A 253,159-nucleotide genomic window follows, 5' to 3' on the forward strand; every position below is an offset into this window, starting at 1 on the left:
TGCGGTCGAGAAATCCTGAATGGAGCGCAACTTAGGCCGACCCGGGCCCTTTCGTTCAGATATATCGGCGATGGCATTAAAGTCACCGCCAATCAGCCAAGGGGATCCCAATGACGAAACTGCGGTGTCATGTAAGAAAGACCATAGATCGCGGCGCTGGGTGATAGAGCACCTCGCATATATGCCAGATAGAAGAAAAGGCCGGCGAATCTGTGGAGATGATACCTGCACATGAAGACACTGATCGATCTCCGAAATAGGCGCCAGTGTATAAGAATCATCAGCAAGAATCCAGATGGAATTAGCCGTGTTGGTTAGCATCTGGGAGAAGCCAAACTGCCGGCAGAAGAAAGCAGTGTCCGCCAGAACCATAGGTTCAAGGATGATGAGAAGGCGGATATGGTGTTGCTTACAAAGCCAATGTACCTCCCTTTGAGCCCTGGGGTTACCAATTCCTCGCACATTCCAGACCAGAATATAGGTGTCTGTCATCGAGAACTAGCAGAAGGGCGACGAGAGGAACTTACTTGCTGACGAGAGATGCTGCGGGTAACCGGTCTAGAGAAGGTCGGCAGCAGAACCTGTGGCCGGTCATCCGACACTGTCGCTAAAGATCCACTGAGAGACGGAGGTTCGGCAGCCTGATTCAAAATGCACACCCCCCTGCTCGGATGCGACTCCGTCGACAGTGCGACAATAGAAGGGTTTCAGAACATGTGGACTAGACATCACACTTTTCAGGACCACGTCCGCCAGAGTTGGGTTGTCCCGACGGGCACCACCGGTCTCCTCAACCTGCGTTTGAAACTTGGACGCCTCAAGCAGGCTCTGAAGTGGTGGAACAAACAGGTATTTGGTAATGTTTTTCAGGTGCTAGCGGCAGCAGAAAAAGACGCAGAGGAGTGCGAAGCGGATTTCGATCGGGATCCTTCTGACGCCAACCTCCTCCGTCGTCAGCGTAGCGCTGCGGCTCTGACACATGCGATTGCAATGGAGGAGGCTTTCTGGAAACAAAAAGCCGCCTGTCGGTGGGCGATCGAGGGAGAACGGAACTCCCGTATGTTCCACTCCATGGTGAAGGAACGACGCCGACGAGCGACGATTTTCTCAATGGCAGACGGTGCTCATACCCTCACGGATCACTCAGACATTAAGCAGTCAGCCATCAGTTATTTCTCTGGGATGTTGGGACAGCCTGATGATGTTGACACCTCGGAAATGGATGCCTTGGCGGATCCACCGCCCCAGGTTCCGCCGGCCGAGTGTACTCGGTTATTGGAGCCGCCTACACTTGCGGAGGTTCGTGCGGTGGTTTTCTCGATTGATAAGGATAGTGTGGCTGGCCCTGATGGCTTCTCCGCCGCCTTCTACCAGACCTGTTGGGAGATTATCCGGGAGGATGTGTTTGATGCTGTACTGGAATTCTTTTCGGGAGCTCCTCTCCTGAAGTTCTATACGGCGACGACTCTTGTGCTTATTCCCAAGAAGGACGGCCCACTCGCTTGGGCTGACTATCGGCCTATCAGCCTTTGTAATGTGAGCAGTAAGATCTTCACTAAGCTCCTTACCGTGCGCCTTGGCCCGCTACTGCCGCAGCTCATATCACCGCACCAGAGTGGCTTCGTCAAAGGTCGCGCGATCGCGGACAATATCCTGTTGGCATCGGAAATGGTTCATGATCTTAATCTGAGAGGGGACTCGCATAACTTCCTGCTGAAATTGGACCTTAACAAGGCATATGATCGGGTATCGTGGCGATTCTTGCGGCATGCCCTAACCAGGTTCGGTTTCCCGGCTCATTTCATCACTTTGATAATGAATTGTGTTGAGCATGCTTGGTACTCGATTCTTGTGAATGGGGACTTGGGAGGCTTCTTCCCCTCCTCGCGAGGCCTTAGGCAGGGAGATCCCCTGTCCCCGACCCTTTTTGTTTTTGCTGCAGATCTTTTATCACGAGGCTTGGACCGCCTCTACAGTCGGTTCCCGGAACTGTACTACCGGTGTCGTGGTCGGTTCCGGTTAACGCACTTAGCTTATGCGGATGATGTCCTTATATTTGCTAACACCTGTGGCAATCGCATCAGCCTTCTGACGGACTTTCTGACGACCTACGCGCGGATTACTGGTCAGAAGGTGAACTGTCAGAAAAGTCAGCTTGTATTCAGCCGTCGATGTCCGGAGAGTGTACAGCGGCAGCTCCAATCCATGTCTGGTTTCGGCACGACTGGACTTCCCCTCACGTATCTTGGCGCACCCCTCTATGTGGGCAATCGGCGTAATATTCTGTATGAGGACCTCCTTGAGAAGCTCCGACGCTATCTGCAGCGCTGGGACCGTTCAGTCCTATCACACGGGGGTCGCTTACAGTTGATCAGGAGCACCTTGTTCTCGCTCCCCCTCTATCTGCTGCAGGTACTTTGCCCCCCCAGGCGGTACTTCACTCCGTGGAGCAGCTATTTGCCCGTTTTTTCTGGGGTTCTTATCACGGGCACCGCCGCCGCCATTGGATCTCTTGGGCGGATATTGCACGGCCGCAGGAGGAGGGTGGGCTTGGCATTCGCCGCCTGTCCGATATGGTTCGGGCCTTCTCGTTTAAACTGTGGTGGCGACTCAGAGATGGCTCCTCTCTTTGGGCTCGCGCGCTTCAACAAAAGTATTTTCGCAGATCTTTCCCAGGCCTTGCACCCTGCCGGAGCTATGACAGTCCGGTATGGAAGCGTCTTTGCCAGATTCGAGAAGAGGCACGGACTCAGCTCATTTGGAACTTGGGGCGTGGGGAGTGCTTCTTTTGGTACGATACTTGGTGCGGAGATCGCCCTCTCTGCACTGACCGCCAGGACCGCCCTCCGCCGATTCGGGTAAAAGAGATGTGGGTAAACGGGTCGTGGGATTTGACGCGCCTTCAGGCCTACCTTCCTGCAGCCCTTGTTCAGCGGGTCTCTGCGATTCCTTTTGATCCCCTGACAGCGGATCAGCCAATTTGGAAAGCCTCGACCACAGGTTTTTTCTCTACGACTTCAGCCTGGGAGCTGAGCCGAATAATTGGAGTACGGAGTTGGCTCTCTTGCAGCTTATGGTCGCCGCTTCTTACTCCTACAATGTCTGTATTCCTATGGCGTTTATTTCGCCGTCGGATACCCGTTGATGAGGCCTTACGGAAGATGGGCCTTTTATTGTTTCTTGCTGCCAGTGCTGTCGTGAGTCTGAGACGATTGAGCACTTATTCTTCTCGTCGGCGGTTGCCCAGCGCGTGTGGCGCCATCTCGCCGACCTATTTCACCTCCAACTTCCGCGGACACATGCGCCCCACCTCATGGTTTCTGCTTGGCGTCTGTCCTCCCCTTATGCGCGGAGTATCCGTACTTATGTCCCACTTCTGGCCTTCTGGTTCCTTTGGACGGCACGGAATGATGCCAAACACCGAGGTATCTAGATTTCATCTGACCGGATTATTTGGCGTATTCATTCTCATCTGCAGGTCTTAGGCCGTGCTGGCATCCTTCAGCGTCAGCACTGGCCTGGGGAGGTACACCTAGCCTCTAGTCTCGGCCTTCGCCTCCCACCTCCGGTTCTTCGGCCGCCGGTTATGGTGCGTTGGGAAGCTCCGTCTCCTGGCTGGTTCAAACTTAATACTGATGGGGCATCGCTCGGGAATCCAGGCGCTGCTGGAGCCGCGGGCATCATTCGGGATGCCACCGGCGCTCCACTTGTGGCATTCCAAGTTCCCCTCTTGGATACGACAAACACTTTGGCTGAATTGCAGGCGATTCGATCCGGCGTGGACCTGGCGGTTGCGCGCGGCCTCCTCCCTCTCTGGATCGAGACGGACTCTGCCAGCAGTATCTCTCTCATCTCCTCCTCGACGGGACACTGGACTCTCCAGCCTTGTCTCCACCACCTGCGCCTCCAGCTTCGCAGCATCGAGTGGAGGATCTCTCATATTTACCGCGAGGGCAATAAAGTGGCCGACAACTTGGCAAACACCTCTGTTGCCCTTCCTCACACGCGGATCCTGGAGCCGGCGGACATCCCTGCGAGGACTCGTGGCCTTATCCATAAGGCCTTATCTTCCGTAAGGCCTCATCAACGGGTATCCGACGGCGAAATAAACGCCATAGGAATACAGACATTGTAGGAGTAAGAAGCGGCGACCATAAGCTGCAAGAGAGCCAACTCCGTACTCCAATTATTCGGCTCAGCTCCCAGGCTGAAGTCGTAGAGAAAAAACCTGTGGTCGAGGCTTTCCAAATTGGCTGATCCGCTGTCAGGGGATCAAAAGGAATCGCAGAGACCCGCTGAACAAGGGCTGCAGGAAGGTAGGCCTGAAGGCGCGTCAAATCCCACGACCCGTTTACCCACATCTCTTTTACCCGAATCGGCGGAGGGCGGTCCTGGCGGTCAGTGCAGAGAGGGCGATCTCCGCACCAAGTATCGTACCAAAAGAAGCACTCCCCACGCCCCAAGTTCCAAATGAGCTGAGTCCGTGCCTCTTCTCGAATCTGGCAAAGACGCTTCCATACCGGACTGTCATAGCTCCGGCAGGGTGCAAGGCCTGGGAAAGATCTGCGAAAATACTTTTGTTGAAGCGCGCGAGCCCAAAGAGAGGAGCCATCTCTGAGTCGCCACCACAGTTTAAACGAGAAGGCCCGAACCATATCGGACAGGCGGCGAATGCCAAGCCCACCCTCCTCCTGCGGCCGTGCAATATCCGCCCAAGAGATCCAATGGCGGCGGCGGTGCCCGTGATAAGAACCCCAGAAAAAACGGGCAAATAGCTGCTCCACGGAGTGAAGTACCGCCTGGGGGGGCAAAGTACCTGCAGCAGATAGAGGGGGAGCGAGAACAAGGTGCTCCTGATCAACTGTAAGCGACCCCCGTGTGATAGGACTGAACGGTCCCAGCGCTGCAGATAGCGTCGGAGCTTCCCAAGGAGGTCCTCATACAGAATATTACGCCGATTGCCCACATAGAGGGGTGCGCCAAGATACGTGAGGGGAAGTCCAGTCGTGCCGAAACCAGACATGGATTGGAGCTGCCGCTGTACACTCTCCGGACATCGACGGCTGAATACAAGCTGACTTTTCTGACAGTTCACCTTCTGACCAGTAATCCGCGCGTAGGTCGTCAGAAAGTCCGTCAGAAGGCTGATGCGATTGCCACAGGTGTTAGCAAATATAAGGACATCATCCGCATAAGCTAAGTGCGTTAACCGGAACCGACCACGACACCGGTAGTACAGTTCCGGGAACCGACTGTAGAGGCGGTCCAAGCCTCGTGATAAAAGATCTGCAGCAAAAACAAAAAGGGTCGGGGACAGGGGATCTCCCTGCCTAAGGCCTCGCGAGGAGGGGAAGAAGCCTCCCAAGTCCCCATTCACAAGAATCGAGTACCAAGCATGCTCAACACAATTCATTATCAAAGTGATGAAATGAGCCGGGAAACCGAACCTGGTTAGGGCATGCCGCAAGAATCGCCACGATACCCGATCATATGCCTTGTTAAGGTCCAATTTCAGCAGGAAGTTATGCGAGTCCCCTCTCAGATTAAGATCATGAACCATTTCCGATGCCAACAGGATATTGTCCGCGATCGCGCGACCTTTGACGAAGCCACTCTGGTGCGGTGATATGAGCTGCGGCAGTAGCGGGCCAAGGCGCACGGTAAGGAGCTTAGTGAAGATCTTACTGCTCACATTACAAAGGCTGATAGGCCGATAGTCAGCCCAAGCGAGTGGGCCGTCCTTCTTGGGAATAAGCACAAGAGTCGTCGCCGTATAGAACTTCAGGAGAGGAGCTCCCGAAAAGAATTCCAGTACAGCATCAAACACATCCTCCCGGATAATCTCCCAACAGGTCTGGTAGAAGGCGGCGGAGAAGCCATCAGGGCCAGCCACACTATCCTTATCAATCGAGAAAACCACCGCACGAACCTCCGCAAGTGTAGGCGGCTCCAATAACCGAGTACACTCGGCCGGCGGAACCTGGGGCGGTGGATCCGCCAAGGCATCCATTTCCGAGGTGTCAACATCATCAGGCTGTCCCAACATCCCAGAGAAATAACTGATGGCTGACTGCTTAATGTCTGAGTGATCCGTGAGGGTATGAGCACCGTCTGCCATTGAGAAAATCGTCGCTCGTCGGCGTCGTTCCTTCACCATGGAGTGGAACATACGGGAGTTCCGTTCTCCCTCGATCGCCCACCGACAGGCGGCTTTTTGTTTCCAGAAAGCCTCCTCCATTGCAATCGCATGTGTCAGAGCCGCAGCGCTACGCTGACGACGGAGGAGGTTGGCGTCAGAAGGATCCCGATCGAAATCCGCTTCGCACTCCTCTGCGTCTTTTTCTGCTGCCGCTAGCACCTGAAAAACATTACCAAATACCTGTTTGTTCCACCACTTCAGAGCCTGCTTGAGGCGTCCAAGTTTCAAACGCAGGTTGAGGAGACCGGTGGTGCCCGTCGGGACAACCCAACTCTGGCGGACGTGGTCCTGAAAAGTGTGATGTCTAGTCCACATGTTCTGAAACCCTTCTATTGTCGCACTGTCGACGGAGTCGCATCCGAGCAGGGGGGTGTGCATTTTGAATCAGGCTGCCGAACCTCCGTCTCTCAGTGGATCTTTAGCGACAGTGTCGGATGACCGGCCACAGGTTCTGCTGCCGACCTTCTCTAGACCGGTTACCCGCAGCATCTCTCGTCAGCAAGTAAGTTCCTCTCGTCGCCCTTCTGCTAGTTCTCGATGACAGACACCTATATTCTGGTCTGGAATGTGCGAGGAATTGGTAACCCCAGGGCTCAAAGGGAGGTACATTGGCTTTGTAAGCAACACCATATCCGCCTTCTCATCATCCTTGAACCTATGGTTCTGGCGGACACTGCTTTCTTCTGCCGGCAGTTTGGCTTCTCCCAGATGCTAACCAACACGGCTAATTCCATCTGGATTCTTGCTGATGATTCTTATACACTGGCGCCTATTTCGGAGATCGATCAGTGTCTTCATGTGCAGGTATCATCTCCACAGATTCGCCGGCCTTTTCTTCTATCTGGCATATATGCGAGGTGCTCTATCACCCAGCGCCGCGATCTATGGTCTTTCTTACATGACACCGCAGTTTCGTCATTGGGATCCCCTTGGCTGATTGGCGGTGACTTTAATGCCATCGCCGATATATCTGAACGAAAGGGCCCGGGTCGGCCTAAGTTGCGCTCCATTCAGGATTTCTCGACCGCAATCCTCGATGCGAACCTCATTGATGCTGGTTTTGAGGGCCCCCCGCACACATGGACTAATCGGCGGGTTTGGGAGCGCCTTGATCGCATTCTCTACAGCTCTGCCTGGGAGGACTTTGCGGAGATAACTAGAGCCAGGCACTTACCGCGGATGCATTCGGACCACGCCCCGCTTTTGATCCGTTTCTCGCATGAACGTCACCGCCTTGCATCTGCCTTCCGATTTCAGAATATGTGGACCAGACACCATACCTTCCAGAACCAAGTGCGCCAGAGTTGGGTACTTCCGACGGGTACCACCGGTCTAGTGAATCTGCGACTGAAACTCGGACGCCTCAAGCAGGTCCTGAAGTGGTGGAACAAACAGGTCTTTGGTAATATTTTTCAAGTACTCGCAGCTGCTGAGAAAGAGGCTGAGGAGTGCGAAGCGGATTATGATCGGGATCCCTCATATGCCAACCTCCTCCGTCATCAACGGAGCGCAGCAGCTTTGACACATGCGATTTCTCTTGAGGAGGCCTTCTGGAAACAAAAAGCAGCCTGTCGATGGGCAGTTGAGGGAGAGCGAAACTCCCGTATGTTCCACTCCATGGTGAAGGAACGGCGTCGGCGGGCTACGATTTTCTCGATGAGGGACGGTGCTCGTACCCTCACTAATCACTCAGCCATTAAGCAGTCAGCTATTACCTACTTCTCTGAGATGTTTGGGCAGCCTGATGATGCAGACACATCGGGGATGGATGCACTGGCGGACCCACCACCTCAGGTTCCGTTGGCTGAGTGTGCTCGGTTGCTGGAGCCACCAACATTTGCGGAGGTTCGTGCTGTGGTTTTCTCGATTGACAAGGATAGTGTGGCTGGCCCCGATGGCTTTTCTGCCGCTTTCTATCAAACTTGTTGGGATATTATTTGCGAGGATGTTTTCGATGCTGTTCTGGATTTCTTCTCGGGAGCTCCTCTCCTGAAGTTCTATACTGCAACGACACTTGTGCTTATCCCCAAGACGGACGGGCCAGTCGCTTGGGCTGATTTTCGGCCTATCAGCCTCTGTAATGTGAGTTCTAAGATCTTCACGAAGCTACTCACTGTGCGACTTGGTCCGTTACTGCCGCAGCTTCTGTCGCCACATCAGAGTGGTTTTGTCAAAGGTCGGGCAATCGCAGACAATATTTTGCTGGCATCGGAAATGGTACATGATCTCAATCTGAGGGGGGACTCGCACAATCTGCTGCTAAAACTGGATTTGAATAAGGCATACGATAGGGTATCGTGGCGGTTCCTGCGACATGCCCTTACCAGGTTCAGTTTTCCGCGTCATTTCATCACCTTGATTATGAATTGTGTTGAGCATGCTTGGTACTCGATTCTTGTGAATGGGGATTTGGGCGGTTTCTTCCCCTCCTCGCGAGGCCTCAGGCAGGGAGACCCCTGTCCCCGACCCTCTTTGTTTTGGCTGCAGATCTCTTATCTCGCGGTTTGGAGCGCCTATACAATCGGTACCCGGACCTGTACTATCGGTGTCGTGGTCGGTTCCGTTTGACGCACCTAGCCTATGCGGATGATGTTCTCATATTTGCCAATACTTGTGGTGATCGAATCAGCCTCCTGACGGATTTTCTGACGACTTATGCGCGGATTACTGGTCAGATGGTGAACTGTCAGAAAAGTCAGCTGGTCTTTAGCCGCCGATGCCCGGAGAGGGTCCAGCGACAGCTTCAATCAGTGACTAGTTTCGGCAGGGCTGGACTCCCCTTTACGTACCTTGGCGCCCCGCTCTATGTGGGCAATCGGCGTAATATCCTCTACGAAGACCTCCTTGGGAAACTGCGGCGATATCTGCAGCGTTGGGACCGCTCCGTTCTCTCTCATGGGGGTCGCCTGCAATTGATCCGAAGCACGCTCTTCTCGCTTCCCCTTTACCTACTACAGGTCCTTAACCCCCCTCAGGTTGTCCTACACTCAGTGGAGCAGCTCTTTGCTCGTTTCTTCTGGGGCTCTTATCATGGCCACCGTCGCCGCCATTGGATTTCCTGGATGGATGCGGCGAGGCCCCAGGTAGAGGGCGGGCTTGGCATTCGCCGACTGTCCGATATGGTTCGAGCCTTCTCGCTTAAATTGTGGTGGCGTCTCAGAGACGGTTCCTTTCTTTGGGCTCGCGCGCTTCAGCATAAATATTTCCGCAGCTCCTTCCCGGGCTTCGCCCCCTGCCGGACCTACGACAGTCCGGTTTGGAAGCGTCTTTGCCAGATTCGCGATGAGGCGCAAACGCAGATCATTCGGAATCTGGGGCGTGGTGACTGTTTCTTCTGGTATGATACTTGGTGTGGGGACCGCCCCCTCTACACGTACCGCCAGGACCGTCCCCCGCCGATCCGGGTGCGCGAGATGTGGCTACACGGTTCGTGGGATTTATTGCGTCTCCGGGCCTATCTCCCGACACCCCTTGTTCACCAAGTCTCTGCGACTCCCTTCGATCTTCTGAATACTGACCAGCCGATATGGAAGGCTTCGGACACAGGTATTTTTACTACTACTTCAGCCTGGGAGATGAGCCGGACAGTGGGGGCTCGGAGCTGGCTTTCCTGCAGCCTTTGGTCGCCACTCCTTACGCCTACGATGTCGGTATTCCTATGGCGTCTATTTCGCCGTCGGATACCCGTTGATGAGGCCCTTTGGAGGCTGGGTCTCCCTATTGTTTCTCGCTGCCAGTGCTGCCGTGAATCCGAGACGTTTGAACACTTATTCTTCTCGTCGGCGGTTGCCCAGCGCGTGTGGCGCCATCTCGCCGACCTATTTCGCATCCAACTTCCGCGGACACATGCGCCCCACTTGATGGTTTCTGCTTGGCGTTTGTCCTCCCCTCATGCGCGGAGTATCCGTACTTATGTCCCACTTCTGGCCTTCTGGTTTCTTTGGACGGCACGGAATGACGCCAAACACCGAGGTATCCAAATTTCATCTGACCGGATTATTTGGCGTATTCACTCTCATTTGCAGGTCTTAGGCCGTGCTGGCATCCTTCAGCGTCAGCACTGGCCTGGGGAGGTGCACCTAGCCTCTAGTCTCGGCCTTCGCCTCCCACCTCCGGTTCTTCGGCCGCCGGTCATGGTGCGTTGGGAAGCTCCGTCTCCAGGCTGGTTCAAACTCAATACTGATGGGGCATCGCTCGGGAATCCAGGCGCTGCTGGAGCCGCGGGCGTCATTCGGGATGCCACCGGCGCTCCACTCGTGGCATTCCAAGTTCCCCTTTTGGATACGACAAACACTTTGGCTGAATTGCAGGCGATTCGATCCGGCGTGGACCTGGCGGTAGCGCGCGGCCTCCTCCCTCTCTGGATCGAGACGGACTCTGCCAGCAGTATCTCTCTCATCTCCTCCTCGACGGGACACTGGACTCTCCAGCCTTGTCTCCACCACCTGCGCCTACAGCTTCGCAGCATCGAGTGGAGGATCTCTCATATTTACCGCGAGGGCAATAAAGTGGCGGACAACTTGGCGAACACCTCTGTTGCCCTTCCTCACAAGCGGATCCTGGAGCCGGCGGACATCCCTGCGAGGACTCGTGGCCTCATCCATGCTGACGCGGCGGGCCTCCCATGCTTTCGCTTCCGTTAGCTTTTGTTTTTTGACATTTTCTTTTTACTTTTCCAGCACTTGTACCGAACTTTGCAGAACTACGTATGGCTTGATCCCGTTTGGGTACGTAGGCAGCTCTTTGAGTCCAGCCAAAAAAAAAAACCCTAAACCCGATATCAACATCAACTTGTTGTAGAATTATTGGATTTAGTCTACTAACTACTTGCTCTATACTCTAGCTCCTATCACACGGTTCACCAACTTGATCTTCCGCGGGAACCGTATGCCCGAAGAGGCCTGGAAAAGAAAGTCTAAACCCCTCTAAACTCTAAACCCTAAACCCTAAACCCCTCTAAACCCTAAACCCTAAACCCCTCTAAACCCCTCTAAACTCTGAACCTTGAACCCTGGACCCTGAACCCTGAACCCTGAACCCCGAACCCTGAACCCTAAACTCGAAATCCGAAATCCAAAACCCGAAACTCGAAACCCTAAACCCTAAACCCTAAACCCTAAGCCCTAAGCCCTAACCCCAAAACCCAAACCCCAAACCCCAAACCCCAAACCCTAAACCCGAAACCCGAAACTCTAACCCCTAAACCCCAAACCCCAAACCCCAAACCCTGACCTTACGGACATGTTACCTCCGGCGAGCCACGCGGGTGCCTCCGGCGTCGGAGGACTAAAACAACAAAAATTTTTCACTTATGGGATTAGTTTGCGACAGACTCCACTTACGAGACTAAAATAATAAAAGGGTCCAGTTACGGGACTAAAGAAACAGTTTACCTTTCTTTTTTTTTTTCTTTTTGTCATTATACATTTCTTGATAAAATTTATTAAATTTAAATATATTTAATCAATTTAATTAAATTTATAATATAATATATATTTATATTTAAAATTTTATTTTTTTATAAAATTAATTTATCTTAATTATATTTTTTATTTATTGATATTATTTAAAATTTTATTCATACAAAATGATATCTATATTATATATATATATATTTTTTAGTGAAATATAATATTAAAAATTTATTTTAAAATTATTAATTATATTACTAACATAAAAATATAATAAAATAATATTATAATTCATTATTATTAACTTATTGAATTATATTACTTTAAATTAAATAAGGTATTCAAATGAACAAAAGTAGTATATTATATTAATACATAAAAATAATATATTTAAATATATAATAAATATAGGTTGCAATAAATTTTGTATTCTTAAAAATATCATTTATGTATATATTTATACAAGACAATTCAATTTTAACTCAATAAACCCTAACTCTTGACCCCAACCTCCAACGTAAACCCATAAACCTTAAAAAAAAACCCTTGAACCATCCGATTCAAAAAAAAAAATCTTGAACCTGTCTCACTAAGAAATGACACGGTGATGTGTAGAGTGATTTTGTGACCATGAAGTTACAAGTTCAAATTCCAACATCTCTAAATCCATCTACCACACATGATTCGTCTAATGTGACTTGCCTTTGCAAGATATTATATTCGGTCGAAAATTTATCCAACGCACACTTTTGATAGGTACTGTAAATTTCTACGTTATTTAAAAAAAAAAAAAAAAGGAACTTGAACGCTAACATTTTGGATTTGGATTAAATTGAGCTAGCCCTTTAGAAACAATTCCATTTTTTATATTCTAATCAAGCAATTGTACTATTGGGCCAAATATTAATCTATTTGATTGGACTTGCCTATTTTCAACAGCAGGGTTTTGAAACGACATCGGAACAGTTGGGTTTATTGGGCCTTTATCTTTTCTTTAGTTTTCATAGATTATAATTGGACTTGTTTGCTTCTTTGATAAAACTTGAATCCTAAATTTTGAATTTAATATTAAAATAATATACGATGAAATATTATATAAATATATATATATTAAGAACGTTCGAAAATAGTAAAAACTAGCTGGTTATAGTCAATGTAAAAAAGCACACCCTTACTTTTGACTAATTTTCTTTATATAATAAATTAATTTTCTTTAAGAAAACCCTAAACCTTGTTTGGAATGAATATTTGCGACAGAATTGAGTCAATGTATTAAAAGACATGACAATGAATCAATTCATATCAAGTACTATAAAGGGATTAAATAGCTAACCCTATTCCAATTCATTTATTATTGTATCTAATTTATATTGATTTATTTATTATCATATTGAATTTGTATTAAGTCATATACAAGATTGAGTCAAATTTTCACTTAAACTCTATTTCGTATTGATTATAGTATTATGTTCTTTTTTGTTGATTCTAATGTTCAAATCAATATGTGAACTAATTATCAAATTAAAATTATTACATATATAATTAATTTATTAATATATTTTAATTGAGTTATAGTATCAATATAAACTAATATACATAATTAAATCAAAATCTTTTATCCAAACCAAATTATCTCAAGTCTTCGCATCAAATTGTCGAGTCAATTTTTGTCAACTGGAACCTTTCCATTTGGATCGTATTTGGAAATTAGATATCCATTTTTAGTCTATTTGATTCGTCTTATTTATTGTAAACTTAGGCTAATACTCTTGTAATTATCCCTTCCTATTATAAAATTTTCTTTAAAAATAAACCCCCCAACCCCTAAAAACAAGTACTTTCAAGCCACAGGCACGTCTGGAAATAAATTCAATTAATAAAATTAATTCAAATACCTTTCAAAAATGAAACTCTTTTTGAGTTATTATGAAATACTATTTTTCATTTGTTTATCTTCTAAATTACTTGGTACAAAAAATTATTAAGCTACAAAGTTGCCTACTGGAATTTGCTACAGATAAATTAATGCGCAATAAATTAAACAAAAAAGTTAGTCGAATCAAACATAAATTAAGCGACATAAACTAATAGGATATATTATAACGTAATTTAGAATAAATAAGATACAATTTAGATAGACATAATTTAAGGAAATATAATTTATAATCATTTTAAAATAAATAATTGATTAATTAAATTAAAACTACAACTAAACTAAAGAACCTGAACTAAATCTAACCTAATGAAAGTTAAACTAAACCGATCACGCAATGCTAATTATATTAAGTACGTTATAATCTTAGCTAAACTAAAAACCACACACCTAGGACAGTTGCAAGTATGAACTTTATAACAATCAACAGACATAGTACAGCAATGAGAAGGCCGAATCTAAACAAAGCTAAGACTAGAAAACAAAATTAAAATAAAATAAAATCCATAGTTAATTTAGACAAATAACAGCAGTCTGTCCTAATCTAAACTAGACTAACAGCAAACAGAACAGGTAACCTAAGCTAATTATATAAATGCTAATGGAGGCTAACGATAAAGAGCAAAACCAAGCTACAACAATAGCTTACTTAGCATGTGAATCTTCAACTACCCTAACCCCTAAACCTTAAATTTTACTAGTAGTATAATTTTCAATATTATCCTAAAGACGCTACTGAATCTTAAAATTTAACACCATGCTGACAACACATTGCAGCATATTGTGTGCTATTATACAGCATACAATGTTACTATAGACAGCACAGCACACTGTATGCATTCATATAATACAAATACAGTTTCATCACACCACATACTGTCATACAACACACTTATAATTATGAACTAACATCGCAAATACAACACATAAACTAACAACACATATTGTAGTCTTACAGAGCACAAATAATAGTTGATTTTAACACACTACATATTATTATATAGCACACTTATAATTATAAACCAACAACACATGTCTTTACTATACAGCATGTGTTGTGTATAACAAGACTGTGTTGTTTAATATATTACGGAAAAATCAGCACGGTACTGAATTTTCCTAATCAGCACCCTAACCGTTCCCTTATCTAATATAAAAAAATAGAATGGATAATGAAATTTTTATAAGGGAAAAAAATTAAAAAGGGAGAAAAATAGATACTCACTTAGCAATAAAAACAAGAATGGGGAACATCAAGAAATGTTTAAAAAGTAAACAAATAAACTAAAGGCGGTTAAAAATATGTTACAAAAATACAATCAAAATTTTTACTTTGCATTTTTTTAAAAAATATATATATTACTAGTACTGGTATTAAAAAAATTAAAAAGGTGTGCAGTGGCATGTATGCTTGGATCAAAGAAAATACCAAAGGTGCACTCAGAAATGTCCAGCATTGCAGCATGTGCCTCGCACAAATATAAGCTAAATCTCTCTTAAGTTCATATAAAAGATGCAACAAAACATGAAATGTGTATCAAGATAATAAAAAGCACGCTGATCTGTAAACCATATCCATTTGCTCTTCTTAAGTTCATATAAAAGGTGCAACAAAACATGAAATGCATATCAAGATAATAAAAAGCACGCTGATCTGTAAACCATATCCATTTGCTCTTCTTAAGTTCATATAAAAGGTGCAACGAAACATGAAATGCATATCAAGATAATAAAAAGCACGCTGACCTGTAAACAATATCCGTTTGCTCTTCTTTAGTTAAAGCATTCAAATCTTTCTCAACCCCCCTCATATGCCATTCTATCTTCGTCTTTATTTCCCTTTTCAAAGGATACTTTGATGTGAGCTTTCCATGATCCAAATGTTTTTTAATTATACCATAAGTAATGTAATAAAGAGCAATCAGAGACATTATGGAAGCACTGTTTTTGTTAAGGTAAGGCAATTCATAGAATATATATTTAACCTCGATTGTGGATAGAACTTTTGCTTTCACTTTGAAGTTTCAACACATTTGCCTCCTCCTCAACTGTGTCCTTCTCATCGCTTGATTGTGGCGTACATCAGAATAAATAATACCTGTTAAAGCAAGTCTGATTATAAATTTGATTATTTGAACTCTAAACAAAGAAAAATCAAAACCCATTTGAAACTTTGACTAAGTGTCTAGGTAAGTTTGCTAGGGGGAACACAGTACCATCATTTAGATAGTAAATCCAATAGAACGTTATTACCATTATATCCCATTCTCCAACAATTTATATATATTGACAGTGCAAAAGTATGAAAAATGCTTGATAACTTACTTTCTGTCTCCATGCAACAAAAAATTAAATATAAAATCATAAGTTATTTTATTCTTGACCATAGCTACAAGACTAGCTTCAGATACCTATGGTGTGATGATTAAGCAACATAAACTCTAGTCCGAAGGTAATGGAATGGTTTTTGTGAACTCAATTCTTAACAATATTCCCTCTACCTCACAGGAGTAATCAATAGCATTCATCAATAAACGGTAGGGTGTTTGAAATATGAAACGCCTTACAAATAAATATGTTTCATTGAGATTAAAGTATTTGGCAACTTGTCTCGTGTCTCATACAAAAAAGCTACTTGGCCTTGAAAATGCATTATTCTCCAATACATTACCTATTAATCAACATCAGCATCATACGTACCTTGTTTTCTGCCCCACACAAGCTCTTCTTCTTCAGGCCCACCACACTTGGCTTGCAGATACTTGTAACTACATCAACCCTGGTTCAATTGGATGAGAAACCAAGAGAAGTGTTGTAAGTCTAAAAGATATTCTTACTACAAGGCCTTTAATAACCAGAATCACATATGAATACACATTACATTAAATGATTAACATAATCATGCACAAGTGTTAAGAGTCATTTAACACCTCTTATCGTCATGAAATGAACTAACGTATAATTTTAAAAATAAAAAATAAAATAGAGTGACATGATTACAGTCTACACTGTTATTGCTCCATATAGTGAACATCTTATGCACTGCAATCAAAGTCAATATAAAGTAGAGCCGGAAAAAATAGGCATGGCCCAAAAATTCTATCCGAACCCAACACAAAAAAAACATGCTTGGACTTAAAAAAATAGACCCAAAAAAATTGGAGCCGTGTCTGGCCCAGCACAAGCATGAACCGGGCTGTGCCTAACCCAGCCCAATTTGTCAATTACATATAATTTCAAAAAATAATTTTATAAATATATTAACAAAAAAAATTATATAAAAAATAAAAGTATAGACTAATGATTTAGTTCTTGTCTTGCCAGCATTAGGTCATGGGTTCAATCTTCCTCTTACAAAAATATGATCAGAAACACACACAGTAAAGGAAAAGAAATGAAACTTCATAAAGCACTGTATTTAACCATTACAAACTCTTACTTAAAAAGGTTCAATATTGGTCAAATATGCATCATACAAGATTTCAACAATTAATATAATATAAGGGTTTGTTTGCTCAACATTTTTTTCCAACACGATTTTCAATATATATTTTATCCTTTCACAGAAGTACATAAAATATTATTTTTTATATTAACAACACAATTTCCTATACCTCACATAAAAAAATAAAAATAAATATTTCTTCAAATCAAAACGCTAAACAAACCAACCCTGTATCTTCACAATAAAGTATACATTAGTTGACAAATAAATTAAGTAAACTTAAATATGGTTCATTTCAAATATTTTAGTAACAATATAATTAATATATATTTATTTGCAAAATCACATTACATATTAAATTTAACAGTAATAAATTTCATAAAATATTAGATATTTTCCTAAATAAATAAATTAAGAATATATAATATGATTATATGTAATTAAAAAATAATTAAATAATAATAAGTATTATTATCGTATAATTAAAAAATAATTCATTTTATATTATTTATAGCTAAACATTAATAAATATTTAATTATAAAATATTTTTAATTTTATTAAATATATTTACAAAAATTATTAATTTAATTAATTATTTTTAAAGTAAAATATATCACATATTATTTTGCTTAACAAAAGCATACTCCCTCAGTCCCACCTTTTATGTCTAATTTCCCGTTGAAAATTTAAATAAAGTATAATTAGTTGACAAACAAAGAAATAGTGAACAAATAAAGTGAGTTATAAAATATTATTCCCCATAGTTGCATATTTCAAATACTTGACTGTAGTTTCAAATTATGTGGTCAAAAGACAACAAGAGTGTGTCCCCACGGCCACAGACAACACAGCTGTAAAGCTTGCAAAAAAGGAATGGAAGGGGTTACATTTATTAAGCAGAAAAAGAGCACAGCCATACATACCTTACACCCACTTTATGGAAACCAACTAGCCAACTTGCCCATCAGCTTACCCTAACAATTTCAGCATACCCTAGCCTGTCCTGTCCATCATGGCAATGGAAATTAAACCACATCACTAGTAATTCAGAAATATATGAATTTTTACCTGCAGTGGAACCTTCTGTCTACCAAAGAAAATAGGTAAATCTCAAAGAATATTTACTTAAGAAAGATTTCTTCAAGAGAGAGAAAACAATGATTCATAAGCAAATTTTAGCAGACATCATCAGTATGCTTACTGAGAAATGAAGGATGAAAAACCATGAAAGCCAGTGGGACAAAGGCCTCCACAAAAAAAGAAGTCGATTATCAAAGCTAAATACTTCTTATGACCATCTTTCTTGTTTTTTCTCTTGTATTTTTTTTCCGTCCTTTTATCCCCCTCTGCTAGATTGCAGATTACTATTGAGGCAATATCACAACACTCAAAATGTAAAAATGAAATCTACTGCTCGTTATCAGGCTTCGGAGCTTCCTTGATTTCTTCAGAAGCATCATCCTATAAGCAAAATACAAAAGAAAACAATGATCAATTAATTTGATGTGGGATTCAGCAAGAAAATCACATAACTAGCAAGAATTGAAAAACTTGCCTGCATGTCTGAAGTCCACAATGTAAGATTGTCACGGAGAAGTTGCATGATCAAAGTGCTATCCTTGTATGATTCCTCCCCCAAAGTGTCCAATTCAGCAATTGCCTCGTCAAAAGCCTTTCACAAAAGCAATTAGATATTATAGCACAGACTAGTAATTTTCTTTCCAGCCAAATAAAACAAACCGAATCTCATTTTGCCACGGCTCTACCTGTGATTTCGAACTTCTGAAAAGATTTTCTAGTAGTAAAACAGAAAGTAACTTAGAAGCAGGAGGCTAGACATTGCAAGCACACCTGTTTGGCAAGATTACAAGCTCGATCAGGAGAGTTCAGAATCTCATAGTAAAAGACTGAGAAGTTGAGTGCCAGTCCAAGCCGGATTGGATGTGTGGGAGCAAGCTCAGCATTGGCAATGTCCTGCATGCACCAAATAATAATAATAATAATATATACACACATGCATACATATAGCCAGTGGCGGACCTAGGATTATATTCGAGGGGGGGCTAATTTTGAAATTTATAAAATAATATATTGTATTTATAAACATTTATTTGTTATCCGAAAAAATTATCATTCTGATTATTATATTTTGAAGAAAATGAATACAATTACCGAACTACAACAATAATAATAGTTATACATTGTATTATAACTTTTTTTTTTTTTGTATTCCTTTTTATTCAGACAAGATATACAATTTTTTAGTATTTTTTTATTTATCCACTTTCTCTATATTACATACATTTAAATAAAAAAATATATAAACTTAAATAAGTAAAAAAAAAATGGGGTGGGAAAGGGGGATGCAGCCCACCCTTGCCCCCACCTCGGTCCGCCCCTGCATAGCTAAGAACGTAAGAATTTACAGACCACTACCGGAGTAATTGTATTTGTATGATTCAATATTTCAACTCCCAAATTATTGCATTGGTGGCATATACTAACAGTTAACTTCAACAAAATCTATTAGCTCTCTTGTTGAAATATACATAATTGGTTTATAGAATCACTAGGAATAGAAACACTTTCTATAATGACATCAAGTAGCAGCTTCCAACTAATAATATTTATGCATCTTCAGCACTCAAATAAGCGATGGGTGCAAATCACAGGTGCCAAAATGGAGTAAATATACAGATGAGGTGAAACAACTAATGCGCCCGAAACAAAACTAATCCAAACCAAAGCAACAGCAAAAATTAAACATATGCTCTTTAGCAAAATTACGCAGATCTATGGAATAACCCCTCGCACAATATTCATCAGATAGATCACTCAACGTAAAAAATAAATTAATGTCCAGAAAGTAAAAGGTAACAAATAAAAGCGAAAGTCTAAATCTAACCTGAGCGGACTTGTAAGCCGACAACGTGTTCTCGGCAGCTTCTTTGCGCTCAGCTCCAGTCTTAAATTCTGCCAAGTAGCGATGATAATCGCCCTTCATCTTCAAGTAAAAGACCTTGGAATCACCAGTACCCGCGGATCCAATGAGCTTGGTATCAAGGAGCTTGAGTATGCCGTCGCAAATGGAGGACAGCTCAGACTCGATCGTGGATCTGTAGCTTTTGATAGCCGACACGTGGCTGTCATTGCCTCGGCTCTCCTCCTTCTGTTCGATGGAGGATATAATCCTCCAGGAAGCGCGTCGAGCACCGATGACGTTTTTGTAGGCGACGGAGAGGAGGTTCCGCTCCTCGGCGGAGAGTTCGTCACCGTCGATGGCGCCGACAACTTTCTCCATGAACTCGACCATCTCCTCGTAGCGCTCCGCCTGTTCGGCAAGCTTCGCCATATACACACTTTCCTCGCGTGGGGATGCCATTTGATCTCGATTTTGATTCCGATTTGGCAACGAGGGATTTGTTTTCGATGACAAACACAAATTACAAAACGGAGTGGGGCGTCGAGTGGCGGTGGGAATTTATAGCAGCTTTCTCAAATCATTTTGGGCCGCCCTTCTAATTTGGGCTAACCCACCATGCTTCCTCAAGTATGATTATAGATTAATACTAATATCAACATCTGTTTTTTTATTTTATTTTTTAAAAATATTTTTCCAAAAAATTTAATATATATATTTATTATTTTTTTATTTTTTATATAACTTTTTATATTTTATATAAAATAATATTTTCAACTATTTTATGAAATAGAATGAGATCGGCTACTGAACCACCACTTTTATTGAAATTTTTGGTTTTTATTTAAAAAAAATATTTATTTACATCGGTGTTTATATTGTTTTATTTTAGTAATAATAATAATAATAATAATTAATTTATATGTTATATTAATATTATTAATATAACATATAAATTAATTATTATTATTGATTTATACATTAATTAAAAATTTAAAATTATAAATAAAATATCAAATTTAAATAAGAATATATAAATTTTTTTAATTATATTAAAATTATTAAATATAATTTATGAAATTTTAAAATAAGTTTCGTAATACAAATAATACTTCCTTCGTCCTTTCCAATTTATTTATTTTTCTGTGTCATAAGTTTAACTAATTTTACAAATATCCAATGTATTAACATTATATTTATATTGATAATAAGGGTAGTTTAATTTTTTTTATTTTTATTTATACTAAATCCAAGTTCAATATTAATATTTATAAAATTTCGTATAGATATAAGACAGAGGAAATATTAAATTTTAATTTTATTTTTTATTTATAGGTTATCTTTAAATTAAAACTTTAAAATATAAATAACTAAAATTTTAAAAATATAGTATATTGTTAATACTTTAATTAATAATTTTTAAAATATATATATACAATTATATTAAAATAGTCTATTTTATACTTTATTTTAAGAGTTAAAAGCAATTTAAATTCTATTACATCCGAGCAATTTTTTATAAAAAATTGTTGTAAGTCAATCTAAACGGACTTTTAGTGATTTATATTATTTGGAGGTATAAGTGTAATTTAATCAATAAGAATTTATATAATAGGAATATTTCGGGTGTGTTCGTTCATTCAAAATAAATCTAACATATTTTTTAAAATAATTTAATATACTAAGGACACTTATTATTTTTATATTATTCACATATTTTTTTATACTTATTACAAAAATAAAAATATTCCAACCAAAACACAAAATAAACACACCCTTGGTATTGTTAGTTTTTAGTTGTTATCTGTTTCAATTAATTAATTTGAGTAGCTAAATATATTAGTTGTTTATGCTAAAACATTTGACAAAATAATTGTTCGACACTAGTTATTTATATATAAAATAACAATTAAAAATATTTTATATTTAATTTTTAAAATGTCTAGTCCACTTCTGTTGCTATAGAAATTTTTAGAATTTTATTAATACTTATTAAAAATTATTAATATATTTATTTTTGTTACTTTTTAAATATTTTACAAAAGAATTAATATAATCTTATTAAAATATATTAGTATTTTTTATTAAAAATAATATAAATATAAAAACAGATAATTCATGTATATATTTTTATTAAATTATTTTAAATTAATTTATTTTTTCATTAAACTTATAATTTTAAATAATTATTAATAATTTTTTTTATTTCTCTTTTGTTTTAACAAATTAAAAAAAGCTTTACAAATAAAATAATTGATATATAAAAATAATAATAATTTAATCATTTTAAATTTATAAAAATAAATTTATAAATTATTAGAAAAAATATATATATTTTAACATTAATAAACAGTGTACTATAAAATATATATGAGCATGTGTGAAGGAATTGAATTATTTTTAAAGCAAATAAAAAATAAAAAATAAAAATAAAAAAAACTAATCTGAAATGATGGAATATACAATCATTTATAAATTAATTTTTGGTTTAATAAATTAGTTTTAAGACGATGATTTATTAAACATCAGTTTTAACTAATTTACTAGTCAAATAATTAAAAACTATTTAAAAATATTGTTTGCTAAACACCCTGATCATATTTCATCCTTTCTTTCTTTCATCTGTTTTGTCATTACACACTTTCAATTTCTGGTAACAAATAGAATTTGCACATTCATGATATCAATGATGAATATGATCAATAGTAGTGTAGAATTATTTTTCCCTAGTTCTAACCTTATTTGATGCGATCACAATTAAGGGTTTAGGGTCTGTTAAGGGAAGGGCCTTGCTCCACCCACCTCTACCTCATTCATTTTATTTATTTTTCAAAATCTGTATATGTATAATATATGTATATATATAAATATTTGAAATAAACAAAAAAAAAAATATAAATGCAATAGCAAATTTTAATTTTTAATACAATTTTTTATTAGTTTTAAATTTTAAAAATACAAAATGAATATTTATAAATTATTAATTTACTTTTAAACTAGCATTTTTATTGAAAATAATAATAATATTAATAAATGTTATTATATTATTTATTATTTATTAACAATAACAATGATAATGATAATAATAATAATAATAATTTTAAAAATTCATCGAAATCTTTGTATGATATATTTTATAAATTTTCATTAAAATTTATAGATTTTTAAAATCTATATATAATTGAATGTCTAGTTATTTTAATTTTTTTTTTAAATTTTAGATTAAATACATTTGAATTTTAAAAGACTTTTAAAATTTTAGATATAATATCTTCAAATTTTAAAAGATTTTTGAAACTTTAAATTAAATACACCTAAATTTTTTAAATCACAAAATTCTATATAATTTAGAATAAGTACACCCTATGTCTTTGTAATGAAATTAAAATAAATTTTTATTTTGTAATTTATAAAATTTGTGTGTTAAGAATTAAGTCAAAATGTATTAGAAATTATATTTTGAAATAAAATAGGAGTATATAAATTACTGTTAATTAAAATAAATTAGCATTATGTTCAATTTAGCATGTGTGTATAAAAAAATATTTCATATTTTATTATACGGCACCAAATTTGATAAACATTTTCTATTTGTAATAAAATATTTTAGAATTAAACAAACAGATGATCCATACAATTAGAATGCAAAAGTTCACAAAAGTATATGATGCATACAATGTTTATTATGAATATGATTCTTTGTTGTTATGATTAAAATACGGAAAAATAACTTGTGTCATATACAAATGGTTGGAAAATGATCAGCACAGCACAATACAACAGGGATTAGCAATTAAAAAAAAATAAAATTTTATATTAAATATTAATTTTGTATGAGTTAATAATAATAATAATAATAATAACATACACCCTCTCGCAAGAGAGGTGATTACTGTCGAGCCTGCATAAATAGGGATGGATTGAAGTGAATTTTTATCCATCCATCATGCAAGAGTGGAGGAAATCATCGTTGGAGATGATCCTACAGTTTGATGAATGTTGGAACCGCAGTGGAAAAATCGATTCGATTTTCATTTGATGTCGATTGGATATGAAGTCGAACCGCCGGTTCTAAAAAGTGGGGCAGCACAGCCAAGCCAAGCCAACGAAGAACAACGACCCAACAATCAACAATCGCCTTAAATGCCATTTTTTGCAAATCAGTCTGTCAGTCCCATTCCGTTCCCATCTCCCTCTTCTAGTCTACTCCCTTCCTAATCCCAATTGCACCAACGCCGACGGCCTGCCGCCGCCGGTCCTTCCAAAAAATCACTTCAGAAGTCGAGAATCAACAGCCGCCGAATAACAACAGCAAAAGCCAACGAAGTTGAAGCAAGCTTTGACCACCTGCCTGACACACGCACACCTATTTCCAGCTCACTCTCCACGTTCTCCCTCCCCTGGATTAAAAATCTCCTGAATTTCCACACGACTACTTCTTGTTGATCTCTAAATACTTTTGTCTGTTTTGACCAACGAGCGTCCAGCCTAGCTAGATGGAACATGGTGGGTAAAATCTAGTGAATTGAAGTGGTTTCCAAGTCTCTCGCAGTTAGTTTTGGATGTCGAAGGAGGAAGTCGTACCGAAAACTTTCCGCACGCTGGTGGAGGCAGCGGAGCGGAAATTCTCGCGCGTGCGCGACGCGCCGCTTCATCCGTACGGTGGGAGCGGGCCGCAGTATGGGCACTTCTTTCATAAGGTTTTCAAGGCTTACATGCGACTATGGAAATATCAGCAGGAGAATCGAGCTAAACTGGTGGATTCGGGGCTCCAGCGATGGGAAATCGGAGAGATCGCTTCTAGAATAGGTCAGCTTTATTACAACCAGTATCTGAGGACCAGCGAGGCTAGGTTTCTTCTCGAGGCCTACATATTCTACGAGGCGATTTTCCATCGGAAGTATTTCGACGGCTCCGCTAAGGATCGAGGGATTAGGTTTAAGGAGCTACGGTTTTACGCCAGGTTTTTGATGGTTTCGTTGATTCTGAATCGCGTAGAAATGGTGAAATTGCTCGTCGAAAGGTTTAAAGAGCTAATCGACGACAGCAAAGACAATTTTCGGGTAATCAATTGTTATTCTTTCTCTCTTCAATTTCGGTGATTTGGTTTGTAAATTTTCTTTTCGTTTTTCAACAATAGATGCTAGCTTTGGGTTCATCTTTAGCTTGTGAGATTCTTTTACCATTATTAGATTTTGTTGATTGTTAAAACTTTCATCTTTTTCCCAAAATATATAGGCAGATTGATGATTATCAACTTGAGTTTGTGTACTTGCAGTATTGGTTGTGGCTATCATCAATTATCTTTCTCAAGTTTGGTATTGATTGTTTCCACCCCACCCATCATTCATACTGCCTTTTGGGTATGGAATCATTATTTAGGTAGAGTTGAGGACATGGAAAGTTAGTTGAATGTTGCAAGTGAGGGCTCTTCATGAGACCCAAAAATGAAATGATAATGATGGCAGCATTTGATTGTTCTGCTAATCTATAAAGCCCCAGCACTGGTAGGTGCCAACAAAAATTGTATATACAAACAAGATCAAGATGGTACAGATAAGGGAAATGAATCAAGTAGAAATACTTTAGTCTGTGACTATAGAGATGATTGGCCAATTAATTATTCAGTCATTTATGCTTGGGAGAAACTTGAAAGAGACCCAAAAGCTGTTAAATTAATCTCCTCCTTTTAAGTTCATATATTTAATGCAAAGCATTGTTTCTAGATTGATATATTTGATTTGTTTCTATTAGCTGTACTATCTTCTATCTATGCACAAGCAGTTGAAAATATCAGTACTTCATTTGAGATTTTGTTGGTGGCTGGTAAATATATGTAGACATAATGCCATGCGACTTAGGGTGATTGACTGACCTTTAAGCAGGTGCTTGATGTTGATAATCCCCCTCCAGTGCATAAGAAATTGCCTAGACTCCCATCGCCCAACAAAATAATTTAAAATATACATATGAAAACCTATACCATATCTTTATCCAGCCAAAAAGTCAAAGAATTTGATACTTGAGGTATTCTGAACTGGATTACGAAACACCTGATTGTAGTCTACACCTGAATACATTATTCTATATGTTGAAAACTGGTTTAGTTTACTTAAAAGTGATAGGTAATGGAAGTGCCTATTATTTACGGATATATCAAACTTGCGTTGGCTTTAGGATATTAGCCTTGCATCTGTCTGTTTAATAGTTTTTACATCTTCCATCAATTATAAGTTTGAAACAGTTGACCGTTATATGTGCAGCTTTCGGAATATCATTCTGAGTTTGAACTTTTCTAGTTGTTGCATTTATTTTGTTCTTGTGCAGCATTACCATTTTGGCTAATATGTAACTGTACTTTAATTTGCAGACAATGTTCTCATGAACTGGAATAATTTATATATGTAGCGTGTATATGTAAATGTAAATGTAAATGAGTGTCATGAATATTGAAAGAAAAGACTTGAGCGAACTTACTGATTATTAGTATAATAATAGCTCTTGGATGTTGGTCTGATATCTAAGTTTTTGGCTTATATCAGAGGTGTGACGTGAGTCAATCTTTCAGTTTGATGTTTTTTGAGCACTTGGTTCAATCCTGATACCCTAAAACAATAGTTTCAATTGAATTCCTCACTGTCTGCCCTAGTTTAAAATTTTGGCATATTTTCTTTATTTACATGGACAGCAATAAAGCTGTAAATGTATCCTTTTTGTTGCATAACTGTGTAACCAATGATATAGACTTCTTCTATAGGATACCAACTTCAAAGAATGGAAGCTAGTGATGCAAGAAATCGTGCGGTTTGCAAAAGCTGATTCAATTGTTCTGAATGCTAGACCGTTGAGATATACAACCATTTTTGATTCATATCCAGCCTCACTCTCATACGTAGCTCGATTTCATGCTAAGAGACTTCTGAAGTTTAGAGATGCGGTGTTGACTAGCTATCACAGAAATGAGGTAATATATATATATATTTTTTTTATTTGTTATAGTTGTGTTCTGACTTCTAAGTTTTTCCAATTGAAGTCAATAACACAGAGCAATGTTCTATATGATATTTCAGGTCAAGTTTGCAGAAATCACTTTAGATGCACTCAGAATGCTGCAATGTTTGGAATGGGAACCTAGTGGAGCTTTCTATCAAACACGTCGTATTGAATCAAAGGAGAATGGTGTAAATACAACTGCTGATTATTCTGTCACTTCAGGATTAATAGATATGAATTTGATGGCAGATACAGATCCAAATTTGCCTCCAAATCCAAAGAAAGCAATCTTGTATCGTCCATCTGTGACCCAACTGATAGCTGTCAGTGCCAGAATCTATACTTTATAATTATACCATTTTTGTGTTTGCATCATGCAGAGATTAGGTCATATAGAGAGTTTAAATGCCACTATTTGTTCATGCATTGTATAAAGTTCTAACAACTGCCTTACTTTGGGTTGCTTATGTATCGACAGGTGATTGCAACAGTCTGTGAGGAACTTCCTCCTGATAGTGTTATGCTGATATACTTGTCCAGCTCAGGTTTCTTTTCACCCTTAATTGCTTGATTCTCGTAGTTGGATGGGTTAATCATCATGTTGTATATGCAGGGAATTTGGGTCATGGTGGTGCTTCACCAATGGATGTCTCTGCAACGTCAAGAAAATACAGTATGCTCAGTGAACCTGCTAATAACCATTATGTTCAGAGGAATGGCTTTTGCGAAAATCATGTTTCCAAGAGAGAATCTAGTCAATATTTTGAGAATTATTTGATTTTAGGTCCAAGCAGAAGTGGAGGTAAGAATCTTACTGTATACATTACTCTGTAATATGGTTTATGATGCACGTGTATGTATGGGTGTATTAATATACTTGCAACAGATTTATTTGGCCTTTTCTTCTGACCTTGGCTTAAGCTCTATTATTTATGTGGCAGGGTCAAACATCCTCTTTCCCGGTGATATAATTCCTTTCACCAGAAGGCCGCTTTTCCTGATAATAGATAGTGATAGTAGTCATACATTCAAGGCAGGTTTGTTAAACTTTGTTGGGTAACTTATTTTTGCACATCCTACTGTACACCCTGCAGCAGATATTTACAGCTCCACTATCATCAGTATTTTGTTGACTTTAGCTCTCATATTTCTCTAAATTGAAAGAGAGCCATGTTTGCAATATTGAACCATCATTCATTCTCAATACTGAGTCTATTGTTCCTGTGTAAATTGGTGCAAGGTCTATAGAACTGGTTTGTCAAGCACAGCACAGTGTTCACGCACAAAAAACACTATTGGCATATGGTGGATCTTTCCTATTTATTCTCCTGTCTTCTTTCTAAGCTGAATTGGAAGTAATTATGCCATGTGGTGTTTTGTAAGTAATTTTCTTTTTGGTTTTCACTGGTTTACAAAACATGGGTAACGGCTTGGCCTGTGAAATTCTAATATAATTTTATGTCAAGATTTTTTCAGTTGCTTTTTGTCTCTGTGTTATTGTTGTCTGACAGGAATTTATAACACAACAGCTATCCATTTTACACTACTGCATTTTGCACTAATTCTAAAGAACCCGCCTTTTTATTGTTGATTTCATCCCATGCATCTTTGAATGGAAATCTCTTGCCAATCACACTGATAGGCCAATTGCTGCTATTCAGGTTCTGCATGGAGCAGAAAGGGGGGAACCAGCGGCTTTATTTCTTTCTCCTATGAGTCCATTGTTCAAGAATCCAAGTGGTATTGATTTGTCGCAATATGGAAGTCAGTTCACGTACTTCTTGACGGCTCCCTCGCATGCTTTCTGCCAATTGGTTGATTGTAACATGAGCAACGTTGACTTGGTTAGTGAACTATTAAGAAATCCAACTATCCATAAGCTTACTCCTGTAGTATTTAACCATGTTTATTAATTCGTTTGTCTCAGGACATGTACAATGAGGTGGAAAGCATTCTCTCCACTGCCTTCTCGAAATGGGAAGAAATCTTATGTACCTCAACTGAGCTTGATCTGGTTTGGGCTCAGCTTCTATGTGATCCTTTTCTCCGACGGCTTATTCTCAGGTACATACTCTTTTATGAGCTATTATCTCATCTAAGTCACTGTATACAGTGAGCTCTATATAGAATCTTTGTAAAATCTACTCTCTTTTCTTGAGTATAGAACCTGCTTCAAGAAACTGAACATGTTTTTTCTCCCAACCACTTTGCTATCATCACCAAGCTGATGGATTTTTTACCCTTTGCAGATTTATTTTCTGCCGTGCTGTTTTCACTCTGTTTGGTTCAAGGGAAAAAGACAACCAATATTTGCCAATTTGCATACCAGAACTTCCTGACTCAGTATCTGCCCACTCCAATGCTGTGCAAGCTACGGTCACCCAACTTGCCCGTCATCTCAAGGCTACAGATTGTTTTTACCTAGCATAACTACCAAAAGAAAGTAACCACAAAGTTGTATATCATGTGAACACCTATGTACCCACCTACTGAGGTGCGCAACGTATAGTCGACCTACAGATTCACTCATCGAGTGGTAAGTAGGTGATTGGAAGATGGCATATGGAGGGAGTAATAGGGTGATGAACTATTTGTGAGTTATTTGGTCTGGGAATATTACCCTTCATTACTTATTTGGCTGTGTTTTTTCTTAGTTTGTTAATGGATGTATGTAATATTATAATGTTGCTACATAAATTAATTTATCTGTAAAAGGAAATCTCAAGTAGATGATGATGATGATGATGATGATATTGTTATAGCCTCTTAAATACAAATAATCAACAATATCAACAACAGTACATACACACATCTTGAGAAAGAATCGTATCTACCGTTGTTCAATTTACCAGCAATGGCGATCTAAATACAGCACATCACATGTGAGAAGAGTTGGTTAATGAAAACGCAACCATCTCTACAGGCTTTCGACAATGTACAATTATTTTGCTGCTTCCAAACTTTTCAGCAGTGCTTCCAGGTCTGCCAATCTGAAACCAAGAGGAGTAAAAAGTCGCACGAAATTGAATTGCAGTAGTCCGAATGCCAGCCAGATAGTTTGCCTTACCGGACATTGCTCAAGTCTGGATAGATTGCGACTGCGTCTGTAAAATCCTGTGGTAGAATACACACTGAAAGTCAATTCCATGCAGATTAGTGTGACTTTTCTAAACCTATAAACCAATCTTAGACATACCTGGTTGGCAGTGGATGCTGTATACGATATCACACAGGGCATCCCAGCTCCAGTTGCAGCCTGCAACAAAGGGGCCAAGGCGAGATCAGTGGTAATTCATCTCAAAGATTCTGAAAAGATAGTTTGTAAACAAACTTGTACCAACCAATTAAGTGTTCAAACTGAAACTCAATATATTACTGATGATTCAGCATAAAGTATTTGAATAGTTACTTCATAGGACAGACAGACCTGCAGTCCAATCACGCTATCTTCTATAACCAAACAATCTTTTCCTGATACCCCCAATTTCTGTAAAGCACGAAATTATAAATCTACCGTGCAGTTAAGGAGTGGAACGTAAATTACCAGATGAAGTGAAATAGGTACCAAGTTTATACCGTGGCAGCAGTCAAGTATATCATGGGATCTGGCTTCTTCTCCTTAACATCATCTCCTACAAACGTGGATTTATTATAACTCACGAGTCTGATGAATTGCACAGTGAGTTTAACAAGATGGAACATTGGTCTGATTCAGTTTGTAAAACATTGGAGTAATCACAGCCTTGGATGAATGAAAATTGTGTCATCTTTCATATCACCGCAGGCGTTCCTCTCTGATTCCAAATCAGTTCAGTTTGTAGCATTCCAAATCACTGGCAGTTAATCACAGTCCAACGGAAATAAACTTGATTTGTGTAGCTCCAGTAGGTGGTAGTAGCCAGTAACCATTTTACCTGATTCTCATAATAATGGTTTTCATGGTTCAGCCTCTATTTTCAATTTCCTATTCATACTGATATGGAGTGAAAAGTCGATACCATTATCCAAAGGAATGATTAACCAAACACTTAAGAGTAATTCCTACGGTAACATTAGGTTGTCTTTTCTCCCATGTCCAAAGGATGACCTAAAAAACCCTAATAGTAATATTTAAAGGACTCGGACTAGCCCACAGGACCAACCAAAAGGAATGAGAAACAAAATACTAAAGAGCCAGTATGAGTCCAAAATGAGAGGATCCGAGCTTGCTGTGAGTACACCACCGGCGGCCGGTCTGCTCGGCGCCGCCGAGTCTCTCTGGTATCACAAACAGTTTTATATCTTTTCATTTCTTGATCATTACATAGCACATAAATAAAAACGTCAGTAAGAAGGCCACAGATTTATAACGCGAACCTCAGTTTCTCGAATTTACCTGCTAGGAAGCAATCAAGATTTTGGAAACGCTCCTGCAAACAAGATAAGAATGCTAGCATCATAATTGGAAAGGGGCATAAGCCATAATGTAAAATTGAACACATATTAGTTACTGGTCTTTCTTTAAAGAGAAACAGTTTCACCTTAGTGCAGATAACCGTAACTCATATTGAGTTCATATTCACTTTTTAACATGATGTATTGATCTCCAGCAAGGGAGGTTGATATGCCTAATGCTGTAAATTTTTTGTCACAATTTTATGGCCATCTAAAGAGTGTTCGTGTTGCTACTTGGCTTCGAGCATTGATTACGTATTTGTATCCAAGATTATGACCACAAACATCTAAGAATCAATAGTATCGGACCATGACCATAACCATGACCTGGGGTCCAACTAGCAGTAAGCCGACAAGGATGTAACCAAAACGTTCAAGGACAAACAAGACCATCAGTAAAATGAGAATCTCACCATTCCAATGAGGTTTTCCAAGCACAGGATAACGGAACTTTTGGTTGCAGCGGAGCAAACTGCTAGCAGTTTTCCCTAAATAAAGAGAAAATTAATACTACTTTTTAGACCTTACTTTGTAATTGGGGCTGAAATTGAAGATTCAAATGTTACCAATATTGAAACCATATGGATGTTATAATTGCTGGATGAGACATGTTAAAGAAATTTCAGGACATTGAAAGAACCAAGTTTGTGTTCATAAAACTATGGAACATTTTACCGAATCTTTTGCCTCATCCATCAATCTAAGAACTCCAGGTCTAGGTTCAACCTGCTCATCAAACAGGCAAAGCATGTTTGATGATGTCTTAAAAAGGGAAACTAACTTGCATCAAAATTCTTAAACTCCAAAACTAAGAATAACTAACGCCATTCACTTACAGTTCCAGATTTGAGAATTTTTTTGTATCTCTCCGTCTTCCAGTCCTGCAGAAAGAGTCAATCTTTATTGCTTAGTAATTTAAAAAAACATGCCTGATCCTTATAAATTTAGGCCAAAAAACACGTGACAAAGGCTGATGGCATAACAAAGACATTTAAGTTAACGAACTATTTGTTTCTCTGTCGGATTGATTATCTGAATTTCACATTGCTAGAAGTATGCTTAAGGGAAAATAGTGTTTTTGCTAGAACTGAGCTTGGTTTCACCTGCAATCATTTTTTGCTATCAGTTCTCAAAGCTAATACATATAATAGTTACCTTTTACTTTTTTCGTGACAATGAGGTGAACAAAGTATACATCTCCACACCACTCTAACGATGTAAGGGGTGTATTAGTGTATGGGATGTTCCTATGAATCTATTATTCATCAAATTTTTTTTTTTCTCAAAAACATCAAATCAAACATCTAATTTTTATTTTTTATATTCAAAACATCACTTCAACACATATTTATATCACATTTAACATTTTTATTATTCAAATTCCAACTCAAAACCCAAACCCCCAAACAATAATATCAACAGCTATGTCAGCAGGAGGGGGCTAATCACTGATTAAACCAGAAAATATTATTACAATAGAATTCACAAATTCTGCATGCTAAATGTTTTAGTAACTCATGGCTTTGTATCAAACAAAGGAACATAATTTTTTAATTTCTCTCTGAAACATACACTTCACTAGTTTTTTTCTTTTTTTTTTTCCTTGAACGCACATTTTAGGTAGTATAATTTTAAAAGTTCTCTTTTTTATTAATTTTAGACTAAAATTGTTTTTACGAACATTTGCATCCATATTTATTTATATCAAATAACTATTTTAATTCAAAATTTTACTATTCAAAATTCAAATTCACTGCAAATGCATTCCACATTGGAAATAATAGCAAGATATCTTTATAAATTGTATTTTAAAAGTTATAATTGAAAAAACTATATGGAAACAAAGGAAAATTAGAAATCTTTGGGCATAAATAACAGGAAAAGATTTGGGATAAGTTAAAAGGCCATGATAGTTCATTTTTATGTTAAGAGAATCACAAGTGAAGTGGATAGTACAAAGCAGGAGATTCAAAGATTGGTTGGTTGATTGATGCCTGAAGAATGTCAATCAATTTGGCTCTGTCTTCATCTTTCTCCGGAGGCGTATTAAAAACAGTGGAAGTAGGCCACCCATTCTCCTTAAAATACCTATCCAATCAAAACGCCAGGAATAAACAAAACAAAACAAAAGGCAAAAAAGGGTTGAAAACATGAAAACCAGAGCTCCATCAAGACGATAGATACTAATTAAAACTCCAGTGCAGTAAAATCCTGCTGCAAATTCCAACAGTAATAGAAACCAACCACGGAACAAACTAACCATCGCATTTTGGGCTTTCCGCCGCCAATGAAATTCTGCAGCTCGTCGTAAAATTCGGGACTCCAGTTGAGTGGAAGTGGGGAAGACGAGGAGGGGCAGCGAACACTGAAATGTTGAAAAGCATCATTATAAGCTTGGCGGTGGAGATGCTCGGACTCCAATATAACACCGTCGCAGTCAAATATCAGAGCCTGAAGCGAATGAGATGAGGCGGAGGCGGAGGCGGAGACTAAGAGAGGTCTGCAGCTGGCGGTTCTGGTGGTGTGGGTCTTGTTGAAGATAGTGACGAGAGGTGGCACAGAACATAAGAGAGATGGCGGCGAATTGGAGGGAGTGGGCGGGGGCGGGATTGGGAAGAGGAAAACGGCGGAAGAGGCCATGGATTGGGATTAGGATTAGGATAGGGATAGGGATAGGATAGGGATGGGGTGAGGGCGGGCGGGGGAGCCGCGCTCTGCTCTGGTGTGGCCGTGGGTGTTTGGAGGGAGCAGGAGGTAATTCCCTTCCTGCTTTCTTTCTGGTTGTAACGGACGGATGGATTATAATGTACTCGCACAGGATTTTTATTGAATTTTATTAGATTTCGAATCTATAGATTCCTATAGAAAATAATAATAATAATAATCTTTATTCATATATATATATTTAATAAATTTATAGTATAAAATATATTTATAAATTAAAAATAAAATATTAAAAGTATTATATAAAAATATTAAAATTATATATATATATTTATAAATTTATAACATATATCTTATTGTAAGTACGTATTTGTATAATTCTAGTATAATTAAGCTTGAGACCGCTGGCTTAAGTCTCTCAACTAGCACGGATCAGGCGCTGAGCATGTCAGCGTCCGGGCACATTACATGGTACCAGATCGAACTATAAAGGTGATGATGATCAAAGCTTATGATTGAGTTATGCTCTGCAGGAGAGCATGCTGCTAGACATTTCATGTGAAAAGTGCTTCTTGAGAGAAGAAGTATGCTCGATGTTGCGGTTCCACTAGCATGGGCAAACTTTGTTCATGAGGAAAGAATCACGTTAAGGACGATCATAGTGCAAAAACGTGCATGCAACAACAAGAAGAATTCCGAACAGTGTATGGAGATTAGTGGCATAATAGGCTACACGTGGGTTAGCTAGGGAAATTTTCACTGATATTGGGTGGGGACAAAAATGTAGATATTTAGGAAAGGGTTGACGAACTTACGCTTGAAGGCAAACCGAAGGTGCAAGAAGTTATGTCGGTGCACTCAAGTAGCGTCGTACGAGGGCGTTTGTGACTTGAAGTGAGGGAATATTATTGCGGATTGACGGTTCGGCCCCAAATTTTCGGCCATAGTTCGTCCCATGTGTGCGAGCCTGTTGTTTTGTACGTTGAATTGATGGCATATGTTTGATGTATAGAAGTGAGGGAGTATTATTGCGTACAAGGACTACTGATCTAAGCCTCCGAACAGGCATGGCTTAGGCATCAAACATGTCTACTTTTGGACACGTTATACAAGAGTAAAATGTAATTTCCATAAAAAATATCATTTCCTTTCTTTAAGTTGAATTTAAGTACTAAGACTTGACATTATTATTTTTATTTTATTATTATTTATTTGACGTATATTGTTAGCGTAAATTCACGTTTCATATTAAAGTATTATAACAAGATCTCGCACGTCTCATATGAATACCATTAATACGAGATTTTTGGGAAAAAAAAATTTTTTAAAAAAATTCATATAAATTCAATCTAAAGCGGTAAATGTTAATGCTGAATTTATCAAGATCACTTGAGGAGAAGACCATGAATTATATATATATATAGTATAGTATTTTGAAGATTTGTATGGTAATAAAACATAAAATGAAATTGTATTTTGGTACGATAGTGAATACAAACAAAACATGATCATCCTTTTTTCCGAACCACACTTGCAAGAGCGGACGAGCGATCCCTCAACAAGCAAATTTAAAGGCCATTACTACTACTACTACTACAACACCCCACCCGTCTCTTTGACCCTGACCCGACCCATGCAACAACAACAACAAACGAACGAACATTGAAATCAATATCATCGCTCCAATCTGAGGTTCTGACACAAATTAAAACAAGACAGCCCTTATATAGTAAGTAAGTGGTATGCATCGATCACCTTCACCACCATCATCATCATCATCACATTGCACAAACAAAATCCCCGCTGGTCTCGATGTCATCCAAATCATCGCAGTCGTCGGTGTCGAGATCATCGTCGAAATCCATGCTCCCGTTGATGAGGAACCCACTGGATTTCGGGACCCCAACTCCCGGCTCCCTCGCCTCCTGAATAATCCCGAACGCCTCCTCGAGACTCTGCTGGGAAGGATAATGATGATCGTCCCTCACCTCCGGCTTCGGTGCATCCCCCAACTCTGCCAGCTCTGGCGGGAGGTTCTTGAGGAACCACGGGTGCTTTTTTATTTCCGGGATGCTTATTCTCTGTGGTCGGTGAAGTTTCGTGTAAGGGAATTCATTCGTGCAAAGAAAACAACAACGCAGCCGTACCTTTTCGGGGTTGGAGACAAAAATTCGGGACAGGAGATGCTTGCAGTCCTTGGAGACACGGACGTAGTCGGGGATCGAGTAGTGAACGCTGAGTATTCTCTGCAAGGAGTATACGATCGTGTTATGTGCGAAAAGGCAAGAAATGTTTTGTGAGATTGTCGGAATGGGTGAGTCTCTCACATTGATGGTTTTCTTGAAATTCCTGGGATCGCTGGGATCTTCGAATGGGTATGCGCCAACGAGCATCACGTACAAGGTAACCCCGCAAGACCAAACATCTGCAATCTGTAGGACCAAAAGCAAAGACTTTTAAACGGCGAGATCATTATAGGTGAATTCATCAAGGGGCAGAGCTTATTAATTACGACCTTGCCGTCGTACTCTTTTCTCGATAAGACCTCTGGCGCAATATAGGCAGGGGTTCCAACAGTTGATTTCGGTTGAGAATGCAACACTGATGACTGAAAAAACAGACATGCGAGTGTTCGATACAAGAACAAAACTTGCCTACTCTTGCCTTTTCAAGAGGAAGCAGATGCAGGCTAGTTATGGATATATGTATGTATGTATGTATGTATGTATGTATATATATATATAGAAACCTTGGAATAACCAAAGTCGCAGATTTTAAGACGAGGCGCAGAGCTGTCATCTAACAATGTGTTTTCGAGCTTTAAATCTCTATGGCAAATTTGCTGCGCGCATTAAGACAAGAAAATCATCAGAATCTACACACACACACATATAGAGAGAAAGAGAGTCTAGAGAGAGAGGTGCCTATATCAGCGAACAAAGTTTGTTACCATGGAATGGCAGTAGCTGACTCCGGATATCAGCTGCTGAAAGTAAAACCTCGCCTAAGACAAATGAAAACATTCGAATCCAACAGTCTGCAGTTAGAAAAGGATCACTCAAAAATACCAATGCATATATATATATATGTATATGTGTGTGTGTATTTTGGCGCGCACGGGGATGTTGCTACAAGATACCTCGTCTTCACTGAACCTCCCTGCATTGCATATGCGTTCGAACAGCTCGCCTCCGGCTGCATACTCCATGACAATGGCTAGGTGAGTCGGCGTAAGTAAAACCTGCACAAGAACACAGGAAAGGAATCATCATATACATATGCATACATACAGACAGATTCGGCCATTTTCCAATAAACAAATTTGTCCAATTTTTCAGATTGTCTTCCTCCAAGCACAAACTAGCTAAAACCTTCTCATTTCCCAATCTATACGTGTAAGAACTCCTCTGTCTCTACATATATATAATAAAATTAAACAAAAGCAAGTATTAAAAAAAAAAAGTCGAAAGTTTAACCCATGGCTGGTCATCATCAGCAGCAGAATCAAACAATCATCCAAAACCAGGTAAGAAAAAAAAAAAACAAAACAAAACAAAAATCAATTACCTCCTTGAACCTGATGATATTAGGATGTCTCAAGGACCTGTGATTCATAATCTCCCTCTGCACATGTTCATCAATCTACAACACCCACAGCCCAAATTAATTTCCAGAAATCAGACAGAGCATAGCAGAGGAGAGGTGAATGGATCGAGAAACCCTACTAAATTACGACGACGAGAAGAGAGGAAATTACCTTCTTGCCCCTCTCAATATACTTGACGGCGTAGAGTTCCCCGCTGGATTTGTCCTTGACAAGCTTGGCAACTCCAAAATTACCAGAGCCGATGTCCTTGAGAATTTCGTACCTTTCCATTTTTTGCCCCCAGAAAAGAAAAGCAAAAGCAAATGAAAGCCCTCAGCTGGCCTGATGGATCGCCTTTCTTACAGAGGAGGGTTAAATCTGTACGAGGAATTTAAGGTTTTTCTTCCATGTCGGGGAGGGGTGTGATGGCAGGCGATTGGCAAAGCAATGGTGGCAGGCAGCAGCCATAGTAATTAATATAAGAGGGAAAGGGACCGAGTGTCGACGACGATGAAATGATCGAGTGTACGGTTCTAGGAGCGAGATTGTGGTTTTAGGTTTAGTCGACGACACGTGGCCGAATTCCGTTGGTGAGAATTCGGGTGCTGCTAACCGACGTGCGTTTGACCGCCCAGCCATAGCCAGCCCACTAGGATGGCAAAGCTCTATAATTTCTGTAAACTAAATTAATAATAATAATAATAATAATAATAATAATAATAATAATAATAATAGTAATAATAATTCAAGTTTTAAAGGTTAATGTAGTAAAGATGGTAATAATTTGTTCTATGTTTTATTTTATACTATTTTTAATAAAAATATCTTAGTTTGTTTTTTATAAAATATTATTTAAATAAAAAACTTTAAATTAATATGCATACTCGCAACCCTGGGATGTAATAATGAGTATGACTATATATATACACATATAATTATTTCTGAAATCCTTTAAACTTAAATTATAAATAATTTTTACAGAAAATTATATATTAAATCTGATATTCAATTATAAATTTTATATATGATATTTTATGGGAATAGAAAAAAGTATTAATATATTATAATTCCTCCCCTCTAATGGAATATCAAGTACTGATTAAAGGATGTTGATTTAAATTTGAAATAAAAATGAGACACTATCATTTTGTAAAACGAAAAGAAGCAAACAAATAATTTCTGAATTATTGAACATATAGGTGCTGTTTGTTTGGCTTTTTATTTTTATTTTTATTTTTTGAATAACGATTTGAATATATAACTAAGTTTACTTTGAATTTTGTGTTGAGTGTAAAGTTTAATTTTCTAATTAAACAATATTTTGATCTCATATGTTAGAGAGAAAATAATAAATTTGTTCTTTCAATCATTTTATTTTTAATACAATTATTAAGATTATATTTTATCATTTTACGAAAAAACAATATTTAATATAAAATATTATTTTTATATTATTCATACAATACCTTATAGCTCATATATAAAAAAAAAAAAAAAAAAAAACCCTCAAACAAAATATTAAATAAACAAAATCAATATATTCAATAAATAAGATATAAATATGTGGAAAAAAAATACTATGAGGTTATAAGAACCCACACATTTAGCATGAGTTGAACAAGTGTAATATCTTCTTTTCATAACAATTATTATTATTTTTTTAATGACGTGGAAATCCGCAATTATTATTCGAAAGTGTGCATTGAGTAAATCTCGACCGAACCTAATATCCTACAAACTCGGCCCGATAAAGAAAGTCACATTAGGTGTCGGGGAACAATTATTTACTGTAGATACATGATCTTAAGGAAAAATATAATTAATAAATAATTAAAAAGTGTATTAGTAGAAATAATTGTTATATAAAGCAAATACTTATAAATTAAAATTAAGATAATTAAATAATTTAATTAAAATTAAAAAAAATTATAAATTATAAATTATAAAATTTCAAATGTGATTAAATTCTATAGTTATTTTCTAAAAAAGACATTGATAGATTACGTAGGACGAACGAAAATGGAAAAAAAAAAAGACATTTTATGTGGAGCAGGGAGAGTATATTAATATTTTTATACTCCCTCGTTCCTACTTAATTTGTGTCAATCTCTTTATTCTCGGTTGTCCTACATAATTTGGCATTTTATTTTTTGAAAATATAATTATACACTTTAATAGCATTTTAAAATTCATAATTTATAAATTTTTTATTTTAATTAAGTAATATTAACATTAATCTATAATTATATTTACTAAATTATAATTATTTTCACTAATACACTTCTTAAATTTTTTATTTTAATTAATAATATTAACATTAATCTATAATTATATTTACTAAATTATAATTATTTTCACTAATACACGTCTTAATTACTTTATTAATATTGTAAAGAGTGTTCTTTTGGGAGATTTTTTCAACTTTTTTACTATTTATCATTTTTTTTAAATATCAAATCAAATATTTATTTTTTATTTTTGATATTATTCTAAAAAATAAATTTATATTTAAAACATCACATTAATATCTATTTATATCACATCATATTCTTATTTCAATTTAAAATTTTGTTATTCAAATTTAAATTCAAAATCTAAATCCCAAAAACAAACAAGGGAGGGATTATTACTTGTGTTGTCACTACTATTAAATAGATATAGGATCTTAATTAAACATACTTTTTAATAAATTTTTAAAATGTCCTACAGGTACGTTGAGGGTTTGTTAGGTGGTAATTTGAAACGAGATATTAATTTGTATTTTTATTTAAATAATATTTTGTTATAATATTTTATAAGATAAAATTATATTCTTTTCGTCCAATAAAATTAACATGTTTGGTCAGACGAAGAAAAAAAATTATTGAAGAAAAAAAGATAAAAGTTTAAAGATAGTTGCTAATATTTTTTAAAAGTTAATTAATTTTTTTTTAAAAAAAATAGGAATAACATAATAACCGTGGTGATATTTGTTATAATTAATTATTGAATTGAGAATAATATTTAAATATTGATTGTTGATTTTTTTCAAAATTACCAATAATATAAATTTAGAGACCAATCAAAAATTAAAAATAAAAAATTAATATGGCAGGCGGAAAAACTATACTTTTATTAAGAATCGTAAAAATGAACAATATCAATTTCGACTTGAAATTTCAACCATTAATTTTAATTTGAAATTTCAACCGAACACACCCAAATATTTTATTTAATAGTTTTAGAGGTGAAAATTTGATAAATAATATAAATTCCCGTAAAATCTCCAAAGAAACAATCCTCATAACTTTTATTTATACACTAATACACTAAAATAAAGTTCCTAGTTTTTGTACTTACTTGTCAATCATGTTTGTAGAGTTGTAGCTGATCCAATGAATATAAAATATTGTGTTTGGCTGTGATTTTAATTTAAACTCGTTATTATTTATTGGTAAAATAGTCCATAACTTTATTGTGGTTATAAAACTCAATGGAAATTTTTTTTTACTTTAAAAATTGCATAACGCCCGCTTATACTTTAACAAATATTGTTTAAAGCTTTTTATACTTTAAAAAAATATTGCATGAAACTCTTCTATAGTTTTAAAACTCGGTGTAAATCTTCACTTTATTTTAAAAATTTCATGGCTCTCTTACACTTTGAAAAATATTGCATGAAATCCCGTCATGCAAAGAATATAGATAAGAAATCATCTTTCATCACAAAATGGATGTTTCGTAGTATTGGATTTCATATAACGTTTTTTTTTATTGTATAAGAGACACTATGCAATTTTTAAAATATGAATAAATTTTACATTGAATTTCGAAATTATATGAGCAATTTTATCTATCTATTCTGCATATTTTTAATACAAAATATATATATATTTTTTATAAAATTTCATATCAAATACAATAAATTTTATATCAATACCTTATTTCAAATCAATTTCAAACTATAACCACCTAAACCAAATTGCACCTTCATCATTTGCATTTACATAGCTCTAAATAAATTTTGTAAAATATTAAGAACTAACACTACTGCCCCGTCTATTAAAAAGATATACTTACATTTATTTTTTTTGTAAAATTATAAAATAATAATATTTAAATAATATTTGTTAGTAATTTTAACACTAAATTTTTTTGTTTTTATATTTTAATTTGATGTGGTGGTATTAATATAATAATGTAAGTGTGTGCAAGTAATTTTTTTCTTTTAATAATGTAAAAATCGTCAGCCGTTACTTGTTAAAGTTATAATAAATTTGCAAATATTTATAATGTGTTGTTTGGTCAAAGTTGTATTTGTACCAACAAAAATGAAATATATATATATATATATATATGCATTTTGACTTTGAGTCAACGGATGGAGTAACTATATAGTGAGTATGTATAAGATGTAAATATTAATTATACCCTTTGTTTAACTATAGTATATAATGGTATTTTGATAAATAGACGTAGTATTACAGTAAATTATTAATTGATTATGGACTAGAGAAAATACTTTCTCCCTCCATTTTCTAATGTCCTATTTGATATTTAAACGCCTAAATTTTATGTATAGAAAATGAAAGAGTAAATAAAGTAAGGGTAAAAGAGTAAATTTTGTGTATAAAAATAGAAAGAGGACAATAAATATTGAACATTCCAAATAGAAAAGTAGAACTTAGTTTGTGGACGGAGGGAGTACGTTATTATGGACAATTCTTAATGAAAAGCATTTCTAATTAGATGAGACACAGGAGTATATATATATATATATATATATTGAATTATGACTATAAGCTTTTGGTAAAATTAATTTATTTGTGTTTTTAAAATACACATTATTTTTTTACAGGTGGTAGGTGTTTGGTTTTCTTCTGTATCTAAGCTTTTTATTTGAGTTTTAGTTTTTTTTTTTAAGGTAATAATTTATTGAGAATCTTGTAATTAAATAGTATTAATTTGTATTTTTATTTGTCATTTTATCATTATTTTTTACTTAAAATATTTTTGTAAATTATATTATTAATGATAAAATGCGAAAAATTATGTATAAATTAAAAAATTATTAAAGTTTGGAAAATTTTAAATTAAAAAGAATAATAAAAAAAGATTAGAGATATATAATTATATACCGGATTTGCCACTTTTTGCTCATTTTATCATTTTTAATATATTTAGAAAAATGTGTTAGTTCAATTGTTTTTAAAGTTTTTACTTATTATTTTTTCATCTATTTACACTATTGATATTTGATCATACATATATTTTTTTACACCCATTCTATTTTAATTCAAATTTATGTTACTAATTCTATAAAAATTTTAATTTTACCTTTGTAAAAAGTGTAAAAATAATATTACAATAATGTTTATGTAAATTTTCAGGTCGAAATATTTTGATCATGCTTTTAAATCACAGAAAGAGTATCATTTCTATAAATTGCAATTTTGAATCTAATCATTATTTAAAGAAAGGCTAGACAAATAAATTTATTGCCGATCATGGAATTTTTTTGTCCACATAATATATATATATGTATATATATATATACGATTCAATATTTTGGATCAAACTTAATTAAAGTAAACACTATTAACATTGTAAAATGCAGTTTGAATTTGCAAATCAAAAGATTGCGTATATTTTGAAAGTTGGAATTCAATGTTGGGAAACATGCTTGTCTTCTAAGTTTGCTTGTTTACACTATTATTAATCGATTGATTGATTAATTGGGAGAATTGAGGAATTATATATTATAAAATAGTCGAACGAAAACATCAAGAATTCATTCACCAATCCAATTCCATTATTATTATTATTATTATTATTATTATTATTATTGCACTGTCATTTTTCTAATTTTAAAATAGGCTTAATTAATTGCAATGTTGTAATTCTCGAAAAATTCAGAGAGATAGAAAACTGTATTTGGACTCTAAACTCCATCTTTAGCGTTTTTAGAAACATATATGTTTCATCATAACATTAATTGAGAGAATTACCATTATATATTGAATATCAAGATTATATATATGAGGTTTGTGTTTGGCTTGAATTAATGTATATTATTATCTATGGATATAGACATATATTAATTTTCTAATCAAACATCATTTCAAATTATGCAGGCAAGCTAGACGACATAGAAGCGTTGGGTAAACTCATAATCCGTATTTTCATTGTGGTACATGTTATTCCTGTGTATGTATATATGTGCATGTATTTTTTATTTGATATTTAAGTAGAAATTTGTGATTGAAACTGATGTGATCAAATAATGATAGTTAAATTATATAATTAGTAAAATGATATATATAGTTGAGCACAATATTAATTACAAATGTCTACAAAATCCTTATTTAGTTTATAATATATTTAGAAAATATTGAAATGATGTTGGATTAAAGGGGCCTAATATATCAAAAAAGAAGGACTTTAAATCAACAATAGATTTGATATATCCTTAAAAGTTCATGTGAAATCATTATGTTTAAGAATAAATTTGAGAGATAGTGGATCATGTGTTGAATTTATTTCAGAATATTGTATTGTTGAACAATGATCATAGAACATGCACACTGTATAAAATATCTCATAGTATAAAATTAAACTGATTTGTAGTATAAATATATCGAGCATAATTATATTGAAGTATTGAACGACGAATACAATCAAAGCATACAACATATATGTACATACCATTGTGCAATTCATTAAACAATATATGTTAAATATGTATTGAATTAAATAATAATTGAATCACATGAATGTATGTGTGATATTGAAGCGAAATATTCAACGCTGAATATTACTACAATTTAGCATATATAGGAAGATTATGATAGAACGTAAGATCCATTAGGTGGAATTGAATGGAGGTCATTGAAACAAACATATGCATAAATTAATACATATGCCATCAACCTCTCTTCCTACTCTAAACACGCACACGCACACGCACACATACACATTACACTAATTAAAGTAATTGCAGTTATAATTAGCTCACCGTATATAATGAGTTTTTCCACAATAATGAATATATACACTATATTATAATCAAAGAAGATGCATGCATGCATGCGTGCAGACTTATGTGGTTTGACATATATATATATATATATATATATAATTAATTAGTATTGTAGTACGTGTTGGTGTTCTTGACTGGCCGGCCAACTTTATGTATCTATACTATTCGTATCAATTAATTGATTAATGTGCATTGGGTGCTGTACTAAGCCTGCAGTTGCGTACAATTCTGTCTGGATCTTCTTCAGATAACATTTTTTACATATGTACTCCATAATATAATTTTATTTTTTTGGGTCTATATTTCTTCACTTAGAGGTCTTCCCTTCCCTTCTCTTCATGGGACTTCTCAATATATATAATACTACTACATAGGAAAATGTACGTTTGAACTCATCAGGTTGCACTCTTATCGATTGATGATAGAGGAGATGGATTCGTATAAATAAATGGTAAAATAGCGCTTAACGCGTGTGGAGATAATAACCGCACGTGGTAAAACTAATTGGGAATTTTATTACACTGTAACGTTCCGCCTAAGATTTTAATTAATTTATTTTAGGGTCGGAGCCAGCTAGGATTGGGCGTAGAGATGACCATGGGTCAGGTCCAGTCGTACTCAAGATCCCATCTGAATACACATGGCTGGACGCGAGATCCGAATTTGATCCAATTATATACGGATTCGATCATACCTGGATCCAACTCGTACTCAACAAAACTCGATTGGATCTGACAAACTCGAATTTTTATTTTTTACAATTCTTAAAATATAATTTAAAATTAGACCCGATCCGGACCCAACATATATTAAAATTTATATATTTTTTTCAAAAATATTGCAATAAAATAATAAAAAATATATAAAAAAAATAAAAATATTTTTAATATAATTTATATTATTAAAAATTAATTTTTTCACATATATAATTAACATATTAATAATGTATTAATTGAGTCTGGGTCTGAGTAGAGTCCACCATTGGACCCAAGACCCGTCCTGGATCCAACAAGGACACACAATACCCGACTCGGATCCGATAAAGGCACACAATACCCAATTCGGATCCAATACCTGAATAATTGAACCAGACCGTAAATAAATGGATCGAGTCCGGGTCGGATCTCGAGTCTACCCGGACCCATCGCGGTTCCTACCTGAGCATAATTCAAAATATATAGGTGCCCTTCGGTTTTATATTACTTTGTATATTTGAAATTAACAACTATTTTTGAAGTATTTTTAATACACGACTTAGTACTTTATTCATCATACAAATGTGTGTTCATTTGATTGAGTACGAATTTTAATAATTGTTATTTTTTTCTTATATAGTAAAAAAAATACAAAAGTACAACAACCTAAAAAATGAAAGTGAACATAAATTTAAATGATAGATGAAGTAATAAATATTGATATTTACAAATATTCCTTTTCTATATGCACTATATATGTGTAGTTAAATTATTCAATCACGTTAATTGTTTTTGATAATATTTCCGATAAAGTTTTAAAAGCGTTACAAATAGATATTTGAGATATAATCATTTATACTTTTGATCAATCCAAAATCTTCAATTAATGAATTGCAGATTATTTATAAAACAATTAATAATATTTTGTTCAAAAATATGTCTTTTAAATCAATAGCATATATATAAATTACATAAAAAAAAAAAAAAAAAGAGAGAGAGAAGATAATATAATAATATATATGTATTTTCTAACTTATTTTTACTATTAACCCCAACACTTTTTGTTTTTTTTTTTTTTAAAAATAATTTTATCATTGCTTTTTGTTTAAAATAACTTTTTAAATTTTATCTAAAATAATAATAGAGAAAATTTGTGAAAATATGAAAAACTTGTTTACTTACTTGAAGTTTCATTTTCTTATATTTCAATAATAATTTGTATGTGATATTTTGTGAAAGTAAATAATGAAAATATATTTCTAAAAAATCATGAAAGTTGAATGGAGAATTGAAATCAAATTTTAAGTAATAAATCCAAGTCTTAAGATATTCAAACTAAATTAATAGTGAAAATTTTGAGAGAAAAATATTATTATTATCTAATACTCCCTCTGCCCCACATATCCCGTGTCCATCTTTCTATTTCTGTTTATTCCACTTATTTTGTCACTTTTTTTTTGAAAAAGAATTAAACATTTTAATTTCATTTAATTTTTTTTTAATTTATAATTTTTTAAATTTTAATTAGACTAATTAGTTAATTCAATCTTAATTTAAAATTATTTTTATTATACGATAATTATTTTTTACTAATATATTTTTAATTATTGATTAATTATACTCCTTTTAAATTCTCGTTATACAGTGAAGGTAACACGGTAATCCGGACGGAGGGAGTATTTTATATAATTAAGATTACATATAATATGTGTGTATGTGTGTGTGTGTGTGAAGGGTGGATGACTGCTAAGACTGGCGTTGGGCAAGCAAGCTAGGTCTTGGTGGCGATGCATTATATATGTTGCGAATGATAATTAGTAAATATTACCACTTTGGTTAGATAGAAGTTTTAAGAACATTTAAAATTATAATTCTTTTTTCAGCACCGGCTGAATAATTATAGAAGAATTATATATAATTATATTATTTAATTTGATTAATTAACTATAATTATTCTTTAACAAATCAGTAAAGTCTTGAATTAAAAACGAGCAGCACTTGATATGTGCCGTATAAAATAACAATATATAACTTAATATTCTTAAGAAAACTATGGAAGATTGTCCTATAATAGTCTAATGAGCATTTAGTGGGAAGTATTTGCTCTGCGGATACTCTCGGATCCATGCAATCTAGAAGTAGAGGTGGGCACCATTAGCTTATTTGTAAATATACACATGGTTGATATTTATGTTGAATCCAACAAGTACCTAAAATTGTAGATCGTATTTTAATAAAAAAACTCAATTAATCAAATTTTTGATTAATTGAATAGATTTGTAGTATTTGCAAATGTTGGAATGTATATTGGTAAATATTGTATTTCCATATTCGGTTATGGAAAGTATTGATTACGCTTGATATTAGGAGAGATTGTAGCTATTTATTTATTCATTATACTTTAAATCTTTCTATAAAATAGGACAGTATGTATCCAATCTCGATATGATGAAATATAAAATTCCTTTTTTCTACATGATATCAGAGCAGGCTCTAATTTTTTCTTTCTTTCTTCAATATTCTTATGATGGCCGGATAGGTTTTGATGTTGAAATTTCCAGCAGTAGCAAGGAAAGTGATTTAAATTCGTCCCAACATTTGACATCAATCCTTCTGAATGAATTCAATTATTTGCTATGGTCGCGAGCAATCAAATTGCTCTTGGGGGACGATCGAAGGCGGGATTCATTAACGGCAAGGAAAAGTCACCTGGTGCTGCCAATGCTGGATTTGATGCTTGGGTATCAAAGGACCAGATGGTTATGTCGTGGCTGTTGCACTCCATGGAGCCGAATATTGCTGAAATCTTCAGCTATTATGAGACGTCGTTCGAACTATGGGAAGCGGTCTATGATATGTACGGTAATCAAAATAACTCTGCTCGAAATTTTCAAATTCAACAGGATATTGTCAGTATACATCAAGATGGGAAACCTTTTGTGAATGTTCTAGCTAGATTGAAAAATCTGTGGAATGAATTGGATGTATATCGACCACACTGTATTGATCCTGTTATTTTAAAAAAGCGGACTGAAGAAGATCGAGTATTTCAGTTGTTAGCTAGTCTTGGGCCGGAGTATGAAGACTTTAGGCGTAATATTCTATTGACTGATGAACTACCATCTCTTAAAACAATCTGTGTTGCAATTCAAAGAGAGGAGGTACGCCGGGAGGTCATGACGCAGGAGGTCTCTTCTGAAACTCATGCCCATCTAGTCCAGGTGCTCTACGAGAAGAAGCCAGCCAAGGGCAGAGCAGCTAACAAGAGTTCTGATCGATTATGCAGTCACTGTAATGTAGCATGACATACAGTCGATCGATGCTGGCTTTTACATCCAGAACAAAAACCCAAGTTTGAGAACAAGCGAAGTGGTGAAAAGAAACGGGATCACAAGGCACACTTGGCAGACCATACCCTGAACTCTTTCTTTTCGAATCCTATTACTCTGCTGAATGAGTTTGCCATATATTTGCAGGAACGACAAGAGAAACCACAACATAGTCCCTATCCAAGAGCAGAAGATTCGACTGCTCTCTTGAGCCAATTTTCGGGTTTTTTGAATGCTGGCAAATTGGATAACTCTCAAGGTATTCTCAAAGCCGTGACCTTTGCATTACATGTTAGTTCTTTACATGATATTTGGATTGTGGATTCCGGTGCAACAGATCACGTGACAAATCACCAATCTCATATCCGTGATTATCACCCTTGCACATCTCCCACTTTTATTTCAGTCGCTAATGGTAAAGGGGTGTCGAAGAGAAAATTCAACTCGTTTCTAATATTGAATCTGCAGTGCTATATGTTCCTTTGTTCCCTTTCCAATTGTTGTCTGTTAAGAGTTTAATTTCAACTCTCCATTGTGAAGTTCAATTCACGTCTGACAAAGTGTTCTTTCAGGATCGTCTAACCAAGAATACGATTGGTGAAGGCTTTCACATGCATGGCCTATACTACTTCATCTCAGATTCTAAATCTGCCGAATATCTTCCAGTTGCTTCTTCCATGTCATCTAGGGTTGATCACTCACTCTGGCACCGTCGACTCGCTCATCCCTCTAATGATGTGATGTCGCATTTGTTTCCAATAAAATCTAAAATTTCTTCCTCTTGCGATATTTGTCACTATGCTAAGTCTACTAGATTACCATTTGGTGTTTCATCTTCTAAATCTAGTAAACTGTTTGAGCTAGTTCATACAGATGTATGGGGACCTTTTTCTGAATCTATTGATAATTTTAAATACTTTGTAACCTTCATTGATGATTTCTCTAGAGTCACTTGGGTTTATTTATTGAAATCCAAAGGGGAGGTGTTTCATTTTTTTTAAGTTTTTCACATGATGGTTGTCAATCAATTCGGGACTAGGTTTCAAGTATTACAATCTGATAATGGCACCGAGTACACATCCAATGACATGGTAAATTATTTAACTTGTAATGGCATTGTGCACGAAACTAGTTGCATACATACACCGCAACAAAATGGTATAGCCGAGCGTAAGAATCGTGATTTAATGGAGAAAACTCGTGCTCTCATGATTCAAATGAATGTTCCAAAATCTTTTTGGTCATTTGGCGTGCTTACAGCAGTGTATTTGATAAACCTATTGTCAAGTCGGGTGTTGTTTTTTAAATGTCCTATGGAAATTCTGCAGAATTCGAAACCTGATATGACTCACTTGAGGATTTTTGGTTGCAAATGTTTTGTGCATGTTCCAGCTGTTCAACGTGACAAGCTAGATCTCCGTGCTGTAAAATGTGTGTTCTTGGGCTACTCTAGTACTAAAAAGGGCTATAAGTGTTATGACTTTGTTCACAGAAAACTCTACATAAGTCGGGATGTGGAGTTTGTTGAAGCTGAGCCTTTCTTTCAGGACTCAACAGAATGTCCTTTCTTTCAGGACTCAACAGAAAGTGTCTCTCATTTTGTCCTTCCTCTGCCGATGAATTTGGGAGCTTCGTGTGATGATCAAGAATTGTCTGCTTCTTTTGTTCCATTTACCTCGAATAAGGAACCGATTCATTCTCGGCGCAATCCTGATCGTGATCGACATCGACCAACACGATTGAATGATTATGTTGCTAATTCGACTAATTCTAGTCGACATCCACTTATTGCTTGTTTGACGTATGATAATTTTTCCCCTGCGTATCGAACTTTCCTTGCAGCAGTATCTAGCAACCCGGAACCTACAAGCTTCAAAGAAGCTGTAAAACATGTGGAATGGAGGCAAGCTATGGCTGAAGAACTCTCAGCTTTTGCCGAAAATAGGACTTGGAGTATTACGACACTTCCTCCTGGAAAGCATGTTGTAGGGAGTCGATGGATATTTAAAACCAAGTTCAATGCCGATGGAACTATTGAACGGCATAAAGCTCGGTTTGTGGCTCAGGGGTTTACTCAGCAGTTTGGGGTGGATTACAAAGAGACATTCGCCCCTGTTGCGAAGATGACAACGGTACGTGTTCTTTTATCAGTTGCAATTGATTATGGCTGGTCGTTGTCACAGATGGACGTAAAAAATGCCTTCTTACATGGGTAACTTGAGGAGGAGGTGTATATGAGACTTCCGCCTGGACATCATCAAGCTCAGAATCCTGAGTTGGTATGTAAATTGCACAAGTCAATCTATGGTTTGAAACAGAGTCCTCGTGCTTGGCATGCTCAGTTGAGTTCAGCACTTGAGAATCTTGGTTTTTACTCGGAGCTCGGCGGATTCTTCTTTGTATGTTTGACGACGATTAAAAGAAACATTGGTGGTTCTTATTTATGTCGATGATCTGATTGTCACTGGCAGCCATACAGAGTCCATTTCCGATTTGAAGTGTAAGCTTCAAGCAGATTTCATGTTAAGAATCTTGGGCAGTTGAAGTATTTTCTTGGAATAGAAATGGCCTCTTCGTCCAAGGGGTTATTTTTAAATCAGCGTAAATATATTATTGATCTGCTTCATGATGCTAACTTGGTTGATGCTAAACCGGCACCTACACCATTAGACAGCAAACTAAAGTTACAGTCTGTTGGCAAACTACTTCCTTCTCCAAGCATGTATCAAAAACTTGTGGGAAAGTTGATTTATCTGACTATTACTAGACCAGATATTGCATTTCCTGTGAGTTTAGTGAGTCAGCATATGCATGCACCTACTAATTATCATTTACAGCTTGTTAAACGGATCCTCCGTTACTTGAAAGGTTCAATCGGTCGTGGTCTTCTGATGACTAATAATGGTCACACTAATATCTTTGACTATACTGATTTTGATTGGGTAGGCAATACTTTGGATCGTCGGTCAACTACGGGATATTGTGTGTTTATTGGGGGTAATTTGGTGTCCTGGAAGAGCAAAAAACAGCACGTTGTTGCTCGGTCTAATGCAGAAGCAGAATATCAGGCTATGGCTTCTGCTGCATGTAAGCTTATATGGCTTAAATCTCTCCTTATTGATCTTGGTTGTACCTTTACTACTCCTACTGCTTTATTTTGTGATAATCAAGCAGCGATGTATATTGCTGCTAATCCCGTATTTCACGAAAGAACAAAGCATATCGAGGTCGACTGCCACTATATTCGACAACAAGTTCAATCTAAAATTATTGTTGTTATGTTCGAAGTTCGGAACAACTTGCTGATGTTTTCACCAAAATGCTTCCCACAACACAGTTTCTTCTTTTACTTAGCAAGTTCGGCTCCATCAATCTCTTGGATCCAGCTTGAGGGGGTGTGTTGGAATGTATATTGATAAATATTGTATTTTCATATTCGGTTATGGAAAGTGTTGATTGCGCTTGATATTAGGAGAGATTGTAGCTATTTATTTATTCATTATACTTTAAATCTTTCTATAAAAATAGGACTGTACGTATCCAATCTCGATATGATGAAATATACAATTCCTTTTTTCTACAGCAAATAATTTAAGCCAAATCTGAATATAAAAAGAAATACATTCAAAAGTAACTAAATTTCAATTAACTAAAAATAATTGCAATTGTTCTGAATCGAATATAATTAATTATTAATATAAATTTGTATATAATTATATTAATATATTTAGTTTAGTTTAGTTAATCGGAAAAAAAATGAAATTAAATCGAATTGAACAAATATTAAATACACAATATTTATATTAGACCGAATTTACTTGATTAATCAATATTCAATTCAATTTAATTTGGTTAATGGTTCGTTTTGAATTTTTCGTCCACCTCTGTATAGAAGTATTCAATAATGATTTTTTTTTTAGTCCTATACACAAGAAATATGTTTACTTTGCAATTTTAGTATATATTAATATGAAACATAATCATACAACATTTAGGAGAGAAATAGTGTACCAAAAGATTTTAAGCATATTTTTAGTGGTAAGAAAGAATATATTTTTTTTGTACAATAATGCATTCATAATGGCAATTATTTTTTGGGGCACTATTCATATAAAGAGTGTGGGGTCACGGTGGCACCTTCGGACCATGTGGTTCGTCCACGTCACTATCACGTGGCTTGGAAGATTCCTACACGGAATTTCTTCTATTCCCTCGTTTTTGGGCTTTCTCCTTTGAACTAGTTTCCAATCAAACTTTTTTGGAGTTGCTCTTGGTTTGGCTAAATTTAATTTAATAATTATCATTTTTAAATAATGTAGAAATCTCCAATCATTACGTGGGTAAATTTTCGATCGAATTTATTAATCTACAAATTAACTTTGACAAAGATACATTGCACTAAATGAATCATATGTGAAAGATAAATTAAATTTTTTTTTTATCGGATATAATAATTTAAATCTTGTTTATAAAAAGAGTTGTTTGTCCTATCAAATTTTTGTAATATAATTTTTTAATATAATATATATTATATTTTTTTTTCTAAAAAAATCAATGTTTAATGGGCCCTTTTTATACACAATATATATAGTAATGTTAGTAATAATTTTATAGTGGGTTTATTTGTTGATTTGAAATTTAATTTTGGGTTTGGAATAATAAATTTTAAAATTATAGTTTGAAATAATATAAATAAGTATTTATATGATATTTTAAATTTAAATTTAAATGTTTACTATAATATAAAAAAATAAATATTTAATCTAATATTTTTAAAATAAAAAATTCATAAATAATAAAAATTAAATTGAAAACCAACTAATAGAACCATCATAACCTAAGAGCTAGTAATAGTAATAAAGTAGATTAATTAGGATTTGTTTCTTTCTTTTTTTCAAAAAAAAATTCAAATATATTTTTTTCAAATAAATTAATATACTACACACCAATTATTTTTATATTGTCTATACAATTCATTATACTCTATATAAAATTTTTTTCTTCAAACCAAAATACAAAACAAACACATCATTAGGAACTTTAATATAATATGAGATTCATTTAGTCCCATTGAACTTCATCTGTCCCGGATTAATGGCCCTTTTCATACACAATATTTAAACTAATGATGTTTAATTAATTAATAATAGCAATTTAATATATTATTTTTTATATAATTAATAATATTGATAGTTTTAACATAAATTTAATATATACTATATGATTAAAAAAAATTAAAATTGCATTTAAATATTTAGAACATATATTGCAATAAAATATATATGTTTATTATTTATAATTAATATAAAAATAATTTTATAAAAGTAGTATAATTTTAAATATAGATCAAAATATTTGATTTTTGGGAGACAGACATAAATAAAAGAGTTTTAAGGGCATCATATATATATATATAATGTTTGTTATATATTGTGTAGTTTTAAATATTTGATTTTTAGGAGTTGGATTTGTGACCTCGAGGTCATGGGTTCGGTCACCTGCCACACATGGTTCGTTTAGTGTGATTTTTCTGTCTGATCTAGTTTGTAGACTATTAGTTTCGGCCGGGGATTCAAAATATATATATATATATATATATGTACAAAAATAAAAACTATATTTAAACACACAAGGAATAAAAATAAAAAATCAAGTACTAAAATATTGAATACTATATGGGCTGAGGTTCATATAATATTTCTATCCGAAATATTGAATACTCGACCCAAACTACTGAAGCAAAAAATACCCGACTTTATGCCCACTTCAACATTGAACTGTATAATTACATTAATATAAATGAAATAGAATAAATCAACTTCAAAATGATCATCTTCTTGAAGTCCCAAATCAGTTTTGCCTTATTTATTGCACTTCCCCCTTAAAAAATGAAATTAAATATATACCAGTTTTATTTTAGTTTTGTAATTTGTGTTTTTATGAGATTCTTTGGTATGATATATATATTTTTTATTCATAAAATTGAAAAATCACAATATTTTATAATAAAAAATACATCAAAACCTTACCTGCCAAAAATATTATATATATGCATATAAAAATTTGCAGTCACTCTATCATGTAAATGAAAAATATTATATTATATAAGTCTTATATAATATGCTCGATTAGAAAAACATCAACATGATTTGAACTAATGATCTTGCCGTCACCAACCACAACTATATCAATTTGATCACCCTTTATGTTCTGATAAAAAAAATCATTGAAATGGTTGGGGATGATGCATGAGATTATTGAGGTTTTATTTAGATATATTGAGGAAGTTTGGAATTTGAAAATATTTGAAGAAAAGTTGTTGTGAATTATTAGAGATGTGTTTAGATGTATTTGAAGATGTTTTAAATTGTAATAATTATGATGTTAGTTGATAAAATAAAGAGAAAATTATATTTTTATCCTCTAATCCGGTCAAATTATTATTTTAAACATTATTATCCTAAAATCTGATTTTTGGACAGTAACTGAAATATTATTACAATTTTTATCATTCGGTAACGGATAAATCACGTAACCTTCACATGGGATGGTTGAACAACACCGGATTTGATGTAGCACTAGCCGGAGATGATGTGGAGGCCATGTGGTATTTTTTCTGGTAATGACATGGCAATGTATTATATTGCAATTTGGACTAATTGAACCGAATAAATAATAAACAAGATAATGAGATATGTTCAAATATAACATCTAAAACGATTACAAGTGTATTTAGATATGGTTTGAAAATATTTTGAGTTTTAAAGAATTTTGGGATTTGTTTAATTTTAGTTTAAAATTAGAATTTTAATTACAATTCTAATTTAAATACTATTTTAATATAATATTTTATGAGAAAGTATAATTTATTTTTATTGAAAAATATGTAAATCAAATAGTGGTGATTTGAGTTTAAAACTCAAAACAAACACATCTTTGATAAATATAAAAAATAATTATTTAATATAATGTGAACATATATATATTAATGTGATATTTTTTATAATTTTTTTTATTAATATAATATTGCAAAATAACAATAAATTTTGATTTTAAGAAAAATATTACTCTCTTCAGAACTATAGTTTGAGTTGTGTTTGGTACGAGAATTTAAGGAATATTGATATTATATTGGTACTGGGTAAAAAGTACAAGTAAAATACTTTTTTGCCCTTGTGAGTTCATTAGTGTAAAAAGTAGTGACAATTATATAATAATAATAAAATTGTAAAAGTAATTTTATAGTATGATTATTTATAAAAATAAGACTATTATTTTAAAACAGAGTAAATAAGAATATTGTATTGAGACGTTGAGAGTATCAGAAAACTACGTGCAATCGAAAATTCTTATTTGTAAGAACCTTCATTAATAAAATGATAATGTCACATAAGAAATAAAAATACTCCCTTCGTCCCACATATGGTGTCTGCTACACTGTTGACATCGTATTTTAGGAGAGGTGTAATTAGTATATAATTAAGAATGTATTAGTGAAAATAATTATCATATAATATAAATAATTATACATTAAGATTAAAATAACTAATTAGTTTAATTAAAATTTAAAAAAAATTTAAAAAATTTAAAATGAGATTAAAATGTATAATTATTTTTTAAAAAACAAAAGTGATATATACGTGGGACGTGAGACAGATAGAAACAACACATAATATGTGAAACGGAATAATAAATAATAAAAAAATTATAAGAATCCTTTTTGGCAGAGAATAAGGCGAGAACCGTACTTTTATCTCTTTCCTCTACACGAGGAGAGAGAACAAGGTAAGTTTTTATTTTTTATTTTTTTTATTTTTTATCTAGGTTTCTATTTGATTTTTGTATGAATTTTAGAAATATTAGTATTATATTGAGATAAAGTAGAAATAAAAATAAAAAACTAAATTAACCTTATTAGTATTGTATTGTATAGTATAAATGTAATGATATTTGTGTGATATATTGTAAATTTATGTAGATGGTAGAATTAATAAAAAAAAAAATTGAATACTTTATTATAGAACGTACAAATGAAAAAATGGATAAATCTTTAAGGGACGGAGAGAGTAATATATATAATTAATATTATTTTTTTACTAGTAATATTGTTTATTATAAAAAATTGATATTTTTATTTATATTTTTTTAAAAAAATATTTAATTAAATTTTAATTAATTTTTTAAAAAAATTATCTAAAAGAAACATATTCATAATATATTTATATATTTTATTAATAATTTATAAAATATAATTATATTAATCAAATATAAAATATACTCCCTCCGTCCCAATATAATAGTCTTATTTTCATAAATAATTATATCACTATAAAAATATCAGTATTTTTTATTATTATTACACAATTGCCACTATTTTTTACACTAAACTCACAAGGGAAAAAAAAGCTTTTACTCATACTTTTTACCCACTATCAATATAATATTAATATTTCTTAAATTTCGTGTCAAACACAACAAACACTATAGTTCTGGGAGGGAGAGAGTAATAAAAATGTCTAAATCTCTTACACATTTTACTAACTAATAAATACTACTCACTATGTCCAATTTCTATTGTCCTAAAGTATATTTGAACAATTTTTTAGGTGTCTTTTTGTTATAAATTGAAAAATTTGTCCTTAATGGTATGGTAGCGATTAACAGTAGTAAATGAATGAATGGTAAAAAAATAAAATTTGTGTTTAAAAAGATAATTAGGACAATAGTTATTAGACGTCTCAAATAGGAAAGTAGGACATTAGTTTGTGGACGAAGGGATTATTATTTTTTAATTTACTATAAAATTTCTAATATATAAATTAATGTCCACGATTTTTAATCATTGTTAAACACGAACTTGCTTTGTTTATTTTTTATGTTTAAGGGCGTGTTTGACAATTAGCTGTTAGCTGCTAGCTAATTCAATTAGTTAATAGTTGTTACCTGATTCAATTAGTTGGTTTGACTAGCTGATTTGATTAGCTGTTTGTATTAAAATGCTAGGTAAAACAACTTGTTGATATTAGCTGTTTATACGTAAAATAACAATTAATGATATTTCTATTTTATTTTTTTCTAATATATTAAATTATGTTCTTTTAAGTTTAGAATGTTTGAAATTTTTTGTTATTAATTATTAAAAATTGTAAAGTGTTATAAAAGTATTTATTTTATTATAATTAAATTTAAAAACTAATATATTTTTATTGAAATATATAAATAGTTGTTTCTATTGAAAATGATGTAAAATATAAAATAATTAAATTTTTGTGTATATATTTATTATGTTAGTTATCGATTAGTTCATTATATTTATAATTTTCAATAAATTTAATTTACTTAATTTATCTTTAGTATAAAATTTATATAATGTAATTTTAATATAAAAATAAATTATTAATATTTATATTTTTTATTTTATGTTAATTTTAATAAATTTATATATTTTATAATTAAAATAATTTATATATAAAAATTAATTATTTTAAATAAATAAAAGTAAAACTATAATATAATAAAATATTCTAATATAATTAATAAATAATCAAAATACATTTATTTGTGCAAAATGCATAATAAATTTTTAAGGGCATATAAAGAATAAAAAATATTTTACAGAAAAGAAAAAATTATTTCAAAACTTTGAGTAAGTTAGCTTTTCAAAAATTAGTTTTTTGGGTTAAAAAAGCTATTCCAAAAAGCTAATTTACCAAACATCTAAATTAGCTTTTTGACCAGTCAAACCGCTAAAAGCGGTTGAATAAGCTAAAAGCTATTTACCAAACACCCTATAAATATATTTTTTTTACAAAAAAAAAATCAAATTAAATGTCGTTTAAATCAAAAATCAAAATTTTAAATTCAATCTAAACCTCCAAACACACCCTAAATTTCTCTACCACATATGAGTTTGAATTATTTAAAAACAAATAATAAAAATAAATAGAAAAAGATTAAATAGAGATTGGGCTGAGTGATCCAATACATGACCCATTTATCAAGGGGCAAAACCCCTCACCCAAATAAGCCCCACTCAACAATGTAATGTGATGTGGTATTGTGCAAAACCGACCGCCTCTTCAGTCTTCCCTCTTCCCTCGCAAACAACCGGCGGCAGAATATGGGAGGGAGAGGAAGATCTCGTACTCAGAGGAAGCACTTCCGTCAGAGCAGGGAGAACGTTTGGAAGCGCTCCAAGTCCGACCATTCTGATGCTGCTAATCTAATTGATGCCAGCGCTACTAATCTAGCCTGGGAGCCCTTTGCTACTCAGAACCAAGCCTTCGATGAGTATTACAAAGTAAGCGAGCCGAGACAACAACTGAATGCAAAAGGAATCCTTCCTTTATCTTTTACTTTTTTTATTTTTGAATTCCTGTTTGAGTTGTGCTTGCTTAGGTACAAGAAATTGTGCCGCCTCAAGAATGGGATGCTTTCATCGACTACCTGAGGAAGCCGCTGCCTGCTGCCTTCAGGATCAACTCCAGGTCATCAAGCTTTTTTCTGATGTTTATGTGGTTGGTCGTATGAGAAGGTTTTGCCTAGTTGAGCTTCTTTCGTATCGTGTTTCCGTACGCTTGTCGGTCTTTTTCCGTTCGAGAAACATGCTAATGAAAAGAAGAAAAAAAAAAAAATCTATTTTGATATTTGAACTTCGGTGCGGTTTCAATTCTCTATTCAAAGTTTGAATATTTTTTTTTTTTTTTTTTTTTTTTTTTTTAAAGTATATAGAATTGAAGTACTTCGAAATTGAAAGTAAAATACTTTAGAATTTTAAGTCCATTGTTTGGTATTAGGGAGTATTTGAAGTAAATATTAAAAGGGCTGGATTTGAAGTTCATTGTAGACTTCTTAGAAATCCATTGCCAAATGAATCAAATGGATTTAACGGTGTTATTTGAAATCATTTTAGTCCAATTACCCAAACCAAATGTGTCTAGATTTATTCATTTTTGTGCTTTTTAATCAAATTTTATGATTGATCTATTATTTTAATCAAAATTATTTAAGTAACAACATGAAGAACATCTACAGGTGCTATTTCCTGTTAAATAGTCAATTAGTTGTTCATTGGACTTGCCAGGTGATCTCTATGCTATTTCCTGCTTCTCCCCAAGCATGATGTGGCTTGAATTTTATTTTTGTCTTTTTGTTAAACTGTGTCCTTACAGAGACACTTTGGCTTAATTGTGTGTATATCACTTTACCATATGTAACTTGGCTGAGGTTTCCATTGTTTTTATTCAATTTTGCAGTAGTCAATTTTATGTGGATATTCGGTCGCAATTGGAGAATGACTTTATGAATTCACTTCAAGCAGAGGTACAATGTTTTCATTAGTTTGGGGTTTTCGTTTATTAATTACTGAGATTATCTTGATATGTTGACTTAGTAGTAATATTGACATTCTCTTCGTCAATTGGTAGGATGCTGATGGAAACGAAGTGGAGGCAATAAAACCACTGCCATGGTACCCAGATAATCTTGCTTGGCAGTCTAATTTTTCTCGCAACCAGTTGCGAAAGAATCAAATACTTGAGAGGTAAGTTTCATGCCAGCTACAATTAATTGTTTGATAGAATGGTATCAGAACATGACACTTACTGAAGAAATTACAAAAAATAAGCCTAATATTCACAGATCCAAAATTAATAAACATCAATTAAGATATTGTAAGAGATGTGTGATGTATCTTGAGGACTGAGGATGTCTTTTATGTTGATACTTTAGTAAAGTTCATGCAAACAATGTTAGCTAACTAGGTCATGAATGAATTGATTTATTTGTATTATGTGCAGTGCTGTTAACATTTTCAAGGCAATAATTGAGGCAGTAATACCATTTATCTGATGCATGGCCTAGCAGTCTAAAGGTCCTGTTTATCTGTCACAGTTGGTGGTTTCTCTCTTATCAGGTTTCATGACTTTCTGAAGCTAGAAAATGAAATCGGAAACATCACAAGACAGGAAGCTGTCAGCATGGTGGGCCAATTCACCATCTCAATCTTCTTTCCTCCTGTTTGTTGTTGTGATTTTTGCATGGATATGCTTACTTTCTTCTTCTTCTTCTTTATTTTTAATTTTTTTTAATTTTTATTTGTGTATATATATCTGTTTACGGTAGCATTTTATATTTTGATTCAGGTCCCTCCTCTATTTCTTGATGTGCGTCCAGATCATTTTGTTCTTGATAGTAAGCCACATCTTCAACTTTATTTCAATCTACAAATAACTTTTTTGTACTTCTCATTGTTTCCCTGGTGCAAAACATTGCTTCTTATGTTCTGGCCTATCACCTTTCGGAGTACACTGTATATTACATATGTATTGTCAATGCCCTGAAATTGTGTATTTTCTATTCAATATGGCAGTGTGTGCTGCACCAGGTTCGAAAACGTTTCAGTTACTTGAGATGATATACAAATTGATAGATCCAGGAACTTTACCTAGCGGAATGGTATACCACTCAACTCTTTGTCATTTATTTTTCACTCCTGGAAGAATTGGAATGCAGATGGATATGCTATATGCATGTGAATGATGTAGGCACAACCTAATATACCTCTGATATAGGTAATTGCAAATGATCTGGATGTTCAACGGTGTAATCTTCTTATTCATCAAACAAAACGAATGTGCACTGCAAATTTGGTAGTCACTAATCACGAGGCACAACACTTTCCAAGCTGTCATTTACATAGGAATCGCGCTGGTGATTCCCAGAGTGGATATATTAAAGAATCTGGCATTCGTCAACTTCAATTTGATCGTGTCTTGTGTGATGTACCTTGTAGTGGTGATGGAACATTACGCAAGGCACCTGATATCTGGAGGAAATGGTAGTTAGATCTAAACTACTGATATTCAGTCCATTTCTAATTTGATGGTTCTTTAGCTTCACATTATTGTCCATCCCTCATACTTACGCCTTATGTCAGGAATGCTGGGATGGGCAATGGTCTCCATGGTTTACAAGTTCAGATAGCAATGCGAGGTACCCTTTTCTATGAGTTGAATTTATTTTATATGTAAAGCTCTCCATGGCCTAGAAGTTCAGATAGCAACATGAGGCAACCCTTTCTCCAAGTTGAATTTGCTGTCTCTTACTCTCAGTTTATGCTTAACAGCTTGAAATATGCTAGTAAATCATCTCACCCTTGATGAGAGTGGGAACAACTACATCTATTAGCGTGCCAGTGTTTTCAGGCGACGCCTTGGCGTCCTGGTGGTGAACTCACCTTGCCGTTTGGCGAGGCCAGCGGGAGCCATGGCGGCGCCAAACGGCAAGTTTCTGTCCGGTTCTATGCCCGAACCGGTCTATGATCCGATTCGGTCTATGCCCGAACATAACCAGTTTATTTCTTTTTTCTCCCTCTTCACTTTGGTACGTCATACCTGTCCTTTTCTAAGTTGCGCTAGAGAATCAGGAGTATTTTTAGTAAAATAAAATATTTTATTACTGTACTGGTTTATTAAAAAATATTTATAAAAGATTATGCAGTAATTTATTAAATTATTTTATTAAAATAAAAGATTTAAGGTTATAATTTTGTATTTTGGATTGTATTAGAAATTTATTTGATATTTCATTTGAAACTAGTAATTTAAAGTTATAGTTTTGTATTATATAATAAATATAAGAAATTTATATAAGTCACTAATTGCCAAATTGTCGCCATGGCGGGCGACGTGTCGCTATGCCCGAAACCTCGCCGTGACAACCTTGGTTGCAGATTTTACTGGGGTGTGTTTTCTGCCCACCATTTTAATGAGTCGGTAACTTGTTAGAATGTAAAAAGAGGATGACTACTGTTTGTGTCTAAATGTGTGTTTATGTGAGTAAATATTCTCAAGGTTGGCCACTATGTTAAGTGGAGGACCCTTAGAATCTAGGTATCAAGTACCATGTTGGGGTTATGAATCTTAATACCAGAAGAGATTGGCTATTAGGTTGATTAATCAATTTCAGGAAATCATAGTCGATATCTTTGGTTCTTCCTTGAAGATATATTTTATGGTTTTCATGGTGCTCATGATCTTTTGATGTTACGTGATACTGTACTGCTAATTAAAATGTTCTCGCTTTTTGGGTATGCCAAAAAGAATAACATGTGAGCGTCACTTTTATCAAAGTATGATTGCAGACATTCCTTATCCATTAACTTGTCGAAAGTCTTTGGCTACCCCAAGAGAAATTTATTCTTATGTTTTTCGGAACCAACTAAGGCTAGCTTCTGCTAGGCATCCTTTCTTACTGAGATGGTATGGTCAGTCTGAATTCCAGTATTAGGTTACATCAATACAATCTGGTTAGGAACCTTTTATAGTAAATATAATGCCATGCTTCACATGACGTATTTCCATCAAATAAAAATGTTATGGATTGTGGAATTGGGTTCTTGCTTGGCCTTGGAAATAATTTCATAAACTGCTACATTTTTTTTTTCCCAGTTGAAATTGAATGTAAATTGATTTGATCACATCACTATATGCCAAATGATGAATCAAATGCGAGTTGCATAGCTAATACTTCTACTGCTAGTTGTATTATCCAATGAATAATCATATTTTGTATTTGGTAGATAGGGCGTAAGTGTGAAAAGACTAAAATACCTTTGAGTTGTACGGGACATAACTAATAAGGAATGTGTTATGAAATGAGTACTTTGGTATTTTTATATGAAATGATGGGATATTTTATAAATATTGTGGGGTGACACTTACTAAATACGAAAACATGTATTGTTTGTGAACGTATTAAATAGAGAAGTATGTCAATTGTTAAGCAAAAATAAAATGGAAAACTCATTCACATCACTATAGCTGGTGTGTTAGTGGACTCTTGTGTTAAAAACTACGAACAAGAATGTCATACCATTGACTTCCTCATAACTGCACTTGTGACCGAATATTCTAAGTATGTTAATTATGAGAAGTATTCTTACGTGTCTATGTATATATATTATATAACATTCATGGAAAGGCAAAGGATCTTTTATACCAGAAAAATAATAATTCCTTCTCCTTTTCTGCACATGGTCATTTTAGGTGCAGCTCTGCTTAAAGTTGGTGGACGGATGGTATATTCTACATGCTCGATGAATCCAGTTGAGAATGAAGCTGTGGTTGCTGAGGTATTTATGAACTTTCGTGGAAGAAACTTTCAGATGGATAGAAACACTAATCTTAGATAAGCCTTTTGATAATCATTCCATTTAATACAAAATCTTTTATTTGAATTGTTTTATCCTGGCCGGCTTGATTTATCATATTAGCCCGACACTAGTAGTCTTTGCATTTATGATATGGAGGATTAATCTAGATTTCTCTAACTTGGAGGTTCATAGGCAGTGCTGTTCGCACAGATATTTTTTTACTATGCTACTTTTCTTATATGCACTTGATATCTTAATCCTCAGGTTTTACGAAGATCTGGAGGAGCACTTGAGCTCATTAATGTTTCTAGTGAACTTCCCCAGCTTGCCCGCAGACCAGGTCTTAAGAAATGGAAGGTTAGATAGACGTTTTATATTATTTGTCCTGCAGGCTCTCTAAAAATGTTATGTCTGCTTTAAATGTTTGGGTTTCCAATAATTAAAAATTTCTTGCTTTGTTGATTCTCTTGTATTTTATTGCACTAAACTTTTATTTGTTCAGGTTCGAGATAAAGGGCTATGGTTGGCATCTTATAAAGATGTTCCTAAATATCGCCGATCTGTATTAACTCCTGGTATGTTTCCTTCTGGAGAACCGGGTGCAGAGACACCTGATCCTGAAATTAAACAGTCATCTGAACAATTACATGAGGATGGCACTGACAACGCTGAAAATGAGCCCCAGCTGATGGATGACTCAGCAACTACAATGGACAACTTGGAGGCGGAAGTCTCGGATCTACCTTTAGAGCACTGTATGCGAATTGTATCTCACGATCAGAATTCTGGGGCTTTCTTTATTGCTGTTTTTCACAAGATTACATCCCTACCTGGTACGTTATTTCACTCATAAACTTGCCATCATTTCGGCCATGCTTTATCACTTCAATAATATATCTATGCATCATATACATCAACTGACATTTACTTGTGAGCTCCGCTCTGTCTTTTGCTAATTTGGAAGCATGCTATGACACTCCTATGTGGATGGGATGGGTTTGAAGACCGCCATGTAACTTTTCTGATTTCTCGTGTAGATTGGGGGTATGATAGTAACAGAGTGAGAGTGTCCCACACACATTATGTAAACATTGGGCGTGCAGTAGCACGTGCATCCACAAAACTTACTAGGGCGTGGTCACTGGTGTGGGGGGTGAATCTAGCATTCCTTTGCAATTTTGGATGAGAGTGGGGTTTCAAACTAGCTTTTGATATCCTTATTACTAGTGGACTTTATACGAATTTATTTGCTTGAAAGTTTTTCGACATCCCTTGTAATCTTTTTGAAAATTTACTTGAAAAAATGCTTTCCAGCTTCTGCGGCCTCAGTGAAGAAATTTACTGGTGTTACTAAAGCTACTGATTCAGGTAGCCCCCAACCTCAAATACCGAAAACTGAAATGAAAGATGCCTTAAATGGGGATGAAATTGGTGAAGAAAATGTTAACGCCGGAGAAACTCCCAACGGAAATTCTCTCGACACTGAAATGGATGAAGCTCCATTAGAAGCTGACAAGAATAAGATAGATGATGAAAATGCAAAGGAGGAAACTGAACCTCCAACCGAAGCGAAAGTAGTTGATGCTACCAAAATTGCTGCCGGGAAAAGGAAGCTGCAGATCCAGGGAAGATGGAGAGGTGTAGACCCTGTTATCTTCTACAAGGAAGATGCCGTTGTCAATGGGATAATGGAATTTTATGGTATCAAAGAATCATTTCCATTTAAAGGTCATCTTATCACTCGAAATAATGACATGAACCATGTCAAGAGAATTTACTACGTTTCTGATTCTGTGAAGGAAGTTCTTGAGTTGAACTTTCTAGCAGGCCAGCAGCTTAAGATTGCTTCAGTTGGACTCAAAATGTTTGTAAGTTAGTTACCTATACTAAATTTCAACTTTCTGTTTTATATTTCGATCAATCAATGCCAGATATCTGAGTTTCTAACATTTATTATGTTTAAATTTTTCTTGCTAATGTTTCAATTCTGATATTTGGATTTCAGGAACGGCAAACCTCAAAAGAGGGCTCAAATGCACCCTGTATATTCCGAATATCATCTGAAGGACTGCCGCTGATACTTCCTCATATGACGAAGCAAATCTTACATTCATCTGTGGTAGATTTTAAACATCTTTTACAGTACAAAACCATAAAATTCCAAGATTTTGTGGACCCTGAGTTTGGAAAGAAGGCTTCGGAGCTAATGCTAGGTTGCTGTGTGGTTGTCCTGAAAAAAGGTTTGTGCTGTTCTATATGTTCGCAGAGGATACATATACATTGCAAAATGTCGGACATGTTTTTTTTTTTGTTTTGTTTTCTTCGTACTGCAATCTTGTGAGTAATTCTTGCATGCTGCAGAAGGCCAAACCTCGTCGGATGCTCTACCACCACTTGCCATTAATTGTTGGAGAGGTAGGACTAATGTATCTGTAATGGTGACGGCCATCGATTGCCAGGAGCTCTTGGAAAGGGTGACGGCTCCTCTGTCGACAGACACAGATGAACCCTCCAAGGGGGAGGCTGAGGCCGAGGCCGATTCCTCGATTGCAGAAGGAGGTGTTGATCATGGAAAAATGAAGGACTCTGAAGACGGGAGCAGGAGCAATGCAAGAGAGACAGCTACACTAGTTTGAACTCAATCAGCCTCAGGGTACCCAAGAGACAGACTTCTGATTGATTTTTAATTAATTGCTACCGTTTGCTATTTTATTTGTGTTATTATTATATATTATTATTATTATTAGATATTTTGTAATTCGGAGTTTGTAAGATTGGTTTGGTAGAGAAGAAAGAACAAGTAGGATGAGGATGGATGGATGGATGGATAATATATGGTGGTTATTATCGGGGTGCCCTGCCTGCCTTTAGTTGTTATATTTCTGTAACGTATCTTGTTGTGATGACTAAAATTACAGCTATGCAACACTTGGTAGTTTTTTATTTTTGGAATGATTGATTTTAATTTGAAAGTGGCTTAAATAGTAAGATAGAGAAAAATGTCATGAGATTTTTTATTTTTTATTTTTCACGAAACATAAAAAAAAAAAATTCAACACCAACTTTTCCTTCAGTAGAATAACCACACATTCAACGCAAAAATAGTAGAAAGCAGCCGCCATATTCATAAGGTGATACTATATAATCTGGAACAAAATTTGAAGTGTGTTTTTAAGTGCACTAATTTACAAATGAATGGCAACCAGCCAACCGGCCCCACCACGCAGGCAATGGATAGATAAATAGATAGATAGATACTAACAAGAAGCAAACAAGCATTTGGAACCTCAAACAAACAAACAATCAATCAAACATACAGAGTACAATCAAACATGCACCCAACCCCTCACGATCTACTACAGCACATGCTTTTCTTCTCAGGAATTACTTGTCCCGGCCCCGGAACCACGATCTTCTTGCCTGACAATGTTGCTGCTGGATTGCCATTCGCTTGATCTTCGTCTGCCACCAGGTTTTTTTTGTTCACAATGTTGAAGATCTCAGACAACACCGTCAAGAACGCTTCTTCCACATTTGTCGCATCCAACGCAGAGGTTTCGAGGAAGAAGAGTTCTTCTTTCTGCGCAAATTCTTTGGCGTCCTCGGTAGGTACTGCTCTCTGATCTTCGAGATCGGTTTTGTTGCCAATCAGGATTATGACAATGTTCTTGTCTGCATGCGCGCGCAGCTCCTCTAGCCAACGCGGAATGTGATCAAAGGTCTGCCGCTTTGTTATGTCATACACCAGCATTGCCCCCACAGCACCGCGGTAATATGCACTCGTCACAGCTCTGTATCTATTTGCAGCAGAAATAAAAGCTTGATGATGCAAAATTCTCCAAACACAGAACCGTAGCTTAAGCAGAACACACAAGAAATTGGCATAAAATATAGATTGATTGAACATCTGTCGTTCTTGGCCATTCATTTATAAGAACACACAACAAGCCCTCATTAACTTGGAAGCTACAAACCATTTAAAATCAATCCGAACGACCCAAATTTGGGTTGTTGATATATATATAAGGAATCAGTCAAGAAAAGGGCTTCAGAGTCATTCTTAAGAAGCAAATATAAGTATTCATTCATAAAGATGGTGAGCTTGTAAATATTGGCTAAGTTCATCTTAAATAGTCTAATCCTCCTAGTGAAAACCTAAGCCCATATAAAATTGACATATGGCGGAAAACAACACAGTTGAAAATTCTGATAAACAGGTAAAGTGCGGACTGGCAGGAAAGCAGCCGTAAAGTTGGTTAAGCACATCCGGCTATTATGAATCAATAAGAAGATTTATGAGAACAGGAGGAGAGAAATTCTATACTGGAAATAAACTTGACTTTCATGACAATAGCTAAAAGAATTCTAAAATGTGATTTGGCTCTTTCCCTCTTCACACAGCTCATATGCTAAAAGCTAGGCATGCATTCCGTCGCAAAGTCAGCAAAACGAGCTACAATGGAAATACAAGCAAGCGGGAATAGAATCAGAAATGTTAATGAACATATCACCCATGTTTGGGGGGAAACTCTACATTATCCTTCTTTGGCCAAGCATCATGTGTGTCGCAGCGATCTTTTTTCTGTTAAACAGCATCGCTAATCAATTCAATTAAATTCACATAGATTCTCTAGGGATTCCAGCAGTTAAGACAAGGTTCACACCATGCTATATAGATTCACATAGATTCTGTGTTTAGTTTTTTAGGGTGTAAATGCATCCAAGTTAAATAATTATGAGAAGGGTGATTTATCTTGATTTTTATATAACACGTTAGATTGTTCTTCAATCTTTTTTCTATATATAGAACACTAAGATTTAATGAAGTTCAAAATTTTGGGATGTGTATACTTTTTAAGTGTTAGTTGATACAAATATGAATTGAATGGCATCAATAGTTCAGATTATGGAATTCTTAAAGTAGTACTGGTTATGATTACTACAACATGAGTTCAGAAGTTGGAGTTTTGAAATATTGTCAATTTGGCCTTAGGCATTTTTCGGAGGATATTTTTGTTAGAAAAACAAAACAATCGACTAACCAATCTCATGCAAATGTTTCTCATGACTTGATACCTGATATTTACGGAAATTCTTCACCCATTTGGAAAATCTAGCTTGTTAGAGGCTTCATAATAAATGATCTCACAGAGGTTAACCTAAATTTAGTCAACAGTCAAAGCCAATTTTCAACTAATACTACAAACTAAACACACCTTTTTTTCTTTTTTTCTTTTTTAAATTATTGTTAAACACTACAATGAAAAATTGTCTGCAAGATGCAATTTTAGGTTGAGCATTGCCAACTACAAATTGCATAATAACTGAAAAAAAAACATGAGTGGAATAACTAGGAACAAAACACCAATAACACCAAGATAAACTCGTACAAATTTTCTTTTGGCAGTGCGATTCAGCGGAATTGGAGAAGAAAAGATCAGGATCAACTCAAGCAATCTCTCTCATCCCCCGTCAATGTTCAAGGTGATCAAACTAGGCATCTGGAAAGTTGGTTTTGCCAAACCCATCATTCCAGACAGACAATACTTTGTCGTAGAAGCTGGAACTAGAAACTACTTAGCTTACATAAAAAGATTAAATTAGTGTTCTGGATTCCAATTAGGCCAGGTTACATTAACCTAAGTGAAAAAGAAATTGGTCCTCCAACATACAAACATAAAACGAGATGCACAAAACATGATGGCTGCTTTCAAATAGCTTTACCTTATTGGTTATAATATAATGGCAAACAAATCCATGTCCCGAACACCGAGAGGAAGTTTTATATATATCGGGTAAATTTTCTATTATGCCTTAAATCAAGACATATGTTTCCGATATAGAATTTGAGCACTTTTGAAATTGCCCCACAAAGGGGCCACAAAATCCGTAGGACTCTACAGAGTAGAGGATCAATCATCAAAGTGGTGAGAGGAAAGAATCCCCAGGGTCAGGGTAGGTATCTGTTTTACAGATTCCACCTATAAATAATTCTTTTCAAACCTAAATACACTTAATATTCTCTAAAAATGAAATAGACCGATCTCACCGAGGTAAGGTTGTCTCCTTTTTAACACATCAATCAATATTAGCTAGCCGCTTGCTTATCATCACTTATTCTGGCCAGGCCAGATCAATTATTTACTATATTTAGAATTCCAGAATAGGAGGAATCGAAACCAAATTAAGTCGAGTAAAAGCAGCTCGTTCCAACCAAGTCGAGCGTTGAAGCTCAACGTACATGAACCAAATCCCTAAATCTTCTATAATAAGAAATCAAGCAATCAAATCATCGATAAAAATTCAAATCGATTCAGAAAATAGCAGCTACTTGCACTGCAGAAGCTTTTAGCACCGCTCGGATCGGATCGGATCGCTCAATTCACGACATGCAAGCAGTCACTGTCACAACCAATCATCATTTGCAGAACCAAAGACACTTAGTTATGTATGTATGTACCTTTCCTGGCCGGCGGTGTCCCAGATCTGAGCTTTGACGGACTTGTGATGAATAACCATAGTCCGTGTCTGGAACTCGACACCAATAGTGGACTTGGAATCCAAACTGAACTCGTTGCGAGCAAAGCGCGAGAGTATTTGAGACTTGCCGACTGCAGAATCGCCGATGAGGACGATCTTGAAGACATAATCAATCTTCTGGCTTGGATCGCCGTATCCCCCGCCGCTCGCCATCTCCCTTCACTTCCCGACGGAGAGAGAAATTATGACTGTATGAGAGAGAAAGAAAGACTCGAAGACAGCAGCGGAATCAGCTCTTAATAGAAATAATTACCGCATTATTCGATCGATGCACATCAACACAATAATAATAATAATAATAATAATAATAATAATAAAAATACTTATTATTCTTATGTTTCTTACTACTATTATTTTAATTCATTATATCGGTATTTTGACAAATGTGTGGTCTTTGATTTGTATTTTACTATATTTTATGTTAGATGAAAGAAAGGTTTGTTTGTTTTGTATTTTTGGTTTGAAGGGATATTATTTTTATATGAACAAAGCCCACGAACAATAGAGAATGGGCCTTACCCATCAAACTCATTCAGCCCAAAGACGTAAGAGTGAAAAACATGTCCAATTGGTAGTACACACTATCACTCGAGGGTTTTTTTTAATAGCAACCTAAACAAGTTAATCATATTATTAAGTTAAGAAAGTTAATCATATTGTCTAGACATTTTGAGATAAATGATAGCACATTGTTGATCGGATGAAACAAAGTGAATTCCGATGATCCCTTTGGAAATATAGTCCGATGATCCATTTGGAAATATAGTCTATCACCGTGTAGCAATCTACGTCAATGTACTTAATTTTTTCATAAGCATTTTGTGTTATCACAAAATAAGTCTACAACACTATTTTGAGACGTGTAAATATTTAAGTATACCGAGAAGCCAAGTTATTTCATCAAAGATTTGGACCATACGCCTATATTCTACTTCAACTAAGGAACGTAAGACTACGCTTGAACAAGATTAGCACAACAACTAATAACAAATTTTAAATATTGGACATGAAGCAAAATCAGAGTCACAATAAACTTTAAGAGTAAAATCAACGGTTCTAGAAAATAGCAGTCATTATCTGGGTCAACCCTTAAATATTTAAGAACTTTTAAAACAACACACATGTGAGACTCTTAAGATTTGTGGATGGATTGACTTAAAACTTGGATAGTTTAAACAATGTTAGACCTAATTTAAAATGAGTTTGTGGATAGATTGACTTAAAACTTGGATAGTTAAAACAATGCTAGACCTAATTTAAAATCACGTAGATAGTACTGACACAAATTAATTTCATATTTTTGTCTCTGATTTTGTCATATTCCATTCATTTTCTTTTGTTTAGAGATTCAAATCATCCTCATTTCTAGATAAAGTCAAAATGATGGGTAAAAAAGTTTACAACAATTTTTATCATTCAGGCCACAATTATTTTCTATCATATATCATTAAGTTTTATCATAATAGTTTTTTAATAATCTAAGGCTAGTTGCAACCTACAATCCCAATTACTGATGAACTTTTAAGGTTAACTCACCCTTATGGATTACAACATTTTGTCCCGGCCATTGTAGCATGTGTGTCGTCCAACTGTTTGGTAACTTTTCATAACCAATTTAACTTTATATCTTGGAGATGAAGATTTTTTTTCAAATTTCACGAGGTAAATTCATTTTTTTTTTTTTTCTCTATGATCCTTTTATATTTAGATAATTTTAGCAAATTAAAAGTGTGATTATCATATAATGATTTCATCTTACCATTGCATCCAATCATTTGTATTTGTCTTCGCTAAAGCTGACAATGATTTGATTCTTATTGAATTTGTGTTAGGTTGACTTTCTAAATAGATAAAATCACTCAATTTGAATTTTGATTTGTCTATCTAAATGGGTCAAAAAATTCGATATGAACTCAACCTATTCAAATTCGATTCGACTAACCTTAAATAGACATGTTTATCTATATAAAAAAATCTTAAAACTAAAAAATCCACAAATTAAATAATAACTAACCTATCCAAAAGAAAACCTAAAGTAACTAATTCGATCAAAAGTAATCATACATACTAAGAAGTTGAAAACATACACAATAACAGTAATTTTAAAATATATCAAAAAATTTTCAAATCACCACATACCATATATTTTTTAAAAAAAAAGTTAAAGATAAAGAAACCAAAGCTAACATGAAATGTATTTTTAAGATTGGATTGGGCTCAATTTATTTAATATATGATTTATTTTTATTTTTTTAAAAAAATATTAGGTTAAAATTATTATAATTAATTAATAAATATTAATATTATAATTTGATGATTGTTGTCTGATTCAACTTAAGGACCTCAACTATTTATATTTTACATAATATCTATAAAAAAAAATGATGAAGATAGTATCCGATTTTACAAATTCAGCTTAATTAAAATTATTAGATGTAAATTTAATGGATACATGAGCATATATATAGCGTATGACCTATTTTCAAAAATAGTAATAAAATCTAAAGTGAAAGATCACGAGAAAGAGCGCAGAGGCAACGAAACGAGGATCGTGTTGCAGCAGTAGAGTATTATTATTATTATTACTACTACTATTCTATTCAATTTGCCAATGTCCCATCTTCCTTCTTCAATATTCACCCCTCTCCCAACTTAATCCATCCAGCTTCCAAAAATCTTTCCCCAAAAGCCACTGTGAGATCATATAAATATAACCATATGTATGTATGTATGTATGTATAGATGGATGGAGGATGGTATATAGATATACTAGATGGACAGACAGACAGACAAACAAAGGGCCTACACGACGACGACAGACAGACAGACAGACAGACAATCGGAGGAGATAATACGATACAATACAATACAATACAATACAATACTACAGTCTACACAAACACAATTCAAGGAGACTGAGGCCAGTCCGCCGCAATGTCGGCAACTTGAATGTCACCGTAGTAGTACCACCACATCTCCACGTCTTCATCGTCGTCACTGGCCGCAGCCGCCTCCCCCTCCTCCTCCTGCCCCTCTCCCTCGGACCCCCCCCACAGCTCCTCGTACTCTTCCTCATCATCGGGATCGCCGGCAATGAAGTCGAACCCGAGGTAGCCGGAGGACCCCGAATCCGAAAGGTTGTCCCAGGCAGAACCGCTGTAGGGGTCGACAACGTTAGGCCCAACCACCTGCAGGTTGGGGAACCCGCTCGCAAACTCCTCATCCAGATAAACCTCCCAGCACCCGCGGATGTCGAGCAGCTCCAAGCTTGTGCATTTCCGGATGATCTCCTGTGCCGTCGACGTGCTCAGGAGCATATACGCGATCTCGAGATGCCTCAGCCTAGGCATCGTGCTGGCAACCGCAAGGCCCTCGTCATCTTGCGACGGCCTGTTGATCACCTCCAGCGGGTGCATGACTCGCCGCAGTGTAGTGAGCGACCTGCAGTTGCAGCCTATTGCTTGCAGAGCTCCGGCCCCGACGTTGAGGCAATAGCTCAAGTCCAGGTTGGTGAGATTCCTAAACATGCCCGCTGCGTTTTCCACCACGCCATCGGGGACATGGCACCTTGGCAGCCACAAAGTCTGAAGGGCTCGCACACTTGCAACAGAGGAAACAGTTTTCCGTTAATTAGCCAAGTTTAAAAAGGCAAAGGCAACAAGACAAGACAAGACAAAATTAAATGACGATCCTACAACAGCCGCCGCCGCCGCAAAGCACATGACGATTTAAATGACGATCATAAGACATTATCGGAAAGGACATAATGGTTCGGAACAAATTACATGAAGAGGAAGATCATATCATAGCTGCTCTATTGCAAAGCACTTGTAACATTCCTTGCAAATAAATGAAGACCATAAAATACGAGTGAATTAACAGAAGATCATAAAGAACAGCCGATATCGAAGTCGTAAAGCAGATAAAGGATTCGGTATGAATTAAATTAAGATAATAAAGAACTATATCCCGCCGTGCATATTGATTGAAGATCATAAATGGCAGTTTCCACGTAACATTCGGACAGGCTGAATGAAGATCACGAATAGCTGACAGGGCGAAACACTTACTGATTGGCAATAAAAGTAAAGCTTTCCTCGCTGGCTAAGCCCGAAACAGAGAGTTTCCGGAGCGACCCACCGCTTCTCGGGATCAGCAACTGAAGCATCCTGTCCACATTTGCCGGGCTGGTGCTGCGGCTCCAATCGTCAAGGTCGATCTCCTGCCAACAGTAGGGCCCCATGACTACCCGCCTCCACGACTTACAGACACAGGGCACCACCGTCAGCACCTCTTGGAGGGAGAGATGCTTGAATATAAGGCCGAGAGCATCAGGGAGCAACTCGTCCCATCTTTGTAGATCGCCAGCCTCTTCAGCCATTGGTTTCACAGGCTGCAGAGTGATGATGCGATCGTTAGATGCACCCATTTAAGTTTCAACACACAGCAAACTCAGCCAGGGCTTGGCTTAGATTCAATTCCAAAAGCCTCAGCTACTGATATTATATCCCTCAGTTTAATTTGCTGCGAAACAATCAACAATCAACAAGATAGGTGATGAACAGATCAATCTCATCTCACGACAAATTAATTCCAGAAATGTTACTATTGGGCTATAAATTTTCCAAAGAAGCAAAAAAATGAAACGAAAGCGCAATCAATCTTCTGGTTACAACTATGATTTCAAATCCAACAAAAGCAACACAAAACCCTAGCCATTCCATTTCCATATTGAACACACGCGGAATCACAGAATTCGTCCCAAAAATTAATTAGGGCAACAACACCAGCAACAGCGAAAGGCACGAATCATTGAGCAGCCAAAAATGTGCAGATCAGGAAGCACAAGCGGCAACAGAGAGGAACAAACCAAGCTCAATAAACACCGCAGAGGCAGCATTCGATTCGACGACCTCAATTACACACCCAGCACCAAAACACACAACAGCCACCGAATCAGCTCGACAAAACCAATTCCACAACGACACAGACTAACCCAACCCAGCGCATTTCACCAGCAAAAAGTAATTCCCTACAATGGGCAAAATTTCCTCAGGAAACCAAAAATCAAAATGAATACCGTGATTTCTGCTGGAATAACGTCGGATCTGCAGGGACAAAGCACGCGACTGTGTAATCCGCACAAAAAAATGAGGCTTTCAGTCACTTTGGCTTGTGCCCTTTTCTTCTGCGTACGCGACTGGGGAATGGGATAGGGGAAGGAGCTGAATCAAGTTCGATGGCACCTGGAATGGGATGGGGAATCGACCTGCGCTCTCTTCTGTTTATATAGTAGGAGAGAGAGAGAGAGAGAGAGAGAGAGGGGGGGGGGGGGGGGGGGGGGGGTTAATCAAAATGGTGGTTTATGGTTGAGGAATATCAAAAAAGTATATTTTTTTTAATTAATGGGGCTGAAATAAATGTATGCATACACACATAACCTGTACGTAATATTATCTGCTTGCTTAATCGGCAATTTCATTTTTATTTTGGGATTGTAGAATTAAATCTGGATACTTTTACTAATGTCATGGATTCTCCCATTTTATTTTTGGATTTGATTTTAGAAATATAGTTATTTAATTTTATGGTTCCATCGCACCAATAAATAGACAACGTATAAATTATAAATTTAAATGTATTTAGATTGCAATAAATTATACATATAATAATAATAATAATAGTTCATGTCAACTAATACAATATATATTGTATTAATTAAAAATATTTTTAATTTTAATTGTTAGATGGATATATATGTTATGAAATAGGAATGACATAGGAGTATAATACTTGTATTTGTTTTGCACTTCTATTGGATTTTGATGGATAAATTGTGACTTAAATAATAAGAATGAAATATATATGTGTATATATATATTTTGAATTATGTGTTTTTAATAAAAATAGAATGTAAACATATGAGTGTACTTTTTAAATAGTTTTTTAAACTTATTTAATAAATTAATAAAGTAATTTGTTCAACAATTCAAGAAAATTATTCAATAATTCAAACTTGAGAATGATCATGGTATCTTTATTTAGCCTGTAATTGGATTGAGAATAATGTCATATAAGTTATTAACATTTAATTAACCATGTTCTCAAAATAAATAAATAAATTATTACATGATCCGATATATTTTTGTTAATTAAAAAAATAGTTCTAAAAAAAAAACATTATTACATGATCCGATATATTTTTGTTAATTAAAAAAACAATTCTAAAAGTATTTTTGTCACTATCGACATAATTTTTTTTTTATATATATATTTGTTTATTCATTAACTTTAATGTAATTTGATAGATCAATTGTAACAAAAACAAAAAGTGGCGAAATAAAACAACAAGTTTATTTTGTGGCACATTGTTATTAAATCGTTACTTTATAGATGTATAATTTTTGTTTTTTTTTAAGCTTTTAGTTCTAATAGATTTTTTTTTTTTTTTTTTTGTTGATTGAGTAATAAAAATCAGTTTACTTATTAATAAAAATGTTATAAATTTACGAGTGTAAAAAAAATCTTATAGACTTTTAAAATCTTCTTTATAGGTTGTGAAATTGTAATTTTACTAGATTGTGAAGTTATAGTTTTACTTGGTTGTTATTGTTGGTTTTCTGTAATAATAATGATGAATGCATTGTATATATACTTTTTTCATATTATAAATTATTTATCTTTATCCACTTTTTTAAATTAAATTTTAATATATTTATTAGTATTTTATATTTATATATATGTAGTATAATAGATGAAGAATGAATAATTCTATCAAATTAAAAAAAGTGACAATGTTATTGTAATACGAAGAATTATTTATTTATCTGTGGTTACCACAATAATTCGACAAGCGGTTAAATGATTATGGGAGGAAGGAATATATGTTTTTAAATAATATTTATAACTAAATGAGTTCACACAGATTTCGTATATAAAAAAAATGGACTCATTCACAAATATATGTTGTTTTATATGTAAATTTAACGGTCTAATATATATATATATTATTAAAATATAAGAACAAATCTAAGATTTTATTAGGAAATTAAGTAAAAATATTGGATTAGATTTGGTTAGATTCAGTTTCAAATCAAATTTGGAAACTCAAAAATCTACACTAAAACACACATAATTAGCGACTATACAGAAGAACCGATCCGAAACCACAAGACACACACAAATTTAATCCTTCAAAAAAGATACAAAATGAAACAGAACAAATACAAATGGCAACAAGTTGAACGAGCACCTTATGACTAGGAACAATTTCAAACCAGGGAAAAAATAGTGCTACAGAAACTCCATAAATTATAAAAGAAAAGAGGCTGCCAAGAACCACCAGCAAAAATTACAGAGAATGGACAAAGAGGTCGAGAGAGACTAAAGAAAAATGGTATAAAAATATTATTTAAACAAAATCAAAATCAGCACTATTTATTTTACAAAATTTTTAATAAAAATATATTATCATTATTTTTTAAATATAGTATCAAAATAATATTGAGACAAAAAGTTCGGTACTCCGTTTTAAATAAATTTCAAACAAAGAAAAAGTAATAGAGAATGTAATATTGGAGACGTGTCGAGCATTTATTTATTACACGTGCACGAATGTGTACTTGCATTGCATTTGCCATGCAACCGTCATAGCATAGCATGGTACGAATCGAACAGCAATCTTTTGCAAGATCCAACGGCGACGGTGCATCAACGTAAATGGGTTTGCATTTTCCGCCGTTGATCTTGCTAGCTCACCCACTCGATCATATCTCAATCAAATCGCATGAACTACGTCAAATCACGCAGCTACGATTGCTACAATTAATTACCTCTTCGAAATCAATAAACAAACCCTCGAGAGCCCGAATTCCCGCCCGACAACGGAGAAGAAGAATTGAAAGAGGAGAGCATTCGAAAGCGTTGGCTATGGCGGAGAAGACCGACCTGAATAGCGGCGCTTCTCGACATCGCTCGTCGAGGGCGTCTTCTCGGGCAGCGCAGGAGAAAATACAGTCAATATCCAAGGAGGAGAAGAGGCCGATAAGGAGCGCGGGGGGGCGCAAGAGTAAACGAGCGAAAATTGATGACGAGGCTCAGAAAATTGGGGGAGAGAAAAGGGGGAAGCCGAGAAGGAAGACGAAACGCGAGGAGGCAGCAGCTGCAAATGCTACCGATGAAGAAGATAATCAGCAGGTTGCTGTGGGTAATCCCGTTCGCCATGGCCATGGGAAGAAGGTATATTGAGTTTTTGGATTTGAATAGCTGGATCATCTTCTGCTCTGCTACGTACTTCCATTCAATTTAACGTAGTTGTGCTTTGCCTATGCATCTGTTCCTGGATAAGGTGTCGAACTCGAACCTGTGCCATCAGTGTAAGAGGAATGACAAAAAGGCGGTCGTTCGATGCAACCTTTGCGAAACTAAGCGCTACTGTGGGAGCTGTATGACCAAATGGTGTGGAACTTTTTATAGAATTCATTTCTAGATTATTTTGATTTTGATTTTGATTTTAAGTTGTTGGTTTTTTTGTTTAGCGAATGGATGTGTGTATATGTATGCATGTATGCATCTTTAATTTTTTTTTTTTGGGGGGGGGGGGGGGGGGGGGAGGGGAATGACAGAAAGTTGTCGAAAATCTTGTTTGAATTCTTACTTGTCCCTAAACTAAGTAGGATTGCATGATTTGAATTATCTGAGGGTTCTCCGATTCGATGTGGGTTTTAATTGATGGCCTTTGGAATGTGGATCGTGCTTTCTTTACGGTTTGATGACTTAGGGAGGGAGTGTGAATGTGATTGGTATTAGGTACCCTGCGATGACAGAAGAGGATTTTGCTAAAAAGTGTCCATTTTGTCGTCAAAATTGCAATTGTAAAAGATGTATGCGGCTGGATGGCCCAATCAAGGTAGAATTTGTTGTTGGTTTTCTCTCTTGTACTGAATTTTGCTTCGATGTGCACGTAGCTTAATTAGCTCTTATGGTTGAATTATATGGGTCGACTCGTGCAGGAATTAATGGATTCAAGGGTGGAATATACGGATGAGAAGAGAGTGGAGTACTCAAAGTACATGCTGAAATTGCTTCTGCCTTTCCTGAAACAATTCGATGATATGCAATATAAAGAGAGGCAAGTCGAGGCTGGAATACAAGGTATATTTATTGTTCGATCTTCCAAGAGAATACTAACAATAATTATCTTGCACGTCGACTTACCTTTCTTGTTGGCTCAGAATGTGATTATAGCTATAACACACACTCTAACTGTTTGTTATTATTGAACATGGATTTGTCATGACTTAACGACAATAAAGTTACGTTGTTGACCGAGCACATAAAGTTTGTCGATGTCTGTTCACTTTTCATACACTAGCTAGATTTTGTTGAATTGTAAGCTTATGAAATTAATGTTGCTGGCAATGCCATGCTCTCTTTGATTTAAAAGGAAAACTGCAATCAGAATTACAACTTAAGCAATCACGATGCAGGAGAGACGAAAGAATGTACTGGTCAGTTGCATTATCGCGGGTCATTAGTACTATTTCTGGCAAAAGGTTCTGTTAGGTTGCCAATGCCAAAGGTTCATTGTTTGTTCTACTTTTTGCAGCAATATATGTAAATCATCCATTATTGATTACCATCGAAGTTGCCCCAAGTGTCGGTTGGATTTGTGCGTCACTTGTTGTCAAGAGGTGCGTGATGATTGTTCAAAGGGGGGCAATAAAGAAGTGGTGCTGAAATACGTTGATTATGGCTTCGAATACTTGCATGGTGATGGTAAAAAGTGCGTCCAGGAATTACTGGTTGAAAAAGATCACAAACACTCTGAGGAGTGGAGATCGACAGAAAATGGCGTCATTCATTGCCCGCCGAAGAGCATGGGAGGCTGTGGAAAAGGAATTTTAGAACTGAAGTATATTTTTAAGAACAATTTGGTCTCCCGATTGCTGAACAGAGCAGAAAACTTATTCAGGACACTGGATTTCGGGGATCTGCATAAAAGTTTGGATCCCAAGTGTCCTTGTTTGGACAAGAATGAAAATGCCAGCAGCATCCGCAGAGCAGCCTCCCGACATAATTCTGAGGACAATTTCTTGTATTGTCCGACTGCTACAAGCCTTCAGCCTGACGACTTGAGGCATTTTCAGTGTCACTGGTCGAAAGGTGAGCCTGTGATCGTGTCTGACGTGCTGGCAAACTCCAAGGGGTTGAGTTGGGCGCCAATGGTTGTGTGGCGCGCCTTCCGCCAGGTAAAACACGAAAAGCACGGCCAGCTTCTCGATGTGGTCGCTATTAATTGCTTGGACATGTGTGAGGTCAGTTCCCTTCCCTTCCCTTCCCTTCTTGTCTCGGTGTGTGTTTCTATTGTTTTCTGTGACCGAAAATCTTTGAAGTTTTTTATTTATTTATTATGTTCGATGATGGAATTAATGCTCGTTCGAAAACAACAGGTCGAAATAAATGCGCATCAATTTTTCATGGGGTATACCTGCGGCAGGTTCGACCATATGGGCTGGCCTGAAATCTTAAAGCTTAAAGACTGGCCACCCACTAAGTCCTTCGATGAGCAGCTTCCCCGTCATGGTGCGGAGTTTATCAGTTGCTTGCCGTTCAAGGAGTACACACATCCTCGTTCCGGATACCTAAACCTTGCAGTGAAATTGCCTGAGAAATCTCTGAAGCCGGATATGGGGCCTAAGACATACATTGCCTACGGCATTGCTCAAGAATTGGGAAGGGGAGACTCTGTGACGAAACTGCACTGTGATATGTCCGATGCAGTATGCGAATTCTTTTCTTTTTTAAGATTCTGTTGCGACATTACGCATGCTGCAGTGTGTTTGATGTGTTGGTTTTAAAATTTTCGGTTAGGTGAATGTGTTAACTCACGCGGAGGCAGTTAAACTCGATGCCGAGCATCTTTCAAGAATTGAGGAGCTGCGGAAAAGGCACGCTGCGCAGGACAGGATCGAGCTGTATTGCAGTGAGCAGGTAAGGTATTATTCCAAGGATCGCATCCAATTAAGTTTCTAGCTAAGTTTTGAATCATTGATGAGATATGAATTATAAGCAACAGCAACCAGTCCTGTCTTCAAGTATTGAGATACAGAGTATATATGAGGTGCAGGGCTCTAAAACTGGCGAAAGGGTCGAAGAAGGTGACGGATATGAAAGTTGCTGTCCTTTGGCTTCTGAAACCGAAAACCTTGAAGGTGGTGGCGCTCTGTGGGACATCTTTAGGAGGAGAGACGTGCCCAAATTGGAAGAGTACGTGAGGAAATATTCCAAGGAATTCAGGCATTTGTATGGCAACCCGTTGCCGCAGGTAAAAGATACTCCTATATATATTGTTGGGATAGATGGATGGATGGATTTAGATATATGATGGATCTCTTTAGTTAATACTATATGGTTTGGTGTGATGTATATGTATATGTCTATGTATATGCTTTCCTTCCTTGCTGGATATTTGAAATCAGGTTGTCCACCCTATTCACGATCAATCGGTGTACTTGACTGTGGAGCATAAAAGGCGACTGAAGGAGGAATATGGTTAGTTTGTTCGTTTGCATTTGCCCTTCTTATACCCACTCTGCTCTCTGTGTGTGTGTGACTGCAATTCAAAAGCAGCGGCGGCAGCAATATATATGTTATGGTCAGTCTGTTTTTGTTTGATTTGATTGCATTGCATTGCATAGGGATCGAGCCGTGGACGTTTGTTCAGAAGCTAGGCGATGCGGTGCTGATACCTGTCGGGTGCCCTCACCAAGTCCGGAATTTGAAGGTAGGTTGGTAGGTAGGTAGATAGAATACTACTACTACTACTACTGCTATCCTTTTAGTTAGTCTGGTAGTCGATTTTTTGCTGTTGGTGTTGGTGCTCTGGTGGGGGGAGATCAGAGCTGCAACAAGGTGGCGCTGGACTTTGTGTCGCCGGAGAACGTGGGGGAGTGCATGAGGCTGTGGGACGAGTTTCGCGGTCTCCCACGGGGGCATCGTGCCAAGGAGGACAAGCTGGAGGTGAGGAAGATGGTCGTGCACGGGATGCAGGGCGTTGTGGATGACTTGGAGCAGCAGCAGCAGCTGGCCTCCTCCTTCTAAGATCCTTTTGTTGGAATGTGTACGTCCGTACCTACATAAATGAATTGTGGTTTTGGTTTTGGTTTTGGTTTTGGCGTGCGTTGTCTGTCCGGTGAGAATCCAAGGAACACACACGGTTTTTAGCAAGTAAAAACACCAAACAAGAATTTTCCAGTTAGTTTTGCATGCGATTCAGACCCACAGGCCACAAACATGACTACGACTACGACTACGAGACCTTTCTTACCTCCTTCTCCATGCCTCTCTCTTAATTATTGGGGGGGGAGGTAGATTAGTAGTCTTCATCATCATCAGCATCTTCTTCTTCTTCTTCTTCTTCTTCTTCATCATCATCATCAGTGGTGGTGTAGTAGTACTCCTCCTCCTCCTCTTCTTCCTCCTCCTCCTCCTCATCGGATGTCCCCAGATAGTCCTCCCACTCGTCATCCAGATCAGGATCGCCGACCACAAAGTCCCAGGCGAGGAAGCCGTGGTGGTCGGAGGAGACGACGTCCCAGCCGTAGGTGCTGTGGGAGTCGGGAAAGTGCGGGCCGATCACGCGCAGCCCAGGGAACCCCCTGGTGAAGTCCTCGTCCAGGTGCACCTCCCAGCAGCCCCGGATGTCAAGGAGCTCCAGGCGCGTGCACCGCTGGATGATCTCCCGCGCGCTGGAGGTCCTCCGCAGCTGCAGGTGAGTGATCTCGAGGCGCCTCAACCTGGGCATGGTGGCGGCGATGGCGAGAGCCTCGTCGTCCTGCGGGGGCCCGTTGATCACCTCCATCAGGTCCATGACCCGGAGGAGCGTGGCGAGGGACGGGCAGTTGGTTCCGATGGCTTCGAGGGCGCGGGCCCCAACGGTGAGGCAGTAGCTCAGGTCCAGGCAGACGATGTTGGCGAACACCCCAGCCGCAGCCCCATTCTCCAGAGCCGGGCCGGGGACGCTGCACCTCGGCAGGCAAAGGGTTTGCAGGGATCGTGCGCTTGCATGCCCAATTTCAAAACACAAAACAACAAATCCAATTATGAATCAATCAATCAAGATGTTAAAATAGCATTAACTGAATCGAGTTGAATTGAATTGAATGAAGATCATCCATCATATGATCATATAATGATAGAGATATAGATCTAGTTGTTTCCAGTTCCAAATAAAATTAAGGCAATTAAATGAATGAAAACACATCACACAGACAGAGACAGACAGACACTCACCGGCCAGCTACGAAAGAAAAGGAGTCCTCCCCGGCTAGGCCGGAGATGCAGAGCTTCCGGAGCGAGCCATCGCTCCTTGGGATGAGAAGGCGGAGCATACGGTCGAGTTGCGCCGGGGCGGAGGTGCGGCTCCACTCCTGGATGTCGATCTCCTGCCAGCAGCGGGGCCCCACCGCTACGGACCTCCAGGGCTTGCAGACGCATGGCACCGCCGTCAGCGCCTCCCGCAGCGGAAGCTTTTTGAATATGACGCCCAGCGCATCGGGGATCAGCTCCTTCCAGTTCCGCGATGCTGATTCGCCGACCTCGACCCCAGCCCCAGCCTCAGCCTCAGCCATGCTGCCTTCTGTGATTAATGTGATTGTCATTGTGATTGAAATTGATTCACCTGCACAGACAGACAGACAGACAGACACACACACCGAAAGTGATGATGCATATATATGCATGCAGAATTATATAATAATCGACAGACTCAACAACAACAACAAGAATGCTATATATGTATGATCAGGGCTCATATTCAATACCAAAACAAACCAATTAAAGCACGCCGGTCCTGTGTGGATAGATGATGGGATGAGATGGGAATCCCAACTGTGGTGTCTGTCTTCCGCTGCTTGCTGCTGCTCGTATTATATAGTAATAGAGAGAGAGAGAGAGAGAGAGAGAAAAGGGTGTAATCAAATGTTGGGTTATGGTTGAGAAAATATGGAAAAGGGGGGATATACTTTTAATTGATGGGGCAGAAATAAATGTGTGCAACACACACAATCCATGCAATATTATCTGTTTTCTCAATTGGCAAATTCACTTTTATTTTGGGATTGTAGAATTAAATTTGGATTCTCTTTTTTTTTGCGTTTTGGATTGTCCTAATTTCATTTATTTTAGATTTGATTTCAGAAATTTAATGTAAATATTATATGTATCTACATATGAATTAAAAGATAATTTTATTTTTGGATAATAATATCTTTTTTACAGCAATACTCGAGTAGTGTGCGTGGTATGTATATATATATATATATATATATATATGCTTTACTAGGATGAATATGTATTGACGCAATTAAAGAGAATATAGATTTCAATTAAGTAATTTACACAAAAATAAAATTTTAGATTATATATATTCAATACTTTTAGAAACCAATTCAACAAATAGAGTAATGTGTTCAAAAATCTAATAAACTCATTTAGCAATTCAATACTAGAGAACAATCATGGAATCCCTGTTTAATATGAAATTGGATCAAGAATGATGTCATATCGAATATAAACATTCAATTAACTATGTTTGTACAAAAATCATTATTGCATCATATAATTATCTCTTTGTTCATTAAAACAATAATATAAGTATTTGTCGTTATCGACATAAATTTTATTACTTGCTTTTATATCTTTATTCGTTCACGAACTTGATATAATAAAATGACAAGAGATGACAAAAAAGTTATTTAACGGCATATTGTTACTATATAGGTATCACTTTATACTTGTAGAATCTTTCTTTATTATATATTATTATTATTATTTCAAGTTCTTAATTCGAGTAGTCTTTTTACAAATCATATAATAAATTCCAGGTGACTTAGTTGTAAAAATGTTATAAATTTTCGAGTGTAAATAGTAACTTAAATACTTTTAAGATTCTTCTTGTAGGTTAAGAAGTTGTCCATTTGTTCGCCTATTGTTGTAGATTTTAAATGTAATAATATACTAGTAAAAGAAGCTTGTAGTTTATCAAATTTGCAGTGATTTTTTTACCTCTTTGGTCTTAGTTTTTGGCTTAAATAGTTGGTTAAATGTAATGTTATGTGAGAAAAAATAATACTATATATATTTACATATATATAAATTGTAAGAATTGCATAATAAATGTTTTTACAAGTAATTAAATAGTCTATATATTATAACAAAGTACACTATAAATGTAATATGGTTTTATTCTAATACAACACTGAACAAATTATATTACAAGTAAATTATAGCCAAACAAGTTAATTTGTTATATTTTAGTCGAATATTATTATTTTACTTGTACAATATAAAATATTAGAAAAAAAAAAAAAAAAAACTCATTACTAATGACATTATTGAATAAATCAAAAGATAGCATAAAACAATACATGCATTTGTGATTTGTGTATGAGTTTTGTTTTACATACGTGGGTTGTTAAATATAATATCTTGAAGTAATTATAATATATATAGAATTGAAAAATCAGGATATTGAATGTTATAATTGAAGATAAAATCAGCAAGTAAATATACACAACGTTTATAGTTAAATACAAAAATCATTCTAGTGTTTTAGTCCACAAGGGATCGGGATGGATTAATGGAAGCGTGAGAGTGGAAGTGGACTATAAACAAAAAAAGAAAGAAAAAGGAACGTAGACAAACCTTTATTTTGTCAATAAATATTTTTATATAGTATCTAGCTTGTCATCCAAATCAAAATCAAAATCAGACGACGAAGTCTCTTTGACAAGAAAGCCATGCATGGGCATGGTTGGAGTGGAGTGGATCAGTGGAGACGATGTCCCATGGATTAAACCTCAGTTGCACTGCACTAGCTTAGTCAGTCGTTGAGGGAGAGGGGCTGAGGGAGGGAGGGTCTGTAGTAACTACTTAACTACTTAGAGAGAGTCTATCTCTTAATATAGTAGTATCATCATCATCATCTTATGAATGTATGCACTGCACTGCACTAGCTATTATTATTATTATTATTATAGTCCTCCAATGATTAATCCTTCAAGACAATGCAACTACTCTTCTAATTATCTATTCTTCTAAGAATGAGAATATTATTAGCTAGTATTAGTAGCTTGCAAGTAACAAATTCTTCCCTGGTAAACAATTTTCATCGAATCCAACTTTAATTTGTAATGGAGTGATGCCAACAATACATACAGTACCCACACCCACCCTCCGATCAAATAAATAAACCAACCATTCAAGGCTCGGCTTTTCTTTTTTTGGCAAAATCATTTATAACTCGTAAAACAGAATTTGTATTATTTTTCCCGTCACTTAAAGCTAACATAAAATTGGGGGTTTGTTTGGTTTAATTCACAATTTGAATTTAAATAATAATATTAAGTAATATTTTATAAGATAAAACATTACTTTTTTTATTGGATTGTACAAATAATAAAATTTAATTTAATATAAAATAAAAATATATATTATTTGTTTGAATAATTTGTGTTTAAATATATTTTGTAAATATTTATAGATATTTATTGCAATAGTTCGAATAAAAATTAAAGTTTTTATATAATATCTTTAATAAAAATATATTTATTTATTTATTTAATTACCTATTTTTTAAATAACACACTCGATAAATAATATTAAAAGGAATTCAAATATATAGGCAATCAAACCTTGTTTCAGATTTATTCTGAATAAAAATAAAGGGTTAATATTAATTATTTTAATTAAAAAAATATACTATGTATTTAGATTTCATTGCTTCTTTTTTTAAAAAAAAAATAATAATTTTAAAAGTTTTTAAAATCAGTTCATATATAGATATAAATTAATCTATATTTAATTATTTCAAAAGTAATTTATATATAAATATCACAATAATTTAAATTTTTAACGAATTATATATTTTTTATTTTACTTATAAGAACAAACATATTAAAATGATAGTATTATATATTTTTTATAGATAGCAATCAATTTATAATTATTTTTATATTATAATATTATTATTTTTTAATCTATTAAAAAATATTAATTTTAATTAGGACAAAAACTGAGCAGCAATGATATTACTGTATATACAGTGTTACGATTGATGAGTCAATAATCATAATGTACAATTTGTACGTCTTCGCACTAACCGTCTTGTCAATTCCAAAACCGCTCTCCACCACACCCCGCCGCCGCCGACGACGGCCGGGAATCCTCTTCCTCAACCACTTTCATCGATCTCTTTTGAAATTAATTTTTTAATCTCACGGATTGTAGAAATGGCTACCGCATGCGCATTTCCACCCAAGCGGCTTGTAATTGGCGTATCTGCTTCCCCTGTTCGAATCGAAGAAATCGAGCTTCTTCTTTCCCCGGCCGGCCGCGGAGTTCGGCATCGACGGCACCTGCACGGCGGTACAGGGATGGCACTGGTTGCATTTATTGTGGCAGGTCGGCGGCATAGAGCCCAGCCTTGATTTATCCGCAGTCACCAAACCCTACACACGAGCACCACATGTTCGACAAAATTACTGAGAGAAAAGAAGAAGATAAAAAATCTATGTTTGATGTATGCAGACAGTAAATTCGAACACAAGTGAAGTGACCATGGAAAGTGTACCCTGAAGATGTTCGCAGGCTGATTTGCGTCGAAGCAATGCGCAGAGGAGAGAAGGGAGAAAAGAGCTACAATAACGATGGCAACTGAGGAGGGAATTAAAGAGGTAACACAACTCATAGCCATGGCTGCATTTTATATCGAATTGATAGCCTTCAAAATACCCCTTCAGTGAAGTATGTATGAAAGAAAGATTGTTTAGTGATGCTGAAATGTAGAAGGGAAGGGAGAAAGATTGGCTTTTCTTGACAGATTATCTTTCTTTTTTTTTTTTTTTTAATATAAAAGAAATTAAAAGAATAAATGATTATGAAACTGTTTGGTGGGAAGGGAGAGCACAGAGAGAGAGTGGAGATAGTTTGGTGGAATGAAGGGGGGGAATAGATTAGTGCAACTCTGGAAAACTGGAGCGGAGAGCATACAGAGGTTACAGATAGAGAAGAAGAGGAGGGGGTGGGGTGGGGTGGTTGAAAGGAACAAGACGTGGATGTAAAACAAAAGAACGTGAGAAGCGGTATCAGAGGATGAGTGGGGGGAGGGGGGGCCTCCTGGGGCAAAGTTATTTCTTTTGCACTGTTGAGGACATGGCAATTACTAGCTGTGTAGAAAGCGAAAGGTCTTTCCACCATGGAAAGGGATGCTGGCTGGCTGGCTGGCTGGCTGGTTCTTTGGGATGGTAACTAAAAGTAATAGTAATACTCCATAATAATAAATGAATACTAAAATGAAGCAGGTGACTACTTTCTTTACAGTCTTTTTCATTGCTTGTCTTGCATCAGTGTTTGGATTTTTCGATAGTTGGTTGATTGATTGATTGAAATTGAATGAATGAATGAATGAGAGAGGAAAAAAAACAGAAAAGAAAGAAATAAACAAATGGCAATATATTTTCTTGGTGCTCTTTGATTTTTTTAATGTGAGTTTTTTTCTCAGAGTGCCTTTCTGGTACTGCTGTGCTGTGCTGTGCTGCATCTAGTTTGGCATATCATCATCAACTCCTCCTCAATTTAAGCTTTTGTAAATGTGTGTGTGTATGTATGTATGTATGTATGTATATATATAGATATATAGAGAGAGAGAGAGAGAGAGAGAGAGAGAGAGAGAGAGAGAGAGAAATGAAGCTTACGTATTTGTCTCTTGATCCTTGAAAGAAGGAAGACAAGAAATGATTGCTTGAGCAGAGGAATGAATGGGGTGAATTAGGAGGTGTAATTATCATTTATTATTCACACGAGGGAGGGAGGAGATGGCCTAAAACTAAAAGCCTCCCAAACTGAAACTGTGAGTCAAATTTCATGTAACCTTACCTACCCACCCTACCTAACTTTTCTTTTGCGTGCCCTGACTTGAATGAATGCATCCATCTCGACCGGATTTGCCTTCTCTTTTCTGATTTGTATTTTGCGTCGTTGCTGTTTGAGTTTGAATAGTTTTTCAATACCATATTTTATGATAATAAATTTAAAGGTTTTTTCGCTTGCTATTTTAATTTGAAGAATTTTTTTAGTATGAAATTTATAGAATCGTGTGGATGATATAAAAATTACTAATATCTTATGTTAATGTTGATTTAATAAAATATATTAAAATTGTGTCAGAAAATTTAAAAAAGAAAAAAAGGCAAACAAACTAATGTTTTTAAAATGAGAATAGTTATTAAATGTAGTAATATTTTATGATGATATATGTGATTTTTACGTTTCCACAATGAGTTATTTTATTGAAAATATATATGTGATGTTTAATTTTAATCATGCATAGTTTTTATTTATTTATTTTTAAGGCATTGCCACGCAACGTACAGATCATGTGACAACGTTGGGTTCTAAGCCAATTTCTAATTACTTGACAGTGGATTTGGGCTCTAATTGGGCTTAGCCTTTTGCTTGATTTCATAGTGTTTTCTCTTTAATTGTCTGACTCTTTTTGCTCCTTTAATTTCAACGATTTTTGTTGTACTCTATTTAATAATTAGCTTTGCGGTCTATTTCTTTATCAAAAAAATTACAAATTTTTTATTTGAACTCTGATTTTTTTGAAATATTTTATCAAATATTATTATATTATCAAATTCAAATCAAAATTTTTGCGTAATTTGTAGTGTGAGAACAAAATTGTGAATATTTTATTTATTTATGACATAAGAATTTGCACCATTATTCTTTGAATGCTCAATGAGTATATACCCAAGATAAAACAAAATTCTAAAGTTTGATTCTAACTAAACATATAAAGTGTGTATTTGTTTAGAATTTAATTTTTTATTATAAAATTATATTAATTAATTATATATATAATATAGGAGTATTATTTTTAATTTTCTCATACTCAACTATACTTTAAATAAAACACCAAAAAACTAAAAATTAGTGGTGTGTTTTGGCTTAGGTTTTACTGTTTTAAAATATTATGTTATTGAAAATTATTAGGATTAAATAAATGATAATTTTATTTGAAAATGAACCCTAACATTTTGTCAATATTTTTATTTATGAGAACAGTTTTTTTTTTCTATTGAAAATAAACAAAACCTTATATGCCTACCTACTAATTAAATATTGCATATAAGATTTCAACAAACCTAAATGAATTTACATCTATAAATTATATTGACATAATTTGATAGGGGTCCATGTCACTATATTCAATAATATTGTAATATTTTCTATAGTTATAATTTCGTAATATTCTAGAAAGCTGACCTCGTAAAATACTTGGCAATAAATCATTGTTATGCAGATTGTTTGACTAAAAAGAGCCTTAATTTTACTTTATGTATGATCAGAAATGGGACTAAAAATATATTGATAATCATTTCAACATCATGACTTCGATCCAATATAAAAGTTAAACCCCGACAGCAAACAATAAAATAAAAAAATAAATTGAATTCACCGCTAATTTAAAAAATGGAAACACAAAAAGATGAATTGGTGTGCTTATTGCCTAAAAGGAAAAAGAATAAATCGGTACTATTGATTTCAATAATTTGAATTAATGATTGAAAGTAGAAAAGAACAAATTAGGGGACGAACTTTTAGTAAATGTTGATTTTTTAATCGAATTATTAATTGTTATATGAAAATAAATAAAAAAAAAATGTTTGTGTAAACAATAGCCAATCATTGAATTTCAGGGTACAGGTAAATAGTAGTAGTATATACTTTAACAGTGGATAGAGAAGAGTAGGATTAAATAAAGAGAGTTATTTAAGTTACATTTCTTTTTAATTGCGCCTGCGCGTGTGTGTATATGACACTAAAGAAAGGACAGAGAGAGAGAGAGAGAGAGAGAAGGAAACACTCTATTAAACAAATATAATATAATCTAATATAATATAATATATACGCACACGTCTCTCACTGCCCTGTCCACACCTAAACAAAACTATACAAATATAAACTTAAATTCATATTTGAAAAAAAAGAAAGAAAAAAAATTAAAAGAGGTTTGGACGGCCACGATCCCGTAGACGACCGATTAATCAACAATCCAACGGTGAAGATGGCGCCAAATGAAAATGAACCCTAATTAGTAATTAATCGTCTAAGCTCGATCGGTTGTTGTTGTTCCCGGCGGACAGGCGCCGTAGCTTATTCCAAAAGCCGCCGAGTTTCATCTTCTTCTTCTTCTTCCTCATCCTCCTCTTCAAATCCAAATCCAAATCCAAATCCTCGTCTCTGGGCGGCGCAGGATAAGCCACCGACCGGCTCTTATTTAGTCCGGCGAAAGCAGAGGAGATCATGGAGCCGATGACGTCGGAGGCCACTCGGTGATGGCGGCGGCGCCTGGGAGACGCGGCGGAAGAAGAATCGCGGGAGGACAAGGTACGGTGATGAGAATACATGGAGACGGAGAGATCGGCGCTGGTGTAGAAAGCATTAAGATTAGTGTTGCAGGCGGCGGCGAGTGCGAAGAGGCGGTCCCTGAGACAGGCTGGGCAGACCCCCGGCTGAGGATTCTGGAACGGGTGATTTCTGCACACCGCCGCCATTTGGGGTTCGAACGCGGCCACGCCCATACGCACCAAACCAATTCGCGATGGGATGGGGGATTTGGAATCTCAAAGTCTGGAATTTGTTGCTGCTGCTGCTGCTGAGTTGAGAGAGAGAGAGATTTATACTACTACTACTCCATATAAATGGTAGAGAGAGAGAGAGAGAGAGAGAGAGACAGACAGACAGGCAGCGTGTGAATGCGCGTGGCACGTGTGGTGGGCATTTCGTTTCATATTTTAATGTGTGCGTGTGCGTCGTCGTCGTTGAATTTGGGGATTTGAAAGGAGGTGTAAAAGAAGACGACGACACGTGTGGGCTGACGGATCGGATCGGAGTATTCGTATTTATTGAGATGCCCAGTTGGAGTGGGTGGGTCCCGCGGGTTTTGGTCGGTCTCTTTACACATGCATGCGATGGTCGGGTCGTACTTGGTTTGAACCAATCGGACACACTTGCCCTTTTTCGTCTTTTGTTATTAATTCTACTAGCATTTTATTACTAATGGGCAGATTTGGACAACAAAAGAAAGAAAGAAAGAAGGGGATGGAGGGATGGATGGGCTAACTAACAGCCAACAGGATGTGAGGGGGGAGCATGGCCCAATAGCCCAGAATTTTGATTTAGAAAAATAAATGAGGAGATGTTTCAATTCAATGCCGAATCTTCTTCTTCTTCTTCTTCTTCTTCTTCTTCTTCTTCTTCTTCTATTACTCTATATTATCACTATCATTAGGAGAGTTAAAAGATATGAGATTAGGCAAATAAGGACGTCCACAATCAACCAAAACACACAGTAAAATTTGGCGGAAATCCCACGAAAGGGAACACACCTACTTATTTGGATGACAAGTGTGTTTTGGGTAAAAAGATATACTGCACACACCCACAACCCTTTTTATATTTGGGTAAAAAAGATATAATAACAGTGCAATTAAATTTATCGAGTGAGAAGCCCAATACTAATTCAAGTTTAATTTGGAGGCCCGAGCCCAAAAATCCTCAACCCTCCTTCAATTGAATCCCTGGTTTTCAATTGAAATCTCGAGTAAATGGCGACCGGGGACGGGAGGGGAGGGGAGAGAGAACCGACGGTCGGTGTGCGCGCAACGGCGCAGCGAGGGTTTGGACGGACGGTATCGACGGCAGCCACACGGTAAAGCTCGGCTGCTTTCTTTTGTGATTTTGGAAACTTTGACAGTCCGATGGCGTTTGAAAATAAATAAGAATGTGGTAGGTGTGTTCTTGATGCGGTCTTCTGATGCAACCATTAACTTGGATATCCAAGATGCTCCATGATTTTGAATTAGTGGATACTTGTTGTTTTAAGCTGTCTTTTAGTTGAGTAAAATAGATGGGATTTGTGATCTGCTGCAGAAATGTCAGCGAATTCTAGGGCAGGAGATCAGTTGAAGATGGTTGATCATCAATCAAGGGTATCAGCAGCAGCCAGGTTACAGCCCACCTTTCAAAGATACCAACGTTTGGGCAGGAAATCCCCATTTCTTAGATATGGTCTACCGATGATCTCGCTCACCGTTCTTGGAGCCCTGGGACTCGGCCACCTATTACAAGGAAGGTCAGTTGTCTAGTCTAATTAGATGTTGTTGTCGTATCATATTTGCTTCGAAATGGATATTCTTGTTTGTATGTATACTTTGGGAGGTTTTATGTGTGTAAACTAGTGTGCTATTATTGCCAATATGAATAATGATATGAATAGTGAAATGCGTTCTGTTACATATGTCTATATGATTGAAATTTTGTATGTGTGAAGTAGTAATATATAACAATAGAATGATGTTATTGTGAGATGCAGGGATGTAGGGTATGAAATTGTCAGTATAGTTAAGGGTGGTGATTGAATATTGAATTGTTGATGCCTATGTAAGCATTTAAAAGTATTAGTTTCATGAAAGATATGTTAGGTGTTTCGAAAATGGTCTTTATAAAAATACATCCAAACTAGGTAGGTGATTGCAATCTTCATATTTGCTACCAATACGTTTATGTAAATTGATGTTATGACCTTTGAAATTTTAGTAGGCTGACATCCGTAGTTTGCTTGAGTTGCAAAATTGTGAATGTTTATGAATGGAGATAACAAGTTGTCCAAACAATTAAATTCAGCAAGGACATGGCTAAAGTGAAGGACGATCGAGAATGGGAACTTATCGAGACAAAGAAAGCACTGTCGAGAACAGGACCGGTAGATGCCTATAAACCCAAAAAGACCTCCCTGGAGGAAGAGCTGAAGGTAAGTGGTGCATATCATTTCATTGTTACACATCCACATACAATGGAAATTCATACCTAAGAAGGGATGGGATGTTCTTATAACAGGCTCTGCAACAAAAGGTTGACATTAATAATTACGAATACAAGAGAATCCCGAAGCCCAGTGAAGGAAAATGAATGAGTGCAGATAAAATACCTTTGCTGGGATGCAATTCACAGGTTTGAATTCCTGAATGAATAAGCTGCATTCCCTTCAATGTTTCCCTGTTATGATTTTGGCTTTGTAGGGTTGTATTTTATTTTTTGGCAAGTTATGGTGTTTGGTGGGGGAAGTTCTTGAGAGTTTCTATTACCTTACCTTAGTATGCACAAGTATGAACTTTGCTCTCCACACACTGGTTGCTCAGTTTTTGCCCCTTTAAGAAGTACTAGAAGATATTAGTTTGTTTTCAGCAATGCATTTCTTACATTACACAGAGGACCAGTTTTGTGCTTTCCGGGATCCCTAGCTTCAATTTATTGAGCATTTCAAGTTATAGAACAATCTGTAATTAGCAACTTGATTTGGGTGAGTAATTTGGTTAACTTCACAATTTTGGAAAATTTGCAGTATACATAGATGCATGGAAGCTAGACAAAACAATAAAAATGTAAACACGATTTAAAAAGTCTTGAATTGTTGCTGCGTCCATTTGCAAATTTTTATTGATCTTTACCTATCTCTATTTTTGTTGATTTCTATGTATGTAATCACGAGTCGACCATTCGATTGATATTTATTTCATGCATAGATGGTTCTATGGACTTGTATAATTCACCAGAATCACCATACTCGGTCACTAATTCTATTTTTATTTTTTTAATTTTTAATCCAATCATTCTTCCATATCAACATTAAAACACTTGGTCACTAATTACTTGCATTCACTTTTTATTTTTTTCATTAGTCGTGACTTTGTTTTTTTAGTTATAGTATAATAATCGTTTTATATATATATATATATATAAATAATACTTAAATATAATATCTTAAAATTTTAAAAGATTTTATAGTAATTTGAAAAAATAAAAGCAACCCGTAAATGCTATGCGCATTTTGATTTGCATTCACAAGTTGGATAGGTTGGGTGTGCTTTTTTCCGGAGTTTTTTTATATCAATTTTTTATTTTGATTTTTAATTCGAGTGTAATATTTTATAGTGGATATATATTCATTCATATGCAACTAAAAAAAAATTAATCAAACTCCAAGCAGCGCTATCGATAGTAGATAGACACTTGAACTAAAATAGGAAATGTATTTAATACTATAATATGTGGAATACACTTAACTTTTAATAAAATACTAAAATATTTTAAATAAAATCTAATATACTTGAGAAAAAAAAATACGAATGAATAGTGCTCGCTCAAAATAATTCGAAAACACAGGTAAACAAGCACGTCATCACAGAGAGAGAGAGAGAGAGAGAGAGAGAGAGAAATCTTGGATCCAAAATTTTATTCTAGCTCAAACTAGCCCGACAAAAGTTTAAACTTATTTCTTACCGTATCATGTGTTGTTTATGTGATGTGTGCTTTTAGTACTATGTCAATTAAGTACAACTGTAGCTTAAGCCAAAGACAAAATATCTAAAAATGGAACCGATTATTGTTCAAATTAATTGAGCATCTTAAAACCAGAAACCAAAAAACAAAAAACAAAAAATTATGTACGCTAATAACACCTTGCCAGCAATTAAAAAGATGCGAGCATGTATTGTATCCTCCCTCTTTCCAAAATAGTTGGAAAGGTGGATCATTTCCCTGCTTTCGAGTGCTTGATAAGCCACTTGATAACGACATCGATGTTGACCGAGTCCTTGCATGAAATCATGTAGCAGCATACTTCTCTATCGGCGATCGAATTTAGTCCCCTGTGGAAAGGAAAGGAAAGTGAAGGGAATAAACAAAACAAAAGCCTCGATTTCTAAGAAAAGAGGTTGCAAGAAAAATACTAGTATTTAGTATTGGAGCCTTTTTTCTTTTATGGAAACTTACAGCTGCTCGACCAGTGCTTTCTCAGGCAGAGCTTCAGATTTGTCGATTTTGTTACCGAGGACGAGAATTGGAATTCCAGCTAGTGAGGGTTTGTTCACAAGTTCGTGCAGCTCGCTTTGGGAGATTGGGATGCTGTCTCGATCAGCAGCATCGACAACGTACCTGTCGAGAGTAGATTTAAGTAAGAAAGAATGACCAGAAAAAGGCAATGCAATGCTCTGTTTGGATGTCAAGACACCGACATAACTTTCAAAGTTTTAATATCATTCTACTTACATAAAAATCAATAATTCAACACAAATTACTATAGTATTGTTTATATTATTGACACACTCTCCATGCCTCTTCACATAAAAATATCTCAAACTAAAAACCTAAACAAAAACATATTTTTGCTCAAATCTAAGAAAAAATCACATAAAACACTTATATAAAATATTACATATAAAATTTATTTTAATTTTAATCCAAAACATCATATCAAACACTTATTATACTACAACCAAACACACATGTTTAACAAAGTCGTAATGCTCAACTAATCGATAGACTTGGAGAATTCAGCTAAAAATAAAATTTTGGGCAATCGTTTCACAAAATCCACTCGTTGAATAGCTTGATGACGCTACATGTAAATAAATATTTTGTGCTTACACATCGGTGCGCATGTCATGCAATTTTAGATATGATTTCGTAATTCATATATTGCAATTAGACCACATGATGGACCAAATATGGAAATATATTAAAGGCATGTGTACATACAATATAACCGAGACACCACGGCAGTAGCGCTCCCACATGGAACGGAATCTACTCTGCCCTCCCAAGTCCCAAAGCTTTATGGTCACATTCCCTTTTGTCACTTTGCGCATGTTGAACCCGACCTGTTCCCAAAAAGACGAAAAAACATGATCAATTAATAATTAGCTGTTGATAGAAGACAAGGCTAACATCAATCAGTATGATCAATCAGATACGTACAGTTGGAATCATATCCTCGCTATAGCCTCCGGTCTGAAGGAAAACAATATCCACGTGTAAGACGATCACTGATCACGGGAATAATAGAAACATATATCCAAGAGAGAGGGAGAGGGAGAGGGAGAGAGATCACTCACAGCAATTGCATTAACAAGTGAAGTCTTCCCAGCATTTTGAAGACCGACAAGAGTGAGTTCCATCTCCTGCTTGAAAAATAAGCTGAAACCAACAATAATTAGAAATCGATGAAATCCAAAACTTGGCTTTGGATTTAAACACTTGGTCAATGTACTTATAAGGATTATCGCAATTTCCACAACTCCTTATGGATGGATGTTTCCTCTATCATCAAACCATAACCTTCCAAGCAAAGCCCCTAATCCAGAATCCTAGGGCTCAGTTTAGGTGGAAGTGTTTTAAAGTTTTGGAGTTTTGAAATATTTTGATAATAGAAAAAAATTGAATATTTAATATGATATTTTATAAGAGAAAATATGTATTTAATATCATAGCTTTTTTTTTAAAACAAAAAAGGTTCCCATTGAAAATAGTCTCAAAAGTTTTGAAAGTTTCATGTGTACAGAGTCTATGTAGAACAAGACACAAACGAGCCCTAAAATATTTTCCAGAAAACATATACCTATTGTGCCAATCACTCTGTTACCATTGATGAATGGTGTCAAAAGTTTTAAAAGCTTCATGTAAACAGAGTATGTAGAACAAAGACACAAAAGAACCCTAAAATCACTTTCCCTTCTCATAAATTAATTAGATAAACTTTTTCAAACGATTTCTCAAATCATCGGTGCTTAAAACGTAGGATTGCAACATGAAATTCTCCCACATAATCATTAACTAAGCATACATAGTACATCCTGAACTTTCTTTTTTACTAAGAAAAATCAAACAGAACCGACAATCTTGAACAAATCAGATTACTCAATCACCTCAAACCACAAAATTATTTACAGAATACACCCTACCACTCTTCGTTGCTTGCAAAACAAAAGTTAAAATTAAATCAGATTTGTTTAGCATGAACTAATTTCTTCTTCTCCATAGGAACACAAAACTAGACAGTAAAAACCACAGCAGATAGGATGGGTAGGTACCTTCGAAGCCAGTTGAGGAAAGCTTCCCACAAGCCCATTGTCAACCTAAACAGGAATTGTTCTGACAGAAGGAATACGAAGTGGAATCGAAGGCGAGAACTTGTATTTGAGTCTTGTGGATTCTCAGAAAAGAATCTGAGGAGAAAACGAGAAAACTGAGCTAAATCCGAATCTTCAGCGACCGACTGAATGGATTCTTATAATGGCGAGATTTTCGGTTTGGGGACGACGACGTTTTGCACCAAACTCTTTCAATCTCGTAGAAATCAAGGATGTGTGTTGTTACTTTCTCCGGCCACCTTATGCTGTACAAGTACTATATATATATATACACTTCTCCGAAATTTGGTGGGCTTCAAACTTTAGCGGATAAATAAGACAGTATTAAATAATTTTTTATTCAAAAAATTTGATTTATCTTTTGCATCAAAAGAGACGATATTATATTATAAAATTCATATAGATAATATTTTCATTTTAAATATTTTATATTTTTTAAATTTAAGATTTTTCAAATTTTTGTAATTTGTATTTGCTTTTATATAATTTTTTTTTTTTTCCTAAATGCTACTCCACTTATAAAATTATTTGCACTCAAAGTTAATGCAAATTTAGAAAAATAAATTATTAAAATGTGTAGTACTATTTCAATTTTTTTTTTTTATCAAAACTAAAACTAATCAAGTTATTTAGAATAGTTTGGAGTTTGATTTAGATTTTTTTATCATACAATTTATTATAAAAATAAGATACTTAATATATTTTTTATAAAAAAATACATCTAAATTAGTATTTAAATTAAAATAAAATAAAACTACAACAACAACACACCACTACCACTACCACTAAAATACAATTATAAAAAATAAAAAAAAAAAAAAGAGAAAAACATATGTGTGTAAAACACATAATTCTTCAAATTATATTCTAAGTTTTCAGTTCTTATAATCAATCAAGAAACGATATACAATATTCTATTGTATTGGCACTACAAATAATGAAATTCATATGAAAGTATATATATATATATATATATATATATATATAGAGAGAGAGAGAGAGATATAGGAAAACCAAACTGAATGCGTTTCGTTATTCTTGATTAAGTGGGAATGAAAAGTATATAATTGTATGCCAACATTGCACTTCAGCTCTTCATTTTTCACATCATTTTTCTTTTCTTTTTTTTTTTTTTTTTTTTTGTTTTTGTTTTTTCACTTTAAATTATATACATATACCTTTTTTAATATATATCTGTGTATTATTTATTTTATCTCTACGTTGTTATTTTTATTTATTTTTTAAATAAAATAATTGTTAAATGTAATTTTTTGTATGAAAACTCAATATATTAATTTTAGGGAAAATTACTACGTAAAGCTGCATGTTAATAAGGACAGGAAAAATTAAAAAGAAAAGAGCCTGTTGGATGTTTTATGAATAATGGTGATAGTTGGAATTAAACGGTGATGATATCACTCTTCATTATTTTATTTATAAAACCACATCAACCATACCATATAGTATGAGAATGCAACCAAACCTCATTTTTCAAAAATAATTCCCAATAAATATTATTAAAAACTTTCAAATATAAATATACGTCAATATAATATATACATTATTCAATTATAAAAAGTCAAGTATTCAACACAAAATATTATTTTTTATATTTTATATAATACACAAAAAAATCAATTAATTCAACTGGTTATTTCATTAAAAGAAATAATAAAAAAACCACTTCACTCAAACAATATACAATCCCCCATATTACTATCAAAATTTTAATAATCAATAGAAAATAATAATAATAATAATAATAATAATAATAATAATAAACGACTATTTCTAAATTACTAATGAACACATCCTAAAAAGTTACTCAAATATATAAATATATATATATATATTGTTTCTATACAGTAATTTTTACTAATTAAATTCTATATTAAATAAAAAAAACAAAAGTACATTTTTTTTCTCCTAACAAAATATAATACAGTACTGCATATATTAAGATTTGTTACGTACGAAATTTAGAATTAGGTTAAAAGCCCAAGGTAAAACGAGGAATGGGCCTGGCAATAGGGTTGATTGAACTGGCTGAAGGACACCGTGAGGAAATCAAGGAAAATAAATTTATTTATTTATTTCTAAGAAAAATTCAGGACGGACGGTCTTCAGGTCGGGAGGTCCGCAAGACGGAAAGACCTCAAGTCGGAAGGTCTTCAGGTCGAGAGGTCCGCAAGACGGAAAGACCTCAAGTCGGAAGGTCTTCAGGTCGGGAGGCCCTCAAGATGAAAGACCTCAAGTCGGACGGTCTTCAGGTCGGGAGGTCCGCAAGACGGAAAGACCTCAAGTCGGAAGGTCTTCAGGTCGAGAGGTCCGCAAGACGGAAAGACCTCAAGTCGGAAGGTCTTCAGGTCGGGAGGCCCTCAAGATGAAAGACCTCAAGTCGGACGGTCTTCAGGTCGGGAGATCCGCAAGACGGAAAGACCTCAAGTCGGAAGGTCTTCCGGTCGGGAGGTCCGCAAGACGGAAAGACCTCAAGTCGGAAGGTTTTCAGGTCGGGAGGTCCGCAAGACGGAAAGACGATGAGTCGGAAGGTTTTCAAGTCGGGAGGTCCTCGAGACGGAAAGTCGTTGAGATGGGATATCCGCAGGTCGGGTAAACTGTAGGTCGGATAGAAGGAGGAGTCGGACAAACACGGAGGCCTTTGATCAAAGACAGGGGGCGGTTGATATGGAGGTCGGCCCAAGTGGGGTCGGGCGAAGAAGTAGGTCGGACGAAGGACGAAGTCGGGCCAAAAGAGCGGAAGGTCTGTGGTCGGCTCAAGGAGTGAAATATAGGGAATTTTGGTCTGCTGGGGACACGTGTCAGCATAAGAAAGGTTGGAAGACGGTTGAGAAGGAGACGTTGTAACCGTTCGGGTGACGGTTTTCAGTACGGTTTCCCAGGGAATATTTAAGGATTTGGATCATCATTTGGCAAGGCATCTTCAATCAACTTCAACAAAGCAAAGTCAGATTTGGGGATCACCACTTTAAATTTCAGTCTTTTAATTTCCAGTTTAGTTTCTGTACGTTACAGTGTTTAGAGATTCCTAATCTCAGGCACTAATTAATCAAGTTTAAGGATATTTTCTATATCTTTGAATTTTACTTTATTTTTGTTGAAAAAATACATCAACAAATTGGCGACCACAGTGGGAGCAAGACAAAATTGCTCATTCCAATTCCGGCGATAGTTTCATACGTCTTAGATCCGGCCGAATCATCGGAAGGGTCCATATGGCAGGGTCACAACCGCAAGCATCTTCGACACCGGTGGGAGAATCCGTTCCACCACCCATTGTGCCAAATGCCGGGGAAATCCCACAACCACCAACTGATTGGTGGTCTTATGTTCAACAAATGAACAACCAGCATACCTTGGTTATGCAGAATATGTTGCGTGAGCAACAAACGAACATGTTGCGTGAGCAACAGAGTCAGTTGCAGAACATGATAGATCAAGCATTGTCAAGGGTTAGTCTTCAACCCACTCAAACGCCACCAGGAGTGTCACCGTCCAGACCACAGGCAAATTTCGCAGGGCCATCATTCGTGGATAGTACATTCCCAAGTGCCACAAATCCCAACCGAATGGATCGGGGAAAAACTCCTTTGACTTTTCCCAACAATGTTCCACTGGGACCAAGGGTTACCAGTTCGCAGCCGAACAATACAAGGGAGGACAGGCCTGAAGGATATATACATGATCCGATTCATATTCCTGTGCAGGATCCGTTCCAGGTTCCTGATCATCAACGCTTTCATGTAGATCCTGATGAGATTGCACATATATTAAGGGATCAGTATGGATTAACTCCTCAGATGGCTAACCGCCCTGCATATCAAAGACCTTTCCCAGAAAGGATCATTCATGAACACCCTCTCCCAAGGAATTTTCGACCACCCGACTTTCATGCATTCTCAGGGGAGGACGGATCTTCCACCATAGAACATGTTGGTCGGTTCACAGCACAATTAGGAGAGGTTGGCAATAACCCTTTTTATAAGTTACAGCTGTTTGGTTTGTCTCTTACCAGAACGGCGTTTTCATGGTTTGTAAGTCTACCTCCTGGACAAATTCAGACATGGGAAGGATTGGAGATGGCATTTCACGCTAGATTCTTTAATCCTTTACCAGTTGTTTCTTTAACTGATTTACTTGAATTGAGACAGTATCCAGAAGAAACTGCTTCACAGTTTATAGAAAGGGTGCGATTGATGAAGGGACGATGTCCTACGGTAATCAGTGAGAAAGAGATGACCAATTTAGTGGTCCGGAATATGCATAATCGTTTAAGAAAGGCACTCACTGCCCTGGATGTTGAGGATTTGGCAAATCTTGCATCCAAGGCAGGACGTCTAGAGTCTTTGTTCAGAGAGGAAGATCAGCATAACAGGCGTAATAGAGGCCAACATATGGCGAGTATGGGAACAGAAACATGCGACTTTGATTTTAATCAGTCAGAAGAGATGGCAGCCGAAATCCTTTCTGGAAAACCGTATGTATGTCCTAAATTGAAGCCAGTACCAGGATCTGAAGGAAAGGAGCAACCGACCTTTGATAGTTCGAAAGCTGATGAAATCTTTGATATCCTACTGACTGATGGGCAGATCCGTATTCCAAAGGGCCAAAGACTTGCCACTAAAGAAGAAATCAAAGGGAGACCATATTGTAAGTGGCATAATTCTTTCACACACACTACAAGTCAGTGTACTCATTTTAGGAAGGAAATTCAAAAAGCCATCAAGACAGGTCGGCTCAAATACATCACTTTAGGTGTAGACCAGCAACCATTTCCGAAAGTAACAACTGCAATGGTTGACATCCAACCAAGTTCGGAAACAAGGAAAAGTTCGGTCAATAGTGGACAAACAGGGGAGCAAACTCAGGCAAGTCCCGGAAAAAAGAAAGGGAATCAGCCAAATAGCAGCCGACCGGAAGAACGACTCAAGGTTGTTGAAAGGCCAGTCGCTGAAAAATGGGACCGTCCAGACGGTTCTTTTAACGTGGAAGTGAAGGAAAAGGTTTTAGTGAGAGACCACCCGACCAGAAAAACGGGTTCAGTCGGGAACGATTGGGCTCGAAATAAAAAGCCTTTACCCGTTGATATAGATCCTCGTTTCCCAGGTATGAATCGTACACAGATTCGCAATGCCAAACGCAGGTATGCTGCAAAGTATGGGAAACGAGTTCCTGCAGTGCAACAAAGAACCGACGAACAAAATGCGGCCGACCACTTGACAGGAGATCAGTCCATTAGAGTCTTTACAGAACAAACGACCGACGAGCAGGGAGCGGCCATTCAGTCTCCAATAAGTCGGTCCAGTCGGGTCTGGTCAGGAAAGCAACCGAAGGACGGATTAGGAGCTTCCGACTATACCAAAAGAAGTTCGTCGGGACAGGGGAAAGGTAAAGGAATGGCAGATGAAATAATTAAAGGTTTTAGATGCCAACATTGTGAACGGATCAACATCAATCCATCTCTGGAAGAATTTCGTATTGAATCCTTGACGGTTCAATCTCGAAATGAGACGAAGGAAGAAGTGGTGCCTACAGAGGAAAATTCAAGATCTGTTAAATCTCGTCTGGGACCACGAATCCCTTGTCGAATGACAGAGGTTAACCAGATGAGTGATGAACCGACGTGGGCGAGTCTGGTAGATGATACTATGGACGAACCTTTATGGGCATTCTTGGCAGATGGCGAATTAGAGGAAACAGAGTGGGCAAAGATTACAGATTCTGAGCCTCAGTCGGAAGCACCTTCAATTGTGTTTCCTCCTATTCCAGAGGGTGCGAACTCCCATTTGAAACCCCTGTATGTTAATGCTCACATTTGTGGGAAACCAATCACAAAGGTTTTCGTGGATAATGGAGCAGTCTTTAATGTTATGCCATTGAAGACTCTCAAGAAGCTAGGGAAAGGAATTCATGATCTGTCCCCTGTGGAATTCGAAATGACAAGTTTTACAGGGCAGCCGACCAAGCCTGAAGGTATGATGGTTGCCACAATTGAGGTCGGACCAAAGAAAATTTCCACTGTTTTCTTTATTGTGGACGCAGATACTACATACTCTCTTTTGCTGGGACGAGATTGGATTCATGCCTCTCAATGTGTGCCATCAACCTTGCACCAACAGTTAATGTTCTGGGAAGGAAATCAGGTCTTTAAAATGGAAGCGAATGACAACCCATTCGACGTAACAGAACAAGTGGAAGAGTCAGTGTTTTATTCTAGTCATTTGGCTCCGATGTCTCAGTTGTATATGGCCAGGGAATACCCAAACAAGGGTTATAAAGTCACTGGCCAGAACTCGATGTTCTATTAAAAGAACACCTTTATTGTATGGCTCATGATAAAGCCACACCCATTTCTGTATAAGTTGTTTGTTATGGAAGATACAACTTTAGAAGTATGTAGTTCTCTTATTAATAAGTTCTATTTAAAACAGTTATTACATAAAGTAGAAAATAATAAAGAGATTCTGGATGTTCACCTCCAAGAAGATGAACAATTTCGTTGGCCCGACTTATTAGAAAAAACAGAACCAACAGCTTCATCACAAGACCCGTTATTGGAGTTTAATTTAGGAACCGAATTGGTTCCAAAAGTGATCAGGTTAAGTGGTTATTTGTCTAAAGAGCAACAAACAATGATGCTTGAAGTTATTAGAAACAACATTGATTGTTTAGCGTGGGATTATTCAGAGATGCCTGGTTTGACAAGAAGTCTAATAGAGCATCGATTGCCCATCAAAGAAGGTTGTAAACCTTACAAACAACCTCCAAGGCGAATGAGTCCAGATCTGATGCCTCAAATCAAGGAAGAAATCCAAAAACTTCTCAAAGTGGGTTTCATTCAACCTTGCCGTTATGCGGAGTGGCTGGCTAATATTGTGCCAGTGGTCAAGAAAAATGGTAAGATAAGGATATGCATCGACTTCAGGGATTTGAATCTAGCTACCCCTAAGGACGAATACGTGATGCCTATGGCCGACATGCTGATAGATGCAGCAGCAGGGCATAAAATCCTTAGTCTGATGGATGGCTATGCAGGTTATAACCAAATATTCTTGGCAGAAGAAGACATTCCTAAGACAGCATTCAGATGCCCAGGGGCTTTGGGTATTTATGAATGGACAGTCATGCCATTCGGGTTAAAGAATGCAGGGGCAACTTACCAAAGAGCCATGAATTCAATCTTTCATGATTTAATTGGCAGATCTATGGAAGTGTATATTGATGATGTTATAGTTAAATCTGCCAGTTTTGACGAACATTTGAGAGATCTTGAAGAGGCATTTGAAAGAATGAAGAAGTACAAGTTGAAGATGAATCCAACCAAATGTGCTTTTGGAATATCAGCCGGGAGCTTTCTAGGATTCTTAGTTCATGAGAGAGGAATTGAAATTGATGCCAACAAGGCTAAAGCCATTCTTGATAGTCGGCCACCCAAGACGGTTACAGAAATCCAGAGTCTGTTGGGTAAGGTGAATTATTTGAGGCGTTTCATTTCTAATGCTGCTGGCAAGGTCAGACCCATTACTAAATTGTTGGAAGCTGGAAAAATTGCCTTTGAATGGGGTCCCGACCAACAAACGGCTTTAGATGCTATCAAGCAGGCATTGGTTCACCCTCCAGTCTTGATGCCTCCCAAACAAGGTCGGCCACTCAAACTTTATTTGGCAAATACATATGAAGTGGTTAGTTGTTTATTGGCGCAGGATGGTGATGACGGGAAGGAAAGGGCAATTTACTATCTCAGTAAAACCCTTACAGGACCAGAACTGAATTACACTATCCCAGAAAAAATGTGTTATTCATTGGTCTTCGCTTGCACTAAACTCGAGCATTATTTGCTGCCCAGAAGAGTTGAGGTCATATCAAAGGTGGATCTCATCAAATTGATTTTACAGAGACCTACTATGAAGGGCAGACTCATGAAATGGGCCATCAAATTGGCTCCTTTCGATCTTCACCATTCCCCACTGAGGGCAATTAAGGGACAAGCAGTAGCCGACTTCTTGGCAGAATTCTCACAAGTCGGGTATTCTCTTTGTGATAGTGTCCGACCATTTAGTTGTGCATCATATCTGGATAATCTACAGGTCGGATGTGTGCCTTATATAAGTACCAGAACATGGTTGATGTTCTTTGATGGTTCTACCTCTGGAAACAAATCGGGGGCAGGGGTCTTTTTGCAAGGACCTGATGGTCAAAAGATCAACTTACAACTACGATTGGAATCCATGACCCATAATTCGGCAGAATATGAAGCTTTAATTTTGGGTTTGGAGGCTTTAATTGCCAGGAAGGTCCAGTCTGTAATCATAAGGGGGGATTCTCAATTAGTAGTCAACCAGGTAAACAATCAATATGTGTGCAATTACCCTCATCTTCGCAGATATAGGGACATTGTGAGTCGGTTACTGACAAAAATCTCAGAAGTAATAATTGAGTTCATTCCGAGGGAAGAAAACCAACGTGCTGATGAATTGGCTCAAAGGGCATGTAAAGGAATTCTGGAGGATATGTGGTCGGAGGTCAAGTCGGGCATAGAAGGAAAGACAGACCCGATCTGCGAAGTTACGGTCGGGCAGGAGACTATCGGACAGGACCCCGACTGCGAAGTTACGAACGGGCAAGAGGATATTGGACAGGAGCCCGACTGTGAAGTTACGGTCGAGCAAGAGGCTGTCGGTCAGGAGCCCGATTGTGAAGTTATGATCGGGCAGGAGAGTGTCGGACAGGAGCCCGACTGCGAGCCTGTCGGGCAGGAGACGGTCGGTCAGGAGCCCGATTGTGAAGTTATGATCGGGCAGGAGAGTGTCGGACAGAAGCCCGACTGCGAGCCTGTCGGGCAGGAGACGGTCGGTCAGGAGCCCGATTGCGAAGTTTTTATCGGACAGAAGTCCGATGGCGAAACAGTGTCCGATTGGAGAACGGAGCTTATCCTGTATTTACAGAATCCTGGTGCGAGTGTTTCAATTGCGATACGATTGAAGGCTTTACGTTTTCAATTGATAAATGGAATTTTGTACAAGAGATCATTTGAAGGTTTACTTTTGAAATGCTTGGGATCTGAAGAAGCTCTAGAAGTGATGACAGAAGTACATGGTGGGATATGTGGAGCTCATCGGGCAGGTCTCAATATGAGATGGGCCATTCATCGCTTGGGTTTTTTCTGGCCTAAGATTTTTGAGGATTGCATACAATTTGCAAAAGGCTGCCAGGAATGTCAGAGACATGGAAACTTAAATCATTTGCCAGTAACCGAATTACAATTCTTGGCAAAACCATGGCCTTTTAAATCGTGGGCTATGGATATTATTGGTAAGATACATCCTGCTTCATCGAAACATCACTGTTTCATATTGGTCGCGACTGATTACTTTACCAAATGGGTGGAAGCGGTTGCTTTGAAAAATGTGGATCAGAAAGAAGTGATAGACTTCGTTTTGCACCAAATTATTTACAGATATGGTATTCCTCAGTCTATAACAACCGACCAAGGCTTGGTCTTTACAGGGGAAAGGTTCTCTAATTTCTTGGCAGAATTCGGTGTTCGGTTACATCATTCTTCACCTTATTATCCCCAAGCCAATGGACAGGCGGAAGCAGCAAATAAGATTATCATTGGGATTATAAAGAAGATGATTGAAGGGAACCCAAGAAAGTGGCATTTGTTATTGTCTCAGGCTTTATGGGCACATAGAAATACCAGAAATACGGCCACAGGGTTCTCACCGTACCAACTTACGTTTGGCCAAGATGCTGTTTTACCAGCCGAAATTCGAGTATCATCCGGCCGAACAGAATTTACTGATAGTGATCTTACAAAGGAATACCAACAACTTATGTTGCAGCAGTTAGAAGATTTGGATGTTAACCGTCTCCATGCAATAGATCGAAGTGTGAAACAGAGTGAAATCAGAGCAAGGAGTTACGGAAAGAAAGTTCTTCACAGGACATTCCAAAAAGGAGACCTAGTCTGGAAGACCATTCTTCCTACATATAAGAAAACTGATCAATTGGGAAAGTGGTCACCGAATTGGGAAGGACCATACATTGTTCAAAAAGATATTGGAAATGGCGCGTTCATTATTGTAAATCATGAAGGTAGAAGAGTACATGATTGTATTAATGCTAAATATCTGAAGAGGTATTATCCTGCCTTTTCAGATAACAAAACTGCCTGAAACCACATATTATTCAGAACCCATTTATGGGGGTTCGAACCTACTGGAAGGTTCATTTCTGTTAGTCATCGTGTAGTTGTGAGAAATTTTCTGTCTCTGAATCAGACTTTTCATCCCAGTGAGTGGATATTAGCTCTGGTTCTTCTTCAATAAGATCTTCCAAGTCTGGTCGGGACCTTTCCCATTGGCTTTGCATGTCATCTAGATCTTGGTGGGTACGTGCTTGCATGTCTGTTAGGGCTTGATGTTCACGGTCAACAATGGTACGCAATCTTGAAAAGACTTTTCGTTGATTGGAAAATATGTTATCCCAACCAAGGTCTGGAAGTATGGTTGCTGCATGATTTTCAATCATTTCCATGTGATGATGGAGATCAGGGATGCGGCTGAGGATGTCACGAAGAGGTTCATACCCCTCAATGACTTTTTCCATCAGGCGGATGACGCGATGAATAGTTCTTCTACCTCGTTGGGAGAATCGGAATTTGAAGTCTAGTTGCTTGAGTATATATAACAAGTCTTCTGCATGGCCTCCAATAGGGTGATTACCTACAAAGAAGGGTTGAAGAACACCCTCCCAGTTGCTTGATGGAACATGAGGTCGGTCATTCGCCATGTTTGTTCACACTTTCAGTGTTTTGATTTTTAAAATATGCCTGGGAATATGTTTCTTAAAATGTGAGAAACAGTGTGCTTTTAAAGAAGGAGTTTGGTTCGTTTCCTATAAAGCTGGGAATTGAAAGGTGATCCTTGTTTTGAGAGAAGAAAGAAAAAATGGATTACTAAGTCAGTTGTTGTTACAAAGGGGGTTGCAAATTTGTTCAAAGAAGATATGTGGTACCTCTGGGCGGACTGTTGTCAGTGAGGGGGGTAGCAATGAGGTCGGTCGAGCTGGGCAGACAGCTGGTATAACAGCAGCCGACTCGTCGGCTGCTGCGAATGGTCGCTGAGGTGCCGACCTGGGTCCCTATGGAAAGTAGTATTGGAAACAGTTAGTGTTTTTCGAAAGAAAAGTTATGACCTGGATTGGTTTAATCTTACCAAATTCACAGAAGTCTCCGAATCGGATGAAGACATTTCTTCCATTTCTGGAGGTTGGGCTGCCACAGGTGGTTCTTCTGCCTGCCATTCGATGGCTAGGGGGGGCGCCGCTGCTGGTAGGGCGGTTGCAGGTTGGACGGCTACATCTAGAGCCACTGCAGCCAGGATCTCTGGGGCACCTTCGATTTCGGGATCAGCAGCATCAGGGATGTCGTTCTGAGGGTCAGCTTCGGCGAGGGCGGCTGGTTTTTCCTTTGATATAGATGAGTCTGATGCCATGTATGACGGCCGACCCATCTGGGAAGTAGTCCCCTCGCTGTCAGAAGAGACCCCTGCTGCTGATGGGATGGGTGAAGGTGTCTATGGAAAAATCATGAAGATGTTTGTTGTTAAATATATTAAGGTTGATCATCCGAATCTTAAGTCTTGCTGATAGGGAACTTACTGGTTCTATAGGCACTGTTGGTAAAGATTGTTTCCTGGTCGGGGGCCTGGCCCGACCACTCCTCGGTACGGGAGGAGGGGTTTGCCTCCGCGTCGGGTCCTCCGCCCGACTGCTCATTGGCAAATTGGTCTGGACCAAAGGCCCGATTGAATGGTCGGTTGGTGCTGGCGTCGGTTGCTTGGTCGGTGTCACCAAGGTCGGTTCTGGGGAATGAAATGAGTGAAATCAAAGTTATGATATAGTGAATTGGTTCACGGTGTTAAGAAACATTACCAATTCGGGGTCGGGTCCTTGCTGACGTCCTAGTTATTCCAAGGTCTGCTAGTGTTTGCTGGTCGGTCTCCGAGGTCGGGGGTGTTTGCAGCTGGGAAGTTTTTCTTTTGCGCGTGGGACCCCCAGATCCGATTCCCGGGGCGGTTGTTTGTTTTTGGGTGCTAGTATGTATCGCCGCCCCTAGAACCAGTCCTTGGGGAGGGAGGAGTACGTTCAGCAACCGACCCTCATCAGGGGATATCAGGGACCATACGACCGACCACCATTCATTGAAAGTATCTACACTCTCAGGGTTGGAGCGGAAGGGAATATAAGAATTGGAAATTATATACGTGGTAAGCTGGGAGATATAAGAAGGGATTGAATTAGGAAGGACTCGTCGGTCGGGACTTTGAAAAATTATTTGGGGACCCGCGACGGGTCCGGGGATACCTTGGCAACAGCCGAACTGACGCGCCATGAATTGAGGTTCATAGTTAAAAGTGTAAAAAGTTTTCTGCCCTTTTTTATCAAGTTTCTTGCTACTAAAAAGAGACCTGGGTTTGAGGGCGACGTCCCAGGCGAAAGGATAGGTGGGATGAGGACAAGGCTCAGGAGTCGGAAGCGGGTTTGGTACTGGAAAGGGCCAAAAATGGTCGGGAGCATAACCCGCATACTTTTTATACATAGAAAATCGAGAGTTACTGCGGGTATCTGTTAAAATGGCAGTTATTATTGGATCGGATGATTGGAGTTTATTGTGTCCTGAGCAGAGTCGGTTGAGGACTAATCCTAAATGTTTTTCAGATATTGGCATAGTGGGCGGAGATCCTAAGTTAAACGCGTTGGGAAAGTAAAGACGGAACCAAAGTTCTAAAAACCAAAAAGGACCCGACGCGGCAGTGTCTAATTTCCTATTATCGTTATCTGTTAAACGAAGGCTAACCCGGGTGAGTCCTTCAAACAGATTGGCTAAAAATAGGGTACCAAGGGAGAAGAACCGACCTGACGCAATATGAATGGCCAGGTCGAGGTGAGAAGGAAGAACACTTTTGGAAGGAGAAACAATGATGTACCTACAAAGCCAGAACAGAATAAAGGCAGTATGCTCCCGGTCGGTTACAGGAGTCCCTGGAGCCCCTTGCTGGTCGGTTGCGAACTTTGTCCAACCCCATTCCTTCACACCTTGTAAAGACCATCCCGGATGGTCTTCTGATGGCTCCTGCCCATCTAGGGCTCCCATTACAGGGTCTTCACCCACGACTGGGAGATGTGCGATCATGGCCACGTCCATAAGGGTTGGGCCAAAGGGGGCCGAGGGCAAAAGGAAAGTCCCATTTTCCGCATTCCAGAAGGCGGACATGGCCAACAACACCTTCTCATGCAGGTTGATAGGCATGGTAGACAGTAGTATTGCTTGATCGATCTTTTGGGATCGCCATTGGGTCTGGAAGTGTTCTGCTACTCGTCGATACCAAGCACGATACAGATCTTTTGGATCTGTGAGATGGGTCTTGATGCTGTCTCGGATGCGAACTGCTTGGTAGTTGGGATTGTTGATAGCCAAGGCGTTGCGAGATTCCAAAACTTCCCTCATCCGATTTGAATCTTCGGGAGTAGTGCAATATGGACGGATCGTCGGAGTTAGTATTTTCGAGGCTGAAAATGGACCTTCTGGAAGGGTTCCGTCGAAAGGAAGGGCAGGAATGTATTGATTCGCCATAGTTAGAATGTTTTGGGATTGTGATTCACACAGGCTTGTATTGCGAAGAAGGAATAAACCAGGAGTGTTGCAGTAACTGGTGTAGTTGCTAAGGGAGTTTCTCGAGAAGGTAGTGCTTTATGAACTTCCAAACATTTATTGGCGTTTGAAAGTCCCTTGGCGGCGGGCAAGTTGTTACGTACGAAATTTAGAATTAGGTTAAAAGCCCAAGGTAAAACGAGGAATGGGCCTGGCAATAGGGTTGATTGAACTGGCTGAAGGACACCGTGAGGAAATCAAGGAAAATAAATTTATTTATTTATTTCTAAGAAAAATTCAGGACGGACGGTCTTCAGGTCGGGAGGTCCGCAAGACGGAAAGACCTCAAGTCGGAAGGTCTTCAGGTCGAGAGGTCCGCAAGACGGAAAGACCTCAAGTCGGAAGGTCTTCAGGTCGGGAGGCCCTCAAGATGAAAGACCTCAAGTCGGACGGTCTTCAGGTCGGGAGGTCCGCAAGACGGAAAGACCTCAAGTCGGAAGGTCTTCAGGTCGAGAGGTCCGCAAGACGGAAAGACCTCAAGTCGGAAGGTCTTCAGGTCGGGAGGCCCTCAAGATGAAAGACCTCAAGTCGGACGGTCTTCAGGTCGGGAGATCCGCAAGACGGAAAGACCTCAAGTCGGAAGGTCTTCCGGTCGGGAGGTCCGCAAGACGGAAAGACCTCAAGTCGAAAGGTTTTCAGGTCGGGAGGTCCGCAAGACGGAAAGACGATGAGTCGGAAGGTTTTCAAGTCGGGAGGTCCTCGAGACGGAAAGTCGTTGAGATGGGATATCCGCAGGTCGGGTAAACTGTAGGTCGGATAGAAGGAGGAGTCGGACAAACACGGAGGCCTTTGATCAAAGACAGGGGGCGGTTGATATGGAGGTCGGCCCAAGTGGGGTCGGGCGAAGAAGTAGGTCGGACGAAGGACGAAGTCGGGCCAAAAGAGCGGAAGGTCTGTGGTCGGCTCAAGGAGTGAAATATAGGGAATTTTGGTCTGCTGGGGACACGTGTCAGCATAAGAAAGGTTGGAAGACGGTTGAGAAGGAGACGTTGTAACCGTTCGGGTGACGGTTTTCAGTACGGTTTCCCAGGGAATATTTAAGGATTTGGATCATCATTTGGCAAGGCATCTTCAATCAACTTCAACAAAGCAAAGTCAGATTTGGGGATCACCACTTTAAATTTCAGTCTTTTAATTTCCAGTTTAGTTTCTGTACGTTACAGTGTTTAGAGATTCCTAATCTCAGGCACTAATTAATCAAGTTTAAGGATATTTTCTATATCTTTGAATTTTACTTTATTTTTGTTGAAAAAATACATCAACAAGATTACAAACTTAAACTTCGGAACTGAATCCAAACTCTAATTTAAACAATTTTTTTTAGGTGTTAAAATTTAGATAATGTTATATGTAAAATATTTGTATAAATTAATAAAAGTATACTCCCGCATATGAAGAAAAAAGAGAATGAAAGTATATAAATAAAAAATTACAAAAATTTTTAGGCATTCTATATTTTAATTAAAACAAAGCAAAAAATAGTACGATATCATACACTAATGTCATTTTCCTTAGAAAAGAGAATATTAAGAATGAAAGAATGTACACAGTTCCAGCAAACAAATTAAAAGAAGAAGAAGAAGAAGAAGAAGGAGGAGAAGAACAAAGAATCTACGAATGAATTCAGGGAAGGAGACGAAGCAAGGCAAGAGATACAAGGAGTAGGAGGATCGAGGAGGAGGAGGAGGAGGGCCTCAAGAGCGGCGAGCCCGACAGGTTGGTGGCGCTGACGTCGTAGGCGTTGCCGGAGGCGTTATCCCTGAGCTTGATCCCGGTGGAGCAGTCGTGCTCCGTCCAGCCCACGGCCTGGCGCTCGAGGTCGTAGACCACCAGCTTGTCGGAGAGCGCCAGGTCCCCCAGCAGCGTCATCTCGTGGCCCTCGCGACTGCGCACCCCGCTGCTCTGCCAGCCGATGCAGTACTCGCCGTCGCCCACCTCGAAGAGGTAGTCGCGCGGGTACACCCGCAGCGCCAGCGGGGGGGCCCCCTTGAAGTTGAAGCTGACGACGGGGAAGCCCTCGTCCACCTCCCCGCCGAAGCTGAAGCACTTGAACTCCCCCTCCAGCAGGTACAGCTTCAGCCCCGGCTGCCGCGCCAGCACCTGCTCCACTACCTGGTTGTACATGTCGGCCGGAAGGTACGCCAGCGTGGTGCCGCTGTCGATCACCGCCCGGTTGGCCGACGCCAGCCCGAAGAAGTCCCAGGGCAGCCGCAGCTTCGCGTCGCCGGCCGTGATGGACTCCAGCTCCGCGTTGTAGTGCGGCTGGTTGGGCACCAGCGGCGTCGAGTTGAACCGCGGCTCCGCCACCTCCCCGATGGCGAAGACGCCGCCGCCCTTGCGGCCGTCGAGGCAGTGGGAGAAGACCCGCCGGACCTTCCCGGCCTGGGCCAGCTGCGAGAGGATGGACGTGTTGGCCTGCCCCAGCCCCACGATGCCGTCCACGGCCTGCGACGAGGAGGCCGAGGAGTCGCCGGACTGCTTGTAGGAGCAGCCGAAGGCGATGGAGCCGTCCATGGGGGAGGTCTGGTGGCTGCCGGAGACCTGGTCGAAGGCGAAGGTGTCGCGGACGAAGAAGCCCTGCGTCTTGCTGCCGTCGCCGTAGGAGACGGAGTACTCGCAGTTCATGCCGGCCTTGCAGTTCTGCAGGGGGTTGTCCTGGAACACGGCGCTGCAGAACTCCTGGTCACAGCCCACCGCCCGCCCCGTCGACGACGCCCCGACGTCGTACTGCCGCAGCTGGATCTTCAGGTCGGTCTTGGTCGGGCAGTTCTCGCAGTCCTTGCAGTTCACCCAGAGGATGTCGCTGCCGGTGTCGATCTGCACGTGGTAGTCGCCCGGGGGGGTCCCGATCGTGACCTTCGTGAAGTAGAGCGCCGCGCTGGTCGGGGACCCGTCGCCGCCCACCGCGAAGTCCACGTCGGCGAGGCTTCGGCCGTGGCGGCGGGAGTCGTGGGCGCGCAGCTCGCGCAGCGCCACCTTCGCCCGGCCGGCGGAGCCGCCGTACTTGTGGCGGACGGGGAAGACCGCATTCGCCCTAACCGCAGGGGCTAGTTGAGAGAAGAAGATTGCTAATACTAATAATAACGATGACGATAATAGCGAGAAAGGGAGGACCCGATGAGAACACCACCTCCGGAAGTCCATGGCCGCCGCCGCCGCCGCCGCTGCGGGGAGTAGGGAAATGTGAGGGAATGAAGAGGGGTTGTGGGAGGAAGAAAGAGGAGGAGGAGGAGGAGGAGGAGGAGGGGGAATGGGGCCGCGGTGGGATAGTGGATTTTATTGTTAGGGCACATATTTAGGAAGGGAAGGGAAGGGCAGCCATGAGAGGAGAGGAGAGGAGAGGAGAGGAGAAGCGTGAGGAGGTCAGAGGGAATGAAGGGGATGCCGGAAAACGGGGACAAGGGATTGGCTTCAATTCAATCGCCCTCGCCCTCCCTTCTAATCAATCTACTAATTAATTACTTATTAATCAATGATCTAACATCACCTAAATTTACCCTTTCTTTCTGTATCTCAATTTGGGCTGTCCATCTTTGGCCCACCCAGGTGAGAGCCATTAGCCCAAAATTCAAGGCCCAAATATTCTTGGGCTGGAAAGAAAGAAGAAGCGGTCAAGTTTGGAGTTAGGTAAGGTAGTTGGGGAAATATAGGAGATTGATTTGGCGCTGGGTAGACCACTGTGGTTGATAGATAGATAGAAATGAAACAGTCCAAGCCCAGCCCAGCCGGTGGGGGAGCCGAATTTTTCATCCAAGAAATTTTCCCCTTTAGATTTATTCTAGTTTATTGCTTTCCTTTTGCTTTCTTGATTTATTTTGCTATTATTTCCTTCATTTTCTGTAAGGATTTATCATCCAGCATTTGACCAGACCCAATTCTCAACCCTTTTGCCAAAGTAGTTTTGCCAAAGTAGTTTTCATTCCCGATTTTGCTTTCATCTATTGGGACTATTCTGACATGATTTTGAATTTTTTTTGTTTTTTAATTAACTCAGATAATCCATTAATTTTCAACCAACTAAATTTTTGAAAATTAATTTAAGCGACAGTAATGAATGAAACATGTGGTGCCTGGAATTGTGGAACTCCACTCCAATTGTAAGAGATCCGATGTCTGCTACAAAGAAAAAATGGTGACTTACGATTACAAGCCTTTGAATATCTTTCAAAATCTAATAAACCTCTTTTTGGTGATTTTACTAGGCAAGGCAAGGCAAGGCATCATCGGTATCACAAAGCCAGCCAACATTTACAATACTTATGATTAAAGTTAGTACTAGAAGTGGGCTTCAAATTGGAATAACTACTCACTCCTCTTCGACCATGGACTCGATGACATCTTGAAGATTCCAACATGAGTGCTTAATTAAGCCAAGATGTTCATCTCATCGGGCCAATTAACTTCAATGAGTTTATTCTTAGCACAAATTGAGATCAACTCATTTTATCTCAAAAGTAAAACAATTTCAAATTTTGACTGCATTAATCTTTAATTTTACCTAATTGATATTTTTGGTAGATGCTTCTTCGCCCCATTAATCAAATTATCTCCACGCAAAAATCGTCACCTTAAACCACCATTTAAATTGCTGTTTGTTGTTCACTGCTTGCCATCATCGGGAAGGCCAAGGGCTCTCAGTCGCCCTCATCTCCGCAATCCATTTTTGGCATCGACTACACCAAATCCACTTGGATTAATTTCTCATGATGGTATTTTTATTATTATTACATTATACTACTTTTTAGCAGAAGATAACAAAAAAATTATTTATATATGATGTTAAATTAAACATGCAATAGCAAATTTTATTTCACATGGATATGAATATAAATTAAAATAAATGCATATACTTTTTTTTCTATAATTTTATTATATTATAATTAATAAATAAATCTTTGCAAAAAATCTTCATTTTCCAATAAGAGAGAATGATGTATATAATTTACATTAATGTATATATTTGCGCATTGTAAGTGTAATACAGTGCTTCAAGTTTTTCTTTACAAATAATTTTAAATACCAAGCACAAAATAATAGTATATATAAAAATAATTGTTAATTTGTTATCAAAATATGAGAATGACCTTACTTATTATATTTATATAAAACTAAAATACTTTCCTCCCTTATGCATAAAAAAAATAATAAAAATCAATTGTTAATAATAAAAATAATAGTAATAGTAATAGTAAATTTTGTTACATGTTTAAGTAGAATATGACAAAAAAAATAAAAAATAAAAATGTAATTATATATAATGCAAAATCAAATGTTGTGAATAATAAATTTTGTTTTACATGAATACAGATTCATAGACTCGTTATCTTGTGATTGTATTATAGTGCAGTAAATAGCATCTGCAGGAATTCTTTATTTTAAAAATCCATAGATTTGTTTTTTTGTGACTTTTTTATGTTATAGTAATAGATAATATCGGCAGGAATTGCTCGTTTTCCAACGTGGGAGAAAGGTGCATGTAATTTGCGTGGATGTATGCATGTATATGTATATGTATGTATATATATATATACAGTACAATGCAGTGCAGATTATATTATAATGGTGTGTGTGATATGTTTGGAAATGGCGCTGGTGGTCGTCAGTAAAATCAACTGAGTTTTATGTTATTTATTTGTCTAGATTTCTGTGTATGTTCAGATCATTGTATTGATTTGTGTTAACTGTTTCAACTTTTGCTTCTATTGTTGCTAGACAAGTTATTCATCCAGCTAAAATAATCTGTTGATTTTTATCGACATTGTGTATGTTAATCGGATATGCCACACTATTGATAATTCTAATTAAGTTTTGTCTCCCTCATTCTTAACCATTCAATAGAATTTTCATATTTTATAAAAATATGATTTCAATATAAATTCAAATAACATTTAAATTAATAATCAAAATCAAATATAATTCAAAGAACAACCCATGAGAGCAGTTATTGTTGTTATTTATTAGTTATTTTTCTCTTCAATTTCAATTTAATCATTTTTATCTTTGTTTAAGAATACCTATCGATATAATTTATTTATTTTTAACAAAAATTATAAAATTTTAAGTGTTTAAGAATGATATTAATAAATTGTAAATATCAATATATAAGACTAAATTATATGACTTATGAATGAAATTTAAGAAATGTTTTTAACAAGATGCAAGGTGAACGTAATTTTAAAAAAATCACAACTAATTTTGAATTGTTTCATATTATTATTTTTTTTGTTATTAGGTATTCTTTATTTTCTATATGTTGTTTATGTATGTGTATTCATAATTTAACTTATTTTTATCACATAAGAATATGTAGTCACTACTTCGAGTGTATAATTTTTAGGTGGATGCAAACTCAATTATACAAAAGCTTGCTCGACTTAGATGGAAAAGTTAAATTCATCTAAACCAAAATAGACATTGATTAAATTTCAACTTAGATACAATGATTAAAAAAAAAAACAACCATTGAAAAACAATGCGACTAACTTTGTCGAGCGTTTAACAGGCTAAATTATGCTTCCATTTATTTGAATATATCTACAACAACAAGGAGAAATGATACATTAAAATTATACAAAATTTCACTATGTATTTTAATTGGTAACTCTTTCCATAAACGGTACATGTCAAGAATACCTCCAACAAATATTTAGTTATCGAATTAATTATGACCAATGCAAAACATATATGCATATATATATATATATATATTTGTTGGTGTTGATGTTGATATTGTTTCGATTATTTTGTTGTACAACAAATTTTTTCAAACACGACAAAAACTAAACAAAAATTGTATATATGATATTATAAATCATTTACTCGATCATTCAAATTATTTATTTATTTTTATTATTGTTATAGTAGGTGCAAGACCTGTCAAAGAAGAACAAAAATATATTTCATTTGCATTTGAAATAATTATCAATCTTTCGAATGGTTGAAATATCAAATACACAAAAGATCGATTTTTATTTTTATTTTTTGTGTTTTTACATTAACAAGAGTAGATATATTTTAATTTAAATATAAGTATGTATATATATGATTTCTCAATACAATTATTTTCATTTGCTTATTCTTACACGAAGATCAAATACTTCTTTATTGTCAAATGAATTGAACTTATTGATGTTCAACATCTCAAGAAAATTGTGTAATAATTGTCATAATTAGTTTTTTTTGTTGAATTTCACTGCACAAAAGTGGTATAAATGTATTGCAATGACGGAGTTGAACTAATTTTCAAGTAAAATAATATTGTGTATATCTAAATATTTTGAATTCTTATCATACTTAAATTTATATATAATTTAATTGAATTATATGTATACATACTTCTGTAAGATTCTTCTAAATACAGTTCGAATAATTATAATATCCGGAACATTGTTGAATTAAATTAAATTAAATATTTTAATTAATTATAATAACAATTATTACAATACATTATTTTTCATAAAAGTTTTCATATATATATATTTATTTATTTTTATATTTGTTAATTTTCAAAGTTTTATTCATTATATAACACATATTCAATATTATGCCAATCCAATCATATATAATTATACTTGTGTAAATTCTTCTAGATACATTTTGCATAATTGTAATAACACAAACATTATGGGACTAAATATTTATATGATAAAATATAATGACAATAGTTACTAATATATTTACATTATAATTTGTCATAAAAATTTTCACATATTTTTTTAATATATTAATTTTTACAATATTCTTCATTATATAATACATATTCGATATCATGTGCGTTAAGTAATTTAAAAAATTGTGAAAAAAATGAGAGATTTTCAAATCAGTTTGATTTAATATGTATCTCAATAGCATTAAGTATTATTTGATTTAATATGTCATTTAAATATTTTGAAAGATTGTAGAAAAAGATAGCATTAGTTTGGATATAAGTTTTGACAATACTTTGATGATAATAAGACTTATGTATTTGATTTAATAATTTTCAGAAAAATAATTTGATTTAATATTTTTTAATAAAAAATAACTATTGAACATTTACAAAAACTTCAAAATATTTTGTATATATAAACCCAAGATTTTCAAATGATTGTTGATTTATATATATAAACAAACAAACCCTGTTCTCATCGTGTAGTCTATAAATAAGTTTTTTCATTTTTTTTTTTCACAAACATCGAAAATTATTAAAAAACGTACTCCCTCCGTCCCATGTAATATTGATGTATTACTGTAGACATAAAAATTTAGATAAAATATAATTAGTAAATAATTAAAAAGTGTATTAGTAAAAATAATTATTATTTAGTAAATATAATTATAGATTAAGATTAAGATAAATAAAAAGTGCATAATTATATTTTCAAAAATAGAAAGGACAAGTTACATGGAACGGACGAAAATAAAAAAAGAGACAAATTATGTGGGACGGAGAAAGTAATGGGTGCAGAGGAGCAATCTAATATACTCCATTCGTCCCATTAAAAGGTTATTGTTTTCTATTTTTGTCCGTCCTAAAACAATATTATCATTTTCTAATTTAGTAAATGTATTATACACCATATTAATAGCGGTATTTTTGTCTTTTTCACTACAATCCAATATAATACTAATATTAAAAAATCTACGTGCAAAATCTATTAATAGCGGTATTTTATTCTTTACGAAATAATATATATTGATATAATTTTATTTAAATTTAATTATATTACTAATTATTTTGATATAAATTAAAAAATATGTATTTTTTTTTTTAGTGAAGCGAAAGAAAGAGAATGTAAAAAAAAAAAAAAAAAAAAAAGAAAAAAAAGAGTACAAGGTGAAAATTGAGAGAAACTGGAGAGCTTTTTTTTATGCTGATGGCCTTACTCCCAGAAATTGTACATACAATACAAACATCGTTTTTTATTTTTATTTTTTTATTCCTCTAAAAGGAGAGTGGATAGAAACAACGACCGATCGTCATCAGCACTCCGATAATTACATTATTACGTTATTACGTACGGCATGGGATATATCAACATGGCATTAATCGAAATCCCAGATGTCATCGACGGCATTCGTAAGATCATCGTCGTCGTCGTCGTCACCACCACCGCCACTATCGCCATTATTACAATAGTAATAACAATTGATCCCTTGGGCTGCAGCACCAAAATCATCCAACAAACTGCCCCATTCGTTATAGCTAATAGTGTTTCTGAAATCATCTTCCCAGATGTCGTATCTGTTGATCATGTCCTTGCAGTAGTCGAAATGAATCCCCGAGTTGCCCTGAGGAGGAGGATCTAATTCGGACAGCCCAGCCCCGGAGGAGTTCACAGAGTAGGAGGACGACGACGACGACGACGAGGGAATATTCTCCGGACGAATGATGTCGTGTTCAGGCTCCACCAGAGATATCTCGTCGATGCTGAACAGCCCTCCATCACCACCACCACCACCACCCAGCTCCTTGTTTTTATCATCATCATTAGTATTGGGCGGCGGGTGGAGGGGCTGGTGGGTGACGGGGTCGATTCCCATCTTCTTCAGCTTTTTTTTGATCAGGGTGTTCCAGTGGTTCTTGATTTCATTGTCTGTTCTTCCCGGGAGTTGAGCTGCAATTTTGGACCATCTGCGGGTGGACCAAAAAACCATGTATTTGTATTTGCATTTATTCTATTTTGTTTTTCCCAAAAATGATGTAATAATAAATAAATGTATATACAACAACACGGACAAATTAACAAGCGAGTGACATCGTCGTCGTCGTCCGGTGGGAACGAGGGAGGGAGGAGATTCAAAGTCAAAAATATTGGCCCAAATAAATAAAACTTGTTTAAAAAGTAAAACCCTGAAAGAATGTATATATATAAGTCATAGTTGCATGCAATGCACGTGTAGCTACCTGTTGCCGATCTGGGCATGGAGGTCAATGACGAGCTTCTCCTCGGCCTCAGAGAGCAGCCCTCGCTTCAGGTCCGGCCTCAGGTAGTTTGTCCATCTCAGCCTGCAGCTCTTCCCGCACCGCAGCAGCCCTGATTGATTGATGAATGAATGAGTGATGTCAATGCATATATACATATATTAATGATGATGATAGTCAGCAACAGCACCAGCAAGCTTGGGGAGGGCACGCCAGCAGCAATGGCCGTTGGCGAGGATGAAGTCGGTGAGCTTCTTGTCCTCCTCGGGAGTCCAGGGCCCTTTCTTCAGCCCCACTTTCTCACAGCACGGCTGCCTCCCCATCCTCCCTGATCTCCCCCTCCCTCTCATCAATCTATTCAGATCATATATTAATTACCACACTCACTCATTCATTCATTTATACCATCATCGCCCCTCCACTCGATCGCCAAGCGTACCTATATATATTTGTGTTTTATGTTGTAGATATATATATCCGGAGAGACAGACAGAAAAAGCTTGGGGGCCGGGTGTTTACTAGTTGAGGCGGTCCAGGGACCTTCGCGCCCTAGTGGCCACGTGGACTGCTGCCCGAAATGAGTGCTGCGTTTTTGTCAATTTCGCCACCGCGCCACCGCACCATGCACCGCATATCATCACCCTTTAATCTTTTTCGTTTATTTAACCATTACGGGTTTTTTCCCGTATACATTTATATACGAAAAATAAATAAATTTATTACATATAATATGGGATTGGTTTATTCGGTCTCTCAGCATCAATGTCACACAAATCGCGGGGCTATTAATGTGCTGAATCAAATTCAATACACTGCCAGATAAGAAAAAAACAATAAAATAAGATAAACAAGAATTATATCAATATAATATTTTTTCTGTTCCAGCTAACTTGTCTACTTTTGGGGGTAACGACGACAAGTTCTCACTGGGGAGATGAATTCTACGGGCATCATGGCTCTGATATCATGTTAAGATGAGGATTCGAGATTCTAATTTAAAGCTAATTGGTTGTAAGTGGAATAGTCTTTCACCCCTTGTAAGGTAGGAAAATCCCAACATTACATCCAATGTGGAATACTTAACAATAAATACATATATTCACACAAAATTTTATATTACTAATATGATTTTTCATATCTATCTAAAAACCACTTAAAATTAAAAATAAGAAACAAACACAGGTTCGTTCACTAAAGGAATGTTTTTTTATATCTACTTTTATGAACTTTTATTAAAAAATTTAGTATTATTTTTGTAAAATAGTATTACAATTAAATATTTTTTAATATATATATATATATATATATATAAAGGATAAATTATAATTTAAATAAATTAAATTGAAGCATCACGGGTGTTTTTTCAATTTTGGGTTCTTAATTCAAACAACGTCAAGCATTTCATCCCATGTTGACTTACACACTTCCCCTCATTTGTCTCATCCAATCCAGTTATTTTAATTAATTAATTAATACTTCATTAGTTTACGAGTAAGTGTTTTTATTTGATTTTTACAAGTAAATTAATATTTTATAAAAATATAATATAATATAATGAAATAAAATAATATTTATTTTACTCTTGTTTAGTTGAAAATTGAAATTTTTTATTTAATTTGAATCTATTAAAATGATAAATAAAAAATTTATTACTGAACAAAGTAATATGTTTTTAATAAAAATCGTACAGGCTAAATAATAATTATTTGAGTTTAAAATACAAAATAAACACACCGTAATACCTACAAAATCATGCAAAAAATAAAACATGTTTGTATAAATTTTGAGACTAATATATTACCCAGCTTAAACTTTTTTTACTTTTTTATTATTATTTTATTACTATTGTTTTCTCTCTATTTTTGGACTTATGGGAGTTTTTTTTTTTTAACCAAAGGAAAAATAATAATAATAGAATAAACATTGTTTACTTATGAGTTGAACAATGGTGGCATCCGATGTTGCAATAAATATGACAAATGAAAGATAATAATATTTTATTATTTAGTAAAAATATGTAATAATATTTTTATTTTTTTTATATATGTATAAAATAATAAGTAATATAGACTAATGATATCCTAATAATTTATATAAAAATTAACAGTATTTCGATATTAATATAAAATTATTTTTATTATAATAGAACAATTTAAATGGGATATACAAAATAATAAAAATAAATAAATGTACATATATTACTTGAACGAAAAAAAAGGAGAAGGGTGCTGTGGATATTCATTAATGTCTATTGTGTTAAGCAATAAATGAATATAAATACTACAAGCAGCAGTTGTAGTAAGGTCTAATATAGAAGAAGATGTTTCAGAAATTTTGAGCAGCAATTACAATTTACAATACAGCCTCCGCAGACTTTTTGAAATTTTTGATTTTTGATAGAAAAATAAATAAAGCTTTAATTAATATTCAATATAATATTAGGAAAAAAAAATATTTGATAGGATATTTACAAAAATTAGTATTGATAAATAATACTAACAAGTTGTAAAAAGTCTGCATTACAAATATCAGTCAGGCTAGTAAAGAGTGAATAATTCAAATAATTAATACAATGTTGACTTCATTAACATAATCAGTTTTCGATTTTTTTATAAAAAAATATTATATCATAACATATTTATTATTTAAAATATGAAATTAAAATTATATATTTTATATCTAAAACACTAAAAAAAAAAAAAAAAAAACGAAAAATAGCGTTTTCTATTTGTGTATCTTCTGGGAATCATAACATTCTAATTGTGAGTGGAGAGTGGAGGTTTTGGTATTGTATTTATTTTTCTTATGTTGTTTTTGTATTTATTGAATTATAATTGTACATTGAATCGCAGAACAAATAAATCACGTAAGATACAATTTAGTTGTCATTATATATATATATATATATATGACCAAATTTGTTTATATTTTTCATAAGAAGATTTTATTTTTTTGGGGGGAGACAGTATTTTGAAAATCATTTGTTTTAGATTTATGTTGACATATTTATTTTATTATCTCAATAGTCGGATGGCAGGAAATTTACAAACCAAATATGATACGACACTAAGTTTAAACTTGATTTTTCACTTCTTTTACATGTATGTATATCATTACTAAAACAATTATATGAATAATCAATCATTATGAGTAATGTTTTTGATAAGATAAACCGATTCATTAATTCAACTGTCTATTTATAGTCGAATCTTGTACCTCTTTAATTTATCGTCCATACAACGACAACTACAACTACAACTAGAAGCATTTTTATGTAATTATGTTTTATAATTACTTTTGGTTAGTTTTATTTATTATTTTACATCCATTGACGTATCACCATTAAGTTTAAATTCTGCGAGTCTAATTGGTATTTGACCTTGTAATATTATTTGTCGAGGGAGTTGTGTTATTCACATAGGAGAATGAATATGCAGCATTCTATTTCTATGTCAAATGCTAATAATATTTATATGATGTTTGACTTAAATTACTTTACGTTAGAAATATATTTCAATTAAATCAAAGATGTATAAGTTAGAATTGCAATAACCAATAGTATTAGTGGATGAAGATATAGTAATATATAATACATGTATTTTATCAACTCAAAAATTTCAATAATTCAAAATACCAATACATCTAATATAAAAAAGATATTAAACTAAAAATACAAAATAAACACTCATCCATAATTATTCATCATCCTAGATTTTTGTGTGTATATATATAGGTATTTTTTCCACATTGATTTTTCTTGTATTATTAAGTAAAATAAGTTTTTGATGTGACATCTTATATAAAAATTAGTATATTTTTATTGAAAATATTAAAGAAAATAATAATAATGTGTTTGGCTATGTTCTTTTAACAATTTCTTTTTTTTTTTTTTAAAAAGATAATTATAAATTCTTTTAACATTATTTTTTATATTACTATTACATTTATTTATATCTAACATAAAATAATCATTTCAAATTCACAGAACAAAACAAACAAACAAAAAATATATATAATTTTTTTTTTTTAAAAAAAAAATCACATAAAAAACTGTACAATACATGACACAAACCCAAAACACAAACCAAACACGCCCCATATGTCCCTTACAATTTTGATATATATTTTTTAACATTGAACCTTTATATTTTATTAGTTTAATTCGAACCTCAAATTAACCACAAACGTTAAGTGCATTTACATATTTTTTGAGAATTTAAAATAATAATAAAAAGTTAAATAAAATATACATATTGAATATAATATATTATATAAAAAAATATGTTTAACTTTATATTGTTGATTTAATATTCAAAAACTTAAAATAAAGGGAGTCTAAATATTCAAAATATTTTATAAATTTGTAGATTTCATACAAAGAAAACAAAATGGAAGGCAAGACGAAGACCAAGACCAAGGTTATTGTTCACAACCAAAATACGACTCATCTTAGAATGAATTATATAATCATCTTATTAGAATTAGAATGTCATTCAAGTGCTAAAGTCAATATTGTCATTAAGCACATAGACTTGAATCGATATGTTATTCGTGGGTCAAAAAGATAAATACCAAAATCTTTGGGGTTGACGTTGACATTTAACGCAATAAAATATATACATATATATGCAGATGCTAATTTTTCAAAGTATGATGGCAACTTTGACCAGGTCTGCATTGACTTTACATAATTGTATTTGCACCCCAAATTATTCTTGTCAGGCTTTTACATTACACACATGCATGATTCTCTTTTATTTTATTTGGAAAGAAAAGCTTTTAAGCACCGATAGATAACAAAGTTTTTTTTTTTTTTTTTTTATTCTGCATTGGAACAGTGTCTGTTTTTCTTTTTGTTTTGTTTCTATCTCTTAAAGTAAAAGCTCTGGAAGAATGCAATAAAATTGTACAACATTTTCGTCCTCTTCTTTCTTCCTTTTTATTATTCCCCCTCTTAATTTCCAAAACAATTGGGCTATGCAATAAAATAAGCCCAAATTTCAGAGAGGCCCATTTAAGTGTTTATGCGGGCCTTGCCTTATTGATTTATAATTATACCATATGGCCAGGCCCTACTTCTTAAAACCCTAAATTCTCTCGCTTATATATAGACACTGCTTACATTGCTTCGCCCGCCCTAGTTTTCAGATCCGACGTCTTCTATGTTCGCTCGTCCGTATTCTTTCTTTGTGATTAATTGTGCGATGGTAATTTCGACTTGAGTTGCAATCCTCTTAGCTCTTCGGATTTGTGCTTGCTATTTTATTATTTTTTTCGGCAATTGTGTGTTGGTTGTTGTAATTCTTGGATAAATCACATCGATTTGCATCCTCTATGATTTTGTCTGTACACTAGCAAGATTACGGAGGAAATACGAAAGGATGCTAAAGCAATTCTTTGTTATTGGTTCCTATGGACACGCAGATCTGATTTCAACTCTTGGATCCTGTGTTTTCTCGTAGGTTCCACACGTAATTTTTTTTTTCCCTTTTTCTATTTAACGATTCTGGTTTGAATATTGCTCGATGATGATGGATTTGCTTTAACCACACCGAAGAGAGGGTGATGAGACTGCACATTCCGAATTGATTTTAGGTCGAAGGAGGTCTTCGATTTGGATTTGCTTGGCAGTTGCTTTATGAATCTTTTCTCTGTATGGAGTTCAGATGAAGGCACTGAAAAGCTGTTCGGATTGAATTTTTTCTTCCTTTGGGTTAAAATTACTGAGGAATTCTCATCAGTACTCTCATGTGGAAAACTATTGGCCCAATAACTGAGAGCATCGACCGTGTTAATATGTTTACAATGGATTTTAATCGTATTAATATTTTTTATGTGCCTTTTGTAATTAGTATACTGCAAGTCTGCAAGGGTCTTACCGCATTTGCATTCACATTTCTTATCATCAGTGGTTCCCTGGAAAATTCTCTCTCTAGTATCAGTATATGTAAACACACATATTTAGTGATGGTGATAGATAGTTTTGTGATACAAACTATGTTGTTGCCTTGTGATCTTGACTTCGGGATTAGACTATGTCACGCCTTGGTAAATATGATGTTGAAAAAGGCTTCTGCGAGTATGACATTAGCCGCATCCGAAGGGTGGAAAGCATCCCAAAACACAAACTCGTGCCGATCTTTGCACAGATCTGAGTTGGGTAAGCAAAGCCCTCCTACCTTTGTATCCACATTGCAGCATGATGTGTTTGATACTTTAAAACCTGCATGTATAAATGAATGGTTTCATGTAAGCTAGGGTATACTTCACACAGTTAAGATGGGTTTTATATATAACACAAATTGAGATTACCTGGTGATACATACTTCACACAGTTAAGATGGGTTTTATATATAACACAAATTGAGATTACCTGGTGATACAATCATTAATAATGTTGGTAGCATACTCGTCTTATTTTAGAATGAATTAACTTTTTTGTGTGATAATTTGCAATAATCTAACATTGGATAGATATTCGATCTAGCTCAATATGCCAACTCATTTTATGGAGCTTGAGGAGCGCTTTTGATTGAATAAGGAATAATGTGTGTTAGAGCGTATGTGATGCTTACCGTATGACATTGGGTTCTGGATCAGATGTAAGACTGCTCCATAGGTGTCTGCAAAAACAAGTTGTGATGATGGCAAGTGGGCATTTAGAGTAGATATCAGTTTCTGCACTTTGGAGTTGAATTGCTGCACCCATAGATTGACTTGCTTTAGGCATTCCCCTCGGCTTGATTTTGCCCTTTGGGAGGGAATGCAACCAAGTGGTCCTAGACCATGAAACACTGTCTTTCTTGCACCGAGCTGGTAGAGCCTCTAATAGAATCACATCACACCAACCTTGTATTAACACAAGTAGGCATCATGCCATGACAGTTATACGTACCAAGGTTAAGTTATTAGTGTATCAATTTTATTGCATAAATTACTTAGTGAAATGTGTCCAGAGTTGCACTGTCAGGATTTTGAGCACAGTAAAATAAATTGTGATAATGAGAAATGAAGTAAGGGTGAGTATTATCTTGTGTACCATGAGCTGTTCAGCCAATGTGGAGGTGAGAAGCTCCAGAAACTCGTCATGAGTGTATTGTTGCCCGTCTGCTAGAAATGGCTGAAGAAAATTGTTCACATAGTCATTGCTACCTGTAAGTTTTATTTCATAAAAAACTGAACTCAATCTCGAATCAGTTATAACTCTGGCATGTTTTATTGCACATAATCTGTTTTGTTTCATTCTTGCTAGTTTGAGTTGGATAATATTGGATTATCCCCTAGTTTGTGGGATTTGAGCTTATCTGGTCTAGCTATACATGTTTCATATTGGCATTGTTGATGGTTTTGAACAAGTTGAGCTGATTGCCGAGAAGTTTGATGCTTGACTGGAATCGATCTATTGGATTTACAATGACATACCTATTCCCACGAAGTAGAGGGCTTCATTGCAAAGCTTGTTGGCTTCTTCCTCTCCTATTTTGTTCTTCATCCACACCTTTGTTTTTGCAAAATTATTTATTTGATCATCGAATGTCAGCCTCTCTATCTGTGAAAAAAAGTAAAAAATATTTCAAGTTCTCTTATATGTACCTTTTTTTATATATATATAATTTACATCTATTTGTATTGTGTTGTATTCTTACGAAATAAGTGCCGGTGTCATTTAGTATTCCAGCTCCGCCGGAAGCGTAATTCACCCCTTTCAAGACATGCTCGTCAGTTGGAGATAGGGATAGGAATGGGGGCGGCGGTGGAATCCCGAGCTTAGCAGCTGAAATGGTGTACTATTGCCCAGATTAGTTTCTTCTAAGCTTATAGGGTGAAGGCTTTATGATGTTCTGTAAGTTTGTATTAATTGTAATAATAAAAAGTAGAATTATATTTTTTAGTAAATATCATCGAAATATGAGTAAATATATATGAACCTTGAAATGCTAGTAGGGTCATTGGCCATTATTCTAAGATGATTTTTTTTTTTTGAAAAATCTGGTAAGAATTACATGTATTTATGTATTTGAACATATGCTTACATATAATGTCACCGATAGTCCTTCCGTTGGTGAACCTTCCAGTGGCTTTGCCATCCTTGAAGTCGACGCCGTAGTGGGGATAATTGGACTTGGCAAGTGAGAGCGGGAGGTAGTTGTTGTTGCCTACTTCTGTCAAAGAATCGCCGAAGATGAATGTGACGGGGGATGATGGCAAAGAGCCTACAAAGACCGCTGCAGTCGCCAGTAGTAATGCTACAAAATGCCTTACCACCATTCTTGGCGTCTTTAATAGGTTGGGAAACAAAAGTTTGTAATTTGGAGTTGATGAAAATGGGAATAAATATATAGTGCGTGTTGATGATAGCTAGTAAGAAATGTTGGTGTTAAAGCCAAGCAAGTTTCACCGAGTAGATTTAAGTTTGTCTTGACCATAACTATTAATGTCATCTATCGGTCGTTGCTTGTCTTCTTGGAAGTGTTGGCCAACCCTTACTATTATAGAGGATGGGTAGGGTTTTGGGTTAGTTGAGATTTGATTTGATATAAAATTGGTTAAGTAAATTGATCAACAAATATATTCCGATAAATTCGAGAAAATCAATGTATATTCTATCTAGATCTTACAATGCAATGCCTGCTGCCCACAATCAAAATCTGCATGAACCTGCTGCAGCATACAAATACATACATACATGATGAATCTCTAGCGCTGGAAAATTTAAATATCCAGAGTGATAATGTTCTATGATTTGTTTGTATATATGTACCTGGCCCTCGATCGAACTCATGTGTTAGCCATCTCAATTCGGAATTATGCGAATCGAATCCATTTACCTTCGTCCCACTTCCCTCTAATTTCATTTTTGACGACAGGAAACAGCAAGAATCCCGCGAACAATATCGAAACAATCAGCATGAAGAAAACGCTATTCCATCCTCTGGTCGAAATATAACCAGCCAGAAGAGGTCCCAGGGCTGCACCCACTGATCCAGTGCCATCTATAATCGCTGTAACAGTGGCTAATGCGCGCGAGTTTCCTTTCTCCAAGCTCTGTGTGCCTAGGTCAGCAGCGACTGCTGTTGTTATCAGAGCGTACGGCCCGTTGACAAGCAAGCCGGACATGAACATCAATGCTATGTTTGTGAGCATTGATACGCTTCCATAGAGGCGATACAAAATCAGCATTGGAATTGACAGGATCAAAAACATAAGCGCAGTCACACCCCGCGCCTCAATAATGTCAGACACAAATCCAGCCATTACTCCACCAACGACTCCTCCTATGTCAAAGACTGTCGATAGAATCCCAGCTGTCTTGTGGGATAGATGCACTCCAGCAACAGCTGCAATTTTCAAGAATCACCAACATAACATAAGCATCATCAACACGAGAAAACATTGGCTTGTAAACAAAGAATCCCAAAATCCTCCAAAATGAAAGTACAAATTCCAGGTGGTGAATGAATGCAACCAAGTATTCGATTAGGCAATTCATATACAGCTAAGAACTAAGCCAAGAAAATTCCAAGTTAAAACTAACATAACAATAAGCACCAACAAAAAATGGCGAAAGAAGGATAAAATACCTGTATGCCTAATGTAAAATGGCAGCCAATATAGAAATGTGTAGGCCACAAGCTTGGAGAAGAACAAGCAGAAAGCGTACGATGCTACGTGTGGCAATCTCCACGCATCTAAGAAACCTATTGGAACCAAAGCTCCCTCATCCTCAGTTTCCACCCCTTCCCCATCTACAGACTCTGCCTCGCCGCTATCAACCAATGCTATACCTTCAGCTGCTGTCGTTGCAGCAGTGCTTTCTTCTTCAGACAATTCCATACCAACATTTTCAGGTCGCACAACAAGAAATATATAAATAAAAGTAGCCACAAGAATGATAAGAATGCCGGGCACGACGAAAGACCAGCCCCATCCAAACAACAGAACCGCAGAAGCCACTAAAGATCCCAAAATGTTGCCCACTGAAGTGTGGGAATTCCACACTCCCATGATCAACCCTCTCTTCGCCTTCCCAAACCAGTTTCCAACGACAGCCACAACACACGGCCATCCGATGGACTGAAACAACCCACAAAAGACCTGTATGAACACAAAAGCACCTAAAGAATGCAGATCAAGAAAATACCCTAACCCAAACAGTATCACAAAGATGCCACTTCCCACCATCCCTACAGTCAAGAAAATCCTTAAATCAATCGAATCAGCAACATGGCCAGAAAAATACATGCCGATGGCATATGCCAGCAGGAAGGAGAGATCGAGCTCGCCAAGATGATGGGGGCCACGGGGACCATCGAATGGGGGCCACCCCTTTACACCCTGGGATGGGGTTTGGGAGGATTCGGATCCCCCCTGATCAGAACTAGTGTTGGCGGCTAGGGACTCGTTGATTGGGGATGTGAGGATGGATTTAACTATGCTGGGAGGTTTACGGGACGCATGGAAAGATGCGTAGGCAGCAAAGGTGAGCAGCAAAACCAAGAATTTGTGGAATTTGAGAGACCTCTCCGGCGAAGCGAGGCTGGGGAACCATCGCACCCCCGGCGGCAGCTGTCGTGGTGGAGCAAGAGCTTGCGACGAAAGCTGCTGCATCAAAATTACTAAACACGGCAATGCTGAAAAGGGTAACCCCACAAAAGACAAACAATTAATCGAAGATTCTTATTAGACCTACGTTGGTATTTGGATAGATATGCGATCAACCAGAGATTTAGAGAATAAACATGTGAAGCAGAAATCTCTGGTTGAACTTGAACTGGAAACTTTTTTGATCCGGGGTCGGATCAATTCATTGGGTTTGAAGTTACATAATCGTTTGTGAATGCTACCAACGAAAGTATGTCTGGCTGTCCTCGTCCTCGGTCGCCTCTACCAGTACTACTTGTGTTCTTTATCATATCATCCAACAACATATCCAAGGAAGCCATAGACAACACTGACCTATGCTACCAATAAAAGTATATCTGCAAGCAAGGAACGCCCAATATTCATCAGAGATCAAGCACAAAGGATTAATTCCAACTTCAGATATATTCAAACTAATCAATTTATGTATATTTTTAAAAATACGTAATATCAAGGCATGATAAAGCTACTGTCTACTTGCAAAAAGAAAAAGGGAAATCTGAAGCAACTTGAATAAAGCTAAAAAAGCGTCCGCCATAATAGATACGGATAATAGAAGAAATCAATCCCGAGAGGGAGCACTAAAAGATTACTACAAACCTACCAATTACAACCGCACTTGGGGGAAGTGTATCACATATGTGTTTTCATTGGTAGTCAAAAATCGGTGCAAGAAAGCTATAGATCTAAAGACAAATACAAATCACATACCATATAAAACAATGATAATTTAAAAGGGTCAAAATCCCTTCCTCGAAGAAAGAAAATCCAGATCTAGCACAACTAACGGTATAAGAACAGATCTAAGATGACCACCATACGCGAGATGAGGACCAAAAAAAATCAAAACCTGAATCAGGTCGAATAACAAACAGAGTCTTCGAATTCGAATAGAGTCCAGATGGGATTGGAGGAGATGGAGTCGATTTGACAGAAGAGAGGAGAAGAAAAAGGCGACGACTCGCGAATAGGAGGGAACGAGGAAAATTAAAATGGTAAGAGAAAAATATCTTTGTTTGTACGTATTTGACTAGATAGATAATTTGGAGTGTTTTGGTTGTCATCTAAACTCAAATGTCAAATTAGTGTTGTGGAATTAATTTATTAATTTTAATAAATAAACTTAATATTATTTAATACATATATATTAAAATTTCATACTAGTATTTTGTATAAAGTTACTTTTATATTAATCACAAATAAATACATATTAAATACTTAAATTTGAACCAATATGACTTTAATTGAAGAAAAATAAAATAAGTTTGTATGAAAAGGTCTCAGTACCAAGTATATATATATATCTCATTTGCTCCAAAGGCTTTTAGAGTGAAGGATGATGGGATCAACATTTTGTACACAATAAAGTGGAGCGAGTATATATAAAGCCCGCTATTTATTGATGGATGTCATTTCAACAAATATACATAAGAATTTAAATAAGTAATAGTATAAACAATAGAACATTCCAGAACTAGTGAGTGCTTCTGTTCATTCATACAACAAATAAATAAATACTTCCCACCCAGATCATTCTCATCATTTATTCTATCAATATTTAGTTACTACCATCATTACTAACCAATATGCCAATAATTATTGTAATAATAAAGAAAAGGCTTGTAAACTAGTGTTTTCTCATTTCTTCCCCCCTCAAAACCCCACACACATAAAAAGCCATTGAAAAGGATTACTACTACTACTACCGATAGTAATAATAGTAAAAAAGCATCCCAACCCAAGCACTACCACCACCGTCCATACATAGTAATAACAATACTAATAAGCTGAATTATGTCTCTTGTTATGTACGCTTCAACCAAACCAAACCAACAAACCACTCGTTCTTCGTTCTAACTCACTCACTCTAGCAGAGTACCAACAACACCATCCATCCCCCCTCACACCTATGATTGATTGATTGATATTCATGTCTGCATGGCGTCGGCGTGATAGCTCTCCAGCTCCTTGTCCAGTTCTGCAGCTGATTTTTCACTTTTCTTCTTCCAAACACCACCACCTGCTCCTCCACCTCGTCCTCCCCCACGCCCACCAAAGTTGCCTCGGCCTCCACCCCGGCCACCTCGCCCTCGCACCATGCCACGACCCCTTGCCCTAATGTATACATATAGCCACAGAGTGTTTACATTCATAATACAACAACAATGATACACACGCAAGTTAATTAGACGATTTAACAGTGTCAGCATTTATGGTTTCATGCTCAGCTCTATATTATCTGATCCTCCATCTACCACAGAGATATAAAATACATCACATAGAGAAAAGACAACTGCTCAAATAAAATACATCACATAGAGAAAAGCTCAGAGATGCATATTATAAAGGCAAGAGTAACTTACCCCATGCCGCGATTAGCTGATGTGAAGCCACCTCTGGTACGGACAGGTCCAGACCTGCACAAAAAATAGCTAATCAGCACGTGAACAGAAGAATATCAACATACAGCTAAAGCAAAACTGTATTACAGTAGGCAGCTACATAAACTTATGAAAAACAAAAACATCAAAAATAGTAGGAGAGTGAAAGATACAAACCCCATGACAACTGTTCTCTTTCTCCCATTTGTTCCTCCAACCACATTAACACGAGCCGTGACAGGGACCTCTGGATTTGCCCCAATTACCTCGATTTTCATAGGTCTTCCATCCAATTGAACATTGTTATATCGTTTGAATGCCTGGAATGCATCACTTCTCCTTGCAAATATCACTTCTGCTGAACCCTATTACAAGATCAGGCCTAATTAAACCTTGCCAGTAGTAGAAAGAAACACATACACAACTCATCTATTTTAGAAACCAAATAGTACACAATTGCACAATAAGTTTATAGCAAAAGAAATGCAATCAATTTTGATAACTGCTAATAAAACAACTTACTAGACCTAATTTAAACGGCAACTTGAATATAAAAGGGGAAAAATATCATGTCCAAAAATGTCAAGACAATACAATTACTCCTCAGCATATCAATGGATCAGCAGAAGAACTATATAATCATATCCACAAGTTCACGAGCAAATATCAACATCATCAATAAAGGAGAAGAGATGCACTACTCTGGTTGAAATAAAAACATTGCGTGTTCAAGCCACAGAACTTAGTTATCTTATATATGGCTGCAATCAAGGCTGATACACTACTCAAGAAAAGGGAGTTTATTTAATACCATATAATTAAATAGTAAAAACAATGCAGAACATAGGAAACAATGACAAATAAAGTGTATGAGCACAGCTATCACGTAGGCCAGATCCACCGGTTCTAAGGAAAACCAAACATACAAGCACAAGTTTCATTTTACATTGAGTGAGTTGTAACACAGAGATGATGAGAACCCTCAAAAGTCAGCACAGGCTCAAACGCAAACTACTGTATGAAATACACATAAGATAACTACAGGGTAGTAATTTCATAGCAACAAGAACTTACACTGGGCCGCCCATGCTTGTCATAGTGGATTGCAAACCGAATCAACTCACCAATCTCAGAAAAGAGCTCCTGTTTCGCAATTCTTAATTCAGAAAAAAGGAATTCCAACTGGAAAGATGAATGAAATGTACGTCTCGAAATTAATACCCTTATATCTTCATTGGACACCCCAACATCCAAGTTGGAGATATACAACTTTGTACCAGTTTCCAACACTCCTGACAATCCAGCTGCTTTAAGACTTTCTTCAAACAGACCATTATGCCATGGTAAACTCTTGGTTCTGCGAATGGACTGGAGCATGCAACCAAAGATATATTGGAAGGGGAAAAGTGAATACATAGCATCACCACATAATAATATTTTACCGCTCTTCAAGATAAAGCAGAGACATCAACAAAGTTCCATGAGGTCACATGGAAAAGCTCACACAAGATTGTCTTATTCCATTGAATAATTGGGGTATGCAGATTATTCTATATGGGAATTGAGATTTGAACCATAGCAGGTGGTGCCATGCAGAAGGTGAGAGCTCCAGTTCTGAATTTCAGCAAAGGAAGTCACCTCTGCAAGATGCCTTGAACCGAGGTACAATGGAAATCTCGCTCCAAAAGTAACTCCATACTCTAGCAAAGGTATCCATCAAATAATAATTCCCCACAAATAACAAGGATCAACTATACACTCCCCCTCTTACTACCAGAAATGGCAAACAGCAATCTAGAGATAACTCTACTAAGTAAATATTGTTATGTGCAATAGTTTCAAGAATCATTGTTACTGATGCCAAAATATGGAGGCGTCTAAATTTTCAGGCAAGAAGCTCCTTAACGTAAGATGATGTAAGCTGTGTCCACCAATCTTCGAACTTTTGACAACATCCATTGTAAAAGTTCCTGATAAAAACCCATCCACCCAAACACAGAGGAATTGCTAGAAAAAACACAGCCATGTTTCCGGCTGAGGTGTTTTGTGCATCTCCCAGGATGAAATACTGCCGCAAATCTCTCAAATTCAAATTTAATGCAAAACTAGAACACCTTCATTGGAGCACAACATCGTATAGCAGATTTGTCTATGAATTGTAAGACATCCATAGTTTGGGGCTTGCCTTGGCAATAGTGTACGGCGAAGGCCGAGGATTAACTCCCAGTGTATTTCTATGAGGGGCGCCAAATAGTCTCCCACCTCGGGATAATCCTGCTCTCCCTCTTCCCCTACGAGGCTGTCCTCGTCCTCGGTCGCCTCTACCAGTACTTCTTCTGTTCTTTATCATATCATCCAAGGACATGTCCAAGGAAGCCATAGACAAAACTGATAGACACCAACAATAGAACGTATATCTGCAAGCAGGAAACACCAAATATTCAGCAATGATCAAGAGCAAAGAATTAAGAAGCCCACTCATAAACCATATAATCAGCTCCAATTTCAGATATATTGAAAACAAACCATTTATGAATAAGTTTAAAAACACATAATATCAACGCATAAAGCTATTGCCAACTTGGGAAAAAAAACAGTCAGAACCAATTTGATTAACCCATTAGCGTCCACCAAAATAGATACGGTTATCAGAAATCCAACCCGAGGGGGCTCCAAAAATTATTGCAAACCTTTAAATTACAACCGTACTTCGGGGAACACAGGAAGCATGTTAAAAAAATCCATAAATAACCATCGACTTGTAGTCAAAATCGGTACAAGAAAGCTAGATCTAAAGACAAACACAAATCACATTCCGTATTTAAAAAAAAAAAAAAAAAAGGACTATGAAACAATGATAAAAACAAGGTCAAAATTCTTTCCTCGAAGAACGAAAAATCAGATCTAACACACTAACGGCGTCACAGCAGATATATAATCACCACCATACGAAGAGAAAACGAAAACAACAAAAAGAAGGGAAAAAATAACCTGAAACAGATCAAACAACAGACAGAATCTTCGAGTTCCACCACTAAACTTGCAAAAAAAAATTAGACGCAGAAAAGAGAATCCAGATCGGAGGAGATAGCGTAGATTTGAGGGAGGGAGAACGAAAAGGGCGATGATTCGTGAAAGGATTTGTGGGGGACAGATGGGAAACGGAGCTAGGGTTTCAGGGAGAGGGCCAAAGATAGGAGCGTTGAAAAGGGGTATGGATGCAAGTATGCAACCCCTCTCTCTCTATTTATATTGGCTTTTTGGAGGCGGTTATCATTGTCCTTCCTTTATGGGTTTGGGCCGCCACTTTTACATCAGACCCAATATTTTGAGGAGATACAAATTTAAGCCCAATTTCACCAGAGGAATGGGCCGATATCTTCGGCTCCTGTTTAAATGGTGCTAAGCTTGTTTATTTTAGTTTTAATTTTTTAAATTTTCTCTAAATTATAATTATTAAACAATAATAATATAAGTATAAAAATAATAATTATATTATATAAATGTTATAAAATTGTAAGGGAATGAAACTATAATAAAAAATAAAAAAATAATTTAAATATTAAATGTGAATATGATATATACGAGAGACAAGAATAAAATTAAATAAGAAGTTTATTTAGTTATGATTTAAATTTAATCTATAATAAAGTATTAAGAATGCTTGTCAAGGGCCTAAAACCTTTTTTTTTTTCTAAAAGAAAAAGGAAAAACTCTTCTTTCAGTTAATTAGGGTTCTTTTCTTGATTACATGCTGATGCCGAATGAGTCGGCACTGTTTCGTTCGTCTTTTCTTGTCTTGGGCGAAATGGGATACAGGAGAAGATTGGCCCTCTTTTAACTTTATTTTGTTGCGTGTTTCAGAGAATTCTGCTGACAATTTTCGATGGAGAGAGGATCAAAAGTCGTCAATAAAAAATATTTTGTGGATACATCTAGAGAAAATGATTCATCGCCTCCTAACAACGCTTCTGATGCAGAAGCAACGAGTCGCGATGACAATGACTACGAGTTTGATGATTCTGAATGGGAAGTTGGATTCATTCCTACATTGTCTTCCACAAAAGATTTTATAAATGGGGTTTCTGTTGAGTTTGATATTTCGCATGGATCGGCTAAGAAGAAGCAGTCTCGGAGAGCTACTGCTGAAGAGAAGGTAAAATTGGAAGATGGATCGAGTAGTTTTAAGATTGTCTTTCTGATTTGGATTGTGTTCATCTTGCAATCCAATAAATTGTTTTGTGCCAGGAAGTTGCTGAACTTTTGCACAAGGCTCATTTGCTTTGCTTACTAGGGAGGGGACGGTTGATCGATGGGGCTTGTAATGATCCTCTCATTCAGGTAGATGCTTCACTTTGTCTATGCAACTTTTTGACACTGCAACCAGATGAAGAATAAGAGAGTTAGAGGATTTGGTGTTAACTATAACTTGTAAGTATGATTAGCTTGGGAATGTGAAGATGGGAGGGTCAAAGAAAAATTCCTGTAAACTGCAATTCGGGTTCTACTTTCTCCATTTGAGAGTTTCTTATTGTCTCTGCTTATTTCTTTTTCCACCGCTGCTCATTGTTGGAATCTTTTTGATCATGAATTTATCTTTCATTTCATGTCAATCTTTGCTTACAAATTAGATTCAATTATTCATTAGTTAGCGTTAACGTAATTTTTATTATCCATACTGTTTATAGTGGGCAAACATTTACAAGGTGGAAGTATATTCATTAGTTTGTTCATTTTCTTACTGATATGATGTTTTTGTTTGGTTGATCTCCAAGAAAATATAAGATGATCAGTCAAACTAAAAAACTTAAACCAATGATTGAGTTTTTGAGTAGGTTTGTTTATGTTAGTTCCATTGTTATAGAAACAGTCTGAATGTTGTAACTTCTAGTCATTTTTTTTCGCCCTCTTTCAGGGTGAAAATAATGTAATTTTGGTATTTTATAACTATTTTCTAACATATGTTGCTTTAGGAGGATCATGAAATGTTCTCCTATGTGGGATTTGATACAGTTCGGTACCAAACCCCTGGGGTTATTCCCTTGCATGGTTTCCTTGTTTATTGCTTTGTTTCTTACACTTGTGTTGGATAGAAGCATCGTAAAGTTCTTCTTAACAGTGTTACCTTAATCATGGTAGGCTTCTCTAGTTTCTCTTGTTCCATCGCACTTGCTGAAGATAACAGAAACCTCAAAACTTACTGCTAGTGATCTGTTCCCCCTCGTCAGTTGGGTATGGCGTATTTTACTAGGCTTTTGTTTTTATTATCAATATTTGGGATGATGTAGTTTTTATTTTGAATTTTCTGGTCATTTTCTTCTTGTCATCAGTTTCACCAAAATTTTCATGTTGGAAGTCCATCCATAGAGGAGAAACCTTGTCATCTAGCTTTGGCTTCTGCTTTGGAAACACAACAGGGGACACCAGAAGAGGTACAATTTTTCTTTAATAAGTTATAATTTAAAAAATGAATAAATGTCGATCCTTCTTACAAGAAATTCATGGCTTTTATATTAATAATATGTCAGTAGTGATTGTGTTTTAGAATGGAACAAATACCAATTTTACGGTGAATGAAAGGGGCTCATGAGGTACTAAATAGGTATAAAATAAAAGTTATGTGGGGTTCCCGATTACATCAAGTCTGAATGTGGATATTTCTTATTAATTGTCTTCTTCCATTTTTTACTTAGGGTGTGTTTGTTTGGGGGATTCTCCCCCAAATACACTATTCATCCCATTTTTTTTCCCCAAAAAACATCAAATCAAACATCTATTTTTCATTTTTTATATTATACTAAAAATCAATTTTACATTCAAAACATCATATCAACACCTATTTATATCACATCATACAACTATTCAAATTCAAAAATTTTACTATTCAAATCCCAACTCAAAAATTGATTGTGAAGATGAGGTCAGTATACTTTACTTTGATTATTATGAACTGTTTAGCAAGTTGTTATCATGTTGTTTTGCTTTTGCGGCATTTAAGTTGCTCTATATCAGTTTATATGAACCTAATATGGAAATAATTACGTTTTCAGCGTATAAAGCAATAATGTCATACAAAATATGATATGTACGCTTCTGAGGACTTGTGATTACTTTTCTTGCAGATTACAGCACTATCGGTTGCACTGTTCCGGGCTCTGAATCTAACTGTTCGGTAATACACAAATTAATGTGGTTGATATCTGTGGGCCCCTACCTGTTAATGTAATTTGATCTGTGTTTTTCTAGCGCACAAGAGATTCATGATTGCATTACTAAATTATCTTCTTGAGTGGAAGAGGGTTGCTTTTCCTATCTGATATCAGCCTTATGGATTTTTTAAATATTTTTACATATACAGAACATGATATATATATATATATGAATGTAGATATTTCAGCTAGAAAATTATTAATTGGAGTTAAACTATATTAAACCTTTTGATCAACATTGTTTACGTCTTCAGAGGAGGATTGTTCTCATATATTGATGTATACTCTAGAAATCTGTTTACCTAGTTTTAGCTGGGGAAGATAAGCTTTCATATTTGGAGAGGCTCAAGGGTGATATATTTCAACTACAAATTTGTAGATTAGAATGACTTGTGCTGTATTTTGTTTATTTTATTTATTCTCTCTCTCTCTTTTTTGTGTGTGTAGCGTGTATGGGTTGGCTGGAGGAATTATATAAAACTTCAGCGAATTACAACCGAAGGAACGTAGGATAGCTTAACATAGAGAAAACCATATAGGACTAGATCTAGGGCATAATAGGCTTGAAAAACAGAAAAATAGGACTGTAAGTGTTATCTTCAAGTGTGTCTAATCCCCCTAAAGACAAGGGGTGGTGAAATTGGACTTATTTTCAACTAATGCTACATTGGCAGAGAAAATTTTCTTGTGAGTGATAACATTTGTAATTCTTTCGAGTAAATGAGTACCCACGAATACATTTAGGAGCACAAGAATGCAACTTCTCACAGTTATAACTAATTAATTATGAATATGAACAATATACATCTGAAAACCCAAGGAAAGAGATTAAAGGAAGACCAAATATTGGGATGGAATGTGGATAGGGTCTCTAGGGGACTTTGAATCCTCAATAGCCAGGAAGGAATTCTGTTTATATCATAAGTAGTTGATGTGGGAACAGCTTCTCCCTAATATTCTTTTGACACCTTTAATCAAACAGGAAGGTCTTATGCCATTTCCTATTATTTCCCCTTGTGATATTAGTATTATGATAATATATGATTCTTGCTTGTGATCTTTCCTTCTCAATTATTTATTTGAATTTATTATTGATACTTCCTGAAGGATTACTTGCCTAATTTACTGACTTGTTTGATTGTTTGACCTATGACACTAGATTTTGGTGAACTTCAGTACTTTGAGTTGTTGTTTGAGCTTTTGTTATAAATACTTTTAAGAGATAAGACATATTCCTAGATGAAATGGAGCCCTGCTATACAACCTAAATAAATCTTTTGGTTTCAGATTTGTTTCCATTCTGGATGTGGTCTCCTTGAAGCCTGGTGGTGACAAATCTGAATACTTAATGGAAGTTGTAAGCAAGAAGGGGAAGGGAATATTTAGCTCGTCAACGTTGATGGTTTCTGAAGCAAGCTGTTCTTCTGCGAACTTGGCGAACTCATTACCAAATGTTGAGAATGAGAGCAGTCAGACTACTGAAGGAGGTGCTAGCCATAGCAAGGCTGAGAAACTAAACAAGCTTAGTTTCCAATCCCAAGATGCTCTTGCTGCTGAGAAAATGAAAGATGTAACATCAGATGTTTTGGTTTCTGAGACCCCCATTGATAATTCTGAATCGGGCCCTGTAAAATCAGAGGGATTGAAGAGGAAAGGAGATCTTGAATTTGAGATGCAGATGGAAATGGCCCTTGCTGCTACAGCAATTGAGAGTTCCAAAACTACCATGGCATCAAATGTTTCAGAATCTCCCAGCACTTCTTCAGTTCTCTTTCCACCTTCTAAAAAGATGAAGATCATTAAAAAAGAAGAATCTCAGAACTTGAATGGAATATCGACAGCCATTGGATCAAAAAAGGTGGGAGCCCCATTATATTGGGCAGAGGTCTTTTGCAATGGAGAAAATTTGACTGGTAGGTGGGTGCATGTTGATTCTGTCAATGCAATAATAGATGGAGAGCATAAATTAGAAGCTGCTGCAGCTGCATGCAGAAAATCTTTGAGATATGTGGTTGCTTTTGCCGGACAAGGAGCTAAAGATGTGACACGCAGGTTTGTTTCATGCTTTTTAGTTGGATATGTTATTGAGATAATTGAGACTTAATATGCATATGAAATTATAATTATAGCACCTCTCTAAAATTCAAGCGAATCAGCATAGCATCCCAACAAGAGAAACCAATTTATCTCTCATCTACTAGTCAGGCCAAAATGTCATTGCCCAGTTATTCTGCAGACTTATTTTCCTTAATAACTGTTCCATTTATATGTGTAATTTTCTTTATCTTCTGAAAATGTGCACATGTTGGGTGGTCCATCTGATGCAAGCATACTCTCATGTGGAAAGATACTGTAAACTACGATGAAGGAGGACAAAAAAATTGATAGCATTTGGATGACTTAGAGTAGCCATCGAAGTTTACTAGCATTATCTTTGCTGAACATTTTATGAGCTTGCCAATGCCAAATTTTATTCCCATGTCAAAAAAATAATAAATTAAAGTAATTGTTTTAGTAGCTGCTGCTATACCAGATCCCTCATCTGATTTGTGTTCAAATATGGATCTGGGACATACTGAAAGTAATTGGAGTGTGTACTGCTGCAATAATTTTACTTAAGTAGAAACTTGATTTTAGGTATTGTACGAAATGGCACAAGGTAGCAGCACAACGAGTCAATTCAACCTGGTGGGATGCAGTTTTGGCACCATTAAGGGAGTTAGAGTTAGCAGCAACCAGTGGTTATGTTGATTCGGAATGCAAGCCTTTAGGCCAAGAGAATCATGAAGTATCCCTTGATAAGAACTCAAATAGAATATCTGAAGAGTGTCCTGACGAAAAAGCAGCAGTGCCTTCTTTGAGGAACTCTGTTGCTTCTACCAGGAGCGTCCTCGAGGATGTGGAATTAGAAACTAGAGCACTGACAGAGCCCCTTCCAACCAATCAACAAGTATAAATTTGAGCTGTTCGCATTCAAATTTGATCTTGTTTCATGTAATTGGTTACTGTTTCATCTGCAGTGATTAGAACTGACATAATTTTCTAAAATTGTCAGGCCTATCGAAATCATCACTTGTACGTTATTGAAAGATGGCTCAAGAAGTATGAAGTTCTGTACCCCAAGGGACCAGTCTTAGGCTTTTGTTCTGGCCACCCTGTCTATCCTCGTACTTGTGTCCAACTACTTCATACGAAGGAAAGGTGGTTGCGTGAGGGGAAGCAAGTGAAAGCCGGTGAAGTTCCTGTGAAGGTCTGTTTCTTGTTAGAATCTCAGATTGTATATTGTCACTTTAATTTGCACTCTAAATAATGTATATGGCTGCATATTCTGTTTCATTAAGATTTTGAAGCGGTCCCTTAAGAGGAGGAAAGAAGATGCTGAGGATGATAGTGAGCATGTTGATGAACAGGGCACTACAGTTCTATATGGAAAATGGCAAACAGAACCACTGTGCCTTCCTCAAGCTGTTAATGGGATTGTGCCTAAGGTAGTCTTGTTTTGTGTTCTGCAGTTACGCATAATGCGGATAGTTATATAGCATACACATATATGTTTCAATGGAAATCGAGTTGACGTGCTTTATTTCAAATGGATATATTGTGCTGAAACATCTTTAACCTTGCCCATCTGTTTCTTCCAAGATATATTTAACCCATTAATCTTCATCGAATCCTAAGCTCGTCGTATTGAGGATGCTTCCTGCTGTTACATCTATTTATATATTTAATTGTCTGTCAGTTTTTATCTCTTGCATCTGTATTTGGCTATTGATAATTGCTGGGTTTAAATTTCGAGAATGAACGTGGTCAAGTGGATGTGTGGTCCGAGAAGTGCCTCCCACCAGGCACTGCTCATTTGCCATTCCCAAGGATCGCACTAGTTGCGAAAAGGCTGGAGGTTGATTACGCCCCTGCTATGGTTGGGTTTGAGTCCAGAAATGACCGGTCTGTCCCTATATATAATGGTATAGTGGTGTGTACCGAGTTTAAGGATGCTATCCTAGAGGTAAGTTGCTTGAACCCTCGCCTCATTTAAATTCATCTTCATGGCTATTGCTATTATTGAAGTAGAAAGATGTCTTTGTGTATGTCCTAAAGAAATCGATGCAAATATATGCCTTCAATCCACACTGCTCGACTCAGCTAGATTAGTCTGGTGTCTTTGTTTGAAAATTCTAGATGACTAAATGATGTTGCTTTCAGTGTTTATCTATTGATTTTGATGGAATGATCGATCTGTCAGGCGTATTTAGAAGAAGAGGAAAAACGAGCAGCTGAAGACAAAAGGAGAAACGAAGTGCAAGCACTGTCACGGTGGTATCAACTTCTCTCTTCCATCATCACTCGCCAAAGATTAAACCATTCATACGGAGATGGGGCGTTGTCAGAATCCTCCATGGAAGCCCCCAAAACCGATAAAAATAGCTCCATGTCAGTAGCCATGCCTCCCCCGAGTAGAAAGGCATCTGCAGGATCTCAAAAGACGAAAACTCCAGACAAGCACAGTGCCCCTCCGCCAATCCCGGCAGAAGACCACCAACATGAGTTCATTTTGGAAGAAATGGTCTCTGAAGAAGTAGAAGAAGAAGAAGGTCGGACTCTAATAAAGCGATGCCATTGTGGGTTTTCGATACAGTTTGAGGAATTGTAGAGCCGGGCATTACAAATCACTCAGCAGTCTATGAGCCCACCGGTGTTAAGATTCCATCACCTCAGCTGTATTTTTGCCACGGTCGTGTTGGCTATTGGCGCCGCCCTCGACTCCAACTCCGACTCTACTTGAGAATTTCAAGTATTTTGTGGAAATTCAAACGGGGTGTATATATATGTAACATATGCATGTATGTGTGAAGTTGTAATCCTAGTTTGTTTTAGCACAATGTCAGAATGACTGTAGAGATGATTTTACTCAGTTTTTGGCAGTTGGTTTCAATTACAAGTTTATGATTTTTAGCACCATTCATATCATTTTTGGCAACATTCTGTATCTAAATACAATCCTACATTTGCCTTTAAATATTTTGTTACTCTCTCGGATTCCTGATAATATATCTGTGTTATTATAAATAGGTAAAATATAATCAGTAAGTAAGTGATTAAAATGAGTATTAGAAAAAATAATTATTAATTAAAATTTTGTATATCAAAAAATTTATAGTACAAATTCTTTTGTACCGATATCATATTTATTCTTTAACATACTCTATTGAACACTTATATATACTAAACATTGATATATATTGATATCCTGATATATAATGAATTTTGGTATAGTAAACTGTATATTGAAAATATGATTTTTTCCATATCTTTTCAATCTAATATAATGGTATGTACATATTTTAGATATTTTTGCCCACTCCTATTCTCCGTACTATCAATTAACCGCATTTTCTAGTGTGGTTTTTTTTTTGTCGTACATAGTTTGCATAATATTAAATTTTGACATAAGGTTTACCCTGGTGCGCACTTTCGGGTTGCAACTGCGAATTCTCATGTCATCAAAAATAAAAAAATAAAAAAAAAACCGTATTTTCTAATAAATTTTCCAAAATACTCCCCCGTTCCGCCACAGATGATCCATTTTTGTTTTTTGTACGCTCCCAGAAAAGATGACATTTTTCCATTTTTGATAACTTTATCAATTTTAAATATATTTGACAAATACAAATCAATTTAATTAAACTTTTAACATCTCTCAATTCAATTTTTCCACTCAAAACTCTTTTATTTCTATCTCTCTCCTCAATTAACATATTTTTTTTTTTATCTATATTTAAAACTTTTCATTTTTTTATAGAACTAATTTATGGTAATAATAAATAAATAAAAATATTTTTTATTTATTTGTATTATATAAAATTTTATTATCTACAAAATGATATCTTGCATATATATATATTTTTTAATATAATCTTAAATTTTTTTAAAAATACCAATAATATTAATAAACAAATATCATAATTTATTATTAATAACTTACTAATTTGCACTATCTTAAAAAAAAACCGTATCCCTAATAAAAGGATTCAATCCCTGACGAGACTAAGTGAGTATATCCTTGTAGATTTTACTTTACATCAAAATAATTAACTACAATGCCCACCGTATAAGCATAATTTAATTTTACAGTGGGAGGTAATCCATTGTAAGAGCATACATATTTCTTCTACCAATATTACACCATTGTTATATGCATGACAAAATATATTTGGTTGTACTTTATGAATGATCTGTTGATTTATTATTTTTTTTAATAGTATTTTGATGTGAAATTTTATAAAAATATATATTTTTTTATTGAAAAATATTATGATTGAATAGTATTAATTTATATTTAAAATGAAAAAAAAAACCCAATAATGTAATGGATGGTGAATAGAATTTGGTAAAAGAAAGAAGAAAACACAATTGGTGTGTTGAACCTAACCAACAACAATGGAAAAGCTCTCACTCTCACTCTCATCTCATTTCATGCATGTATCAACAAAATACAAAATACAATACACAATACAATACATACATACATACTATCTCACTTGTAACCAACCATCCTAATCCTAATCCTAATCGCAATCGAATATCTATCCATCGTAGTACTTCCTCAAGATTCGATTCGATTCCATTCCATTGTGGGCCTAAAATATAAGTACATATCAAGAACATCATTCATTATTGTTGATGATGCAACGAAGGTGACTCTACTCGAAGTCGGTCCCAACACACAGTCGTCGAGACCAAGGAAACAACCACCACACAAACACAATGCTATTGCTATTGCTATTGCTAGCTGCAATCATGTTTAACATCTCTCTCGCACGTGCACAATCTCATCTCATCTCATCACATCACATATCCTTAATTTAGTGACAACCAGTATCTATCTATCTATCTATCTATCCATCTAGCCAAGCTAGGACATTAAAACCAATTCTCCAAACCGGTAATAATTCCTTGCGCTAACTGGACCATGTAGAATGGACCACTTAATGGCCAACACGTTTGAATTTGATCCCACAAAGCAATAGTTGCCATACAAATAAATGCATGCAAGAAAACACCATATCAAACCTCATTTAACCTAAAAAAGAAAAATAAAATACTACACCTCAGGAAAGAGCCTTGAGAGCAAAACCCACAACTTAAGAGCTCACTAAACAACAATGTGTACTTCCCAAATTTAATTACATCAGACAAACAAACAAACACACTAAAGATCTAAGAATCCAAATTTGAAACCACCTAAAGAAAATTAAAACACACAAACATGACATCATCACAATCAGAATCATCTCTAAAGAGTTGAATGAAAGAGAGCATCAATACACACACACATATATATGTATGTATGTAAGTATATAAGCGCACACACACACACATACCCCTCCCTCTATCACGCCTCGACTCCGTTCTGCAGCGGCTGCACGCTCACCTTCCTCGGCCGCCCCCTCGGCCGCCCGCTCTTGGACAAGCTCGGCGCCGGCTTAACCTTCTTGGGGGCGGGCTCCGAATTGGGGTCCTTCCTCGGCCTCCCACGGGGACGGGGAGCGGGTGGGATGGCCCCCGGGGGGAGGGGGTCCTTGGGCTTGGGGGGTCGGCCGCGGCCGCGCTTGAGGGGGGCCTCCGGGCCGGGCTTGAGGTAGTTGTTCTTGATGAAGAGAAGGTCGCCGGAGTCCTTCATTCGGACGAGGTGGTGCGACAGCAGATCGGCGTGGCCGGCGGGCATTTCGCCGTATTTGGACTCCATGAATTTGGAGATGGAGGACTTGTTGGCACCCTCGGCTTGCTTCAGTGCATCCAGAGCTTCCATTATCATCTGCAAAACGGCGTCGTTTCGATGAGTTAGTTAGTTAGGGATATATAAACTTGCAGGTGGTTTTGAGTAGCGAGTTGGGGTAAAGATCCAATTTTTTTTTGAAAAGATTTTTGTGCTTCAGATAGGGTTCGGTTTGATGCAGAGGTAATTTAGAGTGGAATTAGTTAACAAAGAACCAGATGGCTATAAAATATTGAAAAATAAAAATAATAGGGTTTCGTTTCAGCAACCACTCAAAATCTAAAATTTCATACACAAATCGCGTGCTTACAAATTCGTTTCAAGAAATTCATGAATTTTTTTAAAACTAAAAAAAAAAAAAAAAGGTTCGGTTGAAGCAAAGAACTTACAGTACGGAAATGAGGGTTCAGCTTGCACCAGATATTGAAAATTTTGAAATAATGTTTTTAAAAAAAACACAAAAAAAAGGGAGGAGAAGAAATCAAGAGAGCTTGGCAATCAGACCTGTGGGTAAGGAGGAAGAGAAGGAGGCTTGTTGAGTTCTTCGGTCGCCATGGAAACTGGCAGTGGTCGAGCTGTGGGAGGTTAGAGCGAGAGAGAGCAGAAAGGGAAAAGAGGAGCTTTGGAAGAGAGAGAAAGAACAGTGAGTGGTGAGGGGTCAGATTAACATGACACATTAAAAAGCATACTAATAATAATATTAATAATAATAATAATAAATATCTGTTTCAATTTAAATTCACTTCACTTTCGGACAAGGAGAGGACAAAACTGAACTTCAGCATTTATATATCTATTTTTGAATTATTTGATAATTTGAATTTGAACTTTACTTTCCAACTTGATTGTTTTTATTTATTTATTTTTGAATGAAAAAAAGAATTTATGTTGCTTGAATATTACTCCCTTTCGTCCAGTATTTACTGTATTTATATTTGTATTTTGGTGTTTTAAAATTTTTAATTTTTTAATTTTAATTATATTAATAAATTATCTTAATTTTAATTTAAAATTATTTTTACTAATATATTATTAATTATTTACTAATTATATTTTTTTATAAATACTCGTACTTACGGCAAAAGAAACATCGTATCCGAAGTAGAGAGTACTTTTTTTTTTTTTCTCAAAGTGATAATATCATAATTGTAGATATAATAATTTAAAATACAATATTATTGCCTGCATATAAATACTACCGTATTTGAAATCATATTATATCGGCAAAATTAATCCGGCTGCCATGGCATGGATGCTACACAATAATAGTGGAGGCCCCACTCAATGAGTAGACCCAATTATAATATACTCCATTATATATTTTAAATTATATTATATTAATAGTATAAATATTTTTTATTTAATATTTTAGAAACATTATTTTTTACACATTAATTCCATTCATTTCGATTCAAAAATATATTGTCCATTTTAAAAATTTATATTTACCTTACTTGATATTAAAAATATCATTATACTATTTGTATAAATTTTATATAAATATTATTATATTTGTATTATAATACATTAATATAAATATTTTTGTTATTTTTACTTGATTTATACTAAATATAATAATTAATATTTAAATATCTAACGCATAAAATAAATATAAACTTTTAACAAAGAGGTATATTTGTTTTTTATAGTAAATTTAAAAATAATAACATTAATTATTAAAAATATATAAGATAATATTGATATTTTTATTTTAAAAAAAATTAAAAATAAAATGAGCACATTAAATTAGAAATATTTTATTTTCATTATTCATTTTGTCTCACTTTATTTGCTCACTAATTTTATTTTTGTCTTTGACACTTTACTTGTATTTTTTTTTTAAAAAAAGAATGATTTTAATTTTACTTATATTTAAATTTCATAGTCAATTATTTTATTAAATCTCAATTAAATTAATTATTTATATTAAAATTAATTTATAATTATTTTTACTAATATATTTCAAAAATTTTCATAATCATATCATACTTAATTTTTTATATATACAATAAAACGGACAAACAAAATGAAACAAAAAAAATAAAATTTATTAGAACTCTGTAAGTAAATGTAATTTATAAATCAAACACATCCATTTTAAATATATAAATTTTAATTAATATTATATTAACATCATTCTTAATAAAATATATTTGTCAATAAAAATATATAAATTTCAACATAAAATATTTAAAAGATTATTATAATAATATTAATTTATAATAGTAACTAGCGACAGAAATTATTGAAAATTTTCAAATATTAAAAAAATAAAAAGTATTTTAAAAAGTTAAATTTTAATAAAAATAAAATTAATATATATTATTTTGTAAAAATGTATTTTTTTTATATAATATAAAAAATATATGCTATTAATATAATATAATTTAAATAAACAAAAAAGTATATAATTAAATAAAATATTGATTGAGCTTAATTTTATAGAGTTTGTGTGCTCATTAAATTTTTTAGACATGATTTTAATATATACCCCTACTTTATAAGACTAAATAAACAAATTCTAGATAAAAATTAATTAAATATTAATTATTTTTTGATTTGTAAAATATTAATAAATTATAGAAAATTATATATGATAAGTGATTAATGGAAGATATACTTACCTAATTTAAAATAACCGTTAATGTTTATAAAGTATTAATAAAATTATAAGAAGATTATATATGGTAAGCGGTCGATAATGAAAAATATTCTTGCCTTAGTTTAAAATAACGATTACTTGCCTTAGTTTAATTTTTTTTTTAATAATAATAATAATAAAATAACGATTACTTTGGCTAATCTGACCGTTATCCATGCTGTATTATTCTGTATTTAATCTTGCCCGTCACTCGAACCACATTCAAAAATAATTTCTTCCAAAAATTAGAGTGAGAGAGGGGGAGAGCAGAGAGAGAGAGAGAGAGAGAGAGAGAGATCGGAGCCATGGCCGCCGTTTCGTCCCCTGACCGGAAGGAAGGCCGTCGTGTCGCGTGGAAGGATTGTCTTCTGGAAGTGGTTCCATTTTAACTCAGAGATTCATAAGTTAGGTTTGTTTGCTGCTGCTCTTCTATTTGAAACAAATGAATAAGACTCTGGTCATTATATTGTTCGATTCTGTGTGGTCATCCTTTTCTTTTTCTTATGGTAAGTAAACTTGCGTTTGTTTTTTCTTTGATTTAGGAGGCCTGCCCCGCCCTTCTTGGAGCTCCTATGCTATGGCACTGCACTGTCTGGAGACAGAGGGGAGGGACGAGGAGGGTACGGTCAAAGTACACAGAAATCCCGGGACGTCCCCACCCGATACTGTAGGCCCTACTACACACCATCGACGATCCAAACCATATCTGGCTCTCAACTCCCAGAACTTTTCAACATGCGCCGGTGCTTTGGGGAGGGTCTTCCCCACGTGTCTCTTTATTATATTATTATAGCATTTTGTCCATGTTCTTCCCAAGCTTGTTCATCCTCCAATGTCGTAAGTACATACATCAGCTTGCTTATGTCCTTAAATTCTTACGTGTGTGTTTCTATCAATATATTATGATATGATTTCTCTACAATGTCTTCAATGTCCATGTATTGGGAGTTCTGGCGGAGGTTGCAGGACCTGGCCTTGATTTCCTCCTGCTTTACGACCTGCGAAGACATGATGATGATGAGGTATTGCGTTTTTTCTTCTTTGATTTAGGAGGTACCCTACACTGGCTGGCCCGGCTTCTTGGAGCTGCTTTGCTATGCTTGCACTTTTCGGTAAGTTTTAACGTTTCTGGAGTGGTTACCTCAGTTTAATTTCATAAAAACATGACAACTTCCATATAACCTAATGCCTTTTGATTGTTTCGGCAATGTTTAATGGATGTTTCTCCTTTTTTGGGGTTCAAAAGAAAACAATAACAGACTCTTATATAATTATGCTCCGCTCCCAGGTATCAATCCACTTTGTTTGGGCCATTTCAAACGGTGGAACTCGTAGAGTCTTTTATGAATTATCAGGTACATATCTGATTTATTTTTGCGCTTTTCAGTTGTATTATTAGTTTGACCTGTTGGAAGGTGTAACTTCTGAGTTGGTCCTGTGCTTTTACCTTTACAATCGTTGTCATTTCCACAACTGTTTTATGTTCTTACAGAATTTAAGAGAGTTGGTAATATTCTATGTTGCTGTAAGAGTATCCATGAACGTGTCCGGTGAATTGACTGATGCACACATCTGTTGCTTACGGACTTCCTCTTGCATTTTGTCATCATCCAAATGAAGAATGTCGTCTTTTTTATAGACATTGGTTTGGGTTGTTTGTCTTCCTTTTAAAATTGGCACATCAGCTTTAACCACCTATACGTTGAGCTTGAAACAAATGAATTTAGCTTCATTTGGATGTTATGCTTAGTGCAGCATTGAATGTAGTTGTTTTTTCATGAACCGGACATCTATTACCTGGTTGCAGGAAAACATAAGACGATGCGTCTGCATCTTTTATGATCCATCAAGATCCAACCAAGGTGTTCTAGCTTTGAGTGCATTGAAACTCTCTGATTCATTTATGAAACTTTACCCCAGTAACAACTTTACTGGAGAGATGTATCCATTTCTTTGCACATTCTCTTTACAATGACGGAAACTATAAAATTTATTGTCTTTGATGTCTTACAATACTAATACATGTAATTTCTTGTCTAATAATGGCTTGTTGCTCAGGTTGAGGGAGAAGAATCCCATGTAAACTCTTCATCTTTTTTTTTTTTGAAAAAAAAAATTATAATATTATTAAATTATCATCTCATAATGAACTTTGGAAGTTCTAGTTGATGGAAGAGTGATTCAGCATGCCTGCTCCTGGTGTTATTCATGTGATTGCGGGATTTAGTAGTTTTTCGATCGTAATAATATTCATAATAATAAAAAATGTGTCTGCATTTATATTGCTAAGGTTTCTTGTCCTGTTTCTACATTGAAAAATTAAGGTTTCAAGTTCTGCACTTATCAGTGCTGTTATTTATGAGTGAGGTGGAGGCTGATGCTCTTGGTATGATTCAATACTGTGCTCATTTTAATGTACTGATGTATATGAAAGTTTTAATTTCGTAATGTTATTGCATGATCGTGTGGTCATGAAAGACTGCACTTGTCAACCAGTCCATTTTTGGAGAGAAATGTGGAGTGTCTTATCTAATGCATGGATGACATGTCGATGTATCAACCGGAAGGTAAATATCCCTTTTCCCTCCCCATTTAGTACCTATCCCCTACAAGTTAAATATCCCGTTGCTGGTGTTTGTCTATATTTTGCTTTAAATGGGGGCTAAACTATCTTTGGTCATTTCAATGCCCTAACCTCTGCTGTGCTACCCCATATTCTTCCAAAGCTTGTTCATCCTCCAATGTCGTAAGTACATACATCAGCTTATGTCCTAAATTCTTCTATGTGTGTTCCCATGAATACATTATGATATAGTTTCTCTACAGTCCCTTCATTGCCCATCTATTGGGAGCTATGGCAGAGATTGCAGCACCCGGCCTTGATTTCCACCTCGGCACTGTACTTCCTGCTTTAGTAGCTGCAAAGCCATGATGATGATGAGGTATTGTGTTTTTCCTTCCTTGAGTTAGGAGGTACCCTTCACTGGCTGGCCCGCCCTTCTTGGCGCTGCTTTGCTATGCTGGCACTTTTCGGTAAGTTTTAACCTTTCTGTAGTGGTTACCTCTGTTTAATTTCATAAAAGCACGAGAACTTGTATATGATATTAGCAAGTAATCTGATGGATTGTGTTTTATTTGATTATTTTATATATATGTGATATCATATATATATAATTAGTCAGATATTTGATGTATGAATAAATTAATCTTTAGAATGTAAATCATTTAACTTACGAAATCATAATTCATACTGCTGTTAGAAATCACTATACTTTAAAGTTAAAGGGCATGCTGCATAGTCTTGATTTTTGTCCATACATTGAGGCGTGTTATGGCTTATCTAATTGGATATATTTTAATTTCTACATTTTTGGGGATCACTCCTGCTGATAGGTTATCTCCAACACTTTTACTGCTAATCATTTTTGGGGAGCTGTTGCAGATACAAAAATGCTCTAGGATGTGCATGGGTTGTTATTATTCTGTTACATGTTATGTTCTTGCAGAAATTCTGCGAGTTTCGTTAGGATGTTATGCTTAGTGCAGCATTGATTGAATATTATTGTTTGTTTTATGAACCTGACATATATTACCTTGTTGCAGGAAAACATAAGACATGCAGCCAAGGTGTTCTAGCTTTGATTGCATTGAAACTCACTGATTCATTTATGGAATTTTAAGGCAGTATGTATGCATTTCTGTCCACATTCTCTTCACAATGTGGAAACTAGAGATTGTATTGTCTTTGACGTAGTCTTACAATATTAATTCATATAATTTCTTGTCTAACAATGGCTTGTTGCTCAGGTTAAGGGAAAAGAATCGTCCATGGGTGGATATCTTTGAAGAGATCCTAGTAACTCTTCATCTGTCATTTTTTTTAAATATAATTATTATTAAATTATCATCTTAAAATGAACTTTGGAACTTCTAGTTGATGGGAGATTGATTCAGCATGCCTGCTCCTGGTGTTTTTCATGTAATTGCGGGATTTAGTATTTTTTCTATTGTAATAATATTCATAGTAATGAAAAAGTTCCTGCACTTTTATTGCTTAGGTTTCTTGTCCTGTTTATACATTGACAAATTAAGGTTTCAAATTCTGCACTTATCAGTGCTTTTATTTATGAGTGAGCTGGAGGCAGATATGCTCCTGTGCCACAGGTATAATTGAATACTGTGCTCCTTTTAATCTACTGATGTATATGAAAGTTTTAATTTCGTAATGTTATTGCATGGTAGTGTGGTCATGAAAGACTGCACTTGTCAACCAGTCCATTTTTGGAGAGAAATGTGGAGTGTCTTATCGAATGCTCGGATGACTTTTTGATGGAACAACAGAAGGTAAATATCCCTTTTTTCTTCTCATGTAGTTACCTCTACAAGGTAAATATTCTGTTGTTGGTTCCTGTGTCTATAGTGCTTCAAATGGGGGCTAAACTATCTTTGGTTATTTCAATGTTAGGACCTCTGCTGTGCAGTGCTACCCCATGTTCTTCCTAAGCTTGTTCATCCTCCAATGTCGTAAGTACAAACATCAGCTTATGTCCCAAATTCTTGTATGTGTGTTCCTATCAATATATTATCATATGATTTCTCTACAATGCCCCATGTATTGGGAGCTGTGGCAGAGGTGCTTGCAGGACCTGGCCTTGATTTCCACCTTGGCACTGTACTTGCTGCTTTCTTTACTAGCTGCAAAGGTATGATGATGATGAGGTATTATCTTTTTTCTTCTTAGACTTAGTGTAACTTATTTGAAGGTTTAACTTCTGAGTTGGTCCTTTCCTTCCCCCTTTACAATCATTGTCCTTTCCTATATTGTTTTATGCTGTTACATAGTTGGTTAATATGTTGCTGTAAGAGTATTCATACTTCCTTTTGCATTTTGTCATAATCTCGAATGAAGAATGTAGTCTTTTTTATATACAAATTGCTTTGGGTTGTTTGTCTTCCTTTTAAAATTGGCACAACAGCTTTAACCACCTATACGTTGAGCTTGAAACAGTTTAATTTAGCTTCATTAGGATTTTATGCTTAGTGCAGGATTTAATATATTTGTTTGTCTGATTTTCGTAGTTCTGTCTCTCTGTGTTTGTGGTGATCCGGATTTGCTTCAAGATATTTGTGCTATGATGTTTATTTTAACAGAAGCTTGCCTTTGTTACATAGAAACAGAAGCTTGCCTTTGTTTTTATAGATCAACATTGAACTGGTTTGAAGTGTATGCTTTATTACTCTTTGAATTCTTGAAAACCCTCTTTTTTGGAATGCTCTCATCTACTTTATTTTTGACTAGGATCCTTTAGGGTGGTTGGCTTACAAAGATGTTGAGGAATTACAGAGCCAATTTTGTCAGATATGACTATTCTTGTGATAGGACATTTGTTAATATTCAGTTGCTAGTTATTTATGATTTCGTGCTAGTTATTAGGTATTGGTATTAGTTACTAACTAACTGTTGGTTACTAGTCATTAGTATTACAAGTTACTATTTGTTAGTACAGTAATTAGTTTCTATTATTAGTATTAGTATTTAGTTATTAGTTCCTATTAGTAATAGTATTTAGAATGTAGTAGTGGTTAGTACCGGTTATTAGGTATTAGTATTAGTATTAGTTACTGGCTATTACTTATTATATTAGTCCTTACTAGTTATTAGTATTAATATATAGTTATTTTAGTAGTTATTTGTAGTAATTAATATATAGTTATTAGAGCTACTGATTTAGTAGTTATTTGTAAGTCTATAAATATATTTGTTATGCATATTCATATAGTTATTTGGGCATGCAACGCTTGTGGTGCCTTTTTGTATTGTAAGTTATGGTGCTTTGATTGTGTGTTGTGTTTATGTATGATATAGTGTGGTTGTTGATTGTGTGTTGTGTTTATGTATGATATAGTGTGGTTGTTGATTGTGTGTTGTATTTATGTATGATATAGTGTGGTTGTGGTGCCTTTCTGTATTATGTTGCTTGTATGGTTTATGCTTTTGTGTTGTGTTGTGTTTATGTATATTATTATAGTCTGGTGTTTTATTGTACAATGTTGTTTGTATTGCTTTGATGCATTGTTCACTATTTGATTTTTATAAATATTATATATTTGTGAATTAAATTGTATTTTTATAATATTAATAGTGATGTGTGTTGGAATTTCTTTGTGGGTTAATACACAATAATTTTTTTCTTAATTAGTCAACAATTTATTTTAATTAAAGATGAGAAAATATCACATTCATAAAATATTACAAATACCATATCAAAAATTAAAAAAAAAAAAAAACCAAAATTTTTGGTATAGTTTGATCTTTTTAGTTTGGTATCATTATTTAGTTTGATATTTTTGTTAATATAAAAAATTCTCTATATTCATATCAAATTATTATTTATGATTTTAATCTTTTGGTATGAAATGGTTTACGCCTTTGCTATACCAAATTATAATTATTAATTATAGTTTTGTATTGTTTTTCTAACATATATATATATATAATTTGAATGTTTAGTTGATTTGATACAAATAGGCGTTGATTTAGTTGTAATTTGAAATTGATTTGAAATTATATACTTGGAATTACTTAGACATTTGATATGATATATGCTATACTTGGATATTTTTGGTATACCGTATTGAACCATCTTTATTTTTAATTATATTTAATTAGAATAGACAAAAATGGGTAATTTCAAAATCCAATTCGTCAATTGATTTTTTTAATACTAAAAGTAATTTAATAATTTAAATTATATATTAGTGTGTTTGGTTGGGAGTTTGAATTTTGAATAGTATTTTTTTTATTTAATGCAAATGGTTTAAATAGGTATTGATTTGGTTGTAGTTTGAAATTGATTTGAAATGGTGTGTTGATTTAAGTTTTTGTTTAAATTTTATTTTGATTTGATATTTTATGATAAAAAATAATATATTTTTATTAAAAACGTATAAATTGAATACTGTTTATTTAGGTTTGAAATTGTAAAAGAACAAATTTTATGTTTTGAATTTAAATTAATCTTTAATTCAATATAAAAGACATAAACAATGAGAGTTTGATTTGTTATTTTTAAGGTATAAAATTAATGAATATTAAAAGAAAAACTACAAAAATCTAACCAAACACAAAACTTTTTAATTTAAATCTTAAATAATTACACCATTAATTTGTTATAAATAATTTTAAACTTATATTTATATTTATATTTTTAAAATTTTAGTGTTGTTACAAATAATTACACTAATAATTTGTCCAAATACAAAAATTATTTGTATCAAAATCGATTAATATCTATTTTATTCATAAAATATTTAAAAAGATAAAAATACAATAGTATATTATAAATATTATATCAACTAAACACAAAATAATTTAATACATAAATATATATATATATATATTTAAATAACCGCGCCTAAAAAAGTGGTGTAATTTGTCGGGACGGAGAAAGTATTAATTATATTTATAGCGTTATTTTGAATAGTGATGGATTTTGATCCAATCCAATTTTAAGATTTAGACCGGATCGACCTCGACCTTAAATAATTCGTACGAAATGAAATTCTACCATGCTCCAAATTTAATAATTGAACTCAATCTCAATTATATGAGTCGGCTTGAATAAAAAACTATTGTATCTAAACCTATTTCCATCTATATTCATTGAAAGTTTTAAATAATTTAGGTATAAAAAAGAGTGTTTGTTTAATGGTTAAACACGCTCTCTTCATCCCAATTTAATACCTTTATTCTTTTAAGTAGATTAAATAATAGTATATAATTGATTAGTGTAAGTGTGTTGTATACTTTTTAACATGTTTACATTTGAAAGTATAACAAAAATGGACATTATTTTTTATAGTTGAGATATTTTTGTGTTAAAGTATGAGTTTAAATATAACCGACTAATAATATTTTTAAATAGGATTGATGAAAATTATAAAATTATGAAAAAAAAAATAGTATCTTGCAGTACAAAGATAATGACATTTGTATAAAAAAATTATACAAATATAAGTATATTTTTAATTTTAAGTATGTAAAAACTAATATCTCAAAAATTAAATTTTAATAAAAATATAATTAATATATTTTATTTTGTAAAACATAATTTTTATGGAGTATAAGATATATTTATATATATACTATTAAAATATAATATAATTTAAGTAAATAAATAAATAAAAATCTACAAAAGTATTTGATTGAGCTGAATTTTAATGATTTTTTTTGTTTTTATTTTTTATATAAGACTAAAATCAATTAAATAGGGATTGAATGTGATCAACATAATTTGCAGCAAAGATTTGTTTACATTATTTTGATAGGATAAATATTGATAAAATTTTACAAAAAATTTATAATATGGTAAATAGTTATATACATGGTAAATTAAAAATAAAATATTAATAAAAAATAAAAAATAAGTGTTTGATTTGATATTTTTGAGGGAAAAAAAATGAGATGAATAGTATATTTAAAATCCAATTCCCAAACAAACACACATAAAATTTAAAAATATTATAATATGGTAAGTGGTTATATATATATATATGGTAAGTTAAAATCTAGAAAATATTAATAAAATGAACTTTTAACTTATATAATTTCCTCCTTTTGCACTCATTTTCACTCACAGTAGTAGGTATCATTTCATTGCAATTTCTGCTTACTCCTGCTTTTCATAGTTGGACGATTAAGATTTTGGATTCTTCCTTAAAAGTGATGAGAATATTGAATTGGGTGATTTCATTAATCATTTATGAAGTTGAGGGAAATCTAAATCTTGAATGTGTATTTTTAAATTTTTATTGGCAATTTCTTACTTTAACCCTATTATTTGCACGTTTTTTGTGTTCTTCTTTAGTTAATTGGGTGATTTCATAAACCATTTCTTAGAGTTGAGGGGATTTTAAACCTTAAACGTACTTTTTGAATCTTTTTTGGAAATTTTGTCTTCTCGTCATGTTACTTTTGTGATGCCATAGTTGAAAATGTGAGGTTTTTTGTTCTCTATAAGAATTGATGATGAGAATGGTGATGGATGATTCTACAAACCATTTATTAAGTCAAAAGAGAATCTAAACCTTTAAATGTGTATTTTTCAAATTTGTATTTTGTCCAAAATTGTTTTCAACTTTAGAATCCACATTTTACCATCATAAAATGGAATTGTGGCAATTTTCAAAACACGAATCCTTTTTTCAATTCCGTTTACTGCCCAACAATGTTTTCAAGTTCTCATGACCGAATTTTTTTATCAAATGATGAAGTTATTTTGCTACTTTTGTCTATTGTATTGCAATTGATAAAAAGTATCATGATTAGTGGTGATTAGGGGTAGGCACGGTTCGAATATTTGCAAATATGCAGGTATTTGATATCCAAACCGAACCGAACAAATACCCGAAACCGTGAACCGTATTTTAACCGAAAATATTTGCAAATAATTCGAACTGAACAGAAATAAAAAAATAATATATTAAAAAATAATTAAATCAAAATATTTGCAAATATTTCAAATATCCGAATCGAAACCGAAACCGAACCGAAACCGAATCGAATATAATTATTAATATAAAATTTAAAATATAAAAACATGAATATATAAATATATTCGGTTCGGTTAACCGAACCGAAAAAAATATTAAAAACTGAAACCGAACCGAACTGAGCAAATATCAAATATGCAGTATTTGTATTTGAACCGAATTTGCTCGATTAACCGCAAATTCGGTTCGATTCAGTTCGATTCAACGGTTCGACGGTTCGGTTCGATTTTTTTGTCCACCCCTAGTGGTGATAAATAAGTTTCTGCCGTGGTTAAGTTCCTTCTTGTTGGTGCCACTGACGTTCGTGTTATGTAATATTCCTTGATAGATTTCACTTCATATTCATATATTTTATCATGTTTACTTATGTTTCCTATTTGCTACATTTAGATAACAAGTTAGCAACTTGGTATTACACATACATATAAAGGAATTCTACGTATAGTCATTTATAATTCCTAAACAGTTACAGAATTTATGAGCTCATTCCAACAATCCGGACTACGCTTTGGATGTTACTATTTTTCTTTAGGCTTTAAAAAGAAAAAAAAAAATGAAAAATAGAAACTTATGACTTTTATATAATTATGCTCTCAGTTATGAATCCACTTTGTTTGAGTTATTTCGAACAATAGAATTGATTGGGACTTTTATGAATTACCGGATACATATCCGATGTAGTTTTGTGATTTCTAGTTGTACTATTAGTTTGATTTATTGGAAGATATAACTTCTTAGTTGGGTGATTGCTTATTAATGTTTAATTGCAACTGTCACCCCCACCGATGAAAAGTCAAAAGTTTTTGATATGTTAAAATTCTATAAGTTCATTTTAGTTGAGAGCTCTTCATTTCATTACAAATAGTTTTTTTACTTTCTTGCTTGTCACTCTATCTCGTTCCTTGGCCAATTTTTCAGCTATGATTTTGGTCTCGGTCTATATCTCATAAATCTTTTTATTTTTTTAGCTTCTGTTTTAAGTTTGTATTTTGTCCAAAGTTTTTTCAACTTAAGAATCCCTATCTTTTACCTTAATAAAATGATGTTGTGGCACTTTTCAAAACATGAATTCTTTTTTTCAATCTAGTTCCACTCCCCCGGTTACTCTTGTCATAGTTGAGCAATCAAAATTTTGAATTTTTCCTTAAAATTGATGAGAATGGTGAATTGGATGTTTCCGTAAGTTATTCCTGAAGTTTATTTCTGAAGTTGAGGGTAATTTAAACCTTTAATGTTCTTTTTCAAATCTTTATTGACTATTTCTTACTTTCACCATGTTATTTGCACATTATAGTTGAACAATTTTTTATATTCTCCCTTAATACTAACAGTGATAGTGAATTTGGTGATTTTATAAACTATTCGTTATAATGGACTGAAATTTAAACTTTAAATGTGTCTTTTCAAATCTTTTTTGACAAATTTTTCCTTTCCTCATGTTACACTTGTGATATCATAGTTGAAAATATAAAGTTTGGGGTTCTTCATTAGAATTGACGAGAATTGTGATAGGTGATTCCATAAACCATTCATGTGGAGGGAAATTTAACATTAAATGTGCTTTTTCAAATCTTCTTTGTTAATTTTTTTCTTACCTCATATTACACTTGTGGTGCCATAGTTAGAAAATGTGAAATTTTTTGTTTTTTATTAGAACTTACGAGAATGGTGATGGGTGATTCCAAAAATAATTCCTTAAAATAAAAGGAGAATCTAAATCTTTAAATGTGTATTTTCATGTTTTTATTTTGTCCAAAATTGTTTTCAACTAAAAAATCCCTGCATTTTATCTTCATAAAATGAAATTGTGACAATTTTCAATACATAAATTCTTTTTTCATTTTGGTTTACTGTTCAACAATGCTTTCAAGTTCTCTTGACCTAATTCTTGATCAAATGATGAAGTTATTTTGCTACTTTTGTCTATTGTATTGACGGTGAGAAGAGGTATCATGATTAGTGGTGATAAATAGGTTCCAGCCCCGGTTAGGTTCCTTGTTGGTGTCACGGCCATTTTTGTTATGTAAAATTTCTTGGAAGATTTCACTTTCTGTTCAATATATTTTATCATGCTTAGTTCTATTTGTTTACATACATGACAATTTTTTTAGTTGCGAACGACTTTAATACTGTATTTTTAAGAACTTCTTGTTATTTACTTGTTTGTTGTTAATATTAAATGCTATTTTGATTTGTTTCTTTTTTTTTTTTTTATGTGTACGTGGATGAGGTTGAAAGAAAACTCTGAAATTAAGACGCATCTAAGCAATAAAATTGTATGATTATGTTTCTCTCTATTTATGTTTTGTAAAAATGTTTATATAACAAGTCGGAAGGCGACAATTTCTGGTTGATCAAGGTTATAGCTTTAAGGTACTATTTACGGATCATCTTTAACTTATGAATTAATTTACTTTTGCATTTATTCCTGAACTTGTTCCTAGGTGATCAAGCTTGGCTCCTGCTAAAACAAGACATGAGATGAGTTACACTATAATCTTAAAGAACACGAGCTCTATGATAACTATAGTGTCTTGATCTTTATATCATCATTTTTATAAAATTTTATATTATTCTTCCATTGCTTTAATTTATATTTTTTCAAAACTTCTCTTATAATTTTAAACTATTCATCCCCATAAATTTTCAAACTATCCTAAATTTATTTGTCTCTCAATTCAAGTTCTTTTAAGTCTTATTTTCAATTGTTGAAATTCCATCGGTATCTTTTCCAATTTTCAAATTCTTATCCTAAAGTTTCAAAATAGCATACCAAATTTCATTTTAATTTGTATATTTCATCAGTTTCCCTCAACTTTTTTAATTTCTCAATTTTTTTTTTCCAAATACTTTAATAATTCTTTAAGAATATTTATATCGTATGTCTATTTTTGTAAATAAAACAAATCATTTGTTCCTGCATTGAAACTCTCTCAATATTTAGTGTCTATATAAAAAAGAATAATTTCCTTTTTTCTTTTTTTTTTTTTGGACAGATTGCATTTTCATATTCTCTTGTTTGTATATATTATTATAAATTTTTTTTCAAGAAATGGTTTTACTAATTGTCTTGTTTGAATATATTATTATAAAATTTTTTTCAAGAAATGGTTTTACTAATTGTCTTGTTTGTATATTATATCAAAAAATTCCAAGTAATGGCTTCTTAATTGTTTTTCTACGTGTGTTGTAATTTATGCATTTTTACCATATATAGTTTTACATTTGTTTTACTGGGTTGTCATTTTTTTTACTCTCTTACCTAAATCTATGTTCAAAAGTGTTTAAATCTTGCAAATGTTCTTTAAGCATTTAATTAACTCTTCCAAATTTTTTTTTGGAAATATCAAAATTGACTGAATGGTGAATTGGTGATTCAACAAACTATAGTGGACGAGTGCCATAAATATAATGAATGGAATGGGATGAAGAGCATGGATCATTGTCTTGTCTGTCACAATTATAATTAATTTTGAAAGCTCAAAGGCTTGAGATGAAGAAATTATATATGTTTCCCTATTACTTTGTAAATTGGACCATCCATCCATCCATCCCAACCAACAATAAATAAATAAAAGACACTTTCATTTTGTGTCTTGTCTATTATTTGTGTGTATGTATGTGTGTGTGTGTGTGATGGGATTGCAAATTTGCAATTGCAGTTTATATATATATATATATATATATATATGTATTCGCACTACCCCAACCCCACACACCCACCCTACTCCTCCTTTGCATTATAAATACATGTTCTCACCTACATGTACATGTGCGTTGGGACATATACACCTATGCATATGTATGTATTAGCCATATAGAATTACAATAATTAATTATTCTTGTGCTGTCCGAGCTTTGAATGTTTCCTAACTCACTTTACACCGCTATATATATATATATATATATATATAGAGAGAGAGAGAGAGAGAGAGAGAGAGAGAGAGAGAGAGAGAGAGAGAATACCATGCGATTGCTAGGAGCTTGGCTCATTCACTATGGATATTTTTCGACATCTCTCTCTCTTTAAAGCCACACATACAGAGACATTCGGATACAATCTTCTTAATATATTGGGTGTTTTTTTATATATGATGTTTGATTACAAACTTATAAATTTAGCTTGGCATGTAATGATAACTTATAATTAATCATAGATACATGAATAAATTTGTAAAAAATATATTGTATGTGAGATATTTTTACTGAGAATATGTTAGTATAGACTAAATAGTATGAAAATAGATATAAAGGTATGAACAACAACCACAACCTAAAGTGATCTAACTCCATAGTTGGGTGTGTTTGAAATATATTTAACAAACAATTATTTTTTATACAATTTTTTCATACAAATATCATAATATTTTATTTTATTTTTCACTTATTTTAAAATTAAAATATTACTATCGGTCATGCAAAAATCGCTCATTTCTTATCAAATACAAAGAGAATGAACATATTTTTGTTGTACAAAGAAAATGAGTGTATTTCTGCGTGACAGTAAGAGAGTATTATTTTTTAATTCTTATGTCCAACAAAACTTATATAAATTTTGCAGACGAAAAAAGTATACTTTTTGCAAAACATAATTCATTTGTAAAGTATTCTCAAATAAAAATGTAAAATTACACACATTTGTTCCAACAACTAAAGGGCTTCAACTTAAATAAAATCACTAATAAAATAAACCTACATGATGTCACAATACTTAACTATCCAATAGGAATCTTCTAATATAATACATGATAAAAATTAATTACTTGGATAAGATTTTTTAATAAAAATTTGTTTGGTTGTGATTTGAAATGATTCGAGATGAAGGGTTGATTTTAGTGTTTAGAAATAATTGAAGAACAAACTCATAATAAATGATAAGATGCATGAGTATGAGTATGATATGAAATAATGAGTATGGCTTTTTGGTAGTCAAATAAAAACTGCTGGATTTTAGGGTTAAAGATCCACTTTGGACCCTACCAAATATTTTTTTCCCATCGACTACTACTGACACCCATACATCTATTCGTGCATTAATTTGCTCAACATCATTATCCTCACCAAAATAAATTGGAATACACATACATGACTAATAATAGTGACATGTTTTTTTAAAATAATTATTTAAATAATATTTTGATTTGATTTGATTTGATATTTTATTGAAAATCATGCAAATTAAATACAGTAAAAAAATAGTTTCAAGAATAAACCAAACAAATTCAGTTGGATACAAGATGACGCTATCTTTAACTGTTTTTTAATCATTCACATCATCATCATCATCCTATCATTTATTTTATAACCGTAAATGAATTGATGGAGGCTAGGGGTGGGTCAAGAAACAGCACTTGTTCTGTAAAATCAATTTTTCTTTTGGTCGAATTAGATCAAATTATAATTTTAGTATTTAAAATTTGGTTCAATTTTTTCGTCTATTATTTTTAAAAGACAAACTATTACACCTAATGGCCACGTGTGATACATTGGCCCCGGCAACACTGGGCAATGAGAAGTAAAATTATATATATATATATCATTAAATTATATTATTATGCCTATGTTCTAATTAGAAAATTACAATATTTAATTAAGCAATAATTTACATTGCCAAGAGTTAAAATGATTTAAATAGTAATTTAAAGATGTGGGTTGGGGTTGTGGCACCAATTGTGTTTGTGTGGTCAATTGCTTTCATTGTTTCACTCATAATATTTGAGTAGACCCACACTCACACTCACACTCACACTCACACTCACACTTACACTCACTTGTCCAATTTTCATTAATACTAATTTCTCTCCTATAATTAATCCACTTCACTTCATGCTCTATTCTTTCCACTCTTTTATTATTATTATCTTTATTAGCTTGTGATCCGTACAAATGCATAATTTAAATAATAAAAAAAAATCATAAAAATACAAACATGTATCATTAATACAAAATTTATTACCATATTTATTAGCCGTTTTCCTTAAAAGCTAATAATATAAATATATAACATGTTTTATAAATTTCACAGAATTTATATATAAACCTTTGACCCAAGTTAAAGACTAGTAATTATTTTTTCTTCTACTATAAATCAAAACCTAATTTATTTACACAATTATCATTCTATTACAAATAAATTCAATAAAGATATAATTGTTATTTCACATATACTACATAACACAAACTATCATTTAAATACTATGAATTTGTTTGGTTATAATAATTTTAAATACAAATCAATACTATATGATTTTTAAAAAGAAAGTATATTGTTTATTTTAATAAAATATCATATCACAAAATTATTTTAATAAAAATCAATTTCACATACCCTATGTTTCTTAATATGTAATTGGAGTATCAGATTCAAAAGTCTATTTAAATATATGTATGTCTATATATATACAAAAGCACATTTCTATTATTCAAACAAAGTACAAATTTACACATTGTACCTAATTATTTTATTCCCCACGCCTCTGCTCTACACACCCAAAAAAACCACAAAAGAAACAAATAAAACACACAAGTATTACTATAAAAATGAACCAAGTATACCCAAGACCTATTATTATTATTAAAAAATAAAATAAAATGCTGACTTAAGAAAATAAAAAGTAAAAACTGAATGGTAACGAGACACGATATGACTCAACGTTAGGTTTGTGTCCGTCCGTCAGCGTCTCGCAGCGCGCCGAGTTGACTCACTATTACTGCGCCGCCGCTACCCGCCAAGCCGAGGTGGCGATTAGAGGTCGCGTATGCCAGCCGAGCATCAGACAGCCGTCGTTCTCCTGCACGCCGTAGCCGTCGCCGGCGGTGAAGTGAGCCAGCAACATGCTGGCTCGCTTGTACGCTGTGGAGCCGAGGTGCGCCGGGCTGAACCCGGCGGCTCTGAGCCGGGCTCGCCACTGAGCCAGCGTCTCGTGACGCTCGACTCGATCGGAGCCATCGCAGGCCACCACGTTGCATATCTGACGGCCGAGATACACCTCCGTCATCGCTAAATCCTGGCCGTTGATCGGCTCCGGACCGGCGCTCTCCAGAGAGTCGAATATGGTCGAGTAATAGTGCAAGGCCTCGTTGAACCGGTCTAGGAAACCGGCCGAGTTATGACTGGCCTCTTGCTCCACAACCGTCACGATTTTAGGGTTCATCGCTTTGATGGAGCTCAGGACCTTATCAATGGCGCCAGGGCAGGCCAGAAGGCGGTGGAGCTCCAACACAGAGCTGACGGCCACCGCCTCCGAGGCGCTAGACCGGAGCTCTAAAATATCCGCATCGAGATCCGCTAATGAATTCGTCACGAAACCACGGAACTCGAATTCGACCCCAATCGTCTGCGCGAATTGAGCCAGTTTCCAGCCGACCTCCTGCAACGCATCGGAGTTGTCCGCCTGCGGCGGACCGATTCCGGTGAGGCGGAACGCCGGAGGACCTTCCGGACGGACGGCGAGCGCCTGCATCAGCTCCGGCCACTGCATTCCTTGCTTCAAATTGAAATCAATAACGTGAACCCTAGCTGCTCCGGCGAAGGCTTCGAAGATGGCCTGGTTCGCCGTGAAGTGAGCGAACTTCAAATACGGCGCCGTTTCGTAGAAATGGAACTGGAGGACGTCGGAAAACGAAGAATCGAGGTCATCGGAGGGGCAAATGTTGTATATTTTCCGAGCCAATGCTTCCGCGAAATAGGTCGCCACTTTCCGCATAGCGCCGGTTTGGGCGGCGGCCAATATTCCGACGTGCTTCACCAAGGCGTCGGCAAGCTTCATGTTCTGCTGGTGCACCGCCTCCGCGCAGGCCATCAGCGCGTGGACCAGACGCACGCCGGTTTCCTGAGAATCCACCATAACCACCGGCCGGGGAAAAGCTTCAGATCCAGGTCCGTCTTTCGATTTCATCCTCTTTATTACTTTTCCATTTTCGCAATCCCCAGTCGAAATCGAATTCGAATTCGAATCCTTCTGCTTGCTACCGAAGATCACTCCCCGAGGAATCGCTCTCAAATCGTCATCGTGGATGAATTTGGCTCCATTCTCGCCGCCGTCGGGATTGGAGAAGCTAATCAAATTGGAGGAAGAGAACTCCCCTGAAACTCCATGGCCGGAGCTGCTGAGCTCGGAGAGGATGGATCCGACCCATCCAGAGAGATCCGACGGGTTATAATGAACGGAGTCGGAGCAGAGAGCCGAAGCCCCATCCTCCATAGTCAAACCCATCGCCATCTCGAGCTTCTCGGCCACATCCGCCATCTCCGACGACTTCACCTTAAACCCTAGAACGGCGAAAAGCTCGTCCATTCCTTCGTCCGGCTGCTCCGCCCGCACCTTTCCATCGCCGGCGATGACGCCGCCGCCGCGATCCCTCTTCATTTTCCGCCACCAAAACTGAAAATGACAGCTGCAATTCTTCCTATACTATCTGAAAATTATCCAGCAATTGAGGAATTGAGTGAAGTAAGAGTAATGGCGAATCGAAACTCAATTTTCTGCGAATTTTGGGGAATTGATCGTTGAAGAAGTGGATGAGAGAGGAGAGGGAAGCACAGTGAAGTGAAGTGAAAGAGATAAGGAAGACAGACAGACAGAGAAGCATAGCCATAATAATGATGGTGTGGCCACTTTTTTCTTTTTCTTTATTTTTTCCATTTTAATTACTAAAATTCATACATTCCCCCCCTTATTATTCTTTCTTATTTATTCACCCTTTAAAATAATATTCATCCCATTATTTTCCTTTTTTAAAAAATACCTTTTAAATATAAAATATTTTTACTTAAATAATATTCTTATTATATAAATTTTTTATGCATTTACAATAGGATCCTATGTTTTTTTTTTAATATAATAATGGATTATATAAATTTTATGTCATGTCATGTTTACTATATTAAATATAAATTTTATATTTCTCTTTTTAAATTTTAGAGATAAACGAGAGGCTAGTAGTCACTTGTTTTTTTCCGCATAAAATACATTGTTTTTTTAAATAAAAAATTACATTCAAATTAATATTAACATAAAAAAAAAAATAATATTGCCAAATTTAACACTTCCAAATGAGTAGATGGTCGAAAAATATTGGAGACGTTCTTCCTGAGAATCCCGTTCCGTAAGAAGTTGGAAAATGTGCCTTTATTATTACTATTATTATTATTATTATTAGTATTAGTATTATTCTCTGCATGGGCTGGATGAAATGATTTTGTGAGGAATCTTCAAGGACACGTGGCGACTCTGCGGAGAAGAATATCTGACTCATTCACTTCCGGTTTTGGCAGAAAAAATAAAATTATAAAAGTGTCGTATGGTCGCACCATAATACTATTACACTATTAAGTTGGACTTTTTGTATTATAACATTGTATTCGCAAAAGAATACTCTATGTTTATAAAAAAAAAAAAAAAAACAACAACAAAAAAAACGCCTAAATTAAAATAATATTTGTACAAAGTTGTATAAAAATGAAAAAAAAAAAAAAAACAAATCAAATAATCCAAAGTAAATATGAACCTAATCAAAACTAATTAAAATTAGCTCAAAGCCCAAACATACAATATATCGAATCTGTAATTATATACAAACAAAAGAAATCAAACAAACACTCCCTTATTATCCATATGTTTCTAAAATATAACATATATTTCTAATTTTAGAAACGTTATGTAAAATTTACAATAAAATGAAACAAGAACACACAACACGAAAATTAAAAATCATTAAATCATGAAAATTAAATAAGTGAAAGTAAAGGAAAATAAAATTAGGAAAGTGAAAAGATTGCAGAGAATTGAGAGTTGAACTGGAAATAAAAACTACAAGAAAGAAATATAATGCATGAAGATAAAATCCCAAATTCTTACATGATCTTCTCTCTTTCTTTTTCCATTTATTTATTTATATTTCCCTCTTTTTTTTGTGATTATTTGGGCCTCTTGTGTTTTTTGAGTTTGGGCTAGTAACTTGGGCCTTGCCTTCTCCTTCTTGAATAAAAAACTCATATTTCTTCTAAGAAGGATACGTTTTTTACGATATTAAAAATCATGGGTCCAAGTTAAGTGACATCAAATATTAAGTCACATCAAATATCTTCTACATTACAGCATACAATTAACTCAAAATCTTGCATCAAAACACAATGAAACAAACCCTTATTTTCTTTCCATCAAAATCTAAAATATAGTATTATTATTATGATTTTGTGTTACACGGTTTAAGTAGTCCATCTATTAAAGGGGTCATCAAAATGGCATGGGTCAGGTTAGGTGGCTCACAATCTGTTAGTATTACATTTTGGTTTTTAAAATGCTGTCTTTCTTCTTGAAACCACCTTTTACAGTTCACACCTACTTTGAAAAATAAAATAGGTGAGATAACAGAATTCGAAGCTTTAGTTCTATGCACGTAGAATTTCATTTTATTGAAAATTGAATTGTATCAAGTACATATATATTGTTGGTTCTGATTTAAAATGATAAAAACAACAAAATTGAATCAAAATCCATGAATTTCACTTCAAGACAATTAAATTAAATTAATTAATATATTGTAAAACTGTGGAGGATAATATCTTAGTCGAACTCAGATTGTCCAAGTCCACTACAACATACTAAAACAATATAATTAGCTAGCTAGCAGGCTAGGTATACGTAGTGTTATAAATAAAAATAGAATTATAAATGATGAATAATAAACAAGCTTGTGTAGTAGATCCAACTTTAGGTGGCTAATTGCTTATAGTGTACGTACGTAGTTAGATGGGTGGCTAGTTCCATTATATAATCTATAGGGAGAATTATTTACTTCTTTAGAAAATTATCTCTAAGTAATGCATGGTCAGAAGATTCCCAAAAAATTAAGAATTTGAAATTTAATTTCAGATCCTATCCCTATGCATTCAAAGGGTTTGTTTGATTTTTTTATTTGAGATTGAATTTTTGTTTAAAGTTGATTTTTTATTTGATTAGTAGAAATAGTATTTTGCTATAATATTTTAAGATAAAAATAATATATTTTATTGAAACATATAGGCTAATACTATTTTTTATTTGAAATATATATATATAGAAAACACACCCAAACCCAAAGATGTCAATAAAATGCTCTTTCATTTAAAAATCACCAAATAGTGTTTGTATTTTCAAATATTTTGAATTTATTTTTTTAATAGAAATTGTATATTGAATAAAAAATAAGCATTGAACATAATAATTTATTATTATTATTCATGAAAATGTTATAAATTGTGCATGGAAAAATAAAATTGAAAATTTGTATTAACACATACTAAAAACTTTCATAGGATTCCTTAGGGTGTGTTTGTTTGTTTGGGGATATAGTTTTTAATAGTAAAATTTTGAATTTAAATATTTTTTTATATAATTTTTTAATTTAAAATTATTATTATTATTGGTATAATAGTAATAATAATGTATACTAAAAATCCGCCCCCAAAAAACAAACATCCCAACAAACATGCCTTAGTTGGCCAAATATCATTTCATTCTTAAATTAGATTAAGAGGATCGGAATTGTCATGGTGTGAGTGTGTTTTTTTATTATTTAAAAAATAGCACAAATTTTACTATACATGTTTTTCTGATTTAATACAAATTAAATTAATATTTAATGGAAAATTCTAAATAAAATTTTTATATAATATTTTCACTATTTTTTAATTAAAATGGTTTACTGCAAATTAATAATAGCGGTGTGGTTCAATTTTTCAAAACTGAGCCAAAATACATCCTAAGTATATATTCTGACTTTTTCTGATTTAAAATATATATATATATCTACAGAATCCAAAAACAATATTGAAAACAAAAGAAAAAAAAACCATAATTTTTGTATAAATAAGTAAAAAAAATAAATTATTAAATAAAAAAATATAAATAAGTAAGTACAATATATATCAAAAAATCGTATAGCAAAGCCGGTTGCCAACCTCCGTCGTACATTCCAACAACACGTGGATCAAAGAACCGTCCAACAAACCGCCGCCGGTACTCGAATTTGGACGGTTACGATGGCCCCAACACATCGCATCAGATTTCATCAGATGGACGGCCACGATTAGCCCATACAAATTCAACGTTATCCGACGGTTCTTAAAAATTTCCCAACAGAATAAAACAATACTAATAATAATCAGCGTCGTCGCCGGTCGCCGGAAAAACGAAGAAAATCCACAGAAGCGGTAACAGTAGTATTAATTAACCTAACTGGAAACTACACGACAAAATACGTATGCGCTCCACTCCAACCATCAACTAACTGTATATATACAGCCGATGCGGCGAATCCGTACGACCGGAACCCTAATCGTGCCGGAGCAACAGCATCGGCTTCCGTTCGTCGTCGGCGGAAATCGAATTCCGTTTAATGAACTCCAAGCAGTCGGCGATGGCTTCGGAGCAGAAGGAATTGGAGTGTCTCATGGATCGGATTCCGTGGAATTGGTTGTTGGTGGCGGCGCCAGCGGTGGAGTCCTTTGTGTTGCAGGGTAGAGATCTCCTGAGTCGTCGGAGAGCGGCGTTGTAGGAGTTTTTCCAGCGGCGGAGAAGGCGGAAGATTTTGGTGCGGAGGCGGTGGACGGAGAATCTGCGGGGACTGAGGCGGAGGGCTTTGATTCGTCTTAGGCAGTAGTATTTTCTGGTGCAGGGTGAAGATGCACTACTGCTACTGCTGCTTCTGTTCATCATTATTTGTTCCGACATCTGAGAGAGAATTTGTTATATATATATGTGTGTATATATATACGTAGAGAGAGAGAGAGAGAGAGAGAGAGAGAAAGGATGTTAGAAGTAAAAGGAGGAGGAAAGTGCGGGGAAAAGGATATGTGTCGGGTGGGTCGTACGCGCCGATGTACGTACGTATGTACATATTGGTGTGTTAATGTATTTGTGTGTTTGTGTGTGTTTTATTAGGTCAAATGATTGTAGTATATGACTTTTTGAATGCAAAACAAGTTATTAAAATAATTATTACAAGATAGTAAATAATAAAATGATAAAAAAAAGTCACAAATAAACGTGACATTTATTTGTAAAGGTTTTACTAAAAAGAATAATAATTGCAAAATAGAGTAGACTCGTATAATTTATAGGTATGTAACAGAGATAGGTTGCTATTTCGTAAATATTGCGTGTTTAGACTTTTTGCGTAAGACATCAAAATCAATAAAGAAATAAAAAGTAACATGAAAAGTTAACCTAACATAGTATTTAAATTGCACTTTTGTTTCTGTTAGAAAAAGGCACTTGTGGTTTGTTTGAATTTGATTTTTGTTATTCATATATATATAATTAAAAATATTACTTTCAACTTTTTATATAATACTAACAAATAATACTTTATATTTAAAATATTACATCAAAATAATCATTATAATTTAATATTTTATCATTCAAAATTCAAAACTTAACTCTCAAATCTACTATGTAACTATATATAAGTAGTATATACTCATCTTTTTAGTATAACCTCTATCAAGTTAATTAGCATATTGAAGCTCAAGCCAAACAATTTTTTTCTAAAAAGTTTAAAACTGAACTCTTGTTCATCTATAATACTTTATTTTATTTTCTAAAAATTATTATATTATACATTTATTTTTTTTTATTTTATTCAATATATTGCAGTAAAAAACATTTTATATTAAAAAATTACATTAAATATATATATTTATATTATATTATTTTAAATAAAAAATTTACAAAATATCCAAGCACATTAAAACACAATCAAATATCAAATATATATTTGATATTCATTTCTTTAATTTTCTTTTAAAAACATTAATTATGATACTTGTTTTCAATTCCAAACACCAAATCCAATCATTGATTCCCGCACAATTAAACAAATCCTCTACACACACTGTAAAAATAATATAAAAAATTGTGTATCTATTTTGTTTACATAAATACTACTCTTGAAAATTATGGTCTATTTATCAATAGTATTTTGTTTTTTTTTTTAAAAAAAAAATCATATTCAATATTTTTTTTACAATATATTAAATTAAATATCCAATTTTTTACTATTCCCAAAAGTTTCAAAATTTAAAAAACTTCTCTCTAAAATGGAGCCGGATTGTGGACTGTTTTAAACATATGTCATTTTCGTATGGGATGAAAATAATATTTAATTATAATAATTTTATTTTTTTTAAATTGTTAAATGTAAATGTGAAAGGGGAAGGGGAAGGAAAAATGAGCGCAATTGAAGGAGGGGGGCGGGCAAGTAGACAAAGGAAGAAAGAAATTTTGGTGACATTATTCAAGAGAGTTGTTAAATTAATTAAAATAATTATTAATGATATGATATGTGTTGTCTCTTTGTCTGTCTGCCACTCTGTCATCGCCCACCAACTTCTTACTTAATCAATCTTAATCTATTATTGATTTTTATATGAGATTATATTCTCCACGACGTGCTTTATTTATTACCTCACTGCTTCTAAATTTATTTTATTTTTCTTATTTATATGTGGATCCAATATATCATATCTATGTGTATATAGTTGAATAATTCAATCAAATCAAATCAATGCTAAGTCATAGTAATTATATATATATATATATATATGTGCATATAATGATGTCCTAGCATTTTTGACCACATATTTTTCTCTCACAAATTTCAAATATTGTTAGAGTTTTGGTCCTTTTTGACCGGTGTGGTTTCTCCTTTGAATTAATCCATGTTTTTTATTTAGATTTTTTTATCCTTTTTTTCAAGAGAAAGATAAAAATATGAAATAATAAAATTTAATGAAACATAATTTAAAAAAATAAATGTTGAAAATAAAATAACATAGTTAAAACAATGAAATGCAAAAAAAAAAAAAAAAAAAACAAACAAACATATTTTTATAAAAAAAATTTATGAACTAAATAGTAAAATTTTATTTGGAAAAAAAAGAAAAAAACAAATTAAGCGTAGCCTGAGTCTATCTATTTGTCAATTCATGTTATATCACGGTGTGTATGTATATTTCAATATTTAATATATATATATATATTAATATTTTTAATATATTTTTACTAGTTTCCTGATATCTTAAATAAAATTTAAGGCAAATATGTAAAAAAAAAAACACTTGTTAGTCATATCAATAAATAAGAGCTTCATGGAAGAATTAAATCATATATGGAAACATAATTTGAAATTTATTGGATTAAGTTTTCAACATTTGGAAAGAAGAATCTCATATCTACACGAGGTATGTCAAGAACTAATTGACCATAACCAATGCAAGTTACCATATTCAATGGAATTAAATAGGGTAAATAATAAATTTGACCAAGGGATGAACTTTGATGTTTTGGGATGCAAAAATGTTATAAATACAATAAAAATCATATGTAAAAAAAAGGAGAAGAAGTTGAAGATACAAAGAAAGAGCCTTCCATGTTGAACTATCTGTTTTTTGGTAGTATTTTATTTTTTAGTATTATTACGAGTAGCTAAGTTTATATTTCTAGTTCAATGATTGATTGATTGATGATTTAAATTATGTATTCGTGAGATTATTATTTTTTTATTAATTTTTAATATATTTATTGGTATTAGTAAAATTAATATGAAGAATATTTTGATTTATTATTTTATCTTTTATCGTACGTAATATATTTAGATCAAATCAATTCATAATCAATTGAATGGTTTGCATATGTAATTTTGTTCTAAACATTATATTGAAATATTGAAATTTTATATTATAGTAAATAAAATTCAATATGAATATAATCTTAAATAATATAAAATAAAAATAAATTGAAATAGAAGATTATAAGTGAGTGTTATTTTGAAATTTGTTGATAAATAATTAAGATGAAAAAAAAAAATTATTTTGTTCCATCGTGATTTGAAATTGATTTGAAATGAAGTTATGATTTAAATTTTTGTTTAAAATAGTAATTCAATGTGATGTTTTATAAGGAAAAAAAATATTTTTTATTAAAAATGGTACGGTCAATTTTAATTTGAAATCACAAATAAATTGAAATGAGAACAAATGTAAGTCTTATTTCTTTCATATATATTTTTCTATTTTTCGAATACGAAATTTATGCTTCTTATTATAGATTTACCGTTAATTTGTTTTATATGAGCGATAGTCTTTAATTTAAGTTTGCCCTTTTTCAACAACTACTTCTTAAGGTTGTTGTCTTTTTTTTTTCAAATTTTATTTTTACATCAATCTTATGATATTCCAAAACAACAAACATGCAGAATAAAAGAGCAATCAACAATGTTGCCTCCAAAAATGTTCAATCTTTTTCTGGGATTGATGATTCTGTTGCAGCAATTGTATATACTCGTCGATTCTCACGATTTGCAACAGTTAGTATTCTTATTGAGCTTTCAAACTATTTGTATCAACTTAAAGAGATATATATATATATATATATATATAAGAATTAAAAAAATTTCCATTGAACGAGAGCACTATTGTCACACATATAATTCGATTTTGTGTGATTGCAGAATAAATATTTCAGACAACATCGATGATGGCTCTTTGTCTTCACGTGGCGTGCAGCTCATTCAACTAGACGATCATCATGTAATTAAAATGGCAATTTTTTTTCTTAGATGATGTTTGATTAATTATGGCTTGCAAAATCTTATTGCATGTGTTGTAGGTTTCGATGAATAATGGAATAGTTAGCATTACATTGACAGTGCCGAATGGAGATATTTCGGAGGTCACATATAAAGGGGGCAATAATTTGCTCGATGCGAATATCAAAGAAGAAGACAGAGGGTATGGAATTTACTTTGTTAAATTGTATTTATATCGCATGTATTGTAATGTTACTCTATGTAAATTTTACTTTGGTTATTTCTTTTGATGAAAAATGACTTGTCTACAGGCGATGGAATATGGTGTGGAATGGCCTCGACCCAGGCAAAGAACGAAAGATCTTTGACGGGTAATTTTATCACGGCCTAGCGATTAATAGTGTCGAATGAACTTTCATCATTCAAATCAATCTATATATATTTGAAGTTTAAAATAAACATTTGAAAATTGATACTTTTATAGTATGCCATGAGTAAATATTTGTACAAAATTAATAAGTACATATCTTCTTCACTATATATATATATATATATATATCATGTAAATTTATTTTTCTATAGATTTTAAACGCATGAAACCCTATTTAAGAAACTATTGCACTCAAAATTGAAACTTATAGGTGAACAAAAATAAAGGTTGTTTCTATCATCAAATTAAAATAACCACGGCAATTTTATGATCTAGCAACCTTTTTTTAAAAAACAAAATAAAAAATAAAATTTCATTTTTGTGTAGACTACAAGGAACGAGTTATACAGTTATACAACAAAATGAGAATCAAGTCGAGATTTCTTTCACTCGATCATGGAATTCGAGTAGCTCTGCATCAGTTCCTTTAAACATCGATAAAAGGTATGCTCTATCTGTCAATTTACCTTAATTCTAACAATACACTTTTCATAAATTTGTTGAGTATGGTCAAAATTAAATCAAAATGTATACAGATATGTGATGCTAAGAGAGTCATCAGGATTTTATTCTTATGCCATATTTGAACATCCTAAAGAAAGGCCGGCTTTCGGAGTACAAGTAGGCCGACTTGTGTTCAAGCTTTCCGGGGACAAGTATGTATTAATTACGACTTCTTTGTGGTTTCAAAACTTAATAATTAGCATGCAATCTAAATCCTTGTCAATTAATATATAGGTTTAATTACATGGCGAGGTCAGATACAATACAAAGATACATGCCAAATGGTAAAGATCGAAGCACCGGGCAACCTCTTGATGTTAAAGAAGCTGTCCTTTTAACAAATCCCACAAACCCTCTTTTCAAAGGGGAGGTTAGTATATATATATATATTTAAGAAAAAACATATTTTTTTTCATTTAACCTAATGGTTCACAATATTACTATTCTACTAACTAATTAACATCCATTTGTTTAATTAAGGTCGACGACAAGTACTTTTATGCATGCCATAATAAGGATAGTCAAGTCCATGGGTGGGTAAGTAATGAAAATAGACCTGTGGGAATTTGGATGATAACACCAAGCAATGAGTTTCGAGCTGGAGGACCATTAAAGCAAGATCTCACTTCTCATGTCGAAGCTACTCTTCTTTCTGTAAGTATATATATACATACTATGTGTGTGTTTCTTCTCATTTTTGTCATTAACTATTGAATTTCCTTTTGAATGTAAAGGTTTTTAACAGCAGACACTATGTCGGTGATGATATTGATCTTAAATTCGACAAGAACGAGTATTGGAAAAAGGTTATTGGGCCCCTTTATATTCATCTCAATTCCGAGGCTTCTGCTAAGACAAACCCTTCTGTCCTGTGGAATGAAGCCAAGCAAACAGTAAGAATGATTAATATTCTTGAAATATGATGCTCCTTTTGAAAATTTATAAAAAAGTAGTATTCAATTTTCTTGTTATTAATATATAAAAATATATTCATTTTCATAGAAAATATCACATCTATCATGCAATCATTATTTTATTTAAAAACTAGCATAATTATTCTTGGGTTTATTTCTTTCTCATAGCAAGTTTTTTTGAACATTTATGTTCATATAAAAATGTATGAAATTGTTAGGTACACCGTTTCATTGTGTATTGTATTTTGTTTATTTACTGTCTAAATATATCTTGTGCTATTTTTATTAAATCATTGGGATATTAAATTAATTTAATTATCAGATGATGAAAGAGACAGAAAAATGGCCATATGGTTTTCCGGTTGCAAAAGATTTCGTTAAATCCAACGAGAGGGGGACTGTTTCTGGTAAATTTCTTGTTTTTGACAGGTAATAATATTAGGTTATGCATTTTTATTTCAATATTTTTTGGGGTTAAATATCAATATTATAATATACTACCAAATAAATAAAATATAATTATATAAAAATATATAGGTCCATAAATAAGCAAGCGGTAGCAGCAGCGTCAGCGTTTGTAGGAGTGGGAACTCCGGGACCTCCTGGCTCATGGCAGACTGAAAGCAAGGTATGATATAGTAATTTTTTACTAGTATTCTATTTTAATTTTTATCTGATTTAATTTAATAAAATATTATTAAAAAAAACCACATAAAATTTTTCAAAAAACACATATACTAACAAAACATATCGGACGAATGTGATACTTACTATCTATTATTCAAGTCTAACTTGCTTACTAGCTCAAAGTGAATGTGTAGGGTTATCAATTTTGGACAGAAACGGATGCGAGTGGAAAATTCACCATAAAAAATGTTGTAGCGGGAACCTACACTTTGTTTGCATGGGTCAATGGAACTCTTGGAGACTACGCTTCTCCTTCTCAAATCATCGTCACCTCAGGTGCTATTTATTATTCTGTATTCCATTGTTTAAACTGATTGACAAAAACAATGATTTTTGGGTGAGATTGTTACAAAACTGCAGGATCGAGTAGTGATGTTGGAAATGTAGTTTTTGAGCCCCCGAGGAAAGGCGCTACATTGTGGGAAATCGGCGTTCCAGATCGTACGGCAAGGGAGTTCTTCATTCCAAATCCAAGACCCGAATACAAGATTCATAAATATGGAACTCACATTGAAAAGTAATGAATTCCTGCAAATTTCAAGTTCAAACTCAAATTCCATAAATCTCTTACCCTCTCCTCCTCTTCCTTTCTTTGTCAAATCCTCTACAGAATCAAACAATACGGTCTTTGGAAGCGCTACCAAGATATATATCCAAATGATGATCTTGTTTTCACTATCGGATCGAGCGATTATAAAAAGGACTGGTTCTACGCACATGTTACAAGGTACAACCTATTTTCTATTTGCCCTTTAGAATGTCATAATAAAAGTGAGATAATATATATTTAGGGTATCCTAATATCTTATTTTCAAACTCAACTGGTCTTCATCAAAGAGCTCAAGTTCACTTAACAAGCCAAATGTGAACTTAATGACCCGAGCTTTTGAGTAACTCTGTTCCAGTAACAGCTCTAACCACAGTATGTAATTACCCTTATATTTCAGGCAAGTTCAAGGAAGTGAATACAAACCAACGACATGGCGAATTCAATTCAAGCTGGAGCAAGTCAAAGCAAATTACACTCTACAATTGGCACTTGCTTCCGCAAATCATGCAGACATAGAGGTAACAAGCAAATCTCCATTGTTATAATTCTCAAGTCAAAATAAAGTACAACTTTTACCACAGCATTTCCATCATATGCTAATAGCTATTCATTTATGCATATGTTATTGAAGGTTCGTTTTAACGATCCAAAATCTGTGCCGCATTTCACTGCTGTAACCAAAGGGAAAGACAATGCAGTAGCAAGATATGGCGATCACGGGATATACCATATTTATAGTATTGATGTAGGTGGACGATTGCTTCTAAGAGGGCAAAACACAGTATACCTAACTATAACAACTAATCGTGAGTATACAGAAGTCACGTATGATTATATCCGTTTAGAAGGATCACCTTGAGATATATGCAGAGACTTCATGTTCTTTGGCCGGAGCATCAGATTTCACATTTCAATAAATATTTGGATGCAACATATTCTGATGATTCTTTAAAATGAACCTTCGAAAGCAATCCTTTTCCTTTTCTACATCAATTTGAGCACTGCAACCAGTCAACGTGAATTTGATCCAAAATGCTTATAGTTTATGCATTTGGTTCATATCATGTTTCACAACTGTAAAGATACAAATTTCTTTCGTATTGGGTTATAAACTGTAACTATTTAGCCTTTAAGTCCTTTACAACTTTCTCCTTTTCTAGTTTTGAATGTTTGCCTTACTGTTGCCAAATTATTTTTTACATGTGTGAATAACAGGGAAAAGGGTATAATTAGACATAGGAATAGGGTAACATTCAAACCCTATAGATAGACTATCAAACCAGTATTAAGTTTTGGCACAAGAAATAAATGAAAGCCCTATAATTTAGAGGGAATTGCACTGTTTATAGAACTAAACTGTAACTCAGAAGCACTTGGAGAAAAGGTAAAATAACAATGAAGATCTTTCCTATAATGAAAAAGGAGTAATACAACAGCAAGAACTTTTCCTTGTTAAAAATTCAGAGAAAGGATCACCCAATCAAAATAAAGTACTAATATGATCTATAAAACCATGATTCTACAAACATGATAAAACTCTAGTAAGAAATGCTGTCACAAACTCAACATCGCTTTCTCGGATGAGTAACGGAGGTACAAGAACTTACTAAGTGTCAATGGGTTGGCCCAGGCCAGTGTATACAGCTTTCCTAAAAAGTGGATGAACATCCTCTGTTAATATCTCCGCATTTAATCTCTCAACTAGAGGCCATATCTGTTAAATAAAGAAAAAATGAAGTGAAACACAAGAGTGCAATACAAGGAAGACGCTGCATGATCATTGACCACTTCAGATATCAAAAATATTAAGCAGACATCATTTGCATATCAAAAAAAACAAAAGGTTGTTCAGCATGAACAAAGAAATGTAAAGTCAATATGACTAACCACTGAAGCATATTGACGTGAAAAGGCCTTGACATAACCCAGGGTGGTTAAACACCACTGTTCCTTTTCACCAACATTATAACCATTTGTGGTCCTGTCCCCGTTGGGTTGACTGCAATTAGCAGTGATACATGCAAAAGAAATTGGCAATCAGGAATAGATAATAAAAGACAACAAATTTTCAGTTACACACGAACAACCAGAATGGGCATAGAAGGCAACCTTTTCTCGGATTTTTCACCCTCTTTGTCCAACTCCATTGTTGGAGCATCTTCCTGGTCAACAACCATCTCATCTGCTGCCTTGCTAGATTGGTGCAAGGATCCATCTGTTTCTCGAAGCGGTTCAGCCAACACATTACAGAAGCTTTTGTACAAGAATAGAAATAATTCCTGCAACCATAGATATATATTAAATTCACCAGATTTAATACTCTCAAATTAGACAAAACATTTCAAAAGGGAATATATAATAAAATTGGGCACATGACTAAGTATTAATCAAAACATCACAACTATTTTCGCACACCTCAATCTCATTAATAACTTGTGAAAAAACTGCCTGTTTGGCTTCTAATGATTCACGTGCAGAAGTTTCCGCCTCTTTCGTTCTCTCAGCACTTGACTTCAAGCGCTTCATTTTAACAGGGTTTTCAGCAAGGACAGGTTCACCATCTACAAGAGTTAGAGTTAGCTTTGACTGTGCATCCTCCAGCTCAGCTTGGGCTTTCACTGCAGCTTCTGTAGCTAAAGCAGCACTCGTCTTGAGGGACAAAATCTCCTTTCTTAGATCAGTCAAGCGATTGAATGTCTTAGTAACAGCATTTTTCAGTATCTATAAAATGAACAATTCCCCATTAGGCCTTCTTTTGTTGAAGTAAAAAGTGAATAGCTAAATGAAGATATATAGTGCTTCCTAAAACAATCATACCTCCCATGGGCGATCAGAAACATGAAACTGATCAGAATTTGATGTTGAGAAAACCCATTTCACTATAGCCACATTAGACACGAGGCGATAGCCCATCATTCTATCGATAGTTATCGCAGCCATTTGAGCATTGTTCTTCCAGAGAGAATCAACTTCAGAAATCAACATGATTTGCCTGTCCTGATCTGGACAGATTTTAGCAAAGACTTGACCATACCTCTCCAACACAGTAATCAAATGAGTAAAGCTCTTAGAACCAATATTCAGGAAGGTTTGAGCAACCACTCTGAGTGTAACATCAAATCCGTGTTCTGGTAGCACATGTTCTTCAATCCACGAAATAATTTCACGAGAAGCTGAGCGGTCTTTGACCATTTGATTAAGTTTTGAGGAAATTTCACGCTCGGTTTGATCGCAATCTTCTGCACTGTATTTGAAATTTGGAGTGCCTCTTGGTGGAAGCAACTCTTCTAAAGCAGGGGCACTGTCAATGCTCTACAAGCCCAGCCAAATAAAACGACAATCAATTAAAGCCAACCTTATTATTTGTGGTTGAATTATTCCCCATGAATTAGCTTCAAATTTTAAACACGTGCAACATTAAAGAAAAATGAAATTGATGAGCAAAATTTTGCATTGGTAGGATGGATAAACAACAGCAAGAGTATAGCATATCAGTGGAATGCATTTTACCAATCTCAAGTCAATAAGAAAATCAATAGTGTGATCAGAATAGCTACAAATTTGTATAACCTCAAATATAAATAATGAGTTCCGACGTCAAAATGACAAAAAAAATGTAGCAAAGAAATGTTCAAAACAAACAACATAAAAGCTTATCAATTGAAATAGAGATATTATCTGGGGGACAGATATAATATATATATATATATATATATATATATATAAAGAGAGAGGAGGAGTCAATAAAACAAGGAGATGACCTGTTTAACTTTGTCCCAATATGATAACCGCACTTCCCTTTCCAGAACCTCCTGAACAAACACACGTTGTGGTGCCCATTTTGGAAGATCTAAGACATGAGCCCATTCTTCCCATGGCCAAATGAATTGAAAGTTTGATCTGCAAATACAGTGCAAAGATGTAGCAGGATATAATAGCTGTTTCCAATCATTGTTCACAAAATGGAAAATACAAATTGACACACTGAAGGGATCATTTCTTTAATGAAACTACAGAGAAGAGAAACCCTTAATGAATATTCCATATTAATGCATGAAGTAGATAGCGCTAGAGAGATACTCAAAATGAAGTAATGTCAGCATCACACATTAAACAGCCTATGATACTCTTATCTGAGAAAAATTAAAATAATAAATAAGATTTCAGAAGGTATAATACTTCTGACTTACAGATGATGTGAGAACCAAAGGATAAGACGAGAACGGCACTCCATGTCTAAATCACTAATCTTATCAAACAGTGAACGAACTGCACCAGCTACAACTGCTGGAAAGGCACCAGGAAGAGCCTGGAATGTAACCTTGGCATTAGAACAGCTATGGGCGCTTGATAGATTAATAGGCAAATACAGATGCAAAGGAACATGGAAATGTAATAAATAGAAACTATTGGAGCATACCTTGCAGAGATCCATAATCACTAATGTGTAATACATCAGCTTGAAAGGAGATTGGGGTAGTAAGAGAATCTGCAAGTCACGAATAAGCATTCATTGAAAAGATATTATCTATATGAAATACAAGATGTCGCCCAATGATAAGGAGTTCAAAGCATCTAATAGGTAAGACTACCCCCTTCTACAACCAAATAATTTCTTTTTATATAAAAGTGATTAACCATATGAACTGCATGATATCACCAAATGATAAGTGATCTTTTAAAGGCAAGAATCCTTCCTACAAGCAATCCCTCACCCACCAAAATTAAAAGATATACATATCTTTCTACCTGTCTACAACATTGGTTTTGTTTACACATTTTAAACTAGCCACAACCAGATAGCTCGCAAGTCTTCCATATTGAACTCTTTTTCATATATAACTTATACATTGCTGCTGCATAATATCTACTCAGAGAGTAAAATTTAGCGGTCCAAAACCTTTTGGTTTGGAAATTCATTTAAGATATCTAGTAGAAAGGTTCAGATCATACAAAATGAATTCAATTCAGAAAAAATAATAATAAACAAATAACCCAATACCATCAATTCATACCTGAGAAAATATGGTCTCAGCCATAAGGTACTCGTATCGAAATGGAACTGGCAAGCCAACCATATAAGAGGCACATTCCTTCCGGCTAGCTTTGCAGGAAAGCAAAAATAATTACGATGACCAACACACCAAATAATAATAATAATAATAAACAAACACTATACTAACCATCCATTTAAGAAAAATAGCACGTCCAGCAAATACTCTTCCACAACGAACCGATCTATTGGCTGCAAATGCTGCAATAAGAAGGTACTACCAACTTTAGGCATATGACAAAATGATTACAAAATGAACAGATTCAGACAAACACTATGCGAGGACCAGCTATCATAATAAAATCTCCGCTTAATGTTTGTCAAGCTTAGCTACTTCTGAATAGCTCTACCACAGGTAAAATATTATGTTCGACTTCGAACTATTTTTGGTGGTCTAGAATTGATTAAAGACATCCAAATCAAAATCATGTATCCTTGGAAAGCTGATTTATTTATGCAGACATATCAAAATCTTTAACTATTATCATAGAGACAAAAAAGTATGTGTACGAGTAAACAGTGAACATAAGAAGAATAAATCAAAAATATGTTGATTACCTCGGTCTTACTCGAAGGGAAAATATTAAGTCTTCTGATACGCTGAGGATATTTCTGTTCAGCTTCATGCCTTTGTTTACCACGTGCAACTTCCGATGATGGTGCAGGAGGATCAGGAAGGTCAGGGCAGTTTATGGGACCAAAATCATGAGACTTTCCACCAACCAACTGTGGTTCAAATGGAAGGTGTGGTCTGGGAACTGAAGAGAACGTAGAACTTAGACAACAACTTCATTTGATAATTGATGTATATGCATGCGTTGGCATATGTGGCATAGACGGCTAATAATTATTAACTTTAAATTCAATTACTAATTGGGCCTCACTATAAAATCTGCCATAAACATATTTCCATAAAGCCAATATTTCACTAACCATTTTCAACAAGTGATATTTATTATTATTAGGTAGATACATATAAAGTAAGATTTTTCAATTCTCAAATTAGACTTCTTAATCCTACAATGCCAATCTTATTCATAAGGACAGACATGAAAACCAGTTTTACAACAAAGTTCACTTAGAGAAATAACCCACCCTTTTCCAAGGTATAGAAATGTTACCAAGGTCACCGCAAGTAACACATAATACATAGTTCATTGAAGATGCAGAAAAATAACCTAATATATTTTGATGTATTGTTATTGGATCTAAAGTATACAAATAGAAACAAAAAGAATACCACTATCCAGTTTCCATGCCTTGCTGGAAAGATCTTGAACCCTGCTCCAGAGATCCTCCAAGAAATCCTTGAAGATGAATACAATAAAACATAAGAGAGTGAATTATATGCCTTGTCTACTTCCAGGTCAAGTCAAGATATCCCTTTTCAAACATTCTTGCATAACATGCAAAACTCTCATGAATAAAAGGCATACCTTTCCAGCTTCACCTTGATCACTTTCATAAACATTCTCAAACACAGAGCAGCCAGAATCAGAAACATGTTTTCTAATACTCATGTAGGCTTGAATTCCCACCATAACCCTATCAATCTCCTCAGGAACTTGCTGGACATTAAATAGCATAATTTAAGTCTTTAAAAATGACATCCAAACTAGAAGACCTTAACCAGGAGTTTAGTCACCAGGAGATTAGATGAAGTTGTAGCAAATACAAACAGGAAATAATAGAAACCAAAACAAGGGTTTAGATATGTTTTGGAAGTGTTTTGGAGTTTTGGTAATAATAAATAGATGAGTGAAAAACAAATCTTTCGTATGATGTAGAAAGGTATTGGAAGTGATGTTGTCTACATAAATAGGTTTTTTGATATACTATTTTAAATGAAAATTAGGTATTAGATGTGATATATTTTAGAAAAAGAAATTTTATAAATAGTTCCAAAACAAGTTTGAAAGCATATGTAAAACAAAGGGAAAATAAGTAACCAATATACTCGTAACATGTGGCTCATGATATCAGATGAGATTCATAAACTTACATTAAGCTGAATCAGTAAAAAATAGTCAAATTCAAACTTACGCTACCAAAGGATTGAAAATAAAACCCAAAAAATGTTGTCCGAAAGTGCATGAAGCATCAATAAAAATTTATCCGATAACATGTGCATGAAATTCCCCATAATCCAGACAATTTGTATATAGCAAGCCAAATACTTCCATTCCTCTAAAGCAGATCAATATTCCTATAAAGACTACATTTTATGCACTTTCTTCTCTTGTATTAAGTTGAAAATTGTCAGTCGCATAGATATCACTGGAAAGGTAAATACATATTGATCCAATTTATGTCTTACAAACCATAATATCAATAAACATCACTATTTCTTCGTTTAAACAAATGTATCATTAGCACTCCAAGGTTCAGCGACACAGTACACTGCCACACAAAGGTTGGGAGAGGGTATTATTCCTTCAGAAAATGAGAAATATAATTTTAAAGATGACAAAATAAGCTGATAAACTAATAGTCCAGATGAGCATACTAATCCATTCATTGAAGTAGAAAAGGTAGCATGAAACGAAGGACACAAGCCTCTAACGGTAACAATCAAAATGAACTAGACAATCACCAACATCTTATCAATAACAAAATAATTTATGCAACGCAGAAAAGTAAATAAATAAAAAATTACCTCAACAAGTTCTGCTCCTCCCCAAGGGAGGCATGATAAAACACATACAATATAATAGTCAGCACAAGCTTGCCAGGATGGATTTCCCTTATCTTCATCCACTGCGGTTGCAGCTGATGATAAGAGTGTTTCAAACAAAACTACCAAGGAATTTGGTTGGAGAACTTTGCTGCACATCTGTATTGCGTTGATCAAGAACAAAATCAGCAATAAGATAGTATCTAGACATAAAAAGTTTCTAATGAGTTAAAAAAGAGGAAACTCGTAAGCACCAGCTCAAGTGGTCTTATACTAATATTGGCAAAATTATTCTCTCAGGATAATCTTATATTCAAAAAATAATATACATAAAGAAATGATCCAACCCAAGCTAATTCCAATGGAACACCCTTTTGGGTAAAAAAAAAAAAAAATCAGATTAAGCAGCAGAGCACTGGATGTGGCAGTTGAGCATAGTTCTAAACCAACGAGTAACCACTTGATTTTTATGTTTAGAAGAGTTCTTGAATGGATACGCACTCTATCATAATCCAATTAGAAATTTATAAACAAAATGAAGTGCAAAATTCAGTTATTCGGTCAAATCATTGATGCAAAGAGGTAAGCTGCTATGTAAACAAAGATTCATATAATACATACCAATGCAGTAAGGAAACGCAGAAGTATGCGGATTGTATTACATTTTCCTTTATCTAAAGCAACCTGTCAATAATCAAGAAAACTTGAATTATATCAAACAAACATCAACAATATTTGGTTCTTCTGAGAAAGTGAACTACCATGAGAAATTAAGCATTGGTATTGATAATAAGTTTGCTTATATGATTTTTTACCTGCAAATTATCATGTGTAATTTCAACAATTTTCCTGACAAAATCTTCATCTTCCAGATTTAATAAGCCAATCTGCATTAGGAGAAGTCTTAGTTGGAACACACGAAATAGCTTTTCACTCAGAAGTTATAAAAAATCATATATGCATATAAGAGAGAAACCACAAAACATAGTATCTTAGTCAAACACACCAAATAGTTTTGAATGTTGTTGAAGCATTTAAGACACACGTTTTGTTATGGATTTGCTCAAAGCAGCTCACCCAGTTATTCTGGTTTAGAAGACTACTGGCTACTAGATTATTTATCCATTAAGAATAAAACAATAGGGGTGCAACTAATACATCCATATAAAGTATTTAAATACCTGCCAAGATATCCCTAGAAACTATCTAGTACTCCTTTCAATGATACCGACAGTATATGCATTCAGTGACAGCACAAAGAACAAAAATAACCCAGTAAAAACCATGGGAATACAACTTCATCCCTGAATCTACACATGTTTCTAATTAACTTCTCAGAGCACTCATTTCCAAATATATGCTTCACACATCAATGTTAATAATGTATGTAACATATCAGTTACATGCAAATTGTAAACCTTAAAATGTCTCTCCTGTCATTGATTCACATAGAACACAGTAATGAACATGTAGAGCATGAAAAAGGCAGAGAAATATAACTTTAGTTGGGAAGAAGCGTACCAGTGTTCCATACAAAGGAATTTTATGAGGCAACTGTTCAGCACATTCAAGAAGGAACTGCCAGAAATAAGAAATTAGACCAGGCAGCTTGAGTAATATAATGATAGAAAATTACAACGGATAAGCAGCAGCTTATATAATAGATACAACATTCTGATATATATATATATATATAAAGAAAGAATACAGAGGATACACTGTAACTGATTGTAGCTTAAAAACTGTTAATCTTAATTTTGCAGTAATCATTTATAAGAATCATAATTATACATAAAATGACCCTTCAGCCCAGTCGGGCTAACCTTATGACTAAATGCTTCGATATTATAACTTCTTGTTTTAATAATCATAAGTTCATCATTGTATTATAAAACAAAAACCTAAGTGTTCAAGTTCACTTAAATAGCTTATACAACAAAAGCCTAAGACTGTCACTGATTGTAGCTTAAAACTGTTGCTCTTGGATCTATAAGCCAGCGGAGCATTTTGTAAAATTAATCTATATGGATATATTGACTAAAACAGGCAAACATAATACAATCACACGTATTCATCTTAAGATCTTTTGTTGAAATATTATAACAGCTTTCAATAAACTAATAAGTAGGAAACACTCCCTATAGTTTAAAAGGCTTAAGATAATAGTTACTGTGCATCAGTAAAGATTAACCAACAAAATCAAAACAAGGCCAAACTACTGTAGAAACGGAATCAAAATCCTCACAGAAGAGATTTCATCACTGTCATGCCCCAATTCTCGACGAACCACACCAAAGCAAGTCTCCTGCAATGCAACTAACAAAGATTACAATAACATACACGGCTCAAAGGTAAAGGCCAGTGAAATTGGGAAATAAACGGTGAGTTATCGGGGAGCATTTTCAATAAATTACTAAGAAACCGCATAATCGAGAAAATAAAAAGATAACTATCAAAGGAAAAACAACCTTGAAAGCGCCATTATTTCCGGGATTAGGGTAACATGAGTGAAAAATCAATTAGCGAATTTTCAAGATTTTCAAAGCTTTTAAATCAAATTTCTTGCACAGCGGTGTAAAGAAGAATAGCTAAATAAGGCTATTCTTATGGAAAACAAAAGCAGAAGCAAAAGATCAAACATTGCAGAAAAAAATCGACGAGAGTCGAAGACAGACCAATTGGTCCTTGTAGTCAGCATTTCCGCCGTACTCGGAGCATTTTTCTCCGAGACGAAGCACCAGACTCCTCCAGCTAGACATTCCGGCGGTGGAAGCTGAAATCTCAGGAAAAGGGCAGGAGAGCGACGGCGAAGGGTTTAAGCAAAATTTATGGTGGCGAAGAGGCGCGGCATCGAATGACACAAGCTATTGTCTTCCACTTACCTTTTATAAATCCGGGTGGCTTTTGGTTTAATTTTCATTTTATAAATTTCAAATATATATACAGAGGGGTGTGTTTATTTTATTAGTTTTGAAAAAAAATTTAAATTTAATATTAAAATAATACTCCCTCCCGTTCTAAATACCGTGTCTAAGGGGTGTAAGGAGGTATAATCAGTAGATAATTAAGAATGTATTAGTAAAAATAATATAAATAATTATAAATTAAGATTAAGATAACTAATTAGTTTAATTAAAATTAAAAAAAAATTAAAAATTTAAAATGAAATTAAAGTAGATAATCATTTTCCAAAAAATGAAAGTGACATGGTACGTGGCACGGACAGAAACGGCAGCGTGAACATGGTATCTGGGACCGAGTGAATATTTGATAGAATGTTTGTGATTGAAAAAAGTTGAATGATTTGGAGTAAAAAAAAAAACCCTAGATAAATATCAAATTAAGTATTTATTTATATTTATTATATTATATTAAAATTTAATTTTAGTATTAAAATAAATTAATTTGTATTTGAAATAAATAAAAATATAAAATAAAATTATCTTTTATTCAAACTATTGTACCACCGTACAATTACTTTAGTACAAAAATATAGAAATAAAAATAAAATTCATTTATACAATGCAATTATGGTATTATTATTTTTGGTTTCTCTATCAAATTTATGTTGATTATATTTATAATAAAAAATTTTATTTATATCCAATTTTATTTTATTATGTTTGTTTTAATAAAATAATAATCTTTTTTTTTATTTAGCTCATATATATACATATATTATCAATTTCATAATAAAATTTTTATTATAATTCTAATTTATTTTTATCTATTATATTTTAATATTAAAATATTATTATTATTTTAAAAAAATTTTATGTCTAAATAAATTTACATAAGTTACCGGACGAGAGTAATTATTTTTATTCAAAAATTATAGAGTAATAAATTATTCTTTTCGCTCGGTTCTAAATGTCTTATTTATATTTTGTGTTATTACATTAAAAATATCTTTATATTTATATAAATTTTTGCACAAAATTCATTATAATAGTATTATAAGATAGTAAGATTGTTTTTGTTTTTTTCTCTTATTTGTACTATGTTTTCATATAATAACTAATAAAAAGAATAGGACCCAGAATCGGAAGGTAGTATATAATATATATTTTATTAAAATATACAAAATACTTAAGGTTTATTTGTTTAGTATTTTGATTTAAAATATATTATTCTATATGAATTGTACAGAATTATATAATTATATGAGATATATTTTCCTCTGTACCTAAATAATTTATTAAAACAAAAATACAAAACAAACACACACTTAATAGTATTATATAGATATATATTAATATAATTATTAAAGTCACACAATTTGTAAAAATAAATATATTATTTTATTTCACACAATATTACATTGAAATAATAAACAAATCCATTATAATTTTTTTAAAAAAATAAAATCTCAATTTCAAATAAATTTAAACAAATTTATTTTAATTTTTATTGTACTTTGCATTTACATTTACACATAGTTTAATGTAATAATTTATTAAATGACATAGTGAATTTTAATGTGAAATATTGAGTGTATAATTTATTATAAGTTGACTCCTACATTGAGGTTATTGATTCAATTTAATATTTTAAAAAAAAGTAAAATAAAATGTGAAAACACACCCATATACAAAGGTATATTCTTTTTATTTTTATATTGATTTTTCTTATTTAATTTAAATGATTTTAAACAAAAATAATTATGTAATATAATACTACATCCGTCCCCTTCCAATTTATTTATCTACTTTTTGCATATTAATATTTGAATACTTATTATTATATCAAAATATAATACAAATTAATAAAATATAAAAAAAAAATTATTAGTGCATCATACTATTAATGTAATAATATTTGTAAAAAATTATATAAATATAAAAATATTTTTAATATTAAAAATAATAAGACCAAATTAAAATGAGTAGATCGAATGAAATGATATTTATAAAAAAAATTATACCAAGTATAAAGTAAAAAACAAAGGAGAACCTCATTGTCTACGGCAAGCAATCTTGTCAAACTCGACACGCTGCTGCGCAACAACAGATGAATCCAAGCCGTTCGTTGCCGAACAAGTCAAATCTACGGTGGAGATTCATCCAATATTTCCTCTCATATTTGAAGCAACCAATAGTAGAGTGACACGTGTTAACTCTATCAATTAGTTTTACCGTCCAACTAACCCGCTAGTTAATGTGACGCTAAAATCTGTCCTTTTCCTTCACCCTCCTAATAAAGGAAAAAAAATCCGAAACGGTAAAATATTCATAGTTAATAACAATAAATTTACCTTATTACCTAATACCAACCATCCTTTATTAATTAGAGAAGAAAAAATTGTGGTCAAAAACTGCCATTTATAACGTAACTTTTTAATATATCAATTTAATATTATTGAACAATGACAACAGGTAAATGTGGTTACTTTTGTAGGATAAAAGAAAAAACAACGAAAAATGTGGAGAGGAGTGTGTGACTGTTGATTTTACTGCCTCCCTGCATTCACATAATTTAATTTACCCCAAATTTTTTTTTTTTTTTATCTAATTTAAGTAGTGAGTGATTATGTATTTAAAGATTTGCTGCAGAAAAGGCATCATCATCTTCATCTGTGAATGTGTGTATTATTATTCAGAGGTATGTATATATGTATGTATTTAGGAAATGGTTTTGAAGGAATGAAGGATATATATGTATTGTTTTGGTGTAGGGGAGAGAGAATCGAATCGAAGTATGACTATGATTCCGGTTTTGGCCATTTTTGTTCAGCTTTTCTTCTTCTTCGTGTGTGCAGCAGCACACCCCCACGGCCAGTTAAGTTTTCTCCATCTTAAATTCTTTGTTTGGTTAGTGATTTTATTTATTTATTTGGTTTGTATTTATAGTTTTTATTTAAATAATTTATTTTGATTTTTTGAAAAAAAAAATAATATTCACACTTTTATTGGAGAACTTAAAATTTTATGATAAAAAAAATATATATATATATATACATATTAGAACAACAATAAGGCCGTCTTTTGGTTTCAATTTCAAATAAAACAATAATAATAATAATAATAATAATATGTTGAATTATTAAAACTAAAATATAAATATTATATATATCGGAAATTGAATATTAAAAAAAAAAAAAGGAAAAAATTGATTGAATAAATATATTTTTAGATGAAAATAATTGTTAGATAATGCCTCTACATATATTATTATATTCAATTGGCCTTATTTATAGTTTAATTTTATTGTTTTGTATTGGGATTTTGCATGGAATTTGATTTATGGAAACATGGGTCTTATTTGTTCCTTTTATTTTTATTTTAGTATGGAAAAGTAAAATTTTATAACACTATTTAATAAAAGTTATTTTGGTGCATCCGGAATATATTTGCTAAATTAGTGTCAATTTAAACATATGTAGTCTAACCTTAATTGACTCGAAAAGCTATGTCATTATACTAAAATTGACACTAATTTGGCATATCAAACTATAGATTTTATAGGATAATGTAATTTATTTATTTTTCCGAAGTATTTAATATTGATTTTCTTAAAATATGCAATAATCCATTTGTTTCCCCATTTATTTATGTAAGTTTTGTATACTTTGTTACAGAAATAGCCCTGAGAGCAAACCCTACAAGATCCATTCTTCTCCGGTTCGATTGCATATGCTTGGAGACCATGTAATACAGATTATTCTTTTTAATGTCTATGCATAATTTACTTATGATTTAATTATATTATTATTGAAATGTGAACAATTAATGTAAAAAAAGAAAAATACATAAATGTTCATCAGGTTGTGTTGGACAATGGCATTCTAAATGTTTCTTTGTCTATTCCTGCTGGGATGATCGTAAGGATACAATATAATGGCATCGACAATATACTCGCAGTTGACAATGAGGAAAATAATCGCGGGTACATAAATTTATTTATTTATTTATTTATTTTTTTTCAATTATGGAGGCATATATTTATAATTTTAGAGATGCCAAGACATATAATTAAGAAAACTATAATGTAGGTATTGGGATTTTATCTGGAGCACTCCGAGGCATCAAGTCGATAATCTTGACAAGTAAGTATCAACTAATATACTATTAACAAGCTGACTAATGCTTACGAAAATATTTTCGGACAAGAAAAAACACTTGTAGAACATAAGGTGTGAAAATGAGATTGAAAACAAAATTAAATAGAGCTTTAAAGTGATATGAATATGAAGAATAAGGATCTTAATGAAAAAAGTAAAATAGTGTTTGTTTTCCTACAATGTAGATTTAACTGAATAAATTTACTCTTATTTAAGGCTTGAAGGGACAAATTTTCACGTTGTAATGGAAGAAGACAACCAAGTCGAGCTTTCATTTACTCGAACATGGAATTCGACTTCTAAAGGGCTTCCCCTCAATATTGACAAAAGGTATACAATGCACATTAGATTGAATTCACAATAGAGTACATAAATAAGCTCAATATATATTATATTTATCGAAATGCTTTGCATTGCTCTATAGATTCATAATGTTGCGGGGTGGTTCTGGTTTTTATTCGTATGCAATAGTTGAGCGCTTAAAAGGCTGGCCTGGTACGAGTCTAACTGAAGGACGGATCGTGTTTAAGCTTCAAAAAAATATGTAAATAAATATTATCTTCGTTTTACTTTTTTACTATTTAAGTTTTAATGAATAATAATTTAAATCTTGTTTGTTATTGATCAGGTTTCAATATATGGCATTATCTGATGAAAGGCAAAGGATCATGCCGAGTTACAAGGACCGTGAGAATGGTAAAAAACTTGCATACCCAGAAGCCGTGCTATTAATAAATTCAAGAAACCATTTGATACGAGGCGAGGTAATGTATGCACGAAGAATATACATAAATAAATATGTATCTATGTTATGTCTATATTTTTTAAATGGTAAATTAAGTTATAACCTTTGTGGTTTGTAAATAATCATGATTCTCACGTACAGTTAAGAAATTGTACGAGGTTTATGTGTATTTTATAAAATTCTACATAAAATTTCTCATCAATCAAAATTTAATAGAGAATATATTTCACGTGTTAGGACTACTACTAAGATGTGATCAAATAGGTGATCTCAATTGTTGTACTAGCACGTGAGATATATTTTTTATTAAATTTTAACCAATGATAAGTTTTGTGTAGAGTTTACAAAATATAGATAGATTTCATGCAAATATTTTTTTACTGTAAGTGGAAAAGTATTTTTCTATAAACCACATGAAATATAATATTATCTTCCATATTTTAAATTTAATATATAATCAGTGCACATGTATACATATTATATGCATTGACAATATTGTCATTTTACAGGTAGATGATAAATATCAATACTCGAGTGATAACAAGAATAATCGAGTCCATGGTTGGATATGTCCAAACCATCTTACAGGATTTTGGATCATCACTCCGAGTGATGAGTTTAAAACCGGCGGTCCAACAAAACAGGATCTCACATCTCATGTTGGCCCAATCGTTTTATCGGTACATATGTGTGTGTGCCCATCCGTGCATGTATAGATTTGTATATCGGTAGCACACTTATATTATTTGTATAAATTTTAATATTGTAGAAAATGGATTGAACTAACAATCATCAATACATGTTCAGATGTTCTTTAGTACCCACTACGCTGGAAAACCATTGATTATAGAATTTCTTAATGACGAGCCGTGGAAAAAGGTCTTTGGACCCGTATTTATTTATCTAAATTCAGCATCGCAAGGTCAAAATCCTCTTGTATTATGGGATGATGCAAAAAAACAAGTATGTCGCTTTTCCTTATATATATTGATAGTAAAATCATCATCTTGTTTAGATTCTTGCTAATCAATCTCTTAAAATGTAAATTCATGATATAATTGTGATAAATTATTTTCATCCTTTTTCTAATATGTAGATGCTTAAGGAAACCAAAAGTTGGCCGTACGATTTTCCAAGATCACATGACTTCCCTCGTGCTAATCAAAGGGGCAGTGTGTCGGGACAATTGCTTGTTCATGATAGGTAACTAATTTTCCAATTTCAAAAGAATTGTTATTGATTTTGGCTAAGTGCATATATATAAGAGTAGTATAAAATTTTATTTCAGATACATAAGTCAGAAGTATATAGAGGCAAAGTATTCATATATCGGACTGGCACCTCCAGGCAACCTTGGATCATGGCAATCAGAGAATAAGGTTTCAAATTTGATTCATAATATACTACATAATTTTATCACGAAGTTTCATCAACATAACTTTTTTGTTTCAGGGTTATCAATTTTGGACTCAAGCCAATGCAAACGGAATGTTTGTAATAAACAATGTTCGAGCTGGGAATTACTGTTTATATGGTTGGGTTCCCGGATACATCGGAGACTACAAATATAATGCTATAATCAACATCGTGCCAGGTGCTAATATATTTACATTAGTAGTAACACATTTGAACTTTGAACTTTAGGTGATATCACAAAATGTGATAGAGAACTAAGTATGATCAAGTCCCATGTTGAAACTTACTATATTATTTGTTCTTATTGTGAATTCTACTCTCGAAACATATCGTGATTCTTCAATATTTAAATTTATGTTAGGGAGCCATATTAATCTTAAGAACATCTTATATGAACCCCCAAGAAATGGACCTACTCTTTGGGAAATTGGGATTCCTGATCGTACTGCTGCTGAATTTTTTGTGCCTAAACCAAATTCGAGGCTCATCAATCGATTGTATGTTAATCAGTCTCGCAAGTAAGTAATTCTATCACATAAAATTCAAAAAAAAAAAAAACTCATTGTATATAGTGTGTTACTTTAAAACAATTTTGGTTGATATGTAGTTGGTTCCGACAATATGGTTTGTGGGATCGATACACTGAAATCCACCCGAACCAAGACTTAGTTTATAAAATTGGAACAAGCAAGTATCAGACAGACTGGTATTTTGCTCATGTTAACAGGTGCTACTTATACTTTCTTAATTTATGTAAATAATAATAACATACTTTATGAAATAACATTACTTGCTTTGATGATTTGAAGGAGGATGGACAATGGTACATACATACCAACCACGTGGAGAATCATATTCAACCTCGAAAATGTGAAATTAGGAAATTACACATTTTTACTTGCCCTTGCATCAGCCAATGAAGCTGAGTTACAGGTACTATATCTTGATACCCACATATACACACACATATATATATATATAATCTAAATCCGACATGTTTTTGTTGTATAGGTTGGGATCAACAATGAGTCGACACATGATTTCACAACAGGGGAAATAGGAAAGGATAATACAATAGCAAGGCATGGGATTTATGGGCTCTATTGGTTGTACATCGTTGACATATCAAGTTCTCGACTTGGTCGGGGTACTAATACGATATTTTTGACTCAATCGAGAGGGTCGAGCCCTTGGATGGGAATTATGTATGATTACATTCGTCTCGAAGCTCCTTCAACTTCAAGATCGATGTAAATGGCTGGACGATTATGTATAATATATATATTTGTTTATTTATTTTGCTCTCAAGACTTAATTAGTACTTAAAATAATATTAGAAATAATTCGCATAAAGTCAGAAGGTTTAAGCTGCATTATTATTATTATTATTCTTATTATTATTATGGATAAAAATGGGTTAAATATTACAAACTTTTTAGGGAAAATTTTAAAATGTTAATATTATTATTATTATTATTTTTAAAAAAAGGGTTGAAAAAAAAATGGATTAGGTTCTATTTTTTTAAACTTTATTTGAATCTTTTTCTATATATTTTTGTAATTTCCAATAAATAATAAATATATCATGTTGCATTTTATATAAAAAAAATAAAATATTATAACTAAATAATGAAAATAAGTGAAAAAGAGAGAAAACAGAAACGAACAAATGTGTATGATTTTTGGCACTAGACATACAATCTGAATGAATGTGTGCGCGCATGCAGCACGAGGCATATTTTCCAAATAATAATAATAAAAATGATAAGGGAATTGAATCCTTGTGTAATGTGTATAAATAACACCCTACCTAGGATTGTCTTCCTATTGATTAATTCATTTAGTTAATTATTGCAGTGAATTAATTAATATTAATATTTAATGGCAGAAAGAGAGCATCCTGTGAAGGCTTACGGATGGGCTGCTAAAGACACCTCTGGCCTTTTCTATCCTTTCAACTTCTCCAGAAGGTACAATTTATACTCTAATTACATATATTCTCAAATAAATTTATATATACATAATTAAGTTGCATATATGTATGGTGTATTAACGAATTAAATAATTAATTAGGGCAACTGGCGAGCATGATGTCCAAATCAAGATTCTATACTGTGGTGTTTGCCATTCAGACCTTCATATGGCCAAGAACGAGTTGGGATTCACCCAATACCCCATTGTTCCCGGGTAATCTAATTTTATTTTATTTGTTTTTCGATTTAAGAAAGACAAACTTTTAGATAAAATGATAATTTGTTTAGGCACGAGATTGTCGGGACAGTAACCGAAGTTGGCGACAAGGTGACAAAATTCAAGTGCGGGGACAAGGTAGGCGTGGGGTGCCTGGTCGGGTCGTGCCACCAATGCGACATGTGTAATAGAAATCTCGAGAACTATTGCGCCAAACAAATCCTTACCTATAGCATGCCTTACTACGACGGAACCATAACGTATGGAGGCTACTCCGACATAATGGTGGCCGACGAGCACTTTGTCATCCGTTGGCCGGAAAACTTCCCCCTTGACATCGGCGCACCCCTCTTATGCGCCGGGATCACAACTTATAGCCCTTTGAAATACTTTGAGCTAGACCGCGCGGGATTGAGAATTGGCATTGTTGGCCTCGGTGGGCTCGGCCACCTTGCCGTCAAATTCGCCAAGGCATTTGGATGTCGAGTGACTGTTGTTAGTACATCGCCTAGTAAGAAGGAAGAGGCCATTGAAAAGCTCGGTGCCGATGATTTTCTTGTCAGCACCGATACAAACCAAATGCAAGTAAGTTAATGCACAACTAATCTATATATTTTCTAAAACAGTAGTAAAGTGATTATGCTGCACTAATATCAAAATATTTTTAATTTTTATATGTGTAGAGCGCAAGAAGTAAATTGGATGGCATAATTGATACAGTTTCTGCAACACACTCTCTTTTACCGTTGGTCGAGTTATTGAAACCCGAAGCTAAGCTTATATTGGTTGGCCTTCCACATGGCTTAGAAATACCTATTTTCCCATTGCTCATTGGCAAGTATCTATATATGCATTTCAACTCAGTTTCTTTTTCTGTAATTATAATTGTTTTCTATTGTAATTAGATATCGATTGATCAATAAAGTTATATATAATCCAAATAACTAACAACACATGATATGATCAATAGGTCGAAAATCAATTGTTGGAAGTGCAACGGGAGGACTGAAAGAGACACAAGAAATGATCGATTTTGCAGCAAAGCACAACATATTGCCTGATGTGGAAATGATCCCGATGGAGTATGTGAACACGGCCATGCAACGTCTCCTCAACTCTGATGTCAAGTATCGATTTGTCATCAACATCGCCGATTCTTTGAAACCTCACTAATTAATCAAGGATATATATTGGGGTGCGTCACCATATATCGATCATTTGGGCTATTCTTGGCCGGCTACACATTGTCGTATAATAAAATTTGTATTCATTTGATATATATATATAATGTTAAATGATGGGCGTGCACGCATATTTTACTGTTTAATTCCGTAGAATGTTGTGTTTGTTTGGAATAATTTGTACTAAAGAAAGGTTAACATTCATTCAAACAAAGGTCATATAGAAATCACAGAGTACAACAAATCAAGTTAGTTAAAAGTTGAAGAAGAATACATAACATATGCAGCACGAAATCACTTATGTTTCAATTCAAATACTTACTTACCTTGTCCACATCCTTTTCTTGCTTTCCCTTTCTTTGATTCCATTTTCCGGATGGTCGCGGTTGACTTTGCTCCGAACCACCGGCTGTTTTGGTGCAGCGAGTGCCGGCTTGTAAGTTCTCGAGACTCTGGGAGGGCCCGGCTTAGGTGGATCCGAATGTCTGCTTCCTCTGTTGTTGCTCACTGGAGTTGGAACTACAGCTTTGTTCTCGACTTCATTGCTGCTCGAAAATCTCTTCTTCCTCCCTGCCTCGTGCTCCTTTAATGAAACCGGGACATGGTTAATTTGGCGATTTACTGAATTTGAACTTCTGAGGATACGGTGCTCGGACTCATTCGCCAGCTCCTCTTTTGACGACTTCTTTCCTTCCATGGGGGTTGATGATTTCAACGAATATGTAGAGTCTGTGGTTGTTATTGTTGAGACGAGTTGTGTTTCTTGCTCTCTCAGCTTGTCTTCAAGTTCGGAAATCTGTCATAGCAGCCATGAAAACATGTCTTCATAAGCTTTTGTAAGTGGGGAAGATTGTCTTGTCTGATAAGGGGGGGCTTGCTTGTGAGCATAGGAAAAATTACCTTTTGGCGAAGAGACTTCACCTCTTCATTTTCTTCGTGTTCTTTCAACCTTCTTTCGAGCTCTTTCACCTAAAGACATGAAATGGTTTACATACAGCTGTTATGTGTTTCCATAATCATACGGTAACAGAAAGTTAATGAAAACCTGTCGTTGGAGAGTTAGAGAGCTGTATTCCGACTGTTCGGCTTGCTCCTTAAGCTGGCTTTCGAGATCACTAATCTGCTCGACACAATACCACATACATTGTTAATCCCTTCATGTCTAGGCCAAAATATTCATCTTTTGTGAAGAATTAGAAATTGCAGAATGAATTAAGTAACAACCTTCTTTTTGTAAGTCGTCGTTTGAAGTTCTTCTTGCTGTTTGAGCATGTTCTCTAGTTCAATTACCTTCCAAAAATACAAGAACAGATCCTTAGATGGCTTGCCATATAAGGGGCTCTCGCCTGATTGTTTCAGTATGATTGTGTGCATACCTTCTGTTGAAGCTTGGAGCAACATTCTTCCTTCCCTTTCAATTTCTCTGAAAGATGTAGAATCTGCTTCTCGGTTTGACCATACACCGAAGATTTTTGTTCGAGTTGGCCTTCAAGCTCCTTTATTTTATCGAGTTGGTTTTTGTAAATCTGATCCTTCCCTTTGGCCTTGCTTTCTAGATTATGCAAGCTCTCTTCAAGCCTTTTCATGGATTCATCTTTCAACCTCAATTCCTGCCTCGCCTTGTCGAGCTTTTTAAGACAGATACCAAAGAGTGAATTTTCACACAAGCTCTAGATATTTGAAAATACTGGCCAAAGGATAACAGGACTTACCAATGTCTTTGTCCTTTGAATCTCACTTGTATCGATCTGTTTTCTAGCAGGGCCTAATTCAACTCCTCTGACTCGGGTTGCAAAGTTTAATGAACTCAGTGTTTCGCTCAAGTCTTGATCGGAAGGACTGATTTGCACAAACATTAATGTTTTCGAGTCACCACCTGCAAAAACATGAAATACATGCCGGCTATCTAAGTATGAAAAATTCTATAGTCTCAAATAAATTAGATGGAAGATCGTCTACCTAATGAGTCCTGTAGTAGATGAGTTAATTTGGAGTTCCTGAAAGTAGAACAATCCATCAAACGACGAAGTTAAGGCTACATTGAATCATATGCAACACACAGTAATGATCGATGATTAGAACAAACAAACCTGTATGGTATGTGGCTACTTTTATTTGCTAGAGCAGATATCACATCTCCAAGAGCTGAGAGCGATCTATTGATATTCTGAGCCTCTTTAAGACGGTCTCCTTGCACATCCGTCTTCGCAAGCCTCTCGCTTCCGGCTAAATCCACAAGCCAAAGCTTGCTTCTGGTGCAATCTCCGGTGATCAAGTTCTTTGCTCTTACCATAATGCAAAGCATGCTGATATATACATGCATATATATATATATCATGACTCAAAGAACCATAAGTACAGATATTGTAGCAGATGTTACTACTTACCAGTGAGATCGACTACTGTGCTCATTCACATTATTTGATCCAACGGATCGGGCGCTGCTTCCTGCCTGAAGAACATTCCATACTTGCTGAATGTTTTCCACTTTGGCTTCGACAATTCCAGGAATATGATGGCATCCTTCTGAAGCTTGTTTTATCTCCAACCTGGAAATATTCGACAGAATGTCAGCTATTTCATTCGAACGTGTAGTTAAGATGATTTTAAGAAACAAATTACTTCTTGGAGGTCTCTACAGCGAGCAAGTCCCGTATCTGTTCGTTGTAGACTTCAAGCACACTGACAGAAATGTCATACTTGTGACTATCACTCCGCTCCTTGGATATTTTGAATAATTCTTCCACTGTCCGGTAATTGACTCCCCTATTCGCCTCAGAGCCCTCCATCGTGAACGTCTTGCCTGTTCCGGTTTGTCCGTAAGCAAATATACAAACATTGTATCCATCCAGCACTGATACCACCATTGGTGCGGCATCAGCAAACACATCAACTGTTCAATGGGACTACAAAATGTAAGTTAAGAACAAAATGGATAAATGCTGCTATATAAATGCAAGAATTGTTCGAAGGACCTTGATCATCTTTTGGTGTGTAAACACGGTCAAATTTGAAAGTCCTTTTTGTAGAGCCATTGTTCAGAATTCCTAGCTCTCCATCCTTGGCTGCATCGAAATCCACCACAGAGTCACAGCCTGCCCCGACCTCACGCTTGCTCAGTGGACGACACCGGCAAAACACCCTGATGTTTCCTGATACAGATTTCAGGTTTGAATTTTATAAGATGGAGGGAAAGGCATCCCAAATAAAATCAAACACAATACGACAATCATACACAAACCTTTGGCTTCCTGAACTTCATTAAATAGCTTCCGTCTTTTCACTTGCTCCTCATTGTATTTCAATTTGAGATCCTCACACTGTTCAACTGCATCAGAGATTCGAGATTACATATAGTTTGTTGTATGCATACTAAAACGGACATCATTGGCACAAGCTCACCGAGTGTCTGAACAGCTGATACCATTTTAGTCAAGTCAGGAATGGAGGCGACGCATTCATGTGCTTCCTGAGAAAGCTGAGAGTGATCCCTTTTCATTCCCTGCACACACATACCATTTCAACTTATGAAATTCATTGTACAAGAGTTATGTAAGCAAAAAGTTTCAGTCCGGCAACGTGATATCAACCTTTACTTTCTGCTCTAAATTGTTGATTGCTGCTGTCCACAACTTTTGTTCACGATGATACTTGCTTGATATATTTTTCAGTTCGTCGCGTTGTTTTCCTAGAGCTTGATCTGTATGATTTGAGCATCAAGGAACTTATTGAAACTTAAACTAACAGATTGCAAAAGTGTGTATACATCAATAGAAACAATTACCAAAAAGAAAGGTGTGTGGAATAAAGTACAATATGTGAATCTATGGTAAATGAGTGACTAAAAGAACTCTGTCATTTCTAACTCTAAAGCTTACCAAGGGAATATGTTTGGAAAGTTTTGTTGTCGAGTTCCATCCTGACCTTCTGCAGCTGCTCATTAGCAGAAGTCCAAGACATCCATGATTGATAGCACTCGTCTGTCTTCCTCTGCAACAGATCTTTCAAGTCTTGTATGTTTTTCTCATATTTATCTACCAATTTTGTTCTCAGCACTTTTTTCTGAAATATCGAAAAATTCATAAGATATCACGACCCCAGAAACTGGTCAAATTTAAGCCAAGTGTTTAACCATACATACCTGAGCTGAAGGATACTCCATCTCTGTAGAACAGTTCTTACAGACAAAATGTTCCTGATTCACCTGAGGTGCTGCAACGAAAAACCACAAATTACAAAAAATCAATCTAAAGCACCATGTCGAGTTGAAGAAACTTTAACCGGGGAAGGAAAGATACCCAACATCTTGGTAGGTCTTCGAACACAGATTCCACTAAGTATCGGGCTTCCAATAATCCCTTCAAACCTTAAAACAAGAACACCATCTTGTTTGATCGAAACTCTGGCACCGACCAATTGCAAAGGTTTGTTGGATCCAACAATCGAGAATATATCAAGATCGGATAATATCTGCATCATCAAAGCTTTTTAAATGTTAATAAACAACAAGAGATAGTATTTAGGAGTATCGACTATAAACAAGAGTATATAATGTCTGACCTTTTCATCCTGCAGATACACATTAAACACTCGCATCCCTTTCGGCCCGAATGTGTTGATTATTTCCGCAAAGTGAAGATCGACAATATAGTCTCCGGGGTGGAGATCGTCTATGCGATAGCAGAAATCTCCTAATCGCGCCGACTGGTAAATGAATGGAGCATCTCCACCATCAGTTATGAATTCCTCTGTTTGAAATGCATCTCCACCTTCAAAATATTTGTCTTCCAGAAAGTTAATTCCGGATTCCGATGCAACAGGGGATATTGCTCCAGCGTTGACAAAATGAAGAATTTCATCTGAATCAAGGAAGCAAGGGTTACAATCAAAGATTCAACAATTAAGTTTCTTTAGTGGGAATTCTCAAAGTAAAGAAACAAACACCAAATCATCTTCTTTTCCAAAACCACAATCATCTCAACAAATAGAATGGTTAATACAGAATCGAAGGATCTCATAAGAATGTTCAAGCTAAAACCATTTTAAATTTTCGTAAAGTATTCACCAAACTTTAGCTTTATTAGCGAACCTATAAACTCTAACTATCATCTAATCGAATACCCGAGGTTCAGAATTTAGTTCACAGCACCATTTTCTTGGATTAATTTCTAACGAAAAATTAGGGTTTAGGTTTGAATAACATAATTTCGACAAGAACACTTCAAAATGAAAATAACATCGCAAAAAGAACCGACTATTTTCAATTCAAAAATTCGATTCAATACTCGAAGAGACAAACCTGTACAGCTAGGATTTGTGAAGCCAGTGGTGACTAATCTCAAACCAGAATAACAAACCATCGAATCAGCTAATGAATCTTCGTTTCCATCTTCCGCCAAGGGCAAAACGTGAGTTTCTTGATCCTCATTTCTCGGCATTTCCCCATCAACACTCGAAGAAGAAGAGGCGCGTGGGCAAAGAATAGGGGCTTCTGAGTTGAGCATGTACGGGTTAAAACTGATTTTCTCCATTAAAGTTGAAGCTTTGGGTGTGAGAAACGGAAGAAATATTGCAGAGTAGAAAGAAAGGAAAGAAATGGAGACGGAGAGGCAGAGAGCGCTGCAGCGTTTGAACTTTGAAATCTCAGGACCGTTACTCTATTCTTTCCTTTTCAGACATTTCTATTTCAAAATTTGGTCTTCGATTGAAATAACAGTATACTGCAAGGAGCAAACTGTAAATAACTCTACCGCTATTCCAATATATTTAAAATAAATATTAGAAAAAAAGAAAATTTAAGATTGTGTTAAATTGACTTTTTCTTTTTTAACATGCGATATATTTTAAAAAAAATTATTTTTTTAATAAATAAATATAATTATATACATCTAAAATTTTATAATTATAAACTTAAGATATATTAATTTTTATAAATATATATTTTTATTTATATTATATAATTTTTTTAAAAAATAATATTGATGTATATATTTTATTATATATAATTTTAAAATTAAATAAATTTATATATTATTCTAGTATAAATAAAATATTAATTAAATATGTTTCATGTAAATTTATTTTCAATTATAATTTGAATAGGTAACGAAATAAACCCAAAAATGGGTGATTGTTGTATTAGCCCACTTCAACCCATTTTACAAGAGAATTGGGTTATACTAAAAAAAATAATATTTTTATAATATATTGTAAAAAATAATATAGTAAAAATATGATATAATAATATTAATATTCGTCTTTTGCATTTTATCTATATATCTAATAATGTGTTTTGACTGTTGGTAATTTATATAAAAATTAAAGATATTTTAATATTAAAATATTTTTTATTTTATTATAATAAAAAAATATTTTTTTAATGAAATAAAAATATAAATAATAAATATTTACAGGACAAAAGGAAAAGTACTATCAGCTTAAATAGATCAATTTAACTATATAGTCCGTATTTTGAAGTGGTTTGATCCTTTTTCGGCTAAATTAGGGTATTTTTATTATTATTATTTCTTATTTCAAATAAAAAAATACTATTATTCAAATTTGTCCCACATAATTTCATTTATATTTTTTAATTACTTAATCCTATATACCGTAATTAGATAATTCAGTAAAATATTAATTTTTGTAATAATTTATAATGCTATTAAATATAGTTTTAATGTTAGCTTTTACATTAATAATTTTTTATTTTTTTTTAAAAAAAACTGAAATTAGTTACATAATTTGAACATCTATATTGATTTTGTTTGTGTTTTTTCTTCTTCTTCTTCTTTTTTTTTTTTTTTTTTTTTTTTTTTTTTTTTTATATATATATATATATAGCTCCAATTGTCAAAAGGAAGATGGTAGAAGTGTATGAACATATTAAGGTCTTGTTTTACTTTTACGTACAACCTTTTGTGCATATCAATGGTACAGCCACAAATAAGAACATTCGAACAGTTTTAAGCAACAATACAAGTATATCCATTTGTTGGTATAAGAATTTTGGTTGATGCATCATGATATTTGCAGATCCATCAGAACAAATATATATAAGTTCAAAATTGTTACGACATACTCTAAAAAACGAATGCATCTTATTGCCAAATGTCTGGTTATTAATCTATCACCCTAGATTAAATCAATCAGCCATCTAAAAAGGGATTGTTAGTTACATCACATATCTATAAATAAATTTATTAAATTTTCAAAAACAAAATACCAAAGAGATAAATAACAACACATAACTAAGAAGGGATCGACAATCCACAAGGACCACAACACATGCTTTATTTTCACCAAAACTTTTATTTCAAAAGCTTAAATCGATTAATTTTTTCTCTTATAAAACATCGCATGAAATACCTACAATTATCATAATTTTTCAAAACATCTGTCCAAACGGAGCTTATGTTTCAAACCATTGGCTGTTCATCGTTTTATAGGATCAAATGTTGCTTCACTTACAAATGCTAAAATTTAAGTCACAAAACTTAGACAATTCCAAGATGAATGTATGTTATATCCAATCGTATGTTGAACTAAGTAGCAACAACGACAAGCTAGATTTAGGACATACGAACCACACAAAATAGTTCATGTCATGCGGCCTGTCAAGGCAAAAAAACAAACTAAATCAGGCTTCTTGATGAAGATGGACAGCAAGCCGATGTTAGGAAATCTATCAGACTGTTAAAAGTTTGGAAATTGGTATTAAGCAATCGTACCACTAATCATCCTCTGAGCCAAGCATCTGCTTCTTAACATGTTCGATTCTACCGATCAATTCATCCCTATTTTCCTGAAACAAAAATCAACTGATTCAGATTGGAGCAAAAAGGCAGCAGGCGAGTTTCTGCAAGGGATAAGAGGGATTCCAACCTTGAAAATTAAAAACCGGGAGCTGAACCAAATAGTGAAGCCAAGACCGACAAGTTCCAACACTTTTGGGAACTGAGTTTGATCAAGGTGAAATCAATTTCAGTGGTTTGTAGTTAGTGAATAGGGATATTTTTTTTAACTAACAACGAGAGACTCACCAGCGGAATAGATTCGATAGCATCAAGGATAGAAGCAGCCAGCCAAAGTGCAACAAGGCCTCCGCCACCATAAGCAACAATGGGATAGAGTTCCTCGTAGCTAAGCTGGAAAACAGAATCTATGAGATCTGACATTGAAGAATAAACAGCACTTTCTAAAGATGAATTGAAGCGATATTCTTGAACAACACAGTTCCGCCATTTATGGTCTTTCAAACATGCTAGATCGTCTGTAATAATAAACTATATTACACTGCGGGTTTCTATTCATGTATACATACCTCCGGCTTTTTTATGAAACATTCATCATACTCAGCTCACAACTGAGCCACTACTGTGTATGAACATTTAAGATTCAAAACAAACAGAAGTATCGAAAAGGCATTCTGAGCTCATTGACATCACAACACATTTGAAGATTTAAACAAAAAAAAGTGTAGTAAAACTGAACAATTTTGCTTCACAACCAATATGACAAATGAGCACAATTGACACTAATGAATTAAATCATTGTATATCTTTCCAAATTGTGACATTTCTATCACAACGTATATAACCATTCATTGTGAGGATCTCTGAGAATCCAAACATAATAACCAAAAAAAAAAACCTATGACACATCAAACGGGAAGGATTAAGAAAAGTACCTTTATATCAAAACCCTCAAGAAACTTCAATAATGGTGCCGAAATATTTCCAAATGCTCCTTCCTGCTGATCTTCAGTTGGCTGAATGTCAAAGTCTGCCTTCTTATCATTTAGGTGAGTATCATTCACGCTCTCAACACCATCTAGTTTAGATTTATCATTGGTATACGGCGAGGATTTGACAGATGTTGAAGGCCTCTGAGCAAACTTAACATAGTAGTTCAACCCTAATCTCATCGCCAAAATGGATCAGCAATCAGAAAAACAAAGAAAATGTAAGTTAGAAATCTTAAGCCGAAGTGAGTCAGGAATTGAAATACGAAGCTATAAAATTAAACGTCACTAGAACATCATTCTTAAAACATTTTAGAAACATCTTCAACGCTGAAAGCTAAGATCCACTGCCATCACCTGTGCAAAAAAAATAAAAAATAAAAATGGAGAAGACAAGAAAAGAAGAGGAATTACCTGAGCCGAAGCAAGTTTGGTTGGTAGAACAAGGGAAGTGAGCTTTGCAGTGGATAATCGATTGCATTTGCTTCGAAGCGATCGGGTTTGGAAGGATCAAAGAAAGGTTCGAGATGCTTCCAGCAGCGCAACGCTCCATTCTGAATATCGAAGTCGGAGTCGGAAAAGGGTTTTGCCCATCGCTTTACACCAAATAGTCAGTCATACAAAGGTCTGTTTCCTTCCATTTTTATTTATTTATTTATTATTTATATCAAATTATTTAAATCATGTACTGTATTTATTTATTTTTACTACTCTCAGTCTCAACGGTAAAATTCGGCAGACCCAGTTTCTTATGTGATGATTTATATAGCCCGTATTTTACTTCCATAAACTAATGTGTCATTTTTATGATTTTGATAAAATGATCTTAATATTATTTTTAATAATTAAATAGAATAGGATTAAATATAAATTAATATTCAAATGATTTTGTAGTGGTAGAGAATATATTATAAAATCATGAACTGAATACTTGACTAAGTTTGTTTTGAACACCATTTTAATAAATATAATCGCATTACAAATCTAAAGAGCAGTTGTTTTCATTTTTACCCAAAATTCCCCGGTTGAAAGTGATTGTAACCAGCCGACACGTGACAAAAAATGAAAACTAACCGTCGCCTGAGAGATTCGAACTCTCGCGGGGAAACCCCATGTACTTAGCAGGCACACGCCTTAACCACTCGGCCAAAGCGACACTTTGCTTGTTATGGCATTATATCCATTATTTATACTTTATTATATAATGTGTATTATAATTAGTTAATTAGCATGAATTTGTTTTATATATTGATACGACACTTTAATTATAAAATTATATTTTAAGTATAATATAAATAATAATAAACAAGATATTTAATTAATTTTTTTATATGAAAATTTTTAATAACTAGTAAAAATTTTCTTAAAAATCTTTAAACAAACAGAACAGACCATCTGCATCCAATATACTCATATAAGAGTTTCTCCACAATCTACTTCATAATTTAAACATGGGATATTTGCATAGTTTTACTGAAATATAAGGATAATGATATAATTTATTTTTTATTTTCAATAAAATATATATATATATATATTTAATTTTCATGGTGAACGGAAATAAATTATTTTTATCTGACTAATGGAGTATTAAATATTACATGCAATCTTTTATATGAAACTAACTATTTGATTTTTTACTTTGAATAGTAAAATTTTGAGTTAAAATAGTTTGTTTGATATAAAATAAATATGTATTAATGTGATATTTTAAAGGTAAAATTATATTTTAATGTAATATAATAAATAAATAAAATAAGTATTTAATTTGATACGTTTTTTAAAAATAAATTTTAGATGAGTGAAACCAAATATTACATTTTACAAGTAAAGGCATCTCCTTGATTTCAAATGCCATCAACAGAATAAGTTTTTTTTTTTTTTAAAATAAAATAAAATAAAATTATTGAGATTTATGCAAATAATATTGTTTGGATGAAGTAATTTTTTTTTTTTTTTAATATCTTATAAAATTAAATAATGTAATTTTTATTAAAAAATTATAAATAATACAATGTGAGCTATATGTATATTAATTATTATACAAATATGGAAAATAGAACATGAATAAATAAATCCTTTTTCTTGCAAGTTCTATTTATAAATTTGTATATGTTAGAAAATGGATATCTATCTTCCCAACATTCCAGAGCATGCTATATATGAATACGTTTAAATATAATAGATGTGTGCATGTGTATATGTCTTTTTAATTAATTGAGGATATCTTCACTTATATAATATATATATATATATATATATATTATATTTAGAATGAAAAATATTCATTTATATATTTTTAGCATATAAACAAATATTTTTATTATAAATGGGATATTGTAGAAACAAAAGTCAAAACAGCTGTTTTTTACATTAGAAAAAAGAAATTCTATAAATATATGAGAAATGTCAACTGTTCAACTATATATATATATATATATCAAGCTAGCTATTTATGGAGATTCATACATACTCGTCATTCAATTTTTTTCTCCTTTTATTTTATCTAAACAAAAGTAAAAATTTCTATCATATGCTAGAGACTTATGGCCTGTTTGGATTAGCTTAAAAAAATAAGTAGAAGTCAAAAGCAGAAGCAGTTCGATTTTGTGTTTGGATAAATCATTATAAAAGCAGTTTTTCGTAAAAAGTTATTTGGACGTTATATAGTTGAAATTGCTTTTAAACTATTAAAATTTATTAAAAGGACATGCGGTTAATATAATACTAGTATTTTTCTATAACACTTTTATAATTTAATTTAAATTTTATAAATTATATTTAAATATTTTAAATTAAAGTATAAAAAGTATACTTTTAAATTTTGATTATTTATATTTTAAAATTTTAATTTAAGAATAATATATCAATTAAACATAAAATTACAGTATAATATTATATAATTTGTATTTTATAATTTATTTTAAAATTTTATAAAGTATAATTAAAAAATTTATATATTCCTATTTACATTCGGTATTTAAATTTTAATTTTAATCCAAATATAGTACATAAATTAAAATTAATAAATTAATTATATTTTTTAATTTGTATTAAAATATCTTTATTTTTATATTATATTATATTATTGTATTTCTTCTTATTATTATTAAAGATAAAACAATAATTTTAACTGAAAAGTACTTCTGTTTATTTCAATGTGCTTCTGAAAAAAGCACTTTTCAACTTCAAAAACTGCTTCTGCTTTTGGACATAAGTCAATGGTGTAAACTGCTTTTTTTAGAAGTAGAAGCTAAAAGCTCCTGTCAGAAGCCAATCCAAACGGCCTTAACCAAGACTCTTAATACCATATCGGATACTCAATAACCGATCTCACCCAAAAGCTTAATTAGAGAAATGCAGTCATTAATCATATATGTGCAAACAGTAATTCCCACCAATTTTTATATCTATTTTTAAAATTCATATCCGGTCAAATGAGGAAACAATTAAATGAAAGATAAAATATTATTTAATTCCCTAATTAATATCATTTATTGCTTTATAGCAAACATATTATGAAGGAATATCATTTATTCCTTATAGCAAAAATATTCTTATCAGTAGAGTTCATAGAGATCAATGATAACCATCAAATCTCACAACAAAGAAAATATCAAATTTTTTCATTTTGCTTATTAAAAAAAAAAAAATATTTATCTTATTCTTTTAGTAATTATACCATCTATTTAACATTATAAATATTTTTACAATTTATAATATATTATTCAAATGTCATTATATTTATATTATACAATACTAATTAATAATAATATTTTTTATCTTTTTTCTATTGATTTGTATTATGCATCCGGAGTTATCCAAATTTATGTCTAACTTTTTTTTGTCATTTAAACATATCTTTGTTTATCTCTCCAGTAAAGAAAATATTAACTTTTTCTTTACTATAAATTTTTTTTTTATTTATATATATATTTAAAACTCGTCCCGTCAAATAGATATACTTTTAAGAGTGAAGTATATAAATATAAATAGCAATATTAAATAAATCTATGTAAAAGAAAAAAAAAAAGAAAAAAGCAAACAAATTGAGGAAACGAGTAATTTACTTTTATCTAGAACTGTATGAATTAGCTGAATAGCATTCATTTTGATTTGTGAAAAAAACAAGAAACCCTAAATTAAATTGGAAAGCCAATTAAAATTAATTGAATCAGCCCTAAAACAAAGACAAACGCATTCAATCATCCATTATATTAATAATACAACCTAAGAAAAACTTGAAGAAAGGATTCTATTAATTAATTCTTTTCGAATCCATGCATTCTCCCTATAAATACACTACACCCCCGCCATTGATGCCTCATTATCCTTAACTTAATTTCTCCAAGCTATATATATATATATATATCCAAAATGATGTCCAGAAGCTTTACGCTCTATGCCTTTCTCCTTCTCCTCTCTTCGGCTGCAACCGCCGAACTCACTCAAGGTATACTTACCCTCTTCGTTATTCAATAATAATTCATCAAAACGACGCCGTTCGTCTGATTCTGTCTGTGTGTGTATATATATATATATATGTCCCTGCACTTTTAAAATCTTGTGCAGGTGATGCAGGTAACTGCCCGGGCCAGTATTGCTGCTTCCACGACCAGTACGGACGCTGCAAAGGTTATTGTTGCCCCCGGGAATTAGCTGGTGATGATCGATTATTAGCAAATTCAGATTTTGATTAGCATGTGTTAGATTTCGTATCTAGGGTTTAATGTAATTTTGTTTTTTGATTTGTACTTTTGAAGAAGACAATGAAGAATTTTGGAGTATATATGTTCTATGACAATTATATATCTAGGGTTGTTTTGATAATTGTGAATTTTCGTGAATGTAGAAAATGAAGCACAGCCGGCGCACTTCATAGGCAGCGGAGGCTTTGATTCGGGACATGGCGGTGAAGGTAGCGGTGGTGGTGGCGGCGCCGGCAGTGGCCAAGATAGTGGAGGTAGCTATGGTAATGGTGGTGGCCAAGGCAATGGTGGTGGTGGTAGCTATGGTAGCGGCAGTGGCCAAGGCAGCGGCGGCGGTGGCGGTGGCGGCAGCCAAGGCGGTGGAGGACAAGGTGGGAGTGGTGGTAAAGGCAGCTATGGTGGGGGCCAAGGTGGAGGTGGTGGAGGAGGTGGTGGTGGACATGGCGGTGGACATAGCGGTGGAGGATGCAATTACGGCTGCTGCGGAAAGTACAACGGAGGATGCAAATGTTGTGGAAGCGCGGCGAAAGCCAAAGCTTTCAAAGAGGCCGAGGCTAAGGCCAACACCAAAAATTAATGATTGCATGTGACGTTATTTTATATAAAATAGAATAAGATATCAGTAATAAAAATGTGTATTACTTGTACACCTATATATATATATATGCAATAAAATTTAATCACTTACCTTTCAAATTAAATATAAATCTTGATCCTATATATATGCAAAGTTAAAAAGATTTAATGTGTTATTTAATATTTTGTTTCTTTATTATTTAAGATATAAGTGTTTTTAACATGTGTCTCTAAATGAAAATTGTCATTCGATATATATATATATATATATTGATATGTTTATCTAAGGTCAACAAATTTCTTATCTAATTTACCTATACAACTTGTAAAAAAAAGTGGCAAACTCTTTGTTGTCCATGTTATTGTTTAGTCATTATACTCAACCCAAATGGAGATAGTTTATTTATACATAATATTACCTATATATAATTTTCTTTCATCAATTGAGATCACAAGGCCACGACACAATGTGGGAGATCCATTTGTGGCCATCCCTCTCAAAGAATTAATGACGAGAATTCGATCACCATTTTTTCTTTTTTCAGTTGGATCGTGAGAATCACTATATATGCCGTAGAATATATAGAGACATAGTTATGGTCTCTCAAAGTATTGCCACTCTTAACCAATGGAGTAGCAGACTTTGTCATGGCCAGTCTCGGTTAGGGTTTATGTAAAATAACCGGTTAGATAAAAATTAATCGATGAAATTTAATATTTAAAATTTTCGAAACTAATTAATTCAACTATTACTTTCAATCTATGATGATTGGGTAAGCTTTAATTTTTAAAGAATATTCTTATGGTTAATTAATAAACCAATTAAAAGGGATAATTAGTTAATTATTGTTATGAGAAAACGAGAAAGAAAGCAAATAAAGAACACAGAGGTTTTACGTGGTTCGGTGACGGTGTGTCAACCTACGTCCACGGGCAGGAACCGGAGAGATTTTATTATACTGATTCAGAGATTTACAATGTGTCATCCGACTAAGAACCATAGTTGTCTATTTATAAGCACCCCAAAACACCCTAAACCGTAAGCCTATTTGTTATCGATTAGGATAAGCCCAAAAGGAACCCTGCCAATTGAAACAGCCATTTCGCTTTGGTTTAGGGTCGGGTAGACCGCTAAATCCAAGTCACGTTTCAACAATCTCCACCTTGACTTGGAGTTTCTCCAACCGCCAAAGGTTCGTCAGTATCTCTCAATCGTCTCCTTCCTGCCAGATGCCCCGAGAGGGCTTTACCTCCTACGAATATTCACCAAGTTCAAGCAGTGCTCAAACTTCTCCGTCGGTAGCGCCTTTGTCAACATATCAGCTGGATTGTGCTCTGTAGCTATTTTCTGAATAGAAAACTTGTCTTCCTCCAGAACATCACGGATAAAATTCAACCTTACATCAATGTGTTTGGTTCTCTCATGATACACTGGATTTTTAGCCAAACTCAAAGCACTTTGACTATCACAGAATAACACCGGTTTCTCCACCTTCAGGCCCAAACTCTGCACCAGACCATGTAACCAGATACCCTCCTTAATACCTTCAGTCATTGACATGTATTCCGCCTCAGTCGTCGACAATGCAACCGTAGGTTGTAAAGTAGACTTCCAACTGACTGCACATCCAAACAAAGTGAAGATAAAACAAGTTAGTGATCTTCGTTTCACCAAGTCACCCCCGTAATCAGAGTCTGCATAGCCAACAAGACCATCACCATGGCCTTTATCATCATATACCAGACAAATATCAGACGCTCCTTTCAAATATCGCAAGATCCACTTTACAGCTCCCCAGTGAGCTTTACCCGGATTAGCCATAAACCTGCTCACCACACTAACCGCATAAGCGAGATCCGGTCTCGTACATACCATCGCATACATAAGACTTCCAACTGCACTTGAATATGGAACCGTCTTCATGTAACTAACCTCTTCATCTGTAGCCGGTATAGTGCTTCGATCAAGTTTAAAGTGTGCCGCCAAAGGGGTACTTACCGGTTTGGACTGCTCAACAGAGAATGCTTGCAAAACTTTCTCAATATACTTTTCTTGAGAAACCCATAACCGTCTTGCTTCTCTATCACGCCAGATCTCCATACCAAGTATTTTCTTTGCCGCACCCAAATCCTTCATCTCAAACTCACCCTTTAGTAGAGCCTTCAAGTCATTAATTACAGCCATATTTTTAGCTGCAATTAACATATCATCCACATACAACAGCAGATACACAAAGGAATCAGTAGAAACTTTCTTCGAGTAAACACAGTTATCAAACTGATTACGAGTATAACCATTAGACACCATGAATGAGTCAAATCTCTTGTACCATTGCCTCGGAGACTGCTTCAAGCCATACAGAGATTTCTTTAACAAGCATACCTGGTCCCCTTTAGAACTGTAGAACCCCTCTGGTTGAGACATGTAAATCTGTTCTTCTAGATTACCATGAAGGAATGCTGTTTTTACATCAAGCTGTTCCAGCTCCAGATCAAAAGCACCCACCATTGCCAAAAGAACCCGAATGGTTTTGTGTTTCACCACAGGAGAAAAGACTTCATGGTAATCGATTCCTTCCTTCTGTGAAAACCCTTTTGCCACCAGTCTCGCCTTGAACCTAGCAGGTTCAACACCAGGAATTCCCTCCTTTCTTTTAAAGACCCACTTGCATCCCACTGGCTTCACCCCTTTTGGTAGTGCAACAAGATCCCAAGTCTTGTTCTTTTCAAGAGACTGCATCTCTTCATTCATTGCCATAATCCAGGTTTCTGCATCTTTACTCGCCACAGCTTCTTTATATGTCTTTGGCTCATCAGAGCCAAGATCATCACCAACCGCTAGTGCATAAGCAACAGAATCCATGTCACACGTATTGACACATCCTGCAAACCTAGCTGGTTTCTGAATATTTCTCTTTCCCTTTCTTGCTGCTATGGAATCTTCAACCCCCGTACCAGCGTCATCAGCTTCCCCCTCAACCGGTTTCCCTTGAGGTTTTGACTGATCTGGTTGATCGGATTGATCAATATTATTATCCTGCTGCTTTTCCTCTAACACAACTCTGTCAGGAGTCTCAAACTCCACCCTCTGGTTAGCACCACAATCTTTTGTACCTGCAATACTTTCACAACCTCTACTCTGATCAAGCATAGCAGATTCATCAAAGGTTACATCTCTGCTAATAAGAAATTTACCAGGATTTTTACCTTCTGTACACCACAGTCGATAACCTTTTACTCCTGTTGCATACCCTAGAAATATGCATTTTACCGCCCTCGGCTCCAGCTTACCATCATTCACATGAGCGTATGCAGGGCATCCAAATATTCTTAGATTAGAGTAATCAGAGGGTTTACCGGACCATACCTCTTGAGGAGTCTTTAAGTCAATTGCAGTTGATGGAGATCTATTAACCAGATAGCTAGCAGTGTTTACTGCTTCAGCCCAGAATTGCTTAGACAAGCCAGCAAATATGCGCATACACCTAGCACGCGCCATGAGGGTTTGATTCATTCGCTCTGCAACTCCATTTTGCTGTGGTGTGTGTCGTACAGTGCGGTGCCTCACTATACCTTCTTTCTTGCAGAAATCATCAAATGGAGCGTTGCAGAACTCCAACCCATTATCAGTTCTTAGAGTCTTGACCTGTTTACCCGTCCGTTTTTCAACCATGGTCTTCCACTCCTTGAACTTCCCAAACACCTCATCTTTAGTTTTCAGAAAGTACAACCAGACTTTTCTCGAATAATCATCTATGAAAGTGACAAAGTAAGAACACCCGCCCTGTGATTTCACCGGAGAGGGACCCCATAGATCTGAATGAACATACTCCAGAATTTGTTTTGAAGTGTGATGACCGGTACTAAACCTCACCTTGCGTTGCTTCCCTTTGACACAAGCCTCACAGAATTGAATTTTACCTATCACATCTCCACCAAATAAACCCTGCTTGCTCAACACAGACAACCCTAACTCACTCATGTGACCTAATCGCCGGTGCCACAAATTTGTCCTATCATCATGTTTATCCAAGGACTGAGATACCGCCGCCGTTCCCATCACTGAACTGCCCTGTAGAAAATAAATTCCATGCTGCAGTTTTCCCTTCATCATTACCAGCGCACCTTTCAAGACTTTCACCCACTCACCTTCACCATGATATTTTAAACCATTCTTGGCTAAGGTCCCAAGAGAAATCAAATTCTTTCTGAGTTCAGGAACATACCAACAGTCAAATTTTCTGACAGTACCGTCATGCAATTTTATCTGCACTACCCCGCTCCCTTTTATGGCTAGAACCCCATCATCACCTAACTTCACCGTTCCATTCCACTCCTTAAAAGAAGTGAGTAGATCACGAGAGAACGTCATATGGTGAGAAGCACCGGTATCCATAATCCAGGAATCAGCAGTACTAGCACTACACGCTGTCAGAACTTCACCAAAGTCCCCATCATCAGAACTGTCTTGTACCACAGCAGCACTGCTGCCACTGTTACTAGAATCAACTTTTGTATTTCCCTTCTTTTGTGGACAATCCCTTTTAACGTGCCCTTTCTCCTTGCAAAGATAACACTTAACTTTGCTAGAGGATTTTGATTTTGAACGCGACCTCCCATTCCCGTTACCCCTCTCCTGTGGTCTTCCCCTACCTGCAAACAGACCTGAACCAGAACCCTCTTCCAGAGAAACCTTTCTTTTCAATTCTTTGGACATAAGGGCATCTTTCACATCATTAACAGAAATTGTAGTTCTACCATATAGCATAGTATCTACAAAATTCTCATATGAACCAGGTAGTGAACACAATAAAATTAGGGCTTGGTCTTCATCATCTACTTTAACCTCAACTCCTTGAAGATCAAGAATGATACGGTTAAAGGTATCAAGATGATCCTTTACCTGAGTACTTTCGGACATCCGGAGGGTGTAAAGACGTTGCTTCTGATATAGCCTGTTCGTGAGAGAGTTGTTTTGGTACTTCTCACACAGTTTATTCCATAACCCAAAAGCCGTTGTCTGATCTACAACCTCCCGTAACACCTCATCAGTAACTGACAGCAAGATCGCGGAATGAGCCCTTGCCAAAATCTCCTTATTTACCTCCTCCTTCGTGTCTTTAGGAAACTTGTCTTCTCCCTCCAACGCAGCCGCACATCCTTGTTGAACCAGAAGTGCCCTCATCTTGACCTTCCAGAGCGTGAAGTCATTCGACCCATTAAACTTCTCCAGATCAAATTTATACGAGGACATCTTCAATCAATGAGATATGGCTCTGATACCACTTGTTATGAGAAAACGAGAAAGAAAGCAAATAAAGAACATAGAGGTTTTACGTGGTTCGGTGACGGTGTGTCAACCTACGTCCACGGGCAGGAACCGGAGAGATTTTATTATACTGATTCAGAGATTTACAATGTGTCATCCGACTAAGAACCATAGTTGTCTATTTATAAGCACCCCAAAACACCCTAAACCGTAAGCCTATTTGTTATCGATTAGGATAAGCCCAAAAGGAACCCTGCCAATTGAAACAGCCATTTCGCTTTGGTTTAGGGTCGGGTAGACCGCTAAATCCAAGTCACGTTTCAACAATTATATCTCATGTTGGAAGTTAAACACAAGTGAGCTGTATGTATTTATATACAATTTTATTCAAGAGGTGTGTGTTCGAAATATTTACGATTTTCAAGAACACTTATATAACTTCTTTTAATTGACAATAAAAATCCCAATAAATCGTTAGCACTAAAGAAGGAACACTCCCTAATCATTGAAGATAGTAAAAACAATCGTATCACAATAGAAAATTAAAAAGACAAAATTAGACAATCTAAATATGCATGCATATATATACACACATATATATAATGTGTTTACTATATTAAATTTAATTTTTAAGTTATATTTAGAATGAAAATAATTTTTGCATATATAATTGCAGCAATAAAAGTCAAAATAGCTATTTTTACAATCAAAAAGAGCCAAAGAGAAATTCTATCATATGATATCATCATTATAAAGAATTAAAGATAGGAGAAATGCCAACTGTTCAGCATCAAGCTATCTATGGTGAGATCAATAGATACTTCAACAACTCCCAACTAATTATCCATTAATGCGACGAAGCAAAACTCCAATAAAGGATTCAACTCTTCCCCAATCGGCGCCATCTCCGACCACGTCACCGTACCTCGCCCCGTCGTCTATCCGATCCTCCAATCTCTGCTCCATCTCCCTATAAATACACTGCACCCCCGCCATTGATGCCTCATCCTTAATTTCTCCAAGCTATCCAAAATGTCCAGAAGCATTACCCTCTTTGCCTTTCTCCTTCTCCTCTCTTCGGCCGCAACTGCCGAACTCACTCAAGGTGCTTATACCCTACCTACTTATCTTCTTCACTATTCCACAGTTCATCAAAACGTCTGATTCTAATATGTATTTTTGAATCGTGTGCAGGTGATGCAGTGAAGGAACCAGACCAAGGTCGGGGAGGTTACTGCCGTCGCCGGTATTGCTGCGGCGGGTGGGACAGGTACGGACGGTGCAGGGATTATTGCTGCCGCCGGGAACTAGGTGATCGATTATTAGTCGATTCAGATTTCAATTTGCATGTGTTTGATTTGGTATCTAGGGTTTAATGTATTTCTATGATTTTTATTTCATGTAATTTATGAAGTGGCCTGGTTGTTGCAGGAAATGCAGACAATGAAGCAGAGCCGGCCCATTTTATAGGTAGTGGAGTCTTTGGTTGGGGACACAGCGGAGGCGGCTGGGGTAATAATGGTGGTGGCCAAGGTGGTGGTGGCGGTGGTAGTGGACAAGGTGGAGGTAACTATGGTGGTGGACAAGGCAGCGGAAGCCAAGGTGGAGGTAACTATGGTGGTGGACATGGTGGCGGAGGCCAAGGTGGCAGTGGTGGACAAGGCGGTGGAGGCCAAGGAGGTGGCGGCGGCGGCGGTGGTGGTGGCGGCGGCGGTGGCGGTGGACATCAAGGCGGAGGATGCAATTACGGCTGCTGCGGAAAGTACAACGGAGGGTGCAAATGTTGTGGAAGCGTGGCCGAGGCCAAAGCTTTCAAAGAAGCCGCCGAGGTTAAGGGCAACGCCGGCGAGCAAACCAAAACCTAATGTTAAGTTATTGTATACATGCATCGCTATGTCTCAAAATATTTAAATACGCATGTAATAAAAATGTGTATGCCCTCGTACACATTAACCTATGGAATAATAATAATCGGGGGTTACATTTTGATATCGATCTAGATCCTATATCTTCTTATTCCTATTATTTCCACTTTGGTTTATTTATCACATATTTTTACTCATGATAGAAATTTCAATTTGAAGCCTTTATTTAAGTAATAAAAACACGTTTCTTATTCTTTCCATTTTCCTTGTCATCACATTACTTCAAATTTCCAACAGTAATACTTAAATTACAATGATATACATATATATTTGTATATTAAAGAAATGATAATTAATTAGATATAAAATCATGTATATTTATCAGTTTTTGATCTGTGTTTTGGATTGGGTTTGTGTGTATTGAATGGCTTGAGCAACAGAGTTGCAGCAAGTGCATCCAAAATAGCCTCCTCCTTTAAGGCTATACCCAAAAGTTGCGCTGCAGCAGCCCAACTTACATTTTTGGCCGCTGCCGTAAATCCCGCCGGAGCTGAACCCTCCGATGAACCCCCCGCTGTCGCTCCCGAACAACCACGCCGTGTCTTCCACTCCCATCCCGCCGTCGTTGCTACTCGGTGCTTCACTATTTACACTCCCTGCATGCATATATATATACGGATATGGGTAATAGAGAAGTCTTGAGGATGTATTTTTGTGATTAGTGTTTTAGTTTGAGATATGTTTTTACGACAAAATTTGGTGAGTAATATAAAAAGTTATATATTTTTTTTTTATTAAATATTGGCTTTTTATGAAAGAATAAAATGTAAAATTTAATAGTAAAAATATATGATGAACAAATCTTGAGTTTGGAAATTTTTTAAAAAAATTTCTATCATTCATCTTTGAGGATATGCTATAAAAATTATATATATATATATATTATATTTTTTTCTACAAAACATTATATAAAAATCATTTTTCAAATCAAAAATCTAAATCTAAATTTAAAAGAAAAATAACCAACCAAACACTCGACTACTTTCAAGAAAATGTCATGTTATATACTTAAAATTTCGGTTATTCATCATGTAAGTTTAAATTTCTTGATGAAGAATGACAATAATTATGACAAAATTACGACCATGCAAACTAAAATGTCAAAAAAGTAGAATCTAAGATATATTCAATGTCAATAATTAATGTGAGTATTTCGAGCACGTATGTTGTTGTCTTTTATTAGAACTCTAACAAAATTATTTTGTAGTATTTAGAGATAATTATCTAACATAATGAATATTTATTAAAATTAGGACAAATAACTCATTATAACATATAGAATTCCATTTTCATCATCATATAGAAAAACTCTTGATCAATTGAATATTGTCATTTAACTATCTTATAAAGAACTTTACTGAAAAAATCAAATGACCATATTACACATGCATACACACCTTGTGTGTCCTTGGTAGGCAGCGACACATCGAGAAGTCGAAGACTAGTCTTGTGCTTATCGGCAAAAACTGATGAAACGGCTAATAAAAGGGCGACGACAACGAAAACAACAGCTCTAGACTTCATTTTTATTACTTGTAAAAATTTATTTCTTAAGAATCTCAAATGTGATGATAATATAAACTAGGGAAGGATCATAATTTATAGAGGTCGCGAGTCGAGGTGCATTGATGTCGGATTCTTTGGCATTTTTCGCCGATACAATAACATAAGTTATTATTTCTGGTGAGAGTTGAACAGTGCTGTCTTAAATTTATTCGGACATTGTTTTAGGTCAGCAGCTGATGGAGAAGATACAGATTGTTACACAAATATGTTGCTGCCATTATTGCAACATGACGAGCATCAAATTTTGCTTCAAAATCATTACGAATATATAAAATAAAAAAAAATATATGTGTATAGGATGAATGAGGAAATTGCAGTTAGGAAAATGGTAGGTGGAGTGAGTGAATCTTCATGAATAGAAATTAATTTTCATTTATTTCTGGTCATCTGTCCAATGGTTATCATAAATTCAAATTTCTTTAAATGCCAACATTGAGGGTAAATTATAAGATACAAATATTTTTGACATGATCTCATTGAATTTGTGTTGACACTCAAAAAATAAAGATAAAAGTAGAAATGAAAAATAGATCAATTTGGAAGATCTAGAGGTGTAACAGAGGCATTTTCCTGTAACAAAAGTTTTTCATACAGAAGGAGAAAATATTGTCTAAATGAATATCTACTTAAAAAAAAAAAAAAAAAAAGAAGTTATTTCATAAAACAAAAAAAAAAATGTCATTGAAAATAAGATTCTAGAAAATAATAATTTAAAAAAACCTCTTAAATTAAAATTATTTATTTAATAATATTTTATTAATTAGTAGAAATTTGTAATACATAGTATTGATAGTCTTGTCCTTCTAAATATAAAATAAATAACTATTTTTATTAAAATTAAAAATATTTTAATATTTATATATACATTATTTTATTATAATAAAAAATAAATATTTTTTTAATAAGACAAATAAAAAAATTAATAAAATACTAGTTACTTTGAATTAGAATGAAAAAAGTATTGTAATTTTGAAAACTTTGGTTAAAGAAAAAAAATTGACAAAATTTTTTAAGTTTACTAGTATTTGAATTTTGCAATTTTTTTTTTAAAAAAATATATTCTTTATATACTATATAACATTCTATTAAACATAATTTTAATATCAAATTTAAATAAATTTTTTTAAACCAAAAAAAAAAAAGGGAAAATCGTAGAAACAAATCTGAAATGTAGTGTGAGCAGGAAGGAGTAGAAAAAAACTCATTTATAGACTCACCTTTCTCAGTATAGTTCTGAATTTTACAGCGATAGCCATAGCCATAGCCATAGGCCCTACGCTTAATTACCTTATATAGCTAACGTGTCACCTTCTTATAATTTATAGGTGAGTGTCCTTGCTTGGATTGGATTTGCAACTATCCAAATAATTTTATTTAATTTATACTAATATACTATGACTAATTTTAGAAGATTTTGATACTATTATTTAATTTTTTGAAATTGGATTTGAATGAATTTTGCATATGTCGAACAGTGGAGACCGATCGATCGAGTTTAAGATCATTAGTAGTTTTTTTGGTTTAAACGAATAAGAAAAACATCAATGGTCATTTAAAAGCTCATTTTTATTTGAATTTGTTGCAGAGATGCATAAATAAATATTATGACCAAAATAAACAAATAATGGAACACAATGATTAAAATATATTGGTCATTCATTTAATAAGCAATAGAGAGGAGGTTGTTCTTTACTCATTACACCATTCATTCTCAAATTATATATATATATATATATTATTTTATAAAACATTGATTTAATGCTAATTAAAAATTATTTCACCCTAATAATAGTATTATAACTTCTCAAACTATTTTTATAATCTTTAATAGTTAACAATTAAAATTTTGATATAAAATGTTAGCAATCAGATCTGCCGCTTATAAATAGAAACCACAAAATGAGCAAATACAATACAATAGCTAGCATTGATTAAAAGAGAAAACACACGTAGATACTGCTATTAGTATTTAATTCTATTCTTTTTATAGTAACTTATTTTGTCATGCTATTTATCAAATAAATCATAATCAATATTTATTATTTATTTTACAATATTACATAAAAATAATCAAAATATTATCTCTCTTTTTTATTTAATATATTTAAATATTTCCAAAATGATAAAAAAAATGATGTAAAAAACAAATCATTTGTTTGATTCAAATTCAAGTTTATTATATAGAGACTAATAAATAATAATATTTTAATATAAAAATACAATAGATAAAAAAACAAATAAACAAACTTTAGTTCTAATGCTATGAAAATGATTTTTTTTCATGCACCCATAGTATGAAAGATAAAATTTTAAGGTATCGAAATTTGAATTAAAAAAAAAATTATTGTTTTTTTCAAACCAATCAAATCAAAAGAAAAACACCCGATTCGTGGTATGTATTTTCTCTTGTCTTGTTGGGGCAAGTCTGCCTGGACTCTGGACTGTGTACGTGATTAGTGGTCAATGGCGATGCAATCAATTATCCAGTGGCAAATACTACAAATGTAGTGTACTACTGTACTATCTCTATCTGGACATTAACCTAAACGTCCTCGTTGCGGGCATTATCCATTTTCTTGCTCCCTGCTCTGCTCTGCTCTGCCAAATCCATCCATCAATCCAAATCTCCAACCATCCCCAAACTGGCAAAAGCTTAAAATAAATACCCTTGTTCCACGCCCAACTTGCACCGTTCACCACTGCTTCCATTAATTAATACTGTCGCTCGCCTTCATTCATTCATAATTCATGGAGATCTGAATTGAGGAATCAAGGGGGGATATGATATGGCTGCCGGATGCGATTCTTCTAAATGCCTCTCGATATTTTTCTTTCTTTCTCTTTCTCTCTCCCTCTCATTCTCTTATAACTCGCTCAAAATAGCAAAATTCCGCCTTCAAATGCCTCTGCCTTTCTCTTTCGATTAATTATTAAGTGTTTGTTGTTTTTGCCTCCATTCCCACTTTTAGAAACCCCTCTTTTGCTGCATTTGTGTGCTGCTGTTTCTATCTCTCAGCTTGCAATTGACGGAGATACGTACATATATATATATATATATATATCTGTATGTATGTTGGGGTATGGCTCGAGAGAGGATTCCGATAAAGAAGATTGACAACGTAACAGCGCGGCAAGTGACCTTCTCCAAGAGGAGAAGAGGCCTTTTCAAAAAGGCCGAAGAGCTCTCAGTTCTCTGTGATGCTGATGTTGCCCTCATTATCTTCTCTTCCACCGGCAAGATCTTCGACTATGCCAGCTCCAGGTCCCCCCCCCTCTCTCTCTCTCTCTCTCTCTCTCTCTCTCTCTACACACACATTTTTCATACTTATGTCTGTTGCTGTTGTTATCAGCTTAGCTTGATTGATTTCAGTGTCTTTTATCATCTCATAAGATTGAAAGTAGTTTGTAGTTTGTAGTTTGTGTGTGTGTGTTAATGAAGGGCTCAGAGCTGTTCTTGCTCTAGTGAAAAACGCTAAAATTCGGTGTAAACAGAGCCTTGTCAAGAAATTGATGAAAGTGCGTAGGGTTTGATGTAAGAAAATAAAGAAGAAAAAGACTTTTATGTGGAAAAAACTTGACCAAAGAGAAACTCCGAATGAGTAATTGAAATATATGATTTCTCTCCAAGATTTCACGACCAATTTGTTTCCTACAATTTTGTTTATGCGACAATGGAGGCCTAAACTTTAATGTGGTATTGTATGAAGTATGAAAGAAATACTCGAAAGGCATAAGTTGCACCCGAAGAACCTCGATAAAATGGATCAGCCATCGCTTGCTCTGCAGGTAATCTCAATCATTTCTAAAATTCATTTCCATCATAAATTGTATCATCTTGATTTCTTGAAATGTGGCGCAGCTAGTCGAGGATGGATTCTACAGCCGGCTTAGCAAAGAAGTGGTCGAGAGAAGCCATCAGCTTCGGTACACACCATTCTTATTCTTCCTTGATAAATTTTTACATTCGTGTAAGCTTCATTACATGCCAATAGGCACTTGAGAGGCGAGGAACTTCATGGATTGAACATCGATGAGCTCCACAAGCTTGAGAAGTCGCTTGAAGCGGGATTGAACCGTGTCATAGAAACAAAGGTCGGTGAGCAACGAAGAGATATTTCGGACAAATGAATACTAATTAACGTTTTTATTTTAGTAGTAGCGTAGCGAGCACATATTAAAGGTTGATTAGTAGTTTTGGTTCATGACAGGGAGAGAAAATCATGAAAGAGATCAATCAGCTCCAAGAAAACGTCGGTATCAACAACATTTTTGGATCGCAATTTATACGAATATTTGTTCAATCTTGTCTAGTTTCTTCTCATTGTTTACATTTTTCTGTAGGGAACAAAGCTCGTAGAAGAGAACCAACGACTAAGACAAGAGGTGTGCAACAATTTATAAAAACATGTGTTTTAAGACACGATTACGCTACAAATGCAACGAGCGTTGAACTAATGTGCTCATAATGCATTGTAAGGTGGAGGACATATCAACTGGCCGGAAAACAGTGGGAATGGGCGAAGAACCAGAGAATGTTGAAGAGCAGTCGCCGGAGTCAGTGACGAATGTGTGCTGTAATAGCTCGGCAGGGCCTCTGCAAGATTACGATAGCTCCGATACATCGCTTAGGCTAGGGTAAGTTTAATTGGATGAATAATAATCAATTTATGGATAGATTTAAGGGATTTTTTTTTTATGATTGTGTTGGTGTTATTGCAGGCTGCTGCCATACAGTGGTTGAGAAATTACTTTGAGATGAGATGAGATGGTAAGAAGTAGATGAAGACATTTTGGTATGTGATAAAGGATGTTGGACATGATTGATATGAATGTCTCTTCCTACAATATATAATTGTCTCAACTTCAACTTTTGGTTGTTTGAATCTGTATGTTTGTTTGGTACATGTTTGTGTGGGGAATTCATTCAATGTTCTTGCACAATCTTTTTTTTTTTTTTTTAAAAAAGTTACAGTGACTCTAAATACAAAATGATTAATAAATAATTAAAAATATATCAATAAAAATAAATATATTTATTATAATAGAGAAAGGGGGAGTTGAAAGTGAAAGAACAAAGTTAGTGGAGTGAATGGATTTGATGTGTATTTCATTCTCATCCATCCATCTGCAAATAAAAGGCATTATATATATATATATATATATATATATTTATTTATTGAATAAAAAAAAACAAAAAAAACAAAGACCTATTATCATTTGCCTACAATACAACACGTATCTTTGTTGTGCCTACGTGTACGACAACAAGCCATTTGTCTTACCTTTTCTTTCTTCTGTAATTTATTGAAAAGAATCAGGTCAAATATACAAATATCAAAAAGTTGGGTGGCTAAATAGCAATCATAATCAGTCAAACGAGCAGGAGGAACCAACGAAGCAATCGTCCAAAGTGCATGAATTATCGTCAGCTCAGCTCAGCTCAGCTCAGCTGATTTCTACAAGAAATTGAATTTGTTCATGCGTGTGGGAATCTCTAACCGATATATTGATTCCGAAAAGGGATCATCCTGGCTCCCCAAGTAAAAATGGAATTTCTTTGATAAATAGCCCTTAGGGGATTTCTTCAACTCGTTTCAGATCTGCTAATTCGATCCGATGGATTCTCATCTTTCCTGAAATAGATTCCGTTGCTTATTCGAGCTCGGATTGAATTTTAGGGATTTCTGTTCCTTGTTTTGTCGATTGTTGCTATAAAATTCTTTGAATTTGCTTGATTTTTGAGATTGTGGCTTCGATTATATCTCTGCGATCTATTAAAGAGGCTTGAGAGTATTGATCTAGGGGTTTTTTTATATATATTTCCTCGTTTGGATTCCGCATATATCAATTTGGTGATATTTTGCCAATGAATAATCTTCAAGATGCCTCTTGAGGGACTATGGCTCGATAATTTGATGAAATTTGAGCATATGATTGGTAGTATTATTATTTATGTTGGGGCTTAGAATGAATTCATTTTATGTTTTTCCTCTGATTGTGGATGGAGCCATAATTTTTTGTTTTTCTATCTGAATTTCTTCAGCTTCGATCAATTAATAGATTTGTGGTGTGTATAGTTAGTCTATTGTTTAAAAAGGAGAAAGAAAACATGGCGTTTTCTTTCACTAGACTTTCATGGTTGTGGTTGGGTGGGAAGGAGAAAGAGCAGAGCTCGAATGGGTCGTTTGTAAACTCAGTAAGTTCATTGGGGGTTGATGGGGGCTTAGGATCTAGACGAGAGGGTGATAACTTGAGGGTTCATTCATTTAAGGGGATGGATGGAGGGATGCTTTCTTCGACTTCGAATAGGAAAGCAAAGAGGAAAGGGAGTAGGGAATATCGAATTTGTAGAATGGATGAAAAAGATGATGCTGTTTCGGTGCCTTTGGATGGTGCCTTTTTACCGGGGTCGGAATCTGATGAATTAGACTGGTCTATCGGGTGGCTTGAGCCACATGCCCCCGGTTTCCAGAGTGATGTCGAGGCAGATAACAGTTTTGCAGTCTTAGTCCCTTGCTACAAGCGTAATTGTGATGAAGCAAATGAGAGCAAGCCAGTTATTCCATTCTTGAATGGGGTGAAGCATCCCCAGATTGAGTATTCATCTGGTAAGAGCTTTACGACTTGGTTATAACTATAATTGCATTGGTAATTTTATTTCACTTATACGATATCTTATTATAACAGCTTTATGAACTATGAATGTCAGTTTGATTGATTAATCATCGCTGCCAAGATTGTTCTTTATGTGCCTAAAGATTACATTTCTCTGTTCTGTTAACTCTATTCTGCAATTGTCGGGTATTTGCATGAGCTTTTAGGCTTTGAAAATTAAAATGTTTTGGTGGGTTTACATTCATTTATGTATTTTATACTTATCGTATGGTTTTGTTTAATGATATAAAGTGAGATAATAATTCAGTGATTTAGTCCATCAATAATGAACTTGTAGTTTACTGAACTTTTATCTTCATACTAACTTTTAATTAATATACATTGGTACGGTGATTTTGTTTATATGCTTGAAAGCCTTTGAACAAGAAGAATACTCTCAGCACAATACATGCCTCTCGTCTGTAGAAAGGCCTGATTTTCTGAATTTTGTTGACGAATCTGTTCTAATTTCCTTGCTTTTGTCAGTTGTAAAATTTTCCATGTTCTTTAGAGGTTTTCGATGTGTTGTGCTGGTTTTAGATTGTGCATAATCGGAAGTTTGTTTATTGGCATTCTTACATATTCGAAAAGCTAAAATGGTGATTAGAAACTGGTGGTAATGAAAAGTATGCATATTCGATTTGATTATTTATTTTATTTATAGTTTAGGTATTATATATCGTGATCATGAGAATGTAGCAAAATGATTGATGGTAGGGATCAGCATGTAGAGTCTATATTTTGTGGGTACAAAGTGTAAACATAATTGAATGTAAAATAGAGAGTATTAATTATATATTCGTCAAATTTTTATATACCCACACCACCGGAGAAACTAGTTAACTTTTAAGGAAATAACATGTATAATAGATTATGAATTTGGAAATTTCTTTAGGATTCAAATCACATCTAAACAAGGGTTGAGTGTTTTTTTGTCGTCATTTTGCAGATGGGACAAAGTATGTGGAGCTGTGGCTTTCGTATCTCCAGAAATTTTGAAGCTGCCGGGCTTCTTGTTGTAATCTTTTGAAACATCAGGATCGTTTGTATTTATTGTGAAACTTGATTGTAGATACAAATAAAACAGTCAGTGTTTCTACTTGGAAATATTCCATGTAAATTTGTTTGATTGGGCGTAGAATGTATGTATGTAGGTAGCATTTCCTTGATTCAAATCGCTATTCTTGGGTTCACATTTGTTGTACAATTAATACTCGAATTGGCCGATATGGTACGGTATTCGATTGTACATGTGTTGTGTTGCTACTTGCTAGTAAAGCTTCATTGTTTTTGTGTATTGGGTCTTTTATTTCCATTGTTTTTAAATAAAATAACTGTTGAATATAATATTTTATATAAGGTATTTATACTTTTATATCATGAAATTACTTCTATAAGTAAATTTCGGATTGAATGTTTGGATTTTAATCAGAAAGATTTTGTTTAAATAATATTTAATTAGATTTATAAACATATATATATATAGTATATACTTTATTTTTAAATATATAGTTTAAATAGTATAAATTATTTGTTTTTAGAAAAACAAACCTATAAGTTTTATAGGGTGTTTTACACTTCAAACAGTATTTTTTTCTCTATTTTGGGCTTTAAATTTTAAATTTTTTTTGTTTACAAAAAATTCTATTATATATTATTTTCATATCAAATTAAAAATAAATTTTTTTTAAAAAAATCCCATAAAAAAATAGACCTATAGTATATTGTTCAAATATTAAATTTATTTAAAATAATAGTAGTATACATAAATTATCGGTTATACTATTATTATTATTATTATTATTATTTCTTTTACTTGCAATGGCTTTTATTTTTTTAATCTTCAAAATTAAATTAGGCCTCTTTCAGTCCCCCAAAGATCATCGTCAGTGATCGCTTCCACGAGCCCTTATTCCATTTTTGACCTATCGAAACCCTAGAAAAAAAATTCTGTAGCGTTTTTATCAATTTTGATCATCTCGATTTGATTTTCTGCTCAAATATCCGTTCTTCATTGGTAAGAAGCTTCCAATTTCACTGTGTATGTGCTCGATTAATATCTATTTCCTATGTATGGATCTCGCGGTTATTCCATTGGGTTGGGACTTGGGGGAGAAGATATCTTACGGAAACTGGTTCAATTCATTGGTACTTTTTTCTAAGACAAGCATGCCGAGTCCTTTTCGAGTTTCTCTATGAGTTTATGGGTGGGTTTAAAGCAAAAGCGTTTCGTTTATAAACAGATTTTTCTTAATTGTGGTTCTTTCCTTAATTTTTGTTTGTTGTAATTGCATAAGAATTTGGGATTCTGTCTTGGTTTATGTGAACACTCTGGAAGGTGTAGAGAAGAATTTGAGAATTTCCCCTGGTTTAGTGCTTCCTAGTAAAGATCTCTTATTTGGTTATATGATTAAGTACAACAGGAGAGTTGATTGCCGGAGTTCTTATTCTCGACGTTACAGTAAAATGTTGTTCCTAAAAGTCTTGAAAGTAATCCTCAAAATGTTTTTACTGATTGAGTGATTGTTAAGAAAGAGATCTTCATAGTGGGGCAAGTGGGTTCAATTTTTTTTTTTTTTTCTTCATTATTTGATAGTGCTTGCAAGATTGATAAGCATTTAAGAATTTTGTGAATTCGTTAAACAAGTTCTTAATTCCTAATGGAGCTCTGATGCTTAGTTGCTCTTCTCCACTCAACCTGAAGCTTGGAGTGATACTGGGCAAACCAACTTGCAAATTCTGAACTTGAAGTGCATTGCTTGAGCAGAATTTTAAGAAATGGCAATGACTGTGGAAGGTTTGTTTTCTATAACCTATTCTATGAATCACAATGATATCATATTAATCATATTTTGAGTTTCGTAATATTTAACTAGAGGGCATAAATGTTCATAGTTAGTCTGCTATGTCCATTTATGGCTCTTTGTGCCTGCAAAATTATAGAAGTGCATTGATATCCTTACTGACTTCCTACCTATGTTCCTCAAACCTTTCTTTGTCACATCTCTTGATAGGCTCAGATATACGTCCCTACTTTGAATGGAATTCAATTGTAATACTGTTTATTTTTTATCTAATATGTTAAAGATTTGAATTTAGGTGCACACTTAATTCTTAAGTGTTTGAGATATTTATGAGAATGAGTGTGTATTGGGAACAGTTGGATGCTGTGTTGAAGTATCTTGATTCAAGTTACTAATTTTGTTTTGTAGGTATTACTTAATTCAATTGTATTGTTGTCCTCTACGGTAAAAAAGTTGTTACTTTTCCTTTCTTGTGTATCACTCTCAAAATTATCCTGAACTCAAACTTCCGGTCATTTGGGTTTTTGATTTGGCCTATGAATTAGCTGAATTTTGTTTAAGTATATATTTGCAGTAGTTTATATTGATGTGTTGAAGTATCTTGATTCAAGTTACTAATTTTGTTTTGTAGGTATTACTTAATTCAATTGTATTGTTGTCCTCTGCGGTAAAAAAGTTGTTACTTTTCCTTTCTTGTGTATCACTCTCAAAATTATCCTGAACTCAAACTTCCGGTCATTTGGGTTTTTGATTTGGCCTATGAATTAGCTGAATTTTGTTTAAGTATATATTTGCAGTAGTTTATATTGATGTGATACTGCCAGATACCCACATTTGGGAATACTTCAATTTTGTTTGATATTAGGTTTTCTTTTTTTTTTTTTTTTGTATATATATAAGTTTTTTTCCCTATAATACTGCTTCAGTTGAACCTAATTCTGGTTTTTTTTTTTTTTTTTTTTTTTTTTTTTTTTTTTTTTTATGTTTCTTTTGCGCCTTCTGGTTATTTGCTGTCATGCAATGGTCTGCTCTGTGGATGCAGTGTAAGTGATCTGTATTATTTCATTATTTAGCTCAATTTCTAATTTATTCTGTAATTTTCCTGCATATAATATCATACAAGGAAAAAATGATATGCAAAATTCATCATGTGGTTTGTGTTTTTTCATGTTGTGGTATTGCTTCATCATCTTCTGTCATTATCGTGCAGTCTTGCAGGGCTTGCTTTCATGTTTTCATCTAGCATTCTTCTCCAAATTGTGGTAAGCGTTCAATGCATACCTTCAGGGTTTCTTTGTACCTTGTCCTGTAGTTATGTAGCTGCTTCAGGCTGGCTTTAGTTAGGCACACCCGAACTAATTTCAGTAGGCAACTAGACTCAGTACATGATTTCTATCAAAATTTCACTTGTTGATTAATTATCCTATCCTCTCCCTTCTCTTGCTCGTTAGGTTCTATGATATTTTATTATCGTTTATTTTACCCATTACTGCTTTTTTGCATCATCGTATAGTTATGATGCCATACTAATGATAATTACTTTCTGATGGTTCTCATTGTAATCATGGATTCAGGCATGTGTCATATACAGCAATTGGTGGCCAATGCTATCAGGTTTGTACTATTGGCTTGTGTGTTTATGCTTAGGGATGGGGATAGAATTAGGTTCGGGTTGATTATGGGTGGGGGCCGGGATATCTAACCCCCCATTGCCTTTTTTATGTTCAATTGGTTTGGTTTGGTTTGGTTTGTGTAATTGTGTGTTGGTTAATGTAACTGGGAATAAATTTGAATCAATTTTAAATAGAATGAAATAATAAAGTATTAAATTTTCCCAACTAATGGGATGGAAAATGGATTTTACCCAATTTTAAGTTGTTTTATTTTTGTGTAACAAATCAATAATAGTATCTTGGTGAAGCTATGTTTAGTGGACTAGGTTTATCTGTGCTATTTGGAGATTGGATTTATGCTGCAGCATGTTAATCAATTAATCATTTTTCTAAACATAGTGAGACTTGTTTTCCAGCTCTAATGTATGTTCTGGTACCGATGCCTTGCCTATTCTTTGGTGGTGGCTCCACACAGTTCCTACTCAGTCGAGATGGTGGTGGGTGAGTATAGTCTTGTAGATGATCTCTCTGCTCTCCATCTTGTATTTATTTTTGGCAATTTTCACCTTTTTTTTTGTTCAATATTTCAGCTGGATGGATGCTGCCAAGTTCTTGACTGGGGCATCTGCTGTTGGAAGTGTCGCCATTCCGATCATTCTAAGGCATGCCGGATTGATTGGGACTGGAGCAATGTTCATTGAGTTCACCTCTTTCTTCATATTCGTCTGCACAGTTCTATGCTTTCATCGCGCTAGTCTTGATGACGAGTGGTAAAATTTTGTGTAGTTTGCCGATAATTCTAATTATAAAGCTTTTGCTGCAAATATTGATGAGAGCTAGCGAACAAACCAACCAATGACATTGATGGAGAAATGTCTGTCTAAACTTGTACAGATAAAGTTATTGTTGGCTGAGCTTTGTATCTTGTGAATGTATGACCATAAAATTTAATCCAAGGTATAAAATCCCCTTTCAGATGTTGAAGTCCTGCAATTCAATAATTTGGATAAATTTTTTGTCCAATTTAACTATCTGCAAATTGAGCCAATGAGGTAAGTCACACATACGAATCATCTCCAAATTGGGCAAAATTTAAAGTCATGACCTGACAATATTAGTTTGCCAATTTTGCTCATGAAGAGGTCTCTTTTTCAATTATAATTGTGTTTGGTAAATATAATGCATTGGCTAGTATTGAACTCTTTCATCGTTGTGTCGACGGCAAATTAAATTAAATATATACAAACTTGTAACACATGAAATATTAATCAATTGATATTAATAATATGTATATAATACTTATCTTTATATAGATAAAAGTGTATGTTAAATATAAATTTATCCTTCTTGTTCAATATATATTCATGAATATAACGTAACATGAATAATAATTTAAAGCAATAATATGCATTAATCTCTCTCGCATAGCATTTAAACCATTATTCAAATTATTATTTTAAAAAAGAAAAAAAAAAAGAAAGTCACCAACATTTCAATTAATTGGATATTGATTCAAATAAATTTTAAAAGTTTCAACTATTTGTTTGATTGAATTCAAATAAGAAATTAAAGTAAAATTTATAAATAATTGAACCAACTCAATTTTTACCTAATTCAGTAAAGTAAAATTTCTATTAGTTAAATACAATAGTTACTTGATTTTATTCTCTTTGAATTTATTTTTTTCAATATATATGTATTTATAATTTTTTTTTTTACATCAAGCATCCAATAACTTTAATCCAATATATTTTATTTTATTTTTATTTAATACAAATATCCAATATAAGTAAGTTTACAAATAGTTGAATCATGACTCTTACCTAAACAAAAATTCTAACTATTGAGGTTATTAGATTTTATTATTTAAATTTTTTTTATATAACTTTATAATTTTATTCTTCTATAAATATTAAATCAAATATCCAATAACTCTAACTTTGTATATTACAAAATTTGTTTGATTCAATCCAAATATCAGATATATGTAAACTTGTAAATAATTGAACCATATCCGGTACAGTAAAAAAATCTGTAAATTAAAGATTAAGGAGAAGTAAATATATATAATCACAAATTCAAGAAAACTAATCATTACATGTGGAGATCATCACAAAAATAGGACTGTAATGGCAAAGAGTGATGTTGGAGCTACAAATCCTCTCATCCAAACCATTCCATCCTCTTCCCTTAAAACATCATTCTTTACTATTTTTATCCAAATGTTTCATTCCAAACTTTTCTTTTCAATTCTTCAAGATTTCTTCCCTGATCATTTCATTCAATAGAAAAAGAAATTACAAAAACTAAAAGAATTTTTTTTAAAAAAAATGTGAAAGACTAGAATTGAGGAAGAACATAAAAAATCATCATTTTACGGGATATAGAAGAAGAAGAAGAAGAAATGTTGCAGAGAGCAGCAAGCAATGCCTATTCATGGTGGTGGGCTGGCCACATTCGGACCAAACAATCCAAATGGCTCGAACAATGCCTCCGAGGTAACTAAAAATTACATAATTGTATATAAGAAAAAAATTAAAGAAAACATTACCATAGTATTTTATTTTGATATTTCCATTTAAATAGTATTTTAATACGATCGTAACCATCATCATCAGATATGGAGGAGAAAGTACACGAAATGCTGACAATGATCGAACAAGACGGCGACTCGTTCGCCAAGAGGGCCGAGATGTACTACAAGAGGCGCCCCGAGCTTATCAACTCCGTCGAAGAGGCTTTCAAGGCGTTCCGCTCCTTGGCCGATCGCTACGACATGTTATCCAAAGACCTCCAAAACGCCAACCACACCATCGCCACCGTCTTCCCCGACCAGGTCCAATTTGGTTTCGAGGATGACGACGACTTCCCCATGTCGAAGCTTCCCAACCCCATCACCCATCCCGTCGCACCCCCCGACATCCCCCAAGTCCCAAACATGCCGAGTAAGGACTTCAAAAGAGCCATGTCCGCCGCAGCGAAGCAGCTCCAAGCGAAGAAATCGTTGCGAGCGCGATCCCTTGTCGAAAATGAGGAAAAACCGGGCCTAACCCGGGACAAAGCCTTGGAGGAGATCAACAAGCTTCAAAAGGAGATCCTCTCGTTGCAGACGGTGAAGGAGTTTGTAAAATGCTCGTACGAGAGCGGCGTGGCCAAGTATTGGGATATCGAAAACGAGATTACGACAATGCAGAAGAGGGTGTCGAGGTTACAGGACGAGTTCGATATTGGGAGCATCATCGACGACAACGAGGCGAGGACATTGATGGCGGAGACAGCCCTGAAATCATGCCAAGAAATGCTCGTGGCGGTGCACGAGAAGCAGGAGAAGATGAGTCGGGAGGCTCGGGAAGAGTACGAAAGAATTGAGGCTGCGTACCAGCGCCTTCAGTCGATCAGGGAACGGTATTTGCAAGAAAAAACAGTCGCAGAAAACTCGAAGAAAGACGTTCGAGAATTCGAATCGGTGGTCGAGAAAGGACAAGAGGATGGCTCGGACCCGATGTTCGGTCCAAACATGACGGTGTCTGAGATGGCGGAGAAGATCGACAAGCTTGTGAGCAAAGTGATCGGCTTGGAAGCAACCGTTTCATCGCAGACAGTTCTCGTCGACAGTCTGCGATCCGAAACAGACAATCTCAACACACAGATTCAGACACTGGAGGACGAGGAGAATCGAGCGAAGGACACGGAGGAGTTACGGGAACGAGTGAGGAAGGTCGAGGAGCAGTTGAGTCGAGCTCAGGATTTGAACGAGAACGTCCAGAGCCAGCTCGCCGAGCTATTGACGAACTTCAACGAGGCGAAAACGAGCCTCGACTATTTATCGGAGAAGCTGAGCAGCGTCAAACCGGATGAAGAGGTCGAACACGAAAATGACCACGACCACGACCCTTCCGAGGATGAGCCAGCCTTGTCTGAATCAGACAAGGATGTCGAAAACAGCCCCTACGATGCACAGGCTCCGAAAGCCAAGAAGGAAATAAGGAAGACGGTGTCGCGTCTTTTGGACAGGAATCCAAAGGACCCGAAGGTAAGAAAGGACATCTGTGAAAAGGATGACGACGACAACGAGGTGCAAGAAAGCGTCGAGAAGCTGAATTGGCAAGAGATGCTCTTGAATGGTACGGAGGATGGCGAAAAGATACTCATCAAAGAATACACGACTCTTCTACGGAACTACAAAGACCTCAAGAAAAAGCTCCGGGAGACGGAGATCGAAAACGACAACCAGTTCGACGCAACTTTGCAACTAAGCGAAATGAAGAATATCATCACTGAGAAGGACGAAGAAAACCGGTACCTTCGCGAAAAGCTCGAGTTGCTTCAGGGGAAGGTCGACGAAAAAGAAGAGGATGTTCGGGACAAATACAGGGATGAAGAGATCAAGTCGATTTACATCGAAAAGCTTCCATCCCTATCGAATGTCGAAGAAAAGATTCGATCAGAGATCGATGGGATACTTGACGATAACTTGGAGTTCTGGCTAAGCTTCAGCACATCAATCCGTGAGGTACAAAAGTTCCGGACCGAAGTTCACGACCTGCTGAGCGAAATGTCGAAGCTCAGCGACAAGATACAGCAGTCGGGAAACGTAAACTCGATGAAGTCTGAGGCAAAGGCAATGTACAAACATTTACGCGAAATCCAGCGGGGGCTATCGCTATGGTCAGATCAGAATGCGTCGTTGAAAAACGAACTCCGGAACAGATTTGCATCACTGTGTAGCATTCAGGAGACAATCGCGAGGACGTTAAAGGAAGAAGTCGAGGGAGATGAGATCAGATTCGGCAGCCATCAAGCTGCAAAATTTCAAGGCGAAATCATGAACATGAAACAGGAGAACAATAAGGTAAGGAATGAGCTTCAGGCAGCCTTAGACCTTGTAAGAATACTTCAGATCGAAGTCGAGAAAATGCTGAGGCAGCTGAACCAAGAACTTGGCATAGGCAGCGAGGATCCCGAAAACCAAAAACGCCCGAAGGTCCCTCTCCGAGCATTCCTCTTCGGGACGAAGAAGAAGCACAAGACGTCGCTTTTCTCATGCATGCATCCGAACAAACGGCACACGGCGTTAAAAGATAGCACACGAAGGACGAAACATTGAGCACAGATAGATCGAAAGGAAATAGTGTTTATTTTTCAGTATGTAAAGCATTCAACAGAGAGTTATCGTCGAAAACAGACAGTATTTTCAACTCATACAAGCTCGCTCGGGTGTTCTAACTGTACAGCGAATCTCTGTCATTGTCGTCGCCAAGCAGCCGATCTCTTGTTTCGCCAATCCTGGATTAGGGACCTCAGAACACGGTTCGGCGTGAGAAGTTTGTGCTTCAGCCTCAAGTTCGTCATAGGCGAAGTATCGTGCCCCGACTTTAGCCACTCGTCGATGGCCTCGAACTCGTACGAGAATCCATCCGAAGCAAGATACGGATTCCTCATCACATCCTGTAAAAAAAACTTCTTCTCAACGCGAAAGATCTTATCTTATTACAATGTAAGAACCTCACAACATCGCAAAATCTAACCTGGTATATCGGACATAAGAATGCACTAGGGACATCGCCCATCTCCTCGACATGGATCGATTGATGTTCCAAAGGTTCATACTGACCCTCCACCAGTAGCTCGTCCGCCCTCTTCGTGACGCCATCAATCTCCTCTACCGGGATTTCTGTTACCGTCGATAAGCATCTCATCGCAATACCGTAAAGCTCAACAGCCAAATCCATAGGCCATTCACCGTCTAAATGGTCTAAAAAGTCGCCATTGTCGGAATCACTGCCCATCCCGATTTCCCAATTCTTCCCGGTGAGAAGCTGAACCAAAATATTCCCGAATTCTCGGATATCCATCGATATGTCGAGCTCATTTTCCCGACGAGGGTTCTTCAAGATGTTGATTTTCGCCCCTTGGTATCGATCGAGCAAGATTTTGGAGGCTTTGATGTTTCCGTGGACAACGGGCTCCGGTTTCGCCTTGTGAAGAAAAGCCAATGCCGAGCACACCTCGGACGCTATCCGTATACGCACATGCCAATTATATGGCTGGCTCTTTTCGCCCGAGAACAGCACATCATGTAGACTCCGGTTGTGCATGTATTCGTATACAATGCAGTCGAGCTCCGAGCAGAAACCGATCACGGCTACGATGTTCGGGTGCCTTAATTTGTTCGCATATTTCACCTACAACAAATCAATATCGATTACACTAAAATAGCGACAAACACTCGAAAAACCAAAGCACAATCTTGAACCGTACCATCGATGCATAACTTTCGAAGGATCTCACATTTGCTTGATTGTATACTTTGATTGCAACCGTCGTACCATTCAGTCGACCTTTATAAACAGTGGTTAAACGACTGGTTGACTTCATCCTCAATCGTTCAGAGAAATCCTCTGTGGCTGCGAATATCTCTGGTGCAGAGAATTCCCTAAAATCGAAGGCAATGCCATTGTCGAACTTGGATGCTTTCCCTATAGCATCCTTCTCCCGACAAAACTCAATCCGGCACTTCAAAACCTGTCGGTGCTTCCTCAGTTCGTCGATTTCGTGAACCATGTTGGATCTTATTCTTACAGCCTTATCCAGCTGAACCTCGGCACGCGCTTTAGCTGACGACGAGAGGTGAAGCCTGTCCGAAAGCTCTTTCTGCAGCTCAAGAATCGAGCTGAGCTTCTTCCGTTTCTCCTCCACTTCGCAACGGAGTTCATTTACTTCTTCCTTTCGGCTCTCGAGTTCTTTACTCAGATCGGCAGTCTTGACGGCCTCAGAGTTCAGGCAGGCCTCGAGCTCTTCAGCCTACATGCAACATAATTTCTTCTTATAAGATTCCCATCGGTTTCAACTAAATCGTCGAAAGTGCACAAACTCACCCTAGCATGGCATATACCAACAGCCCATCGAGCTTTTTCGCCCCTTTCTTTAGCTACATGCACTCGCTCCTTGTTCGATTCGATAGCCTCTTCGGCTTTCCGTATTTGGCTTTGAATAGATTCGAGTCTTTCTGCAGCATCCTGACAACCATTCAACCAAATTAGATGAGTTCAAACGAAAGAACAGTGAAAAATGTTTAATTGTATACCATAACTTGTGGCATATGCAGATCAATGGATGTTCGATTATCCGATCCAACAACATCGCCTTCCTCGTCATGCAAGGAGATTAGTTCATCCGCGTACTGCTCGATTTCCTGACCAAATTTCATCCATTGATTGACCACACCGTCGTCGGCTTTCGAAGAAGAAGCCAAATCCACATTCTCTGGGAACATCCTTCCAATCCAAGCTTTTATGCTGTTACTCCTTTCTTTGATACTCGCAACCGTAACTTCTCTATCGTCTTCCACAATGCCGCCCTCATCGTCGACGTCTCTGAGGAAAACTAACCTCCCCCCACATATCACAAATACCTCACAAAACTCCGGCTTGTGACGAAGAATGTAAAACGATCTGCTAATGGCTGTTCTTGATTTCCTATATACATAGACACGGAGTAGTGTAAGAAAACATTTTCGCAGCAATTATTTCCACCTCAAAATGTTCAGAAACCAAAAGAAACACAGATTCGTGGATGTATACAATGATGAGGACTTGATGAAGCCGAATGAGAGCACTAATTTGGTTATCCGAAGATTCGAGATGATCTCGATCATCTGCTCATCCAACGGCTCGTTTCTCTCGAGCTTGATAACCTCCGCCTTCGCCTGCACGATTTGCAGCAGCATTCGATACAGAAAGGACAAAACGAGGAATATATATATATATATATATATATGATCGAATCGATGCGTAATCAAACAGCAATTGCGATAATGAGATATGATTATGAACCTTGTTTCGACAATAGGCTAAGTATTGCGACAAAAGCTTATCGCTCTTGGCTTCCTCTGCCTTTTCAAGAGCATTCAATTTCTCCTCACTCACTGAACTCACATGAAGCTTTCCAACTGCGACGCCATTTCAATTTCAAGCTTATATATATGACAATTAATCTATCAATTAAAGATGCAGACGATTGATTTAAACTACGAGTGTGTAAAGTAAATTAGCTAGGGTTAGATGAGAGGGGATTACGCGGAGTATAAACGTAGTCTTTGGGGAAGGGCTGGGAAGGCCCGTAGAGGATGACTATGGAGATTGAGGACCATTTGGTGAGTGTCCATTGAAGAGTTGAAAAGCCATCGTACGAGTCTCTTCCAATGGCCACATACACTTTCTCAGCTAATTTATTGCAGCCGGTTCGGCTTCTGCTCGGATTCTCCATTGGACTGTTGTTGCAGGCGTAGAAGTAGCACCATGTACATACACAATGAACAAGATTGTATAGAAATTGAAGATTGATTGATTAAAAGGAAAGAAGAGGAAGGAGAAGAAGGGAGAAATTGTGCAGAAGGAAGGAAGGTTTGGGGAAATTAACGGGAAAGCGTGTGGGGATTGAATGGAATGAATCTTGATTTGATTTGGGGAAGAAGATCTTTTCAGTGTGAAAGTTGAGGAGCTGATTAAGGGATTAGATAATTGAAATGAAAATGGCATGACATCTCGGTCCCAAGGAGTATTATTTATTCGAATAAAAATAGAATATTCAAATATATAAATAAAAAGTTAAAATTAAATTTATTGTAAGGCGGAAAAATATATAACCGGTTAAATTAAGATCTAAGAGTTTTGAACATATAATTTATTTTTTAAGGATGTGAAAATTCGCAATCGCTAATCGAAAATGCATAATTTTTTTTTTATGACGTGGAAATCCACCGCCGCTACCGAAAGTACGGGATAAATCTCCGGCCGAATCTCCTGCAAACCAGGCCCGGAAAAGTCACACTAGCCGGGTAATTTTGAAATGATGGAAGATGGGTAAAATAAATGATTAGGTGGGTTGCGGTGCTTTTAGGGGGGATTAGTTGGCAATTTAGAGCCATAATTTTGGACTTTTCATTACAATGCCCAAACGGTATTTACAAAGTGTGGTCCCTCTTAACATACTTTAATCATTTGGGATTTTTGTTGGTGTAGTTTTGTTTTTTTTTAAGTATGTTTTTTATCTTAAATTTTTTTAATTTTATTATTTGAACTTTGCATTTTAAAAAAATAAAAAATACATATTTTTCTCTCACAAAATATTTCATTAAATACTATTTTAATATCAAATTCAAACAAAAATTTTACCAAACTTATAAAAAAGAAACATTCCCTAAGAAACAAAACGACACCAACAAAAATAAAACTAATATTTGTTTATAATTAATAAAATACTCCACTATATATTAACAATAACACCTGGGATGGGATTTGGAGAAGGGGGAGGACTCCTGGGATCTCAACTCCGGAAAGAGCGGGAATGGGGATTGTGTAAATCCCGGGGTTGGGGTCCCGGGAGTTTCCAATAATCAGGGACTTAGAAATTATTAGTACAAGTAATTTATGGCTCTTTATTTTGTTAACGTCTAAACAATGGTATCCCGTATAGGTATAGGGTTGATTAATGATTTGGACGTGTTTAGATTATTATAGGGTTGATTAATGATTTGGACGTGTTTAGATTATTATAGGGTTGATTAATGATTTGGACGTGTTTAGATTATTTTAGGGTCGTTTTTTTTACAGACGTAATTATATACTCCTGGTGTGGAATAAAATAAATTAGAGATGAAATGAAATGCAATAAAATTGTATTAAATATCATGTATTGGATTAGGTATAGAATATTCCCTTTGGCATCCTCTCTTAATAAGCAAGAAAATAATAATAATAAAAAATAAATCTTATCTTGACAAATGTGTTTTATATTTATTAAGTATATTTAAAATTAATAAATTTATGAAAAATATAAATAATATTTGTTTGGTGTAAGTTAGTGAATTCATTGGCCAATGAGCATGTGCCAAGTGGGTTATTGAAAAGACATCCACGTGTTTCCTATGTCTATAAGATATACACGCATGCATGTTTGTAAATATGACCTGACTGACTTCTAGCTCTAGGGTGCTTGTTTGGCACTTTTTGTACTCTTTACTAAGAAGTAGTGCATTGTTATTATACTTGACTGAGTATTTATATTTTTATTTTATTTATTAATATTATTATGAAGTAAACTAGTCATTAGATTTATTATATAAATAAATTTGTTTATGATTCAATCTTCACTTGATGTTTTAATTCAGTGTAATTTAAGATAGTCTATTGTCCTATCTTGTAAGTTCTCATCATAATTTCGTCTAAGTTTTACTCACTTGCTTTAATATTTCTAAAAATATATTTTCACATACATATATAGTGCAAATAAAAGTGTTTAATCCATTTAGTTCATTGTTTTTTTCAAAAAAAAAAAAAAAATAATGTCATTTTCTTATTGATTTGAATATTAATTTATAAAGAAAGATAAAGAGAATTCTATTTTCATGATATCTTGGCCAATTCAACATGTATAAAGAATAAAATAAAAGTTAACTTTTGTAAAGGGAGTTAGTTATTTGTAAGAAAATTAGTATGAAAAAGTTATGTAGAATTTGAATTTGATGAAATGTATCTAATAAAAGTATCTTTTGTTTTATCTCATAATTTATATTAAAAGTACTATTTTAAATTTTTAATAATTATATATACCAAATAAATAAATTGTTATGATATTTCTCCCATAAATATCATATTCAAATAAATATATATGTGCCAAATAAATATGCATTTCTATACTCTTATTTACTGTAGCATGGATTGAAAATCCTTCTGAATTTCGAAATTAGATTCTCTTAATCCCACTTATATATATATATATATGTATATTTTATAAATTTATATATTTTTTATTATGGCAAAAATAGTCTGCATATTTTTATACTAATAAAAAAATTTAATTTTTATGTAAATTATAAATATATTATTAATATTTAAACAGAATTTTAATACAAATGAGGTTAATATATTTGAAAATAATAAAATTTTCAAATTACTTTAATATATTTTTATTATTAATAAATTATTATTATTTAGTGATCTATTTATGTATATGTTTGAATAGGATAAAGATAAAGTATTTATTTATTTATTTTGAAAAAAAAAAAAAAAAAAAACTCATCCCATTGGATAATATGTTCATATTAGCACGGCCCATTTACATACAAAAGTCCATAGCAACCTTATATTCAATTGTGGGCTTTGTTTGCAATCAATCTTGTATACATTGATTAGTTATGAGGCTAATAATTCTTTAAATTTGTATAAAAACTTGCACATAATATTCCTTTTAATGATTATTGATTAGACAAAATTATATATATACATATATATATGTAAATAAGTCATTAAAAACATCTATTTTATTTCTTTTTATTTATAGACGATTATATTATAATATTTATTTATATACAATACAATGTCATTCTCCTAAGTAATTCATCATTCTTAAAGCTTCTACTTAATCTAAATATGTATCTATCTGTTTTATTTTTACACTTTTTTTAATATTAATATTTTACAAGTAAATAGTAAAAAAGAGAGATGAATAATCAATATGCAAAAAATATAAAATATAATATATTCATTCCATTTTTCATAAAAATATAATAATATTATACAATTTATTTACATTTTAAAATAACAATAAATATTAAACTTTTGATATTGAAAAATAATAACTTAAAAGAAAAATAATAAAAATGAAAAATAAAAATACACAATAACATGCCTTCAAATAGGACATTATGCTAAGTTTAAGAGATTGTGTGTTTTTATTTTATTTCAAAGATATATATATATATATATTAAAAATCTTGATACATTGCTAATATAAATGAATTTAAAATAAAATATGATATATATATACATGAATAAATGGTTGATTTCAGTCATTTGAATATAATTCACTTATCAATTATGTTTTGACAGATATAAAATATCACTGTCGTTACAGTTTCATTTAACTTTTTTTTTTTTTGTCATCTACAGGATGTATAATTTTAGAGTTTTTTTCTTTTCTATTTAATAAAATATTTTTTTTTGTATGAAGATTTAATATAATTTTATAATAAATTGTAATTGTATAATAAGAATATTTTAAAAACTCAAAAAAATGAACCCTAATTTTAACATGTTTCATTAAATGTTTCTATGATTCATCTTCACTTGTGTTTTTATAATTCAATGTAATTTTAAAATTGTTCAACAATAAAATTTTTTAAATTAGTCTCATAATCCAATGATTATATTATTTGAGAATTAGTTATTTCATATAGCTAAAACTAAAATTATCTAGAGATAAATTTTTGGTGGATTATGTCATATAATATTTGTCTAATTTAATTTTCTTGGTTAATATAATTTGTATATTTATTACATTAAAATTTATTCAACATGCATTCGAAAAGTAATGAGTATAATTCTCACATTATATATATATATATATATATATAACATGAGAAGGAAGAAGAAAGAATTCTTTTTGAGTTTAAGTATGTCAGGTGCTGACATGGCAGAAGAAATCTCTACAAAACGACCGCGTTTCTTAAAATATATTTATTTATAATGTAATATATATATATATGTGTGTAATGACATGGGTGACCACTATATACTACTCCATTAATTAATTAATCAATTATTAATTAATGAAACATTAATTCAATACTTAAGCAGGTGTGCACGTGCGTCTCTCCGCAATCGTCGAGATATTTTGGTCAAAAGATGCCGCGCACGTGCCTCCCTCGGTCAAAAGCCAGCCATTGTATTTCACGAGGTTCTAAATTTAATAATTACTACATGTAATTTCAAATTTAATTGACGGTTTGTTTACTTCTATATATATTAATTTTGATATTTTTATAGTAAAATATTGTTTAAATATGCATTTTAAATCAAACTTATATTTAATGTAATATTTTTTTAAAAAGAAAAATTAAAATTAAATAGTAAAAATAAGACAAATTGCATAAGATCCTTTATTTTTCATTAAAACAATACACAAAAAATTGCATAAATGTGTTACTGTTTATTTATTGTATACAATATTATTGGTATAAAGTATGCCATACTATTTTTGAAAAAAAAATGATGAAGATCAATAATCACACTTATTATGCAACCTTGTACTAAATAGAAATAAACATTATGAAAATTTTAATATAACTTTCAATTAATTAAAAGAAATAAGAATAATCACTACAAAAAAGAAAAAATTGTAACAGAAATTAGCGATGGATAGCATTAGTTATGTGAAGTTTATGGGCAAAACTTAATAAATTTCATCTCTAATATCATTAATAACAAAAAATATGAATTTAGAGAAGAAAAAATTTTGTTAAAAAATTATATTTACTTGTAATGAACTAATATTAACACTTATTTTTTTAAATTTAATCTAAGAAATTAGGTAAAAAAAAAAAAAAAAGTTGATAATGTATGTGTGATAATTAATCATATTACTTATAGTGATGTCAATGGTTGGGATGAACGCATACAAATAACCAAGATCCATGCAAAATTTAAGGTAGTGTTCTTTTGACAAAAGTTTAGGAATATTTGAAAATTTGTATTCTTTTGGTTTTGTAAGTTTGATTTGGATTAATTGTGTGATATACCGATTACCAACAACAACTGTGAAGCCCATCGCAAAGGTAGGATCATAAAGCCTCCGCCTTCGTGATCTCATTTCTACAATAGGACGAAGTAAGTGATTAATCTTATTCTTCTCATTATCGTTGATATTCTTCCTATCACACCATGAATGGTTCAATAGATTTCAACTATGTGAACCAATACTCAACCTAGGCAAAATATAGAAAAGTTCTGTTATGGATAGTCTGATAGTATAGGGATAAATTTATAATTATGAGATTATAGATTCACACTCTCGACACCTTAATATTTTATCTGTCACACATGATTAAATTTTGCAGACTATTAGATTCGATTCACAATTTATTTAGAGTAAACTTGAAAAATAGTGATTGTAAATTTCTATATCATCACTATATATAGAGAGAGAAATCCGATCATTTGATTTTAACAACATCATTTTCACCATAAATTATCTTAATAATTTTGAAGGATTCAAATATCCTATCGTTTTCATCACAATTATCAACATCTCAAAAATTCTCTAAATTTTCAAATTTTATTCAAGATAATTACTTTTAACTAACTTTATATGTATCTAATGAATATGTGAAAACAATACATTAAATCAAAATCTCGCCAACACTAACTACTTTTTCATGTCTTGCAAAGTGATAAAGGGGCCTTTCATATTACCTTATTTATAAAATTTTCATTATATTTTGGATTATAAAATTTAACCTTCAAGTTTTTATTTGTATTATTTTTAATTTCTCTTGTGTATAATAACAATAATATATAGTAATCAAAATAATTCAAAAATAATAAATTGAGCAAATTCATATACTAATAAGAGCTTCTTCAACACAAGTCTTTTAACACCGTAGGGGATATATAACTTGGTGTTACGGGTAAATTCGTGATTGCGAGGTCATAAATTTAAAATTTCGACGCCGTCTAATCAAATGATTTTATATACTTTTATATATATATATTGTATAAATTTTGTTCAATAATATTTTATTTTTTATTTTTCAAATTAAAAATATATATATTTATTACTTTTTATGATAAAAAATAAAATAAAATTTAATCTATCTATATAATATTTAAAATATTAATATAAAATAGTAATTTTGTAACAATAATAAATAATGAATGTTATTTGTAATTTTATAAATTATATATATCTTTATAATTCAATATAGTTAAAAACAAGTATAAGTTAAAATTTTGTCTTTTTTATTCATACAATTATGCTTATGAATAAAATACACTATTATTCTTCAAATCCCATGCAAAGAAACATATAACTACATTATTATAGGACAAAGTTAGTACATTAATACTTAAACCCGACTATCTTCGAATAGATTTTACAAGCTATAAAATAAATTGTTAACATATATATTAGACCATAATAAAAATAATAATAAACGGTTCGGTCCGGTCCGGTCCGAATCCAAATGCACGGAAAAGGTGCAGCATGGTCCGACTCGACCCCAAACCCGAGGGGGGCCCTAGACCTACATTGATTGCATGCTATGCTCCCTACACCCGCCCGCATTGGATTCCCCCTCTTTAATTCATTCATTACCAATATTAATAAATATATATATCTATAAATATTTACCGAATTCAAAATTAAAGAATTTTATTTTGTCGATTTTATATTTTTAATTAGATTATTTGTTTTCATCTTATATGTGTTTAAAAAAATTACATTTAAAATTTATTTTCAAAATATATTTAAACACTTGTTTAAAAAATATATAGTCTTATTTATTTTTAAAAAATAATAAAAAAATATAATCTAAAAAACAAAAGTGCTTCATAATTACCATATATTGGTGGGGCCTTAAAACCTGGAAATTTTGCCCTCAATGTTTTTTTACCGTGCACCAAACAAGCCCTTATAACCGGCTCACTGTTCTCAACTTTTGAATATTTTATTCTAAAAAGCTTTTTCCCTTTTACTATTATTATTTTATTTTTTAAAATCTCTATAAAAATAATATTTTATAAAAAAAAAAATGTACATTTTTTAATTTTATGATCAAAGTAAATAGTAGAAGGTAGCTCTCCCGCAACTTTCGCAACCTTTGTTGGAGACTAAGTGTTAGAGATACTGCTGATGATTTTATTTTATGTGACGTCAAAATATGACCTCAATTTAATATATTTTGATATATACACATAAAATTAAAGGTTTGTTAGGTTTGAAGGTGGTAATATAAAAATGACGTCAATATTCATTTCTTTTGTTTTTACAAATTGAAATTAATTTGTAATGAGATGTGATTTGAGTTTTTGTTTAGAATAATATATTGATATAATATTTTGTGAAATTTTTTTTTATTGAAAATCGAATAAATAATTATTATTTAAAAAATAATAATAATAAAAGAACAAACTCAAAATATAAATAAGTAAATGAGGCAATATAAAATCGTTGCAACATTTACTTCCAAAAAAACTTAACAGAATTTGAAAATTCCTTTATGTGATATTCACTCATAGCATATTCGAGTTTATTAAATTGTTCTTCATTTTGATTTATAGTGTTGAACAAGTATTAGTTTGTTTATATACGAAGAATTGTATTGCTAATATATACAATAAATTTTTTTATATTAAATTATTTCTTTTCTATAAATTAGTAAATATATATTATGTTAATATGCATTTATATCATATTTTTAAATAATATTTTGATTGGAGAATCATAAGTTTTTACAACATACTTTCATTTTAAACTCGTCAGGTTTGGCGCAACTTAAACTATCAGTCTTGTTTTGTAAATATATGTATTTATCAATTTTTTCTTTTTTTTTTTAAAAAAAAATTGTATAATACTATAATATAATTAACAAACTTGAATATTAAATATCAAATACTCTTAATTTAGAAAAAAGATGAATCACAAAACCAATAAAACAATGAATTGGAAATTACAATTTAGTTAAAAGAGTAAAAAACTAAAAAAACATCAATGAGAAGACTATGGATATTGGATTTTTACAGAATTTTTATTATTTATAAGTTTTTTTTTTTAATATTAAGATTGTATGCATTTTTTGTTGACCAGAATATATTTTTTGTATGACATATTTATTATATGAGTATCTTTTGTCAAGATTTAATAAAATTTGTGTGCATCATCAAATTTTGTTGTGCTATCAGAAAATTCAGCAGTGTTTTGTCCACGTCAATATTACATCATATTTTTCAATTTTCGCGTCTAAGTAAAATTTATTGAATATGTAACAGGAAAACTAATTTGAATACATTTTTATTATAATGTTTTCATTCAAATTTTATAATGTAACCCATTTTGATCATTTTTTTGAATTGTAATTTTAACAAAATATTCACATACATAATTATTATGGGATACAAGTATCATTAAAAAGGAATATATCCACCCTTCAAATAAAAATAAATTATAATTCGAATGATGTAAGAAATAATTTAATTACATCATCACATTTAAAGATCATTGAAGGAGACATATTTATGGTTTCTACATAGTGTAAGTTATAATTAGTGATATAATAAGGTCTATATATAATTATCATGTCTTGAATCAAAAATATATATATATATATATATATTGCAACATTTCATTTTCCAAATAAAAACTAATTATATATTACAGATCCAATAATGATTTCATTCAAAAATAAAAAAAAAAAAATGATAAATTCAAAATTTAATACAAATTAAATGATGTGTTTGATTTTGTATTTTGACTTAATAGTTATTGCATGTGATATATATTGGGAAAAATTGTGTGATTTATTTTATTTTTTTCTTTTTTAAGAAAAACACTTAAAAAAATCTGAAGTAAATAAGAGCCAAATAAACACCTACCTTGTCTTTCTTTTTTGCATTTAGAGTCGAAATGTATTCTAAAATTGCCGATATATATTAATATATATGAAAAGTTTTGAATGCAATATTGTGTGCTAGATTTATAATTTTTTTTAAAAAAATTTGATATTTAGCTAAAATAATAATTTTAATATGGTGTTCTATAAGAATAAAATAGTATATATTTTTATAAATAATTATACAAATTGAACATTACTTTTTTTTAAAAAAAAATAATTACAATATATATATATATACATTTTCTATCACTACCAACGTACATTGAATTTGTTTTAGTAAATATGCAATAAATACTACTCCCTAATTTTTAATAATAATAAAAAGTAACACTATTTATTAGTTTTCATTAATATTACGTAGAATAATTCTGTATTTTACATAGATTCAATAAATGTGATACATGAACTTTACTATAAATGCATAATTAATATACTTTTGACTTAATTAAGTAAAATTAATTTTAATTAATTGCAAAAAACTTTATATAACAATAGTAATTAGTCACCGTTAATATCTTAGTTAAATGAATTTGTTTGGATTCATTTTTTATTTTTTTCTTTTAATGACGTATGAATTTATAGCTATTATTATTCAAATACATGCATCACAAGTCTCTCTATCAAACCAACTCAATTATTTTTTACGAGATTCGAA

The 253,159-nt window shown here is 34.5% G+C and overlaps 34 protein-coding genes, 2 long non-coding RNA genes and 1 other non-coding gene across 72 annotated transcripts; 17 read left to right on the forward strand and 20 right to left on the reverse strand.

Annotated features, from left to right (window-relative positions):
- Positions 1-18,132: 18,132 nt before the first annotated feature.
- On the reverse strand, positions 18,133-20,443 carry LOC127258359 (14-3-3-like protein 16R). The gene is made up of 4 exons (XM_051285166.1): positions 19,895-20,443; positions 18,841-18,963; positions 18,545-18,661; positions 18,133-18,450 (listed from the first exon to the last, which is right to left on the reverse strand). The coding sequence occupies exons 1-4, from the start codon at positions 20,369-20,371 to the stop codon at positions 18,397-18,399; spliced, it is 771 nt and encodes a 256-aa protein (XP_051141123.1). The 5' UTR covers positions 20,372-20,443; the 3' UTR covers positions 18,133-18,396.
- A 3,618-nt stretch (positions 20,444-24,061) lies between these two features.
- LOC127258638 (uncharacterized) lies at positions 24,062-29,644 on the forward strand. Of its 2 annotated transcripts, XM_051285574.1 has the most exons (9): positions 24,066-24,972; positions 26,667-26,873; positions 26,980-27,225; positions 27,381-27,447; positions 27,516-27,704; positions 27,844-27,935; positions 28,564-28,746; positions 28,830-28,966; positions 29,152-29,644. In XM_051285574.1, exons 1-9 carry the CDS (start codon positions 24,472-24,474, stop codon positions 29,330-29,332), a joined length of 1,803 nt encoding a protein of 600 aa, XP_051141531.1. In that variant the 5' UTR covers positions 24,066-24,471; the 3' UTR covers positions 29,333-29,644. The 2 variants fall into 2 exon arrangements, 1 of the variants encoding a protein (XP_051141531.1); XR_007840335.1 differs by lacking the exon at positions 29,152-29,644 and having other exon boundaries at positions 24,062-24,972; positions 27,844-27,939.
- Positions 29,639-34,116, reverse strand: LOC127258639 (haloacid dehalogenase-like hydrolase domain-containing protein At4g39970). 8 transcript variants are annotated; one of them, XM_051285575.1, is made up of 11 exons: positions 33,597-34,114; positions 33,331-33,424; positions 32,173-32,217; positions 32,012-32,062; positions 31,750-31,824; positions 31,278-31,311; positions 30,479-30,534; positions 30,312-30,389; positions 30,099-30,158; positions 29,970-30,016; positions 29,639-29,892 (listed from the first exon to the last, which is right to left on the reverse strand). In XM_051285575.1, the coding sequence occupies exons 1-11, from the start codon at positions 33,974-33,976 to the stop codon at positions 29,844-29,846; spliced, it is 969 nt and encodes a 322-aa protein (XP_051141532.1). In that variant the 5' UTR covers positions 33,977-34,114; the 3' UTR covers positions 29,639-29,843. The 8 variants fall into 8 exon arrangements, 7 of the variants coding, with proteins under 7 accessions (XP_051141532.1, XP_051141533.1, XP_051141534.1 ...); XM_051285576.1 differs by having other exon boundaries at positions 30,330-30,389; positions 33,597-34,112; XM_051285577.1 differs by lacking the exon at positions 32,012-32,062 and having other exon boundaries at positions 33,597-34,115.
- A 1,333-nt stretch (positions 34,117-35,449) lies between these two features.
- LOC127258333 (serine/threonine-protein kinase SAPK1) lies at positions 35,450-38,097 on the reverse strand. The gene is made up of 9 exons (XM_051285130.1): positions 37,758-38,097; positions 37,568-37,642; positions 37,140-37,241; positions 36,951-37,004; positions 36,750-36,842; positions 36,516-36,608; positions 36,328-36,432; positions 36,148-36,246; positions 35,450-36,081 (listed from the first exon to the last, which is right to left on the reverse strand). Exons 1-9 carry the CDS (start codon positions 37,875-37,877, stop codon positions 35,779-35,781), a joined length of 1,044 nt encoding a protein of 347 aa, XP_051141087.1. The 5' UTR covers positions 37,878-38,097; the 3' UTR covers positions 35,450-35,778.
- A 13,095-nt stretch (positions 38,098-51,192) lies between these two features.
- LOC127258022 (uncharacterized mitochondrial protein AtMg00810-like) lies at positions 51,193-52,019 on the forward strand. The gene is made up of 2 exons (XM_051284661.1): positions 51,193-51,806; positions 51,917-52,019. Exons 1-2 carry the CDS (start codon positions 51,193-51,195, stop codon positions 52,017-52,019), a joined length of 717 nt encoding a protein of 238 aa, XP_051140618.1.
- A 6,633-nt stretch (positions 52,020-58,652) lies between these two features.
- LOC127258243 (uncharacterized) lies at positions 58,653-66,725 on the forward strand. Of its 3 annotated transcripts, none has more exons than XM_051285018.1 (15): positions 58,653-58,928; positions 59,027-59,115; positions 59,884-59,950; positions 60,055-60,170; positions 60,543-60,609; positions 60,772-60,820; positions 60,999-61,084; positions 61,201-61,466; positions 61,566-61,621; positions 63,676-63,761; positions 64,047-64,139; positions 64,285-64,615; positions 65,097-65,650; positions 65,788-66,022; positions 66,144-66,725. In XM_051285018.1, the coding sequence occupies exons 1-15, from the start codon at positions 58,749-58,751 to the stop codon at positions 66,416-66,418; spliced, it is 2,550 nt and encodes an 849-aa protein (XP_051140975.1). In that variant the 5' UTR covers positions 58,653-58,748; the 3' UTR covers positions 66,419-66,725. The 3 variants fall into 3 exon arrangements, with proteins under 3 accessions (XP_051140975.1, XP_051140976.1, XP_051140977.1); XM_051285019.1 differs by having other exon boundaries at positions 58,787-58,928; positions 59,013-59,115; XM_051285020.1 differs by lacking the exons at positions 58,653-58,928; positions 59,027-59,115; positions 59,884-59,950 and having other exon boundaries at positions 60,521-60,609.
- Positions 66,726-66,903: 178 nt separating this feature from the next.
- LOC127258246 (ras-related protein Rab11D) lies at positions 66,904-70,545 on the reverse strand. The gene is made up of 2 exons (XM_051285026.1): positions 70,243-70,545; positions 66,904-67,579 (listed from the first exon to the last, which is right to left on the reverse strand). The coding sequence occupies exons 1-2, from the start codon at positions 70,473-70,475 to the stop codon at positions 67,129-67,131; spliced, it is 684 nt and encodes a 227-aa protein (XP_051140983.1). The 5' UTR covers positions 70,476-70,545; the 3' UTR covers positions 66,904-67,128.
- A 2,482-nt stretch (positions 70,546-73,027) lies between these two features.
- Positions 73,028-75,634, reverse strand: LOC127258245 (F-box protein FBW2-like). 2 transcript variants are annotated; one of them, XM_051285024.1, is made up of 3 exons: positions 75,403-75,634; positions 74,393-74,846; positions 73,028-73,922 (listed from the first exon to the last, which is right to left on the reverse strand). In XM_051285024.1, exons 2-3 carry the CDS (start codon positions 74,749-74,751, stop codon positions 73,229-73,231), a joined length of 1,053 nt encoding a protein of 350 aa, XP_051140981.1. In that variant the 5' UTR covers positions 74,752-74,846; positions 75,403-75,634; the 3' UTR covers positions 73,028-73,228. The 2 variants fall into 2 exon arrangements, with proteins under 2 accessions (XP_051140981.1, XP_051140982.1); XM_051285025.1 differs by having other exon boundaries at positions 74,393-74,715; positions 75,403-75,633.
- Positions 75,635-78,173: 2,539 nt separating this feature from the next.
- On the forward strand, positions 78,174-82,559 carry LOC127258244 (lysine-specific demethylase JMJ29-like). Of its 3 annotated transcripts, XM_051285022.1 has the most exons (12): positions 78,174-78,560; positions 78,670-78,779; positions 79,131-79,230; positions 79,334-79,475; positions 79,768-79,831; positions 79,930-80,638; positions 80,774-81,103; positions 81,195-81,314; positions 81,445-81,648; positions 81,803-81,875; positions 82,022-82,107; positions 82,224-82,559. In XM_051285022.1, exons 1-12 carry the CDS (start codon positions 78,252-78,254, stop codon positions 82,422-82,424), a joined length of 2,448 nt encoding a protein of 815 aa, XP_051140979.1. In that variant the 5' UTR covers positions 78,174-78,251; the 3' UTR covers positions 82,425-82,559. The 3 variants fall into 3 exon arrangements, 2 of the variants coding, with proteins under 2 accessions (XP_051140979.1, XP_051140980.1); XR_007840279.1 differs by lacking the exon at positions 82,224-82,559 and having other exon boundaries at positions 81,195-81,319; positions 81,451-81,648; positions 82,022-82,065; XM_051285023.1 differs by lacking the exons at positions 81,803-81,875; positions 82,022-82,107; positions 82,224-82,559 and having other exon boundaries at positions 81,195-81,319; positions 81,451-81,709.
- Positions 82,560-82,644: 85 nt separating this feature from the next.
- On the reverse strand, positions 82,645-84,258 carry LOC127258465 (F-box protein FBW2-like). Its single transcript, XM_051285312.1, has 3 exons — positions 84,146-84,258; positions 83,616-84,003; positions 82,645-83,383 (listed from the first exon to the last, which is right to left on the reverse strand). Exons 2-3 carry the CDS (start codon positions 83,981-83,983, stop codon positions 82,696-82,698), a joined length of 1,056 nt encoding a protein of 351 aa, XP_051141269.1. The 5' UTR covers positions 83,984-84,003; positions 84,146-84,258; the 3' UTR covers positions 82,645-82,695.
- A 3,340-nt stretch (positions 84,259-87,598) lies between these two features.
- On the reverse strand, positions 87,599-88,082 carry LOC127258302 (EPIDERMAL PATTERNING FACTOR-like protein 1). Its single transcript, XM_051285100.1, has 2 exons — positions 87,955-88,082; positions 87,599-87,832 (listed from the first exon to the last, which is right to left on the reverse strand). Exons 1-2 carry the CDS (start codon positions 88,075-88,077, stop codon positions 87,599-87,601), a joined length of 357 nt encoding a protein of 118 aa, XP_051141057.1. The 5' UTR covers positions 88,078-88,082.
- A 4,802-nt stretch (positions 88,083-92,884) lies between these two features.
- LOC127258532 (uncharacterized) lies at positions 92,885-94,741 on the forward strand. Of its 2 annotated transcripts, none has more exons than XM_051285404.1 (4): positions 92,885-93,183; positions 93,324-93,525; positions 94,077-94,203; positions 94,290-94,741. In XM_051285404.1, exons 2-4 carry the CDS (start codon positions 93,326-93,328, stop codon positions 94,359-94,361), a joined length of 399 nt encoding a protein of 132 aa, XP_051141361.1. In that variant the 5' UTR covers positions 92,885-93,183; positions 93,324-93,325; the 3' UTR covers positions 94,362-94,741. The 2 variants fall into 2 exon arrangements, with proteins under 2 accessions (XP_051141361.1, XP_051141360.1); XM_051285403.1 differs by having other exon boundaries at positions 92,891-93,179.
- A 925-nt stretch (positions 94,742-95,666) lies between these two features.
- On the reverse strand, positions 95,667-98,614 carry LOC127257851 (ADP-ribosylation factor-like protein 8c). The gene is made up of 6 exons (XM_051284344.1): positions 98,321-98,614; positions 97,346-97,427; positions 97,209-97,241; positions 96,990-97,111; positions 96,225-96,386; positions 95,667-96,100 (listed from the first exon to the last, which is right to left on the reverse strand). Exons 1-6 carry the CDS (start codon positions 98,356-98,358, stop codon positions 95,983-95,985), a joined length of 555 nt encoding a protein of 184 aa, XP_051140301.1. The 5' UTR covers positions 98,359-98,614; the 3' UTR covers positions 95,667-95,982.
- A 15,059-nt stretch (positions 98,615-113,673) lies between these two features.
- On the reverse strand, positions 113,674-115,429 carry LOC127258392 (aspartic proteinase 39-like). The gene has a single exon (XM_051285218.1). It carries the CDS (start codon positions 115,257-115,259, stop codon positions 113,739-113,741), a length of 1,521 nt encoding a protein of 506 aa, XP_051141175.1. The 5' UTR covers positions 115,260-115,429; the 3' UTR covers positions 113,674-113,738.
- Positions 115,430-120,936: 5,507 nt separating this feature from the next.
- On the reverse strand, positions 120,937-122,699 carry LOC127258187 (transcription factor MYB20-like). The gene is made up of 3 exons (XM_051284926.1): positions 122,210-122,699; positions 122,002-122,131; positions 120,937-121,728 (listed from the first exon to the last, which is right to left on the reverse strand). Exons 1-3 carry the CDS (start codon positions 122,367-122,369, stop codon positions 121,140-121,142), a joined length of 879 nt encoding a protein of 292 aa, XP_051140883.1. The 5' UTR covers positions 122,370-122,699; the 3' UTR covers positions 120,937-121,139.
- A 5,352-nt stretch (positions 122,700-128,051) lies between these two features.
- LOC127258189 (uncharacterized) lies at positions 128,052-130,376 on the forward strand. 2 transcript variants are annotated; one of them, XR_007840236.1, is made up of 3 exons: positions 128,052-128,179; positions 129,690-129,862; positions 130,095-130,376. It is a non-coding gene; the product is annotated as an uncharacterized LOC127258189 (long non-coding RNA). The 2 variants fall into 2 exon arrangements; XR_007840235.1 differs by having other exon boundaries at positions 129,690-130,376.
- Positions 128,058-130,287, reverse strand: LOC127258186 (GDSL esterase/lipase At5g37690). Its single transcript, XM_051284925.1, has 6 exons — positions 130,053-130,287; positions 129,666-129,793; positions 129,442-129,568; positions 129,059-129,171; positions 128,595-128,844; positions 128,058-128,242 (listed from the first exon to the last, which is right to left on the reverse strand). The coding sequence occupies exons 1-6, from the start codon at positions 130,285-130,287 to the stop codon at positions 128,058-128,060; spliced, it is 1,038 nt and encodes a 345-aa protein (XP_051140882.1).
- Positions 130,072-133,742, reverse strand: LOC127258184 (putative glycerol-3-phosphate transporter 5). 8 transcript variants are annotated; one of them, XR_007840234.1, is made up of 5 exons: positions 133,372-133,742; positions 131,601-132,998; positions 130,781-131,357; positions 130,638-130,677; positions 130,072-130,181 (listed from the first exon to the last, which is right to left on the reverse strand). XR_007840234.1 is itself a non-coding variant. In XM_051284923.1 (4 exons), the coding sequence occupies exons 2-3, from the start codon at positions 132,625-132,627 to the stop codon at positions 130,825-130,827; spliced, it is 1,560 nt and encodes a 519-aa protein (XP_051140880.1). In that variant the 5' UTR covers positions 132,628-132,998; positions 133,372-133,742; the 3' UTR covers positions 130,566-130,677; positions 130,781-130,824. The 8 variants fall into 8 exon arrangements, 6 of the variants coding, with proteins under 6 accessions (XP_051140880.1, XP_051140878.1, XP_051140879.1 ...); XR_007840233.1 differs by having other exon boundaries at positions 130,638-130,680; XM_051284923.1 differs by lacking the exon at positions 130,072-130,181 and having other exon boundaries at positions 130,566-130,677.
- Positions 133,743-134,340: 598 nt separating this feature from the next.
- Positions 134,341-138,264, reverse strand: LOC127258188 (THO complex subunit 4D-like). The gene is made up of 7 exons (XM_051284927.1): positions 138,033-138,264; positions 137,227-137,458; positions 136,263-136,409; positions 136,116-136,184; positions 135,219-135,406; positions 135,024-135,077; positions 134,341-134,775 (listed from the first exon to the last, which is right to left on the reverse strand). The coding sequence occupies exons 2-7, from the start codon at positions 137,419-137,421 to the stop codon at positions 134,589-134,591; spliced, it is 840 nt and encodes a 279-aa protein (XP_051140884.1). The 5' UTR covers positions 137,422-137,458; positions 138,033-138,264; the 3' UTR covers positions 134,341-134,588.
- A 484-nt stretch (positions 138,265-138,748) lies between these two features.
- On the forward strand, positions 138,749-146,273 carry LOC127258300 (DNA repair protein RAD4). The gene is made up of 11 exons (XM_051285098.1): positions 138,749-139,197; positions 139,290-139,382; positions 140,181-140,273; positions 140,372-140,473; positions 141,164-141,213; positions 142,538-143,302; positions 143,888-144,200; positions 144,306-144,500; positions 144,592-144,738; positions 145,047-145,256; positions 145,494-146,273. Exons 1-11 carry the CDS (start codon positions 138,928-138,930, stop codon positions 145,899-145,901), a joined length of 2,646 nt encoding a protein of 881 aa, XP_051141055.1. The 5' UTR covers positions 138,749-138,927; the 3' UTR covers positions 145,902-146,273.
- Positions 146,274-148,318: 2,045 nt separating this feature from the next.
- LOC127257826 (HMG-Y-related protein A-like) lies at positions 148,319-149,700 on the reverse strand. Its single transcript, XM_051284304.1, has 2 exons — positions 149,532-149,700; positions 148,319-149,066 (listed from the first exon to the last, which is right to left on the reverse strand). Exons 1-2 carry the CDS (start codon positions 149,580-149,582, stop codon positions 148,644-148,646), a joined length of 474 nt encoding a protein of 157 aa, XP_051140261.1. The 5' UTR covers positions 149,583-149,700; the 3' UTR covers positions 148,319-148,643.
- Positions 149,701-151,934: 2,234 nt separating this feature from the next.
- Positions 151,935-154,722, forward strand: LOC127258374 (uncharacterized). Of its 2 annotated transcripts, XM_051285188.1 has the most exons (7): positions 151,935-152,077; positions 152,211-152,505; positions 152,635-152,780; positions 152,957-153,023; positions 154,147-154,235; positions 154,395-154,414; positions 154,495-154,722. In XM_051285188.1, the coding sequence occupies exons 2-7, from the start codon at positions 152,472-152,474 to the stop codon at positions 154,598-154,600; spliced, it is 462 nt and encodes a 153-aa protein (XP_051141145.1). In that variant the 5' UTR covers positions 151,935-152,077; positions 152,211-152,471; the 3' UTR covers positions 154,601-154,722. The 2 variants fall into 2 exon arrangements, 1 of the variants encoding a protein (XP_051141145.1); XR_007840297.1 differs by lacking the exons at positions 154,147-154,235; positions 154,395-154,414; positions 154,495-154,722 and adding an exon at positions 153,161-153,661 and having other exon boundaries at positions 152,211-152,780.
- A 1,203-nt stretch (positions 154,723-155,925) lies between these two features.
- LOC127258375 (uncharacterized) lies at positions 155,926-156,998 on the forward strand. The gene is made up of 3 exons (XR_007840298.1): positions 155,926-156,012; positions 156,134-156,192; positions 156,300-156,998. It is a non-coding gene; the product is annotated as an uncharacterized LOC127258375 (long non-coding RNA).
- A 10,613-nt stretch (positions 156,999-167,611) lies between these two features.
- Positions 167,612-169,844, reverse strand: LOC127258299 (DELLA protein GAI-like). Its single transcript, XM_051285097.1, has one exon. The coding sequence runs from the start codon at positions 169,587-169,589 to the stop codon at positions 167,928-167,930; it is 1,662 nt and encodes a 553-aa protein (XP_051141054.1). The 5' UTR covers positions 169,590-169,844; the 3' UTR covers positions 167,612-167,927.
- Positions 169,845-173,510: 3,666 nt separating this feature from the next.
- LOC127258024 (uncharacterized) lies at positions 173,511-181,736 on the forward strand. Its single transcript, XM_051284662.1, has 13 exons — positions 173,511-173,722; positions 177,715-177,793; positions 177,873-177,994; positions 178,104-178,163; positions 178,759-178,878; positions 178,961-179,096; positions 179,207-179,380; positions 179,461-179,619; positions 180,462-180,603; positions 180,688-180,844; positions 180,938-181,054; positions 181,275-181,395; positions 181,509-181,736. The coding sequence occupies exons 1-13, from the start codon at positions 173,511-173,513 to the stop codon at positions 181,734-181,736; spliced, it is 1,827 nt and encodes a 608-aa protein (XP_051140619.1).
- On the reverse strand, positions 181,366-191,488 carry LOC127258220 (nuclear cap-binding protein subunit 1). 4 transcript variants are annotated; one of them, XM_051284991.1, is made up of 20 exons: positions 191,280-191,488; positions 190,850-190,909; positions 190,126-190,182; positions 189,420-189,491; positions 189,226-189,288; positions 188,587-188,763; positions 187,367-187,498; positions 187,171-187,237; positions 186,489-186,688; positions 186,061-186,131; positions 185,893-185,977; positions 185,298-185,366; positions 185,068-185,186; positions 184,639-184,777; positions 183,695-184,189; positions 183,293-183,598; positions 182,987-183,156; positions 182,765-182,876; positions 182,485-182,591; positions 181,366-181,861 (listed from the first exon to the last, which is right to left on the reverse strand). In XM_051284991.1, coding segments are annotated over exons 1-20 (2,586 nt in total). In that variant the 5' UTR covers positions 191,364-191,488; the 3' UTR covers positions 181,366-181,860. The 4 variants fall into 4 exon arrangements, with proteins under 4 accessions (XP_051140948.1, XP_051140946.1, XP_051140949.1 ...); XM_051284989.1 differs by having other exon boundaries at positions 181,366-181,878; XM_051284992.1 differs by having other exon boundaries at positions 181,838-181,856.
- Positions 191,489-195,387: 3,899 nt separating this feature from the next.
- LOC127258025 (probable rhamnogalacturonate lyase B) lies at positions 195,388-199,079 on the forward strand. The gene is made up of 14 exons (XM_051284663.1): positions 195,388-195,489; positions 195,596-195,649; positions 195,881-195,994; positions 196,089-196,208; positions 196,293-196,428; positions 196,919-197,089; positions 197,217-197,372; positions 197,506-197,612; positions 197,698-197,788; positions 197,862-198,003; positions 198,187-198,334; positions 198,433-198,552; positions 198,635-198,758; positions 198,837-199,079. Exons 1-14 carry the CDS (start codon positions 195,419-195,421, stop codon positions 199,077-199,079), a joined length of 1,797 nt encoding a protein of 598 aa, XP_051140620.1. The 5' UTR covers positions 195,388-195,418.
- A 589-nt stretch (positions 199,080-199,668) lies between these two features.
- LOC127258528 (8-hydroxygeraniol dehydrogenase-like) lies at positions 199,669-201,313 on the forward strand. Its single transcript, XM_051285400.1, has 5 exons — positions 199,669-199,795; positions 199,899-200,012; positions 200,087-200,600; positions 200,699-200,849; positions 200,986-201,313. Exons 1-5 carry the CDS (start codon positions 199,707-199,709, stop codon positions 201,186-201,188), a joined length of 1,071 nt encoding a protein of 356 aa, XP_051141357.1. The 5' UTR covers positions 199,669-199,706; the 3' UTR covers positions 201,189-201,313.
- A 76-nt stretch (positions 201,314-201,389) lies between these two features.
- On the reverse strand, positions 201,390-206,858 carry LOC127258527 (kinesin-like protein KIN-14R). Its single transcript, XM_051285398.1, has 19 exons — positions 206,496-206,858; positions 205,757-206,055; positions 205,495-205,666; positions 205,338-205,408; positions 205,075-205,258; positions 204,787-204,896; positions 204,599-204,698; positions 204,438-204,524; positions 204,172-204,348; positions 203,819-204,089; positions 203,584-203,745; positions 203,287-203,502; positions 203,156-203,193; positions 202,909-203,072; positions 202,573-202,824; positions 202,421-202,486; positions 202,242-202,316; positions 202,097-202,165; positions 201,390-201,992 (listed from the first exon to the last, which is right to left on the reverse strand). Exons 1-19 carry the CDS (start codon positions 206,725-206,727, stop codon positions 201,519-201,521), a joined length of 3,219 nt encoding a protein of 1,072 aa, XP_051141355.1. The 5' UTR covers positions 206,728-206,858; the 3' UTR covers positions 201,390-201,518.
- Positions 206,859-208,299: 1,441 nt separating this feature from the next.
- On the reverse strand, positions 208,300-210,561 carry LOC127257856 (protein CURVATURE THYLAKOID 1D, chloroplastic-like). The gene is made up of 6 exons (XM_051284349.1): positions 210,354-210,561; positions 209,886-210,112; positions 209,239-209,343; positions 209,081-209,152; positions 208,927-209,000; positions 208,300-208,809 (listed from the first exon to the last, which is right to left on the reverse strand). The coding sequence occupies exons 1-5, from the start codon at positions 210,490-210,492 to the stop codon at positions 208,929-208,931; spliced, it is 615 nt and encodes a 204-aa protein (XP_051140306.1). The 5' UTR covers positions 210,493-210,561; the 3' UTR covers positions 208,300-208,809; positions 208,927-208,928.
- Positions 210,562-211,013: 452 nt separating this feature from the next.
- On the reverse strand, positions 211,014-211,095 carry TRNAS-GCU (transfer RNA serine (anticodon GCU)). The gene has a single exon. It is a non-coding gene; the product is annotated as a tRNA-Ser (tRNA).
- Positions 211,096-214,251: 3,156 nt separating this feature from the next.
- LOC127258382 (putative glycine-rich cell wall structural protein 1) lies at positions 214,252-222,486 on the forward strand. Of its 5 annotated transcripts, none has more exons than XM_051285201.1 (3): positions 214,252-214,392; positions 214,512-214,601; positions 214,792-215,331. In XM_051285201.1, the coding sequence occupies exons 1-3, from the start codon at positions 214,317-214,319 to the stop codon at positions 215,223-215,225; spliced, it is 600 nt and encodes a 199-aa protein (XP_051141158.1). In that variant the 5' UTR covers positions 214,252-214,316; the 3' UTR covers positions 215,226-215,331. The 5 variants fall into 5 exon arrangements, with proteins under 5 accessions (XP_051141158.1, XP_051141154.1, XP_051141156.1 ...); XM_051285197.1 differs by lacking the exons at positions 214,512-214,601; positions 214,792-215,331 and adding exons at positions 221,688-221,804; positions 221,925-222,486 and having other exon boundaries at positions 214,302-214,392; XM_051285199.1 differs by lacking the exons at positions 214,512-214,601; positions 214,792-215,331 and adding exons at positions 221,688-221,804; positions 221,934-222,486 and having other exon boundaries at positions 214,302-214,392.
- A 4,036-nt stretch (positions 222,487-226,522) lies between these two features.
- LOC127258577 (MADS-box protein JOINTLESS-like) lies at positions 226,523-228,925 on the forward strand. Of its 2 annotated transcripts, none has more exons than XR_007840330.1 (8): positions 226,523-227,246; positions 227,692-227,770; positions 227,844-227,908; positions 227,977-228,076; positions 228,193-228,238; positions 228,326-228,367; positions 228,462-228,619; positions 228,704-228,925. XR_007840330.1 is itself a non-coding variant. In XM_051285476.1 (8 exons), exons 1-8 carry the CDS (start codon positions 227,065-227,067, stop codon positions 228,723-228,725), a joined length of 690 nt encoding a protein of 229 aa, XP_051141433.1. In that variant the 5' UTR covers positions 226,525-227,064; the 3' UTR covers positions 228,726-228,925. The 2 variants fall into 2 exon arrangements, 1 of the variants encoding a protein (XP_051141433.1); XM_051285476.1 differs by having other exon boundaries at positions 226,525-227,246; positions 228,193-228,234.
- A 416-nt stretch (positions 228,926-229,341) lies between these two features.
- Positions 229,342-231,935, forward strand: LOC127258506 (uncharacterized). Its single transcript, XM_051285365.1, has 2 exons — positions 229,342-230,592; positions 231,588-231,935. The coding sequence occupies exons 1-2, from the start codon at positions 230,094-230,096 to the stop codon at positions 231,635-231,637; spliced, it is 549 nt and encodes a 182-aa protein (XP_051141322.1). The 5' UTR covers positions 229,342-230,093; the 3' UTR covers positions 231,638-231,935.
- A 552-nt stretch (positions 231,936-232,487) lies between these two features.
- LOC127258524 (vacuolar protein sorting-associated protein 55 homolog) lies at positions 232,488-236,039 on the forward strand. 5 transcript variants are annotated; one of them, XM_051285392.1, is made up of 6 exons: positions 232,488-232,655; positions 233,318-233,435; positions 234,653-234,704; positions 235,017-235,056; positions 235,472-235,556; positions 235,646-236,039. In XM_051285392.1, the coding sequence occupies exons 3-6, from the start codon at positions 234,672-234,674 to the stop codon at positions 235,827-235,829; spliced, it is 342 nt and encodes a 113-aa protein (XP_051141349.1). In that variant the 5' UTR covers positions 232,488-232,655; positions 233,318-233,435; positions 234,653-234,671; the 3' UTR covers positions 235,830-236,039. The 5 variants fall into 5 exon arrangements, with proteins under 5 accessions (XP_051141349.1, XP_051141350.1, XP_051141351.1 ...); XM_051285393.1 differs by having other exon boundaries at positions 233,343-233,435; XM_051285394.1 differs by lacking the exon at positions 232,488-232,655 and adding an exon at positions 232,676-232,845.
- Positions 236,040-237,459: 1,420 nt separating this feature from the next.
- Positions 237,460-240,195, forward strand: LOC127258403 (kinase-interacting protein 1-like). Its single transcript, XM_051285233.1, has 2 exons — positions 237,460-237,553; positions 237,674-240,195. The coding sequence occupies exons 1-2, from the start codon at positions 237,460-237,462 to the stop codon at positions 240,160-240,162; spliced, it is 2,583 nt and encodes an 860-aa protein (XP_051141190.1). The 3' UTR covers positions 240,163-240,195.
- On the reverse strand, positions 240,170-243,577 carry LOC127258402 (putative U-box domain-containing protein 50). The gene is made up of 8 exons (XM_051285232.1): positions 243,134-243,577; positions 242,891-243,006; positions 242,639-242,763; positions 242,143-242,533; positions 241,934-242,074; positions 241,317-241,859; positions 240,584-241,240; positions 240,170-240,503 (listed from the first exon to the last, which is right to left on the reverse strand). The coding sequence occupies exons 1-8, from the start codon at positions 243,321-243,323 to the stop codon at positions 240,300-240,302; spliced, it is 2,367 nt and encodes a 788-aa protein (XP_051141189.1). The 5' UTR covers positions 243,324-243,577; the 3' UTR covers positions 240,170-240,299.
- Between the last annotated feature and the right edge of the window lie 9,582 nt (positions 243,578-253,159).

This window comes from Andrographis paniculata, unplaced genomic scaffold (genome assembly GCF_009805555.1).
Source record: "Andrographis paniculata isolate CXL003 unplaced genomic scaffold, ASM980555v1 Contig59END, whole genome shotgun sequence".
Lineage (NCBI taxonomy): Eukaryota > Viridiplantae > Streptophyta > Magnoliopsida > Lamiales > Acanthaceae > Andrographis > Andrographis paniculata.

Excerpts from the sequence above, each read along its gene's own strand:
- LOC127258359 (XM_051285166.1), bottom strand. The coding sequence starts at position 20,371 with ATGGCATCCCCACGCGAGGAAAGTGTGTATATGGCGAAGCTTGCCGAA. Across the intron at positions 18,964-19,894 it reads CGGCTTACAAGTCCGCTCAG|GACATTGCCAATGCTGAGCT; the intron begins GTTAGATTTAGA and ends TGGTGCATGCAG. Across the intron at positions 18,451-18,544 it reads TGTGGACTTCAGACATGCAG|GATGATGCTTCTGAAGAAAT; the intron begins GCAAGTTTTTCA and ends TTTTGCTTATAG.
- LOC127258638 (XM_051285574.1), top strand. The coding sequence starts at position 24,472 with ATGTCGAAGGAGGAAGTCGTACCGAAAACTTTCCGCACGCTGGTGGAG. Across the intron at positions 26,874-26,979 it reads CTAGCTATCACAGAAATGAG|GTCAAGTTTGCAGAAATCAC; the intron begins GTAATATATATA and ends ATGATATTTCAG. Across the intron at positions 27,705-27,843 it reads AGGTCCAAGCAGAAGTGGAG|GGTCAAACATCCTCTTTCCC; the intron begins GTAAGAATCTTA and ends TTTATGTGGCAG.
- LOC127258639 (XM_051285575.1), bottom strand. The coding sequence starts at position 33,976 with ATGGCCTCTTCCGCCGTTTTCCTCTTCCCAATCCCGCCCCCGCCCACT. Across the intron at positions 33,425-33,596 it reads GGAAAGCCCAAAATGCGATG|GTATTTTAAGGAGAATGGGT; the intron begins GTTAGTTTGTTC and ends TTGATTGGATAG. Across the intron at positions 30,017-30,098 it reads CAGCATCCACTGCCAACCAG|GATTTTACAGACGCAGTCGC; the intron begins GTATGTCTAAGA and ends ATTCTACCACAG.
- LOC127258333 (XM_051285130.1), bottom strand. The coding sequence starts at position 37,877 with ATGGAAAGGTACGAAATTCTCAAGGACATCGGCTCTGGTAATTTTGGA. Across the intron at positions 37,643-37,757 it reads ATATTGAGAGGGGCAAGAAG|ATTGATGAACATGTGCAGAG; the intron begins GTAATTTCCTCT and ends TGGGTGTTGTAG. Across the intron at positions 37,242-37,567 it reads ATATCATCAGGTTCAAGGAG|GTTTTACTTACGCCGACTCA; the intron begins GTAATTGATTTT and ends GTTCTTGTGCAG.
- LOC127258022 (XM_051284661.1), top strand. The coding sequence starts at position 51,193 with ATGGCCTCTTCGTCCAAGGGGTTATTTTTAAATCAGCGTAAATATATT. Across the intron at positions 51,807-51,916 it reads TGTGATAATCAAGCAGCGAT|TTCGGAACAACTTGCTGATG; the intron begins GTATATTGCTGC and ends TTATGTTCGAAG.
- LOC127258243 (XM_051285018.1), top strand. The coding sequence starts at position 58,749 with ATGGGAGGGAGAGGAAGATCTCGTACTCAGAGGAAGCACTTCCGTCAG. Across the intron at positions 61,085-61,200 it reads GAACTTTACCTAGCGGAATG|GTAATTGCAAATGATCTGGA; the intron begins GTATACCACTCA and ends CCTCTGATATAG. Across the intron at positions 64,140-64,284 it reads CAGGTCTTAAGAAATGGAAG|GTTCGAGATAAAGGGCTATG; the intron begins GTTAGATAGACG and ends TTATTTGTTCAG.
- LOC127258246 (XM_051285026.1), bottom strand. The coding sequence starts at position 70,475 with ATGGCGAGCGGCGGGGGATACGGCGATCCAAGCCAGAAGATTGATTAT. Across the intron at positions 67,580-70,242 it reads GACACCGCCGGCCAGGAAAG|ATACAGAGCTGTGACGAGTG; the intron begins GTACATACATAC and ends TGCTGCAAATAG.
- LOC127258245 (XM_051285024.1), bottom strand. The coding sequence starts at position 74,751 with ATGGGTGCATCTAACGATCGCATCATCACTCTGCAGCCTGTGAAACCA. Across the intron at positions 73,923-74,392 it reads TTTACTTTTATTGCCAATCA|TGTGCGAGCCCTTCAGACTT; the intron begins GTAAGTGTTTCG and ends CTCTGTTGCAAG.
- LOC127258244 (XM_051285022.1), top strand. The coding sequence starts at position 78,252 with ATGGCGGAGAAGACCGACCTGAATAGCGGCGCTTCTCGACATCGCTCG. Across the intron at positions 81,104-81,194 it reads ACTGTGATATGTCCGATGCA|GTGAATGTGTTAACTCACGC; the intron begins GTATGCGAATTC and ends ATTTTCGGTTAG. Across the intron at positions 81,649-81,802 it reads ATGGCAACCCGTTGCCGCAG|GTTGTCCACCCTATTCACGA; the intron begins GTAAAAGATACT and ends ATTTGAAATCAG.
- LOC127258465 (XM_051285312.1), bottom strand. The coding sequence starts at position 83,983 with ATGACAATCACATTAATCACAGAAGGCAGCATGGCTGAGGCTGAGGCT. Across the intron at positions 83,384-83,615 it reads TTTTCTTTCGTAGCTGGCCG|CGCACGATCCCTGCAAACCC; the intron begins GTGAGTGTCTGT and ends TGGGCATGCAAG.
- LOC127258302 (XM_051285100.1), bottom strand. The coding sequence starts at position 88,077 with ATGGCTATGAGTTGTGTTACCTCTTTAATTCCCTCCTCAGTTGCCATC. Across the intron at positions 87,833-87,954 it reads AGCCTGCGAACATCTTCAGG|GGTTTGGTGACTGCGGATAA; the intron begins GTACACTTTCCA and ends GCTCGTGTGTAG.
- LOC127258532 (XM_051285404.1), top strand. The coding sequence starts at position 93,326 with ATGTCAGCGAATTCTAGGGCAGGAGATCAGTTGAAGATGGTTGATCAT. Across the intron at positions 93,526-94,076 it reads GGCCACCTATTACAAGGAAG|CAAGGACATGGCTAAAGTGA; the intron begins GTCAGTTGTCTA and ends AATTAAATTCAG. Across the intron at positions 94,204-94,289 it reads CCCTGGAGGAAGAGCTGAAG|GCTCTGCAACAAAAGGTTGA; the intron begins GTAAGTGGTGCA and ends TTCTTATAACAG.
- LOC127257851 (XM_051284344.1), bottom strand. The coding sequence starts at position 98,358 with ATGGGCTTGTGGGAAGCTTTCCTCAACTGGCTTCGAAG. Across the intron at positions 97,242-97,345 it reads CACTTGTTAATGCAATTGCT|ACCGGAGGCTATAGCGAGGA; the intron begins GTGAGTGATCTC and ends GTTTTCCTTCAG. Across the intron at positions 97,112-97,208 it reads GCGAGGATATGATTCCAACT|GTCGGGTTCAACATGCGCAA; the intron begins GTACGTATCTGA and ends TTTTGGGAACAG.
- LOC127258392 (XM_051285218.1), bottom strand. The coding sequence starts at position 115,259 with ATGGACTTCCGGAGGTGGTGTTCTCATCGGGTCCTCCCTTTCTCGCTA.
- LOC127258187 (XM_051284926.1), bottom strand. The coding sequence starts at position 122,369 with ATGAGAGGGAGGGGGAGATCAGGGAGGATGGGGAGGCAGCCGTGCTGT. Across the intron at positions 122,132-122,209 it reads TGCCCTCCCCAAGCTTGCTG|GGCTGCTGCGGTGCGGGAAG; the intron begins GTGCTGTTGCTG and ends TCAATCAATCAG. Across the intron at positions 121,729-122,001 it reads CATGCCCAGATCGGCAACAG|ATGGTCCAAAATTGCAGCTC; the intron begins GTAGCTACACGT and ends GTCCACCCGCAG.
- LOC127258186 (XM_051284925.1), bottom strand. The coding sequence starts at position 130,287 with ATGGTGGTAAGGCATTTTGTAGCATTACTACTGGCGACTGCAGCGGTC. Across the intron at positions 129,794-130,052 it reads GACTATCGGTGACATTATAT|CTGCTAAGCTCGGGATTCCA; the intron begins GTAAGCATATGT and ends ACACCATTTCAG. Across the intron at positions 129,569-129,665 it reads ATGACACCGGCACTTATTTC|ATAGAGAGGCTGACATTCGA; the intron begins GTAAGAATACAA and ends TTTTTTTCACAG.
- LOC127258184 (XM_051284923.1), bottom strand. The coding sequence starts at position 132,627 with ATGCAGCAGCTTTCGTCGCAAGCTCTTGCTCCACCACGACAGCTGCCG. Across the intron at positions 131,358-131,600 it reads ATTTTACATTAGGCATACAG|CTGTTGCTGGAGTGCATCTA; the intron begins GTATTTTATCCT and ends TGAAAATTGCAG.
- LOC127258188 (XM_051284927.1), bottom strand. The coding sequence starts at position 137,421 with ATGGCTTCCTTGGACATGTCCTTGGATGATATGATAAAGAACAGAAGA. Across the intron at positions 135,407-136,115 it reads ACAAGCATGGGCGGCCCAGT|GGTTCAGCAGAAGTGATATT; the intron begins GTAAGTTCTTGT and ends ATCTTGTAATAG. Across the intron at positions 135,078-135,218 it reads AAGAGAACAGTTGTCATGGG|GTCTGGACCTGTCCGTACCA; the intron begins GTTTGTATCTTT and ends TTTTTTGTGCAG.
- LOC127258300 (XM_051285098.1), top strand. The coding sequence starts at position 138,928 with ATGGAGAGAGGATCAAAAGTCGTCAATAAAAAATATTTTGTGGATACA. Across the intron at positions 139,198-139,289 it reads GAGCTACTGCTGAAGAGAAG|GAAGTTGCTGAACTTTTGCA; the intron begins GTAAAATTGGAA and ends GTTTTGTGCCAG. Across the intron at positions 139,383-140,180 it reads GTAATGATCCTCTCATTCAG|GCTTCTCTAGTTTCTCTTGT; the intron begins GTAGATGCTTCA and ends TAATCATGGTAG.
- LOC127257826 (XM_051284304.1), bottom strand. The coding sequence starts at position 149,582 with ATGGCGACCGAAGAACTCAACAAGCCTCCTTCTCTTCCTCCTTACCCA. Across the intron at positions 149,067-149,531 it reads CTCTTCCTCCTTACCCACAG|ATGATAATGGAAGCTCTGGA; the intron begins GTCTGATTGCCA and ends GCCGTTTTGCAG.
- LOC127258374 (XM_051285188.1), top strand. The coding sequence starts at position 152,472 with ATGTTCTTCCCAAGCTTGTTCATCCTCCAATGTC. Across the intron at positions 154,236-154,394 it reads GTCGATGTATCAACCGGAAG|CTTGTTCATCCTCCAATGTC; the intron begins GTAAATATCCCT and ends ATTCTTCCAAAG. Across the intron at positions 154,415-154,494 it reads CTTGTTCATCCTCCAATGTC|TCCCTTCATTGCCCATCTAT; the intron begins GTAAGTACATAC and ends GTTTCTCTACAG.
- LOC127258299 (XM_051285097.1), bottom strand. The coding sequence starts at position 169,589 with ATGAAGAGGGATCGCGGCGGCGGCGTCATCGCCGGCGATGGAAAGGTG.
- LOC127258024 (XM_051284662.1), top strand. The coding sequence starts at position 173,511 with ATGCGGCGAATCCGTACGACCGGAACCCTAATCGTGCCGGAGCAACAG. Across the intron at positions 179,620-180,461 it reads GGAATGAAGCCAAGCAAACA|GGTTATCAATTTTGGACAGA; the intron begins GTAAGAATGATT and ends GTGAATGTGTAG. Across the intron at positions 181,055-181,274 it reads TTCTACGCACATGTTACAAG|GCAAGTTCAAGGAAGTGAAT; the intron begins GTACAACCTATT and ends CTTATATTTCAG.
- LOC127258220 (XM_051284989.1), bottom strand. The coding sequence starts at position 191,363 with ATGTCTAGCTGGAGGAGTCTGGTGCTTCGTCTCGGAGAAAAATGCTCC. Across the intron at positions 189,289-189,419 it reads TTACACATGATAATTTGCAG|GTTGCTTTAGATAAAGGAAA; the intron begins GTAAAAAATCAT and ends GATTATTGACAG. Across the intron at positions 185,187-185,297 it reads TGATTATGGATCTCTGCAAG|GCTCTTCCTGGTGCCTTTCC; the intron begins GTATGCTCCAAT and ends GTTACATTCCAG.
- LOC127258025 (XM_051284663.1), top strand. The coding sequence starts at position 195,419 with ATGATCGTAAGGATACAATATAATGGCATCGACAATATACTCGCAGTT. Across the intron at positions 195,490-195,595 it reads AATGAGGAAAATAATCGCGG|GTATTGGGATTTTATCTGGA; the intron begins GTACATAAATTT and ends ACTATAATGTAG. Across the intron at positions 198,335-198,432 it reads AATCGATTGTATGTTAATCA|TTGGTTCCGACAATATGGTT; the intron begins GTCTCGCAAGTA and ends GTTGATATGTAG.
- LOC127258528 (XM_051285400.1), top strand. The coding sequence starts at position 199,707 with ATGGCAGAAAGAGAGCATCCTGTGAAGGCTTACGGATGGGCTGCTAAA. Across the intron at positions 199,796-199,898 it reads CCTTTCAACTTCTCCAGAAG|GGCAACTGGCGAGCATGATG; the intron begins GTACAATTTATA and ends ATAATTAATTAG. Across the intron at positions 200,850-200,985 it reads TATTTTCCCATTGCTCATTG|GTCGAAAATCAATTGTTGGA; the intron begins GCAAGTATCTAT and ends TATGATCAATAG.
- LOC127258527 (XM_051285398.1), bottom strand. The coding sequence starts at position 206,727 with ATGGAGAAAATCAGTTTTAACCCGTACATGCTCAACTCAGAAGCCCCT. Across the intron at positions 205,667-205,756 it reads TGTATCTGCAGGATGAAAAG|ATATTATCCGATCTTGATAT; the intron begins GTCAGACATTAT and ends TTGATGATGCAG. Across the intron at positions 204,349-204,437 it reads TGAAGTTCAGGAAGCCAAAG|GAAACATCAGGGTGTTTTGC; the intron begins GTTTGTGTATGA and ends AATCTGTATCAG.
- LOC127257856 (XM_051284349.1), bottom strand. The coding sequence starts at position 210,492 with ATGGAGCGTTGCGCTGCTGGAAGCATCTCGAACCTTTCTTTGATCCTT. Across the intron at positions 210,113-210,353 it reads CCAAACTTGCTTCGGCTCAG|GGTTGAACTACTATGTTAAG; the intron begins GTAATTCCTCTT and ends CGATGAGATTAG. Across the intron at positions 209,153-209,238 it reads CTATCGAATCTATTCCGCTG|TTCCCAAAAGTGTTGGAACT; the intron begins GTGAGTCTCTCG and ends GATCAAACTCAG.
- LOC127258382 (XM_051285197.1), top strand. The coding sequence starts at position 214,317 with ATGATGTCCAGAAGCTTTACGCTCTATGCCTTTCTCCTTCTCCTCTCT. Across the intron at positions 214,393-221,687 it reads AACCGCCGAACTCACTCAAG|GTGATGCAGTGAAGGAACCA; the intron begins GTATACTTACCC and ends AATCGTGTGCAG. Across the intron at positions 221,805-221,924 it reads TTGCTGCCGCCGGGAACTAG|GAAATGCAGACAATGAAGCA; the intron begins GTGATCGATTAT and ends TGGTTGTTGCAG.
- LOC127258577 (XM_051285476.1), top strand. The coding sequence starts at position 227,065 with ATGGCTCGAGAGAGGATTCCGATAAAGAAGATTGACAACGTAACAGCG. Across the intron at positions 228,077-228,192 it reads ACCGTGTCATAGAAACAAAG|GGAGAGAAAATCATGAAAGA; the intron begins GTCGGTGAGCAA and ends GGTTCATGACAG. Across the intron at positions 228,235-228,325 it reads TCAATCAGCTCCAAGAAAAC|GGAACAAAGCTCGTAGAAGA; the intron begins GTCGGTATCAAC and ends ATTTTTCTGTAG.
- LOC127258506 (XM_051285365.1), top strand. The coding sequence starts at position 230,094 with ATGGCGTTTTCTTTCACTAGACTTTCATGGTTGTGGTTGGGTGGGAAG. Across the intron at positions 230,593-231,587 it reads CCAGATTGAGTATTCATCTG|ATGGGACAAAGTATGTGGAG; the intron begins GTAAGAGCTTTA and ends GTCATTTTGCAG.
- LOC127258524 (XM_051285391.1), top strand. The coding sequence starts at position 234,424 with ATGTTTCTTTTGCGCCTTCTGGTTATTTGCTGTCATGCAATGGTCTGC. Across the intron at positions 234,486-234,652 it reads GTCTGCTCTGTGGATGCAGT|TCTTGCAGGGCTTGCTTTCA; the intron begins GTAAGTGATCTG and ends ATTATCGTGCAG. Across the intron at positions 235,557-235,645 it reads CTCAGTCGAGATGGTGGTGG|CTGGATGGATGCTGCCAAGT; the intron begins GTGAGTATAGTC and ends TCAATATTTCAG.
- LOC127258403 (XM_051285233.1), top strand. The coding sequence starts at position 237,460 with ATGTTGCAGAGAGCAGCAAGCAATGCCTATTCATGGTGGTGGGCTGGC. Across the intron at positions 237,554-237,673 it reads GCTCGAACAATGCCTCCGAG|ATATGGAGGAGAAAGTACAC; the intron begins GTAACTAAAAAT and ends CATCATCATCAG.
- LOC127258402 (XM_051285232.1), bottom strand. The coding sequence starts at position 243,323 with ATGGAGAATCCGAGCAGAAGCCGAACCGGCTGCAATAAATTAGCTGAG. Across the intron at positions 242,075-242,142 it reads TGCATATGCCACAAGTTATG|GATGCTGCAGAAAGACTCGA; the intron begins GTATACAATTAA and ends AATGGTTGTCAG. Across the intron at positions 241,860-241,933 it reads TTGGTATATGCCATGCTAGG|GCTGAAGAGCTCGAGGCCTG; the intron begins GTGAGTTTGTGC and ends TGTTGCATGTAG.